Genomic DNA, 288358 nt, shown 5'->3' on the forward strand with positions numbered 1-288358 from the left:
TGCTCCAAAGATTCACAGACTTAAGAAGAGGAAAGCATCTGCACTAATGACCAAATTTTTTTCAGTTGTATCCGGGGCCAGACAAAGTAAGGTCCGAGCAGAATCCAGACCCTCGTCACCAAATGTTAACTCCCAGGGGTAGAGGTGATCCCGATGAGACTCAGATACCTGAGGCGCATGTGGACTGTACTGTGCTGTCAGGGCAGGAAGAGGAGGAGGGTGACTGCCAGGGCAAGGAGTGGGAGAACAGGAAGGATGACCATGAGGTTGTAGATCCCACTTGGTGTGAACCCAGAGATATGCAGCTGAGTAGCTCAGCAGAGGAGGTAAAGGAGAAGGAAGACGAGGAGGTTATGTTGCGGCTTCCCGCATAGACACGGAGTGATGTAACCATGAAAATCAATGCATCCTGAGCCACAACTCTGACTGTGGCCAGCAGCAGTTATGGGTCTGCAATTTGCAGGGCGCTTGGGGATGGAGAACTAAACCACTGAACACCAGGGGATGGAGAATTAAACCATTAGACACCAGCGGATGAAGAAATAAACCACTGCATACCAGGGGATGGAGAACTAAACCACTAGAAAACAGGGGATGGGGAACTAAACCATTAGACACCAGGGAATGGAGATCTAAACCACTACATACCAGGATATGGCGAATGAAACTGCTAAACACCAGGGGATGGAGAACTCAACCACTTCACACCAAGGGATAGAGAACTAAACCCCTAGACACCAGGGGATGTAGAACTTAACCGTTAGACATTATGGGATATAGACCTAAACCACTACACACCAGGGGATGGAGAAATAAACCCCTAAACACCAAGGAATAGAGAACTAAACTCTTACACACCAGGGGGTGGAGAACTAAACCTCTAGACTCCAGGCGAGTATTAAACCACTACACACCAGGGGAAGGAGTACTAAACCACTACTCATCAGAAGATGGAGAACTAAACTACTAAACAACAGGGGTTGGAGAACAAAACTACTAAAAACCTAGGGTTAGAGAACTAAACTACTACACACCAAGGGATGGTGAGCTAAACCACTAGACATCAGGGGATGGAGAACTAAACCACTACACACCAAGGAATGGTGAACTAAACTACTAGACACCAAGATGTCACTATACACCAAGTCTTGGATTTCCCAAGGCTTGCAGAACAAACTTCTGCATCTAAAACCTCCTCCACTGCTTCTGCCTCCTCCACCTCCTCAAGGGACTCCATCTGCAACCTCTACCTCTCCCTTAATGAGACAATGTTCCAACAGTGCAAATAGAATCCCTGCATCTCCATACTGCACAGGCATGGCTCACCGCAATCAGGTAGAGTTTAAATTAATATGCCTTGAAGATCGCAGTCAGACAGCTCAAATGTTTTGGACAGATATCAAGGCCGAGTTTGAGCAATTGCTGTCTCCACTGAATCTGGAGCCAGGGAAGGCCGCTTGTGATAACGTTGCGAACCTGGTGGTGGCCCTACATTGGGGCAACCTCACACACGTGCCTTGCATGGCTCACGTCCTCAACCTGGTGGTAAAGCAATTTCTCCACCACTATCGAGGCCTGGATGCACTGCTTCTGAAAGCATGGTCACTGTGTGCTCACTTCCGCCTTTCGCACCCCACGGGTCAACGACTTGCATCGCTACTGAGGTCTTTCGGCCTACTGGTTAACCGGTTGATGTGCGATATGCCGACACAGTGGAATTCAACTGTGCACATGTTGCAGTGACTGTGGCAGCACCGACGAGCCCTGGTGCAGTATGTAATTTTGCATAGCCTGGGCCAACATAGTACGAACATGATACAAATCACGCTTGCAGAGTGGGCACAGGTGAAGGACCTCTGCACCTTTCTGCACAGTTTAGAAATGGCTACTAAAATGGGTAGAGGTGACAATGCGGTCATCAACATCACTATTCCGGTCATCTACATGCTGGAGCACACTTTGAATAGTCTGCGGGAGGAGGTGGTGGTCCCAGAGGAAGAGGAGGAAGCAGAGGAGGATGGGAAAGAGATAACAATATCTCTAAGTTCCGGATTGTTGTCGCACAGGTGGGTGCCATGGGAGGATGGATTAAAGAGATTGATGGGGGCTCATGGTACCAGACAAACTGTTAGTGAAGATGCAGGAGCCGAGAAACAAAGGAAAGAGGATGAGGAGGAAAAGGTGATGGGCGTGCAACAGTCAGGAGATGAAGAGGATAATGATTCCCTCTCTGTTGTCCATGGTTGGCAGGAGGGGACAGAGGAAGTAAACTTGAGTGTTACCCTGCCACCAACACACCATTTTCTTGAGCAGTATTTCTATTCAAATTTCATATATTTCATGTTTGTATAGTTAGTGTTACAGAGTGCTTCTTTATTTGTTGGTTTCATATTGAGATGGCTACTCTTAGTAAGCACCTGTACACACCAGTTTTCTGTTTTGGATGTGACAGTGAGTCTTTTTCGTTTATATGCATATGCCTTCTGACTGAGCACTCTGCCTGTAAGTCACAGTCGGTTTTAATTACAGCAGGTTCTTACCTTCTCATATACATGCAGACTTTAGTCGCTAAGAGAAAATACACATTGGTAGGTTCCTGGTAAATAGAAACACCTTACCGTGGCTACCTGGTACTCATGAGTTGGCCAATTTATTCACTAAGATTTCTCAATTATTTCTATTTTCTTGAGCAGTATTTCAATTCAAATTTCATATATTTCATGTTTGCATACTTAGCATTACAGAGTGATACTTTATTTGTAAGTAATGTACAGAGATGGCTACTTTTAGTAAGCACCTGTACACACCAGTTTTCTTTTTTGGATGTGACAGTCAGTATTTTTCATTTACCAACACACCATGGAATTGGACCTCATGGAAGCACTCGACACATGAGCACCTTCTTGCTGCACTATTTGTAACATGATGCCCGTATTGTTAGGATTAGAAATAGTGCTGACTACTGGGTTGCTTCTCTGTTAGATCCACAGTACAAGAGTAAATATTGCCAGATGCTTCCACCCTTGGAAAGGGACGCTTGCATGCTGGAGTATCGAAACACGCTTGTAAACAATCTTAAGAGTTATTTTCCCCAAGACAGCAGTGAGACACACAGTGTGCATTGCAGTTCTAGACTTCCAACACCGGAACATCGAATCATCAATGCAAAAACATTAGCTGAAGCAGTATAAGTGGCAGAAGCAATTTCTGTGAGTCGTTTCACACATTTTTAGACCAGCCCGTGCACCAGCATAACAGAGTACAAGTCTGACACATAGTTAATGACTGGAGAGGATGGTGCAGGAGTATCTCCAGCTCAATATCAATGCCATCAGAGGGGTTTGGGCCCTTTTACATTTTGGTCTTCAAAAATGGAAGAGTGGCCAGAGGTCGCCTGTCACGCCTTGGAGGTTTTATCATGACCGGTAGCCAGCGTTCTCTCATAACGTGGTTTCAGCACTGCTGGTGGCGTCCTGTCAGATAAGCGCATGTGGCTGTCCCCTGAAAGTGTAGACCACCTAACTTTTATCAAGATGAACAAGTCATGGATCTCCAAGGACTTTTTCACCCCAGTTGCAGATTGGTGTAGTTTTTAGTGTGCTGCATTGATCTTGAGTTATTGCAGTCTGTGACACCTTTGTCATGACTTCTGTGCCTGCTGTTGCTACTGCTGCTCATGTTACTAACAATTTTTTGAAATGTGGAGACTCCAAGTTTGGTCTCTATCTGGTGGGTTGGCTATAGTGGAAGAGGTGTCAGAGCCCCATTATACTATTTCTACTCTGGGGAAATTTATGTATTTTTAGTGGTGTCTTCCCCTAATTTTTGGAAGTGCTTGAACTCCAAGTTGCGTCTTCTTCATGTGTGTTGCCTGTAGCTGTAGATCTCCCAGACAAGTAGCCCAGCACTTACTTTCAGTCGATAACCTATGTTAATGTTTAAGCTAGAAATGCTTGTCCAAGCACTGTCCCAGGTCCTGTCCCACAATTAGCACTAAATATTTAGATGCTAAAATGTCGACTGCAGGTTGGACCACACAATTAGCGCAAAATATTGATATGCAGAAATGTGGACTGGTGTCTGGACCTCACAATTAGCACAAAAGATTTAGGTGCTGAAATGTGGACTGCTGGCTGGACCACACAATTAGCACAAAGGATTTAGATGCTGAAAAGTGGACTGGTGTCTGGACCAAACAATTAGCACAAAACATTTAGATGCTGAAATGTGAACTGGTGTCTGGATCACACAATTAGCACAAAGGATTTAGATGCTGACATGTAGACTGGTGTCTGGACCACACAATTGGCACAAAGAATTTAGATGCTGAAATGTAGACTGCTGGCTGGACCACACAATTAGCACAAAGGATTTAGATGCTGAAATGTGGATTGGTGTCTGCATCACACAATTAGCACAAAGGATTTAGTTGTTGAAATGTGGTCTGGTGTATGGACCACACAATTAGCACAAATGATTTAGATGCTGAAATGTGGACTGGTGTCTAGACCACACAATTAGCACAAAAGGATTTAAATGCTGAAATGTGGACTGCTAGCTGGACCACTCAGTTAGCACAAAGGATTTAGATGTTGAAATGTGAACTGTTGGCTGGATCACACAATTAGCACAAAGGATTTAGATGATGAAATGTAGACTGGTGTCTGAACCATAGAATTAGCACAAATGATTTATATGCAGACATGTGGACTGGTGTGTGGACCACACAATTAGCATAAATGATTTAGATGCTGAAATATGAACTGCTGACTGAACCACACAATTAACACAATGGATTTAAATACTGAAATGAAGACTGGTGTCTGGAAAACACAATTAGCACAAAGGATTTAGATTCTGAAATGTGGACTGGTGTCTGAAACACACAATTATCATAAAGGATTTAGATGCTGAAATGTGGACTGTTGGTGGGACCACACAATTAGCACAAAGGATATGCTGGAAGGTTAATTTGACACACGATCCTATCTATCTGAACTAGCTGAAAATAAACCGCCTAGCTAACTTTCTGACTACTTGCAGAAACTTTACTACCACATGTCCACATTTAATATGGAAAGGGACATGTGATCTTCGGCAGCCATTGACACAAGTCCTTGTGTCTGGACATTGTGGATGCTTTCTGAGCCCCAATTGGCTGTTGGAATCTCCACACATTAAGTTAATTAAAAAAAAAGGCTATGTGCCCACGATGCAGAAATGCTCCGGATTTTTCCTGAGTGCTTCTGCATCTCACTGGCAGAAAAAACGCATGCGGATTTTACATGCATTTTTCCTGCCAGGGACAAGCGGAAGTGAAGAGTTTTTCACATGCATTTCCGCATGCGGGTTGTCAAGCGCTTTCCAAGTGATTTCAGCATCACTTGGAAAGTGCTTGACAACTTGGTCACACTATATAAATCCATGCAACCGGATTATATACGGTTATATAGTGTGACCGTAAAAGAATGGTAAAAAATAAATATTATTCTTACCTTCTGATGGCCCCCGGTGTCCTTATCCGATCCCTCCGGTGTCCCCGATATCTCGTGGTGGTCTAAAAGGACCTTCCATGACGCCATTTAGTCATGTGACGGGTCATGCGACCGCCGACGTCATTATTCTTTTTTTATGGTACTATGGTACCCGGGTCTGGAGGAGAATCTCCTCTTCTCTGAACCCAGGTGTCATCCGCACTTTGAACCAAATGATATCCGCATGATATCCGCATGTGCACATGTAGTGATGCGGATATCATGTGATTCAATGCAAGTCAATGGCGGCGAAAACGCCGCGATTCCGCAAAACAATTGGTAGTGCTGCGGATTTTTCCGCAATGATAATCTGCAGCGGAAATTTCCGCAGTATGTGCACAGCACATGCGGATTATCATTGGGGAACATGGCAGACCTTCTGCCAAGCGTTTTTTAAGTGTTTCTGCAGCGGAATTGCCTCTGCGGAAACGCTTAAAAAACGCACAGTGGGCACACAGCCTAACAGTCCGCCGCTCCTCTGACCTCTCCCCACTCCTTCCCATCATCAAACACATCCCCCCGCTCATTATACAGCACCACTATCCTAGCCAAAGTCCTAACAAAAGCATTAGTGGAAACTCAATCATTTACCGAAATTTGGCTGAATTTTGCAGATTTTAAGGAAAATGCTCGGGAATCTGAACTCAAATCCAAATGTGATATGTTTGTGCCGATTTGAGATTGGCAAACGTTCCAAACTAGTTTGTTCATCTCTGTCCCGTGCGGCCCTCACAAGGTAAGATAAAGGTCCCTTAATGATGTGTTTGTTTAGTGCAACCTGTAACCAAAGAAATGTACCACCAAATGCAACCATGAAATTCTTTGAATTGGGCAGAAGATATATTATTTAGGCATTATGCTTGCTATCAGAAGTATATACGTTTTATCAGTTTGTTTAGTAAAAATACATTTATTTTTGCGCTCTGGACTCTCTTATTTATTGCCAGTTCATCAGGTCCTGGCCTTCCAAGTCAAGCGGCAGCATGCGGTCTGTGGTGGCATATCTTAAAGGTATCAGAACACACCCAGCCAGGAGACTCCTTTTACTGTAGTGAACGGAGATGCAGAAAAAACCCTCGACCAGGGTGTCCGCTGACATTACACTGCCATATATGCTCCTATACAGAGTTGTATTCATCTAGAAACATTGAATCCAAGGGAGAATGTCTTTTAAGCTCATATGGCACCTCATGCATTCCAAAACATATGAAGGTATAGAAAAGTATCTATTATGATATTTGGTAAAAAAATAAAAACAGTTTTTATTTAAATCAAAGGTGTTTGGAGGTACAGTAGAGGCCTTTGTCTCTATGGTAGTCCCACTTTAGTTCCACGTTTGTATGTAAGGATAAGGGAGTAACTAGCCAATTTGCTGTTGACTAGGTTTTGTAGCTTTTTACCATAATCTCATTCTAGAAACTGTTACAAAGGTTTATTAGCAATTTAGACATTTTGGCATCAAAATATAACATAACTTCTGATATTTCATACAAGTGGTTCTTAACTGGATCTTATTCTTGAATATCTTGTCCATACATAACTATATACCATATGTATAGTAAAGTCGTTCCTTATTGGAGAAAACTTAGCCTGTTGCTCCAGTTCTTTGTTGAGTCTTCCATTCATTTTCTCATGTTCGTTAAATTATATCTTAAATTAAATTAACTTATTTTGTCCCCATGGGAAAAAAAATGGATGAGGAGAAAATAAGCTTCTTTTCTTCAACGTGGTTGCCTGGACTCTGAATCTGTCACATTAATAAACTGTAACCTGAGATCTTTTTGCATAAGATCTGCAGGGTCCTCCAGGCCTCCAATTGTTTTGCTAATCAAGATTATTGCTACCATTGAGATGTTGAAGTATAGCCAAACTGACAAAAAAAAATCAGCTTCCCATGAGATAGTTCTGTATATTTAGTCAGGGTGCCGACAGATATTAACATATAAATGAAGTCTGTCCCTTAATGGATACAGAAAATATGCAAACACACACACATACAAAACCTTATGCACCGTAAATCAAGCAAACTTCTTTTCTCTACTATTCCATGCAAATAAATGGAAAAGGAGCAAAGAAGAAAAAAAAGTAAAATTTGTACCAAACGATTTTATTTTAAATACTAGAGATAAAAAAAACCTCTCCCCCCCTGCTGATAGCAACGGGAGACTGATTATGCCTGGAGAAGTACAAATGGTAGAAAAAAAGAGGCACACCACCAAGTCAGCATGTCCTATGCTCTGACATTCTGTAACAGTCGGTTTTGGATGGATCTCAGGACACACAGACTAAAACAGTTATCTTTTGCCTGAAGGTTGGACATAGGAACGTTGTATAAATCTGACCATGAATGATGATATAAAAAAAAAAGTTCAAATTAATATTTTATCCTATTCTATTGTGCCGATGCCATGTTGTACCAGAATTTTATTTTCCAATTATATAATAAAAGTGAATTTCTGGTAAACTACATAATACAGGGTGATTCACTCACTACTTTATCAAGGAAAAATTGATCTATCTTCTAAAAGAGACTTCTAAAAGAGACTGTACATACCTTGGTTCATGAGAAACTAATATTCTAAAGCAGGTGTTGAAAATGTCCACCATTTGGATCCAAACACGCCTGCACGCGTCGTTCCATATTGTTCAATGTATTCTGCAGAATGTCTGGGGTCATAGCCTGAATTTCTCGCTATAAGTTCTCTCAGAGTGCCTTTAATGTTTGTGACTTGTTACCATACACCTGACCTTTCGACTTGCCCCAAAGGAAACAATCCGCCGGTGTTAAATCAGGCGATCTTGGTGGCCACTGTCTCTTGGAGATTACTTGGTCATCAAAGAAGGCTTCAATATACGGTTTGTATGGTGGATTTCGATATTCTTTTGAAACTCACTTTGGAACCTCTTTAAGGACTCAGTTTTCCAATACTCCAAACTGTATCTGTACATTGTTAACAAATGAAGGATTTCAGGAGTGAAATGCAAGCACCAAACATGAACTACCGACACGCAGAAAGGCGTGCAAGCCTATCGCATTGTGGAGAAGACAGACAGGGTGACAAGTCGGATGTTTCTCTTCCCTGTCACTGAGATTCATTGCAGTCTCACTTCTCATGAACCAAAGTATGTACGGTACAAATTTCAGTACGATCGATCGTCTTTTTTAGAAGTTACAGCATTTTTTCCTGTATTATATGTTGAAAATATATTATTTAGTGTACAGAACTGCTTATTTTTTTCTAGATAATTAGCTCAATTCCTTGGAAATATTCACAATAAATAAAATGTTGGAAGTTCAACACAATTTTTATACTTCGGTTGTTTTAAACTTCCTGTTCTCCTTGGATCTTCACTTAAGTGAAGGGGTATAGATGTATAATACAGACTGCGCTGTTATTGTGGAAGAGTAGTTCTGCACTCTTGGAGAAGTTCAAGTAGCATTTTTATTGACGCATTTCAGGTTCGGACCTTTAGTTTGTTTTGAAAAAGGATTCGGTCTGAACCTGAAACGCGTCAATAAAAAATTATTTGAACTTCTCCAAGAGTATGGAACTACTCTTCGCCAATAGCTGTCAGTACTATATGTCTATACCTCCTATACCTCTTCACTTATTGTTTTACATACAGAAGAAAAAGCTCTTCCTTCTGTCGGCGTGACTGCAGTACCTAATCACAAAACTGAATTTATTGGAGTTGTGTCAGCCATAACCCCATCAAGTGAGCACTTCCTCACCACCTATTCTTTTTTACATCACAGCGTTATCCTTTATTTCTTTCACATAAGGTGTGGGAAAGACACAAAGGGAAGAAGGAAAGGGAGCCCAGACTCTAGGGAAAGGGGGGAGTTGAAACCTCCTAGGCTGATCTAATATCACCTTGTCTCGACTAACGTCCCTATATTGGCTCTTCACCCTGTCTTTTCCTGATGTTAGGCCCTGGCTAGGGAAGGGAGGGGGATGAACGCTAGTAGATCCCCACTGACCACTAAAGACAACAAGGGGGAACAAACAAGCGAGATAGCTTAGCTTTTAGTCAACTTCAGAGAGATGAACAACCTTCCTCATAGCTCCAGAGAGGATGAAGTAATGCATTTGCTCTGAGCCTTCACAAAGGGTATTGTGAGTATCGCCAACACCTCCCTCTGGCAGACAGCAGGTATTTATACACCCAGGCCAGCGAGTTAATTAGCCAGAGGAAGGTAGCCACTGGGCCCTAGAGAAACAGTCTCTAAGAAGGTGTCTTAAATGCCAAACATAGAGATCTCCTGCAACCAACTGCAGGGCGACTGTCTGTCACTTCTGACACACCCGTCACAATTTCCCTTTAAGAATAATCAAATAAAAAAATATATAAAAATAAAGCATATTTGGTTTCCTTTTTTGGAAGAGTCTAATCTATCAAAATATAAAAAAGCAATTAACCTATACGGTGAGTGCCATTAAAAAAAATTGGGATGTCCAAAATAGTATTTTTGGGGGGTTGCCGACCCTTTCTAAAAAAAAAAATTGCAATTAATATTTTGTATGTAAACTAATATGATATCACTAAACATTTTAGCTTGTCACACACAAAAAGCCCTCATACTACTCCACCAATGGAAATATTAAAAAAAAAGTGGTCTCAAAAGAGAAACAACTACAGTTTGTAGCAGCTTGGAATTTCTTTTCCATTTTCCAAATAATTGCATGCTCAAATGAATGGTGTCATTCAAAATTCCAAGTGGTCTTGTAAAAAACATACACTCATATCACTATGTCATCAAAAAAATAAAAATTTGGCTGTTGGAAGACTAGGAGGAAAAAAGAAAGAACAATAACGATAATTGGGAGATATCCTACTAAAATCAGATGTGCCCTAGAGAATTATAGATTTATTACTTGGGGAAACTGAGGGGTTCTGTCTCAAAAAATCCCACAATTTCTATATCTTGATTAGCATATAAAAGATGCCAATATTAATAATGTATAAGGTAAATGTGCTAAGTCCATGTGTGATAATAATAATAAGTAGTTCACTTATGTTAAACCCGCTTAAGCTTTAATTTCAGTAAGAGACTTTAGAAATAACATGTGCTGTTTCCTACAAAAAGAGCATCCACAGTATTAAATTAATAGGAACATTACTGACCAGGTCAACTTCAAAGGGAGAAACATGCCCTTGCTGTGTTTGTAGCAGTATGTGTCCACTTAAATTAGAAAGATCTAATTAATTTCTACACTCCGCCACTTCCTGATACAGAGGTCCATGGGAGGCACATTATTTCAAAGATTAGCATGAATATAATCACTGCAATAGGATTGTGGAGATTGGCTTGGAACTTAGCTCTCACTCTAAAACACCAATTTACTTATTTATTCTTTTTTTTCCACATTTTACATATTATTAACACTTTTTTTCATTAAAGAGTAACTAACTAAACTTTCATTTTTTTATAATTTTGGAGAGTATGAAAAGTTATAAATGTTTTCAAATCATTTTATTAATGCAAAAAATTACATGCAATTAGCTTTCAAACCTGTGCTTTTTCACAATCTATCAGCTTGTCTTCAACTGCATGGATATCAGCACATACTCATTTGGGGTACAGATGATGGCAGTAATGTCTCCTCCTCTGAGTGTTGTGCTTATCAGATCAATGTCGGCAGCAGCTTACCCCTAGAGTTAGTGACATACAGGAGCTGAGCAGAGTCTTTCACTGCCATCATTTGTACTCCAACTGAATATGTTCTAACATCAATGCAACTAAAGACAAGAAAATAGACTGGGATTTGGATGCCATCTATATACAATTTTGTTTTTACAAGAATGAAGAAAAATCCACAAAAAAAGTGCTTTGGGGGGGGGGTTAATCTATTTTCTCAGATCCCTTTTGGAATTTGAATTTAAGTTTTTCTTCCTACAAAAATAATTTTCTCCAATATATTGCTTTCTTTATTTCTATTAGACTGACAAAAAAAGACAATTTATTAGATGTATAGAAGGGAATTGACTGGTGGTTGTGAATACATCACCACTACATTTACACAGGGGGCTTTGGGAGCTTGTTCTTGGAATCAATGGGCGTTCCAGTGGATGGATGATGAATGTAATTAGTAAGAAAACCACTCTAATGCTATGTGCCCACGATGCGGATTTAATGCGTTTCCGCGGCGGCATTTCCACAACTGAAACGCATTAAAATCACTTGTTAAGAGGTCTGCCATGTTTCCCAATGACAATCCACATGTGCTGTGCACATGCTGCGGAAATTTCCGCTGCGGATTATCATTGTGGAAAAATCTGCAGCACAACCAGTTTGGGTGCGTTTTCGCGGCAAAATCGCGCCCATTGACTTGCATTGAACTGCATAAAATCCGCTTGTATAGATTTATACATGCAAATTTTATGCGGTGCAATGCGCGGATGGTACCCGGGTCTGGAGAAGAGGAGACTCTCATCCGACCCAGGTATCATCGTACTCGCAAGTTAAAAAAGAATTATAAAGTAAAAAATAAAAAAAAATTATTCCTACTCACCTCTCCGGTGGCCCCCGGTTTTCCTCCCGGCAGCGGCGATCCTCTCTCCTCAGCGGTCCGCGGTGTACTGGCAGGACCTGCGGTTACGTTATTTAATCAGCTGATGGTCACGCTTGAAAAAACGCATGCATAAACGCATGTAAAATCGCTTAAGAAAATGCATGTAAAATCCGCATGCATTTTTTCTGCCAGGGAGAGGAAAAAATGCTCAGGAAATTTCTGCTTCAAATCTGCATTGTGGGCAGATACCCTTACCCTTTGATCTCTTTTGAGTCCAGCTGCTGAGATCCCCACCAATCCTAAGAATAGTGGTCCAAGGGTTCTCTTTGTGAATAGAGTGGTAGCGAGCATGTGCGACCACCCCTTATGGAGACTGTTAATGGAGCTTTGGGAACTCCATTATTTTCTGGATAGGTGATGTATGTTGTTTAGGAAATAATAGTAGAGATGAGCGAACCCAAACGTAAAAGTTCAGGGTTCGTAACTGTCCGGTGCTAAAAACCAAACACGGACTTCTCTTGGAAGTCTGTTGCAATGATCAGAGTTCTGGGGGAAGTAAGTTGCAAAGAGAAAGAAAAAAATTTCCAGATCAAAGTTTGAGTCCCCATTGTTTTCAGTGGTGTTCTGGTTCAAGTTTGGGTATAGTTCTGGTACCCGAACCGAACTTTGGAATAAAGTTCGAATCAGGTACCAGGCCCCTAACTTACACAGGTCCTCTCGTCCCTAATAGAGATGAGTGGTGTTCTACTCGGACTGTTCGCCAATCTCAAATTCGAGCTGTTTTGGGCGGTGTTTGAGCCGTTCGGCGAACACGAACAATTTGAAAAAAATTCAGCTGTTCGAGGTTTTGTTCGATAACTGTTCGTGCACCAAAATCAAAACTGAATTTTTTCTCAGTAATGCTGAAAATTAATGTTAATAAGTAGTTTGAGTGCACAGCGGGGCGGTGGGAGGAGCAGGGGATGGATCTCTGCATAAATAATGAAGATCTCCATTTTTTTTTCGCTTTCCCGCATTTACAGTGGGGAGGTGCAATCTGTCATCCTATCAGCAGCGCACACACGGAGCGAACTGCTTTTTTTTCACACAAGCAAGGGCATGTGTCATTGGCAGTGTATGTCACATGTCCTTGCCCTATAAGACCCAGCTATTTTCCACGTAGCCACCATTTTCTCACTGCTGCAGCTGCGTGTTAGACGGCACCGCTGTTGCTGTGTGCGCTATACTTTGAGTGTTAATTTCAAGCCAATTTTCGCACAAATCTACAGATAGCTTGGGAGTAGGGAATAGTTGTGATTGCAGTCCTTTTGAGGACTAGGTTACATCATTTCCTACGACTTTTATCAGGCAGGTCTGTGCTCTCAAATAGATAGGTTGGAAGTAGGGACTAATTGTAATTGCAGTCCTTTTGAGGGCTAGGTTACATCAGTTCCTTTCACTTTTTGCCAGGCAGGTCTGTGCCAGTGCTGTGCAAGTTTTTTTCATAGCATTTAGCTAAATCTAGCTAAGCAAATCCTTTTTGGCCTCTTGCAGTGTGTGTTAGTCAGTGGAGTAGCCTATCTGTGTTGCAAGCTACACCAACTGTGTATAGAATCCAAATTTTTTTACTGCACCTAGCCAAGTAAAACCTTTTGGGCATAGCATCATTCTATTAGTCCATCTATACTAACCTCCACCAGGTTGCAAATTAAAAATAATTTTTATCTGCATCTAGCTCTGAAAAAATATTTGGGCTTGTAGCAGTGTGTGGGGCTTGTTCTATTAGTCTATCTATACTAACCTCCACCAGGTTGCAAATTAAAAATATTTTTTACCTGCATCAAGCTCTAAAAAAATATTTGGGCTTGTAGCAGTGTGTGGAACTTGTTCTATTAGTCCATCTATACTAAACTCCACCAGGTTGCAAATTAAAAATAATTTTTATCTGCATCTAGCTCTGAAAAAATATTTGGGCTTGTAGCAGTGTGTGGGACTTATTCTATTTGTCCATCTATACTAACCTCCACCAGGTTGCAAATTAAAAATAATTTTTATCTGCATCTAGCTCTGAAAAATATTTGGGCTTGTAGCAGAGTGTGGGACTTGTTCTATTAGTCCATCTATACTAACCTCCACCAGGTTGCAAATTCAAAATAATTTTTATCTGCATCTAGCTCTGAAAAAATATTTGGGCTTCTAGCAGTGTGTGGAACTTGTTCTATTAGTCCATCTATATTAAACTCCACCAGGTTGCAAATGAAAAATAATTTTTATCTGCATCTAGCTGTGAAAAAATATTTGGGCTTGTAGCAGTGTGTGGGACTTGTCCTATTAGTCCATCTATACTAACCTCCACCAGGTTGAAAATTAAAAATAATTTTTATCTGCATGTAGCTCTGAAAAAATATTTGGGCTTGTAGCAGTGTGTGGGACTTGTTCTATTAGTCCATTTATACTAACATCCACCACCTGTGTATGTAATAAAATTGTTTTACTGCATTTAACCCAGCCAATACTTTTGGGCTAATACCACAGTTTGGCCACTCAGCTCTGCTCGGTTCCCATCCATTGTTTTTTGTGCAAACAACTCCAGAGTTGTGAATTAGTTAACCACCAAAATGAGTGGAAAAAGGCCTGCTGCTGGTGGAAAGAGGAATAGGCATGTTGGGAAGGGAAAAAAAGGTTGTGTCCGTGGGGTAGGTGTTAAAGCAACAGTAACATCTGCAGAAGAAAGACCATCTTCCAGCCAAACTAAAATGTCTACTTCTTTTAGCGGACAATGTGATAAGATCCCTTTCTTACGGCCACGCCAATCGCTACAAATTCCAGATGAGGCACAAAAACAGCAGGTGCTTCAACGGATATCAAGTGCTCCTTTAAGTGGGCTCTCCTCCACCTCAACTTCAACATCACAAATACTCCAGTCCTCAGAGGTGTCACCCCAATCGCACTTGCTTCCTGACAGCTCCCGAGCCTCCAGCTGCCCATCTGAGTATGGGGTAGAACAGATGGTTGAGTCTGCAGAGCTGTTTACTCATACTATAGCCTGGGAATCAGAGGTCGGCTCCAGAGCTTCTGTGAATCCAGACGAGGAAATGATCTGCACTGATGCCCAGAATCTTTATGAGTCGGATCCAGGACCGGACACAGAAGGTTCTGACCATAATGTAGACCCTTGTTCCCAACTGTAACTCCTGTTGGTGGAGACAATGAGGAAGACGATGATGAGACTCAAATACCTGATTGGAGCGACAACTTGAGTTTTTTGTCAGAGCAGGAAGAGGTTGGCTCTGAGGACGATGGGTGTGATAACACACAGGGTGATGTTGACGAGGTTGGAGATCCCACTTACTGTCAACCCACAGTCAGCCAGTCGATGAGGTCAGCAGAGGAGGTGGAGGAGGATGCTAGTGACGATGAGGTCAGGTTGCGCCTTCCTGGACAGAGACGTAGTACTGGAAGCACGTCAACAACTGCATCCTCAAACACAACTCTGCCTCTCACCACAAGTCGTGGTGGCTCTTCAGGTAGCATGGTTGCTAAGTCTTGCATAGCCTGGGCATTTTTTCAGATCGTTAAGGATGACCCAACTCGTGTTATCTGTAACATTTGTTAGCAAAAGCTAAGTAGAGGCCAAAAAATACATAGTTTGAGTACTTCATGCATGAACCGGCACATGGATATGAAGCATAAGTTGCAGTGGGAAGCTCACTGTGCTACAATGCGGCCTAGCCGGCCGGGCCAACCACCGTCTGCCACATCTTGTACATCCGCGGCCTCTTCATCCTCTGTGACTGGGGGGACAGCAGTCACACCTGTTTTGGGACGCAGACCAGACACCTCTTTACCCGTAACAGCCAGCGTGATTGGCAGGTCATCATTTTCTTTGGAGGTGGAAACACCAGCTGGTGTCAGCGCTGTCCGACATCGATAGCACCACATTTGGATCAAGGCAACCTAACATGTCCGCCTGCATCTTCCTCACAGACCGGCAGTTTGCCGGGGACACCCTTATCAACCCCGTCTAAGCACAACAGCCTGCCCTCGGTCACTCAGATGTGGACAAGTAAAAGACCATTTCCTCCTAGCCATGACAAAGCTAAGAGGTTGAATTTCACCATCTGCAAGCTCTTGGCAACAGAAATGCTGCCTTTCCGCCTGGTGGACACAGAGGATTTTCGAGACCTTATGTCCGTTGCAGTGCCCCAGTACCAGATGCCCAGTCTGCACTACTTCTCAAAGAAAGGTGTGCCTGCGCTACACCAGCATGTCGCACACAACATCACCCCTTCTTTGAGAAACGCTGTGTGTGACAGGGTGCATTTCACCACAGACACTTGGACGAGTAGGCATGGACAGGGGCGTTACATGTCACTGACTGGGCACTGGGTAACTATGGTGACAGCAGGACAAGGGGCTGCTGTCCAAGTCTTGCCGACCCGACGAGTTGTGCATCAATCCTCTTTATCTCGAAGTTCCTCCACTGCTTCTGCCTCCTCAACCTCCTCTCGGTCCTCCACCTGCACCCAAAGCCTGTCTGGTCATGCCACAAGCTTTCTAACTGTGCAGAAGGGATACTGCACACCTCCTTACTAAGCTAGCAGCAGGGCTCAACGTCATCAGGCGGTTTTTACTTTGAAATGTCTGGGAAATGTGAGTCACACAGCTGAGGAGTTGTGGTCAGCTTTGGAGAACCAGTTTCATGAATGGTTGTCTCCACTGGACCTGAGACCAGGGAAGACCATGTGCGACAATGCTGCAAACCTCGGTGCGGCCCTTCGCCGGGGCAATGTCACACACGTGCCTTGTATGGCTCATGTGTTGAACCTGGGTGTCCAGCAATTTTTAGCCCACTATCCCGGACTAGATGGCCTTCTGCAGAGGGCATGGTCGCTGTGTGCTCACTTCCGCCGTTCACATCCCGCAGCTCAGCGACTTACATCTCTACAGTAGTCGTTGGGCCTGCCACTTTACCGGCTAAAATGCGATGTGCCTACCCGGTGGAATTCAACTTTGCACATGTTGCAGCGACTGTGGCAGCACCGAAAATCCCTTGTGCAATATGATCTGACGTATAGCCTGGGCCAACGAGATCCAGAGGTGGGGCAAATCACGCTGGAGGAGTGGTCTCAGATCAGGGACCTATGCACCCTTCTGCACAGTTTTGAAATGGCGACGAAGATGTTTAGTGCTGACGATGCCATTATCAGCATGACTATTCCGGTGATTTACATGCTGGAGCACATGTTAAACAGAATTCGGAGTCAGGTGGTGGCACAAGAGGAGGTGGAGGAAGTAGAGGAGGAGGAGTTGTATGTGGAAGGGCTAACATCTGCAAGGTCCAGGCGGTCGGCAGCACCAAGGCGGCAGGCATGCGAGGGTGGAGGAGATGGTTTTACCAGGTCGCATGGTAGCAGCCAAACTAGTGAGGAAGGTGCAGGAGCCCAGGAAGAAGTGGAGGACGAACTGATGGAAGACTCATCAGTTGAGGGAGACCTTGATCACATTTCTGTTGTGTGAGGTTGGGGGGAGAGGGCAGAGGAAGGAAGCATGATTGTTACCTCGCCACCAACGCAACAGGGAATTGGTGCTCCTGGATGCGCAAGACACATGAGTGCCTTCTTGCTGCACTACCTGCAACATGACCCTTGAATTGTGAGAATTAGAAATAATCCTGACTACTGGGTTTCCACACAGTTAGATCCCCGGTACAAAAGTAAATTTGCAGAAATTATTCCTGCCATAGAAAGGAATACACGCATGCAGGAGTATCAGCAGAGACTGTTGCAGAATCTTACATGTGCTTTTCAACAAAACACCAGTGGTGCACGTAGTGAATCTCACAGTTACAACTTGCCAACCGTGGGACAGTTGAGTGTTCAGCACTCAAACCGTAACAGAAACACAGTATCTGCTGGTAACATCAATTTTGCGCAATCATTTCACTACTTTTTTAGCCCATCCTTTACAAGGCCACAGGAGACACGAAGTCTGACACATAGTCAACGCCTAGAGACGATGGTACAGGAGTATCTCCAAGTAAACATTGAAGCCATGACTGTGTCACTGGACCCTTGCTCTTTTTGGGCTTCCAATCTGGATAAATGGCCGGAGCTCACCACTTACGCCTTGGAAATCTAGTCATGCCTCGCAGCCAGCGTTCTGTCTGAATATGTGTTCAGCGCTGCTGGTGGTGTGCTGACAGATAAGTGCACGCGGCTCTCCACTGATAATGTAGACAGACACACGTTCATAAACATGAACAAATCATGGATCCGAAAGGAATTTTCTACCCCTGTGTCATCCTGGGGAGAGTAAAAGCTTGATAATTTGTTAAAATCACCTCACCAACCGTTTTAAGCTTTCAAATTACTAATCATGTTTATCTGTATCTTGGCTGGAAAATAATTTGGGCCTTGTAGCAGTGTGCAGTACTGATTCTATTAGGCCATCTATACTAAACTCCACCAGATTTAAAATTACTAATCATGTTTATCTTTATCTTGGCTGGAAAATTATTTGGGCCTTGCAGCAGTTTGCATTACTGATTCTATTAGACCATCTATACTAAACTCCACCAGATTTAAAATTAATAATCATGTTTATCTGCATCTTGGCTGGAAAATAATTTGGGCCTTGTAGCAGTTTGCAGTACTGATTCTATTAGGCCATCTATACTAAACTCCACCAGATTTAAAATTACTTATCATGTTTATCTGTATCTTGGCTGGAAAATAATTTGGGCCTTGTAGCCGTTTGCAGTACTGATTCTATTAGGCCATCTATACTAAGCTCCACCAGCTTTCAAATTAATAATAATTTTTAGCTGCATCTAGCCCGGAAAATAATTTTGGGGCTCCTAGATGCACAAGACACATGAGTGCCTTTTGCTGCACTACCTGCAACATGACCCTCCGATTGTCAGAATTTGAAATAATCCTGACTAGTGGGTTGCCACACTCCTAGATCCCCCACACTCTTCGATCAACCTTTTCATTTTAATAAAGAACAAAAAAATGGTCATTTTTGAAATTATAAGCATTAGCAGGTTATTAGAAACTGAAATCAAACAGTTTTCAACTCAAAACTTTATTCTAGGTGATGTTACATTTGCATATAGGACCCCTTGTTCGAAAGGAGCTTCTGAACTCTCTCGTCCATTGAATTTGTCAGGTTTTGGATGGTTTCTGCTTCAATTGTTTTGCATGAGGACAGAATACCCTCCCAGAGCTGTTGCTTAGATGTGAACTGCCTCCCGCCATCATAGACACTCCTTTTGATGATGCTCCAGAGGTTCTCAATGGGGTTGAGGTCAGGGGAGCATGGGGGTCACACCATAAGTTTGTCCCCTTTTATGCCCATATCAGCCAGAGATGCAGATGTGTTATGTGCAGCATGAGACCGTGCATTATCATGCATGAAAATGATCTTGCTGTGGAATACACGGTTCTTCTTCTTGAACCATGGCAGGAAGTGCTGTTTGAGAAACTCCACATACATTATGGAGTTCATCTTTACCCCTTCAGGGATCCTAAAGGGGCCGACAATCTGTCTTCCCATGATTCCAGCCGAAAACATTACTCCACCTTCTCCTTGTTGGCGCTGTTGCAGTGTTTGCATGTGGTGTCCATCAACCAGCCATCCTCCACTCCATCCATCTGGACTATCGAGCGTTGCACGGCACCCATCGGTGAACAAAATAGTTTTGAAGTCAGTCTTCATCTATTGTTTGGCCCTCTAGAGCCTTTTCTGCTTGTGTACAGTGGATAGAGGAGTTTGACAGGATGGCTTACGCACAGCTGCAAACCTCTGAAGGACCCTGCATCTTGTTGTTCGGGGGACGTTGGAGGCACCAGCAGCTTCAAAAACTTGTCTGCTGCTATGACAAGGCTTTTTTGCCGCTGCTCTTTTAACCTGACGTAATTGTCTGTAGGAAAGAGTCCTCAATTTTCCCTTATCAGCACGCACACGTGTGTACTGTGAATCAGCTGCATACTTCTTGATTGTGCGATGATCAGGATGAAGTGTCTTGGCAATGTTGATTGTAGTCATGCCTTGACCTAAACACTCCACAATTTGTTGCTTCTCAGCAGCCGACACATCCTTTTTCTTTCCCATTTTGGCAGAAAATGTAGGCTGCTTAATAATGTGGGACAGCCTTCTTAAGTAGTCTTGACTTTCATTGGACACACCTGTCAAACTAATTAGCACAGGTGTCTGCAATTGCTTACAGTGATATAAAGAGCCCTGACACACATCACCATCAATGACTTTAAATGACAAACAAAAAAATTCTTACCTTATCACTCCTAAACACTTTTTGCATAATAATTTGGAACACAGTGGTACATGTGCTTTTCCACAAAACACCAGTGGTTCAAGTAGTGAATCTTACAGTTCTAACTTGCCAACCGTGGTCTGTATGGAGTTGTTCAATAAAGGGCCCAAAATTAAGATAACATAGATGGGAGAGGTCTCTATGAATATGAATTCCTAAGTATTTTATACCCTGTGAGGGCCAGGCAAAGGGAAAGTTGGACTGGATGGAATCCTGTATGGATTTGGGGAGGGAGCCATCAAGGGCCTCAGACTTCGCTGCATTGATTTTAAAATTTGACCATGTAACAAAGTGATCTATTTCAGCCATAACAGCAGGAATGGATATATGTGATTGAGTGATATATACTAGGACATCATCAGCAAATGAAGAGCACTTGTACTCGGTGCCTCCCACCTCAATCCACCTAATATTGGGGTTATGGCGAATTGATGAGAGCAGGTGCTCCGTCACTAGGATGTATAAGAGAGGGGACAGAGGACATCCCTGCCTTGTCCCATTGGTGATTATGAAAGGTGATGAAAATGTTCCATTTATCTTCAGCCTAGGTGACTTATTGCGATATAGGGCCGTGATTTTGGCTATAAAAGGGTCCCCTAGACCCCTACCCTAAGGATTTTAAGAGAATAATATATGGTGTGCAAGGAGATTCTATGGAATGCTTTTTCAGCATCCAACGAGAGTATCTAATTTCAAATTTTTAACTGCATCTAGCCCAGGAAATACTTTGTGCCTAGTAGCAGTGTCTGCTAGTCAGCGGATTATCCCAGCTGTTAAGCAAAGCTACACCACCTGTAGTTTGGACACTTAATTTTTTCAAAGGAAATGCTTCGGGCCCCCGGGACACTCAGTGAAGAGCATCGGGAGGCACCCCAAGGCACAGGGACTGGGACTGGCGGTAGGACGCCTTGCGGTGGACCGCCAAGCTCGATCCTTATAAAAGCTTTTTAACTGCAGCAGCTTTAGTGGATGCTACTGGAGCTGGAATTCCTGCAGCTGCTGGCATCAGACTTGCCCTTCAATAGATCCGTGTAATAGGATTTAAAGTGTACTCATTCAAATTAGAGAGACAATTTAAATTAAAAAGCTTAGACCTTCCTCCACCGCAGGGGGGCTCGCTTGACCCACCAGCGGACAGGCACCAGTATTGGGAGAGGGAGGCTGGCCGTCAGGGTCCACCGCAGCTCTGGCACAAACCTGGCGACACGGAGGTCGCACGGGCAGGAACGGACTGGCCGTGTCGGCTTCGCACTTTTTTGGTTTTAGAAGGGCATGACATGCCTCTCTCTGTGTATCCCCCTCCTTTTACTCCTCCACCTCTTTTCTTTTCGCATGACTACAGTACAGACCAAAAGTTTGGACACACCTTCTCATTTAAAGATTTTTCTATATTTTCATGACTATGAAAATTGTACATTCACACTGAAGGCATCAAAACTATGAATTAACACGTGGAATTATATACTTAACAAAAAAGTGTGAAACAGCTGAAAATATGTCTTATATTCTAGGTTCTTCAAAGTAGCCACCTTTCGCTTTGATGACTGCTTTGCACACTCTTGGCATTCTCTTGATGAGCTTCAAGAGGTAGTCACCGGAAATGGTCTTCCAACAATCTTGAAGGAGTTCCCAGAGATGCTTAGCACTTGTTGGCCCTTTTGCCTTCACTCTGCGGTCCAGCTCACCCCAAACCATCCCGATTGGGTTCTGGTCTGGTGACTGTGGAGGCCAGGTCATCTGGCGTAGCACCCCATCACTCTCCTTCTTGGTCAAGTAGCCCTTACACAGCCTGGAGGTGTGTTTGGGGTCATTGTCCTGCTGAAAAATAAATGATGGTCCAACTAAACGCAAACCTGATGGAATAGCATGCCAATGCAAGATGCTGTGGTAGCCATGCTGGTTCAGTATGCCTTCAATTTTGAATAAATCCCCAACAGTGTCACCAGCAAAGCACCCCCACACCATCACACCTCCTGCTCCATGCTTCATGGTGGGAACCAGGCATGTAGAGTCCATTCGTTCACCTATTCTGCGTCGCACAAATACACGGTGGTTGGAACCAAAGATCTTAAATTTGGACTCATCAGACCAAAGCACAGATTTCCACTGGTCTAATGTCCATTACTTGTGTTCTTTAGCCCAAACAAGTCTCTTCTGCTTGTTGCCTGTCCTTAGCAGTGGTTTCCTAGCAGCTATTTTACCATGAAGGCCTGCTGCACAACATCTCCTCTTAACAGTTGTTGTAGAGATGTGTCTGCTGCTAGAACTCTGTGTGGCATTGACCTGGTCTCTCATCTGAGCTGCTGTTAACCTGAGATTTCTAAGGCTGGTGACTCAGATAAACTTATCCTCAGAAGCAGAGGTGACTCTTGGACTTCCTTTCCTGTGGCGGTCCTCATGTGAGCCAGTTTCTTTGTTTCGCTTGACGGTTTTTGCAACTGCACTTGGGGACACTTTCAAAGTTAGCCCAATTTTTCGGACTGACTGACCTTCATTTCTTAAAGTAATGATGGCCATTAATTTTTCTTTACTTAGCTGCTTTTTTCTTGCCATAATACAAATTCTAACTGTCTATTCAGTAGGACTATCAGCTGTGTAGCCACCTGACTTCTACACAACACAACTGATGGTCCCAACCCTATTAATAAGGCAAGAAATCCCACTTATTAAACCTGATAGGGCACACCTGTGAAGTGAAAACCATTTCTGGTGACTACCTCTTGAAGCTCATCAAGAGAATGCCAAGAGTGTGCAAAGCAGTCATCAAAGCGAAAGGTGGCTACTTTGAAGAACCTAGAATATAAGACATATTTTCAGTTGTTTCACACTTTTTTGTTAAGTATATAATTCCACATGTGTTAATTCATAGTTTTGATTCCTTCAGTGTGAATATACAATTTTCAAAGTCATGAAAATACAGAAAAATCTTTAAATGAGAAGGTGTGTCCAAACTTTTGGTCTGTACTGTATATGTACTTGTCACTTTTCCATGTGTTGTGTCTTCTGAGCAGTTTGTCAGCTTTTGGACACATTTGAAGTGTTTTCTATGTGTTCCTATGTGTTTTTGTTTGCCTGCCATTGGTTTTAACGGTGTTCGAAGGTGTTCGACGAACAGTTCGACGAACAGTTCGGTGAACATACGGGTGTTCGACGAACTGAACCGAACTCGAACACTATGGGGGTGGCTCAACACTAGTCACTAAATAATAGCTCCAAAATCTTGTCCCAACATATCAACACTTTTTAGATCGAAATTGACCCAGTGATCAGCTTCATAGGGCCATACATTTCTCCTGCCCGTCATCCAAAAAATATATGAATATGTGGTATCTGCCACAGAAAAAGCAATTGTTACTTATTTGCCACTCTGGTTAATAGTGGTGGGGGGACCTGAGCTGATTGACACCCTTTAAGACATCATTATGCCTAATATGTAGTAATAACAGATCTACACCCTATGAATTACAACTGTGGTTTGGTCTTAGGATCCGAGTCTTGTAACTGTGACTGGCAGCACTTAGCTATGGACACTACAGAACTTGCATTTTCTTAGTAATAGGGAGTATACCCCGAAAGCAAAGTGAAAAACAGCTCTTACCCTGTTCTCTTTGACTTTTTTTTCCTAACCCTTCATTTGTGATGACTTGGGTATCCGTTGACTCTTACCATCTTTCTTATATATTTAGATACCAAACTTAGAGGAAAACAATGGCTTGGGAGGAGTATATTCAATATGTATTTAAAAAAAGGGTAAAACCCTGAAAAGACCCCTCTCTAACAAAGATGCCAGTGTCCCATCCCCTGATGACACTGCAAATGCGGTGAAACATGTTTGGAATGACTTGTGATATGAGTACAAGTTGTCCTATTCTGCCATATAAATGATGGCACCCTGTGGTGTCACCAAGCAAATATATGAAAGTGGTTATCACTTTAATAATATTTAAGGCAGATTAGGGACAAGATTTTATACCCCTATACATTTTAATATGATTGATAAATAAAAGCTAAGTTTTATGGCTTGTTAGAGAGCGGGTTTTCTGGGTTTTACCCTTTTTGTAAATATGTCTTATATATTTCCCATTAGAAACTTCCAAGCGACAGGTGTGCCACAGAGGATGCAAATACGGCTCAGAGCAACAATGTTTGCATATAGATCTTCAGGGTAATGGAACCAAACTAGAATGGTTTCATAAAAAAATTGGATTTGTGCCTTACTTGCAATTTGGTAGATGTTATATAAAGACATAGGGATGGATGGATGAAAACTATCTACGTTGTAATAGGAAACCTGTATTTTTTGCCCGTAGAAACCATACATGGCACTACTACTACTACACTATTACCACTACTACTACTACTACACTATTATATCATATTGTATTGTTAAAAAAGCAAATGCTATGCTGTGATTGGTTACATGAGACCTCAAAGACAGTCTTTCTTTACTACAGATTGAATAAATCCAACTAAAAGAGACTTTAAGGGCAGGGTATGAAATGATTACTGTGCTGGAATAATAGCCAGTATTCTAAATCCTGGCTATAGTTAGTAACAGGTTGTATGCAAAATATTGCATTATTAAAGGGTTATTCCCAAGATAAAAAGTTACCACTGTCCACAGGATAAGTGATAACTTACTAATTGTTGGGAGTCTGATCCCAGCAATCATGAGAACACGGCTCTGTAACCAATGAACTGGGCTCTACAAAGCTCTAACTTCAGTGGAGCTGATGTGCGCATGCTCGACCTCAACTCCATTCAAGAAGCTGTCCGATACATTTTTTTTTAATTGCCCAATGTAGTCAGCATATGGGCATAAGTACACCGCGCAAAAAAATAAAGGGAACACTTAGGCTGAGTTCACACGATGCGTTTTTCATGCATTTCCGCGGTGTTTTTGCAGTTGCATAAACGCCGCGGAAACGCATGAAAAACGCGTGGTAGAAGGGCAGCAATGTTCCCCAATGGAAATCCGCATGTGCTGTGCCCATGATGCGGATTTTTCCGCAGCGTAAACGCTGCGGTCAAAAATCCGCAGCATGTCAATTAATTTTGCGGAAACGCTGCTCTTTTGCCGCCATTGACTTGCATTAGACCGCATGGAATCCGCATCACTGTATATGTTGATGCGCTTTTCATGCGGTCTAATGTGCGGATGGTACCCGGGTGTGGATGAGAGGACTCTCATCCAGACCCAGGTACCATTAAAAAAAAAAGAATAAAATAAAAAATATGTATATTCTCACCTTCTGACGGCCCGCGCTGCGTCCTGCCGGCTTCCCGCGCACTTCGCGGTTGAATGAAGGACCTTCGCTGACGTCAGAGTCATGTGACGGGTCACGTGACGCTGACGTCGGAAGGTCCTACAGTCTTCACTGCCGGCAGCCGGGACCGATGAAGCAGGACACCGGGGGCCATCAGATGGTAACGTATAGATTTATTTTTTATTTTTTGACATCACACACTATATAAATCCATGCCGGTTGCATGGATTTATATAGTGTGAAGTTGACAAGCACTTTCCAAGTGATGCTAAAATCGCTTGGGAAGCGCTTGTCAACCCGCATGCGGAAATGAAAGTGAAGACCGCTTCATTTCCGCATGTCCCTGGCAGGAAACCGCATGTACAATCCGCATGCGTTTTTTCCTGCCAGAGAGATGCAGAAACGCTCAGGAAAAAATCCTGAGCATTTCTGCATCGTGTGCACATACCCTTAAACAACAGAATATAACTCCAAGTAAATCAAACTTCTGTGAAATCAAACTGTCCACTTAGGAAGCAACACTGATTGACAATCAGTTTCACATGCTGTTGTGCAAATGGAATAGACAATAGATGGAAAATATTGGCAATTATCAAGACACCCTCAATGAAAGAGTGGTTTTGCAGGTGGGGACCAAAGACCATATCTCAGTACCAATGCTTTCTGGCTGATGTTTTGGTCACTTTTGAATGTTGGTTGTGCTTTCACACTCATGGTAGCATTAGACGGACTCTACAACCCACAGAAGCTGCTCAGGTAGTGCAGCTCATCCAGAATGGCACATCAATGTGAGCTGTGGCAAGAAGTTTTGCTGTGTCTGTCAGCGTAGTGTCCAGAGGCTGGAGGCGCTACCAGGAGACAGGCCAAGGCCAGTACACCAGGAGACATGAAGGGGGCCATAGGAGGGAAACAACCCAGCAGCAGGACTGCTACCTCCAACTTTGTGAAAGGTGGAACAGGAGGAGCACTGCCAGAGCCCTGCAAAATGACCTCTAGCAGGCCACAAATGTGCATGTGTCTGCACAAACGGTTAGAAACCGACTTCATGAGGGTGGTATGAGGGCCCGATGTCCACAGATGGGGGTTGTGCTCACAGCCCAACACCGTGCAGGACGCTTGGCATTTGCCACAGAACACCAGGATTGGCAAAGTCGCCACTGGTGCCCTGTGCTCTTCACAGATGAAAGCAGATTCACACTGAGCACATGTGAGAGATGTGACAGAGTCTGGAGACGCCGTGGAGAGTGATCTGCTGCCTGCAACATCCTTCAGCATGACCGGTTTGGCAGTGGGTCAGCAAAGGTGTGGTGTGGCATTTCTTTGGAGGGCCGCTCAGCCCTCCATGTGCTCGCCAGAGGTAGCCTGACTGCCATTAGGTACCGAGATGAGATCCTCAGACCCCTTGTGAGGCCATATGCTGGTGCGGTTGGCCCTGGGTTCCTCCTAATGCAAGACAATGCCAGACCTCATGTGGCTGGAGTGTGTCAGCAGTTCCTGCAAGATGAAGGCATTGAAGCTATGGACTGGCCCGCCCATTCCCCAGACCTGAATCCGATTGAGTACATCTGGGACATCATGTCTCGCTCCATCCACCAATGTCACGTTGCACCACAGACTGTCCAGGAGTTGGCGGATGCTTTAGTCCAGATCTGGGAGGAGATCCCACAGGAGACCATCCGCAACCTCATCAGAAGCATGCCCAGGCGTTGTAGGGAGGTCATATAGGCATGTGGAGGCCACACACAATACTGAGCCTCATTTTGACTTTTTATAAGGACATTACATCAAAGTTAGATCAGCCTGTAGTGTGTTTTTTCACTTTAATTTTGGGGGTGACTCCAAATGCAGGCCTCCATTGGTTAATAAATTTGATTTCCATTGATGATTTTTGTGTGATTTTGTTGTCAGCACATTCAACTTTATACAGAACAAAGTATTTAATGAGAATATTTCATTCATTCAGATCTAGGATGGGTTATTTGAGTGTTCCCTTTATTTTTTTGAAGAGTGTATATTTGCAAATACCTTGTGTTGCTGATAATGCCTGTGAGAGGTGCTATCGATGGCCGCTCACAGGCATCACGTGACCCGGTGCTGATGTCACGACAAGTGAGGCGTGACTCAGTGCTGTGGTCCCCGCGGGGGCTGCTGGGTTGTGGGCGGGGTTATTCCCCTGCGTCACACCCAGCATCCACCACATGCTTCCCCAAAGAATGTGGAGAGGGAGAGTGCGTGGTGGATGCCGGGTGTGACGCAGGGGAATAACCCCCCCCAGAACCCAGCAGCCACCGATGCAACGCGGAAGAGGGACCCCCGGCTGCAGCCTGGACTTGTCGTGATGTCAGCGCCGGCTGCAGCCGGGGGTCTCGTGATGCCTATGAGCAGCCAGTGATAGCGCCGCTCACAGGCATTATTTGCAGCACAAGGTATTTACAGAGCTACTTATGCCCACATGCTGAATACATTGGGCAACTTAAAAAAAGTACTGGACAACCCCTTTCATTGTCTATGGGACTGCAGGAGAAAGCCAAGAACAGCACTCAGATGTTTCCACCATCCCATAGACAATGAATGGAGCAGTGTGTGAGCATGTGGACCTTTGCTTAATTCAAAATGGGGCTCTGCAAAATCTGGCTCATGGGTTCCAGGGCCATGTTCTCAGGATTGTGGGGGGGTTACAATGGTTGAACTTCCAGAGATTGGAAAGTTGTCTTCTATACATAGGGGATAACTTACTATATTAGGAATAACCCTATAAGTGAACTTATGCTTGTAAAATTGTCTTGGTAACTATGTGTTTCTGATGTTAGGTGTCAGGCATTTGCTGGATCTGAAATGGGTTCAGAATCATCAGTGGATTCTGTGGTCTCCCATTCTGGGCCAGCCAGGGTAGATGCTGCTCAGCATCATTGTCAGTCACAATGCCTAGCTGGTGCACAAGATGTACAAGTTGTCTCTTGGGTCTTTGTTCCTAGCAATGTGAAGCATAGGTTGCGAAGGGAAACAGGGCTGCTACAGCCTAAGTCCAGGATGCACTGCATTGAGCATGCCCGTGACATGGCGGACCATGATTGGTGGTTTGGGAGTCAGCTGATCCGGTGACCTGGCACCGCCTGGTTGGCCGCGTGTGACGTCACCAATAATGCAACGGTGGGCAGGGCTTAATCTTTAAATAGTCCGCGCACAAACATGGCGGCGCGCTCTGATCATTGAGCTGAGATGTCGTGGACGCTTGGTTGTTTGGGCTCCACGTGTGCTCTTACTGATATAGCTTCGGACAGGTAGGCTTAGCGGGGGATAGGCAGCCTTAGATGGAGGGAGGCAGGTAGCTTCGTCTGACAGTCTGGCTCCGACAAGGGGGTCGCTACACACCCCGAGCAGACTGCGGACTCTGTATTCCCGGCACCGCCTGTTAGCCACGTGGAGAGATAATCCGCAGTCCGGTAGCACGCCGGCTGGGAGCATGTATACACCAGCGTGAATCACACGCATCCTAGCACCTGCTGCGTAGTCTCTGTGCAGTTAACAGGACTACAGATACATTATTTGTCGCACATCTCTCGTGCAATTAACGGAAATTGTGCTAATCCCTATTCCCGTTCCGGTGTGCTGTAACACTTAAGGGATTGATACATCAGTTGGTTGTTTTACCTTCTTAACTGGAAGCTGTTCGGCCGGAGTCTTCCAGGCTGCATTGCGGACCCCAGGTTCGGTTGCTTTCCATTATTAATAAAGTTGTTTGCAACCGTCCCCTTAACAGTATCAGAGTGCCAGGGTCTAGCCGAACATGGCCGACAACCAGCAACTGCAGCGCTATATACAGCAACTTGAGGCCAGACTTAGCAATCTGGAACAAACTGTCCCGGTCGCTGATATCACTGCAGTAGCTACCCAGGCAGCTTCACAGGCTGCTAATCTAGTGAATACGGCTGTGGCGAATGCTGCGGCAGCTGGTATTGCTCCACTACCCCGTTTTGCTCTCTCGGAAAAAATTTCTGGTGACAGCAGATCCTGCATAGGTTTTATAATCTGTGCTCCATTCAGTTAGAGATGATGGAGGCACTGTTCCCCTCCGAAAGGGCCAAAGTGGGTTTTGTCATCTCGTTACTCTCCCACAGGGCTTTGGAGTGGGCTACCCCTCTGTGGGAGCGGAATGACCTGGTAGTGGCTAATGCGGACCTCTTTCTTATTGCCCTAAAGAGTGTTTTCCTAGGTACTCAGGTCATGCATGATACCGCTCTTAAGCTTCTTGCGTTGGTCCAGGGTTCGGTCACTGCCAGCCACTATGCCATCCAGTTCAGAACCTTAGCGGCTGAACTGGATTGGTCTGAGCGATTGCTAATCCCGGTGTTCTGGAGGGGGCTTGCTGGGCATATTAAAGATGCTCTAGCCACCAGAGAGATCCCAACCTCTCTGGAAGAGTTAATCACTCTTGCTAACTGAATAGATTTGCGTCATGCAGAACGCAAGTTAGAGCTGGAGGTTTCCAGACCTCGGTTTCGGTTGGCACCTTCATTCTCTAGACCTATCTCCAAACCCGCGGCTCCCGACCCAGAGTCTGAGGCTATGGATATATCCCAGACTAAGTCTAAGTCTCCTCGATTCCGACCTGCACATCTCTTGGAGTACCCCATTAATAAGGGTTCCAAGCGGTCGGGAAACGAAGGTGTCTAACCACCGTTGGAGGGGGTGTGTTAGATTCAGGGGCTTCTTCCTCCAAATTATTGTATGAGATGACGTTGTTCTTCGGAACAACCATGGTTACTGACAGGGCGTGGGTGGATTCTGGCGCCGATGGCAATTTTTTGTCATCAACATTTGTCCAGAGGCACGCCATTCCTATGGAGTTACTGCCAAAACCAATGAACATTAGGGTGGTCAACGGTTCACTGCTGGACACACAAATCACCCACCAGTCGATCCCCCTCACCATGTAGTTTCCTCAGGGTCACCGGGAGGTTATCTTCTTGCTTATTATTCCCGGTGGATTAGATGAGGTGCTATTGAGTCTTCCATGGCTAAGTTGTCACACTCCACACATTGACTGGAATACGGGGAGAATTTCTTCCTGGGGTGAGAATTGTGTTTCTCAATGTATGGGTACAGCCACCCTGAGGTTAGTCTCAGAGCCTTCTACCGACTTGTCCGCTCTGCCTGTGCAATATCAGAGTTTTGCGGACGCCTTTTCCAAAAAGGCTGCATAGACTTTACCTCTCCACCGACCGTATGACTGTCCTATTGATTTGGTCCCCGGCACGGAGCCTCCTCGCGGTAGGGTTTACCCTCTGTCTGTCCCCGAAACCCAGGCCATGTCAGATTATATCAAAGAGAACCTGGCCCGGGGGTTTATCATAAAATCGGTCTCTCCTGCTGGAGAGGGGTTTTTCTTCGTCCAGAAAAAGAGGGTGATTTACGTCCCTGCATTGATTACAGAGGACTAAGTGCCATCACCATCAAAAATAAATACCCTCTGCCCCTTATTTCTGAACTATTTGACAGGTTGCGAGGGGCTAACATCTTAACTAAATTGGACCTGCGAGGGGCATATAATCTTGTGCGAATCCGTGAAGGTGACGAGTGGAAAACAGCCTCTAACACTCGTGATGGTCATTACGAGTATCTCATCATGCCTTTCGGGTTATGCAATGCCCCTGCTGTTTTTCAGGATTTTGTCAATGATATCTTTCAGGATTTGCTGCTATCATCCGTGGTAGTCTATCTTGATGATATCCTTATTTTTTCCCCGGACCTCTCCACACACAGAGAGGATGTTCGCAGAGTTTTTGAACGATTGCGTGGAAATTCTCTGTATTGTAAGCTGGAGAAATGTCAGTTCGAATGAGAGTCTCTACCGTTCCTGGGCTACATCATATCCAGTAAGGGATTGGCCATGGACCCACAGAAATTGGTGGCGGTACAGAACTGGCAGGAGCCCCATTCCCTTAAAGCGGTACAACGCTTCATGGGCTTTATCAACTACTACCGGCAGTTCATACCACATTTTTCCACACTGGTGGCTCCTTTGGCCGCTCTAACCAGGTATGGTGCCAATCCCAAGAATTGGTCTAAGGAGACATCAGAGGTGTTCCGGGAGATTAAATCCTATTTTTCTAGAGCTCCCATTCTCCGTCGCCCGGATGTGGACAAGCCATTCTTCCTGGAGGTCGACGCTTCCTCTGTCGGAGCAGGAGCGGTTTTCTCTCAAAAGAATAAACAGGGTCGGACAAGACCATTTTTTTTCTTCTCCAAGACCTTCTGTCCAGCAGAGAGGAATTATACGATTGGTGATAAAGAATTACTTGCTATTAAGATGAATTTTTCGGACTGGAGGTACCTCTTGGAGGGATCTAAACATCCTTTAGTGGTATATTCCGATCATAAAAATCTTTCGTACCTACAGATGGCGCAGCGTCTTAACCCAAGGCAGGCCAGGTGGTCTCTTTTCTTTTCCCGATTCAATTTTTCCATTCACTTTTTAAAAGGGGAAAAGAACCCTCGGGTGAACGCTTTGTCCCGGTCCATGGATACGGCTGTGAACGATGACGAGCCCAGGCTTATTGTTCCTCCGTGGTGTATGCGGACGGTGGCTCCAGTGTCCCTAAACCAGGTTCCCCCCAGGAGGATGTTCGTTCTTCCTAATTTACAAAATGAGGTGCTCTCCTGGACACATGCCTCTAAGATCGGAGGTCATTTTGGGGTCAAATGTACCACGGAGTTTCTCCAACAGTCATATTGGTGGCCTCGGTTACCCCAGGACATTAAGGAATATGTTCAAAAGTGTGTCTCCTGTGCAAGAAATAAGTCGTCCCGTCAGAGGCCAGCTGGTCTTCTTCATCCATTACCCATGGCGGATAGACCTTGGGAGCTGATTGGGATGGATTTCATTGTCGAGTTACCTAAGTCCCGGGGAAACACGACAATATGGGTGGTTTATGACCATTTTTCTAAGATGGTTCACCTGGTTCCTTTGCCTAGAGTATCTTCTTCCCGGGTTCTGGCATCACTGTTCATTCGTCACGTTTTCCGTCTCCACGGAATGGCTGGTAGCATTGTCTGTGACCGGGGCCCACAGTTTTCCTCCCGGTTCTGGAAATAATTGTGTAATTTGCTTAGCATTGAACTGAATCTTTCTACTGCCTATCACCCGGAGACCAATGGCCTGGTGGAACGCACTAACCAGACGCTTGTGACATACTTGCGCCATTTTGTTTCGGCCAACCATAACGATTGGGCGATATTGCTTCCTTGGGCAGAGTTTGCTCTAAGCAACGCAGTGGCGGATTCCACAGGTCAGACTCCGTTTCTTCTAAATAATGGCCAACATCCGTGAGTCCCGGTTCCTATGCCAGTTTCCTCTGTGGAACCTCGGGTCAGAGATTGGGCTCTGGAGGCGCGGGAGGTTTGGGACCATACCCAGGATGCTATATTGGCCTCCAAGAATGGGATGAGAGAGTCGGTGGACACTCATCGCCTTCCAGCCCTCGTATTCTCTCCGGGCAACAGGGTGTGGCTCGCGGCCCGCAATATCAGAGTACGCGGGGAATCTTCTAAGTTTGCCCCCCCGTTTTATTGGTCCTTTCAAAATTTGGGCCCAAATAAACCCCGTAGTGTATCGGTTACAGTTACCACGACACATGAGGATTCACGACACTTTTTATGTGTCGCTCCTTAAGCCGGTTCGCCTGACAAAATTCTCTGAACCCCAACCTGCTTCAGACACCAGGGGTGATGATCTCGAGATACAGGCGATCGTGGGGTCCAACATGGTTCGTGGGAAAAAATATTACCTAGTACACTGGAGGGGCCATGGATCTCAGGATCATTCCTGGCAACTGGTGGACCACATTCATGCTCCCCTGCTCATCGAGGAATATTAGTATCAAGTGGAGGGGGATGCTAGCTGGTGCACGAGATGTACAAGTTGTCTCTCGGGTCTTTGTTCCTAGCAATGTGAAGCATATGTTGCGGAGGGAAACAGGGCTGCTACAGCCTAAGTCCAGGATGCACTGCACTGAGCATGCCCGTGACATGGCGGACCGTGATTGGTGGTTTGGGAGTCAGCTGATCCGGTGACCTAGCACTGCCTGATTGGCCGCGGGTGATGTCACCAATAATGCGATAAATAGGCCGCCCACAAACATGGTGGCGCGCTCTGATCATTGAGCTGAGATGGTGTTATTGTGTGGATGCTTGGTTGTTTGGGCTCCACGTGTGCTCTTACGGATATAGCTTCGGACAGGCAGGCTTAGCGGGAGATAGGCAGCCTTAGATGGAGGGAGGCAGGGAGCTTCGTTTGACAGTCTGGCTTCGACAAGGGGGTCACTACACACCCCGAGCAGACTGCAGACTCCGTATTCCCGGCACCGCCTGTTACCTGTTAGCCACGTGGAGAGATACTCCGCAGTCCGGTAGCACGCTGGCTGGGAGCAAGTATACGCCGGCGTGAACCACACGCATCCTAGCGCCTGCTGCGTAGTCTCTGTGCAGTTAGCAGGGCTACCGCTACATTATTTGTCGCACATCTCTCGTGCAGTTAGCGGAGATAGTGCGAATCCCTATTCCCGTTCCGGTGTGCTGTAACACGAAAGGGATTGATATATCAGTTGGTTGTTTTACCTTCTTACCCGGAAGGTGTTCGGCCGCAGTCTTCCAGGCTGCATCGCGAACCCCGGGTTCGGTTGCTTTCCATTATTAATAAAGTTGTTTGCAACCGTCCCCTTAACATCTACTTTGTAAGATCCAGTGTTATATTGCAATTTAAGTAACATAAAACGACATGTTAAAGTTGATTTCCTTTAGTCTTCGAGGGTCCATAGAGGACTAGTGCATTTCCATTTCAATTTGCATTTCGAAAGCAATGAGGAGATGACAGTAGCACTTTCAAGAGAGTTTCTGGGATCTTGGACACATTCCCCATACACTGCTATTATTGTAGGTGGGGTTTTTAATACAAGAATTATTTAAAGTCAAGTTCTTCTTAATTAATGTTTTGATATAATTACTTGATTAATTATGTATTTTCGTTCCTCACAGACAGAAAGCTGTCAACCTGTCATACAGCTAAGCTACGTGAGCTGTGCTGTCTGTGACAAGTTACGGCATCAAGCGTGGGCCAGGTTAACAGGTTATTCTATAGTAGCATATTGAAAAAGCAAAAAAAAAGATATAGAGTAAATCATGTTTAAAGCAAAAAACAAACAAACAGGCAACTAGGAATAAAACATATGTCCTAATGTAAATTATATAAATATGCTGTAATTCAACAAGACTGGGTAATATAAATTAAATTAGTTTGCTTAGTAGCAAAGTATCAACAGATAAAAGGTATAAAAATATATGAAAATAATTAAAAAACTAAAATTAAGCCCTTACCTACACATTTCATATGACAATTCTACCAATAACTCTTCCCCACCTATACGAATGGTTGTCCAATCCAGTTTCTCTCTAATAAATGATTGCACATTAGATAATGGTAACCTTCAATCACCAAGGAGGAGGGCACATTCCCTGATATGGACAACAAGATGGCATGTCCTGCCCCATCCATGGTTCAGATTTCAGCTAGATAGCATGAGCACCTGAAAATGCTTGAGAAGACTCATGAAGAAGTAAGAGCTTCTCATCTAGGTACTATCATGCTTGTAGCTGTAAAGGTAAAATGGCATTAGCAACAGGCCAATGATAAGCCATTCTGGTACATTAAAAGGGAGTCTATCACCCCCCAAAATACAATTTAAACTGAGCTCATACTCATAAAGTGTACTTGGCCCCAATAAAAATCATAATTGGGCAAAAAAACTCTCCTTATTACCATATACTTATTAGGGTACTAGAGCAGATTCAGTGCATTGAACAAATTCAGTACACAGCTACGCCCCCTTAAATTTGGATACTCCCACCTCCATCTCCGATGACAGACAGCTAAGGTTTGCCCAGAGCAAAGGAGAAAGTTGGTGCCAGCATTGACTCACTGTCAACAATGACACCCATATGACCATATGTTAGGTAGGGTAAGTAAAACCATGAACACTTCAATAATAGTATAAATGTAATAAATTTTATTATATCCAAAAATAATAATAACACATATTAAAATCAAGGTGCATCAAATGTGAGGGACCAGCTAATGTAATGCCCTTAAAGAGCCCAGCTGATAAAATAACAAATTAACACCCAGTCAGAGTAAAAAATATTCAAATTATTCACAAATGAATGCACAGCAATGATTTCATATAAATATTATAGCTCCTGTGGCAATTGATCATGAAAATGTGCTAGTGCATAAATGAGTTGTAGATAACAGTCTCAGGTCTCTATAGTATGCTTAAAGCAAATAAAGTGACAGTGCATAGAGAGAAGGAGAACAGCTGAATATGGAGTAAAAGTATACTAATACCAGGGTTATGATGCAGCTGCTGGACTGAGCAGACACGTGTCCCTCTAGCCGACACGCATTTCATCAAAACTTCCTCAGGGGGCGTGTCTGCGTGTATGCCCCTTGAGGAAGTGTAGACGAAATGCGCGTCGGGGTAGAGGGACGCGTGTCTGCCCTTTCCAGCAGTTGCATCATAACCCTGATATTAGTATACTTTTTCTCCATATTCAGTTGTTCTCCTTCTCTCTATGCACTGACACTTTATTTGCTACAAGCATACTATAGAGACCTGAGACAGTTATCTATTACTCATTTACGCTCTAGCACCTTTTCATGATCAATTGCCACAGGAGCTATAATATTTATATGAAATCAATGCTGTGCATTCATTTTTGAACAATTTAAATATTTTTTACTCTGACTTGGTGTTAATTTGCTATTGTATCAGCTGGGCTCTTTCAGGGCATTACATTAGCTTGTCCCTCACATTTGAGGCACCTTGATTTTAATGTGTGCTATTATTATTTTTTGGATATAATAAAATTTATTACATTTATACTATTATTTAAGTGTTCATGTGTTCGATTACCCTACCTAACATATGGTCATATGGGTATCAATGTTGATACTGAAGTTTATGTGGCGCCCAATGGGCCGGTTGCCACAGTAGTGCTGCCTCCTTCACCGGAGGTGATATTACGCTTGGAAGCAGGAGGAGCTCCCCACGTCAGGTAAACCCCACATGCACACACAGGTTCTGATCCCTGACCTGAAGGGGGAGCTCTACACCGTATTTTGGGAAGCTGCCTTTTCTGGTTGGGGGGAGGAGTTAGTCAGTGAGTGTGAGAGGGAAGGGAGACGGGGAGAAAGCAGCAGAGAGGGAAGGAGAAAGTTCTGAGGAGCAGAGCACGTGAAGAGCTCAACCCAGGCAGCGGAGCAGAGGACGCCAGAGTCCTGGGTTGTACAGGGATTGCACATCCAGGCAACCAAATCTGGGGGACAGGAGACTGCAAGTTTTCTGGCCACAAGCAGAAGCCTGGCAGCACAGCAGCATAACTAGAGCCTGGAGCTGCACCCAAGACGGCAGTACCCATTATAGGTTCGCACCGCCTGCTAGTATGGAGCTTAGGGCAGGAGTGAAGAAAAGGGACCACAGGATAGCTCATAGGCAGTGGGGCCCACAATGGAGAAGCGCAGCAGGCAGGCCTCTAAACCCACCTGGCGAGGTGGACTCCGATTGCTTCCAAGCTGACCGGACCCTCCTGGACCTAGTGACCAGTGCCCGGGGATTAATAGCTTTTTCTGCAGTAAAGGTAACCGGACTGCATTCCTCGTGTCTGTCTTCTTCTGCCCCTCCCCGCAGCTGTGCTACCACCACAACTATCATCACTGCTGCCGCCCTGCTCTCTGCACCCTTTTTCCCTACAGCCATCCTTCATATCAGCTTTCTCAGTCCCTGGGGGTCCGCTTCGCCTGTGGGAAGTGTTTCATAACAGCTGCTATACCATCTATCCCCCCAGGGTCCACACAGCAGCGCTGGTCATCCCTTACCAGGCACCACAGGTGGCGTCACATAAAGACTATTAATCCCCTCTAAATACTCCCTTCATCTGCTCGGCTAGGGCCACGGAGCTGGGCCCCTGCCACCATGAACTTCCTGAATGACTGCCGGCCCGGCTACCGAGTACTCTAGACCCTTATGGATCCTGCAACTGGCGTCACGAACAGGATTTACGGACCCCGTTAACCGGGTCCTGTGTGCCACAAAGACTGTGTATAACTGTATAAACCGTTGCCATTACTGTAGCACATCCAGAGTTAATGATATGTGTGGTGTCCCATAGTGGGCGGAGGCTCTGAAATGGCACCAAAATAGGCCCCTCCCACTTGTATAGACTGTACCATTGTTGTCTGCCACTTAGGCTGAAAGGTGCCAGTCTTCCCCTTTGCATCAGACTGAGGGGGGAGATTGTCACCTCCCCCTGCAGAGGGCTGTGTGATCCCATCCATCCATGCATCCCAGCTGCTGCAGCTCTGTGAATACAATACAAGTGTGAGAAGCTGTACAGCAAGAGTGCGGCTGTACAGTGACCAGCAGAGCAGTCTTGGTGACCGGCTGTGCAAGGAGCGACGATATAAGCATCCGGAGCAGTGAGTCCTACCCCGGCAAGGGTGAACTAGGGGGGGGAGAAAGATGCCCAACTTCAGCGAAGCTCCAACAGCGGGTGCTGCCGCAGCCCCCATAATGCCACTGTCTGTGCCATGCATCCCAGGGGCGGCCTGGTTACCACAGTACTCAGGGGAGTCACATACCCTTAGCGATTTCAAAAAGAGACTGCGTAGCCTGTTTGACATTTACCCCTTGGCCGAAGGGCAGAAGGTCAGCATTCCAATCGGTCAGCTAACTGGTGCCGCGCAGAGAAAAGTCAAGTCCTGCCCGGACACTGATAAAGGGACAGTCAAGCACATCTTAACAAAGGTACAAGACACTTTTGATACCCGCACCACAACAGAAATAAAAATGCGGTTCTTTGGCTGCAAACAAAAGGTGCAGGACAGTGTGAGAAACTATGCCCTCAACCTACAGGAGGTGCTGCGAGCCATTAAGCAGATTGATCCTGACAGCGTGCAGGAAGAGGACAGGCTATTAACAGAGCAATTTATAGAAGGACTGCTGCCTACTATGCATAAGACCCAATGTCCTTACAAATTCCTGACATGAAATTTGCTCAATTTAAGGACAGGGCAATCCGTGTTCTACGAGAGACAACCCCTAGCGATACCGTGTCCACTAAATGCCCAGCAATACTCTACGACCAGGAGGCAGTGTCTTTGCCCCAGGAACCTGTTGAGGCTGATGCCCTGACACTGAGTAACGAACCCTTTTCAGACTTATGCCTACAGGTACAAGAACTAAATAGAAGTGTGGCTGCATTGGCAAAAACCGTGCAGTCTCTACAAGTGTCTTCCCCTACAGAGAAGATCCAGCTGGGCTCGAGTCCGGATGACCTGCCGTGGTGATGACAAAAGAGGATCCCATCCACCCGCACCAAAGGAAGAGGCACTGACTGCGACGACCCCTGGGGCAGAGGACCAACCCCCAGGAGTAAAGCAACTCTGGTCCACGCAACTGGAGGGACAAGTACATAGGGGGGCGGCCGAGCCTGCCCGTTGTGATTGATGGCATTCCATTGAACGTTCTCTTGGATACTGGTTCCCGAGTGACCACGATGCCTCATATCCTTTACGAATGCTATTGGGCTGACACTGACCTTACCCATCGACCTGATGATGACTTGACTATAGTAGCAAGTAACGGTCAGCCCTTGCCTCAGGTGGGGTATAAAGAGGTGACCATTAAGGTGGGGAGAGTGGAACTTGAATCACAGGGTTTGATAATTGTGAACATTGATAAACGTGAATGCCATCCCATGATCACCCTAGGTACAAACATTATTGAAAACTGTCTTGGTGAGATAATTGTGTTGTTACAGCAGGTAGCTGAAACCGCCAACTCTGGACAACAGAGAGCCCTGCACAAAGAGTTTAGAGCACTCATGCAAAGACAACAGGTAGAGTTGTCTGGTGGAGAAATTGGCAGCGTAAGGGTGAGTGACCCATACCCCATTGTGCTACCCCCCAAGAGTGAAATGATGATATGGTGTAGGGCAGCCATGGGCATCAGAGGCCAAGACTACCAGGCCTTGATAGAGCCCGTTTACTCTGGCAGCAGACCCACTATCCTGACAGCCCGAGAGGTGGTGGATGTCAGAAAGGGGAGGGTACCCATGCGAGTATTAAATTGTGGGGAAAAAGAGGCCAACTTACCCAGGTATGCTACAGTAGCCAAGCTCTTTACTGTTAGTAATAACGCAATCCAGGCAGTAGAACTCTTGGACCCGTCTGAAACGACAAAGGACAACGGCTCCTCAGGACGGTTGGAGGACTGGTGTCAGAAACTGTACATTGTTACTGATTCCACCCCTTCACTTCAGAATGATGGGGTCTACCAGGCAGTCCAGGAATATGTAGGGGTATTCAGTAAGAACCCCCTGGATTTTGGACAAGTAAAAGGGATCCAACACCATATCCCTACGGGAGACCACCCCCTATTAAAGAAAGATATCGTCCTGTCCCTCCGGCTCACTACCAATGTGCCAAGAACATGTTGCGAGAAATGAAAGAAGCAGGAGTAAAGAGGGATAGTTGTAGCCCCTGGATAGCCCCCTTGGTACTAGTCAAAAAGAAAGATGGTACCATGCGTATGTGCGTCGACTATAGGCAGATCAATCGCATCACCCATAAAGACGCCTATCCCTTGCCACGTATCGAGGAATCACTAGCTGCCCTGAAATCAGCTAAATGCTTCTCGCCCTAGATCTCACCAGTGGGTACTGCCAGGTTTCCATTGCAGTGGCAGAGAAGGAGAAGACCGCATTCACTAAACCAATGGGCTCATGCGAGTTCCAATGTATGCCATTTGGGCTGTGCAACGCCCCTGGAACATTCCAGAGGTTAATGGAGTGTTGCCTTGGGCATAAGAACTTCGAAACGGTACTGTTATACCTGGACAATGTCATTGTCTATTCCAGAACTTATGAAGACCATTTGAAGCACCTGGCTGAGGTATTCGAAGCCCTATCCAACTTTGGTCTCAAGGTGAAGCCATCCAAATGTCATCTCCTGAAACCCAAGGTACAATAGCTAGGCCATGTTGTGAGCGCAGAAGGCGTGTCACCAGACCCGGATAAATTCACCATCATCAAGGACTGGCAGAAGCCAACTACCATTCATGAGGTACGACAATTTCTTGGGTTGGTTGGCTATTACAGATGATTCAACAAGGGCTTCACCAAGATAGCTGCTCCCCTTCAGAACCTCTTGGTGGGCCACTCCAAAAAGGTGAAGACCAAGAGTGGGACAACAGGGTGGAAGAATCTAGCTCTCACGGGAGACGAAATCCTGGCTTACCCAGACTACGGTCAGCCATTTATCCTGCACATAGATGCCAGCAATGTTGGGTTGGGAGCCGTGTTGTCTCAAATGCAGAAAGGCAAAGAGAGGGTCATCACCTATGCCAGTAGGAAGCTTTGCCTTCGCCCTACCGAAAGGAACCCCACCAGCCACAGTTCCTTCAAGCTGGAGTTCCTGGCCATAGTCTGGGCAGTGACTGATAGGATCAAACACTACCTCGCCTCCTCCAGATTTAAAGTCTTCAAGGATAACAACCCGCTGACACACCTGGAGACTGCGAAACTTGGTGCCCTAGAACAACGATGGATGGCTCGGCTGTCTAACTACGAGTTTGTGATCAAATATCCGGCAGGAAACAAGAACGCCAATGCCGATGCTTTGTCCCACATGCCGAACTTACCAGACTTGGGAGAAGATTTGGAAGACCTCGAAGAAATTGAGATGCCGGCCTTCCACCGCCAGGGTGCTTCCCAATGCTCGCGTTAGGTGAAAAACAAGCGGTCGGCTGTTCAAGAAGTCTCTTTCAACCCATTGCCCCACCATGGATGGGCAGAAGTGCAGGACATTGACCCGACCCGCATGGGGAAAGAACTGTTGAGCCAAGCCAATTCGTCCCCAGGCCCGGATGCACCACCAGAAGCCTTGCAGCTGTGGAAGGAGAGAGCCAAGTTGTTCTTTTATGAAGGTAAATTGTGCAGAAGAACCATCAACTGCCGCATGCACGAGCTGGTATGGCAGATAATGGTTCCAAAGAAGGATGCGCCAATGGTCCTGGAAGCTTACCAAGACGGGGCAGGACACTTCGGGTGGAAGAAGTTGGAGGTGTTGATCCGTGAGCGTTTCCTCTAGATGGGCATGAGAAGTTCCATCGAGAGGTGGTGTCGAGAGTGTGGCCCATGCAATCTAAGACAAAGTAATCGTGGTAGCCAGAGAGCCCCTTTACAACCCATCATCACAAGACAACCACTTGAAATCGTGGCCCTGGACCATGTGAAACTGTCTCCGAGTCGGTCGGGATACACCTATGCCTTAACGATTGTGGACCACTACTCCCGTTTCCTAGTGGTTGTACCAGTCAAGGACAAGATGGCAAGGACAGCTGATGCAGCCTTTCAAGAGCACTTCTGTCGACCTCATGGCTATCCTGAGCAAGTCCTAATAGACCAAGGCCCAGCTTTTGAAGCGGAGATATTTCAAGAATTCTGCAACCTGTACGGCTGTAAGAAAATTCGGACAACACCATGTCACCCACAAATCAACGGTCTGTGCGAAAAGCTGAACCAGGTGGTGATTGACTTGTTGAAAACTGTACCTCCGGAAGAGCGCAACTGGTGGCCCGAGAAGTTACCTGACTTGGTGGACCTGTACAATCACATTCTGGTGAATTCGACCAACTGTACCCCAGCCTACCTGATGCGGGCAAGACCGGGTAAACTTCCCATCGATCTGGACATGGGTGTCCTAATACCAGCAGCAGTACAGACAGAAACAGACTGGGACACTGAAAGACAGCTACAGTACCATAAAGTCCAACAGTGCGTGGAAGAGAGTCTATTGCGAGCCAGACAGAAACAAGAGAAAGATTACAATCAGCAAGTCCCTGCCGTTCCCTTGTCACCAGGAGAACAGGTGCTGAAAGAAAGCGGAGAATTCATAAGCTGGATGACCAGTGGGAGGCTGAGCCGTATACCATCTTGCCCTCTCACTTTGATAACAGTAAGGTCTGCCTCATTACTAAAGATGGAGGGAGAACTTCTGCGACTGTATCCAGAGACCGGATCAACTGCGTGACAGAGGTAAAGGTCAAGACACTCTTCAACAGATAGAAGAGATTGAAGGGAAGGTCCGCACCGTATTAGGAGAATTTCCTCAGTCTTGGACTCAGGTGAACCAGGCAGTGGTGGTACCAGTCTTGACATTTCCACCAATGACTAAACGAGAAACAGCAGATACCTTGGGTCCTCGTGAAGACCAGTTGGCCCCAGGAACAGATGCCTCATCAGCAGCGGATCAGGAGAATCAGCCCCCTGCTAGCGGTGAATCTGTTGTGCCCATGGTGAGTCAAAGAGGTCGTAGAAGACTACCAAGCCTACCTGTGCTACATCAGATGAACCATAGTGTAGTACACATTGAGCCTGCCACACCTGCAGTAGACACCTCAGAGCAAGAAAGGTCAACAGAACCACCAATGTTACATAGATCGCAGCGTAGTACCTTAGGTCACACCCCAGTTCGTTACAAGCATGGTTCATAGAGTATTATAAGAGATAGAAGATGTACATATTAAGTTAAAATGTTGAAAAAGCTTGTGCCCACCCGGACTAAGTAATGTGAGACCCAGTAATGACTATGCGGAAACTACCTACAGAGACTACTGTATGAACTTCTAAGCTAAATTGAATAAGTGTACATACTAACCTGTTAATGAACAATTGGGCCATAGGACTAGGTGTGGCCAGGACAATAAAAAACAAAAGAACAAAAGGGTGGTTCGCAACCAACCCTGACCTCAGAAAACCGTCAGCGTGGCCGAAGAACTAGGTCAAACCATGGCCTTCGTGCCCTGTAGCCACACCCAGGGAAGAAGTTTGAGGTGGTTTGGGGCAGTTTCCACCAAGCTGCACTGCAAACCTGTGAGGTGACGCCATGGATAGGCGTTATCACAGGCACCTTGTTGAATGGTTTATATTTTGCATTTTTCTGATGTTTTTGTACTTTTTGCATTTTTGATAATAATTAGTGATGAGCAAGCATGCTCGCTACTGCTCGAGATGCTCAGCGCTCGCTGAGTATTTCCGGGGTTGCTCGGCAGGAGCTCGGGTCCCCTCCCTGCATGTTTGGTGCTCTTTAGAGTGCCAATCAACATGCAGGGATTGCCTGCCACTCATTGTAAAGCCGCAGCCATGTGGTTGTGGCATTACAGTGATTGGATGGCCGCACAGCGTCATCAGGTCTATATCAGACCTGGCGCGGCTGTGCTCGTCACAGTAACTTCGGAATCAGGCAGAGTAGGGTGAGCTGCTGCTGCGTCAGGGAGAGATTTTCTTGTGTATTAGGTAGTGTAGGGAGAAAAACCGTACATTACACATATCCATCTTAACAAACAGTCCTCTTGAGGACTAACTAATCCATTTGCAGAGATATCAGGCAGGCAGGGTATATAGGCAGGCAGTGTATATAGCAGACTGCAGTGCATATAGCACAAGAGGCTCCATTCCAATTCTGCCTTCTGCTGCTGTTAGATATTTCTATACAAAGGCTCAGGTCTCAGGGGCCAGGAATACTTTTTTTTTTATCTTAATCCTCATTATTTGCTTAAAAAGCAATCCAGAGAACACAGTTTTTCTGCGCCATTTGTTTGTTGGCACTGCAGAATACAGCCAGGTCCTTTCCATATTACAGCACTAGAAATCCAGCTATTTAAAACTGAGTAACTGAGTAACTCCGTCACAAGGATCACATATACGTTTTCAGAAAATACTGCCATTTTTGGCCTCCATTCCAATTTTTTTTCACTGTGTCAGCGACATTTTTTACACCGGTTTGCGGTTCAAACTAGTTACCTACAGGCCAGGTATTTAAAACTCTGCTTTTGCCGTCACATGGATTACATATACGTGGTCAGAAAATACTGCCATTTCTGGCCTCCATTATAAATTTCCTTCAGTGTGTCAGTGAAGCAATTCACACCAGTTTGCTGTTCCAACTACTTACCTACAGGCCAGGTATTTAAACTGTTTTCTCTGTCACACGGATCACATATACGTTGTCAGAAAATACTGCCATTTCTGGCCTCCATTAAAAATTTCCTTCAGTGTGTCAGTGAAGCAATTCACACCAGTTTGCTGTTCAAACTACTTACCTACAGGCCAGGTATTTAAAACTCAGTTTTTTCCGTCACACGGATCACATATAAGTTCACTCCAAACTCAGTCATTTGTACTGAGCGTGGAAGATACTGTCCTCCATTTAAAATGGGCAAGGCACTTGGCAAGGGACGGGGAACTGGACGTGTTGGTGATGGTGCATGCAGAGGCCGAGGACAAGGCCGTGGGCAAGCTGAAATTGTGCCACAACAAACACCAACATCTTCTCGCCCGACCTTCCTGTCCCAATTCCTAGGGGACCGCAGCACACCACTATTGAACCCAGAGCAGTGTCAAAAGGTTGTTGGTTGGATAGCGGATAATGCTTCCAGTCACTTAGCCACCACCACACGGTCAAATCTCAGTAGCCGTGAGTCTGAACCGCATATTCCTCACCCTGATCCTCCTTCCTCCCACCGTGCCGAGTGCCCGGAGACAACTGATCCCACACTTGGACACTCGGAAGAACTGTTCACTTTTCCATTTATAGATTAGGGCCTCTCGCCCGATCCACTTGAAGCGGGGCAAGAAGAGATCGAGTGTAGCGATGCCCAAATATTTGAGCAGCCACAGTCACACGAAGACGACGGTGGGAAAGTGTCACAAGAGGTGGACGATGATGAGACACAATTGCCAGAAAGTCAGGAGGAGGACCAGGGTGCGGAAGTGGAAGACGAGGTGGTGGATGATATAGTAACTGACCCAACCTGGCAGGAAGACATGCAGAGCAAGGAGAGCAGCACACAGGGGGAGGAGCACCCCAACAGGCAGAAAGAAGCAGTGTGGTGGCCGCAGACAGAAGGCAGGAAACCGTTCCCCGTAACACCAACATGAAGGAAGTTGCCAGTACAACTGTTAGGTCTTCCCGAGTCTGGTTGTTTTTTAAAGACTCTGCCGATGACCCCAAAAAGGCCATTTTCACCACCTGCCAGGCCAGCATCAGCAGGGGTGGCAAAACGACCAGCATGACCACCACCAGCATGATCAGGAACATGGTAGCAAAGCACCCGACTTTGTGGGCCGAACCCCAGGGTCCAGGAACAGTGTCTGCAGATGACACCATTGTTTCTTCCACTGTTGTGCATGCAAGCCAATCCCCTGTCCATGGTGCATGCGAAGATGCCTCCTGCCCTGCACCTGTCGCTGCTCACTCTCAAATAGCAGCATCAGGAAGCACGTCCATGTCCTTGTCCCAGCGCAGAGTTTAGTTGTCCATACCCCAGTCCTTGGAACACAAGCGCAAATATGCAGCCACAGGCCACACTACTAAATTCTCACACTTCATGACTGCTTGCGCTCGAAATGTTGCCTTTTAGGCTTGTGGAGACGGAAGCATTCCGCAACCTGATGGCGGCGACCATCCCTCGGTACTCGGTCCCCAGCAGCCACTATTTTTTCTGGTGTGCCATCCCCGCATTACACAAGCACGTGTCCCAAAACATTAGCCATGCCCTCAACAACGCAGTTACCGGGAAAGTCCACCTAACCACGGACACGTGGACAAGTGCTTGTGGGCAGGGACGATACATCTCGCTGACGGCACACGGGGTTAACATAGTGGAAGCCAGTACCCAATCGGACCTTGGGACGGAACACATCCTCCCGACGCCAAGGATTGTGAGCCCTAGGTCAATCAGGGTTGCCCCCGCGGTCTACAGCTCCTGCAACTCATCCTCCTCAGCCTCCTTCTCCTCTTCAGCCTCCATCTCCAAAATGACCGTATCAGTCACAAGCTGGAAGCACTGCTGCACTGCCTTGGCCAAGAGGCAACAGGCTGTGCTGAAGCTAATATGCTTAGGTGACAAACCATACAATGCTGAAGAGTTGTGGACAGCTCTGAAAGAGCAGGCAGATCTGTGGCTCACACCGCTGAACCTACAGCCAGGCATGGTCGTGTGTGACAATGGCCGGAACCTGGTGGCGGCTCTGAGACAAGGCGAGCTCACACACGTACCATGCCTGGCCCATGTGCTTAACCTCATGGTTCAGCGGTTTCTCAAATCCTACCCGGAGCTGCCGGATCTGCTTGTTAAAGTATGCCATCTGTGTGCCCATTTTATAAAGTCAGCTACAGCTTCCGCCGCCCTTGCCGTGTTTCAGCAGCGTTTGCAGCTTCCGGCTCACAGACTGGTGTGTGATGTCCCCACGAGTTGGAACTCTACACTGCAGATGTTGGGAAGGATTTGTGAGCAGAAGAGGGCAGTTGTTGAGTACCAGCATCAACAAGGCCGTCAGTATTCAGTTCAGACTGCACACATAAGACCTGAGGAGTGGACATGGATGTCAGACATATGTACCATCCTCCAAAACTTTGAGGACTCCCCCAAATGGTGAGCGGCGATGACACCATAAATAGCATCACCATCCCACTTGTCTGTCTTCTGAAACGCTCTCTGCTCACAATCAAAGAGGATGCATTGCAGGTGGAGCACGATGAGATGAAGCAAGGAACCATACAGGGTGATTACACACAGCCCAGCCTCATCTCATCCCAATGTGGATTGGGTGACAATGAGGAAGAGGAGGAGGAAGAAGGACAGGAGCTAGTTTCATGCACTATAGACGGTACTACTTACACAGCTGTCATACCATCTGTTCAGCGTGGATGGCCAAAGGACAGAGAGGAGGAGGAGGAGGAGAGCATGGTCAGTCATCCTCTTGGTGAGGACACGGAAGTCTTGCCTGTTAGTAGTCTGGCACACATGGCTGAGTTTATGTTATGCTGCCTTTCCCATGACCCTCGCATTCTCAATATTTTGGGTGACAGTCATTACTGGTTGGTGACACTTCTAGACCCACGCTACAAGGAGAACTTTATATCTCTTATTCCTGAGGTGGACAGGTCTACAAATATGGGGCTGTACCAGAAGGCCCCTGTTGCAGAACTATTAAAAAAATTCCCATCTGAAAACACTGGCGGCAGAGGGCAAACTTCGTTGGACAACCAAGGAGTACAGGCGAGAGAGACACAACTTCAATCCAGCAGAGTCTGGGGAACACTGTCAAAGTTTTGGGAGAGTTTTCTCAGACCCTCCCATCGCACAGGCCCTGAGGTGCGGGGTACTCTCACAAGGAGTGCAAAGTTTGGGAAGATGCTGAGGGAGTACCTTGCCAACCGTACTAACGTCCTCCGTGATTTCTCTGTGCCTTATAATTATTGGGAATCCAAGCTGGATACGTGGAATGAACTGGCTCTCTATGCCTTGGAGGTCCCTGCCTGCTCTGCCGCCAGCGTTTTATCAGAGCGGGTTTTTAGTGCCGCTGGTGGAATTATAACTGATAAGTGCATCCGCCTGTCAACTGAAAATGCTGACAGGCAGACACTTATAAAAATGAACAAGGGCTGGATTGGGCCAGACTACTCAACACCACCGAATGATAGCAGCGTAACATAAACTCCAATCCAGTGTCTTTTCTTGGGAGGTGTATTCCCATGCACCTTTTTACACCCAGACATAGGTATACGCTTCCTGATTTTGGCTATTTGCTCTTGTCCTCCTCCTTCTCCTCATCCTCCACCACCATATCACCAGGGTGATCGTGGTCCGTGATGCAACACTCACATAATTTTTTAAAGGGTGTTTATGATGCCCATAAAAAAAAAAATTATACAGTATGTTCATGTATACCCCCCAGGGGTAAATGTCTGTCAGCCCATACACTTAGTGCATGGGCATTACAAGTATAGGAGGCCCGCTCCTTTCTAATGGGAACATTTTTTTATGAGGCCCTCCTCCATGTCTCTTCCAAGGGGCATTGAAGTGCCTCCAAATTTTTGGCAGCCCTTGCATTCACTGCATAGGCCAACACTATGGGAGACTCTCTCCTTTCTAATGGGAATTTGTCGCTACTGTGGCCCTGCTCTATGTCTCTTTAAATTGTTAGTGGGGTTTTTCCTAAATTTGGTCAGCCGTTAGACTCACTGCATACCCTATAACTGTATAGCAGACTCTCTTCTTTCTAATGGGAATTTGTCGTTACTGTGGCCCTACTCTATGTGTCTTTAAATTGTTAGTGGGGTTTTTCCTAAATTTGGTCAGCCGTTAGACTCACTGCATACCTTATAACTGTATAGCAGACTCTCTCCTTTCTAATGGGAATTTGTCGTTACTGTGGCCCTGCTCTATGTCTCTTTAAATTGTTTGTGGGGTCTTTCCTAAATTTGGTCAGCCGTTGGACTCACTTCATACCCTATAACTGTATAGCAGACTCTCTCCTTTCTAATGTGAACATGTCGTACTCGTTACTGTGGCCCTGCTCTATGTGTCTTTCAGAGTCCCTCTGTCATCAATGAAACAGGATGTGTCTGATGATGTGTCACACACCACATTGCCAGATAAGGTTGTAAAATGTTAAAATGACATTTCCCGGTGAATGCATTTGCCTTAAAAAATAACGTAAAAAAAAACCAAAAAACAGTAGGAACTTTCTTTAGTATAAAAACAGAGTCACCAATGTAACCTCAATGTAATCACATTGTTCAGCTCCTGCACCTCCTCCTCCATCTCCGAAATGAACACATCAGTCACAAGCTGAAAGCACTGCAGCACTGCCTTTGCCAAGCGGCAACAAGCTGTGCTGAAGATAACATGCTTAATGCTTAATTGACAAACCGCCCAGTGCTGCAGAGTTGTTGAAAGCTGTAACTGCAGCTTGATCTGTGGCTCTCACCGCTGAAAAATACAGCCTGGCATGGTCGTGTGTGACAATGGGCGTTACCTGTTGATGGAGAAATGACAGCCGGAGTAGATACGGTTTCTCTCTATGCCAGTCCTTTCACCGAGCTAAAGAATATGGCTTTGGTGAAATACAACTCCCACTGAGAAGCTGATTCAGATTGAAAAACATTGTGCCCACCAGAGGATTTGTTTCTGAGGGCTAACCTTTCTCCCCTGCTCAAGAGCCCCATAGTAGCTGCAAAGTTAGCGCTATCATGAACTCTCCTGATGTAGAAGCCAGGGCACACCAGAAAATTCTCTGGTGGGACCATCCAACCCTGCCGAGAAGCAGTCCTGGCTAAGAAAAATGTGTGGGAAGATTCCCGGACACACTATGGCTGCTTTTTTACTGAGGTGGACACCGACACAAACATGAGGAGAACATACAAAGTCCTTGCAGATGTTGTTCTTGCTGGGATTTGAACCCAGGATCCCAGCGCTGCAAGGCTTCAGTGCTAACCACTGATCCAATGTGCTGCCGTTCACCCTCTGATATCTAACAGGCTGGAGAAACTTGCACCTACTGACACTCTATCTTCAGCTCCTTTGTGAGAAACTAATGTATTTGGGCAGCCACTCAGTCTACCTGAGAAGGAAATTGGGGATGGCTTTGCTACTGTTACTGGGGGCAGTGCTAATACCATGGCGTCGTACCATAGTTTACTGGAAATATTCCAAGCTGGTAGTAGGCAAGCAAATTCTCACAGAAAAGCACCAGCAGTAATGCTCAGGGACCCGCGCTAGTAGAAGGCGGAGACAACACCGGGAGAAATAGTGACGGCTGGGGACCAAGTGTGGACATGAGGCATGAGGTTGTGAAAAGCTTCCGCCTCCACGAGCCTAAAACGCCACATTTCAAGTGCAAGCAGCTGCCCAGAAATCTGGCAGTTTAGTATTGCAGCCTGTGGGTGGGTGGCTGGCTGCATACTTGCGCTTGCATTCCAAGTAACAGAAAATTAAGCAGATGGTGGCCTCTATCATCATAGCCTCAGCTCGGCACTATGAACTCTCCTGAAGGAGAAGCCAGGGCCCACCGAAGGAGTCTCCGGTTTTCTGGTGGGTCTGTCCAACCCTGCCGAGAAGCAGCCTTGGCTAAGAAAAGTGTGGGGGGAGGTTCCCGGACACTCTATGGCTGTTTCTTTAATGTGGATCGGACGTGCTTATGCATGTTATTTCTCAAACCGGATTGCAGATCAGGCCATTGCCCAACTCTGTAGTCATGAAATTAAATGCTCAAAGAAAGATGTTTGTGTGCCAAAACACCACCGAGAAGTGGGAGTTGATGTTGGACGGGCTGCCATTGCTTCTGCAAAAGCTGCTTTAGAGGACTTCCTGGGAGAAATGACACCCAGAGTAGATACGGTTTCCCTATATGCCAGTCCTTTCACCGAGCTAAAGAATATGGCTGTGGTGAAATTCAACTCTCAGCAAAAAAAGCTGTGGACTGGCTCCATACCATCCCTGGCCACATTCACCTGTCCACGTGTTTGTGGTTAGGCGGTCCTTCCCAGTAAGTGCACTGGGGAGGGAACGGGCAATATTGTGGGACCAGTGCTTGTGAAAGGCGGAGACGAGGCCCGGAGAAACAGGGGCAGCTGGGGACCGAGTATGGACACCCGGCCGCCGCCGTCATGAGGTTATGAAAAGCTTCCACCTCAATGAGCCTAAAAGGCCACATTTCAAGTGCAAGCAGCTGTAAAAATTTGGCAGTATAGTATTGCAGCCTGTGGGTTGGTGGGTGGCTGTCTGCATACTTGCGCTTGCATTCCATGGAATGGAGTAGGGACAACTAAACGCTGCACTGGGACAAGGACGTGGTTGGTGATTGTTGCAAGTCTGCAACGACAGGTGCATGGCGGGAAGCATCTTCGCATGCGCCAAGGATCACTTATGATGGGCACACTTTTAGGCAATGACCTGGGAGTCACAGATGCTTCCAGAGGTCTTCCCCATGCTGTTCCCATGTCTTTTCAGCACTGTATGCATGTGTCTGATGATGTGTCACACACCACATGGCCAGATAAGGTTGTAAAATGTTAAAATGACATTTCCTGGTGAATGCATTTGTCTTGGTTGAAAGCAATGCAAAAGTGCAAAAATGCATCAAAAACGCTACGTGTGAACATAGCCCAAGGTGTGAAAGTGTATTTTTGTTTTTTGGTTATTTATTTTGCCTTATATACAAGTCATTACCCTGGAAAGGATGTTCCTTAACATATTTCCCAGGAAAATCCATTTTGGTTTCGTTTTTGTATGTTTTATTGTGAGTACGTAAAAGTGTCGTAATACTCTGACAACGTTGTTGACTGCAGTGATCTGGGAGTCAGAGATGCTTCCAGGGTTCTTCCCAATGCTGTTTCCATGTCATTTGAGCACTGTTCCCATCGATTTGGGCAATTTTTAGGCCCTCTGCAGACCGCCGGGGGGAGCCGCCTGAAAATTGCTCGAGTTTCCCATAGACTTACATTGGGCTCGTTGCTCGAGTCGAGCACCCGAGTATTGCAATGTGCTTGACCCAAGCAACGAGTACCCGAACATTTTAGTGCTTGCTCATCACTAATAATAATGTATCTTATAAGAAATGCGCCTCCCCAAAAGGGAAGAAATTGTTCAGCGTTAACTTGTACCCTTATGTCTTTACAGTCCGGGAAGTAATGTGCTTCATTAGAGGAAAATCTGTTGCCCCATGGGCCGGTTGCCACAGTAGTGCTGCCTTCTTCACAGAAGGTGATATTACGCTTGGAAGCAGGAGGAGCTCCCCACGTCAGGTAAACCCCACATGCTCACTCAGGTTCTGATCCCTGACCTGAAGGGGGAGCTCTACACCCTATTTTGGGGAGCTGCCTTTCCTGGTTGAGGAAGGAGTTAGTCAGTGAGTGTGAGAGCGAAGGGAGAGGGGGAGAAAGCAGCAGAGAGACAAGTAGAAAGTTCTGAGGAGCAGAGCACGTGAAGAGTAGTGTTGAGCCACCCCCGTAGTGTTCGAGTTCGGTTCGGTTCGTCGAACACCCGTGTGTTCGCCGAACTGTTCGTCGAACTGTTCGTCGAACACCTTCGAACACCGTTAAAACCAATGGCAGGCAAACAAAAACACATAGAAACACATAGAAAACACCTTCAAAGGTGTCCAAAAGCTGACAAACTGCTCAGAAGACACAACTAACACATGGAAAAGTGACAAGTACATATAGTCATGCGAAAAGAAAAGAGGTGGAGGAGTAAAAGGAGGGGGAGACACAGATATAGGCATGTCATGCCCTTCTAAAATCCAAAAAGTGAGAAGCCGAGACGGCCAGTCCGCTCCTGCCCGTGCCACCTCCGTGTCGCCGGGTTTGTGCCAGAGCCGCGGTGAACCCTGACGGCCAGCCCCCCTCTCCCAATACTGGTGCCTGTCCGCTGGTGGGTCGAGAGAGCCCCCCTGTGGTGGAGGCAGCTCTAAGCTTTTTAATTTAAATTGTCCCTCTAATTTGAATGAATACACTTTAAATCCATTTACAAGGATCTATTGGAGGGCAAGTCTCATGCCAGCAGCCGCGTAATTCCAGCTCCAGTAGCGTCCACTAAAGCTGCTGCAGTTAAAAAGCTTTTATAAGGATCGAGCTCGGCTGTCCACCGCAAGGCATCCTAGTGCCAGTCCCAGCCCCTATGCCTTGGGGTGCCTCCTGATGCTCTTCACTAAGTATCCCGTGGTCCCGAAGCATTTCCTTTGAAAAAATTAAGTGTCCAAACTACAGGTGGTGTAGCTTGCTTAACAGCCGGGATAATCCGCTGACTAGCAGACACTGCTACTAGGCACAAAGTATTTCCTGGGCTAGATGCAGTTAAAAATTTGTAAGTAGATACTCTCGTTGGATGCTGAGAAAGCATTCCATAGAGTCTCCTGGCACGCCATATATGATTCTCTTAAAAAGCTTGGGGTAGGGGTCTAGGGGACCCTTTTATAGCCAAAATCACGGCCCTGTATCACAATACGTCACCTAGGCTGAAGATAAATGGAACTGTAGCACCGAGGGCTCGGTTGCTACAGACGTATTGCACCTCACCCAGAGGTGTGATATCTCACTCTCAGATAAGGATGGAGTGTGGATCAGGACCCGACACCTGCATGCATTACACCACATTGCCGTGGGGCAGGGCGACCAATATGCCCCTGAGATGGGCACGACAGTCCCTGTCCCTGGCTGGAGTGGGGGGAGGGAACACTGAGGAAGGGGAACCCTGCAGTGCAGGAGCAGGGAGGAAGCAGTTCCTGGGTGCATTGAGAAGGGAGTATAAAAGGTGGGCACCATCTTAGTTCAGTGCAGAGAAGTCTGAGCAGAAGTGGCAGGGAGCAGGGGCTCTGCATGAGCTCTGCTCCGGAGGCGGGCCTAGTAACAGAGGCCCAGGCCTGGAAGAGGGAGAAGGAAGGAAGAGGAGCGGAGAAGGCTCCAGGAACGAGGAATGAAGGGATCCCAGGGGTGCGGACGGGCGAGTCGCCACCGCACGCCCGAATCCACCTGCGTGGAGGGGTCAGGCCAAAGGGGGAGACCGGTCCCCGAACTAGTGGAGGCAGGAAACGACCCTCAGCTAGAAACCGGAGGCTCTGACATTTTATGTGGCGCAGCCCCTTGCTCCACCCGCTAGGAAGGCACCACATAGGGTCAGGGAAACTGGCGCCAAGTTTACCAAGAGGAGGCCCGAGGCAGCCGGACAGAAGTGTTGGTAAGAAAGGCCAGACAAAGGACACACAAAGGGGGTCCTGTGAAGCGCTCCAAAGTTATCTGGGAGTTGTCTGAGCCCCTCACCTGGTGAGCACAGTACGACGTGGGCAGCCGTTACCTGCAGACGTGGTCTGGATAATAAGAACTGTGAGTAAAGGCCCTGAACTGCATCACTGACTCCGTGTCGTTACTGCTGCTGCCCTGCACCATCACCCCCATCCTCCGCATACACTGCCCTGAGGCTATACTCCTCCCGTGGGGAGTTATGCTACGCTCTGCTGCACCCACAACACCAGCCTTAGCGGTCTGCCCTGTAGCGGCGGTTCACTCTGACCGCAATCCACGGGTGGCGTAGTCGGACATTTAAACATCAAAACCACATAAATAGTTCCGCCACTGGTTTGACCGCCCTGAGCCACGGTGTCACGGGTGTGTTGCCACGAAGATCGTCACGAGTACACAGCCTGACTTCTCGCAGCTGACTTGTTGGTGCTTTGTGTTTCTCGGCAGTGAGGGAGTTAATTCTCTCTCTCTCTCTGGGCTAGATGAGGTCCAGCCTCGCCCAGCTGCAATCAATACTTCTGTAGTGAGACTCCTTCATATACCTGCTGGTCTGTTTGGGAGGTGTCGGTGAAAGCATTTCATTCAGACTGACAGAGCGGATCGTGGTGTTTGGAGTTGCTGAGATAAGTGTATTTGGAAGTGTTTTTTCCCTTTCCTCGCTTTATCATTTATCTCCTTTCCCGTTGGTTTTCCCTCTGTTGTAGTTGAGAAGTTGTTTGTATGCAAGGTGGTTTTGGTTTTTCCCTTGTACTGTCTCGTTCGTCTAAATACTGTGTTTGGGCATATTATTTCCTGTTCCCTTTGGTTGTGATCGGGGTCCTTCTCAGGACTAGATTACTGAGGTGCAGGGATCTTCAGGAGGTAGGGGTTATGCTGGCGGCCTGGACCTCTGTACCTTTAACAGTACCTCCAGGTTGAGGGATTAGTCAGGGCCCCAGCTTAGGGTCAGCTTAGGCCCCCTACCTCCAGTATACAGAGACAGCGTGACATTTTCACCGACCACTTAGTTTTTCTCCAGCTACTATGGATCCAGTAGCCGGTCTAGCTCGGCAATTGCAGAGTTTGTCCATGGAGCTGGCGGACGTTAGGTCCAAGGTTTGGCATCCTCAGGAGCAAGCCGGACCAGAACCTAAAGTAGCTCTCCCTGATAGGTTCACTGGGGGGCGGGACAAGTTTTTTGTTTTCCGGGAGGCATGTAAATTGTACTTTCGGCTGCGGCCTCGGTCATCGGGGAGTGAAGAACAAAGGGTGGGAATTGTCATCTCGCTCCTACAAGGGGACCCACAATCTTGGGCGTTCTCTCTTCCCCCGGGTTCCCCGGCTCTCCAGTCAGTGGATAGGTTTTTCGCTGCCCTGGGACTCGTATATGATGACCCAGATCGGATCTCCCTTGCTGAGTCTAAGTTACGTAGGATCCAGCAGGGAGATCGTCCGGCGGAGGAATTCTGTTCGGAGTTCCGTAGGTGGGCCACGGACACCCAGTGGAATGACCCGGCTCTTAGGAGCCAGTTTTGTCATGGTTTATCTGACAAATTACAGGATGTGTTGGCACAGTATGACTCTCCCGTGTCTCTGGAAGCCGCTATGGCCCTCGCTATTCGCGTGGACAGACGGCTTCGGGAGAGGTGCGGGATAACTCTACCCCCTGTGATGACTCCACCTCCTACAAGGTCCCCTCATATGGTGGTTCCCCTGGTCAGTCCAGAGGAGCCTATGCAATTAGGAGGGACATCATTTCGGGGGAGGGGACCGGTGGTGCGCCATAAGGCAGGAAGGTGTTTCTTCTGCGGGAGAAAGGGACATTTTATTGGGGGGTGTCCATCCCGTCCCTTGCAAAGTGAAGAGTCGTCGGAAAACTGTTGATCCCAGGTTGTGTGGTGGACGGCAATCTGGGAGTAGGTATTTCGTCCCTAGGTTCGTCTCAGTTTCTCGTACCGGCGGAGGTGGTGGTGGGTACGAGAACTGAGAGGATATCTGTTCTTCTGGATAGTGGGGCCGGGGCTAATCTGGTTGATGCTCGGTTTGCCCGGGTTCAAGGTATGCGGTTGAGTGAGTTGGCTAAACCCATCCCCATATTCTCGATCGATGCCAGGCCTCTCGGGCAGGGAAGTTTTTTGCAAGTTGTGCATGACGTAAAACTTCAAGTGGGGGCAATACATAAAGAATTGTTGTCTTGCTACGTGTTGGAGGGTCTTCCCACTCCTATTGTGTTGGGCCTTCCTTGGTTAGCTAAGCATAACCCGGTTATTAATTGGCAAACCAGGGAGATAAGCCAATTGAGTAAATTCTGTAATAAAAACTGCATGAACACGGTCATTGGTGCGGTTACTCCTTGGGTCTTACCTCCATTTCTGGCGGACTTTGAGGATGTATTCTCGGAGAAAGGGTGTCAGGAACTACCTCCTCATCGCGTGTATGACTGTTCTGTAAAACTGCTCCCTGAGGCCAAGTTACCTAAAGCTAGGTTGTATAACCTTTCTGGTCCTGAGAGGCAGGCCATGAAGGATTATATCTCAGAAAGTCTGGCTAAGGGGCATATTAGACCTTCATCTTCACCGGTGGCTGCGGGGTTCTTCTTTGTTAAGAAGAAAGATGGAGGCCTACGCCCTTGCCTGGATTTCCGTGAACTTAATCGGATTACGGTCCGAGATCCGTATCCGCTCCCACTTATTCCCGATCTCTTTAATCAGATCGTGGGCGCCAAATGGTTCTCTAAGTTGGATCTCAGGGGGGCGTACAATCTGATTAGGATGAAGGAGGGGGATGAGTGGAAGACGGCGTTTAACACTCCGGAGGGGCATTATGAGAACCTTGTCATGCCATTCGGTCTGACTAATGCCCCGGCGGTGTTCCAACACTTTGTTAATGACATTTTTCGCCGCTTGGTGGGACAGTTTGTTGTCATATATCTGGATGATATCCTAATTTACTCGCCGGATCTGGTGTCTCATCAGGAGCACGTTAGGCAGGTGTTACAGATCTTGCGGGATAATAAACTGTATGCCAAGTGGGAAAAGTGTGTGTTCGCCGTACAGGAACTCCAGTTTTTAGGCTTCCTGGTTTCAGCGTCCGGTTTTCGTATGGACCCTGGGAAAGTGCGGGCAGTTCTTGAGTGGGATCGGCCAGAGAATCTTAAGGCACTACAACGTTTCCTGGGGTTTGCTAATTATTACCGGAAGTTCATTCGTAATTTCTCGTCCATGGTTAAGCCTCTCACTGACATGACTAAAAAGGGGACGGATTTTTCTAGGTGGTCTGACAAGGCTTGTCAAGCATTCTCCTCTTTGAAAAAATGTTTTGCCTCGGCGCCCATACTCATTCAACCTGATGCGTCTCAGCCATTCATTGTAGAGGTAGACGCTTCCGAGGTAGGGGTGGGAGCAGTATTGTCACAGGGTTCGTCCCCTGGTAAGTGGCATCCGTGCGCCTTTTTCTCTAAAAAATTGTCGTCCGCTGAGAGGAATTACGATGTCGGCAATAGGGAACTCTTGGCCATTAAGTTAGCTTTTGAGGAGTGGCGCCATTTTCTGGAGGGGGCAGTTCATCCGGTCACCGTCATCACCGATCACAAGAACCTGCTATATCTGGAGTCCGCGAAACGTCTGAATCCCAGACAAGCTAGGTGGTCATTGTTTTTTACCAGGTTTAATTTTGTCGTTACATATCGTCCTGGGTCAAAAAATGTAAAGGCGGATGCCTTATCTCGTAGTTTCCCGGGGGCCGGGAATACGGACGACCCGATTCCTATCCTTCAGGAGGGGGTGGTGGTTTCGGCAGTATGCTCTGAGCTGGAGGAGGAGGTATTGGAGGCTCAGGGGGACGCCCCTGTTGGACCTCCAGGGAGATTGTTTGTTCCAGATCAGTTGCGACAAAAGGTGATCGAAGCACACCATAACTCAGTTTTTGCAGGACACCCGGGGAGTAAAGCAACTGTGGATCTCCTCTCGCGTCGGTTTTGGTGGCCTAATTTACATAAGGAGGTGGTAACTTTTGTCGCGTCCTGTGGGGTTTGTGCGCGCTCTAAGACCTCACATACCCGTCCGTCTGGGGCCCTCTTACCTTTGAAGATCCCGGAGCGTCCTTGGACTCATCTGTCTATGGACTTTATTACGGACCTCCCTCCGTCTTCGGGTAAAACGGTCATACTCGTTGTAGTGGACAGGTTCAGCAAGATGGCACATTTTATCGCTCTTCCGGCTCTCTCTAATGCTAAAACTGTTGCGCAGGTGTTCATTGGGGAGATTGTGAGGCTTCACGGGGTACCCTCCGAGGTGGTGTCTGATCGGGGGTCTCAGTTTGTGTCTAAGTTCTGGAAGGCATTTTGTGCACGGCGGGGGATGCAGTTGTCATTCTCATCGGCTTTTCATCCTCAGACCAATGGTCAGACGGAACGTATGAACCAGAGCTTGGAGACATATCTCCGGTGTTTTGTGTCAGAGAACCAGGAGGACTGGGCTTCTTTCTTACCTCTGGCAGAGTTTGCTCTTAATAATAGGCGGAGCGAGTCCACTGGTAAGTCCCCGTTTTTTGGGGCATATGGTTTTCACCCCCAGTTTTGTACTTTCAGTGGGGGGGGCTCTTCGGGGGTTCCTGAGGAGGAACGATTTTCCTCATCACTCGCTTCAGTATGGAGAGGGGTGCTGAAGAATCTGAATACTATGGGGAACCGATACAAACGTATGGCTGATAGGAGGAGAGTGTCTGGTCCGGACCTAAGTGTGAACGATCGGGTATGGTTGTCTACCAGGAATATAAAACTTAAGGTTCCCTCCTGGAAACTGGGTCCCAGGTTCATCGGGCCGTACAGAATCAGTTCTATTATTAATCCGGTGGCATTCCGTCTTGACCTCCCCCCTACGTTTAAAATTCACAATGTGTTTCACAGATCATTGCTTAAGAGGTATGTGGCGCCGGTGGTACCGTCACTTTTACCTCCCCCTCCAGTGGTTGTCAATGGTAACTTGGAGTTCCAGGTATCGAGGGTCATTGATTCACGCTTTAATCGCCGGTCCCTTCAGTACCTGGTTCATTGGAAGGGGTATGGTCCTGAGGAGAGGATGTGGGTTCCTGCGTCGGATATTAACGCAGACCGATTAGTTCGGGCCTTCCACACGACTCACCCGGATAAACCTGGCCCTGAGGGTCCGGAGGCCCCTCGTAGAAGGGGGGGTACTGTCACGGGTGTGTTGCCACGAAGATCGTCACGAGTACACAGCCTGACTTCTCGCAGCTGACTTGTTGGTGCTTTGTGTTTCTCGGCAGTGAGGGAGTTAATTCTCTCTCTCTCTCTGGGCTAGATGAGGTCCAGCCTCGCCCAGCTGCAATCAATACTTCTGTAGTGAGACTCCTTCATATACCTGCTGGTCTGTTTGGGAGGTGTCGGTGAAAGCATTTCATTCAGACTGACAGAGCGGATCGTGGTGTTTGGAGTTGCTGAGATAAGTGTATTTGGAAGTGTTTTTTCCCTTTCCTCGCTTTATCATTTATCTCCTTTCCCGTTGGTTTTCCCTCTGTTGTAGTTGAGAAGTTGTTTGTATGCAAGGTGGTTTTGGTTTTTCCCTTGTACTGTCTCGTTCGTCTAAATACTGTGTTTGGGCATATTATTTCTTGTTCCCTTTGGTTGTGATCGGGGTCCTTCTCAGGACTAGATTACTGAGGTGCAGGGATCTTCAGGAGGTAGGGGTTACGCTGGCGGCCTGGACCTCTGTACCTTTAACAGTACCTCCAGGTTGAGGGATTAGTCAGGGCCCCAGCTTAGGGTCAGCTTAGGCCCCCTACCTCCAGTATACAGAGACAGCGTGACACACGGAACCGGATCGCCGCCACGAAGACTACAACCACCAGCATCCACCAAAAAGGGTCCGGCTCCGGGTGTCCCAAGGCCCAGGGGGTGCGTCAGAACATTTTCATCACCTTTCACAATCACCAATGGGACAAGGCAGGGATGTCCTCTGTCCCCTCTCTTATACATCCTAGTGACGGAGCACCTGCTCTCATCAATTCGCCATAACCCCAATATTAGGTGGATTGAGGTGGGAGGCACCGAGTACAAGTGCTCTCTATTTGCTGATGATGTCCTAGTATATATCACTCAATCACATATATCCATCCCTGCTGTTATGGCTGAAATAGATCACTTTGTTACATGGTAAAATTTTAAAATCAATGCAGCGAAGTCTGAGGCCCTCGATGTCTCCCTCCCTAAATCCATATAGGATTCCATCCAGTCCAACTTTCCCTTTGCCTGGCCCTCACAGGGTATCAAATACTTAGGAATTCCTATTCATAGAGACCTCTCCCATCTATGTTATCTTAATTTTCGGCCCTTTATTGAACAATTCCATACAGACCACGGTTGGCAAGTTAGAACTGTAAGATTCACTACGTGAACCACTGGTGTTTTGTGGAAAAGCACATGTACACCGCGTTCCAAATTATTATGCAAAAAGTGTTTAGGAGTGATAAGGGAAGAATTTGTTTGTTTGTCAGTTAAACTCATTGATGGTGATGTGTGTCAGGGCTCTTTATATCACTGTAAGCAATTGCAGACACCTGTGCTAATTAGTTTGGCAGGTGTGTCCAATGAAAGGCAAGACTACTTAAGAAGGCTCTCTCACATTATTAAGCAGCCTACATTTTCTGCCAAAATGGGAAAGAAAAAGGATGTGTCGGCTGCTGAGAAGCAACAAATTGTGGAGTGTTTAGGTCAAGGCATGACTACAATCAACATTGTGCGATGATCAGGATGAAGTGTCTTGGCAATCAAGAAGTATGTAGCTGATTCACAGTACACACGTGTGCGTGCTGATAAGGGCAAATTGAGGACTCTTTCCTACAGGCAATTACGTCAGGTTGAAAAAGCAGCGGCAAAAAAGCCTTGTCATAGCAGCAGACAAGTTTTGAAGCTGCTTGTGCCTCCAACGTCCCCCGAACAACAAGATGCAGGGTCCTTCAGAGGTTTGCAGCTGTGCATACGCCATCCTGTCGACCTCCTCTATCCACTTCACACAAGCAGAAACGGCTCCAGTGGGCCAAACATTACATGAAGACTGATTTCAAAACTGTTTTGTTCACGGATGAGTGCCGTGCAGCGCTCGATGGTCCAGATGAATGGAGTGGAGGATGGCTGGTTGATGGACACCCCACGCAAACACGGCTACAGCGCCAACAAGGAGGAGGTGGAGTAATGTTTTGGGCTGGAATCATGGGGAGAGAGATTGTCGGCCCCTTTAGGATCCCTGAAGGCGCTAAAGATGAACTCCATAATGTATGTGGATTTTCTCAAACAGCACTTCCTGCCATGGTTCAAGAAGAAGAACCGTGTATTTCACAGCAAGATCATTTTTCTGCATGATAATGCACCATCTCATGCTGCACATAAAACATCTGCATCTCTGGCTGATATGGGCATAAAAGGGGACAAACTTATGGTGTGACCCCCATGCTCCCCTGACCTCTACCCCATTCAGAACCTTTGGAGCATCATTAAAAGGAGTGTCTATGATGGCGGGAGGCAGTTCACATCTAAGCAACAGCTCTGGGAGGGTATTCTGTCCTCATGCAAAACAATTGAAGCAGAAACCATCCAAAACCTGACAAATTCAATGGACGAGAGAGTTCAGAAGCTCCTTTCGAACAAGGGGTCCTATGTGAAAATGTAACATCACCTAGAATAAAGTTTTGAGTTGAAAACTGTTTGATTTCAGTTTCTAACAACCTGCTAATGCTTATAATTTCAAAAATGACCATTTTTTTGGTCTTTATTAAAATGAAAAGGTTGATCGAAAAGTTTGGGGGATCTAAGAGTGTGGCAACCCAGTAGTCATGATTACTTCGAATTCTGACAATATGAGGGTCATGCTGCAGGTAGTGCAGCAAGAAGGCACTTATGTGTCTTGCGCATCTCGGAGCCCCAAAATTATTTTCCGGGCTAGATGCAGCTAAAAATTATTTTTAATTTTAAATCTGGTGAAGCTTATTATAGATGGTCTAATAGGATCAGTGCTGCACACTGCTACAAAGCCCAAATTATTTTCCAGTCAAGATACAGATAAACATGATTAGTAATTTGAAAGCTTAAAACGGTTGGTAGGGTGATTTTAACCAATCATCAAGCTTTTACTCTCCCCAGGATGACACAGGGGTAGAAAAGTCGTTTCGGATCCATGATTTGTTCATCTTTATGAACGTGAGTCTGTCTACATTATCAGTGGAGAGCCGCGTGCGCTTATCTGTCAGCACACCACCAGCAGCGCTGAACACACGTTCAGACAGAACGCTGGCTGCGGGGCATGACAAGATCTCCAAGGCGTAAGTGGCTAGCTCCGGCCATTTATCCAGATTGGAAGCCCAAAAAGAGCAAGGGTCCAGTGACACAGTCGTGGCTTCAATGTTTACTTGGAGATACTCCTGTACCATCGTCTCTAGGCGTTGACTATGTGTCAGACTTCTTGTCTCCTGTGGCCTTGCAAAGGATGGGCTAAAAAAGTGGTGAAATGATTCCGCAAAATTGATGTTACCAGTAGTGTTGAGCCACCCCCATAGTGTTCGGGTTCGGTTCGGTTCGTCGAACACCGGGATGTTCGAGGAACTGTTCGTCGAACTGTTGGTCGAACACCTTAGAACACCGTCGAACACCGTTAAAACCAATGGCAGGCAAACAAAAACACATAGAAACACATAGAAAACACCTGCAAAGGTGTCCAAAAGCTGACAAACTGCTCAGAAGACACTCTCTTTAAAAAAGCCGGCCGGCAAATTCAGCAGCGGCATACACCGGTACCCGACAATTTAGACAAGAAGGAATAGAGCATCACACATAGATTAGATAGATAGAAACATGTCAGTCACACATATAAGAAGCACAGTGACAGTGTTGGTTACTGCACTTGTCATTTAGTGTAAAGGATTTATTAAAAAAAATATTAGTGTTTTCATGCACCGTCTCTTTAAAAAAGCCGGCCGGCAATTCAGCATCTGTACCCGACAATTTAGAACAGAAAGAATAGAGCTTCACACATAGATTAGATAGATAGAAACATGTCAGTCACATATATAATAAGTACAGTGATAGTGTTGCTTACTGTACTTGTCATTTAGTGTAAAGGATTTATCTAAAAAAATAATAGTGTTTTCATGCACTGTCTCTTTAAAAAAGCCGGCCGGCAATTCAGCAGCGGTACCCGACAATTTAGAACAGAAAGATAGAGCATCACACATAGATTAGATAGATAGAAACATGTCAGTCACATATATATGAAGTACAGTGATAGTGTTGGTTACTGTACTTGTCATTTAGTATTAAAATAAAGGATTTATTATTAAAAAAATTGGCGTGGGGTTCCCCTTAATTTTAGGCTCTAGCGGAGGTTAAGCAGACGGCTGGGGCAGATGTTTGAAGCCTGGGAAGGGGGTAATACCCACGGAGCTTCCCAGGCTACTAATATCAGCCTCCAGCTGAATACATAGCCTTTACTAGCTATTAAAATGGGGGACCCCCCAAAAAAAATGACGTGGGGTCCCCCCTAATTTAATAGCTAGCAAAGGCTAGGCAGACAGCTGGGGGCTGATATTAATAGCCCAGGAAGGGAGCCATGAATATTGGCCCCCTCCCAGGCTAGAAACACCAGCCGTCAGCCGCCCCAGAAATGGCGCATTCATAGGATGCGCCAATTCTGGCACTTAGCCTCGCTCTTCCACGCTGCCCTGGTGCGGTGGCAGGGGGTAATAGGGTTGGGGTTGATGTCAGCTTATAATGCCAGCTGACATCAAGCCCAGGTTAGTAATGGAGAGGCGTCTATAAGACACCCCCATTACTAACCCCATAGTCAAAGTTAAAAAAAACACAAACACCCAGAATAAAGTCCTTTAATTGAAATAAAGACACAATCCTTTATTGTTCTAAATTAAACCATACTTACCATCACGCCCATTCCAGCTGAAGCCAACGATCTCCTGCAATAAAAGAAAAATAATAAAGCAACCTCATCCTTACCTTTCCATGGTTCCCACGACAGCTTCAGCTCTGCTACATCGAGATGACAGGCTGGACCGCAGCAGAACGCTGCCATCCAGCCTGTCATCCCGCAGACACTGAGAAGCGCAGGCTTGCTTGCGCTGCTCAGCGTCTCTCTGTGACGACATCCAGATGAGCCGAGTTCATGTCCAATGAACTCGGCTCACCTCATGCACGTCACTGACAGCGTGGGAAAATTCTCACGCTGAAGCGCTGATTGCAGGAGAATTTTCCCACGCTGTCAGTGACGTGCAGGAGGTGAGCTGAGTTCATTGGACATGAGCTCACCTCATGCACATCACTGACAGCGTGGGAGTATTCTCCTGCACTCAGCACTTCAGCGTGAGAATTTTCCCACGCTGTCAGTGACGTGCATGAGGTGAGCCGAGTTCATTGGACATGACCTCGGCTCATCTGGATGCCGTCACAGCCAGACACTGAGGAGCACAAGCATGCCTGCGCTTCTCAGTGTCTGCGGGATGACAGACTGGATGGCAGCGTTCTGCTGCGGTCCAGCCTGTCATCTCGATGTAGCAGAGCTGAAGCTGTCGTGGGAACCATGGAAAGGTAAGGATGAGGTTGGTTTATTATTTTTCTTTTATTGCAGGAGATCGTTGGCTTCAGCTGGAATGGGTGTGATGGTAAGTATGGTTTAATTTAGAACAATAAAGAATTGTGTCTTTATTTCAATTAAAGGACTTTATTCTGGGTGTTGTGTTTTTTTTAAATACTTTACTAGAAATTCATGGCGGTCATGTCTAATACTGGCGTGACCCCATGAATTTTGGGCTTGGGGCCAGCTGATAATACCAAGCTGGCCCTAACCCCTTTATTACCCAGTGAGCCACCGCACCAGGGCCCTGGATGAGTTGGGTACAGCGCCAGAAGATGGCGCTTCTATGAACGCGCCATTTTCCGGGGTGGCTGCGGACTGCAATTTGTAGCGGGGGGGGCCCAGAAAGCTTGGGCCTCCCTGCGCTGCAGATTCCAGCCCCCAGCTGCCTAGTTGTACCTGGCTGGACACAAAAATAGGGCGAAGCCCCACGTACTTTTTTTTTAATTATTTCATGAAATTCATGAAATAATTAAGAAAAAAAGGCCTTCCCTATATTGTTGTGTCCGGCCAGGTACAAATAGGCAGCTGGTGGTTGGGGGCAGCCCGTTCCTGCCTGCTGTACCTGGCTGGACACAAATATAGTGCGAAGCCCCACTTCAATTTTTTTTAATTATTTCATGAAATTCATGAAATAATTAAGAAAAAAAGGGCTTCCCTATATTGTTGTGTCCGGCCAGGTACAAATAGGCAGCTGGTGGATGGGGGCAGCCCGTTCCTGCCTGCTGTACCTGGCTGGACACAAATATAGTGCGAAGCCCCACTTCAATTTTTTTTAATTATTTCATGAAATTCATGAAATAATTAAGAAAAAAAGGGCTTCCCTATATTGTTGTGTCCGGCCAGGTACAAATAGGCAGCTGGTGGATGGGGGCAGCCCGTTCCTGCCTGCTGTACCTGGCTGGACACAAATATAGTGCGAAGCCCCACTTCAATTTTTTTAAATTATTTCAGGAAATTCATGAAATAATTTAAAAAAAATTGATGTGGGGCTTCGCACTATATTTGTGTCCAGCCAGGTACAGCAGGCAGGAACGGGCTGCCCCCATCCACCAGCTGCCTATTTGTACCTGGCCGGACACAACAATATAGGGAAGCCCTTTTTTCTTAATTATTTCATGAAATAATTTAAAAAAAATTGACGTGGGGCTTCGCACTATATTTGTGTCCAGTCAGGTACAGCAGGCAGGAACGGGCTGCCCCCAACCACCAGCTGCCTATTTGTACCTGGCCGGACACAACAATATAGGGAAGCCCTTTTTTTCTTAATTATTTCATGAAATAATTTAAAGAAAATTGACGTGGGGCTTCGCCCTGTTTTTGTGTCCAGCCAGGTACAACTAGGCAGCTGGGGGCTGGAATCCGCAGCGCAGGGAGGCCCAAGCTTTCTGGGCCACCCCCGCTGCAAATTGCAGTCCGCAGCCACCCCGGAAAATGGCGCGTTCATAGAAGCGCCATCTTCTGGCGCTGTACCCAACTCATCCAGGGCCCTGATGCGGTGGCTCACTGGGTAATAAAGGGGTTAGGGCCAGCTTGGCATTATCAGCTGGCCCTAAGCCCGAAATTCATGGGGTCACGCCAGTATTAGACATGACCACCATGAATTTCTAGTAAAGTATTTAAAAAAAACACAACACCCAGAAAAAAGTCCTTTAATTGAAATAAACACACAATTCTTTATTGTTCTAAATTAAACCATACTTACCATCACGCCCATTCCAGCTGAAGCCAACGATCTCCTGAAATAAAAGAAAAATAATAAAGCAACATCATCCTTACCTTTCCATGGTTCCCATGACAGCTTCAGCTCTGCTACATCGAGATGACAGGCTGGACCGCAGCAGAACGCTGCCATCCTGCCTGTCATCCCGCAGACACTGAGAAGCGCAGGCTTGCTTGCGCTCCACAGTGTCTCTCTGTGAGGGCATCCAGATGAGCCGAGTTAATGTCCAATGAACTCGGCTCACCTCATGCACGTCACTGACAGCGTGGGAAAATTCTCCTGCACTCACCGCTTCAGCGTGGGAGAATTCTCACACTGAAGCGCTGAGTGCAGGAGAATTCTCCCACGCTGTCAGTGACGTGCATGAGGTGAGCTGAGTTCATTGGACATGAGCTCACCTTATGCACGTCACTGACAGCGTGGGAAAATTCTCCTGCACTCAGCGCTTCAGCGGGAGAATTCTCACGCTGAAGCACTGAGTGCAGGAGAATTCTCCCACGCTGTCAGTGACGTGCAGGAGGTGAGCTGAGTTCATTGGACATGAACTCGGCTCATCTGGATGTCGTCACAGAGAGACGCTGAGCAGCGCAAGTAAGCCTGCGCTTCTCAGTGTCTGCGGGATGAGAGGCTGGATGGCAGCGTTCTGCTGCGGTCCAGCCTGTCATCTCGATGTAGCAGAGCTGAAGCTGTCGTGGGAACCATGGAAAGGTAAGGATGAGGTTGCTTTATTATTTTTCTTTTATTGCAGGAGATCGTTGGCTTCAGCTGGAATGGGCGTGACTGTAAGTATGGTTTAATTTAGAACAATAAAGGATTGTGTCTTTATTTCAATTAAAGGACTTTATTCTGGGTGTTTGTGTTTTTTTTAACTTTGACTATGGGGTTAGTAATGGGGGTGTCTTATAGACGCCTCTCCATTACTAACCTGGGCTTGATGTCAGCTGGCATTATAAGCTGACATCAACCCCAACCCTATTACCCCCTGCCACCGCACCAGGGCAGCGTGGAAGAGCGAGGCTAAGTGCCAGAATTGGCGCATCCTATGAATGCGCCATTTCTGGGGCGGCTGACGGCTGGTGTTTCTAGCCTGGGAGGGGGCCAATATTCATGGCTCCCTTCCTGGGCTATTAATATCAGCCCCCAGCTGTCTGCCTAGCCTTTGCTAGCTATTAAATTAGGGGGGACCCCACGTCATTTTTTTTGGGGGGTCCCCCATTTTAATAGCTAGTAAAGGCTAGGTATTCCGCTGGGGGCTGATATTAGTAGCCTGGGAAGCTCCGTGGGTATTACCCCCTTCCCAGGCTTCAAACATCTGCCCCAGCCGTCTGCTTAACCTCCGCTAGAGCCTAAAATTAAGGGGAACCCTACGCCATTTTTTTTAATAATAAATCCTTTATTTTAATACTAAATGACAAGTACAGTAACCAACACTATCACTGTACTTCATATATATGTGACTGACATGTTTCTATCTATCTAATCTATGTGTGAAGCTCTACTCTGTCTGTTATAAATTGTCGGGTACCGCTGCTGAATTGCCGGCCGGCTTTTTTAAAGAGACGGTGCATGAAAACACTATTATTTTTTTTGATAAATCCTTTACGCTAAATGACAAGTACAGTAAGCAGCACTTTCACTGTACTTCGTATATATGTGGCTGACATGTTTATATCTATCTAATCTATGTGTGATGCTCTATTCTTTCGGTTCTAAATTGTCGGGTACCGGTGTATGCCGCTGCTGAATTGCCGGCTTTTCATGTTTCACTGTTGACACTGTTCCCATCGATTTGGGCAATCACTGTAATGCCACAACCACCATGGCTGTGGCATTACAGTGACTGACAGACAATCCCTGCATGATTGGTGCTCTAAATAGCGCCAGACATGCAGGACACGCTTTTGGTGCACGAACAGTTATCGAACATAACCTCGAACAGCCGAATTTTTTGCAAATCGTTCGGGTTCGTCGAACAACTCGAACACCGCCCAAAACAGCTCGAATTTGAGATTGGCGAACAGTTCTAGTCGAACACCGCTCATCTCTAGTTACCAGCAGATACTGTGGTTCTGTTACGGTTTGAGTGCTGAACACTTGACGGTCCCACGGTTGGCAAGTTGGAACTGTGAGATTCACTACGTGCACCACTGGTATTTTGTGGAAAAGCACATGTAAGATTCTGCAACAGTCTCTGCTGATACTCCTGCATGCGTGCATCCCTTTCTATGGCAGGAATAATTTCTGCAAATTTACTTTTGTACCGGGGATCTAACAGTGTGGCAACCCAGTAGTCAGGATTATTTCTAATTCTCACAATTCGAGGGTCATGTTGCAGGTAGTGCAGCAAGAAGGCACTCATGTGTGTTGCGCATCCAGGAGCACCAAGTACCTGTTGTGTTGGTGGCGAGGTAACAATCATGCTTCCTTCCTCTGTCCTCTCCCCCCAACCTCGCACAACAGAAATGTGATCAAGGTCTCCCTCATCTGATGAGTCTTCCATCAGTTCGTCCTCCACTTCTTCCTGGGCTCCTGCACCTTCCTCACTAGTTTGGCTGCTACCATGCGCCCTGGTTAAACCATCTCCCCCACCCTCACATGCCTGCCGCCTTGGTGCTGCCGACCGTCTGGACCTTGCAGATGTTAGCCCTTCCGCATACAACTCCTCCTCCTCTACTTCCTCCACCTCCTCTTGTGCCACCACCTGACTCCGAATTCTGTTTAACATGTGCTCCAGCATGTAAATCACCGGAATAGTCATGCTGATAATGGCATCGTCAGCACTAAACATCTTCGTCGCCATTTCAAAACTGTGCAGAAGGGTGCATAGGTCCCTGATCTGAGACCACTCCTCCAGCGTGATTTGCCCCACCTCTGAATCTCGTTGGCCCAGGCTATACGTCAGAACGTATTGCACCAGGGCTTGTCGGTGCTGCCACAGTCGCTGCAACATGTGCAGAGTTGAATTCCACCGGGTAGGCACATCGCATTTTAGCCGGTGAAGTGGCAGGCCCAACGACTTCTGTAGAGATGTAAGTCGCTGAGCTGCGGGATGCGAACGGCGGAAGTGAGCACACAGCGACCGTGCCCTCTGCAGAAGGCCATCTAGTCTGGGATAGTGGGCTAAAAATTGCTGGACAACCAGGTTCAACACGTGAGCCATACAAGGCACGTGTGTGACATTGTCCCGGCGAAGGGCCGCACCCAGGTTTGCAGCATTGTCGCACACGGCCTTCCCTGGTTTCAGGTCCAGTGGAGACAACCATTCATGAAATTGGTTCTCCAGAGCTGACCACAACTCCTCAGCTGTGTGACTCACATTTCCCAGACATTTCAATGTAAAAACCGCCTGATGACGTTGAGCCCTACTGCCAGCATAGTAAGGAGGTGTGCAGGATCCCTTCTGCGCTGTTAGAAAGCTTGTGGCATGACCAGACAGGCTTTGGGTGCAGGTGGAAGACCGAGAGGAGGTTGAGGAGGCAGAAGCAGTGGAGGAAAAATGACATAAAGAGGATTGACGCACAACTCGTGGGGACGGCAAGACTTGGACAGCAGCCCCTTGTCCTGCTGTCACCATAGTTACCCAGTGCCCAGTCAGCGACATGTAACGCCCCTGTCCATGCCTACTCGTCCAAGTGTCTGTGGTGAAATGCACCCTGTCACACACAGAGTTTCTCAAAGAAGCGGTGATGTTGTGTGCGACATGCTGGTGGAGCGCAGGCACACCTTTCTTTGAGAAGTAGTGCCGACTGGGCATCTGGTACTGGGGCACTGCGACGGACATAAGGTCTCGAAAATCCTCTGTGTCCACCAGGCGGAAAGGCAGCATTTCTGTAGCCAAGAGCTTGCAGATGGTGAAATTCAACCTCTTAGCTTTCTCATGGCTAGGAGGAAATGGTCTTTTACTTGTCCACATCTGAGGGACCGAGGGCTGGCTATTGTGCTTAGACGGGGTTGATAAGGGTGTCCCCGGCAAACTGCCGGTCTGTGAGGAAGATGCAGGCGGACATGTTAGGTTGCCTTGATCCAAAGGTGGTGCTATCGATGTCGGACAGCGCTCAAGACCAGCTGGTGTTACCACCTCCAAAGAAAATGATGACCTGCCAATCACGCTGGCTGTTGCGGGTAAAGAGGTGGCAGGTCTGCGCCCCAAAACAGGTGTGACTGCTGTCCCCCCAGTCACAGAGGATGAAGAGGCCGCGGATGCACAAGATATGGCAGACGGTGGTTGGCCCGGCCGGCTAGACCGCATTGCAGCACACTGGGCTTCCCACTGCAACTTATGCTTCATGTCCATGTGCCGGTTCATGCATGAAGTACTCAAACTATGTATTTTTTGGCCTCTACTTAGCTTTTGCTGACAAATGTTACAGATAACACGAGTTGGGTCATCTTTATCGATCTGAAAAAATGCCCAGGCTATGCAAGGCTTAGCACCCATGCGACCTGAAGAGCCACCACGACTTGTGGTGAGAGGCAGAGTTGTGTTTGAGGATGCAGTTGTTGACGTGCTTCCAGTACTACGTCTCTGTCCAGGAAGGCGCAACCTGACCTCGTCGTCACTAGCATCTTCCTCCACCTCCTCTGCTGACCTCATCTCTTGGCTGACTGTGGGTTGACAGTAAGTGGGATCTCCAACCTCATCATCATCACCCTGTGCGTTATCACACCCGTCGTCCTCAGAGCCAACCTGTTCCTGCCCTGACAAAAAACTAAAGTTGTCGCTCCAATCAGGTATTTGAGTCTTATCATCGTCTTCCTCATTGTCTCCACCAACAGGAGTTACAGTTTGGGAATGAAGGTCTACATTATGGTCAGAACCTTCTGCGTCTGGTCCTGGATCCGACTCATAAAGATTCTGGGCATCAGTGCAGATCATTTCCTCGTCTGGATTCACAGAAGCGCTGGAGTCGACCTCTGATTCCCAGGCTATAGTATGAGTAAACAGCTCTGCAGACTCAACCATCTGTTCTACCTCATACTCAGACGGGCAGCTGGAGATTTGGGAGCTGTGAGGAAGCAAGTGCGATTTGGGTGACACCTTTGAGGACTGGAGTATTTGTGATGTTGAAGTTGATGTGGAGGAGAGCCCACTTAAAGGAGCACTTGATATCCGTTGAAGCACCTGCTGTTTTTGTGCCTCATCTGGAATTTGTAGCGATTGGCGTGGCCGTAAGAAAGGGATCTTATCACATTGTCCGCTAAAAGAAGTAGACATTTTAGTTTGGCTGGAAGATGGTCTTTCTTCTGCACCTACCCCACGGACACAACCTTTTTTCCCCTTCCTAACACGCCTATTCCCCTTTCCACCAGCAGCAGGCCTTTTTCCACTCATTTTGGTGGTTAACTAATTCACAACTCTGGAGTTGTTTGCAAAAAAAAACAATGGATGGTAACCGAGCAGAGCTGAGTGGCCAAACTGTGGTATTAGGCCAAAACTATTGGCTGGGCTAGATGCAGAAAAAAAATATTTTTAATTTGCAACCTGATGGAGGTCAGTATAGATGGACTAATAGAACAAGTCCCACACGCTGCTAGAAGCCCAAATATTTTTTCAGAGATAAATGAAGAAAAAAATTATTTTTAATTTGCAACCTGATGGAGGTCAGTATAGATGGACTAATAGACCAAGTCCCACACACTGCTAGAAGCCCAAATATTTTTTCAGAGCTAGATGCAGAAAAAAATTATTTTTAATTTGCAACCTGATGGAGGTCAGTATAGATGGACTAATAGACCAAGTCCCACACACCGCTAGAAGCCCAAATATTTTTTCAGAGCTAGATGCAGAAAATTTTTTTATTCAATTTGCAACCTGATGGAGGTCAGTATAGATGGACTAATAGACCAAGTCCCACACACTGCTAGAAGCCCAAATATTTTTTCAGAGCTAGATGCAGAAAAAAATTATTTTTAATTTGCAACCTGATGGAGGTCAGTATAGATGGACTAATAGACCAAGTCCCACACACTGCTAGAAGCCCAAATATTTTTTCAGAGCTAGATGCAGAAAAAAATTATTTTTAATTTGCAACCTGATGGAGGTCAGTATAGATGGACTAATAGACCAAGTCCCACAAACTGCTAGAAGCCCAAATATTTTTTCAGAGCTAGATGCAGAAAAAAATTATTTTTAATTTGCAACCTGATGGAGGTCAGTATAGATGGACTAATAGACCAAGTCCCACACACCGCTAGAAGCCCAAATATTTTTTCAGAGCTAGATGCAGAAAAAAATTATATTCAATTTGCAACCTGCTGGACGTCAGTATAGAAGGACTAATAGAACAAGTCCCACACACTGCTAGAAGCCCAAATATTTTTTCAGAGCTAAATGAAGAAAAAAATTATTTTTAATTTGCAACCTGATAAAGGTCAGTATAGATGGACTAATAGACCAAGTCCCACACACTGCTAGAAGCCCAAATATTTTTTCAGAGCTAGATGCAGAAAAAAATTATTTTTAATTTGCAACCTGATGGAGGTCAGTATAGATGGACTAATAGACCAAGTCCCACACACCGCTAGAAGCCCAAATATTTTTTCAGAGCTAGATGCAGAAATTTTTTTTATTCAATTTGCAACCTGATGGAGGTCAGTATAGATGGACTAATAGACCAAGTCCCACACACTGCTAGAAGCCCAAATATTTTTTCAGAGCTAGATGCAGAAAAAAATTATTTTTAATTTGCAACCTGATGGAGGTCAGTATAGATGGACTAATAGACCAAGTCCCACACACTGCTAGAAGCCCAAATATTTTTTCAGAGCTAGATGCAGAAAAAAATTATTTTTAATTTGCAACCTGATGGAGGTCAGTATAGATGGACTAATAGACCAAGTCCCACACACTGCTAGAAGCCCAAATATTTTTTCAGAGCTAGATGCAGAAAAAAATTATTTTTAATTTGCAACCTGATGGAGGTCAGTATAGATGGACTAATAGACCAAGTCCCACACACCGCTAGGAGCCCAAATATTTTTTCAGAGCTAGATGCAGAAAAAAATTATATTCAATTTGCAGCCTGCTGGACGTCAGTATAGAAGGACTAATAGAACAAGTCCCACACACTGCTAGAAGCCCAAATATTTTTTCAGAGCTAAATGAAGAAAAAAATTATTTTTAATTTGCAACCTGATGGAGGTCAGTATAGATGGACTAATAGACCAAGTCCCACACACTGCTAGAAGCCCAAATATTTTTTCAGAGCTAGATGCAGAAAAAAATTATTTTTAATTTGCAACCTGATGGAGGTCAGTATAGATGGACTAATAGACCAAGTCCCACACACCGCTAGAAGCCCGAATATTTTTTCAGAGCTAGATGCAGAAAATTTTTTTATTCAATTTGCAACCTGATGGAGGTCAGTATAGATGGACTAATAGACCAAGTCCCACACACTGCTAGAAGCCCAAATATTTTTTCAGAGCTAGATGCAGAAAAAAATTATTTTTAATTTGCAACCTGATGGAGGTCAGTATAGATGGACTAATAGACCAAGTCCCACACACTGCTAGAAGCCCAAATATTTTTTCAGAGCTAGATGCAGAAAAAAATTATTTTTAATTTGCAACCTGATGGAGGTCAGTATAGATGGACTAATAGAACAAGTCCCACACGCTGCTAGAAGCCCAAATATTTTTTCAGAGATAAATGAAGAAAAAAATTATTTTTAATTTGCAACCTGATGGAGGTCAGTATAGATGGACTAATAGACCAAGTCCCACACACTACTAGAAGCCCAAATATTTTTTCAGAGCTAGATGCAGAAAAAAATTACTTTTAATTTGCAACCTGATGGAGGTCAGTATAGATGGACTAATAGAATGATGCTATGCCCAAAAGATTTTACTTCACTAGGTGCAGTAAAAAAATTGGTATTCTATACACAGGTGGTATATCTTGCAACACAGATAGGCTACTCCACTGACTAACACACTCTGCAATAGGCCAAAAAGGATTAGCTTTGCTAGATTCAGCCAAATGCTGTGAAAAAAACTTGCACAGCACTGGCACAGACCTGCCTGGCAAAAACTGATAGGAACTGATGTAACCTAGTCCTGAAAAGGACTCCAATTACAATTAGTCTTTACTCCCACAATCTATCTATTTAAGAGCACAGACCTGCCTGATAAAAGTCGTAGGAAATGCTGTAACCTAGTCCTTAAAAGGACTGCAATCACAACTATTCCCTACTCCCAAGCTATCTGTATATTTGTGCGAAAATTGGCTTGAAATTAACAAGGTATAGCGCACACAGCAACAGCGGTGCCGTCTAACACGCAGCTGCAGCAGTGAGAAAATGGTGGCGACGGGGAAAATGGCTTGGTCTTATAGGGCAAGGACATGTGACATACACTGCCAATCACACATGCCCTTGCTTGTGTGAAAAAAAGCACTTCGCTCCGTGTGTGTGACGCGCCCCCTGGGACATATTCCTTTTTGAGGGGAATACCCGGCACCGGATCAGATGGGGGGGGGGTTGTAGTCTCCGAGCGGCTGTGACCCGGTCCCGTGCCCAGGGCGTCAAGCTCAGGGTTATGTGGCAGTCTTTACTGATGTTATTAAAGTTCGTTGTGTCGACTACGCCACCCGTTGTGATGCGGTCACTGTGGCCGCCGCTGCTGCAGGGTCCGCTGAGGCTGATGGTGGGTGCGCAGCTTGGTGGGATAACCCCCAACGGGAGGGGTATAGCCTCAGAGGGGACAGGCGCAGAGGATGGGGGTTGTGGTGGTGCGGTGCAGCCGGTAATGATGACAGACTCGGGTTGTGCAGTTAAGGGTCTTTACTTACTGCAGATGTTCCTGGTCACTCTAGCTCCAAGTGACCTCCCGAGCCGTGCTGCGTCCACCAGGTCCTGGATCCGGCCAACCCCCAAACAAGTCCGGAGCGTGGCCCTGAGCTCTCCCTCTGTCCTTCCTTCAGCCGTCCCCACCAGTGATTCACCTAAATCCAGCTCCCTCGGGCCTTCTGTTGGGCAACCTTTGGCCTCAGGTTCCCTGACCCTCCATGTGGTGTGCCTTCAGGGTGAATGTAGTGGGTGACCGTGACAGACTCTGCCCACGGTCTCCGGTCTCTGGCTGGGGAATGTCTTTACCCCCACCAGCTTGGGTTCCGGTACCCTTCTGCTGACTCCTCACCCGGTGTTCTTATTTGGGTTCTTGGGTCCCTTCTTTGTCCCCCTCTGGGTCTCCTTCTTTACTCCACTCTCTCTCCAGGGCTGTTGTTTCTTTCTGCAGGCTTGTCCTCTGCATCTGACTTACTCTCTGCGTCTGACCCTGATCCTAGTTGGTGCCCTCCTTATATATCCCTCTATGTGTGAGCTCAGGTGACCAGCACCCAATGAGCTCCTATCACTACCCAGACTGCTCCCCCTATCTGCCCCTACACTACATGGGATGTTCCTCCCCCCTCCCACTCCAGCCAGGAACAGGCTCGGTCGCACCTGCACATTTCTAAGTGGGAGTGCCGTCGGCCTGCTCCTCTGGAATGGGATGTATGTAGTGCATGCAGTCTATCTGAGCTCAGTTCCACACTCCATCCTTACCCGGGAGTGGAATATCACACCTCTGGGTTGAGGTGCAATACCCCTGTAGCAGCCGAATCCTCAGGGTGCTACATTCCCCCCTGGTAAATCACAGCACGTCCTCGGGCTGCAAAGACAAAAACACCAAACATACAAATTTTTATAAACATATAAAACATATAAAATATTATATATATATAAACTTTTTCATATAAACATCATCATAACATTCTCGTCGTCTCTTTCTTTCTTCCTCCTCTGGTCACCGTGCAACTCGTGACCAGGTAAAGTGCGACAGTCTTTTGAAAAGCAGTTTCTCATAAAACCAGTAGGGGGCGCCTTAGGAAGCGCAACTATGTACAGGGAAGTTTTGGCCGTTCTCAGTCCCCGGCCAGGTAAGGGAAAGGGATGGCTGCTCACAGTCCTCAGCCTGGTTTGGGTAAGGGACACACGGGTTAAACTGTTCACTGGTCCCAACGGGGACTAAACGTTAAAGCAGCCACGGTTTCTTGTGTACCCCGACGGGTAACTATATACAGTTTTTCTTTACTACTGTTCTTAATCGTAGTACCTCCTAGCCTTGAACCCGTCCGGGTCTTCTGGCTCTTCCTCCCTACACCGCAACTCCTCCTCTGTCAGGCGATGCACGTGGAGGGCGTAAGGTCCCTTGGCACACTTGTGCCGGGTGAACGTTACCTCGTCACCGACGTAGAGGTCACGGCCTTTGTGACCCTCTGGCAGGTGAGACTCGACATCCCGTCGGGTAACGAAGACGTCACCCATGGTGTTCTGGTCCTTTATGAAGCCCCACCCATGCTGCGCATTAATCTTCATTACCGTCCCGATGGTACGGGGACGATCTGCTGCACGGGGGTCCCTTCTGGTCCGGCTCTTTTGCTCCGCGCTGCGGGTCCGGGCCCATTGCTCTCTGGCCCGCCTCTCCTCCCGCTCTCTCTTGAACTCTGCCAGCTGTTGACGGCAACACTCGGTACGCTCTGCTGCAGCTGCCCGAGTCTCTCCGGTGAACCCCATCAAATCTTCTCCCGTGGGGTCCCACACGAACTGGGCTTCCTCGAGTGGAGGCGAGACCCGAGTCACGGGCTTTGGAGCCGGGATCAGGGGCTCACACAAGGGCCCTAGTCTTTGCTGCCGCTCTAGCTCAGGGTACCCTTCGGGCCAGATGAAGGGCCGCCCGTCCGGCCATGTGAGCTGGCCGAAGAGGTCCTCCCCCAGGTGTGGCACCCTTGGTATTACGGGCGCGGGCGCGGTGGTGATGGCGCCCGGGTTGCCCAGGCCTTGCGGCCAGGCCTGGGGCACCTGGAAGGTGAAGGGCACCGTTAGGACGGCGGCGCCCTGGGTTACCTGGCCTTGCGACCAGGCCGGAGGCTCCGCGGAGGTAGATGGCTCTGCTTTGGATGCGGCGCCCGGAAACGCTAGGCCCTGTGACCAGGCCGGAGGCTCTTCTTCCTGCGCCACGCTCCGGGTCACGACGCGTGACGTCACTGGGGTCGCGACGACGGCTTCCGGTCGGGGCCTAGTCGGTGGCGGTGTCATGGCGGTCTCGGGTACGGCAGGGGGACTTTCGGGCTCTGCGACGGGGAGCTGGGGCAGGTGGGTGGTCTTCCGGTATGGGGTATAGGCATCCCCCTTACCTGCTGCCATACGTCTCGCTCCCTCTTCTGCGCCGTCTCCGGCCTTGGGTCCTCCCGCGTCATCCGCAGAGGTAGTCGGTGTCTTCTTCCAAGGGAGCGGGTTCCGTGGGCGGATTCCAGCTTGCTGGGCCATCTCCCGGCCCCACTCCGCCAGGATCTCCCTCTGCACTCGGGCCATCCTTCCCGCGAGGCCCTCCAGGGCACTCCGCGCGCACTCCCGATCTCGGGGAAGCTGCGCCAGGATCTCCGCTAAGCCTAGCGGGGTTGTTGACTCTAGCAGGCTCCTGACCATCGGGTCGGTGCTGCTCTGCTCTTCTTCCGGCAGGCTCCTGGCCAGCGGGCCGGTGCTGCTCTGCTCTGCTCCTTCTTCCTTCTGCAGGCTCCTGGCCAGCGGGCCGGTGCTGCTCTGCTGCCGCTCCATTCCCGGGTCTACTCTTTCTCTCCTCGACTCCGGGTGCTCTCGCTCTGGACACCTCGCCTCCGGGTGCGCTCGTTCTAGACTGCTCCAAGCGACACCCATCTTTGCTCTTTTCTTTCGTCTCCTCCCACTTCGAGGGCGGTCCCGGGGCAACTCGGTGACTGTCAGCTCCAGGGGTAGTTCTTTCACGCTGACAGACACCTCCAGCATCACAGTCTCTGTTGGTGGGGGCGGTTTCCACTTTTGGCGCCATTTTCTGTCCCGGCCCACGATGGGAGGTGGCCTCTCGCCCTCCTTTGGCACGCCCATAATGGCGTCCGCTGCTCTTCCAAGGCGGGAAATCTGCGGTTTTGGCGGGAAGCGTCGCCCAGTGGCGGGAAACTCTGCAGATGGCGGGAACAAGCTGGAAATGGCGGACAATCGGCGGGAAACGACTGGTGATGGAGTCCGATGGCGTGGACCCTCCGGAACCGGCAGGAGTCTTCTTTCTGAGGTAAACTTGCACTTTTCTTCAGGCACGCAGTACCCGGGTGTTGCGGGCACGTAATCCTGCCGACTACGCCAAAGTTGACGCGCCCCCTGGGACATATTCCTTTTTGAGGGGAATACCCGGCACCGGATCAGATGGGGGGGGGGTTGTAGTCTCCGAGCGGCTGTGACCCGGTCCCGTGCCCAGGGCGTCAAGCTCAGGGTTATGTGGCAGTCTTTACTGATGTTATTAAAGTTCGTTGTGTCGACTACGCCACCCGTTGTGATGCGGTCACTGTGGCCGCCGCTGCTGCAGGGTCCGCTGAGGCTGATGGTGGGTGCGCAGCTTGGTGGGATAACCCCCAACGGGAGGGGTATAGCCTCAGAGGGGACAGGCGCAGAGGATGGGGGTTGTGGTGGTGCGGTGCAGCCGGTAATGATGACAGACTCGGGTTGTGCAGTTAAGGGTCTTTACTTACTGCAGATGTTCCTGGTCACTCTAGCTCCAAGTGACCTCCCGAGCCGTGCTGCGTCCACCAGGTCCTGGATCCGGCCAACCCCCAAACAAGTCCGGAGCGTGGCCCTGAGCTCTCCCTCTGTCCTTCCTTCAGCCGTCCCCACCAGTGATTCACCTAAATCCAGCTCCCTCGGGCCTTCTGTTGGGCAACCTTTGGCCTCAGGTTCCCTGACCCTCCATGTGGTGTGCCTTCAGGGTGAATGTAGTGGGTGACCGTGACAGACTCTGCCCACGGTCTCCGGTCTCTGGCTGGGGAATGTCTTTACCCCCACCAGCTTGGGTTCCGGTACCCTTCTGCTGACTCCTCACCCGGTGTTCTTATTTGGGTTCTTGGGTCCCTTCTTTGTCCCCCTCTGGGTCTCCTTCTTTACTCCACTCTCTCTCCAGGGCTGTTGTTTCTTTCTGCAGGCTTGTCCTCTGCATCTGACTTACTCTCTGCGTCTGACCCTGATCCTAGTTGGTGCCCTCCTTATATATCCCTCTATGTGTGAGCTCAGGTGACCAGCACCCAATGAGCTCCTATCACTACCCAGACTGCTCCCCCTATCTGCCCCTACACTACATGGGATGTTCCTCCCCCCTCCCACTCCAGCCAGGAACAGGCTCGGTCGCACCTGCACATTTCTAAGTGGGAGTGCCGTCGGCCTGCTCCTCTGGAATGGGATGTATGTAGTGCATGCAGTCTATCTGAGCTCAGTTCCACACTCCATCCTTACCCGGGAGTGGAATATCACACCTCTGGGTTGAGGTGCAATACCCCTGTAGCAGCCGAATCCTCAGGGTGCTACATGTGCGCTGCTGATAGGCTGACAGATTGCACCTACCCACTGCAAATGCGGGAAAGAGAAAAAAAAATGGAGATCTTCATTGTTCCTGCAGAGATCCATCCCCTGCCCCTCCCCCCGCCCTGCTGTACACTCAAACTGCGTATTAACATTAATTTTCATCATTACTGAGAAAAAATCCAGTTATGATTTTGGTGCACGAACAGTTATCGAACATAACCTCGAACAGCCGAATTTTTCTCAAATTGTTCGTGTTCGCCGACCGGCTCGAACACCGCCCAAAACAGCTCGAATTTGAGATTGGCGAACAGTTCGAGTAGAACAACGCTCATCTCTAGTGAAGAGCTCCACGCAGGCAGCGGAGTAGAGGATGCCAGAGTCCTGGGTTGTACAGCGATTGCACGTCCCGGCCACGGAATCTGGGGGACAGGAGACTGCAAGTTTTCTGGCCACAAGCAGAAGCTCGGCAGCACAGCAGCATAACTAGAGCCTGGAGCTGCACCCAAGATGGCAGTACCCATTATAGGTTCGCACCGCCTGCTAGTATGGAGCTTAGGGCAGGAGTGAAGAAAAGGGACCACAGGATAGCTCATAGGCAGCGGAGCCCGCAACGGAGAAGCACAGCAGGCAGGCCTCTAAACCCACCTGACGGGGTGGACTCCCATTGCTTCCAAGCTGACCGGACCCTCCTGGACCTAGTGACCAGTGCCCGGGGCTAAATAGCTTTTTCTGCAGTAAAGGTAACCGGACTGCATTCCTCGTGTCTGTCTTCTTCTGCCCCTCCCCGCAGCTGTGCTACCACCGCAACTATCATCACTGCTGCTGCCCTGCTCTCTGCACCCTTTTTCCCCTGCAGCCATCCTTCATATCAGCTTTCTCAGTTCCTGAGGGTTCATCCCTGAAGTGTTTCATCCCAGCTGCTATACCATCTATCCACCAGGGTCCACACAGCAGCGCTGGTCATCCTTGACCAGGCACCACAGGTGGCGTCACATAAAGACTATGAATCCCCTGTAAATACTCCCTTCATCTGCTCGGCCAGGGCCACGGAGCTGGGCCTCTGCCACCGTGACCTTCCTGAAAGACTGCTGGCCCAGCTGCTGTGTACCCTAGGCCCTTACGGACGCAGCATTTAGTTATGACACTATAATATATATATGGACCTATATTGATTGCTGTAACGTTCCTTGATTGCTGCATTTGTGCAACCAACTATATTCTCTGCTCTAGCGGCTCTACTACACTGTGTAGTGTGCGGTCACAGCATAGAGTTGAGAGCTAAATTTTGCATAAATCGGTAGTGCAGTCAAATATAAGAAACTTTTAATATATGTTAGCAGGGAAATTTGCTTCCTTATCCCCTTAACAGACACTTCTTCCTCTCCCCTGCCTCCAGAACTTGTCATTCACTCTAAAAAAAAAAAAAATAGATCAAATCCTTCATGCTTAGAGAGACAGATTGCCAGCTCACTGTGGTGTCATTGCGCACAGCCAATTATAATCTATGGAAAGAGCGGGAGGAGTGAGGAGCAAGGTGAGGAAACAGGCAGAGGGAGACACAGTAAGATCATGCTAAACTCTCTATAACAAGTTCTTTAACTCACCCCACAGTTGACTTCACAATAGAGAAGGCTCAGCTTTGCTGTAAAATGCTGTGTAATGCCCGCATGCTGCTGCTTCTCTCTGGTAAAAAAATATGAAGATCTGTGTATGGGAGACTTCATAGCAGCTTGTCTTTTATCACCAACTTACAGTTGAATGCAAATTAAGAAATAGACCGAAAGGGAAAACTTGTGACAATGCAGGATACATGTCATATAATTGCCAAAGATAGGTAAGTGAAAATTAAAGGGATCCTGACCACTGATACATTCTGCCTGATCTGGGGGAAGCACATATCAGAGAGAAAAATAGTTTAAAGGCCGCCGGGGACCAAGTCACACAAGAGTATTTCTCAGTATTTCTCTTCCCGCATCCCAGTAGTGTTGTGTCTCCCCATGAGTGTGTGTATAGTGAGAGACCTGTCAGACACTGTCAGCAGGCGGGGAAAGCCATTGGGGAGTGGCTTTTCCGACTAGTCTCCCGTGCGGCTTTTAGAGTAAGTCTTCATCTCAAATTCTGTAGCACTTCAGAGTCAAACATACCTGGCTGAAATGATACATTCTGCCTGTGGATCGGGCAGTATGTATCAACTCTCAGGTTCCCTTAATGGGTGCTGCTGATGTCCTCCTGAGTTATTTACAAGTGTAAATGTGCAGTGCTTTATTACAAAACATGTACAGTGTAATTAATATGTGTGCAACCCTAATTCAGCTGTATATCTCTCACTGCGATAAATCTAGCACCATTGTTGGTATGAAGCTACTTCTGTGCGGAAAAAAAAGCAATGTTCAGGTCCTGGTGCCTCTCATCAGTGACGTCCAGTGTTATTTTGTCTTTCAGCTATCACATAAGGGGTTGAACATACTCATTTGATGTCTATATCATAAAGAAGCCCGGCATGCCCAGTGACATTTCCTGTGCATTATAGACCTGGCAACAGAGGCGTCACAGCTCCCTGCAAAAAGTTTATTTAGTGACTGGGATTCTGCAAAAGAAAATGTAACACCTTGTGTTGTTCTTCGGTTCAAAAGGCGCTGTCACTCCAGCTAAAGAAGAAGGCTATAATTCATATGCAAAGCAGAGAGGGAAATTTCACCATTTCATAATAAAATGTTGAAGCGCTTTGATCGCAACTGTAAAGAGGTGTGAAACAGTGTTTCAGAAACAGACAGATATTTGTATAATAAGCCTTTATGTATTGCCAGTTGAGAATAATAACATATAAAAAGTCTCAACTTACCTCATCTAACTGGTACAGCCTAGGCATAAATAAAAGAGAACAATACAATTACTATTACGTACTGGCTGATCTGGAGCTGCATCACTGTGCATTCTGTATAATTGCTGGCAAGAAGATTAATGTTTTGCTACATATCAGAGGAAGGTCACAAGGGGACTTGCTGCGATGTCTAAACATCTAGTCTTTAAGCTCCCTTCTTTTTCCCCCTCACGGAAATGAACTTGCAACACTCCCTCTAATTATGGAGATTTCTTTCTGTGCATTGTGGAAAAGTCTCCATATTGTGTCTTCATGGCAGAAACTGGTTGCTGTGTTTATAGAGATATTAACCACTTCGCGCCAGAGCCTGTTTTTGCCTTCGTGACCGGGCCAATTTTTTCAATTCTGACCACTGTCACTTTATGAAGTAATTACTCTGGAACGCTTCAACGTATTCCCCTGATTCTGAGACTGTTTTTTCATGACATATTGTACTTCATGATAGTGGTAAAATTTCTTCCATATAACTTGCGTTTATTTGTGAAAAAATCGGAAATTTGGCGAAAATTTAGAAAATTTTGCAATTTTCAAACTTTGAATTTTCATGCCCTGAAATCAGAGCGATATGTCACACAAAATAGTTAATAAATAACATTTCCCTCATGTCTACTTTACATCAGCACAATTTTGGAACCAAAATTTTTTTTTGTTAGGGAGCTATAAGGGTTAAAAGTTGACCAGCGATTTCTCATTTTTCCAACAAAATTTACAAAAACATTTTTTTAGGGACCACATCATATTTGAAGTCACTTTGAGGGGTCTTTATGACAGAAAATACCCAAAAGTGACACCATTCTAAAAACTGCACCCCTCAAGGTGCTCAAAACCACATTCAAGAACTTTATTAACCCTTCAGGTGCTTCACAGGAATTTTTGGAATGTGGAAAAAAAAAATTAACATTTAACTTTTTTCACAAAAATGTTACTTTAGACCCAATTTTTTTTATTTTCACAGGGGTAACAGGAAAAAATGGACCCCAAATTTTTTTGTGCAATTTCTCTTGAGCGTGCTGATACCCCATATGTGAGGGAAAACCACTGTTTGGGCGCACTGCAGGGTTCGGAAGAGAAGGAGCGCCATTAGACTTTTTGAATGTAAAATTTGTCTGAATAATTAGCAGACGCCATGTTGCGTTTGGAGAGCTCCTGATGTGCCTAAACAGTGGAAACCACCCACAAGTGACACCATTTTGGAAACTAGACCCCTTAGGGAACTTATCTAGATGTGTGGTGAGCACCTTGAACCCCAAGGTGCTTCACAGAAGTTTATAATATTGAGCTGTAAAAATAAAAATTTCACATTTTTCCCACAAAACCATTTTTCATCCCTTAATTTTGCATTATCATAAGGGTAATAGGATAAATTGCACCATGAAATTTGTTGTGCAATTTCTCCTGAACACGCTGATACCCCATATGTGGAGGCAAATTACTGTTTGGGCGCATGGCAGGGTTTGAAAGGGAAGGAGCGCCATTTGACTTTTTGAATGTAAAATTTGTTTGAATAATTAGCAGACGCCATGTCGCATTTGGGGAGCCCCTAATGTGACTAAACAGTGGAAACCCCCCACAAGTGCCACCATTTTGGAAACTAGACCCCTTAGGGAACTTATCTAGATGTGTGGTGAGCACCTCGCACCCCCAGCTGCTTCACAGAAGTTTATAATATTGAGCCGTGAAAATAAAATTTTCACATTTTTCCCACAAAAAAACTTTTTCATTCTCTAATTTTGTATTATCATAAGGGTAACAGGATAAATTGCACCATGAAGTTTGTTGTGCAATTTCTCCTGAACACGCCGATACCCCATATGTGAGGGAAAACCACTGTTTGGGCGCACGGCAGGGTTTGAAAGGGAAGGAGCGCCATTTGACTTTTTGAATGTAAAATTTGTTTGAATAATTAGCGGACGCCATGTCACATTTGTGGAGCCCCTAATGTGTCTAAACAGCGGAAACCCCCCACAAGTGCCACCATTTTGGAAACTAGACCCCTTAGGGAACTTATCTAGATGTGTGGTGAGCACCTTGCACCCCCAGCTGCTTCACAGAAGTTTATAATATTGAGCCGTGAAAATAAAATTTTCACATTTTTCCCATAAAAAATGTTTTTCATCCCCTAATTTTGCATTATCATAAGGATAACCGGAGAAATTGCACCATGAAATTTGTTGTGCAATTTCTCCTGAGTACGCCGATACCCCATATGTGGGGGAAAACCACTGCTTTGGTGTACGGCAGGGTTTGGAAGAGAAAGGAGCGCTATGTTGGCTGGGATAGGTTGCAGACACCATGTCACATTTGAAGAGTCGCTGACATGCCAAAACAGCAGAAACCTCCACAAATGACCCCATTTTGTAAACTACACCTCTCAAGGAATTCATCTAGGGAAGTAGTGAGTATTTTTTAATTTTTAAATTTATACCATTGGGCAGTGAAAAAATCATAATTATATTTTTACCACAAAAAAATGTTTTACCCTCAGATTTTACATTTTCACACAGGGCAATGGGTAAAAATGGTGCCGAAATGTGTCACACAATTTCTTCTAAAAGTGTCAATACCCCATATGTGGCTGTATCGTACCGCTTAGCCATACGGTGAGATCTGGGGGGGACGGAGTGCTATTTGACAATTGGAGAACAAATTATTGTAGAATAGGCATTTGGATTTGGGAGCACAAAATTTTCTGAATTTCTTTTGGGGGGCAAGGGTCATTTTGCTTTTCCAGAGCCTTTCTGCTACCAGTAACTTGGAAGTCCCTTATATTTTTAACAGATGACGGACCTGAGTGGGGACTAGCTTTTTTTGAGGACTGAGTTGAAGCTTTTATTGGGAACATTTTACGTAACATTTATCCGGCGCTCTAGGCTGAGCACTTACATCGGGGTTTCCATCTAAATTTCCAAGTGATGTAATTCAGATGAAACCCCTGCAGGATCCATTCACTGTAATGAGGCAGCAGAGTTACTCTGGACACCATCTGGCCTCTGTGTAGCGGTGTCCTTTTTTTCAGAAGTGCACAAAACTGTGGCCAACCGCACTTTTATGCACACCTAAAACAAATGACACCGTGGGATCCCAGGCTAGACGGCGTCCACAGTGGCCTATATCTGTCTCATTACAGGGAATCTTCCGTCATGGGTTCCGGCTGAATCATGTATTTCAGAGATTTACGCGGAAACTCTGGTGTAAGTGCTCAGCGCAGACCACAGGATAAATGTGGGCAGAGCCTTACTGGGATCTTTGGGGACATAATAAACAAATCAGTAGCAGGTGAAGAATTGGTTTTATTTATTTTTTACGTCGTTCCTAGTGTGATATAACTGATTAGATTACATTATTCTTCGGGTCGGTGTGATTACAGAGATACCAGATTGATATCGGGTTTTTATGACTGACAGCTGTCACACACTAAAAGACGCTTTTTTTGCAAAATCTAGTTTTTGCATCACCATATTTTGAGAGCTATAATTTTTCCATATTTCGGCCGACAGAGTCATGTGACGGCTTGTTTTTTGCGGGACGAGTTGACATTTTTATTGGTACCATTTTCGGGGACGTGACATTTTTTGATCGCTTTCTATTCCGTTTTTTGGGAGGTAAAATTAACAAAAACAAACAATTCAGGAATTGTTTTTTGAGGTTTTTTTTTATGCCGTTCTGCGTGTGGTAAAAGTGATCAGGCAGCGTTATTCTTCGGGTCAGTACGTTTACAGCGATACTACACTTACTGTATTTTTTTTATGTTTTGGCGCTTTTACACAATAAAACTATTTTATAGAAAAAAATATTTTTTTTGCATTGCTTTATTCTGAGCGCTATAACTTTTTTATTTTTCGGCTGATGGAGCTGTATGGCGGCTTTTTTTTTGCGTAACAAGATGACGTTTTCAGCGGTACCAATTTTATTTCTATTTTGTTTTTTGATCGCATTTTTTCCACTTTTTGTTTGGCAATATGATGAAAAAGCATATTTTTTTGCTCCGTTTTTTATTTATTTTTATTACGGTGTGCACAGAAGGAGTTAATTAGTGTGACAGTTTTATAGCTCGGGTTGTTTCGGACGCGGCGATACCAAATATGTGTACTTTTTTTGGTTTTGTAAAAATATACGGATTTATTGGTTTAATATTTTATTTATTTATTTTTATTTATTTTGTGATTTTTTTATTAATAGTTTAAAAACTTTTTTTTTACTTTTTTTCACATTTTTTCTTAGTCCCTGTATGGGACATTAATTTTTATTTTTCTGATCTCTGATCTCATGTAATGTAATAGACATATATTACATTACATGAGATCTTCCCTGACTGTTTCAGTCAGAGTCTCCTGTCTGGCTACAGCTGCAGCTGAGCCAGACATGACACCATATATGGCAGAGCTGGAGGCGGTCATGTGACCTCCAGCTGCCATAGCAACCCCAGGTCCTGGAAGGACTCGGAGGTCTTCGGAGAGGTAAGTTGACGACCCCCTCTCCTCCTGCTGTCTCCTATATACCGCGATCACTATAGATCACAGCATATAGAAGACAGCTAAGGGTTAACATCACTGGGACCTGATCTAATCAGGTCCCGATGATGTTCCCTGTCAGAGCTAACGCTCTGCACCGGAATCGCAGCGCTTGCAGGACCCTGGGGGTCCTGAGCGCTGCGAGACCACCCACCGTTTTTAAACGTCGGCGCTGCACAGAGCCCGGCAAGCGCCGACGTTTATCTACAGTGGGCGGTCGGGAACCGGTTAAGAAAGGTTAATACTGATAAGGTTGATAAAATTAGTGTATATTCACCCCTTCCTGTTGGGGTAAGGATGTTTTCATGTTGGTCATTGCAATTGACGTGTTGTTCTTTTTTTTAGTTTTATATTTATGTACATAATTATAATATAACATCTTTACTTTTCACTACTATTATTGCAGATACCTCTGGTGTAGAAAAATAGGATCATTTACTTCAATTGGGCTGGTATGCAATATCAGATGTGGCCCATAGATAAATTAAAAACCTAAAGAGATGACATGGAATATACATTGGTGTGCATGTAACATGTAGGTGAATGTTCACACTGGCCATTAAACAGACATAATCTAAGGTAAAGACAAAGTGATCAAGCACCCTGCACTAAATAACTAAATAGCAATAGTGCATGAAAATAATATAGGGTACTTGTATAACATAGTTTTGATCAAAAAAACATAAAAGCCATCCAACCATGACATGGTGACCCTATTCGGGACGGTACTAACCTCTGGTGTAAGCCATAGATAAATTGTAGCATTGTTTCTAGAAGAAGGTTTCTCAAAGAATGAAGCAGGGGACAAAACAGCATAGTGAAATGTAATTTGATAGCGGTAGACGTAGTGAGGCAGTGGTTGTGATGTAGTAAGAGACAAACTAAGTTATTTTAGGTTTAAAATGGGTTTTCTGCTAAATACATTCATCACCTATCCACAGGATAATTGCTAAATGTATTATCGCTCAGGGATTTTCTGCTAGGACTTCCACAACCATATAAATTATTCATTTAGCAGCCGACCCCACTCCATTCACTTCTATTGGACTGATAGAATAGCTACAGTGGGGGGAATAAATATTTGATCCCTTGCTGTTTTTGTAAGTTTGCCCACTGACAAAGACATGAACAGTCTATAATTTTAAGGGTAGGTTAATTTTAACATTGAGAGATAGAATATTCAAAAAAAAAAATCAAGAAAATCACATTGTATAAATTAGATCATTTGTTTTGCATTTTGCAGTGAGAAATAAGTATTTGATCCCTCTGGCAAACAACACTAAATACATTGTGGCAAAACCCTTGTTGGCAAGCGCAGCAGTCAGACTTTTTTTGTAGTTGATGATGAGGGTTGCTCACATGTCAGGAGGAATTTTGGTCCACTCCTCTTTGCAGATCATCTCTAAATCATTAAGATTTTGAGGCTGTCGCTTGGCAACTCGGAGCTTCAACTCTCTCTATAAGTTTTCTATGGGATAAAGGTCTCGAGACTGGCTAGGCCACTCCGTGACCTTACTGTGCTTCTTTTTGAGCCACTCCTTCATTGCCTTGGCTGCATGTTTTGGGTCATTGTCTTGCTGGAAGACCCAGCCACAGCACATCTTCAATGCTCTTACGGAGGGAAGGAGGTTGTTGGCCAAAATCTTGCGATACATGGCCCCATTCATCTTCCCTTCAGTATGGTGCAGTTGTCATATCCCCTTTGCAGAAAAGCACCCCCAAAGTATAATGTTTTCCCTACCATGCTTCACAGTTGGCACGATGTTCTTAGGGTTGTACTCATCCTTCTTCTTCCTCCAAACACGGCGAGTTCAGTTAATGCCAAAGAGCTCAATTTTTGTCTCATCTGACCACAGCACCTTCTGCCAATAACTCACGGAATCATCCAGGTGTTCATTGGCAAACTTCAGACGGGCCTGCATATGTGCCTTCTTGAGCAGGGGGACCTTGCGGGCACTGCAGGATTTTAAATGCTTAAGACGTAATGTGTTACCAATGGTTTTCTTGATGACTGTGGTCCCAGCTGCCTGAAGATCATTAACAAGATCCCCCTGTGTAGTTTTAGGCTGATCTCTCACCTTCCTCATGATTAAGGATACCCCATGAGGTGAAATTTTGCATGGTGCCCCAGATCGATGTCGACTGATAGTCATTTTGTATTTCTTCCATTTTCTTACTATTGCATCAACAGTGGTCTCCTTCTCACCCAGCGTCTTACTTATGGTTTTGTAGCCCATTCCAGCTTTGTGCAGGTCTATGATCTTGTCCCTGACATCATTAGAAAGCTCTTTGGTCTTGCCCATGTTGTAGAGGTTAGAGTCTGACTGATTAATTGAGTATGTGGACAGGAGTCTTTTATACAGGTGACTATGTAAGACAGCTGTCTTTAATGCAGGTAAGAGTTGATTAGGAGCGTCTAACTGGTCTTTAGGAGCCAGAACTCACAATGGTTTGTAGGGGATCAAAGACTTATTTCTCACTGGAAAATGCAAAACAATTTATCTAATTTATACAATGTGATTTTCTTGATTTTTTTTCTTGATATTCTATCTCTCAATGTTAAACATAATCTACCCTTAAAATTATAGACTGTTCATGTCTTTGTCAGTGGGCAAACTTAGAAAAACAGAAAGGGATGAAATACTTATTTCCCCAACTGTATATCCATAAGTCCTATACAAATGGACCAAGTGTTGGTCAAGCATGCACCACCAATTCATTCATACCTGGAACTTGGAGAGCACTGTTCTTGAGATTGGTGAAAAGCGCAGTGGTCAGACACAATAACAACTAAACATTTTTAACCCATTCCTGAGGATAAATGATATACATATGTATCTTTGGAAAACTCCTTTAGGTTTAATTGGGCAATTGGGCTTTGGAGGAGAGCCATAGAAGAAGGATTTAAAGAGATTTACTACATTTTTTTGTTAAACTATATGGCTCAATAAAACGGGCCTGAATCTCTGATTATTTTTTTTTCACTGCAGTGCTGAGATATGAGATTCTTCCCTAGAGTTGTCTACTTTTTCCCCTCTATGACACTGCCCAATCATTAGATCGCAGCATCATAGAGGGGAAAAAAGCTAATGCCCACAGACAAGGTAAAAACAGGCATTTATCATAAGGAAAGGAGGAAGGGTGCTGTGTGAGAGAATCAGAAGCAATAAATATCATTGCTGGAGCAGCTAGACCAACTACTTGGATTGGAGCACACTGTCAATTTGACAAACACTTCTCCCACAATGATCTTATCTGGTCCAGATGCTCTGCTGATCTTCATTGCTTTAGTCGCTCCCACATTACATCTCTCCTCTTCTTCCGGTGAAGCAATAACAAAGACCCATGAATGAGCAAAACACAAGATAGGTTTAACAAAATGGTGGAATTTATGTTTTGTACTCTAGTCTGTCAGTGCGCTGGAATAACATGTACCAAAAATATTAAGACCTCTTAAAACACTTGTCACATGTTTGAACAGTCCATGTAGCTGAAAATTAAATCTATGCCAACCACCATCTGCAAAGTATGTCAGTTTCTAATGTATATTTTAGTAAATCTGTCATCCAATGGCAGGCCACGTCTCCTTCTGCTAAACTCTACCCACTTGTAAAAAAATGTCTGAGCTAGCTCAAAAGTAAAAACTTTTTTGTGAATACCACTTTTGCGACTTTCTGACTCCAGTTTTCTGCATACAGAATATGATAAATTCTCCCGATATGGTCCCTGTGTCAGTTTTTTGGCATCAGTGTCACATAAATTTTTTTTGCACGCAAAACAAATAAAAACTCAACTGATGGAGGTTTCCCAAGATTCTTCTAACATTTGTGAAAAATGGACAGCACTAGGATGCAACTAGAATGACATCAGAGAGCTATCTGTCTTGAATGAGTGCGCTTGATCAACTACTGACACGCAAGGTGAGGGAAGGCACAAGTGTACAATGATGGAAAAGGGGGAATGGAGCCCAACAACTAGGGAAAGGGGGATGTCAGGGAGATATTAAGAAGATATTAACAATTCTTCCAAAACCCCTCTTGCCTCTCACCCCTCCCTTTTCCACCATTTGTCACAAGAGGAGCCGACAGTCCAGCATCTGTCTCTCTGTAAATTATCACCTACAGCATAAGAGACTTGGATACAAATGCTAGCCCAGAAGGTGCTAGAACCTAATTAAATGCCAGGGTCTTTCTCCCCCAGCAGAGTCCGAGGATGATTAGACACTGGCTTGCATCAATTTACATGTAGCTGTTGAAATTTCATTCCCTGGATTTCAAAGGGAATTTAACCAAAGTCTCCAGACTTTTGGGCACCAATACGAAATATGGAATATTGGAAATTCCATAATTCTGATAATGATGGGACCCATATTTTTAGTAGCAAGGTAAGCCAAGGAAAAATATGCTTATTTTTTCATAGCCATAAACCCCTCCGGGGGGCTGTGGTGCAAATGTAACAAAATAGCAGATCACAACTACACCATGTGTGGTCTCTAAATGAAGTTAAAATCAAAATAGAAAATACAGTATCACTTTTGAGCTTCTGGGATCAACCAGCGATAAGTTATCCCAAAAACCAGGCATCTTAAATAAAATGTGCAGGCTGCAGATCAGCCCCGTGATGTCAGCATGGGGAGTGTGTGAGCAGATCTCCCCTTAGGCATAAAAGAGCCAACTGAAGATTGATCCATATTCTTTGTCAGGGGGTATAGATACTATAAGCAACGAATCGCGTTGGATAATGCTAAAAACGGGGAGCCTCTCCTCCACCTATGCTGATTCATCCCTGCAAACTGTATAGAGTAAGTTTCTTCTTTAATTCTTATTATTTTGTGTAACTGCATATGTATTGTAATTGTCCCCTTTTGCAAAATCTTTTATATTTTCATAACACTGCCTCCCTTTTGGATTAAACATAAAATTTAATATTTCTGTTTCTTTTGCTCTGTAATCGTTCCCTCCCCTAAAGCCATATACGCTACCAGAACACAGGTGTCCGCCCAGGCCTGTGTTACATTTCCAATCTGGATGGTGGTGGCAGAGAATAATAATAATTGGGCAATCGTGAAGCTTACAGTGGTCATACAGGGGGCGTAGACACATATTCCATGCATTGGAATCTGGAGGTGTGACGCCATACACTCACTGGTCGCTTGCCGATATCTAGGTAGTGAGTAGTCAGGATCGTGTGCTCGCGTATCCCTGACGAAATCCTGACAAAGTGACAGCAACGGCGAGTTATTGTGTGATCTCCATGGTGTCTCTGTGGAATACCTGACACGGGAGTGGAGACCCCTAGACAGATCTAATATCACCCTGCCTGCCCTATCGTCCCTGTATAGGTTCCACATCTATCGCCGAACAGGAACCTAATCCCTGAATGTCCCTAGAGCTGGGCCCTAGATAGGGAGGGGACGGGGTGAGCACTAGTCAGGCCCCACTGTAAAATAAAGACAACAAGGTAAACAAACAAAGGGGATACACTTAGCTTGAGCAGACACCAGATAGATAATGCCAACTGTCCTCTAAGGGCACCAAAGAAGAAACTAGACAACTGCTAGTGCTCCCAACCTGCACAGAGGTACATAGAATTATCACCGGCAACTTTCTGGAGAAACTGAGAGTCTTTAACTGCCAAGCAAGGGTGTGTCAATCAGCAGCAGAAGGTGGAGGTCACTGCTTGGTCTTAAAGGAAGAAGGATATAACTATAGAGAGGATCAAGAAGGCATCTGCAATGCCAAGTCACAGTGACCTTCTACAGCCAGATCCAGAGCAACTGTCTGTCACACCTGACACACCCGTGACAACTACTCAGATCAAATATAGACATAGCTCTATTTTTTTGCACACTATGAGCCTCAGAAGAAACATAGCATACATACGTTAAACATGGACATTCTGAAGGAACATTTATAAGCTCCATTTTTCAGATGAGCACTGGGGTCCTGGGTTCAAATCCCATCAAGGACAACATCTACATAGAGTTTGTATGTTCTTTCTTGTTTGCCTTAGTGTACTCTAGTGTCCTCCATAGATAAACTGAATGTAAGCCCCATTGGGTGCAGCAATGACAATATAAGTGTTGCAGAATATGTTGCTGCTGTGGATTAAGCATAATAAATTATCCTGTATGCCATTTTGGAAATGGGTTATCATCATGTAACAGATAAATCTTATTTCCTTCATACAGTGTAAAGCTTTCAATACACGAGAACCTAAAATGCATGTGGGCCTTCTGAGTGAATAGCCTCCCATACATATTAGACTAATGTCGATTAAATCCACCAATATTAACACTTTTGGCAGATAGTCTAGTGTGTATGGGGGTCCCAAACAATTAATTTTTAGGCTAGTTAAGAATTGACCATATCCAATTTCAGACTTCTAATCCATTTTTTCTCCCAGAGATAAGCCACCACCAGACATGCCTGGTAACAGATCTCTCATAAGTCCAAGAACAAGTCCTCCTGTGGGTAGGAGAGCCACATGATATCCCACTACTCTGACAACCACTTCTCAATCCCCATGTTTCCTACTTGTAAAATAATAACACTTAGGCTATGTGCCCACGTTGCGGAAATGAAGCAGAAAATTTCTGCTTCATTTCCGCATGTCCTCTCCCGGAAAAACGCATGCGGAATTCCGCACGCGTTTATTGCGCATTTATCATGCGTTTATCGCGCGTTTTCCACATGCGGAATTGCCTTGCGTTTTTAATGCATTGCACAAGGCAATTCTGCATGCGGAAACGCAAAATTAATGGATATGCTGCGGATATTTGAACGCAGCATAAACGCTGCGGAAAAATCCGCAGCATGGGCATAGAACTTGCGGATTCTCATTGGGGACAATGGGATGCGGATTACCAAGCGTTTTACAAGCGTTTCCGCTGCGGAAAATCCGCAGCAAAAACGCTTGTAATCTGCAACGTGGGCACGGAGCCTTATACTCAACTTCGGAGCTGGCACCGTTCCAGTGGTGTCGGCACTGGCTCTCCCTGGGATCACATGATGTTATGTCACGCAATCCCTGAGGCCAATAAGCGCTGTCTTCACTCTCCTTCGGACAAATTCCATACTTCCGTAGGAAGCGAGAGGGCAGCAGCTCTCACTTCCTCCAGATGTATGTGATTTGTTCAAAGGCAGGGAAAGTGAAGCCAGCGCTGATTGACCCCAGGAATTGTGTGACATAACAATGTCACACGGTCCCTGGGAATGTCAGTGCTGATACGACTGGAATGGCGCTAGCACTGGAGGTGAGTATACGTGATATTATTTGCAAAAATTAGAAAAAAAAAGGCACCACTCATAACTAACATGACTTGAAAGGATAACGGCACACACCTCGTAATTATATGGGGACTCCGGGTGCTTCACCAAAAACACTAGTGTTTGGACCCATTGAAGCATCATTGTGTGCGAAACGGCCGTCGCTGGTCTGTTGCACCTGTATTCTCATGCATCCATTTTTTTTATGATTTTGCAATAAAATATGTTTTTATGGGACAGAGACAGCCACTTCTCCTCTCTTCGAAGCGTTATTATTTTACAAAGGGGAAACATGAGGATTGAAAAGGGCTTGTCTGAGTAGTGGACAACCCCTTTAAAAAAAGATAAAAAAATGTTGAGTGGTGTATGAAAAAACTAGATGATATGTTGATCACTCACTGTTATGAAGACTGCTGCAACATTTCACTAAATTGGGTCGATTTACTTCAAAGTTTATTCCCAAAAATATAATTTTCAGGAGACGTCAGACATTATATTACTGGAATAATTTAGCATTATTGTACAGTTGCTGTTTTGTTCTCACCACATCAATGCTTAACCCTGTCCGTTTATTCTTAGACATCATTTCATGCATATAATGTAAAAATAGCCATAATAATTATGCTCATTTTGTGTTTCTTTAATTGTTGACTGTAATAGGTTTTCTTCCTTCCTTTTATTTGAAATCTCTACTTTGAGGCCCTAGAATTACTCAGCTCCTCGGTGCTAATCATCGACAAGGGCTTGCATTTAAAGATAGATTGTAAACTTCCTAATTAAAGCTTTGCATCACAGGAGCCCAAAAAAGGCCCTGTTAGGTTAGTAGCTGTCAGTGTGTGCGAGCTGAATATTCTGGGGACTCATTGACCTTAGCACACAAACCAGCAGAACATGTGTGAATCAGATTAACTCCTTGTAAGCAGAAAAATATCATGTCAAAGTAAATACAAGCTTTTATGTTATGAAGTATGAATGTACATGAAGTTACGGCCTTTCAACCTAATTTAAAGAGTTGAAATTTGCTTCAAAACTCAATAGTACACATGAAAATAAGTAACTTTGTAATATATCTTATCAGAGAAATCAGCTTCTTTCTCCACTTGGACCGATCTTTCACTCTCAAAATTCTCAAATCAAATCAAAGGTAAATTCTGTCTTCAGTGAATGCAGATTTTCTCATTACTGAGATAGGAAATGACAGTTGGTGCTCACAAATTTCTATGGAACTTGCAGTAGAGTGTTTGTTGAGGAGTTTGTAGAGGTAGCTGTAAGGTGAAGGAACATTAAGTCCAGGGCTTTAACTCCAACACTTTTTCTATCTTCTAGACCAAAGTTTTTGTTTTCTGGTGCTTCACCAGATTGGTCAAGATGGTGCTTAGGCCTCACCATAAGAGGTGCAAGGTTATGCCAAAATGAAAAATACTGCTCAATAGAATTTTCACAGATAAAATACATACTTATTATGGACTAAGGGCATTTTTTATGGATAAATTGTCCATAGAAAAAAAACATACATTTTTTATCTGTTTTTTTCTGATAAAATAGGTCTATTAACCCCTTTTTGATAATTGAATTGCATGTATATCACATGACAGTTCACAGAGTATAGAGTGTACTCAGGAATTGAGCCCACAGCATATCCATCAGATATTACATGTTACACAGAGAGCATCTACCTGTAACAGTAGTGACTGATGCTTGGTACCAGGGCCGGACTGACCATTGGGAAAATCTGACAATGCCAAATGGGCTGGTCCGACCATGGCGGAGCCATGCTCAGTCACTTACTCCAGCACGACGCATGATACTTCCGGCCTGCGGCCTACTGGTGGCAAGAGCCTTGTATGGGATATCGCTCAACACAATGATATTACAGAATTACGCAGCCCGTGTCCACTGCAAGACAGGATAGAAGAGGAGATGGAGGCTGCGGTAAGGTGGAGCCTAGATTAGGTAAGTATAATTTTTTTTTGTGGGTAGTGATAACCATCATATTGTGTGGCAGGCTGATGGGTGACTAATCATGCTGTGTGATTGGCTGGGGGGAACATCATGTTGCGGGGAAGCAATCATTCTATATGACAGGCTATGGGGGACCAATCATGCTGTGTGGTGGATAATGGGGGACATTATGCTGTAGGGAAGCAATCATACTATATGAGGGGCTATGAGAGACCAATTATGCTATGTGGCGGGCTGTGGGGGACAGGGGCATCATGCTGTGGTGAAGCAATCATAATACTGTATATGATTGGCTATGGGGGACCAGTCATACTATGTGCTGGGCTGTTGGGGACATTATGCTGTGGGAAAGCAATCATACTATATGAGGGGCTATGGAGAACCAACTTTGCTATATTGGCGGGCTGTGGGGGACAGGGTCATCATGCTGGGGGAAGCAATCATTATATATGCTTAGCTATGGGGGACGAGTCATACTATGTGCTGGGCTGTAGGGGACATCATGCTGTGGGAAAGCAAACATACTATATGAGGGGCTATGGAGAACCAACTATGCTATATTGGCGGCCTGTGGGGGACAGGGTCATCATGCTGTGGGGAAGCAATCATAATATATGATTAGCTATGGGGGACCAATCATGCTGTGTGGGGGACATCATGCTGTGGCGGACCAATCATGCTATATGTGGTGCTGTGGGTGACCATCATACTGTATTGAGGGATGTGGAGGACAATCAAACTGTATAGGGGGCTGTGGGGGACCTCATGCAGTGTGGTGGGCTGTGGGGGATCAATCATACTGTGTAGGATGGCAATGGTGGACATCATGCTGTGTGGTGGGCTGTGGAGCACCAATCATACTATATGGGGGCTGTGAGGAACCATCATACTTTATATAGGGCTGTCTGGGGAATGTAAAAAAAAATATTGTTTTTAAGCATGTCAAAACCTTATAGCTATGTAGATAAAATATATTAAGCATACATCTTTTATTTATAAACTAGAAAAATAGCTGTGATGCTACTTTAACTTTAGGAAGAAAAGAAACGATTCCTCTGCCAAATGGTCTTTGCGTAAATAGTTCTCCCCCGATCTTCTCTTTCAAGTGAAATATAAATTCTGAAAACCCTTCAAATTATGAAAGGTGAAGGAGGAGACGCGGGCAGTTAGCAAAATTAAGTTATATTCAACAAGGCTTTAATCCTCATGGTTATTACAAGAGAACATCTGCTTAAATCAACCGCCCAAAAAAAATACAATGTAAAAAAAAAAAAACCTGCCTTTGTCATGAATGGATGGTGACATTCTACCACAAAAAAGCTAATTAGTACTTTGAGATCCGTCCTAGGAAAAGAAATTCGATCTGTTTACTAAAAAAATAATTATGACACCTCATTCATAAATCATTGGCACTACCTGCTTTGGACTGATGGAATTATGATTTCCCAGTACAAATTGTCTGACCTGTTTTATGTTCCCCAGCACATAATTAAGGTGGTGTGTTAAAGGAAGTAATTTTGTTCAAAGCTTTGGCACCAGGAGTGTAATGTCTTTTCTCATATTACTTTTAGCTACTAAGCAACCTACAGATTTGTACCATGTTGAGGTCTCGTGCAAACAGCAGTTAGATCTCTGTTGTTTAATGCAGAATTCGCGGGATGTTGTTAGGCTCATGTTGAAGGTTGCAGCACCGAGGGGTAGAAGGACCCTCCGGCCCACCCTGTCTGTCCATCTCACAACTGCTCGTGTTAATCCCTAATCTTTTTGTGTATTTACAAAGTGCTCTTTACCCCTGTCACTTCTTTAAGCAAACTAGGCCTGTGGATTCTCTACTTGCCTTGTGAAATAACTTTGCTCATATTTCCTCTTAACCTGTGAAGTCACCCTCAGGATACTAGAGTTATGTTACGCTTGTAAAAGGAGATATATGACTTTACCATCCAAATTAGATTAAAGTAGTCAACCACACTGTCATTTTTATAATCGGCTTTTTATATTAGATCTAATTTATGTACAGGTAGCCGCCTTCCCTCTAGTAATCACTCAGGAATTAATTTTTGTTTTGGAGCAGTTTTAGCCTTATCGGGCATATACACCACCCAATTTTGTGTATATGTGTCACAAATATAGTCCTGATAATTTCGCAATTCGACAGAATTAGATTAATAACCCACCATAAATATTATAACAGAAGGGGCCAAATAGTCCCTCTAAATCCCTGGGTAGATCCGTGCCTTGCCAAAGAGGTTGTAATCCAAAAAACAGAGAGGCGCACCGTGAGAAGTACCTGGTGGTCTAGTGGGGAAATGTGTTGTGAGGTGGGGGATTATCCACTCACCTGATGGGGTTGTGCACCATTGCACAACACCGGCAACAGCACGATATCGAGGGGCTTCGGGCTGCTGCAGGACTGCTCCTTCCAGGTAAGGTCACATGGTACGGAGTCCCAGTCACCTGAGATCCGCGTCACCGGATAAACGTCATTTAAGGTCTTGAGAGCTCACTAACAGCTCCAAGCAGCTCCAGTCACAATCCCAAGGTTGGGAAAGGCAAATTTTGAAACAAACAATTTGTGGTCAGGAACGGAACGCTAGGTAGCAAGGAGACTCTCAGAGAGGAGATGTTATACCCCCACCTGAGGAAGACAGCAGGCCGCTGTCGAAATGCGTAGTGATTGTGTAATAAACAGGTCTGTATAACATCTTCTCTCTGAGAGTCTCCTTGCTACCTAGTGCTCCGTTCCTGACCACAAATTGTTTCTTTCAAAATTGACGTCAATGGCGCCCCAACTCACCGAGGACTATCTCTGTATGTCCCTTGATTGTCCTAGGCATAGATGATATATGTATGGGACCATACATAAAAATAAATCAGTTAAACATATAGGTTACAAACCTATAACACATCATAAGACTACAGTACAAGCAAATAACTCAGTATATAAGGCTACGTACCCATCTCATATGGGAACGAACAATCAATTGGTGGGTCAACCTACGCGGCAAGGCAGGGATGTACCCACGGAATTACAGGGACTATTATGCCCCTTCTTTTATAACATTTATGGTGGGTTCCTCACCCAGTTCTGTGGAATTGTAAATTCATCTGGAACAAATTTGTGACACAGACAAATTTATGTTATTTTACCTAGAGGGAGGGTGTTTTTAATTGTTATTATTAAAGGTTATATTTTGAAGTTAATTTCTGTAAGAAGATTTTAGAATATCCCCTATTGAAATCAATATTGTGAACCTATCTGAAATCTGCATGATGTAGAGGCAGAGACCCTGATTCCAGCCATGACTCACTGGGTTTTGATTCTGTAGATCTACCAGTTCTCTGTGTGCTGAGCTCTGTATAACCCCGCCCACACTGATTGTCAGCTTTCTGTGTACACTTGCATAGGCAGAAAGCTTACAATCAGTGGTGGGGGTGGGGTTACACAGAGCTCATGTATATGAAGGACTACCTAGCAGTATAGTCCTTTAGTGATAAAGTCCTGCTAATAAAACAGCAATTTTATCAAAACTGCATCAAGCAGACCAGTAAGTGACACATCAATGGAATCAGGGTCTCTGCCTCTATGCTGCTCTCAGAGTAAGTGGCAGATTCCCTTAATAGCCAGGTAACAAAAATAGACACATTTACTCTTTATGTGCCCACTGAATGATCTTTAATAAATTGTACAGTGCACATAGGCTGCCGTTGTTCTCTGTAGTGTGAGTCCTTTTACACAGTATGATGCGCTGATGAGAACAATGATCTTTTATGCAGCACTTTGGCTCATTCGTCCGATTATTTGCAGTCTGTTTAGACTGCAAAATGATGGTGAACATAATGTTCCTAGAAACGCTCCTTCATGAAAATCTTGCAGTGTAAATGGTTCATAATGGGGCAGATTTATTAATACTGCCCTAAATTTAGAAAGCTTAGAATTAGACTGCATTTGCCAAATTGATTGAAAATTTGGTACATCTTTAGGGCAGGTGTAGACGACCATAGATTCTCTCATCGATGATGAAAATGACACTCTGTTCGAACTCTGACTAAAGTGTCATCATAGTGTGATCCGATTCTGTCGGATGAGGAGAAGATGGAGAAAAAAATGTCTCCATCTTCTCCATTCTGTCAGTGCACTGAAATTGGACTGCACTCAATGTCATCCGAGTGCAGTCCGATGTTTTCCACGGACTCCTTGATTTGCATGGCCATTGTGATACGAATATTGGATCAAACTCGAGCGTGCAGCTATTTTTTTTTTCCTTGGACCGGCTCTGTCCGAGGAAAATATCGGACATGTGCACAGCCCCCTACACAAACATTGGTCCCAGTGCAATCCGATGTTTTGTCGGCTCACATTCAGACCAAAAATACGCTTGTCTGCACCAGACCTTACACAATTTTATCAAGTATTATGCCTGTTCTTAAGTGGGCTTATCATTTTTTGTGCCACAATTTTGGCACAGTGTGTCAAATCTTGAGACATTCCTTTTTGCAAGTAAGTATTTCCACATTTGGGGAAGGCAAAAAAAGTATCTAAACCACTCTAACTCTTATTCATTAGACAGATTGTGCCAGTATTTCCACATTTGGGGAAGGCATCAAAACCACTCTAACTCTAATTCATTAGACAGATTGTGCCAGTATTTCCACATTTGGGGAAGGTATCAAAACCACTATAACTCTAATTCATTAGACAGTTTGTGCCAGTATTTCCACATTTGGGGAAGGCATCAAAACCACTCTAACTCTAACTCATTAGACAGTTTGTGCCAGTATTTCCACATTTGGGGAAGGCATCAAAACCACTATAACTCTAACTCATAAGACAGTTTGTGCCAGTATTTCCACATTTGGGGAAGGCATCAAAACCACTCTAACTCTAACTCATAAGACAGTTTGTGCCAGTATTTCCACATTTGGGGAAGGCATCAAAACCACTCTAACTCTAACTCATTAGACAGTTTGTGCCAGTATTTCCTCATTTGGGGAAGGCATCAAAACCACTATAACTCTAATTCATTAGACAGTTTGTGCCAGTATTTCCACATTTGGGGAAGGCATCAAAACCACTATAACTCTAATTCATTAGACAGTTTGTGCCAGTATTTACACATTTGGGGAAGGCATCAAAACCACTCTAACTCTAATTCATTAGACAGTTTGTGCCAGTATTTCCACATTTGGGGAAGGCATCAAAACCACTCTAACTCTAACTCATTAGACAGTTTGTGCCAGTATTTCCACATTTGGGGAAGGCATCAAAACCACTATAACTCTAAGTCATCAGACAGTTTGTGCCAGTATTTCCACATTTGGGGAAGGCATCAAAACCACTCTAACTCTAACTCATAAGACAGTTTGTGCCAGTATTTCCACATTTGGGGAAGGCATCAAAACCACTCTAACTCTAACTCATTAGACAGTTTGTGCCAGTATTTCCTCATTTGGGGAAGGCATCAAAACCACTATAACTCTAATTCATTAGACAGTTTGTGCCAGTATTTCCACATTTGGGGAAGGCATCAAAACCACTCTAACTCTAATTCATTAGACAGTTTGTGCCAGTATTTACACATTTGGGGAAGGCATCAAAACCACTCTAACTCTAATTCATTAGACAGTTTGTGCCAGTATTTCCACATTTGGGGAAGGCATCAAAACCACTCTAACTCTAACTCATTAGACAGTTTGTGCCAGTATTTACACATTTGGGGAAGGCATAAAAACCACTCTAACTCTAATTCATTAGACAGTTTGTGCCAGTATTTCCACATTTGGGGAAGGCATCAAAACCACTATAACTCTAATTCATTAGACAGTTTGTGCCAGTATTTCCACATTTGGGGAAGGCATCAAAACCACTCTAACTCTAATTCATTAGTCAGATTGTGCCAGTATTTCCACATTTGGGGAAGGTATCAAAACTACTATAACTCTAATTCATTAGACAGTTTGTGCCAGTATTTCCACATTTGGGGAAGGCATCAAAACCACTCTAACTCTAACTCATTAGACAGTTTGTGCCAGGATTTCCACATTTGGGGAAGGCATCAAAACCACTATAACTCTAAGTCATTAGACAGTTTGTGCCAGTATTTCCACATTTGGGGAAGGCATCAAAACCACTCTAACTCTAACTCATAAGACAGTTTGTGCCAGTATTTCCACATTTGGGGAAGGCATCAAAACCACTCTAACTCTAACTCATTAGACAGTTTGTGCCAGTATTTCCTCATTTGGGGAAGGCATCAAAACCACTATAACTCTAATTCATTAGACAGTTTGTGCCAGTATTTCCACATTTCGGGAAGGCATCAAAACCACTATAACTCTAAGTCATTAGACAGTTTGTGCCAGTATTTCCACATTTGGGGAAGGCATCAAAACCACTCTAACTCTAACTCATAAGACAGTTGTTATGCACACGCCCGGACTGACTGGCGTGTGCGGGTGTTGTGGTTCCACTGGACCATGGACCGGAGAGTGCCTGGAGGGGCGTGACTAAGTATCTGGCCGATCCGACCAAGGTGGCACGACGGCATACGACGCCAGTGCACCAGGGAGAAACCGGGCAGAGGGACCAGGTGCTACTCCAGGTCAAACTCCGGACACGGGGGTTGACCCACACTGGGATTACTGGAACAGGCAGGTTAGGCTGGCACAGACTGGTGGATGTAAGCAAACACGGCAGGTATGCAGATGGGTGGATACAGGCGAGTATGCAGGCAGGGAGGTACTGGCCGAAAGGACGGGCTGGAGCACAGAAAGGTTAAGACCCAGTACAGACTGGGTCACAGAACCGCAGATGCGGTAGACAACCACAGCAGAGAGGGAATGCCTGAAGCGGTGGGCAAGAACAGAGCAGGACGGGGCTGCAGGAGCAGCGAGCACAAGCAGGGCAGGACAGGACTGCCGGAGCAGCGGGCAGAACAGGACTGCCGGAGCAGCAGGCAGAAGCAGGGCAGGACAGGACTGCCGGAGCAGCGGGCAGAAGCAGGGCAGGACAGGACTGCCGGAGCAGCGGGCAGAAGCAGGGCAGGACAGGACTGCCGGAGCAGCGGGCAGAAGCAGGGCAGGACAGGACTGCCGGAGCAGCGGGCAGAAGCAGGGCAGGACAGCCGGAGCAGCGGGCAGAAGCAGGGCAGGACAGGACTGCCGGAGCAGTGAGCAAAAGGGTCAGAGCGGAGCAAGGCTGCCGGAGCAGTGAGCAAAAGGGTCAGAGCGGAGCAAGGCTGCGGAGCAGTGAGCAAGGAGTCAGAGCAGGCTAGAACCGCCGGAGCGGTAAGCAAAGGAGTCAGAGCAGGCTAGAACCGCCGGAGCGGTGAGCAAAGGAGTCACAGCAGGCTAGAACCGCCGGAGCGGTAAGCAAAGGAGTCAGAGCAGGCTAGAACCGCCGGAGCGGTGAGCAAAGGAGTAAGAGCAGGCAAGGCTGAGTAGGGGGGACAGGGCTCTGTTCACACGGAACAGACAGGAAGGGAAAGGCAGAGCCAGACACCCACAGGGTACTTGCAGAGAAGTAGCGAGTGGACCACAAACTCACAAACGGGAGTACAGAGACAACAAGCAGGAGTTAGGTACGAGTTCAGACTCTGCAGAAAAAGGAAGGGAACGGACATAGAGGCAAAACAGGTAAAGGATAGGAGAGAGTTCAGACTGGAACTGAGTGTACGGAGGAGACCGACACTGCAGCGGAATACAGGAGCGGGTCTGGGAATACGGCCCCCAGAGAGGCAGGACGAACAGGCAAGGAGCGTGTTCAGACAGGACAGACAAGATACAGGAGCGGGTCTAGGTAATCGGCCCCTAGAAGGCAGGAGGAACAGGCTAGGAGCGTGTTCAGACAGGTCAGACAAGATACAGGAACGGGTCTAGGTAATCGGCCCCTAGAAGGCAGGAGGAACAGGCTAGGAGCGTGTTCAGACAGGCCTGGAAATACAGCCTCCAGGATAGGCAGACAAGAGAACACAGAACGGGACCTGGCACCTTCAGAGTGCAAGCACACACTGAATGAAACACTATGCTCAGGCAGGAATAGATGGGAGCAGCTGAGCTATATACCAGGTGACAGACAGCAATAGGCTGAGGACGCACAAGGGGTGTGACCCACAGCAGGTACAAAAAGCAGGAAGTGATCGGGCGCCACCCTTAAGCAGCAGAAACAGACACAAACAGACAGCATGGAGGGAAGCCAGAGAGACATTCTGGACTGGAGATCAAGTGCGCGCTCTTGCACAGTGGGAGATGGACCACCATGCAAGGACGCCGCCAGGTATGTTACAGTACCCCCCCCCTTACGCCCCCTCTTCTTCAGGCCTGCCAGAATCTTCCGCAGGGAATTCGAGGACCAGTCGTTCACTTCAAGGAGATCACTTCCACTGTCCACAGGAAAAACTGATCTCATCTGGTTAGCTAGGATGCTACCTCCTATCCAGCCATCCTCAGCAACAGACGAAACGGGTGGAGTACCAGGAACAGCACACAAGGAAGTCTCTCTCCACATATTTTCGGGTGGCACCCCAGAGGGTACAGGAGACAACTGGAAGTCCTTCACCGGGTTGGAGGGGGACAGAGACTTGGGGGTAATCTCTGCTTCGAGGTACATCTTGTCAAGCTCACAGGAAGAAATAGACGGGTTATCAGGTACATAATGAGGAAAAGTCACTGTCTCTTTGTTATCTGGTGGTAATTCAGGAAACAACTGGAGGTCCTCCGCCGGGTCAGAAGAGTGCAGAGGCTCAGAGAAAACATCTGCTTCAGAGTACACTAGGTCGGACTCACTGGAGGAAGCAGGCGAGGTATCGGGTACCGAGTATAGGAAAGTCTCTGTCCATTCACCACCAGGTGGCACCCCGAAGGGTTCTGGAGACAACTGGAGGTCCTCCACCTGGTCAGAGGGGTGTAGAGACTCAAGGGTAACCTCTGCTTCAGAGTACACAAGGTCGGACTCACTGGACGAAGCAAGCGAGGTATCAGATCCAGGATATAGGAAAGTCTCTGTCCATTCACCACCAGGTGGCACCCCGAAGGGTTCTGGAGACAACTGGAGGTCCTCCGCCTGGTCGGAGGGGTGTAGAGACTTGGGATTAACCTCTGCTTCGGAGTACACTAGGTTGGACTCACTGGACGAAGCGAGCGAGGTATCAGGTACAGAGTAAAGGAGAGTCTCTGTCCTTTCGCTACCAGGTAGCACCCCGAAGGGTTCTGGAGACAACTGGAGGTCCTGCGCCTGGTCGGAGGGGTGTAGAGACTCGGGAGTAACCTCTGCTTCGGAGTACACTAGGTTGGACTCACTGGACGAAGCGAGCGAGGTATCAGGTACAGAGTATAGGAGAGTCTCTGTCCTTTCGCTACCAGGTAGCACCCCGAAGGGTTCTGGAGACAACTGGAGGTCCTCCGCCTGGTCGGAGGGGTGTAGAGACTCGGGGGTAACTACCACTTTGGGGTACCGATTGTCAGGCTCACAGGACGAAGCGGACAAAGTATCGAGTACCGAGTGTAGAGAAGTCTCTCTCCATTTGTCATCGAGTGGTATCCCGGAGGATTCAGGAGGCAACAGGGGGTCCTCCGCCAGGTAGTAGAGGTGCACAGACTCAGAGGTAACCACAGCTTTGGAGCATCCTTGGACATGCACACCGGTTAAAGTGGGTGAAGCATCTGATGCCGGGTGCAGGAAGTTCTCCTGTGTGGAGTCTGGATGGGCAGAAGTCTCTTCGGGCAGGAGAACCGGAGCACTACCCACGCACATTACCCGTTGGGGCTTCTCCGGGATACAGGGAGATGAAGCTTCAGTAGGGACTTCAAGGTTGGGGTGAGGAGGTCTCAGGGAGGACAGACCCTGGCGTGACGGCTTGCCTCTACGTCTAGCACGTCTGGACTGCCTCTTGAGGTTGGGAGATGTATTCCGGAAAGCGTAGTCACCCTGTGAAGATTCTGGGTGGACAGTAGTCTCATTGGGCTGGAGGACTATTGCGCTACCCACACACATTTCCCATCGGGGCTGCTCCGGGATATTGGGAGGTGAAGCTTCAGCAGGAGCCTCCGGGTTAGGATCATCAAAGACCATTAGAAAGGCCACCAGGAAGGCCATTAGGTCCAGGAGGATCGGATCCTGTGTTTCATATAGGGGGTTGATCCATTCCAAGGCATCACCCGCCAGGTAAGACATAATGAATGCCACCTTAACCCGATCGGTGGGAAAACATAGAGGGTAGAACTTGAAGTGTAGCATGCATTGCTCCACAAATGCACGACTTTGTCTTGGATCCCCATAGTAACGTGGCGGATCCGCAGGAACGAGAGCAGATAGATCCATCTGGACGGGTGCGTAATTCGCCTGGAACTCAGCTGAGAAAAAAAAATAAATTTTATTTATTTATTTTTAATGCATGTATTCGCTGGAAAACTTCTCAGAGAGCGAAGGCCGTGGGGCTCAACGGGAACCATGGCCTGAGCATGCTGTTATGCACACGGCCGGACTGACTGGCGTGTGCGGGTGTTGTGGTTCCACTGGACCATGGACCGGAGAGTGCCTGGAGGGGCGTGACTAAGTATCTGGCCGATCCGACCAAGGTGGCACGACGGCATACGACGCCAGTGCACCAGGGAGAAACCGGGCAGAGGGACCAGGTGCTACTCCAGGTCAAACTCCGGACACGGGGGAAAAATAATTTGCACACGCCCGGGCTGAGCGGCGTGTGCGTGTGATTGTAGTGATTCCACTGGACCGTGTCGGAGAGTGAATGCCTGGAGGGGCTTAACTAGGTATTCACCCGATCCGACCAAGGTGGCACGACGGCATACGACGCCAGTGCACCAGGGAGAAACCGGGCAGAGGGACCAGGTGCTACTCCAGGTCAAACTCCGGACACGGGGGAAAAATAATTTGCACACGCCCGGGCTGAGCGGCGTGTGCGTGTGATTGTAGTGATTCCACTGGACCGTGTCGGAGAGTGAATGCCTGGAGGGGCTTAACTAGGTATTCACCCGATCCGACCAAGGTGGCACGACGGCATACGACGCCAGTGCACCAGGGAGAAACCGGGCAGAGGGACCAGGTGCTACTCCAGGTCAAACTCCGGACACGGGGGAAAAATAATTTGCACACGCCCGGGCTGAGCGGCGTGTGCGTGTGATTGTAGTGATTCCACTGGACCGTGTCGGAGAGTGAATGCCTGGAGGGGCTTAACTAGGTATTCACCCGATCCGACCAAGGTGGCACGACGGCATACGACGCCAGTGCACCAGGGAGAAACCGGGCAGAGGGACCAGGTGCTACTCCAGGTCAAACTCCGGACACGGGGGTTGACCCACACTGGGATTACTGGAACAGGCAGGTTAGGCTGGCACAGACTGGTGGATGTAAGCAAACACGGCAGGTATGCAGATGGGTGGATACAGGCGAGTATGCAGGCAGGGAGGTACTGGCCGAAAGGACGGGCTGGAGCACAGAAAGGTTAAGACCCAGTACAGACTGGGTCACAGAACCGCAGATGCGGTAGACAACCACAGCAGAGAGGGAATGCCCGAAGCGGTGGGCAAGAACAGAGCAGGACGGGGCTGCAGGAGCAGCGAGCACAAGCAGGGCAGGACAGGACTGCCGGAGCAGCGGGCAGAACAGGACTGCCGGAGCAGCAGGCAGAAGCAGGGCAGGACAGGACTGCCGGAGCAGCGGGCAGAAGCAGGGCAGGACAGGACTGCCGGAGCAGCGGGCAGAAGCAGGGCAGGACAGGACTGCCGGAGCAGCGGGCAGAAGCAGGGCAGGACAGGACTGCCGGAGCAGCGGGCAGAAGCAGGGCAGGACAGCCGGAGCAGCGGGCAGAAGCAGGGCAGGACAGGACTGCCGGAGCAGTGAGCAAAAGGGTCAGAGCGGAGCAAGGCTGCCGGAGCAGTGAGCAAAAGGGTCAGAGCGGAGCAAGGCTGCGGAGCAGTGAGCAAGGAGTCAGAGCAGGCTAGAACCGCCGGAGCGGTAAGCAAAGGAGTCAGAGCAGACTAGAACCGCCGGAGCGGTGAGCAAAGGAGTCAGAGCAGGCTAGAACCGCCGGAGCGGTGAGCAAAGGAGTCAGAGCAGGCTAGAACCGCCGGAGCGGTAAGCAAAGGAGTCAGAGCAGGCTAGAACCGCCGGAGCGGTGAGCAAAGGAGTAAGAGCAGGCAAGGCTGAGTAGGGGGGACAGGGCTCTGTTCACACGGAACAGACAGGAAGGGAAAGGCAGAGCCAGACACCCACAGGGTACTTGCAGAGAAGTAGCGAGTGGACCACAAACTCACAAACGGGAGTACAGAGACAACAAGCAGGAGTTAGGTACGAGTTCAGACTCTGCAGAAAAAGGAAGGGAACGGACATAGAGGCAAAACAGGTAAAGGATAGGAGAGAGTTCAGACTGGAACTGAGTGTACGGAGGAGACCGACACTGCAGCGGAATACAGGAGCGGGTCTGGGAATACGGCCCCCAGAGAGGCAGGACGAACAGGCAAGGAGCGTGTTCAGACAGGACAGACAAGATACAGGAGCTGGTCTAGGTAATCGGCCCCTAGAAGGCAGGAGGAACAGGCTAGGAGCGTGTTCAGACAGGTCAGACAAGATACAGGAACGGGTCTAGGTAATCGGCCCCTAGAAGGCAGGAGGAACAGGCTAGGAGCGTGTTCAGACAGGCCTGGAAATACAGCCTCCAGGATAGGCAGACAAGAGAACACAGAACGGGACCTGGCACCTTCAGAGTGCAAGCACACACTGAATGAAACACTATGCTCAGGCAGGAATAGATGGGAGCAGCTGAGCTATATACCAGGTGACAGACAGCAATAGGCTGAGGACGCACAAGGGGTGTGACCCACAGCAGGTACAAAAAGCAGGAAGTGATCGGGCTCCACCCTTAAGCAGCAGAAACAGACACAAACAGACAGCATGGAGGGAAGCCAGAGAGACATTCTGGACTGGAGATCAAGTGCGCGCTCTTGCACAGTGGGAGATGGACCACCATGCAAGGACGCCGCCAGGTATGTTACAACAGTTTGTGCCAGTATTTCCACATTTGGGGAAGGCATCAAAACCACTCTAACTCTAACTCATTAGACAGTTTGTGCCAGTATTTCCTCATTTTGGGAAGGCATCAAAACCACTCTAACTCTAATTCATTAGACAGTTTGTGCCAGTATTTCCACATTTGGGGAAGGCATCAAAACCACTATAACTCTAATTCATTAGACAGTTTGTGCCAGTATTTACACATTTGGGGAAGGCATCAAAACCACTCTAACTTTAATTCATTAGACAGTTTGTGCCAGTATTTCCACATTTGGGGAAGGCATCAAAACCACTCTAACTCTAACTCATTAGACAGTTTGTGCCAGTATTTACACATTTGGGGAAGGCATCAAAACCACTCTAACTCTAATTCATTAGACAGTTTGTGCCAGTATTTCCACATTTGGGGAAGGCTTCAAAACCACTCTAACTCTAATTCATTAGACAGATTGTGCCAGTATTTCCACATTTGGGGAAGGTATCAAAACCACTATAACTCTAATTCATTAGACAGTTTGTGCCAGTATTTCCACATTTGGGGAAGGCATCAAAACCACTCTAACTCTAACTCATTAGACAGTTTGTGCCAGTATTTCCTCATTTGGGGAAGGCATCAAAGCCACTATAACTCTAATTCATTAGACAGTTTGTGCCAGTATTTCCACATTTGGGGAAGGCATCAAAACCACTATAACTCTAATTCATTAGACAGTTTGTGCCAGTATTTACACATTTGGGGAAGGCATCAAAACCACTCTAACTCTAATTCATTAGACAGTTTGTGCCAGTATTTCCACATTTGGGGAAGGCATCAAAACCACTCTAACTCTAATTCATTAGACAGTTTGTGCCAGTAAACTGTCGTAAAACTGTTGGAAATGTCACAAAATGTTTGGTCCAAACAAAAGTGCACAAATATTTCTTCAATTTCCGTTTCAGTTCTGACAACTTTTTAGAAATGGGCCGAGCTTGGTGTGAGCAGCTGAAAAGTGTCATAAATTATAACAAAAATGTGCTACATAACATTTCTGAGTGTGGCACACAGTGACTAAAAGATGAGCCAAATTCACCTCTTAATGAATTTGGGACACTTTACTCTATCGAACTCTTCATCAATATTGGTGAATAAAACACAGGCTTGTTGAATCAGACGTTTTATGTCTAAATGTAGTAAATCTGACACAATGTTTGTTTTTTTTTTGCTGATTTTGGCACAGTGCAAGGCTGCACTAAAATTTAACGATTTATAGCGATCTCCCCCCAGTTTTGCACTTCTCCTACAAAGTGGGTGGAACTAGGTTGGGATGAGGTTGTGGCGACCTTCGCTTATAAAATTAATGATGACTGGCAGTGCTCCTTACACGTCAAATCTTAGTCCAGTCCCCGACTGGAGCAATATTTGTGGTGATGCCCACACAAAGGTGCACGTCACTTGTCAGACTCTCCTGATTCATTTAGAGGCGTGAATAAATCAGAAGTGTTCAACGCCTCCTCGTCAAGACTGATGTGAAAGTTGGCATGCTTGATGAATCTGAGCTTTTGTTCAGAAATAAGATCAGCATTTTATGACCTTGGACATATGGGTATTTCCAAGATCGCATTCCTGAACTCCATGCGGGCCCCAGCAATGAGCCCGCATGTTTTCAGGCACATCACAGCTGATCTGATCAGCTATCATGTGCCGCTAACAGCATCAGGTGAAATCGCGATCCACCCGCGGCTGTTAATATGTTAAATGCCGCTGTAAAATTCTGATAGCGGCATTTAACATGGCCGCGCCGGAAAGGCGTCACTAATCCCGTTCATCGACACCCGTGTCACATGACCGCGGGTCACAGATGGGTTAGCATGACAACCCGGGGTCTGCAGGAAACCCCTGCAGTTGTCATTGCCGCGATGCTATGAGTACCGCCCAGCGGTCGGTGCTCATAGCAAGTGAGCGCTTTTGCTACACATAGCAGGGTTGCAGCCCTATGTGTAACACAGGCGATCGGATGATCGCAGCTTTTAGTCTCCCATGGAGACTATTGAAGCATGTAAAAAGTAAAAAAATGTTTTTAAAAATTAAAATAAAAATAAAAAAAATATAAAAGTTGAAATCACCCCCCTTTCGACCCATTCAAAATAAAACAATAAAAGAATCAAATATACACATATTTGGTATCACTGTGTTCAGAATCGCCCGATCTATCAATATATAAAAATAATTAATCCGATCAGTAAATGGCATAACGAGAAAAAAAAAAAACACCAGAATTACGTTTTTTTGGTCGCCACAACATTTCAATAAAATGCAATAATGGGCGATCAGAAGATTGTATGTATCCCGAAATGGTATAGATAAAAACATCAGCTCGGCGCACAAAAAATAAGCCCTCACCCGGCCTCAGATCCCAGAAAATGGAGACGGTATCGGTCTTGGAAAATGGCGAAATTTTTTTTGCAAACTTAGGATTTTTTTTCCGCCAATTAAATAAAAAAGAACCTATACATGTTTGGTGTCTACGAACCTGGAGAATAATAATGGCAGGTCAGTTTTAGCATTTAGTGAACGTGGTAAAAAAAAATTGTGGGACTGCACTTTTTTTTTGCAATTTCACCGCACTTATATGGTAAAACCGATGGTGTCATTTAAAAATACAACTCGTCCCGCAAAAAACAAGCCCTCACATGGCCATATTGACCAAAAAAAAAAATTATGGCTCTGGGAAGAAGGGGAGCAAAAAATAAAAATGCAAAAAAGTAAAAACCCAAGGTCACAAAGGGGTTAAACACCCAAAGAATTTGACCACTTGGTCCAGCATCCTCATAGTGCATTTCTTTGAGAATCCAGGGCAATATGAGAGTCTTCTTTACCAATTCTCCTTTTTTAGACAAGTTTTGAAACATTTTGAAAGGACTGGTAAAGTATCCCAAAGGGAACCTGTGGAACCGAAAGTGGACAGTTTTATTCTTATTTTATTCCCACTGTTTCACAAAGTATTACGGTGTTGTTGTTGTTGTTTTTTTCAATATGGTTACAGAGATATGGGGCATTTTCTTTAGTGCTAATCTTTATTGTCTTTGCCAAGGGGTATGGATCACAGGATTTTCTGGGGTGGTGGGTCCTAAGATCATTGCACTCCATAATTATTCTGAGAGAAATTTTTAATTAGCTTGGTGAAGGTCAGACACTCCGCACCCTGAACAATCATTTGTTCTTAATGCCGGAGGCAGCTAGATATTAGGAGTTACAGAGTTCCATCAACTGTGTAGTGGTCACTCTCCAGTACTGCAGATCTGCCCATATTAAAATTCAGGAGTGGACTTGCAGTATCTGGCCTCGGCCACCATACAGCTGATGGAGCTGTTCTGTTTTCTTTGAAAATGGATAGTATCTGGCCACTGTCTGTATTGCGAACAGCTGATCGGTGAGAGTGCCATGTGTTGGACCACCAGTGATCTAATTGATGACATAATATTAAGCTAGTTCATCAGTATAAAAGTAGTGGAACAACCCTTTAAGATGTCAAATGATTAATTTCATTGGACCTTTATGGTACATAACATGGAAAATTGAAGAATTGGTGTAATTTCAGCATTTCCTTTCCAGTAAAGGTAATTTTACATGGGCAGATAAACTTCTCTGAGCAAGTACTGATCAGTGATATAACAAGTTGATCAGCATCTGTTTAATGTCTTTTATATGTTATGTATATATATATGTATATATATATATATATATATATATATATATATATATATATATATATACACCGTATTTTTCTGACTATAAGATGCACCGGACCATAAGACGCACCTAGGTTTTAGAGGAGAAAAATAAAAAAAAAGATTTAAGCAAAAAATGTGTTCATGATGCACTTTTAAAGGGGAGGGGGTCTTCTGCTGACACTGGTATAGGGGTAATATCCCCCAATTCTGACAATATGCCCTATCCTGGTATATATGCCCCCCCCCATCCTTTTATATGTGGTCCCTATCCCCATCCTGATATGCCTGGCATCCCTCCATCCTGTTATGCATGGAACCCCTCCATCCTGGTATGCATGGCACCCCTCATCCTTATCATGGTATCCATGGCACCCATTATCCCTGTCCTGGTATGCATGGCACCCCTCATCCCTATCCTGGTATGTATGGCACTCATAAACCCTATCCTGGTATGCATGGCACCCATAATCCCTATCCTGGTATGCATGACTCCCCTAATCCCTATCCTGGTATGCATGGCACCCCTATTCCATATCCTGGTATGCATGGCACAGCATTCCCCATCCTGGTATGCATGGCACAGCAATCCCCATCCTAGTATGCATGGCACAGCAATCCCCATCTTGGTATGCATGGCACCCCTCATCCTTATCCTGATATGCATGGCACCCCTCATCCCTATCCTGATATGCATGGCTCCCCTCATCCCTGTCCTGGTATGCATGGCACCCCTAATCCCCATCCTGGTATGCATGGCACCCCTAATCCCTATACTGGTATGCATGGCACCCCTAATCCCAATCCTGGTATACATGACACCCCTCATCCTTATCCTGGTATGCATGGCACCCCTCATCCTTATCCTGGTATGTATGGCCCCCTCATCTTTATCCTGTTGTGTATGCCACCCTCAGAGATATCCTGGTATGTATGGCCTCCTCATCTTTATCTTGTTATGTATGGCCCCTCATCTTTATCCTGTTATGTATGGCCCCCTTAGCATTACCCTGGTATGTATGGTCCCCTCATCCTTAGCTTGGTATGTATGGCCCCCTCATCCTTACCCTGATATGTATGGCCCCCTCATCCTTATCCTAGTATGCATGGTCCCCTTAATCCCCATCAGGCTGCACATAAAAAAAAATAAACACTCATACTCACCTTTCTTCTCTCTCCTCCAGCGCTGCGTCCTGTCTGCCCGCACTCATCTCTCCATGTGAGCCGCGCATAGCGTCACTGCCATGCGTGGCTCTCATGGAGCGATCAGCTGCCTTAAGTCACTGCTCCCCACGCCGGGACTGTGTGCGCGGGGAGCAGTAACTTCACTCTCCTTCATAGCCGGCACACAGCGTAGCCGCGCTGCGGCTCCTGCTGCTGACGGGCTATCGTGTGTGCCCGCTTACTAAAGGGTATGAATATTCACCCCTCCCCACACGCATGGGCATGGAGAGAGGTTGAATATTCATGCCCTTTAACAGTGGGCACAGGCGATTCCGGCAGCAGCAGGAGCCGCAGCGCGGCTACACTGCGTGCTGCTATTAAGGAGCATGAATATTCACTACTTTCATTAGCAGCGGGGACAGTGTAGGCTGCAGTGGGTGGCTGCGGCCTCCTGTGCCCCGCATGGCACCCCTCATCCCCAATCCTGGTATGCATGGCACCCCTCATTCCCAATCCTGGTATGCATGGCTCCCTCATCCCTATCCTGGTATGCATGGCTCCCTCATCCCCAATCCTGGTATGCATGGCTCCCTCATCCCAATCCTGGTATGCATGGCACCCCTCATCCCCAATCCTGGTATGCATTGCACCCCTCATCCCCAATCCTTGTATGCATGGCACCCCTCATCCCCAATCCTGGTATGCATGGCACCCCTCATTCCCTATCCTGGTATGCATGGCTCCCTCATCCCTATCCTGGCATGCATGGCTCCCTCATCCCCAATCCTGCTATGCATGGCACCCCACATCCCCAATCCTGGTATGCATGGCACCCCTCATCCCCAATCCTGGTATGCATGGTACCCCTCATCCCCAATCCTGGTATGCATGGCACCCCTCATCCCCACTCCTGGTATGCATGGCTCCCTCACCCCCATACTGGTATGCATGGCACTCCTCATCCCTATCCTGGTATGCAAAGGCCCCTGATACCCAATCCTGGTATACATGGTACCCCTCATCCTTATCCTGGTATGTATGGTACCCCTCATCCTGGTATGCAGGGAGCCCCTCATCCCTATTCTGGTATGTATGGTACCCTTCATCTTGGTATGCATGGCACCCCTCACCCGCCAATCCTGTTATGTGTGGTACCCCTAAACCCCCAATCCTGGTATGCATGGTCCCCTCACCCCGCAATCCTGGTATGCATGGTCCCTTCACCCCCAAATCCTGGTATGTGAGGTACCCTTCATCCTGGTATGCATGATCCTCTCACTCCACAATCCTGGTATGAATGGTCCCCTCACCCCCAATCCTGGTATGCATGGTCCCATCAACCCACAATCCTGGTATGTGTGGTACCCCTCATCCCCCCAATCCCGGTATGTGTGGCCCCCTCACACCCCAATCCTGGTATGTTTGGCCCCCTCACCCCCCAATCCTGGTATGTGTGGCCCCCTCATCCATTTCACGCTGCACACACATACAAAAAAATAAACAGTTATACTCACCTTTCTTCTCTGTGCTCCAGCGCTGCTGCGTCCTGTTCTGCTGGAGGTCGGGGGAGGAGTGCGGTGCCGGAGCAGGGCGCTGTCTGGCGCCATTATGTAGAAGACACACTGCAAATGTGTCTTCAGTAAAATGGTGCCGGATAGCGCTATGCGCATGCACCGATCCGACTCCTCACTCCAGCCCCGGTCTCCGGCGAAGAGAGGTGCCGTGGCAACGCTCCTCCCGGTCAGGTAAGTATGTAAGTATGGCGCCGGAGATCGCAGTATGCGTTCAGTGTCTACGCATGCCGTGATCTCCAGCGCCATGCACTCCTCTTACCTGTAACGGCTGGATGCAGTCTATTGTCTGGAGCCTGACTGCGCGTTGCGCATGCGCAGTCTATAAAGGCTTCAAACAGAGACACGCATCCCCGGTTATATTATAGATCTTCAACTTTTCTTGTCCAAAAAACTTAGGCATTTTGGTGATCACGCACTCCTTCTCCCCCACATCCGATATACCCACACACCCTCCTAACTATTGTTTGAAGAATGTCTTGTACATCTCTTACTAAATTTAGCCTGAAAAAGGCCCTATGTGGCCTAAATGTTATGTACTTTTTTCCTTTTGTATAACCAATAAAAGAGTTTCTTTGTAGAACACCTGGTGCCTTGGACTTTTTTTTAAACCCCTTAATAGTATCCTCAGTAGCAAACCTTACACTGGGTGATGATCACGATTGTTCTGATGATAATGGCTCTATGTAAAAGTGGCCGAAGTGTTGCATGTACTTTTTACCTTTTGTATACAGTAACCAATAAAGTGATTCCTTGGAGTAGAACCTCTGGTGCCTTGGACTTTTTTATTTTTAACCCCCTTAATAGTATGTTTGTTAGCAAACCATACACTGGGTGGTGATCACGATTGTTCAAATGATTATGGCTCTATATAAAAGTGGCCGAGTGTTGCATGTAATTTTTACCCTTTTCTATACGGTAACCATTAAAGTGATTCCTTGGAGTAGAACATCTGGTGCCTTGGACTTTTTTTAACTTTTAACCCCCTTAATTGTATCCTGAGTAGCAAACCTTACACTGGGTGGTGATCACGATTGTTCTGATGATTATGGCTGTGATACTAAGTGACCGAACTTCAGGAAGTAATGCAGTAAAGTACATGCGCACTCGCTGTATTCAGTGCACTTATAGGTTGAACTGCAATAAGCGGCACTACGTAGTTGCACTAAGTTGAAGAAAACTATTTTGGACTCAGTTGTGAACTTTTAGATATTTTCCTTGGTGTTAATTCAAACATAGTGAAGCCAGTATAAATGCCCTGTCAATGTAAAGGAACATATTGAAACAGACCTATGTTTTCCTTAGACTTCTATGTATCCTCCTACTTTCTACAGCTAAATTTTAGAATAATAATAAAAATCTCTAGTTAAACCTGGGTTCATTTCATACCTATAGAAACATATCAGTTATCCTATAAAGACTGTGTACATAATACCAATAAATTAAACAATAACAAAAAAAGTACAGTATTTTTTCGCAAATTATGTTACCCGCAGATTCTGCTCAGAAGGCAACAGATTGAATTAAAATGTGGCTAGTCAATGTACAGATCCACACATCTGCAGCAGAAATTAAAGCTTCAGCTTTCATTTTCTGTTGCACAATCCTTTAAAAAATATATTGTAAATCAGACACATGTTGACATAGCCTGAGCAGGCCCAGCCTTAGGGCAGATATAAAAAGTTTCAACAAACAGAAGTTAGTAGGTGCTCAATGTGATATCAGAGGTGGAAAAGAAAGAAGTGGTGGCTCCTTCCTGCTGCCTTGACTTGTGTCACTGGAGTCTTCCAGTATATGACCCACTATAGACACTGGATAATTACCAGTATTATCAGGATAATTACCAGCAAAAGTATCCCTTGAATGCCAATTAATGTACTCAACATTCCTGTCAACTGGCATGGTTGGTTTGTTTAGACATGTGTATCAGACTGCAAAATGTATTCCTATAGGTCACCAGCATAGACAACATAAATTACGCCCCGCATGACTTATAGCTACTGTTTTAGAGGCCATTAACCAAGACCGGGCCATTTACCCCCATTTCTATTCATGCACATTTTCTTGTTTTTTTTGGTACATATGGTCTAAAGAGCTGTAAAAAAAATTCATGTATGGATACTCTAATAATGTTTGCATCTTTTTTTTTTATATGTGAGGCATCATTTTTATTTTTATTTTCATACTCACTTTTTTAATTTTTTTTGCTGCTATCTGGTGATATTGGTGGGAAAATAAAGGAAATACATGGCTGTTTTTTAAAAAAAAAATGTTGAGATCACTAGGGACCACTGAAAAGCATTTTACAATTTGTTTCCCTTTTCAAAAGTATTATTTTTATATGCCTGGCACATTTTTTTTCGATGTGGGTAGGGCTAACAACCATGATTTGAATTGGCAGTGACTTTTTTTAAAAATGTATTTATTTTTTTACCTACTTTTTATTTATTTATTTTCATTTATTTCACATAAATGTCACACAGGATGTGGGAAAGACTAAGTGCAACACAGAGGAAAGAGAGAAAGGGAGGGATGGAGACCTCCTTCTCTGGTCTAGTGTCACCCTCTCTCAACTACAGTCCCTATATTGGCTCTTCACCAATCGCCGCACGAGTGCACCGCACTGACTTTCCCTGGCGCATGGCTAAGGCTAGGGAAGGGAGGAGATGAGCACTAGTCGATCTCCACTAAACTCTAGACATCAAGGGTAGACAAACAGGGAGGGGTAGCTTAGCTTTAGACAACTCCAGACAAATGCACACATGGCCTCAAGCTCCAGAGAGGATGAAGTACTGCTCTTGCTAAATCCTCACAAGTAGTAATGAATATCGCCGGCACTTTCCTCTCAGACACACCAGGTATTTGTACACTCAGGCCAGGGAGCTAATTTGCCAGAGGAAGGTAGCCGCTGGGTCCTAGAGACAGTTATCCTCTAAGAAGATGCTTGTAATGCCAAATGTTGAGATCTCCTGCAACCAACTGCAGGGCTACTTTCTGTCACCTCTGACACACCCGTGACAATAAAAGACCTCTGGGGACATTTCTACATTTAAATACTTTTTAATCTGATTTCCCATGTAACTGGTGCTGGTATAGTAGCCCTAGTAACATTGGTAATTCAGCTGAATAGCAGAACTATGTGGGTCACCTTGGATCCAGCAACTCCTGCGCCCTCCTGAGACCCAACAACCACATAATCTCTTGGTCTATACTCTATAGAGTCTAAATAGTGATTGGTACTATACCGAGTGACAGGTGCCAAACTAATTTTTAAAAAGGGCTATAAATCTTTCCAGGGCAATAATAGACCAGTAAACGTAACACCTATTGTGTAGAAAAAAATTTGACAGCTTTGAAAGACTTTATATATAGGAATGTGTGGTAGAAAATAACATAAACTGTAGTCAGCATTATTTTACTAAAGACAGAACTTGTCAAATTTACCTAAGTTTTTGTGAAGAGATGAATAGAATCCCGGACAGGGGGGAACCTTTGGATATAGTGATTTTGGACCTTGCAAATACAATTGACAATCTCCCTCAAAGATGTTTTCAGGTCTGTAGGAATAGAAAGTAAGGTTTGCAATTGGATTGATAACTGCGTCAAAGACTGCAAACCGAGAGTTGTGAAGGATGGCTTATACTCTGAATGGTCGTTACTATAAGTGGTGAATCCTAAGGTTCGATATTAATTAAGAAGAGGAGGTTGTGGTGGTGCTCTGGTGGTGGAAGAATGGTGGTAAGTGTGGTGATCAATACAGGAGATAGCACTGAGTTTATACTTGTTCGGGAAATGAATGGATTATAAAGAATTAAGAAGCTGGAAAGTGCTAGTGCACTGTCCAATGAAGAAAGATGAAGAATGCCAAGAACAGAAAAAAAACCTTTAGTGGAAGTCTGTATTCACAAACCGGTTTGTGGCTCTGGACAGTCACCTGTCAAAGGCTCTGGTCTGGAGATGAAAACTGGATTGTGATTAGGGGCTTCCAATAAAAGTATTTAAAATTTCTTGGCTTACTCACCTTTCCTCATCGGGCAGTGCATCGGCACTCCACTGCTTCAAGGTTTCAGTACTGTGTCTACTATGATTCAGCTTATTTTTTATGACTATAGAAGATGGAATTAATAATATTGTTTCTATTTTTGCAGATGACATCAAATTCTGTATTATAGCGAGCTCTATAAAAGATCTTCATAAGTTATAAGTTGAGTTTGACAAACTGAGTGTTTAGGCATCCACTTGGCAGATGAGGCTTTTCTTAATGTGGAGAAATGTAAAGTTATGCATCTGGACAATAATAATATTTGGGCATCAAATGTTCTAGGGGAGTAAAACTAGGGGAGTCTCTTGTAGAGAAATAGACTAAATAATAATATCCAATATCAATCAGCAGCTTATAAGGCCAGCAGGATATTGTCATGAATTAGAAGAAGACTTGCGGGACAGGGATGTAATACTGCTACTTTGCAAAGTGTTAATGCAGCCTCATCTACAATATGCAATTCAGATCTATACATTAGTCCATAGAAAAAAGATGCCCTGGAGTCATAAAAAATACAAAGAAAAACCACAAAACTGATAAGTGGTATGGAAAATCTTGGTTATGTGGAAAGATTAAAATAATTACATTTATATAACATAAATGGTCAAAAGTCTGGTCCAAAACTGATTTGTGTAAACCCCCCTAAAAAGATAAGGGGGGACTTGCTCCATTTAGAGATAAAAGATTCAATCTCCATAGAAGATTTTTTTACCATGTGAGCTTTTTATCGGTGAAATAGTCTACCTCAAGAGCTGATCACAGCAGAAATAGTCTACCTCAAGAGCTCGTCACAGTGGAAATCGTCTACCTCATGAGTTGGTCACAGTGGAAATAGCCTACCTCAAGAGCTAGTCACAGTGGAAATAGTCTACCTCATGAGCTGGTCCCAGTGGAAGTAGTCTACCTCACGAGCTGGTCACAGGGGAAATAGTCTACCTCATGAGCTGGTCACAGTGGAAATAGTCTACCTCACGAGCTGGTCACTGCGGAAATAGTCTACCTCACGAGCTGGTCACAGCGGAAATAGTTTACCTCAAGCTGGTCACAGTGGAAATAGTCTACCTCAAGCTGGTCACAGTGGAAATAGTCTACTTCAAGAGCTGTTGAAAGCAGGAGCAGTTGATGCTGACAATAGCCTAAAATAGATATCAGTACTCACCTTTACTCCATGCTCTGACGATAGGCTCATTCAGACATCTGTTTTTCGAGTACAAGTTCTATCCTTGTTTTTCACGGATAGAACTTTTATCTAGTATAGTCTTTGGGGATGTTCACATATCTAATCTTTTTACAGACCAAGTGGTCCACTCAAAATTGAGGAGACGTTCAATATTGTTTCGAGTTTTGCCTCAAAATCTATAATGCAAGTCTAAAGGCTATGGGTTTGTGAAAAAATTACTGGGATGCCATCTGAGTTGTGTCCAATTTTCATGGACTGTTAGATTGGAGAAGATACAGAAACCTTTTTTTGAAAGTGAAAAAAAACCTCAGATGAAACTCTGAACAAAATCACATTAGTTTTGTTTTTTCTTGTACCTTAAAAAATTGATGTCTGAATGAGCCCTAATAGGAGGGGGGTCAAGATTGAGGGATTGTCAGCCAAAATGCCTTCATATGACTCTTAAAAAGGGGTTACATTCAACAGGTAACCCCTGTACATGTACCCAGTTGTGGCCTAGTTGGGCCAAGAGGAACTTTCAGGGATTTTCTTGGTTTAGACCTCAGTATAGTTGGACACATAGGCGGATTATAATGAGGGCAATCTGGGCTACCGCCTGGGGCCTCGGGGCTCCAGATGGCCCAGGGCTCCAGGGAAACCATGGCCAGATTGCCCTCATTATAATATGTGCTGCGCCGCAGCACATACCGGCAGTCAGAGGCGGGGGGCACCCGGACCGCTCCCCCAGCAGCAGCGCATGGCCGCTAATTCTTTTGCACCTGTTAACTTCGCCGGGGGATGGTGAGTGTGTGTGTGTGAGAGTGTGAGAGTGTGTGAGAGAGAGTGTGTGAGTGTGTATGAGTGTGTGTGAGTGTGAGTGTGTGTGAGTGATTGAGTGACTGAGTGTGTGTGTGTGTGTGCAGGCAGATATCATTGTGTGATGTCTGTTTATATGTATTTTTGTGTTTCAAATGTGTTTATGCATGTATGTACAGTACAGACCAAAAGTTTGGACACACCTTCTCATTTAAAGATTTTTCTTTATTTTCATGATTTTGAAAATTGTACATTCACACTGAAGGCATCAAAACTATGAATTAACACATGTCGAATTATATACTTAACAAAAAAAGTGTGAAACAACTGAAAATATGTCTTATATGCTAGGTTCTTCAAAGTAGCCACCTTTTGCTTTGATGACTGCTTTGCACACTCTTGGCATTCTCTTGATGAGCTTCAGGAGGTAGTCACCGGAAATGGTCTTCCAAAAGTCTTGAAGGAGTTCCCAGAGATGCTTAGCACTTGTTGGCCCTTTTGCCTTCACTCTGCGGTCCATCTCACCCCAAACCATCTCGATTGGGTTCAGGTCTAGTGACTGTGGAGGCCAGGTCATCTGGCGTAGCACCCCATCACTCTCCTTCTTTGGTCAAATAGCCCTTACACAGCCTGGAGGTGTGTTTGGGGTCATTGTCCTGTTGAAAAATTAATGATGGTCCAACTAAACGCAAACTGGATGGAACAGCAAGCCTCTGCAAGATGCTGTGGTAGCCATGCTGGTACAGTATGCCTTCAATTTTGAATAAATCCCCAACAGTGTCACCAGTAAAGCACCCCCACACCATCACACCTCGTCCTCCATGCTTCACGGTGGGAACCAGGCATGTAGAGTCCATCCGTTTACCTTTTCTGCGTCGCACAAAGAGTCACAAATAGTCATGAAAATACCGAAAAATCTTTAAATGAGAAGGTGTGTCCAAACTTTTGCTCTGTACTGTATATGTCTGTATGTTTGTGTGTGTGCGTGACTGCGGGCGGCCTCCCGCTGTGTATAGATGGCTACGTGCGCCTCCTGCTGTGTATAGATGGCTACGTGCAGCCTCCTGCTGTGTATAGATGGCTACGTGCGGCCCTCTGCTGTGTTTAGATGGCTACGTGCGGCCTACTGCTGTGTATAGATGGCTACGTGCGGCTTCCTGCTGTGTATAGATGGCTACATGCTGCCTCCTGCTGTGTATAGATGGCAACGTGCGGCCTCCCGCGGTGTATAGATGGCTACGTGCGGCCTCCCGCTGTGTATAGATGGCTACGTGCAGCCTCCCGCTGTGTACAGATGGCTACGTGTGGCCTCCCGCTGTGTATAGATGGCTACGTGCGGCCTCCCGCTGTGTATAGATGGCACAGTGCGGCCTCCCGCTGTGCATAGATGGATACGTGCGGCCTCCCGCTGTGTATAGATGGCTACGTGTGGCCTCCTGCTCTGTATAGATGGCTACATGCGGCCTCCTGCTTTGTATAGATGGCCACGTGCAGCCTCCTGCTGTGTATAGATGGCTACGTGCGGCCTCCCGCTGTGTATAGATGGCTACGTGCGGCCTCCCGCTGAGCATACATGGCTACGTGCGACCTCCCGCTGTGAATAGATGGCTACCTGCGGCCTCTCGCTGTTTTTAGATGGCTACGTGCGGCCTCCCACTGTGTATAGATGGCTACATGCGGCCTTCCGCTTTGTATAGAAGACTATGTGTGGCCTCCTGCTGTGTATAGATGGCTACGTGCGGCCTCCCGCTGTGTATAGATGGCCACGTGCGGCCTCCCGCTGTGTATAGAAGACTACATTTGGCCTCCTGTTGTGTACAGATGGCTACATGCGGCCTCCCGCTGTGTATAGATGGCTACGTGCAGCCTCCCGCTGTGTATAGATGGTGCAGTGCGGCCTCCTGCTATGTATAGATGGCTACGTGCGGCCTCCCGCTGTGCATAGAAGACTATGTGTGGCCTCCTGCTGTGTATAGATGGCTACGCGCGGCCTCCCGCTGTGTATAGATGGCTACGTGCGGCCTCCTGCTGTGTATAGATGGTGTCGTGCGGCCTCCCGCTGTGTATAGATGTCTACGTGCAGCCTCCTGCTGTGTATAGATGGCTACGTGCGGCCTCCCGCTGTGCATAGAAGACTATGTGTGGCCTCCCGCTGTGTACAGATGGCTACGTGTGGCCTCCCGCTGTGTATAGATGGCTACGTGCGGCCTCCCGCTGTGTATAGATGGCACAGTGCGGCCTCCCGCTGTGCATAGATGGCTACGTGCGGCCTCCCGCTGTGTATAGATGGCTACGTGTGGCCTCCTGCTGTGTATAGATGGCTACATGCGGCCTCCTGCTTTGTATATATGGCCACGTGCAGCCTCCTGCTGTGTATAGATGGCTACGTGCGGCCTCCCGCTGTGTATAGATGGCTATGTGCGGCCTCCCGCTGAGCATACATGGCTACGTGCGACCTCCCGCTGTGAATAGATGGCTACCTGCGGCCTCTCGCTGTTTTTAGATGGCTACGTGCGGCCTCCCACTGTGTATAGATGGCTACATGCGGCCTTCCGCTTTGTATAGAAGACTATGTGTGGCCTCCTGCTGTGTATAGATGGCTACGTGCGGCCTCCCGCTGTGTATAGATGGCTACGTGCGGCCTCCCGCTGTGTATAGAAGACTACATGTGGCCTCCTGTTGTGTACAGATGGCTACATGCGACCTCCCGCTGTGTATAGATGGCTACGTGCAGCCTCCCGCTGTGTATAGATGGTGCAGTGCGGCCTCCTGCTATGTATAGATGGCTACGTGCGGCCTCCCGCTGTGCATAGAAGACTATATGTGGCCTCCTGCTGTGTATAGATGGCTACGCGCGGCCTCCCGCTGTGTATAGATGGCTACGTGCGGCCTCCTGCTGTGTATAGATGGCTACGTGCGGCCTCCCGCTATGCATAGAAGACTATGCGTGGCCTCCTGCTGTGTATAGATGGCTACGTGCGGCCTCCCGCTGTGTATAGATGGCTACGCGCGGCCTCCTGCTGTATATAGATGGTGCCGTGCGGCCTCCCGCTGTGTATAGATGGCTACGTGTGCTCAATATTAAGCCATACAATTAATGTAAGGCTATGTGCCCAAGATGCAGAAATGCTCTGGATTTTTTTTGAGCGTTTCTGCTCTCCCTGGCAAAAAAAACGATTGTACATACGTTTTTCCTGCCAGGGACAAGCGGAAGTGAGGCATTCTTCACATGCATTTCCGCATGCGGGTTGTCAAGCGCTTTCCAAGCGATTTTAGCATCACTTGGAAAGTGCTTGACAACTTGGTCACACTATATAAATCCATGCAACCGGCATGGATTTATATAGTGTGACCGTAAAAGAATGGTAAAAAATAAAAAATAAATATATACTTACCTTCTGATGGCCTGCCGACATCAGCGGTCGCGTGAGCGGTCACATGACTAAATGACGTCACCACAGGTCCTTTAGTCTACCGCGAGCTGCTGGCAAGCCAGGACGCATTGGATAAAGACACCGGGGGCCTTCAGAAGGTAAGTATAATATTTATTTTTTATTTTATTCTTTTTTTTACAGGTACTATGGTACCCGGGTCTGGAGGAGAGTCTCCTCCTCTCCAGACCCGGGTACCATCCGCACATTGAAACGCATGGATTCTGCATGTACAGATGCAGTGATGCGGATTCCATGAGTACCAATGCAAGTCAATGGTGGCGAAAACGCCGCTCTTCCGCAAAATAATTGGTAGTGCTGAGGATTTTTCCACAATGATAAACCGCAGTGGAAATTTCCGCAGCATGTGCACAGCACATGCAGATTATCATTGGGGAACATGGCAGACCTTCTACCAAGCGTCTTTAAGCATTTCTGCAGTGGAATTGCCGCTGCTGAAACGCTTAAAAAATGCATAGTGGACACACAGCCTAAAAAAAATTATTATAATTAATATATTAATATTGTGCCAAATTAATTTCACGTGAACTATCACATGATCTATCACAGGGGATCATGTGACATGTGATACATCAAGTGTGTGTGTGTGGGGGGGGGGCCCGTGCCTTCTAAACTGCCCGGGGCCCTTGCTACTCTTAATCCACCCCTGGTTGGACCACATCATTATCTGCTGTTCAGTTAGGAATCACATTTACTTTGGAGCATAAATAAAACATTTTAGTAACTGAAGTGCGGAATATAAAAGGTGAAAGTCTTTGAAAAAATATTTAACAGACTGACTTAAAGGGGAAGTTCACAATATTATCACTGGCACATAGGATCCTTTAAATGTCAATAGTGCAGTGTTTGCTTTTGGAAAATCCCAGCTAAAAGTCTGGCGATAGTCTGTTAAAATAGGTTTATAAAGACTGATGATTTAACACTAATAGAAAAAGGAGAGAGATCCTGGGGAAAAATAGGATTTCCCAAAGGTTGTGTGAAAAAAATGTGTCTGCTAAGCACTAAATAAGTACAAGTGTCTTTAAAACTCTCTTTGCAGCTGGTAAACTGCCATTGAACTAAATGGTGCCAAACAGATTTCTGGCCAGGTTTCAATATGACTTCTTACACACACTGGGGGAGTAAATGTTCCGTAGAAAAGAGGAAATCTTCAGTATAAGAACAATCCTCTAATATGAAGAGAAGCCAAAAAAAAATCAATTATACTGCAAAGACGGTAGATGATGGATGGATGATAATAGCAATGTGTCTTATACCCATATGAGACTAAAGTGCTTCAAGGAAATCAGTTTTTGTCACTTAATCTGAGAGCAGAATAATATAGAGACCAAGACACTGATTCCACTGATGTGTCACTTACTGGGCTACTTGCTGTAGTTAAGATAAAATCAGTGTTTTAGCAGCAGGAGATTTTCACTAAAGGACTAGTAAACCTGATGCCAGGTAGTCCTCCATATTCATGACCCCTCTTCCACCACTGATTGGCACCTTTCTGCTTATGCACAATGTACACAGAAAGCTGCCAATCAGTGGTGGGGTGGGGTTATACAGAGCTCATCATTCAGAGAACTGCTAGATCTGCAGCAGAGAAAATAGAATTAGACTTGCCGGTAATTCGGTTTCTAATAACACACCACGACAGCACACAGGAGGATGTAACCCCACCCTAATAGGGACAGGAAATACAAAGAGGTTTAAATAGCCCCTCCCACATCCTCCCTCCAGTGTTATTACAAAGGACCACAAGAGTATAGATGCTTCAAATTAATTTTTATTTCTACTGATCAAGCTGTCGTAGAAACAATAAGCGAGGGGGAGGGAATTACCCGTGCTGTCGTGGTGGGTTATTAGAAACCGAATTACCGGTAAGTCTAATTTTCTCTAATAACCCCCCACGACAGCACACAGGAGGTATACCAAAGATATACTAGGGAGGGACAATAGCCTGAAGGATCTTCCTTCCGAAGGCTAAATCTCCAACAGACATTAGGTCTAGTCTGTAGTGTTTGGAGAAAGTATGAATTGAGGACCATGTGGCAACTCTGCAAATCTGTTTGATGGATGCGCTGGCTTTTTCAGCCCAGGAGACAGATATCGCCCTTATAGAATGGGCTTTGAGCTTTGCTGGAGGAGGTAGATCCTGGATCTGGTAAGCCTCCGTAATTGCCCTCTTAATCCAATTGGCTATTGTGGATTTTGCTGCATTCTTTCCTCTGTTTGGACCTTGTGTATGGACAAATAGGTTCTTGTCTTTCCTTCCTTCTTCTGTTTCCTGAAGATAGTGCAGTACTATTCTCCGAATGTCCATAGTGTGGAATTCCATCTCTTTTTTGCCTTTTGGTTTGTCACAAAAAGATGGAAGAATTATCTCCTAAGATCTGTGGAAATTTGAGACCACCTTAGGTAGAAATGAAGGGTCAAGTTGAAAAATTAGACGATCTTCCAGGATTCTCAGGTAGGGTTCGTTGATCGAAAGGGCCTGTAGTTCACACACTCTTCTGGCTGTAGTTATTGCCACCAGGAAAGTCGTTTTCTAGGTCAGCCTGTCCAGTCTTATGGTTGATAAGGGTGGAAGAGTTAACCCTTTCAGAACAATGTTAAGGTCCCAGGGGGGAACCAGGTCTGTTACGTCTGTTACTCTAGGGTGGATGCGGGTGGCTGCAGTCATAAATCTTCTCACCCACTGATGTTCCTCTAGTCTTTGATCGAAGTAAGAACTTAACGCCGCTACCTGGACCTTAAGAGTACTAGGTCTGAGACCTATGTCCAGGCCTTCTTGTAAAAAGTCTGGAATCTGAGCCACATCTGCCCTATGAGGTTCCTGGCGAGTGGGTGCACACAACCTTAAGAAGGTTTTCCAGATCTTATGGTAAATGGTGTTCATTACGGGTTTCCTGCTCTTCTGGAGAGTTTTGATGACTTTCTCTGAGAGGCCTCTTGTCTTTAATATCAGGAATTCAGAAGCCAGGCAGTTAGGTATAGTCTCTCGGGATCCGAATGGTGAATCGGTCCCTGGAGAAGGAGATCCTTGATGGGAGGAAGGATTAGAGGGCTCTTCACACTCAGACTGGTTAATGTTCCGAATCAACTCCTTTTTGGCCAGCGAGGGGCCACTAGGATTACTCTGGTCCCTTCGGTCCTTATCCTCTGTAAGTTTTTGAAAGGATAGGTAGTGGGGGAAAGGCATACGCTAGTTTGAACTCCCATTTGTAAGCGAATGCGTCCACGCCCAGGCAAGGACGGTTTGGATCCAGGGAGAAATATTGATGTACTTTCGCGTTATGGTGTCCGGCGAAGAGATCTACCTCTGGATAGCCCTATCTCTCGACTAACATCTGGAAGACGTCTGGGTTTAGGTTCCACGCTCCTGGATGAATCTTTGTTCTGCTTAAGAAGTCGGCCTGGATATTGACTGAACCTTTGATATGAAGAGTCGACAAGGATAGAAGACGTTCTTCGGCCCAGGAGAATATTCTTGCTGAGATTGCTTTTAAGCTTTCGTATCTTGTGCCCCCTTGATGACGAAGGTGGGCTACCATGGTGATATTGTCTGAAAATATCTGAATGTGAGATTTCTGGACCAGAGGCTCTGCTGCTCTGAGGACTTCCTCTATGGCCTTTAGTTCTCTGAAATTCGATGAGCGTTGCCTCACCTCTTTGGTCCATATACCCTGGAATAACTCTTGGGAGACCATGGCTCCCCATCCCTTTTCGCTGGCATCCACCTTTATGGTTACCAGCGGATTCTGGATCCATGGTACTGCTCTGTTCAGATTTTTTCCGTTCAGCCACCAGAATAGAGAAGTCCTTACTCGTGGTGGTATAGGGATTCTCCTGTTCAGAGACCGTGGAGATCCATCCCAATTCGTAAGGATGTGGGTCTGTAATGTTCGGGTGTGCGCTTGAGCCCGGGCCACCATCTGAATACAGGAAGTCATAGACCTGAGGACCGACATGGTGTTTCTTAATGATACTGATCTTCTGCTCCTCAGGACATTGATTTTTGCTTTTATCATGACCTGTTTTTGTTTGGGCAGGAATGACATCTGGCTGTGGGAATCCAATAGTGCTCCTAGAAATGTTTGTTTCATGGAGGGAACCATCTCTGATTTTTCCTGGTTCACTAACCAGCCCAGAGACGATAGGATCTGAGTGGTCAACTGTAGATGTTCTCAGAGTACTGGTACTGAGGGCCCGATTAATAACAGGTCGTTGAGATATGGTACTATTGAAATGTTCTGACCCCTGATTTAAGCCATGACTTCTGCCATGACTTTTGTAAATATTCGCGGGGCTGATGAAATTCCAAATGGGAGAACATTGAATTGATAGTGGACTATTTGATCCTCTTGAGCCACTGCGAATCTTAGGAGCTTCCTGTGAAGTGGATGTATGGGGATGTGGTAATATGAATCCTGGAGGTCGATTGTGATTATGACATGGTCCTGTCCTATCAGAGGGACCGTCGACCTTATGGATTCCATCTTGAATCGTTGGTAGTGGATATACTGATTCAGTGGCCTTAGATTGATTATACCTCGGTGTGAGCCATTTGTTTTTTTTTTATTAGGAAGAGCCTGGAATAATGTCCTGTGCCTATCTCTCTTGTAGGAACCAGGGATATCACCCCTGAGGACAATAGTTCTGTAAGACCGGATATCAGGGTGGCCTGACGACTCTGAGAGGAGAACGGTGTTAACCTTATCCTCTCTGGAGGATAGGAGGAGAAATTTATTCTTACTCCGAACTCGACAACCCTCAGGACCCATGGGTCTGAGCAGATTTCTTTCCACTGAGGGAGAAAATTCGAGATGCGGCCCCCGACTGTCCTGACGTCATGGTCTGTTCTGACGTTGGTTTTGGGAGAAAAAAAGATTTTTGCCTCCTCTACCTTTTGGGCAGCTCCATCGTCCTGTTTTGCCTTTACCCCTATATTCTGGGGTCTGCTCTTGGGAGGGACGAAAAGGCCTCTTCCTCACATTCGTACGTTCCGGGAGGGCCTTCTTCTTGTCTGAGGCCTTCTCTAGAAGATCATCTAGGGCTGGCCCGAACATGTATTTCCCCTTAAAGGGAATGGCACACAACTTCATTTTTGATGCCACATCGCCGTTCCAGGATTTAAACCATAGGGCCCTTCTTACAGAGTTTGATAGCCCAGATGCTCTTGCCGCCACTCTCACAGATTCTGCAGAGGCATCTGCTAAAACCCCCACAGCCTTCTGTAGAAGTGGTAGGGATGCCAAGATGTCTTCTCTGGGGGTGCCTGAAACTAGGTGTTTCTCCAGTTGATCTAGCCAACGAGCCATTGATTGAGCTACGCCCGTACAGACTGCGTTGGTGCTTAATAGTGTTGCCGAGGTCTCCCAGGATCTCCTGAGTAGTCCCTCCATTTTGCGTTCCAAGGGGTCTTTTAATTGAGAGGAATCTTCAAAGGGCAGCATGGTTTTCTTTGCTACTCGTGCAATTTGGATATCCACTCTTGGGACTTCAGACCAGCATTCTGCCGTCTCATTGTCCACAGGGAATCTATCCCTTAACTCTGTAGGGGTATTTAATCTCTTTTCTGGAGATTCCCACTCCTCTAAGACTAAGTCCCTAATACTCTGGTGTATAGGGAACACCAATTTTTTCCTGGAACGTAGCCCCCCAAACATCTGATCCTGTACTGTTTGGGGCACTTTTTCTTCCTCGACCTCCATAGTGTTATGCACACGCCCGGGCTAAGCGGCGTGTGCGTGTGATTGGTAGTGATTCCACTGGACCGTGCCGGAGAGTGAATGCCTGGAGGGGCGTGACTAAGTATTCACCCGATCCGACCAGGGTCGCACGACGGCATACGACGCCAGTGCACCAAGGAGGAACCGAGCAGAGGGACCAGGTGCTACTCCAGGACAGACCCCGGACACGGCTGTTGACCCACACAGGGGAATACAGGAACAGGCTGGTAGGCTGGCACACAGACTGGTGGGTATAGGCAGGCACGACTGGTATGCAGGCAGGCGGGTATGCAGGCAGGGGGGTAAAGGCAAGCACAGCTAGAGTGCAGACAGGGAGGCACTAGCAGGTAGGAACACAGGCGGGATAGGACCCAGTACACACCGGGACTCAGGAACAATACAGGCAGAGGGTTACAGGCAAGCACAGCTAGAGTGCAGACAAGGCTGAGCAGGGAGGACAGGGCTTTGTTCACACGGAACAGACAGGAAGGGAAAGACAGAGCCAGATACTCACACAGTACTTGCAGAGACAACAAGCAGGAGTTAGGTACGAGTTCAGACTCTGCAGAAAAAGGAAGGGAACGGACATAGAGGCAAAACAGGTAAAGGACAGGAGAGAGTTCAGACTGGAACTGAGTGTACGGAGGAGACCGACACTGCAGAGGGATACAGGAGCGGGTCTAGGAAATCGGCCACTAAAAGGCGGAACGAACAGGCAAGGAGCATGTTCAGACAGGACAGACAAGAGAACACAGAAAGGACTCAGTTCAGACACGGGAGCTGATACCGCAAAGCAGGAGACATACAGGACTCAGTTCAGACACGGGAGCTGATACCGCAAAGCAGGAGACATACAGGACACAGTTCAGACACGGGAGCTGATACCGCAAAGCAGGAGACATACAGGACTCAGTTCAGACACGGGAACTGATACAAAAAGCAGGAGACAAGAGACGGGACCTGGCACCTTCAGAGTGCAAGCACACACTGAAGGAAACACTATGCTCAGGCAGGGATAGAAGGGAGCTGCTGAGCTATATACCAAGTGACAGACAGCAATAGGCTGAGGACGCACAAGGGGTGTGACCCACAGCAGGTACAAAAGGCAGGAAGTGATCGGGCGCCGCCCTTAAGCAGCAGAAACAGACACAAACAGACAGCATGGAGGGAAGCCAGAGAGACATTCTGGACAGGAGATCAAGTGCGCCCTCTTGCACAGTGGGAGATGGACCACCATGCAAGGACGCCGCCAGGTATGTTACAGTATCTCCCCCCTTACGCCCCCTCTTCTTCAGGCCTGCCAGAATCTTCCGCAGGGAATTCGAGGACCAGTCGTTCACTGGGTTGGAGGGGGACAGAGACTTGAGGGTAATCTCTGCTTCGAGGTACATCTTGTCAAGCTCACAGGAAAAAATAGACGGGTTATCAGGTACATAATGAGGAAAAGTCACTGTCTCTTTGTTATCTGGTGGTATCCCGGAGGATTCAGGAAACAACTGGAGGTCCTCCGCCGGGTCAGAAGAGTGCAGAGGCTCAGAGAAAACAACTGCTTCAGAGTACACTAGGTCGGACTCACTGGAGGAAGCAGGCGAGGTATCGGGTACCGAGTATAGGAAAGTCTCTGTCCATTCACCACCAGGTGGCACCCCGAAGGGTTCTGAACACAACTGGAGGTCCTCCGCCTGGTCGGAGGGGTGTAGAGACTCGGGAGTAACCTCTGCTTCGGAGTACACTAGGTCGGACTCACTGGACGAAGCGAGCGAGGTATCAGGTACAGGATATAGGAAAGTCTCTGTCCATTCACCACCAGGTGGCACCCCGAAGGATTCTGAACACAACTGGAGGTCCTCCGCCTGGTCGGAGGGGTGTAGAGACTCAGGAGTAACCTCTGCTTCGGAGTACACTAGGTTGGACTCACTGGACGAAGCGAGCGAGGTATCAGGTACAGAGTATAGGAAAGTCTCTGTCCATTCACCACCAGGTGGCACCCTGAAGGATTCTGAACACAACTGGAGGTCCTCCGCCTGGTCGGAGGGGTGTAGAGACTCAGGAGTAACCTCTGCTTCGGAGTACACTAGGTTGGACTCACTGGACGAAGCGAGCGAGGTATCAGGTACAGAGTATAGGAGAGTCTCTGTCCTTTCGCTACCAGGTAGCACCCCGAAGGGTTCAGGAGACAACTGGAGATCCTCCGCCTGGTCGGAGGGGTGTAGAGACTCGGAGGTAACTACCACTTTGGGGTACCCATTGTCAGGCTCACAGGACGAAGCGGACAAAGTATTGTGTACGGGGTGTAGAGAAGTCTCTCTCCATTTGTCATCGAGTGGTATCCCGGAGGGTTCAGGAGGCAACAGGGGATCCTCCGCCAGGTAGTAGAGGTGCACAGACTATGAGGTAACCACAGCTTTGGAGCATCCTTGGACATGCACACCGGTTAAAGAGAGAGAAGCATCTGATGCCGGGTGCAGGAAGTTCTCCTGTGTGGAGTCTGGATGGGCAGAAGTCTCTTCAGCCAGGAGAACTGGTGCACTACCCACGCACATTACCCATTGGGGTTTCTCCGGGATACAGGGAGATGAAGCTTCAGTAGGGACTTCAAGGTTGGGGTCAGGAGGTCTCAGGGAGGACAGACCCTGGCGTGACGGCTTGCCTCTAAGTCTAGCACGTCTGGACTGCCTCTTGAGGTTGAGAGAAGTATTCCGGAAAGCGTAGTCACCCTGTGAGGATTCTGGGTGGGCAGTAGTCTCATTGGGCTGGAGGACTATTGCGCTACCCACACACATTACCCGTCGGGGCTGCTCCGGGATATTGGGAAGTGAAGCTTCAGCAGGGGCTTCAGAGTTAGGGTCCTCGAAGACCATACGAAAGGCCACCAGGAAGGCCTGCAGGTCAAGGATGACAGGATCCCATGCTTCCCATAGGGGGGTGACCCATTTCAAGGCATCACCCGCTAGGTAGTCAATCATAAAGGCCACTTTAGCCCAATCGGAAGGAAAATAGAGAGGGTAGGCCTTAAAGTGTAGCATGCATTGCTCCACAAATGCACGACACTGTCTTGGATCCCCATAGTAACGTGGCGGATCCACAGGAACGAGGGCTGATAGATCCATCTGGACGGGTGCGTAATTCGCCTGGAACTCAGCTAAAGGGGGAAAAAAATTTATTTATTTATTTTAATGCATGTATTCGCTGGAAAAACTTCTCAAAGAGCGAAGGCCGTGGGGCTCAACGGGAACCATGGCCTGAGCATGCTGTTATGCACACGCCCGGGCTAAGCGGCGTGTGCGTGTGATTGGTAGTGATTCCACTGGACCGTGCCGGAGAGTGAATGCCTGGAGGGGCGTGACTAAGTATTCACCCGATCCGACCAGGGTCGCACGACGGCATACGACGCCAGTGCACCAAGGAGGAACCGAGCAGAGGGACCAGGTGCTACTCCAGGACAGACCCCGGACACGGCTGTTGACCCACACAGGGGAATACAGGAACAGGCTGGTAGGCTGGCACACAGACTGGTGGGTATAGGCAGGCACGACTGGTATGCAGGCAGGCGGGTATGCAGGCAGGGGGGTAAAGGCAAGCACAGCTAGAGTGCAGACAGGGAGGCACTAGCAGGTAGGAACACAGGCGGGATAGGACCCAGTACACACCGGGACTCAGGAACAATACAGGCAGAGGGTTACAGGCAAGCACAGCTAGAGTGCAGACAAGGCTGAGCAGGGAGGACAGGGCTCTGTTCACACGGAACAGACAGGAAGGGAAAGACAGAGCCAGATACTCACACAGTACTTGCAGAGACAACAAGCAGGAGTTAGGTACGAGTTCAGACTCTGCAGAAAAAGGAAGGGAACGGACATAGAGGCAAAACAGGTAAAGGACAGGAGAGAGTTCAGACTGGAACTGAGTGTACAGAGGAGACCGACACTGCAGAGGGATACAGGAGCGGGTCTAGGAAATCGGCCACTAAAAGGCGGAACGAACAGGCAAGGAGCGTGTTCAGACAGGACAGACAAGAGAACACAGAAAGGACTCAGTTCAGACACGGGAGCTGATACCGCAAAGCAGGAGACATACAGGACTCAGTTCAGACACGGGAGCTGATACCGCAAAGCAGGAGACATACAGGACACAGTTCAGACACGGGAGCTGATACCGCAAAGCAGGAGACATACAGGACTCAGTTCAGACACGGGAACTGATACAAAAAGCAGGAGACAAGAGACGGGACCTGGCACCTTCAGAGTGCAAGCACACACTGAAGGAAACACTATGCTCAGGCAGGGATAGAAGGGAGCTGCTGAGCTATATACCAAGTGACAGACAGCAATAGGCTGAGGACGCACAAGGGGTGTGACCCACAGCAGGTACAAAAGGCAGGAAGTGATCGGGCGCCGCCCTTAAGCAGCAGAAACAGACACAAACAGACAGCATGGAGGGAAGCCAGAGAGACATTCTGGACAGGAGATCAAGTGCGCCCTCTTGCACAGTGGGAGATGGACCACCATGCAAGGACGCCGCCAGGTATGTTACACATAGTTCTCCTTACTGCCATGAGGAGTTCCAACAAACTATCTGATGGAAAATAATATCTCTCTCATTGGGAGTTATCAGGGGTTGGACTTAGTTCACCTTCCTCTGGAAGATCTTCCGAGATATATATCTCCTCTTGAGAGTCTTCCTCCCCTCCCTCTGGTGGGCTAATCTTCCTCTTTTTGGCTGCTGAGGGAGTAGATGTAGAACCCTGACTAGGTGAGGGCGTAGGGAGAGTGACCGAGGCTAAGAAGGATTTGCTCTCCTGGCATACAATCCCCTTTATCTCCTCCATTAAGGAAGGTTGTTCCTGCCTGATAATCTTCTCTGTACAGTCCTTGCATAGGGGCTTTCTATGGGAGGACGATAGTTTTTTTGTACAGATGGGACATCTGCGTGATGGTTTAACTTTTTCTCCAGATGCAGGTTCCTTGTCCCCCTACAAGAGAGGGGAGAAGGGGAGGGGAGCTATAATCACTATTTCCTGCATCTGGGAGATGGACTACCAGTGCCATACTTACTGGCACCGGACCGGCGCTGGTCTCTACAGATGCAGAGCGAGAAGCTTCAACAGACATGGTTTTGTCCTACCTGTAGATGTCTTCCTGTCCAGGGCTCCTTTTATGGGCGACCGGACCAGTGCCTCCCTCTGTTTAGAGGGCTCCTCCCCCGGTGTCCAGGTGAAGATTTCTGATCACCGGCGGCATTCCGCTCTTCATCCCCCATAGTTTTTTGATGTGGTTCACAGTGGAATGCATCTGCCGGAAGTGACGTCATCATCCACTGCCCGGCATCCGACGTCACTTCCAGCGCTGCGGCGTGCGCTCCACATCCGGGAGCCGGCATCGCCTGCGCATCCAGAGGGGGAGAGGAGGAGGAAATGGACCGGAGAGCTCAGAGAGGCCTCCAGTCAGAAGATCCTGCAGACCTTTTCCGAGAGCGCGGACTGCAGGAGGGGGTCCCGAATCCGGAGGAGATGGGAGCAGCGCCCTGAGGAGGAGAAGTAAAGACCGCTTGATCCTCCGCTGCCCTGCTAATAGCTTTCCCCCAGTGCCTGTCGCCGGCCCAGCACACCAGGGATGACCTCTTCATCCCTGATAGGGACAGGAAATAACACGGGAGGGAGGTTGTGGGAGGGGCTATTTAAACCTCTTCGTATTTCCTGTCCCTATTAGGGTGGGTTTACATCCTCCGGTGTGTGCTGTCGTGGGGGGTTATTAGTGAAAACAGTGATTTGATCAAAATCACAGCAAGCAGACGAGTAAGTGATACATCACTGGGAGCAGGGTCTCTGCCCTGAAGTAGCAAAAAAAAAAATATGAGAAATGTATCTTTTTTATTATTATTTGTTTTTAATATCATTTATCACTTTTTATTATGTGTGTTATTTACCAGAGTGACTTCTATTTTCTAAGGGTGCATTCATACATCCATATTTTTGGGTCCTTGCTACAACAGCAATTTCTGACCTGACTGTTAGTTGCCTGTCCTGAAATAAGAACCTCATAGGCGTACACAAGGCTCTTATTTCAGGTCAGGAGACCCATGGTCAGGATGGGTATTGCAGTTGTACATGGACAGAAAAATTATGGTTGTGTGTGCTTCAAAACTCCAAAAGTTATTGAAAGAATACAATGTATATTCTTTCATTTAGTAGAAATGTAAAAAATTCCATGGTCTGGTAACATACGAATGAGCATACCATGTATCTTCTATAAGAACAGCTGCAGGAGCAGGGAACGTAGGCAGGTGAGCCCTTCTCTGCCATTGCTTTTCTGTATAGCTTTGGTCTCCAGACAGTTTAAAAAATATTTTCAAAAATTGTTAAAATGGCAAATCCATCCTGTTATGTCAGTGGGTGTAATTACACTGTTAGTTGTTGAAATAGGAAAAAATAGATTAGAGACTTTCCAACCCTGCACTGGAGGCTGATTTGCACTATAGTAAAGTCACAGGCTGTCCTGAAAGTTTTATGACAGCAGGTATCATCTACAGTACATTGATAGACTGGGGCAGAAACAAACTAAAAATACAAAGTAGTTCTGTAAGTTCCTAATAAAGGTATGTGCACCCAGAGATGTCTTTTAAGAGTTCTTGGAGAAGAAACTAAAAGGAAACTCTACAAGCCCTCCACAAAAACTTAAAACCCCTCAAGTTTAAACTCAGCAATAAAACTAAGACTCAGACCCTAATTCATTAAAGTTTTGTACCATATTTCTGGAGTGAAATACTTAAAGTTACTCAAAAATGTTGTGACTTTTGGCATTTTCACACTAGTTTTGGACAGTTATGCCATTGTGCATGGAACATGGGTGAGAAAGGATGTGTCACGCCAGGTGTGTGAAAGACTTAGTGCAACACAGAGGGAAGAGGGAAAGGAAGCCCAGACACTAGGGAGAGGGGGAAGTGGAGACCTCCTAGTCTGGTCTAGAGTCACCCTGTCTCAACTACCGTCCCTATGTTGCCTCTTCAGCAATCGCTGCACTCGTGCCTCACCCTGTCTTTCCCTGGCGTATGGCTAAGGCTACAGATGGAAGGAGATGAGCACTAGTCGATCTCCACTAAACTCTATAGACAACAAGGGTAGACAAACAAGGGGAGAATGCTTAGCTTTAGACAACTCCAGACAAATGCGAACTCGGCCACAAGCTCCAGAGAGGACAAAGTACTCCTCTTGGTAAGCCTTCACAAGTAGAAATGAATATAGCTGGCACTTCCCTCTCAGACACACCAGGTATATATACACCCAGGCCAGAGAGCTAATTACCAGAGGGAGGTAGCCGCAAGGTCCTAGAAACAGCCTCTCATCTAAGAAGATGTCTGTAATGTCAAACGTAAAGATCTCCTGCAACCCACTGAAGGGTGACTGTCGGTCACCTCTGATACACCCGTGACAGGATGTGGCAAAGCCCATCTGATAAATTCATCATACGTTATTTTATAACTTATACCAGAAATATTAAGCCAGTCTCTAACTGGAGTTGTATGGAGCACGGAGGCACATGCCACTGATAAGAGACAACAGATTTTTTAAATGACATGTGCCTCTTAATGAATTAGACACGTCTTACTCCATCTAGCATGTCCATCATTAAGACTAGAAAAGGTAAATCCAGCTTTTGGGAACATCCATTTAAAAAATCAAAATTTAATTTATTAGAAAATTATTTTAAAAAAGTTGCAACTAAATTACAATTGTAAAAGCAGATGCGTTTCAGACCCAACCATCTTTAGTCATTGTAAATATTGCACTCAACGAAAGAAAAAAGTTTGCACCATTCCTTGAAAAGATACACTATACAACTGCTACATTGTTTTTCTTTTAATGGCATTAGAATTGTGGCAATGTTTGAAGAAGCATCTCGAAGAAATCCAGCTGCTCGAATTGCAGTGGTACTTTGATATTTTAACTAAGTGCCCAGGGCATCCAGTCAATATATCACAGTAATAATGTCATTTCTCCTCTGTTGCTAATTAGTCATGAAAATTAACCAAAATCTCAATTTGCAGACACTGTGTTTCGTGGTACTGCCCCTCATCAGTGTAAAGTGTGAGATCTGGTTTGGCTGGGTAAGAGGCGTCAGACCAAGATCCAGGGGTTAACATTTCTCTTTGCGAAGAGTGACATGTCAAGCCTGACATGCCAAGGTGAGGAGACTTGTAAGCCGCAATGCTCCTTTGGGAAATATGCAAATTGTGTCATCAGAAAGGTCACATGTGTTAGACAGTAAATGACCGGTCTTAGAGGATTTTTTAGTAGGCTTTGGAGCTGAAACTGAGCGTTATTCAAGTGAAACCTCTCCAAATTCTCCTCCAACTCTGAAAAGCTCTCAAAAACGTGGAGTTTCTACTATGAAAACTCAGTATTAAGACTCCGTGAGCACATACAGCCTTTCAATTTTACTACCTCTCAAGGCAATTTACTCCACTCTTCCCATTCAGTTCTTATGCATGCTTGGCCGAACAAAATGTCTATTGGAAGTTTTTTATGAATGTTTGTCACTAAAACAAGAATATATTTATTGAAGTGTTTGCCCAGCTTTATTTTGCAAAAAGTTTATTCTAAAAGTGATTGTTTTGAGATCCAGCACACTGACTGACATGCACATATGAGTGGGCTATCACTCAATGCTGGGGGCATGATTACAGCCGCCACTCACCATGTACTGAACAGTGACTGTAGGTACATGGGCTCCTATATGACTGAAAGTCCACCGGCTCCTCTATGACTGAAAGCCTGAGGCGGCCGGTAGGAATAAAGTTCATTTCCTCCTGGCAGCTGGGCTTCCAGTGCAGTGATTGAACGCTATTAACCTGCAGATTAATCACATGTCTGCAGGTTAATAGTGTTTTTTATAATAGCAAGTTCCCTTTAAGATGCCAGAAACTGTAAGTCTTGCAGCATAATTGTCTGTGCTAAACATGCATGTGTTTGAGAAGGGGCTCTCCTTAACCCCTTCATGACATTGAGATTTTCAGTTTTTGCATTTTTGTTATTTCCTTTCCTTCTTCCAAGAGGCATAACTTTTTGATTTTTCCATCTCCATAGCCATATGAGGGCTGTTTTTTTGCTGGACGAGTTGTACTTCTTAATTGCACCTTTCATTTTATCATGTGATGCACTGGAAGCAGGGCAAACATTCCAAGTGCGGTGAAATTGCAAAAAAAGTGCAATTCCACAATTGTTTTTGTGATTTTTTTATTTACCATATTCCCTACATGGTAAAATTGACCTGGCAATTTGATTTTCCAGCTCAGTACGAGTTTGCAGGTACAAAACATGTATAGTTTTTTTTTCATTTCAGTGGTGAAAAAAAAATCTGACATTTTTAAGAAAAAAAGATTTCACTTGTGTCGCCTTTATCCGAGACCAGTAACGTTTTAATTTTTTTTGGGTCTGGGGCTTGATTTTTGTTCCCCCGCTGACATTTTTACTGATACCATTTTGGTGTAGATACAATGTTTTGATCGATCGTCTGTTCGTCTGAGCACCAGCACTGCTATGTATAGCAGAAATCATGATCTCCTATGAATGCTGGCATTGAGCCGACATTCACAGGAGTTTCGTAATGAGTGGCGCGGGGGTCATCAGCAGACTACCAGCTGTCATTACAACCCTGAAATCACGTGGCAGGGGAGCCGATGGGCGGGAATAATGACTTTCTTCATGCCGGGGCGTGTTAAATTTTGCTGTCATGATTTAAATGGTTAACGACCATGTGTGGAGCACTGACTAAATCAGTCATCATGTGCGGGGAAAGATGTCGGCTTGGCGTTGCAAGCCTACATCAAAAGCAGGGACACGACCTTTGAAGCAAATATGCATCAAAAGTAGTGAAACTTGTATTTCTGTCTTCTGCACTCTCAATTACCCTGGATGTATGTGATGCATGTGAAAGCAGGGAGAGGGAAGTCAGTGCTTATTGGTGGCTAGGATCACGTGATATAATGACATCATCCCCGGAGAGCCAGTGCTGATACCGCCGGAACGACGCTGGCACTGTAGGTAAGTATACATAGGGATTCAGAAGGGGTTGTCGGATTAGTGGACTACGCCTTTTATAATTGAATCCTCGGGGGAGAAGTGAGAATATATTAAGCTCAAAATCTGACTTTTGACCTGCTGACAGGTCCTCTTTAAGAAATTATGTAAAAACCACATTCATAAAGTACAAGTAAGTTCAGTGCATAAAAGCATCCTAAAAAATAAAACCAGGAGGACCTGGATGAGGCTAAGATATAGATCCCATTACATTGGACTGTATTTGATACAGTATATGACATTTTCTGAACATGGAAAAAAATAGATTTCTTCCATTTCTCACCAGCTCACAAAGTTTGCTTTGGCGCGTGATCACACTCTGCAGTCTGATCACATAAGGATGCTGCAGGCTCGTGTAATTGCATACTGTTTGTCACATGCCCTTTTATTTCCTAAAGGATGGCTGTTTCTTGTGGTGTGGTCTGGGACTTTGTGGAGAGGAATATTAGTTACCCCCTCTAGATGTCATGCCCCCCCCCCACACTGCTTGCTTTTGCAGCTGTTCGATATAAATTCCACGCATACAACTAAATCCTCCTTGTTTGTTTTTATAAACAATAAATAGCCCTCCGTCCCCTCCCCGCCGCCTTATGCAGCCATTTGCCAGAGAGACACTAGCCAGATTAGTGTGAATTGTGCAGATGGCAACTATCACTTCACCAGTCTCATAAACACTAAAACTTCGCCCCCTCCCTCATCCCAAGATCTCAATAGATTATCAGTGTGTACAAATCGCTAGCAGATGATATTAAGTTGCTTTCATAACACACAGGGTCCCCTTGCAGTGTGACATTTTTTTTCATTAGTGGACCCACCAAATCCTCTTAAATTTATAGATCGCTGCTCTCTAACCTAATTGTCAGGAGCACAGCAGGCCGCAGGCTTAGCCCGGGCTCACCAATTACATCTCCTCGCCCTGATTATACAAGACACAGGAAACAAAAGTGTTACCAGAATGACCAGGCCTTTTTGCCTTCTTTTTGAACTATTGTCATGGAAGGATTTTGTACAGAAATGTCAAATTTTTGGTTCAGGGAGCACACAGGCGTCTGGGGTACATGCACAACGAACATGAATGGATCTGTACGCTCTGTCCGGCCATCATAAATTCTTGGGAAGTGAAAAAGTTAATATTCCTATTATATACAGTAATGCAGCTGCAGTCAGAACTGATGTAAAGTGCTTTTCAAGGACTTATTATTTTTAACCATGGGCCTAAGAACTAACAGGCAGGTACGGTAGTTACTTCCTACCTGCCTGTTGTGCCCAGCACCAAGCCGGTGATTCAACAGCTTCCTGATGAGGTGTGACTGCCGACATCATGCTGATTGACAGTTGGCTCCTCGCTGTCTAACTGCAGGGAGCCAGCTGTCAAACAGCATGACATTTAGAGTTACGCACCTTCAGAGTGGAAGAGGAAGAGCTGCTTTGTTGACATGGAGCAGCTGAATCACTGGCAGGGGCAGTCAGTGACTGATCTGTGCCAGCTCCAGGTAGTACAGGCAGGTAGGTAGTAACTAACAACATGTTAGTTTTTAGGCCAATAATAAATAAAGAATAGTCCAGGAAAAAGCCTTTAAAGTTGGTGGAGAACTCGGTTAAAATATTTGATGGGGTTCCTTCTCCTGTAACAGTGCTGTAATATATAGATAAGTTACACATATTAGTTGATTGTTGGCAGATCCTGCAAATGCCGATAGGGCCTGATCACAATCTCATTTGTATAACAGCAGTCACTTGTTGCACAAGGTCTGCTATTGAGAGATGCAATGTTTAGTTTGTTGAATTTTCCCATGTTCAATCCTTTTAAAAAAAAAACAAAAAAAAACTATCATCAGAAAGTTACATCGATTTGTGGATCCTGTGTTATTAGCTCTGTATATAGGTGTTGCTTGTCATTGTAATCCTGTCTCTGATGATAATGAGCCAGCTGAAAACTCTTCCTGAAAGAGTCTAAAAAAAGTGACCAGTGAGAAAATTACTCTTTTAGGATAGATAGAGAGATAGATAGATAGATAGAAAAAAATTGTCATTTTTTTGTCAGGGCAGGGGAACAGACGGGAGATCTTGCAGATATTTCCCCACCGTTGCCCATTGTTCAAGAAACAGCACTCCACCATGACGCCGAAAATATATCTCCAATAAATATTGGATCGATGCAAACCCCAATATTCATCACTGACCACTGCCTCCAGAATGTCACAGATAATTCCGTTGAATAGAGGAAGCTCTTGCCTGGGGAAGTGTACTTCACCACCTCTTAGTATTCAATTCATAGACTTGGTGGCTGGCTCTCAGCAGATCCCCTGTTGTAATTACTTGTTCACTGCAAGAGGTCCTACTTCAATGGGGATTGGAGTGTCAGCTTTTTCTCTTTTCCCCAGTTATAATTAATCCCATATGTTCAATATGAGGGTGATGTCCCCTCTCCGGAGATGTTTTTATGGACTTTACTGTTTTTTTCTATGACATTTTAAAAACTACTTTGTGTTTTGATATAGCTTACATTGGTGTCAGTGATAGCAGCCCAAACATCTGACATCTGGGCCCATATTTTCTTGCAAGCATTAGTGGACTTGCCGGTCTTCTAGTGTGACAAGCTCCTGCTCAGAGCTGCACACTAATCTCTGGTTTGATTTATATATTCTTCTTCTCTACTTGTTAGAGGGTAAGCGGGGTAACGACCGCCTGTCAAGGGAGAATATTTTTGGGCATGCAGAACTTCTCCTCTAACTAGTAGAATAGGGGGAAATCACAAATGATAGATGATATAAAGAGTATATGAAAATGTTAAAATAACTATTTTACTGTTCTGTCAATCACAGCCAATCATACAGGGCCAAGAGAGAGTGGTAGCCAATGAATGGAGACATTGTTGCTTTCATGTAACCAATGTGGCCAGTCATTGGCTGCTGCAGTCACATGGCAATGGACATGATGCCATCATGATTCATTGACAAGAAAATTAAAATGGTAAACACTTGTGATCCGATATTTGGGAAGAGTGCTAGATTGAATAGGTTTATATAAAAATATATACTTTGATCAATTAACAAATATATTAGATGAACCTTCGATCCCAACCTTAATAAAATTGGTCCAACATCGGAGAATGGAAATTCTTCTAGCCAGCTCTAAATCATTCTCAGATATGTATTTATTAATCATTGACTTTCGCTCCACACCTGAATATAGAGCGGTGAGTTAATCTTATGATATATAGGATCTTTCTGTAATAAAGACTAGCCCAAATCTCTTCTCCTTGGCCCCTTTAATGCACCTGACCAACTGTAGCATCTAACTCTTTATGGTCACGTGCTGATTTTGGAGCTGGCTTACTTTTACTTAGATAATCTACTTTTATTTTTTCCAAAGACCGCTTTTAAATATGTACCATCAGGGAAAAACACATAGAGCTTTTTTATATAAGGGAATCTGTCAGTAGGATCAACCCTCCTAAGCCATCTATATGGACATGTAGGTTATAAGAAGTTGAATAAAATGATACCTTGATATCAAAGATCTGATGTCTTATTCCAGAAAAATCTGTGTTTTCCTTATATGTAAATAAGCTGTCAAGATCTATGAGCCGGACATAGATCTCCTTGAGAATCTGCCTCCAGAGCTTATTATAAATGAAAGAGGGTGTTACCAGTATGAGACATATAGATGAGGAGTAAAGGAGAGAGGAGTGTACTGGATACGGATGCTGACAAAGAATAAATCAGGTGGTAAGTATAAAAACTTCCAATTTATTGCAACACATGTTGGAGTAGAACTTACTCCTTCAAACAGGGGGAAGGAGTAGGCTCTACTCCAAAATGCGTTGCTATAAATTGAACTCCGCTCTCATTTACTTGTAAAGTCCTCTCTCTATTTGGTGTGAGTACTGCAGCCACAATTGAATTATACATTCACTTTTCATGTAGTTGTGCAGCACACGAACTGATCAGGTGAGCGACCAACCCTCTAACTCCCCCTCACCTGTTGCCCACTGTGTTACACAGGGAGCGCCTCTTCTTTTTTATCCTTCCATGTATATTAAAAGATCAGACTGTCACCCATTACATGTCTCACACTGGTAACACCCCCTTTAATTTAAAATAAAATAGCAGGATGGGAAGTATTTCCGCGCTCTCCAGAATACACCACAAATATTGGTAATAGAATTGTAGGTTTATTGTCAACTGGTTTCAGAGTCCACTGACTCCGTCTTCAGAACAACCATACACCACAAATGTTGGTAATAGAATTGTAGGTTTATTGTCAACGGGTTTCAGAGTCCACTGACTGGTTGTCCTGAGGAAGGAGTCAGTGGACTCTGAAACCCGTTGACAATAAACCTACAATTCTATTACCAATATTTGTGATGTATTCTGGAGAGCGCAGAAATGCTTCCTATCCTGCTATTTAAATCTACTGTTTTTTGGAAGCTGCTACATCTGGTATTCAGGTTGTTGTGTCTCACACAACCACAGAAGGTGAGAGATTCTGCTTATAAATACCAACCCTTTTAAACATGGATAAGACCCTATTGCGCTCTTGCATTTTTTTCATCTAAAATAAGCTCTGGAGGCAGATTCTCAGGGAGATCTATGTCCGACCCATAGATCTTGGAGGAGATAAACAACCGCGCTCTCACTAAATCTTGAATTTCAGATTACAAAGTAATTTTTAATTCATACAGTAGGGAAAAAATATGTGACGTGAGACGTGAAGGCAAATACGACAACACACGATGTTTCGACCTTCCCGGGTCTTTTTTTGCTGTGCTCAGGTATGGAAAAGGATAAAGTAAGTGCACGTTGTGCGTATTGGTATGTGATACCTGGCTTGACAATACAATCATGCCAATGTTGTGTACCCTTCCCACCCCTTCTCTCCTTTTATTTTTTCTGGTCCTGCCCTTTTTACCCTTCATTTCATTTTTTTTTATGTTACATTTTGAAAAAAGTAAATAAAAGCAATTATAGAATAGTTATAAATAAGCCCGTACAATTAATATTGTTTTTATTGTCATAAATAAATAAGTACAATGAAGATATAAAAAAATCAGACACTTAAAAGTTTTATTAAATCAATGTGTGATATTGCAATAAATCTAGTTCAATAAATACCCCATCTCAAAAAAAAAGGAAATAATGCCCAGTATAAAGTGTTTTATGACATGAGTTACAGATTGTGTGCGGCGTTTCCTGGCTGTATGTCTTATTTATTAAGTCTTCACAATCCGTTAAGTAGCCCAGGCTAATAATAATGTGTCAGTAATATGAATGACGACAATATTTGCTTTGCAGCACAGTACAATAACACATTCTTGACCCTCTTGTGTTTGCTCTATGCAGAAATGACTAAACAGATGGCAGCCAATTAATGTATTACAAGCGAGATTAAAGCCTTTTCTAATTCATTATTTCTATTAGTTTGTTGCCCTTATAAATCCACACTACATATTTTTGGACCTCTTACGACAAGTAATTTCATGAGGTGGACGGATAAATTCTCATAGCTAAGCCGATCGAGCTTGTTATTAAGATGGCCTTGTGCAAATTGATTATGCTCAAAATCCCTTTTAATCAGGATTATGTAAAAAGCCCAATTATAAAAGACTATTTCAGCATCGGAGAGCGATTAATCCACCTTTCTGATTAAGCGCATTTTTCCTTACCTGATTTCTACGACACTGTATGTGTTCACCTGACAGCACCCAAGTAATGAAATTACTGTAGACTGGAAAGTAGGAGGTCTATTAGAAGAGTTGTTAATATAATTTCTGGAAGATCTAGATGTAGATAACATAAACTTTTGGTAGATTATGCACATGTGATTTCTACCCTTGCCATTTTCAGAGAGGATCAGTTAAGGACCTCAAGGTACTTTTCCATGGGCAGATTTCTGGTGCTCATTCGAAGAACCTTTTACAAAGGCCAATGGTTAATAGATACACAGTAGTTTTCTCTTTTTTTAAAAGCATGGTATATCTCATAGGGACTGCAATGTGCTGTCGATTGGTTGGGTTCAAGGTCCTGAGACCTCCACCGATTGGTCAAAATATCTAACTGAAGTGCACAGCTTCTGCAAAAGCTGCACTAACAGGGCGATGTGTGGGCTCAACGGTAAGTCTATGGGTCCATACAGTTGCTCTCACAGAGTGGTAGATGGACCCATAGGCTTACTATTCAGCCCATACATCGCACTGTGTGGACAATGTAGATGCCAATGTAGATGGCACAAACCACTGAGTCCAGTGATCATCTGAAGGATGGAAAACCCCTTTAGTCCAATCACTTGGTACTCATATAGTTTGCATCCCTATTTCTTAATTCTGCCGAACCCCGTACGCATTAGACTAACTTTAGCCAAACCCAACGATATCGACGGCTAGTGGGCATGGGCTCTCTGCACAGATGACTATCTCTGGAGATAAGGATAATCCATGTCCGATTTTGGACTGCCAATCCTTTTGTTGCTTCTGAGATAAGCCGCCACCATTTGAGTCTGGTAATGACTCTCACATAGAGAACACAGAAGTGCTCAGCCAAGTGAGCACTCCTTGTACAGGAGAGTTGGGTGAGATTATTGCCGGCTGAATGGTTGACTAAAGTGGATGAGAGACCTTACACTCTTGATCTTTACACAGGTCAATCACCAAGAATGAGTGTTTTTTGGAGCTGATAATCGACCTGTGTAATGGACCTAAGGGCAGGTGTAAACGACCGTAGATGCTCTCATCCGAGATAATTGGACCGATTATGAAAATGACACTCTGATCAAACTGTGATCAGAGTTTGATCATGGTGTGATCATAGTGTGATCCGATTCTCTCGAGTAAGGATAAGATGGAAAGAAATCTCCATCTTCTCCATTTCATAAGGCTGCAGAAATCGGAGATGTCATCCAATCATCTGAGTGCAGTCCAATGTTTTCCATGGACTCAATAACTTGCATGGCCTAGTGCGATCGAAATATAGGATTAAACTTGGGCATGCTGCGATTTTTTTCCTCGAACAGACACTACCCGAAGAAAAAATGGGGCATGTGCACAGCCTCATAGAATAACATGGGGACAAGTGCTATCTGTCAAAATGATGGATAGCACCCATCCAATTATTACGGTCATGTGCACAAACCCTCAATATGCATATGGGCCTCCCTACTGTACCTCCACAACAGAAGTCGGGTCAAACAGTGATTTTGAATTGTGGATATCAACATGTCCTATAGTTCCTGTGGGAAAGATGGCACCACCAGAGGTGTCTGACAGCAGCCTATTTGCCTTCTCTTCCTAAAAATAAACATGCACAATTATTAATCCATAGTTGTATAGCGAGAATTCATTTCTATTCATTTCCCAGGGGTATAACTATAAGAAAGGTAGGCTTCTGTTCTAAAGACGGCAATTAAAGAGCATGGAGAGGTCTCCTGTTTTTGCATCCAGCAAACAAATCTGTTGTTAGGATTAACACCCCCCTAAGCCGTCTATATGGGCATGTAAGTAATAGAAAGCTGAATAAAATGATACCCTGATATCTCTGACCCGATGTCTTATGCCAGAGAAATACAAATTTTTCTTATATCTTAATGAGCTGTTAAGATCTATGGGCTGGACATAGATTTCCCCAAAAATCTGCCTCCTGAGATTATTATTAAAACAAGCAGCATTACCAGTGTGAGACATGTAGATCCGGAGAGAAGACTGTCAGTCATTACATGTCTCACACTGGTAACGCCTTGTTTCATTTAAAGTAAGCTCTGGAGGCAGATACTCAGGGAGATCCATAGATCTTAACAGCTAATTTGCATATTAAAAAATGTGGAATTTTCTGGAATAAAACATCGGATCACAGATATCAAAGAGTAATTTTATTTAACTTCCTATAATCTTTATGCCCATATAAATGGCTTAGGAAGTTTGATCTTAATGACAGATTCCCTTTAAACCAGATACACTACAGGAAAGTTATATACAGTGGTATTGTTTTTTAAACATCCTTTTTTTTATTTAAAGGGGTTTTCACACCAGCAAAAATTGATTTTAATCAATAGATCTTGGAATAGTAATAAGTTCCACAATTGGATGTGTTTAAATAAAATGTTCCTGTGCTGAGATAATCTTATAAATGTGCCCCTGTGTAATGGTCTGATCATACCACATCTCCTGGGCAGGGGAGGAAGCTAAAGAGTATACAGATATTACCGCACAGGATCACAGCTGATTCTTTTTGTGAAGTAAAACTTTTCCCTGCCTATTTTTAAACAATATTTTACCTCAAAGAAAGAATAATTTGCAATCCTATGCTTTAATGTCTGTATACTTTTCCCCACCTTACCCCTGTCCAGGAGCTGTGGTATGATCAGACCATGTTCCTGCACAGGTCAGACACAGCCATTACACAGTACACAGCAGGGGCACATTTATAAGATTATCTCAGCACAGGAACATTTTATTTAAACACATCTAATTGTGGAAGTTATTATTATTCCAAGATCTATTGATTCAAATGAACTTTTGTTCATGGGAAAACTCCTTTAAGTTTTATTTAAAAGTTTAGCAACAACAATTCATTTTTTAAAAAAATGTATTATTATTTATTTTATTATATATGCCTACTTATATAGTGCCATCAAATTCCCCAGTGCTTTACAAATATTGTAATTTACAAAATTTATATTATTTCGAGACCTATTCATCTTTGATGTGACTTTGAGGGGCTTACATACCAGTTTAAAAAAAGTGTTCCAAACTGCTTTCAAGTAGTTTGTAAACCCTTCAAGTACTACATAGGAATTAAGCCAGGAATTAATGAAATAATAAGTTGAATTTTTTCTGCTAAAATATTGCTAACATCCTAACAAGCCACCATAGCTAACAGATCCCAAAGCCATTACTTAGCCTCGGATCACAATGGCAATCTTTGAGACCACCTAATTGTAATCTCAGGGTGCTTATGGTGTTAATATGAAATCCCTCCCTCTGTTAACCATCTAGATGCTGCTATTGACAGCAGCATCTAAGTGGTTGAAACACAGACTCCATTCTGATAATTACCTGGTCATCGCTGACTTTTAATTTTTGGCCTCATTTCGACAAACAGGAAATATCAGCAGCTCACATGGCTGCAAAGATGATCCTACATCAGCCAAGACTTGACTGAGTGGGATATTCCTGACATCTCTTGTGTTAAGATGGGCCCAGAAAATTGTAACCAACTGGAACTGGAAAAGTTCCAAACAGGAACTTCAGGTAATCAATGAGGTAAATGATGCATTTTTTTTTGCTCAGATCTTAGGAAAAAAACTCTCTGGACAATCTGTTTAAATTTTTAAGGAGTGCTCCAGGATTAAAAAAACAATGTGTTTGCTTTTTACCAGGAATAACATTACACCTCTCCATAGGCTATACCTAGAACTGCAGCTCTTCCCAATCAAATATACCGCAACTCCAGACACAACCTGTCGACTTGTGAGGCACTAATTCTCCGAAGGGAAAAAAAAAACTTTTTTTCAAATCCTAGACGCTCTTAACGATCCTATCTAATATATGCTCCTCCAGTATTCTATAGTAATTTTTCTAAGCCTCTCAGCAAAAAAAGCAACAGGAAACTGAACAGCAATAACTTAGTCCGGCCGTGGCTTTCAGTCTCCCATAATGGTCAGTTAAGGTATTTAGTACAATATACATTGTCAGGTCTTCCAGACAGGAACCCGCTTTGATTGACAGGTTTTGCCTTATTGTGTTATAATGTCTAGAATTGCGTCTTTTGTACATATTGTGTGCTCCGTACACAGGGAAACAAAACCTGGGTCTTCAGCCTGAATTGCTTAATTGATTTTCTAATGTTAGCTGGCAATGGTTAATAATTGTAGTCATGTGTGCGGTGACATCTGTGTGGGGAAGCTGTTATTTGAGACTATGCTCATTTATATCTGTCTTATAATGCAAGGCTGAACTTCGAAATTGGTGCGGACCAAGAGGGTCCCATCCGGCTGACAAATCACCTTACAGACATAAGCCAGCCGACCTGAAACTTGTCACGAGGAAATAGAAATCCCATCTTTTGTTAGAGGTATAACATATGGCAGTTGAGTTTGAGCCTCAGATTCTTGTAGTGTCATCATCATATGATATTGCGGTTTTATGGGAAATGATGTTCATCGGGGTGTAATTGAATAACATTGAGCGTATTATTGAGCTGTGCTCTATGCTGTTTGCCATATGGCTTCATTGTGAATGGGGAATCATTGCTGCCTGTTTCAAAGCAAAACAACCTAATTAGAGATATCGTCATACAAATGAACATGGATGACTCTGTGTGCATCTACGAGAAGGCTGGGGGTGTCCAGTGTAATTGTGAAGCTGTCACAGACAACATATAGTAAGGTTTATTTGTTATTTATTTATTTTCACTTATTTTGTATGTTCTCCACGTGTTTGCGTGGGTTTCCTCAGGGTTCTCCGGTTTCCTCCTACACTCCAAAGACATACTGATAGGGAATGTAGATTGTGAGTCCCAATGGGGACAGTGCCGATATTGTCTGTGAAGCGCTGTGGAATTAATGGCGCTATATAAGTGAGTAAGATAAATGAATAAATATAGCGCCATTAATTCCACAGCACTTTACATTCATTATCGGTCGGTACTGTCCCCATTAGGGCCTACAATCTAGATTCCCTATCAGTATGTCTTTGGAGTGTGGGAGGAAACTGTAGAACCCGGAGGAAACCCACGCAAACATGGGAAGAACATGCAAAACTCATTGCAGATGTTGTCCTTGGTGTGATAGGACCCCAGCGCTGCAAAACAACAGTGCTAACCACTGAGCCACCGTGCTCAGTGGTTAGCACTGAAACAATGTATCCGCTTCTAAGTGTAAAACTACAGAAATAAGCCAGAGAATAAGTTGGTATGTGTCTACTTCATAAGAGATCGTTCACACTGTGGCCATTTCATAGACAAAGCCCACGAAAAATCAAGCTGAGCATATACTGGTACTTACACTGTGTTCCAAATTATTATGCTAATAATATTTTCTCAGATTTTCCTAAATTACCTATATGAATTGCAGTCATTGTAATTTTCCAGTCAAATAACTATTAGAGTACAATTGAAAGGTTTTTGTACAAACTGCCTATGATAACAGTATATTTAAAAAAAAAATAAAACAGCAGCCAGAGATGCAGATGTGTTATGTGCAGCATGAGACGGGGCATTATCATGCATGAAATGATCTCGATGGTCCAGATGGATGGAGTGGAGGATGGCTGGTTGATGGACACCCCATGCAAACACGGCTACAGGAGGTGGAGTAATGTTTTGGGCTGGAACCATAGGGAGAGAGATTGTCAGTCCTTTTAGGATCCCTGAAGGGGTAAAGATGAACTCCATAATGTATGTTGAGTTTCTCAAACAGCACTTCCTGCCATGGTTCAAGAATAAGAACCGTGCATTCCGCAGCAAGATCATTTTCATGCATGATAATGCCCCGTCTCATGCTGCACATAACACATCTGCATCTCTGGCTGATATGGACATAAAAGGGGACAAACTTATGTTGTGGCCCCCATGCTCCCCTGACCTCAACCCCATTGAGAACATCTGGAGCATCATCAAAAGGAGTGTCTATGATGGCAGGAGGCAGTTCACATCTAAGCAACAGCTCTGGGAGGGTATTCTGTCCTCATGCAAAACAATTGAAGCAGAAACCATCCAAAACCTGACAAATTCAATGAATGAGAGAGTTCAGAAGCTCCTTTCGAACAAAGGGTCCTATGTGCAAATGTTACATCACCTAGAATAAAGTTTTGAGTTGAAAACTGTTTGATTTCAGTTTGCAATAACCTGCTAATGCTTATAATTTCAAAAATGACCATTTTTCTGTTCTTTATTAAAATGAAAAGGTTGAAAACTCTGCTGTGCATAATAATTTGGAACATGCATTTTGAGTGCAGTTTGAGTGTTTTATTTTTTAAAAAATATACTGTTATCATAGGCAGTTTGTACAAAAACCTTTCAATTGTACTCTAATAGTTATTTGACTGGAAAATTACAATGACTGCAATTCATATAGGTAATTTGGGAAAATCTGAGAAAATATTATTTGCATAATAATTTGGAACACAGTGTAGTTAACACTATTTTCATCAAAAAGCATAAGAGCCATCCCACCACGACAAGGTGTACCCATCGGGACAATCCTAGTCTGTCTCTAGTATTAAAACCTCAATTTATGTCTACCAACCTCAGTGTAGATAAGGGCAGAGCAGGATAGAGGCCCCAACTAACTTACTATAGGGCATATGCTCATTTATTATTCTTTATTATTATAGAGCCATTTATTCCATGGCTCTTTACATGTGAAAATGGGTATACATAATAAAAAACAAGGACAAAAGAAGTCTCCGACTGGTACCAGAGGAGAGAGGACCCTGCCCGCGAGGGCTCACAGTCTACAAGGGATGGGTGAGAATACAGTAGGTCAGGGTAGAACTGGTTGTGAAGTGGTATGGTGGATTGAGGGCTACTGTAGGTTTTAGGCTTGTCGGATGAGGTGGGTCTTCAGGTTCCTTTTGAAGGTTTCAATTCGTTTTTTCTTGGGTTTCGCCTCTAAATGTAGTATAATTATGTAAGGGCAAAACTGCAATAGAGGGACTCGTCACACATGTAATGTTAAACTATAGCTACTTCCAATGTATCTTCAAACTTTTTTGGATAGTGCAAAAACCATTATGCAAATAAGATTAAAGTTGGCATGACCCACAGATTTGGAAATGACCACAAGCCACCTAATGTGTAAGTAGAGATAGTGCAGACCAAACCAAAGGACACAGTCCATTGGCCACGTCGGTAATCTGTGGTCACAGGACGGAAGTCCTATTAATTGTCTCTTACGTGAAGTAATCCATTTATCTTCTTTTGATTAGCGTGTCACTGTCCCCACTGGTAAACAATGGTGCAGCGGTCTCAGGGAGCGCCAAAGGAATACTGGACAATTTAATAGATGGCAACCGACTTTTATTCTTCCTCCAATACCACTGCCACAACGCGTTTCAACGGTCTAAGCCGTCTTCATCAGGTGGGGTCCCCACTGGGGCTCACAATCTATTTTCTCTACCATTACATCATTGGAAACCAAAACAAACACAGGGAGAAAATACAAAACTCCTTACAGGTGTTGTCCTTGGTGGGATTTGAACCCAAAGTCCCAGCAATGAGACACACCCAGAAGAAGTCCAGATTTTTTGGCTCACAAGAGACAGAAGGCTGTCTGGACTTGAAATAATTGGTGAAGACGCTCTACTGTGAAAAGTCATAGATAGGGCTGAGCGGACCTGTGGAAGTTCGGTTTTTGGTACCCGACTGAACTTTAATCCAAAGTTTGGTTCTGGTACCAGAACTGTACCCAACCTTGAACCTGAACCCGAACCCCATTGAAATCAATAGGACCCAAACTTTGGAGGTGGAAAATCTCTCTCTCTCCTCCAGAACTGTAAAATGGACTTCCAGGACAAGTCAGTGTTCGAAGTTCAGCACCGAACATGTGTCCAGTACGAACCCTGAATTTTACAATTCAGATTCGCTCGTCTCTACTCATACAAAAATATTCACTTGGAAAACTTGTCAAATTTTCTGGGAATTGCTGAAATGTATGTGCTGCATTTCTGTGAACATGGTGTAAGGTATTCACTTCCTAGACTTACTGACACCATGCAGATATTCGAAACGGTGAGGGAGTGAAACAAAAAATAATTTGGAAAATTGCCTATTTTTTTGCATGTATAATAAGTATCAGAAAACCTCTGTTCAAATATCTGACAAAATTAAGTAATTTCCTATTAAAATTACCATCCTACTGCTGTTAATAAATTATCCAGAATTTAACCCTTAGCACTTTATGCAGGTCCTTTTTGGGCCACTGAAAGGGTTAATATGATTGTCCCACCCTTCAGCATCCCTGTGGCATTCTTTGGCATTGTTCTGAGCTGTGCAGTGACACAGCCTTGTGACTCTCTCCACTCGCCCCCTTAATGTATTATAGGCTGATAATTATTGTGTATTCCCTCCAGCTAGTAATTAAAGGACAGAGGAGAAGAAAAAAAAAAGAAGTTGAACTTTTGCATTTTGCTGGAGAATTGATCCATCTGCAGCAGCGGGAAACAATGACTTCATGAAGTGATACACAACAAGACGAAATGTATTTTGGTTCTTCTTGACACATTTTGCCCATGTTGGACTGTAAGTGGATTTATATATTTGATAGGAACAATGTACCCATTAGATTTAAAGGGTTCTGCCAGCTTGTTGTGAGAGAAATCACATTTACACATCATGATGTATAGAACACGAACCTCTCAACCTAAGCATTTAATATCATTCATTTCCCTAGCAAAACCACATCCTGCTGTTTAGGCAAACTTGTAACCATTTTGGCCTAGGTTATTTAATGGGCCAAACACTTGTAATAGTTGCTGTACGACCCCTACATATATATGCATTCTCAGTTTGCTTGTGCTTTCAATGGGGAGAGAGAAGTAAGACACTGACAGTAAATTTTGGTGATGATGACTTATCTCACCTGAAAACAAAAATATAGGGCTTTCAAATTGAACTAGTACACATATGTCCCAGGATCTGCTTCCTTCACCTTGATCTGCTGCCCTCTGTTGTGCTCCATGATGGATTTTCCAAATTGCCTGGTGTGGCTTAGTGACTACCTAATAATATTTAAGGCCCATTAGGATACACACTTTTGTCTAAGTGTTAAGACTCTACTTTCCAGTGTATGGTGTGCTCCATCTCTGATCCTGCATACCTACGGCTCAGCAGGTTAACCCTTGTTTCGCTCCACTCCACCTATACCTCTGGTCCTGAGTCTCCTGTGTGTGTTGAGTCCTTGCTTCCCATGTGCTTTTCCCGCCTGCTGTGTTGACACGTTTTGGTCATGTGTCCACCTGGACCTGGGGCTTGGAGGATCCACCTCACCAGGTGAGTCTAAACATGAACATGCCAATCCTTCGTTCCCCTGCCATGACTTTTTTGCCATCCATACATTAGCTGGTTGATCAGTCCTACTAAGATTAAATGGTTCCGTCTACTTTACTCTAATATGTATGGGCACCTTTATGTGTATAATGTCTACCACTAATATTAAAGCGGTTGTACCAAGTTTGGATGTTATCCATAGAATAGGTGATAACTTCCCGATTGCTAGGGATTTGACCGATTTGACCTCCAACAATTCCTAGTGCTCTCTGCTCACGGACAGAACATGGACCAATTATATGCTTATATGAACATGCCTTATACAGATGCACATAGAAGATTATAGGTAATAATAACTTATTTTATTGATATAGTACCAACATATTCTACAGAAATTTACAAATCATAGGCTACATATACAAAGAATATCAGTAAAAACATGTGCGATTCATCTCACCCTAAATGAGACTCCGACCTGCTGATCCTCAGCATGGAAATGACCACTCCTCCCCAGTGTGGTGAAACGACAATCTGGAGTATGAAGCTTCCCAGTCATATTGCGGACTGAAAAATATTCATGAGCTTTATTCCAACATGAATTATAAAAAGCCATTAAAGGTGCATCCAAGTATATTCATATTTTCCTACGCGTTTCAGACTAAACTTTAGACTTTGTCTATGATTAAGGACTAAGGTTTCGTCTGAAACGCGTAAGAAAATACAAACATGCTTGGATGTACCTGGAATGTCTTTTTTAATTCATGTTGGAATAAATCTGGAAAGCTTCATACTTCACGTACAATATCAGACACCACAAAGTAAGGCCTCATTCACACGTCACTTTTTCTTATAAGAGTACTATCCATGTTTTTCACAAATAGCACTCATATCAATAGTAGTCTTGGGGCTGTTCACACATCAGTGATTATTTGAGGACTGAGTGGTCTATGCAAAATTGCGAAAACATGTTCGATTTTCATAGGAAAAGCTAAGAAATTTGTTTTCCCCATCTGAGATGTGATGAAATTCGGACCAAACGCTGATGAAAATCTAATGAAGCCCTGATCAAAAGCACTGATGAAATGTGGTCAGTTTTTCTTGTACGTGAAAATAACTGACATTTGAATGAGGCCATTAATTCATACAAGGGTCCTAATCACAAGCGTAAGGTCTCATTCAGACGTCCAATTTTCAAGTACGAGTGTTAGCTGTATTTTTCATGGATAGGACTCGTAGCTGCGATGGTTGATGGAGCTATTTACGTGTCCCTGGAAAATCGCGGAGACACGTCTGATTTTGATCTGAGGGTCGGCTCAAAATCTGCAATGCAAGTCAATGGGTCCATGAAAAAATCGGATGACATCCAATTTTCACAGCCTGTTAAGGTGGAGAAACGTTTGTTTTCTATTCATGTCTCCACATATAATAAAATTGGATGACAATCTGACCACACTCTGATCCATCTCTGATCAAATCTGTCCGTTTTTCTTGTACATGGAAGAATCGGACGTGTGGATGAGTCCCAAAAAGGGTAACACAAAAGGACTAAAGCGCTTGTATTGTGTTGGTGTAATATTACAAGATCCATACAACTTGGATCTGTCGTATGACCATGTGCATGAGGCATGAAGTGTCGTATCAGCTTCTCATTCATTTCCTTCTACTTCTACTCCCATTATAAATGAAGCCTAGCTCATGGTGAGAGTCACAGTAGTATCGGAGTAAATGAATTTCCACAAAGTTTCGTGTCCATTTGAGAACTGCAGCATTTGGCAGCTTCCTGCTATTAGGACAATATTCCAGTTTAACTAATTTCAAGAGATTGAAACGCATTGAGCTGTTCAAAGCCTTTTAATAAATTACACCAGGAAGTCAGACATTTGAATGGGAAAACACAGGATCTTATCAGTGCCCCTGACTTTATTGTTTTGCCAGGATGTCTTTCTTTGTCATAAAACAATAACTAGCGTTGAGTGGTGTTCACCCTACAGACACAAACTAATTGTATCTTTTTAATCTGGGTCAAACTGCTCCGGTTTTATTACAGGACCAACCAAAAAGAACAACAAAAAAAAAAAGACAAAGAAAAAAGTGGAGAAAACATTTGCTAATAATTTAGCTGCAGGATTTCAGAGAGATAAACACTAATGACTGAACACAATTACTCCTGTGAAATCCGAGACCTATTTATCTTTTTAACCCTATTTCAGACGGGAAGTGGGGAATAATTATTTATTTTCCCAGAGCAAACAAGTCGGGCTCATGGTTAGTATGCACCTCTGAAATAATATGAGAACGCACATCCTCCGTCCTATTTACTATGCATAGGTTTACTTGGACATTGTCAACAATGCATACCATGGGGGAAATAATGCCAGGAATGTGCTAATTTTGGAAAGAAAGAGGAGATAGTAAATTTAGGTATAAGGTGGGAAATTCTTGTTAAGCTGGTTTCTCATCAAGGTTTTAGTCCGTGACATTTCCCAAATATATATATATATAATATATATCCTGTATACATATATATATATATATATATATATATATATATATATATACACATATATATATATATATATATATATATATATATATATATACAGTACAGACCAAAAGTTTGGACACATCTTCTCATTTAAAGATTTTTCTGTATTTTCATGACTATGAAAATTGTACATTCACACAGAAGGCATCAAAACTATGAATTAACACATGTGGAATTATATACTTAACAAAACAGTGTGAAACAACTGAAAATATGTCTTATATTCTAGGTTCTTCAAAGTAGCCACCTTTTGCTTTGATGACTACTTTGCACACTCTTGGCATTCTCTTGATGAGCTTCAAGAGGTAGTCACCGGAAATGGTCTTCACTTCACAGGTGTGCCCTGTCAGGTTTAATAAGTGGGATTTCTTGCCTTATAAATGGGGTTGGGACCATCAGTTGTGTTGTGCAGAAGTCTGGTGGATACACAGCTGATAGTCCTACTGAATAGACTGTTAGAATTTGTATTATGGCAAGAAAAAAGCAGCTAAGTAAAGAAAAACAAGTGGCCATCATTACTTTAAGAAATGAAGGTCAGTCAGTCCAAAAAATTGGGAAAACTTTGAAAGTGTCCCCAAGTGCAGTTGCAAAAACCATCAAGCGCTACAAAGAAACTGGCTCACATGAGGACTGCCCCAGGAAAGGAAGACCAAGAGTCACCTCTGCTTCTGAGGATCAGTTTATCCGAGTCACCAGCCTCAGAAATCGCAGGTTAACAGCAGCTCAGATTAGAGACCAGGTCAATGCCACACAGAGTTCTAGCAGCAGACACATCTCTACAACAACTGTTAAGAGGAGACTTTGTGCAGTAGGCCTTCATGGTAAAATAGCTTATAGGAAACCACTTCTAAGGACAGGCAACAAGCAGAAGAGACTTGTTTGGGTTGAAGAACACAAGGAATGGACATTAGACCAGTGGAAATCGGTGCTTTGGTCTGATGAGTCCAAATTTGATCTCTTTGGTTCCAACCACCGTGTCTTTGTGTGACACAGAAAAGGTGAACGGGTGGACACTACATGCCTGGTTCCCACCTTGAAGCATGGAGGAGGAGGTGTGATGGTGTGGGTGTCCTTTGCTTGTGACACTGTTGGGGATTTATTCAAAATTGAAGGCATACTGAACCAGCATGGCTACCACAGCATCTTGCAGCGGCATGCTATTCCATCCGGTTTGCGTTTAGTTGGACCATCATTTATTTTTCAACAGGACAATGACCGTAAACACACCTCCAGACTGTGTAAGGGCTATTTGACCAAGAAGGAGAGTGATGGGGTGCTACGCCAAATGACCTGGCCTCCACAGTCACCAGACCTGAACCCAATCGAGATGGTTTGGGATGAACTGGACCGCAGAGTGAAAGCAAAAGGGCCAACAAGGGCTAAGCATCTCTGGGAACTCCTTCAAGGTTGTTGGAAGACCATTTCCGGTAACTACCTCTTGAAGCTCATCAAGAGAATGCCAAGAGTGTGCAAAGCAGTCATCAAAGCAAAAGGTGGCTACTTTGAAGAACCTAGAATATAAGACATTTTCAGTTGTTTCACACTTTTTTGTTAAGTATATATTCCCACATGTGTTAATTCATAGTTTTGATGCCTTCAGTGTGAATGTACAATTTTCATAGTCATGGAAATACTGAAAAATCTCTAAATGAGAAGGTGTGTCCAAACGTTTGGTCTGTACTGTATATATATATATATATATATATATATATATATATATATATATATATACAGTTATATGAAAAAGTTTGGGCACCCCTATTAATCTTAAGCTAATGTTTTATAAAAATTGGTGTTTTTGCAACAGCTATTTCAGTTTGATATATGTAATAACTGTTGGACACAGTAATGTTTCTGCCTTGAAATGAGGTTTATTGATTCTCCGAATCATCAAGACCAGCGATTTTCTATCCAGTCTTGATGAGGGGATGTGGTGGAGTCAGACGCGCCTTGTTCATGAAGAGGTGCATTCATCTGATGAATGGCGTTCACCTCCATGCAACACACCAGAAATCACCCTCCAGTCAGTGACTGGAGTGGGATTTCTGATATAGGGAACACCACAGCTTGTCATGAATTAGACGAGCTGTGAGGTCATGACCCTTCCATGCTCTGTCCCACCCCAGTTTTGTCCCAAACTAGGGTAAAAACGTCAAAAGTCGCAAAGTTTTTGCACAACTCTGAGTTGCACCAAACGTTTGTAAAAGTTTTGATGAATTAGGGTGGATCCACTCTGAAACCCATCTGAAAATGCGGTTAGAAAACACTCCAAAGAATGAACATATGCAATTTTCTGTAAAAAACGACTTGCTGTTCATGTGTTCAGTCATTTGGGCATCGTTTAACCCCATCAGGTTACACAAAAAATTGTGTATGAAATTACACAAATGGTGTAAATGCACATGAAGTGTTTTGAAGGTTCTTCTTTTTGTGGGTACAGTTTTAAAAATGCCTTACAAAATGTCTTTAAAAGCACTTGATAGACTCTTCTTATTCATCTCTATTGTAAAAACGCTTTGTTGTTCATATGTTCAGTCTTTTGAGCATATTTTATTTTTTTGCTCAACAGGCTCTGAAAAATGCTAGGTGGGGAAAAAAAGTGCATGTCACTACTTTCATGTTGGAATTAGAGATGAGCGTTGTTCTACTCGAACTGTTCGCCAATCTCAAATTCGAGCTGTTTTGGGCGGTGTTCGAGCCGTTCGGCGAACACGAACGATTTGAGAAAAATTCGGCTGTTCGAGGTTATGTTCGATGACTGTTCGTGCACCAAAATCATAACTGGATTTTTTCTCAGTAATGATGAAAATTAATGTTAATACGCAGTTTGAGTGTACTGCGGGGTGGGGGGGGGGGCAGGGGATGGATCTCTGCAGGAATAATGAAGATCTCCATTTTTTTTTCTCTTTCCCGCATTTACAGTGGGGAGGTGCAATCTGTCAGCCTATCAGCAGCGCACACATGGAGCGAAGTGCTTTTTTCACACAAGCAAGGGCATGTGTCATTGGCAGTGTATGTCACATGTCCTTGCCCTATAAGACCCAGCCATTTTCCCCGTCGCCACCATTTTCTCACTGCTGCAGCTGCGTGTTAGACGGCACCGCTGTTGCTGTGTGTGCTATACCTTGTTAATTTCAAGCCAATTTTCGCACAAATCTACAGATAGCTTGGGAGTAGGGAATAGTTGTGATTGCAGTCCTTTTAAGGACTAGGTTACAGCATTTCCTACGAAGGCAGGTCTGTGCTCTTAAATAGATAGATTGTGGGATTAAAGACTAATTGTAATTGCAGTCCTTTTCAGGACTAGGTTACATCAGTTCCTATCAGTTTTTGCCAGGCAGGTCTGTGCCAGTGCTGTGCAAGTTTTTTTCACAGCATTTGGCTGAATCTAACAAAGCTAATCCTTTTTGGCCTATTGCAGAGTGTCTTAGTCAGTGGAGTAGCCTATCTGTGTTGCAAGATATACCACCTGTGTATAGAATACCAATTTTTTTACTGCACCTAGTGAAGTAAAATCTTTTGGGCATAGCATCATTCTATTAGTCCATCTATACTGACCTCCATCAGGTTGCAAATTGAATATAATTTTTTTCTGCATCTAGCTCCGAAAAAATATTTGGGCTTCTAGCAGTGTGTGGGACTTGTTCTATTAGTCCATCTATACTGACCTCCATCAGGTTGCAAACTGAATATAATTTTTTTCTGCATCTAGCTCTGAAAAAATATTTGGCCTTCTAGCAGTGTGTGGGACTTTCTCTATTAGTCCATCTATACTGACCTCCATCAGGTTGCAAACTGAATATATTTTTTTTCTGCATCTACCTCTGAAAAAATATTGGGCTTCTAGCTGTGTGTGGGACTTGTTCTATTAATCCATCTATACAGACCTCCATCAGGTTGCAAACTGAATATAATTTTTTTCTGCATCTACCTCTGAAAAAATATTTGGGCTTCTAGCTGTGTGTGGGACTTGTTCTATTAGTCCATCTATACTGACCTCCATCAGGTTGCAAATTAAAAATAATTTTTATCTGCATCTACCTCTGAAAAAATATTTGGGCTTCTAGCTGTGTGTGGGACTTGTTCTATTAGTCCATCTATACTGACCTCCATCAGGTTGCAAACTGAATATAATTTTTTTCTGCATCTAGCTCTGAAAAAATATTTTCCTTCTAGCAGCGTGTGGGACTTTCTCTATTAGTCCATCTATACTGACCTCCATCAGGTTGCAAATTAAAAATAATTTTTATCTGCATCCAGCTCTGAAAAAATATTTGGCCTTCTAGCAGTGTGTGGGACTTTCTCTATTAGTCCATCTATACTGACCTCCATCAGGTTGCAAATTAAAAATAATTTTTTGTCTGCATCTAACTCTGAAAAAATATTTGGCCTTCTAGCAGTGTGTGGGACTTTCTCTATTAGTCCATCTATACTGACCTCCATCAGGTTGCAAACTGAATATATTTTTTTTCTGCATCTACCTCTGAAAAAATATTGGGCTTCTAGCTGTGTGTGGGACTTGTTCTATTAATCCATCTATACAGACCTCCATCAGGTTGCAAACTGAATATAATTTTTTTCTGCATCTACCTCTGAAAAAATATTTGGGCTTCTAGCTGTGTGTGGGACTTGTTCTATTAGTCCATCTATACTGACCTCCATCAGGTTGCAAACTGAATATAATTTTTTTCTGCATCTACCTCTGAAAAAATATTTGGGATTCTAGCAGTGTGTGGGACTTTCTCTATTAGTCCATCTATACTGACCTCCATCAGGTTGCAAACTGAATATAATTTTTTTCTGCATCTAGCTCTGAAAAAATATTTGGGCTTCTAGCTGTGTGTGGGACTTTCTCTATTAGTCCATCTATACTGACCTCCATCAGGTTGCAAATTAAAAATAATTTTTTGTCTGCATCTAGCTCTGAAAAAATATTTGGCCTTCTAGCAGTGTGTGGGACTTTCTTTATTAGTCCATCTATACTGACCTCCATCAGGTTGCAAACTGAATATATTTTTTTTCTGCATCTACCTCTGAAAAAATATTGGGCTTCTAGCTGTGTGTGGGACTTGTTCTATTAATCCATCTATACAGACCTCCATCAGGTTGCAAACTGAATATAATTTTTTTCTGCATCTACCTCTGAAAAAATATTTGGGCTTCTAGCTGTGTGTGGGACTTGTTCTATTAGTCCATCTATACTGACCTCCATCAGGTTGCAAATTAAAAATAATTTTTATCTGTATCCAGCTCTGAAAAAATATTTGGCCTTCTAGCAGTGTGTGGGACTTTCTCTATTAGTCCATCTATACTGACCTCCATCAGGTTGCAAATTAAAAATAATTTTTTGTCTGCATCTAGCTCTGAAATTATATTTGGCCTTCTAGCAGTGTGTGGGACTTTCTCTATTAGTCCATCTATACTGACCTCCATCAGGATGCAAACTGAATGTATTTTTTTTCTGCATCTACCTCTGAAAAAATATTGGGCTTCTAGCTGTGTGTGGGACTTGTTCTATTAATCCATCTATACAGTCCTCCATCAGGTTGCAAACTGAATATAATTTTTTTCTGCATCTACCTCTGAAAAAATATTTGGGCTTCTAGCTGTGTGTGGGACTTGTTCTATTAGTCCATCTATACTGACCTCCATCAGGTTGCAAACTGAAAATAATTTTTTGTCTGCATCTAGCTCTGAAAAAATATTTGGCCTTCTAGCAGTGTGTGGGACTTTCTCTATTAGTCCATCTATACTGACCTCCATCAGGTTGCAAATTAAAAATAATTTTTATCTGCATCTAGCTCTGAAAAAATATTTGGGCTTCTAGCTGTGTGTGGGACTTGCTCTATTAGTCCATCTATACTGACCTCCATCAGGTTGCAAACTGAATATAATTTTTTTCTGCATCTACCTCTGAAAAAATATTTGGCCTTCTAGCAGTGTGTGGGACTTTCTCTATTAGTCCATCTATACTGACCTCCATCAGGTTGCAAATTAAAAATAATTTTTATCTGCATCCAGCTCTGAAAAAATATTTGGCCTTCTAGCAGTGTGTGGGACTTTCTCTATTAGTCCATCTATACTGACCTCCATCAGGTTGCAAATTAAAAATAATTTTTTGTCTGCATCTAACTCTGAAAAAATATTTGGCCTTCTAGCAGTGTGTGGGACTTTCTCTATTAGTCCATCTATACTGACCTCCATCAGGTTGCAAACTGAATATATTTTTTTCTGCATCTACCTCTGAAAAAATATTGGGCTTCTAGCTGTGTGTGGGACTTGTTCTATTAATCCATCTATACAGAGCTCCATCAGGTTGCAAATTGAATATAATTTTTTTCTGCATCTACCTCTGTAAAAATATTTGGGCTTCTAGCTGTGTGTGGGACTTGTTCTATTAGTCCATCTATACTGACCTCCATCAGGTTGCAAACTGAAAATAATTTTCTGTCTGCATCTAGCTCTGAAAAAATATTTGGCCTTCTAGCAGTGTGTGGGACTTTCTCTATTAGTCCATCTATACTGACCTCCATCAGGTTGCAAATTAAAAATAATTTTTATCTGCATCTACCTCTGAAAAAATATTTGGGCTTCTAGCTGTGTGTGGGACTTGTTCTATTAGTCCATCTATACTGACCTCCATCAGGTTGCAAACTGAATATATTTTTTTTCTGCATCTACCTCTGAAAAAATATTTGGGCTTCTAGCAGTGTGTGGGACTTTCTCTATTAGTCCATCTATACTGACCTCCATCAGGTTGCAAATTGAATATAATTTTTTTCTGCATCTAACCCAGCCAATAGTTTTGGCCTAATACCACAGTTTGGCCACTCAGCTCTGCTCGGTTCCCATCCATTGTTTTTTGTGCAAACAACTCCAGAGTTGTGAATTAGTTAACCACCAAAATGAGTGGAAAAAGGCCTGCTGCTGGTGGAAAGGGGAATAGGCGTGTTGGGAAGGGGAAAAAAGGTTGTGTCCGTGGGGTAGGTGTTAAAGCAACAGTAACATCTGCAGAAGAAAGACCATCTTCCAGCCAAACTAAAATGTCTACTTCTTTTAGCGGACAATGTGATAAGATCCCTTTCTTACGGCCACGCCAATCGCTACAAATTCCAGATGAGGCACAAAAACAGCAGGTGCTTCAACGGATATCAAGTGCTCCTTTAAGTGGGCTCTCCTCCACATCAACTTCAACATCACAAATACTCCAGTCCTCAAAGGTGTCACCCCAATCGCACTTGCTTCCTCACAGCTCCCAAATCTCCAGCTGCCCGTCTGAGTATGAGGTAGAACAGATGGTTGAGTCTGCAGAGCTGTTTACTCATACTATAGCCTGGGAATCAGAGGTCGACTCCAGCGCTTCTGTGAATCCAGACGAGGAAATGATCTGCACTGATGCCCAGAATCTTTATGAATCGGATCCAGGACCAGCCGCGGAAGGTTCTGACCATAATGTAGACCCTCATTCCCAATCTGTAACTCCTGTTGGTGGAGACAATGAGGAAGACGATGATGAGCTCAAATACCTGATTGGAGCGACAACTTTAGTTTTTTGTCAGGGCAGGAACAGGTTGGCTCTGAGGACGACGGGTGTGATAACGCACAGGGTGATGATGATGAGGTTGGAGATCCCAATTACTGTCAACCCACAGTCAGCCAAGAGATGAGGTCAGCAGAGGAGGTGGAGGAAGATGCTAGTGACGACGAGGTCAGGTTGCGCCTTCCTGGACAGAGACTTAGTACTGGAAGCACGTCAACAACTGCATCCTCAAACACAACTCTGCCTCTCACCACAAGTCGTGTTGGCTCTTCAGGTCGCATGGGTGCTAAGCCTTGCATAGCCTGGGCATTTTTTCAGATCGATAAAGATGACCCAACTCGTGTGATCTGTAACATTTGTCAGCAAAAGCTAAGTAGAGGCCAAAAAATACATAGTTTGAGTACTTCATGCATGAACCGGCATATGGACATGAAGCATAAGTTGCAGTGGGAAGCTCAGTGTGCTACAATGTGGCCTAGCCGGCCGGGCCAACCGCCGTCTGCCATATCTTGTGCATCCGCGGCCTCTTCATCCTCTGTGACTGGGGGGACAGCAGTCACACCTGTTTTGGGGCGCAGACCTGCCAACTCTTTACCCGCAACAGCCAGCGTGATTGGCAGGTCATCATTTTCTTTGGAGGTGGTAACACCAGCTGGTGTTGAGCGCTGTCCGACATCGATAGCACCACCTTTGGATCAAGGCAACCTAACATGTCCGCCTGCTTCTTCCTCACAGACCGGCAGTTTGCCGGGGACATCCTTATCAACCCCGTCTAAGCACAATAGCCAGCCCTCGGTCCCTCAGATGTGAACAAGTAAAAGACCATTTCCTCCTAGCCATGAGAAAGCTAAGAGGTTGAATTTCACCATCTGCAAGCTCTTGGCTACAGAAATGCTGCCTTTCCGCCTGGTGGACACAGAGGATTTTCAAGACCTTATGTCCGTCGCAGTGCCCCAGTACCAGATGCCCAGTCGGCACTACTTCTCAAAGAAAGGTGTGCCTGCGCTCCACCAGCATGTCGCACACAACATCACCGCTTCTTTGAGAAACTCTGTGTGTGACAGGGTGCATTTCACCACAGACACTTGGACGAGTAGGCATGGACAGGGGCGTTACATGTCGCTGACTGGGCACTGGGTAACTATGGTGACAGCAGGACAAGGGGCTGCTGTCCAAGTCTTGCCGTCCCCATGAGTTGTGCGTCAATCCTCTTTATGTCAAAGTTCCTCCACTGCTTCTGCCTCCTCAACCTCCTCTCGGTCTTCCACCTGCACCCAAAGCCTGTCTGGTCATGCCACAAGCTTTCTAACTGCGCAGAAGGGATCCTGCACACCTCCTTACTATGCTGGCAGTAGGGCTCAACGTCATCAGGCGTTTTTACTTTGAAATGTCTGGGAAATGTGAGTCACACAGCTGAGGAGTTGTGGTCAGCTGTGGAGAACCAATTTCATGTATGGTTGTCTCCACTGGACCTGAAACCAGGGAAGGCCGTGTGCGACAATGCTGCAAACCTGGGTGCGGCCCTTCGCCGGGGCAATGTCGCACACGTGCCTTGTATGGCTCACGTGTTGAACCTGGTTGTCTAGCAATTTTTAGCCCACTATCCCAGACTAGATGGCCTTCTGCAGAGGGCACGGTCGCTGTGTGCTCACTTCCGCCGTTCGCATCCCGCAGCTCAGCGACTTACATCTCTACAGAAGTCGTTGGGCCTGCCACTTCACCGGCTAAAATGCGATGTGCCTACCCGGTGGAATTCAACTCTGCACATGTTGCAGCGACTGTGGCAGCACCGACAAGCCCTGGTGCAATATGTTCTGACGTATAGCCTGGGCCAACGAGATCCAGAGGTGGGGCAAATCACGCTGGAGGAGTGGTCTCAGATCAGGGACCTATGCACCCTTCTGCACAGTTTTGAAATGGCGACGAAGATGTTTAGTGCTGACGATGCCATTATCAGCATGACTATTCCGGTGATTTACATGCTGGAGCACATGTTAAACAGAATTCGGAGTCAGGTGGTGGCACAAGAGGAGGTGGAGGAAGTAGAGGAGGAGGAGTTGTATGCGGAAGGGCTAACATCTGCAAGGTCCAGACGGTCGGCAGCACCAAGGCGGCAGGCATGTGAGGGTGGGGGAGATGGTTTTACCAGGGCGCATGGTAGCAGCCAAACTAGTGAGGAAGGGGCAGGAGCCCAGGAAGAAGTGGAGGACAAACTGATGGAAGACTCATCAGATGAGGGAGACCTTGATCACATTTCTGTTGTGCGAGGTTGGGGGAAGAGGACAGAGGAAGGAAGCATGATTGTTACCTCGCCACCAACACAACAGGGACTTGGTGCTCCTGGATGCGCAACACACATGAGTGCCTTCTTGCTGCACTACCTGCAACATGACCCTCGAATTGTGAGAATTAGAAATTATCCTGACTACTGGGTTGCCACACTGTTAGATCCCCGGTACAAAAGTAAATTTGCAGAAATTATTCCTGCCATAGAAAGGGATGCACGCATGCAGGAGTATCAGCAGAGACTGTTGCAGAATCTTACATGTGCTTTTCCACAAAACACCAGTGGTGCACGTAGTGAATCTCACAGTTCCAACTTGCCAACCGTGGGACCGTCAAGTGTTCAGCACTCAAACCGTAACAGAACCACAGTATCTGCTGGTAACATCAATTTTGCGGAATCATTTCACCACTTTTTTAGCCCATCCTCTGCAAGGCCACAGGAGACAAGAAGTCTGACACATAGTTAACGCCTAGAGACGATGGTACAGGAGTATCTCCAAGTAAACATTGAAGCCATGACTGTGTCACTGGACCCTTGCTCTTTTTGGGCTTCCAATCTGGATAAATGGCCGGAGCTAGCCACTTACGCCTTGGAGATCTTGTCATGCCCCGCAGCCAGTGTTCTGTCTGAACGTGTGTTCAGTGCTGCTGTTGGTGTGCTGACAGATAAGCGCACGCGGCTCTCCACTGATAATGTAGACAGACTCACGTTCATAAAGATGAACAAATCATGGATCCGAAACGACTTTTCTACCCCTGTGTCATCCTGGGGAGAGTAAAAGCTTGATGATTGGTTAAAATCACCCTACCAACCGTTTTAAGCTTTCAAATTACTAATCATGTTTATCTGTATCTTGACTGGAAAATAATTTGGGCTTTGTAGCAGTGTGCAGCACTGATCCTATTAGCCCATCTATACTAAGCTCCACCAGATTTAAAATTAATAATAATTTGTAGCTGCATCTAGCCCGGAAAATAATTTTGGGGCTCCGAGATGCGCAAGACACATAAGTGCCTTCTTGCTGCACTACCTGCAACATGACCCTCATATTGTCAGAATTCGAAGTAATCATGACTACTGGGTTGCCACACTATTAGATCCCCCAAACTTTTCGATCAACCTTTTCATTTTAATAAAGACCAAAAAAATGGTCATTTTTGAAATTATAAGCATTAGCAGGTTATTAGAAACTGAAATCAAACAGTTTTCAACTCAAAACTTTATTCTAGGTGATGTTACATTTTCACATAGGACCCCTTGTTCGAAAGGAGCTTCTGAACTCTCTCGTCCATTGAATTTGTCAGGTTTTGGATGGTTTCTGCTTCAATTGTTTTGCATGAGGACAGAATACCCTCCCAGAGCTGTTGCTTAGATGTGAACTGCCTCCCGCCATCATAGACACTCCTTTTGATGATGCTCCAGAGGTTCTGAATGGGGTAGAGGTCAGGCGAGCATGGGGGTCACACCATAAGTTTGTCCCCTTTTATGCCCATATCAGCCAGAGATGCAGATGTTTTATGTGCAGCATGAGATGGTGCATTATCATGCAAAAAAAATGATCTTGCTGTGAAATACATGGTTCTTCTTCTTGAACCATGGCAGGAAGTGCTGTTTGAGAAAATCCACATACATTATGGAGTTCATCTTTAGCGCCTTCAGGGATCCTAAAGTGGCCGACAATCTCTCTCCCCATGATTCCAGCCCAAAACATTACTCCACCTCCTCCTTGTTGGCGCTGTAGCCGTGTTTGCGTGGGGTGTCCATCAACCAGCCATCCTCCACTCCATCCATCTGGACCATCGAGCGCTGCACGGCACTCATCTGTGAACAAAACAGTTTTGAAATCAGTCTTCATGTAATGTTTGGCCGACTGGAGCCGTTTCTGCTTGTGTGAAGTGGATAGAGGAGGTCGACAGGATGGCATATGCACAGCTGCAAACCTCTGAAGGACCCTGCATCTTGTTGTTCGGGGGACGTTGGAGGCACCAGCAGCTTCAAAAACTTGTCTGCTGCTATGACAAGGATTTTTTGCCGCTGCTCTTTTAACCTGACGTAATTGCCTGTAGTAAAGAGTCCTCAATTTGCCCTTATCAGCACACACACATGTGTACTGTGAATCAGCTACATACTTCTTTATTGCCAAGACACTTCATCCTGATCATCACACAATGTTGATTGTAGTCATGCCTTGACCTAAACACTCCACAATTTGTTGCTTCTCAGCAGCCGACACATCCTTTTTCTTTCCCATTTTGGCAGAAAATGTAGGCTGCTTAATAATGTGAGACAGCCTTCTTAAGTAGTCTTGCCTTTCATTGGACACACCTGCCAAACTAATTAGCACAGGTGTCTGCAATTGCTTACAGTGATATAAAGAGCCCTGACACACATCACCATCAATGAGTTTAACTGACAAACAAACAAATTCTTCCCTTATCACTCCTAAACACTTTTTGCATAATAATTTGGAACACAGTGTACATGTGCTTTTCCACAAAACACCAGTGGTTCACGTAGTGAATCTTACAGTTCGAACTTGCCAACCGTGGTCTGTATGGAGTTGTTCAATAAAGGGCCCAAAATTAAGATAACATAGATGGGAGAGGTCTCTATGAATAGGAATTCCTAAGTATTTGATACCCTGTGAGGGCCAGGCAAAGGGAAAGTTGGACTGGATGGAATCCTATATGGATTTGGGGATGGAGACATCGAGGGCCTCAGACTTCGCTGCATTGATTTTAAAATTTGACCATGTAACAAAGTGATCTATTTCAGCCATAACAGCATGGATGGATATATGTGATTGAGTGATATATACTAGTACATCATCAGCAAATAGAGAGCACTTGTACTCGGTGCCTCCCACCTCAATCCACCTAATATTGGGGTTATGGCGAATTGATGAGAGCAGGTGCTCCGTCACTAGGATGTATAAGAGAGGGGACAGAGGACATCCCTGCCTTGCCCCATTGGTGATTGTGAAAGGTGATGAAAATGTTCTGATGCACCCCCTGGGCCTTGGGACACCCGGAGCCGGACCCTTTTTGGTGGATGCTGGTGGTTGTAGTCTTCGTGGCGGCGACCCGGTTCCGTGGCTCAGGGTGGTCAAACCAGTGGCGGAACTATTTATGTGGTTTTGATGTTTAAATGTCCGACTACGCCACCCGTGGATTGCGGTCAGAGTGAACCGCCGCTGCAGGGCAGACCGCTGAGGCTGGTGTTGTGGGTGCAGCAGAGCGTAGCATAACTCCCCACGGGAGGAGTATAGCCTCAGGGCAGTGTATGCGGAGGATGGGGTTGATGGTGCAGGGCAGCAGCAGTAACGACACGGAGTCAGTGATGCAGTCCAGGGCCTTTACTCACAGTTCTTATTATCCAGACCACGTCTGCAGGTAACGACTGCCCACGTCGTACTGTGCTCACCAGGTGAGGGGCTCAGACAACTCCCAGATAACTTTGGAGCGCTTCACAGGACCCCCTTTGTGTGTCCTTTGTCTGGCCTTTCTTACCAACCCTTCTGTCCGGCTGCCTCGGGCCTCCTCTTTGTAAACTTGGCGCCAGTTTCCCTGACCCTATGTGCTGCCCTCCTAACGGGTGTAGCTAGGGGCTGCGCCACATAAAATGTCACAGCCTCCGGTTTCTAGCTGAGGGTCGTTTCCTGCCTCCACTAGTTTCGGGGACCGGTCTCCCCCTTTGGCCTGACCCCTCCATGCAGGTGGATTCGGGCGTGCGGTGGCGACTCGCCCGTCCGCACCCCTGGGATCCCTTCATTCCTCGTTCCTGGAGCCTTCTCCGCTCCTCTTCCTTCCTTCTCCCTCTTCCAGGCCTGGGCCTCTGTTACTAGGCCCGCCTCCGGAGCAGAGCTCATGCAGAGCCCCTGCTCCCTGCCACTTCTGCTCAGACTTCTCTGCACTGAACTAAGATGGTGCCCACCTTTTATACTCCCTTCTCAATGCACCCAGGAACTGCTTCCTCCCTGCTCCTGCACTACAGGGTTCCCCTTCCTCAGTGTTCCCTCCCCCCACTCCAGCCAGGGACAGGGACTGTCGTGCCCATCTCAGGGGCATATTGGTCGCCCTGCCCCACGGCAATGTGGTGTAATGCATGCAGGTGTCGGGTCCTGGTCCACACTCCATCCTTACCTGAGAGTGAGATATCACACCTCTGGGTGAGGTGCAATACCTCTGTAGCAACCAAGCCCACAGGGTGCTACAGTTCCATATATCTTCAGCCTAGGTGACGTATTGCGATACAGGGCCGTGATTTTGGCTATAAAAGGGTCCCCTAGACCCCTACCTCAAGCTTTTTAAGAGAATCATATATGGCGTGCCAGGAGACTCTATGGAATGCTTTCTCAGCATCCAACGAGAGTATCTAATTACAATTTTTTAACTGCATCTAGCCCAGGAAATACTTTGTGCCTAGTAGCAGTGTCTGCTAGTCATCAGATTATCCCGGCTGTTAAGCAAGCTATACCACCTGTAGTTTGGGCACTTAATTTTTTCAAAGGAAATGCTTCGGGACCACGGGATACTCAGTGAAGAGCATCAGGAGGCACCCCAAGGCATAGGGGCTGGGACTGGCAGTAGGATGCCTTGCGGTGGACAGCCGAGCTCGATCCTTATAAAAGCTTTTTAACTGCAGCAGCTTTAGTGGACGCTACTGGAGCTGGAATTACGCGGCTGCTGGCATGAGACTTGCCATCCAATAGATAATTGTAAATGGATTTAAAGTGTATTAATTCAAATTAGAGAGACAATTTAAATTAAAAAGCTTAGAGCTGCCTCCACCACAGGGGGGCTCGCTCGACCCACCAGCGGACAGGCACCAGTATTGGGAGAGGGTGGCTGGCCGTCAGGGTTCACCGCGGCTCTGGCACAAACCCGGCGACACGGAGGTGGCACGGGCAGGAGCGGACTGAACGTGTCGGCTTCTCACTTTTTGGATTTTAGAAGGGCATGACATGCCTATATCTGTGTCTCCCCCTCCTTTTACTCCTCCACCTCTTTTCTTTTCTCATGACTATATGTACTTGTCACTTTTCCATGTGTTAGTTGTGTCTTCTGAGCAGTTTGTCAGCTTTTGGACACCTTTGAAGGTGTTTTCTATGTGTTTCTATGTGTTTTTGTTTGCCTGCCATTGGTTTTAACGGTGTTCGAAGGTGTTCGACGAACAGTTCGACGAACAGTTCGGCGAACACACGGGTGTTCGACGAACCGAACCGAACTCGAACACTACGGGGGTGGCTCAACACTAGTTGGAATCCACTCCAAACTAGGAATTGTCCTATTAAAAGGCTGCAAAAATATACTTGGGAGATGAAAACTCATCCAAAACTACGCAAAGATGGAGCAATTCCTGACGAGATTTCCACTAGAAAACTAATTTTTAAATGCCGCAAGAAAACTTTTTGTTCTTATACCCTTAGATCTCATGTTTATGTCAAAGTCAAAAATGCATAAAGATAACATCATTAAGCTAATGAACCCCCATGTTGTATGGAGAAGTTCTATGCCGAACATACCCTACTGTATATGCCCCCATTTCTGGTCCTCTTGTATGCCAGTTTGCATTGAAGGCCAAGTTCACACATTCAATACTTGGTCAGTATGCTATATCAGTATTTGTAAGCCAAAACCAGGAGTGGGCGATAAATACAGAAGTGGTGACGTGTTTCTATTATGCTTTTCCTCTGATTGTTCTACTGTTTTTTTTGCTTACAAATAATGATGTAAGTATTGACCAAATACTGAACATGTGAAGGCTAGGGTCACATCAGCGTATTTTGTCTCATCCAAGAAAATCAAGACTATTATGCTAATCACACTCTGATCAGGGTATGGTCATGGCTACTTAACTTGCTTCACAGTAGGGATGGTGTTCTTGGGGTTGTACTCATCCCTCTTCTTCCTCCAGACACGGCAAATGGAGTTGATACCAAAAAGCTCTATTCTGGTCTCATCAGACCACATGACCTTCTCTCATGCCTCCACTGGATCATCCAGATGGTTGTTCGTGAACTTCAAACAGGCCTGGACATGTGTTGGTATGAGAAGGGGGACCTTGTGTGCCCTGAAGGATTTTAATCCATGACGGCATAGTGTGTTACTAACGGTAATGTTTGAGACTGTGGTCCCAGCTCTCTTTAGGTCATTGACCAGGTACTCCCATGTAGTTCTGGGCTGATTTCTGACCTTTCTCAGAATCATCCTTACCCCACGAGGAGAGATCCTGCATGGAACCCCAGACCAAGGAAAATTGACAATCACCTTATGTTTCTTCCATTTTCTAATAATTGTGCCAACAGTTGTTGCCTTCTCACCAAGCTGCTTGCCTGTTGTCCTGTAGCCCATCCCAGCCTTATGCAGGTCTACAATTTTGTCCCTGGTGTCCTTAGCCAGCTCTTTGGTCTTGGCCATGATGGAGAGTTTGGATTTTGATTGATTGTGTGGAAAGGTGTCTTTTATACAGGTAATGAGTTCAAACAGGTGCAATTAATAATACTCACTTATATAGCGCCATTAATTGCATAGCACTTTACAGAAATCAGCATATCTGTCCCCATTGGGGCTATTACAGCTATTGAGTGCAGCGTAGGAGAGTTTCTTAAAGGAATACTTACAGGTCTGCGAGACCCAGAATTCTTGCTGGTTGGTAGGTGATCAAATACTTATTTCATGCAATGAAATGCTATTTAAATATGTAAAAATCATACAATGAGATTTTTTTTTTTTTTTTTTTAGATTCTGTCTCACAGGTGAAGTGTACCTACAATAAAAATTACAGACCTCTCCATTCTTTGCAGGTGGGAAAACTTACAAAATCGGCAGTGGATCAAATACTTTTTTTCCCCACTCTGTATGTATTTTTTCATGACTTGATGTATTGGCATTATTCACACCATGTGATAGTTTTCAAAACTATGTCTCTATACATCGATATATCTTCATGTTTACCTCATGCTATCTGGCCTGTGTATGTAGTTTATATCTATTGGCCATATACTTACCTTATGCTATTTGCCTTATGTATAAATTTTTACATGGCCGTGGCCAATAGTGCAAATGGTCTCTTTAATGCAAATGGTCTCTCCCATGCAGGAATTAATCTTATGCAGGCACTAATATTGCAAAAGGCTTTCTTTATGCAGGTGTTAATATTGTAAATGATGTCTCGTATGTAGGTATTAACATTATGTAGGTATTAATTAGTGATGAGCGAGCACTAAAATGCGCGGGTACTTGTTGCTCCAGTCAAGCAAATTGGAATACTTGGGTTCTCGACCCGAGCAACGAGCCCAATGTAAGTCTATGGGAAACTCAAGCATTTTTCCGGCGGCACCCACGGCAGTCTGTAGAGGGCCTAAAAATTGATGAAATGACATGGGAACAGCATGGGGAAGACCCCTGGAAGCATCTCTGACTCCCAGATCACTGGTGTCAACAACGTTGTCAGAGTATTACCCCACTTTTAAGGACTCACAATAAAACATACAAAAGCAAAACCAAGGGCAGTATGGTAGCTCAGTGGTTAGCACTGTTGCTTTGCAGCACTGGGGTCCAGGGTTCAAATCCCATCAAGGACAACATTTGCAAGGAGTTTGTATGTTCTCCCCGTGATTGCGTGGGTTTCCTCCGAGTACTCCAGTTTTCTCCCACACTCCAAAAGACATACTGATAGGGAATTTAGATTGTGATCCCTGATGGGGACAGCGGTGATAATGTATATAAAGTGCTGCGGAATATGTTAGCACTATATAAAAATAAAGATTATTATTACTAAAAAGGATTTTCCTGGGAAAAATGTTAAAGAACATCCTTTCCAGGGCAATGACTTGTATATAAGGCAAAATAAATAACCAAAAATAAAAATGCTCCTCCACACCTTGGGCTATGTTCACATGTAGTGTTTTTGATACGTTTTTGCACTTTTGCATTACTTCAATGGTGAAAAATACATTCACCGCTAAATGTCATTTTAACACTTTACTACCTTATCTGGCCATGTGGTGTGTGAGACATGATCAGACACATTCATCCAGTGCTGAAAAGACATGGGAACATCATGGGGAAGACCCCTGTAAACATCTCTGACTCCCAGGTCACTGCCTAAAACTGTGGTCATCAGACGTGATCCTATATTATTGCGGTAATAATACAGACATTTTTGGCAATGTGACAAATATTAAACTCCATTTAAAATGGGCAACGTGTGTGGCAAGGGGCGGGAAAGTGCACGTAATGGTGATGGTGCACGCAGAGGCCGAGGCCGTGGGCAAGATGAAACTGTGCCTGCTGAGGAAGCACAACAAACACCCACTTCATGTTGAACTACCTTCCTGTCCCAATTTCTAAGGGGCAGCGGAATAGATAATGCGTCCAGTAAGTTTGCCACCACCACCTCCATGTCTTCCACATGGTCCAGTCTCAGTAGCCGTGAGTCTGGACCACATTATTATTATTACTTTAGCTCCATTTATTCCATAGCGCTTTACATGTTAAAAAGGGGTATACATAGCAAAAACAATTACAATAATCTTGAACAAAAATGTGACAGCAACTGGTACAGGAGAGGAGAGGACCTTGTCCGTGAGGGCTCACAGTCTACAAGGAATGGATGAGTATAGAGTAGGTGACTATAGAGCTGGTCATGCAGCGGTATGGTGGAGCAAGGGTTACTGCAGGTAATATTCTTGTCGGAAGAGGTGGGTCTTCTGGTGCCTTTTGAAGGTTTCAAGAGGAGGTGAGAGTCAGAAATGTCGAGGTAGAGAGTTCCAGAGAAGGGGGATGCACAGGAGAAATCTTGTGTAACATACCTGGCGGCGTCCTTGCATGGTGGTCCATCTCCCACTGTGCAAGAGCGCGCACTTGATCTCCAGTCCAGAATGTCTCTCTGGCTTCCCTCCATGCTGTCTGTTTGTGTCTGTTTCTGCTGCTTAAGGGCGGCGCCCGATCACTTCCTGCTTTTTGTACCTGCTGTGGGTCACACCCCTTGTGCGTCCTCAGCCTATTGCTGTCTGTCACCTGGTATATAGCTCAGCTGCTCCCATCTATCCCTGCCTGAGCATAGTGTTTCATTCAGTGTGTGCTTGCACTCTGAAGGTGCCAGGCCCCGTTCTGTGTTCTCTTGTCTGCCTATCCTGGAGGCTGTATTTCCAGGCCTGTCTGAACACGCTCCTAGCCTGTTCCTCCCGCCTTCTAGGGGCCGATTACCTAGACCCGCTCCTGTATCTTGTCTGTCCTGTCTGAACACGCTCCTAGCCTGTTCCTCCCACCTTCTAGGGGCCGATTACCTAGACCCGCTCCTGTATCTTGTCTGTCCTGTCTGAACACGCTCCTTGCCTGTTCGTCCTGCCTCTCTGGGGGCAGTATTCCCAGACCCGCTCCTGTATCCCGCTGCAGTGTCGGTCTCCTCCGTACACTCAGTTCCAGTCTGAACTCTCTCCTATCCTTTACCTGTTTTGCCTCTATGTCCGTTCCCTTCCTTTTTCTGCAGAGTCTGAACTCGTACCTAACTCCTGCCTGTTGTCTCTGTACTCCCGTTTGTGAGTTTGTGGTCCACTCGCTACTTCACTGCAAGTACCCTGTGGGTGTCTGGCTCTGCCTTTCCCTTCCTGTCTGTTCCGTGTGAACAGAGCCCTGTCCCCCCTACTCAGCCTTGCCTGCTCTGACTCCTTTGCCACTGCTCCGGCGGTTCTAGCCTGCTCTGACTCCTTTGCTTGCTGCTCTGGCAGCCTTGCTCCGCTCTGACCCTTTTGCTCGCTGCTCCGGCAGTCTCGCTCCACTCTTGCTCACCGCTCCAGGCGGCCTCGTCCTGCTTTACTCTTGCTCACTGCTCCATCAGTCTCGCTCAGCTCTGATCCTTTGTTCACCGCTCCTGGCGGCCTTGTCCTGCTCTACTCTTGCTCACCGCTCCAGGCGGCCTTGTCCTGCCCTGTTCTCGCTCACCTCTCTGGGCGGCCTCACTCTGCTGTGTTTGTCCGCCACATCTGTGGCTCTGTTCCTGAGTCCCAGTGTGTACTGGGTCCTATCCCGCCAGTGTCCCTACCTGCTAGTGCCTCCCTGTCTGCACTCTAGCTGTGCTTGCCTGTACCCCTCTGCCTGTATTGTTCCTGAGTCCCAGTGTGTACTGGGTCCTATCCCGCCTGTGTTCCTACCTGCTAGTGCCTCCCTGTCTGCACTCTAGCTGTGCTTGCCTGTACCCCCTGCCTGCTTACCCGCCTGCCTGCATACCAGTCGTGCCTGCCTATACCCACCAGTCTGTGTGCCAGCCTACCAGTCTGTTCCTGTATTCCCCTGTGTGGGTCAACAGCCGTGTCCGGGGTCTGTCCTGGAGTAGCACCTGGTCCCTTTGCTCGGTTCCTCCTTGGTGCACTGGCGTCGTATGCCGTCGTGTGACCCTGGTCGGATCGGGTGAATACCTAGTTAAGCCCCTCCAGGCATTCACTCTCCAGCACGGTCCAGTGGAATCACTACAATCACACGCACACGCCGCTCAGCCCGGGCGTGTGCATAACATCTTGTATGCGATTGTGGGAAGAGGAGATTAGAGAAGGAGATCTTGTGAGGATCGGAGGTTGAGTCCAGGTAAGTACCGGGAGACTAGGTCACAGATGTATGGAGGAGGCAGGTTATGGATGACTTTGCATGCCATGGTTAGGGTTGTGAACTGGAGTCTCTGGCCAATGGGGAGCCAGTGAAGGGATTGACAGAGAGGAGAAGCCAGGGAATAGCGAGGGGACAAGTGGATTAGTCGGGAAATAGAGTTTAGGATAGATTGGAGGAATACGAAAGTGTTAGAAGGGAGGCCATAGAGCAGGAGGAGGTCAAGACGGGAGACGATGAGGGAGTGCACTAGTGTTTTTGTAGATTTGTGCTTGAGGAATGTGTGGATCCAGGAGATATTTTTTTACTTGGAGTCGGCATGTTCCTCACCCTGTTCCTCCTTCCTCCCATTCCGAGTGCCCTGAGACAACTGATCCCACACTTGGACACTCCGAAGGGCTGTTTTGTTCATCTTTCCATTTATAGATTCTGGCTCTCACCTGATCCACTCGGAAGTGGAAAACGCTTGGATATGTGGTTTGAAGGAGAGATTAGAGTCCAGGGTTACCCCAAGAGCTGTTCACTCTTCCATTGATAGATTTTGGCCTCTCGTCCAGCCAGCATCAAGCAGGGCAACAGAATATTGCATGTAGCGATTTGAGCAGCCATGGCCACCTGAAGATGATAGTGGGAAAGTGCAATTACTGTCGCAAGAGGTGGATGATGATGATGAGACACAATGGACGGAAAGTCAGGAGGAGGCCCAGGGTGTGGAAGTGGAGAACGAAGTGGTGGACGATAAAGTCACTGACCCAACCTTGCAAGGGGACATGCAGAGCAAGTACAGCAGCATACAGGGGGAGGGAGGTGTAGCCCCACAACACGCAGGAACATGCAGTGTGGAGGCCACAGACACAAGGCGGGTAACTGGTCCCCGGAACATCAACACGACGGAAGTTGCCAGTACAACTGTTAAGTCTTCCCGAGACTGGTTCTTTTTTAAAGACTGTTTAGATAAACCCAAAAAGGCCATTTGCAACATCTGCCAGGCCAGCATTAGCAAGAGCACGAAAACTAGCAGCCTGACCACCACCAGCATGCTAAGTCACATGACAGCAAAGCACCCAACTAGCTGGGCCGAACACCATGGTCCAGAAACAGTGTCTGCAGGTGACACCACTGCCTCTTCCACTGTTATGCATGCACACCAATCCTCTGTCCATGGCGCATGCAAAGATGCCTCCCGCCTTGTACCAGTCGTTGTAGACTTTCAACCATTACCATCCACGTCCTTGTCCCAGAGCATCGTTCAGTTGTCCCTACCTCAGTGCTTGGAATGCAAGCGCAAATATGCACCCAGCCACCTACTCACCAGCCACAATACTAAACTACAGCATTTCTGGACTGCTTGCAGTCGAAATGTTGCCTTTTAGGATCATGGAGGCGGACGCTTTCCACAACCACATGGCGGCGGCCGGGGCTTGGTACTCGGTCCTCAGCCACCACTATTTCTCCTAGTGTCATCCCCGCCTTACACAAGCACAGGTCCCAGAACATTACCCGTACCCTCATCAGCACAGTTAGTGGGAAGGACCGCCTAACCACAAACACATAGACAAGTGAATGTTGCCAGGGATGGTACACCTCACTGACACATTTCACAGTGTTAATATTGTTGAATCTGGGACCCAGAGGGACCCTGAGACTAGGAATATGTTCTCTCGACGCAGAGGATTGCGGGTCTTAGGTCAATCAGGGATGCCCCCACATTCTACAGCTCCTGCACCACCTCCTCGTCCTCCTCTTCAGCCTCCATCTCCATCACTTGATTCATTTTTTTCAGGAGATATTCCAGATTATAGAAACACAAACACAAAGGAAAATAGGGGTAGGGAGAGTCAGTTAATCTTCCTTGGAGAGTCATCGCACGGAACCACCCTGGTATGGGTCGAGCATATGCACAGCAGGAAAAATAGATCTGTCCAGCGATGATATTGTTAATATCTAACATGACTAAGACCCAACAAGTCGAAACGCATCGATCCGGATCACCATGAAGGGTGCATAGTAGTTGCACTTGATTGTATCCACTGGATTATCTTTTACATTTTATTCAATAAAGAGAAATGGATTTTTATTAACAATATCATCGCTGGACAGATCTTCTTATATTCCAGATTATGTACTTAAACTTCATGTGTGGAAATAACAATTAGCAGGACTGTATGCTTAGGTTCAACAAAACAAAGCTGTCTGACTTTAAATGGAGTGGAATATTTGGCACGCTCCACAAAATTTCTGTATTATTACAGCAGTCATATGGGATCACGTCTGATCATTGAAAAAAAGTTTCTCTGCTTTCACAATACAGTAATGCGAATAAAATAAGAAAAATCTGGCTGTATTCTGCGAACAAGCAAATGGAGCAGTAAATGGTGTACTCTGGATTGCTTTTTAAGCAAATAATCAGGATTAAGATAAAGAAAAAATTAGCCCTGGCCCCTGATATCTGGGGCTATGTCAATGGATATCTGTAACAGCAGGAGCAGACAGAGCATGCAATGGACCCTCTTGTGCTGTATACACTGCCACAAACCCCGCCTGCCTGCCTAAATCCTGCTATCAGGATTAATATATGCAGCTAGATTAGTCCTCAGAAGGACTGTTATTTCAGATGGATATATATATATATATATTCCTGGAGTACCACTACGTATATCTAACTATTACACCGCCAATTCTGTCCCTCACACAGCAGCACCTCTCCCTACTCAACCTATTTCCGGGTAGACTGTGACGAGCATAGCGGCACCAGGTCTTATATATAACCGATGACGCTATGTGGCTAGCCAATCACTGTAGTGTCACAACCAACATGGTTACGGCATTACAGTGCGTGGCAAGCAATCCTTGCATGTTCATTGACTCTCTAAAGAGCACCAAACATGTAGGGTGGGGACCCGAGCTCCAGCCCGAGAAACCCGGAAATACTCGTCGAGCATGTCGAGCAGGGTGATGCTCAGACGAGTACCGAGTAGTTGCGAGCGCGCTTGCTCATCACTTGTATTAATACCTCATGTAGCCTTGACTATGATTGTCCTGACTGTATCTTTTAATGAGTTACCTCTAGCACTATGTTTTATCGCCTCTTTTTTCATCTTCCTGATACTGGCAAATTTTTTACTCTTACTTCTCATTATATTCTTTTTGTGCATGATAATGTCTATAAACTTCTGTAGAATTAAAGGCACTATATAAGTGAGAAAAATAAAATAAATAAAATATCCTGATTATGACATACTATCAGCACTTGCGCGGTCCTTTAAAACTGGCAAAGTCATTGCCCAAACTCAATACCTTTTCCTTTGGCGCATGTGTCAATCACCATGTCCAAACACCATCCACCTGGTGTAGCACGCCAGAAGTGTCCCACCACTAGTAAAATATTATCTTGTTATGATATATATTATATATATATATATATATATATATATATATATATATATATATATATATATATATATATATATGATTGTCTCTTTTATTTTACACATCTCCCCTGAGGAAGCTGCCGTACATCAGTGAAACACGTGGGGTTTGCTTCCAACTGCCTTCTCACCAATATACTGGTACTTGGTTCTCATACTATGGACTTGCTTTATGTATTTTGTCATATCGATTCATATGTTACATTGCTTACATAGATAGACATTTTTAATTTGATATTGTGGTTGTTTTTCCTTCAGATAGATATATGCTTTATATGGTTGTTCATTTTCTTTTTGATTATTTCCAGCCCATGTCATCTTAGATACTGGTATTATAGCATAATTATTATTATTGAGGACCATCTTTGGGATCCATCTGTGGAGGTTTGCCCATGCTCTCTCTGCATGCAGACATTGAGTCATTTTTTGGTTTTTAACTGTTTCTAAGATGGCACTTTATATTTAATAAAATGTGATATATTTGCATATAGATGTGCTTATCATTATTGTGAAGCCCTTTCCCCCTTTTTTTCACAGTGCATATACTTTGCTTGCTGATTTAGCACCCTTTTGGATTTTTCAGCTATGCATCTTTTATTCTTATATTTGTTAACACTTGTGTCTTAATTTTCCATTTTAAGGAATCTATTAAATCTATTGGTCTGTCGGATTTATGGGGACCATTTTGGACAGTGAATAAAGCCTCATGGAAATAACATGGAATTAAATATTTAAATTGTTTACAAATAGAAATATGTCAAATAAAGCAGTGATCATGGGGGCGGAATTTTTTTTTGCCACTACTCTCAGCCTCCTTCTAAGCTTTTATTATTCTTAATAGCAGGTGGAATCATATCAATCAATGCAGAAACATTGCCGAAAGCTCTACATAAATAAACAGGATGGGATTAAGCACTTGGGTCAACTGGTCGAAAGATGACCACACACTCAACCTGATGGTTCCTGTAAATTCTTGGAAGAAAGCAAATCGTTTTCCTTCTATATTGCAAATTTAAATGACATAAATGTACAATTGCAGCTGTTTTCAATGTCTTGGAAGGCCGAGAACATCCTTCTGCAAAGACTGATGCGGCAATTAGGCATGTAAACGACTGACACTACTATCGACAGTCTGGGAACCTACATTCTGCACAGACATAATTTCCTTGGGTTTCTCACTTATATGTGATATTATATAGTAAAGCAGAAGGCTTCACACAAAAGCCCCCTCTTTTTTTCTCACCTTATCTTTATTGACTGTAACATGGGGTTGGAGGTTGAGCAAACACATCTCTGACAAAAGGAAAAACACATGATGGCACTTACTATTTCAAGTTGTATACATCTAAATGTTAGATGAGGAAATTATTTATATTAACAAGTATCTGTCAACTCTTCCCATCAACTGCTGATTATTGTATATATGTCATGATTGAATTCTGATTCTGTGGTCCCATGAGTGAACATTGGTTGACACATCCCAAAAGAAATAAATTATTAGCAGATGTCTTAAAAAGTTGGGGACATTTTTGTAGAGGGCAGAACATATTTCTTTGACAATCAAATTCAATGAAAGAAATAATGAAAATGAATAGAAACCAATTGTATCTTCTTTTGGATAGAAAAAAATTACCCCAAAATGTCTAAAAAAAATAAATTTTTGTATTATGTGAACAGAAAGGGACAAAAATTGCAGTGATTGTAGCCTGGACATGATCTGATTCGCATATCTTTGGTCGTTGACCATGGTCTATACACATAAAAGTAAAAAAACTGCAGATTCTGGTCTGACCAGATGACCATCTAATTTGTATAGGGACTCCTGACTTCTCCAAGCCCAGGTCAGACACCTGACAGCGCCGTGCCAAGCTGAGCTTGTATGTGTATGGTGGAGGGGGGTAGGAAAGATAGCTATCTACCAGACACTCAATTTTAGCAGGACTGGATGACCATCTCATGTGTGTGATTGCTTTTTGACTCTACCCAAAACAATAGCAGATACTTCCAGTGGTATCTGGCAACTGCTTTATAAGAAGTGCACTGGGTGGTAAATAGTGACCCTTTAAAAAAAATAAGACAAGTTGGCCCTAGTTGCGGAAATTCTCTTCTAAGTCCATGTGCCCACGATGCAGAAATGCTCCGGATTTTTCCTGAGAGTTTCTGCATCTCCCTGGCAGAAAAAACGCATGCGGATTGTACATGGGTTTTTTCTGCCAGGTAGAAGCGTTTGTCAAGCATTTTGAACATGCGATTTCGCATGCTTTTGTCAAGCCCTTTTACAAGCGATTTTAGCATCACTTGGAAAAGTGCTTGAAAGTTGGTCACACAATAGAAATCCATGCAACCGGCATGGATTTATATTGTGTGACCAATATAATGTTAAAAAAAAGTATTAGAGCATAAAAAATAACCTTATACTCACCTTTCCGGCGGCCTCGGTCTGCTCCCGTCATCGCTGCTAGCTCCGTGGCGGGTACCGGTAATGTAAAAGAACCTTCCATGACATCAGCTGTCACGTGATGGTCACGTGACCATCACCTGACTAAATGACGTCACCGAAGGTCCTTGCAGATCACCGCTGGGAGCCGAGGAAAGTGCATCGTCACCGGGAGGACACCGGGGGCACCGAAGAGGCGAGTCATGCGGATCTTATGCAGTCCAATGCAAGTCAATGGCACCGATTTTGTAGAAGAATCGCACTAGAATTGGTCTTGCTGCGGTTTTTACCGCAATGCGAATCCGCAGCTGAAATTTCCACATGATGTGCACAGCACATGAGGATTTGCATTGCAGTACATGGCAGACCTATTACAAGCAATTTTAATGTGTTTTCGCACTAAATCCGCATTGTGTGCACATAGCCTAAAGGTGGCATAGGAGCAGGAGATAACATAGTCTTTAAAAAAATATATATATATATGGCTATGTGCCCACGATGCAGAAATGACCTGGATTTTTCCTGAGCGTTTCTGCATCTCCTTGGCAGAAAAAACGCATGCGGATAGTACATGCGGATTGTACATGCGGATTGTACATGCGTTTTTCCTGCCAGGGACATGCGGATGTGAAGCGTTCTTCACATGCATTTCCGCATGCGGGTTGTCAAGTGCTTTCCAAGCGATTTTAGCATCACTTGGAAAGTGCTTGACAACTTGGTCACACTATATAAATCCATGCAACCGGCATGGATTTATATAGTGTGACCGTAAAGAATGGTAAAAAATAAAAAAATAAATATATACTTACCTTCTGATGGCCCCCGGTGTCTTTATCCGATGCATCTCAGCTTGCCAGCAGCTAGCGGTAGATTTAAGGACCTGCCGACGTCAGCACAGGTCACATGATTAAATGAGGTCAGCACAGGTCCTTGAGTCCACTGTGAGTTGCCAGCAAGCACAGACAAGGACACCAGGGGCCATCAGAAGGTAAGTATAATATTTATGTTTATTTTATTCTTTTATTTACAGGTTCTATGGTACCCGGGTCTGGAGGAGAATCTCCTCCTCTCCAGACCCGGGTACCATCCGCACATTGAAACGCTTGGATTCCGCATGTACAGATCCAGTGATACAGGAATCCATGCGTTACAATGCAAGTCAATGGCAGCGAAAACGCCGTGTTTACGCAAAATTAATGGTAGTGCTGTGGATTTTTCCGCAATGATAACATGGCAGACCTTCTACCAAGCGTTTTTTAAGCGTTTCTGCAGCATTTTTGCCGCTGCAGAAACGCTAAAAAAAACACATAGTGGGCACACAGCCTTTATATATATTTGCTTGTAGCTTTAAAATGTTTACGATGTACCAAAAAGTATCTCAATTTCATATCTTAAAGCTCAGTCAGCCGTGTTTTGATAAGACCCTTTTTTTATAGACAGCTTACTTCTTTGTCCGAGTAAGCCATAATTTACATTGCAGTCAGTCTCATTGCAGCTCGCTCTCTACTTGGCCTTCTCTTTCGCACTACCATTACTCTCAGAATTGCTCCAAAGCTTTGGCTCCTGACAGGTGTAGATCCGACCTGCATGGACTTTGTCCAGTCTTAGGCTACAAGACTGCAGTTACGCTATGTGACTGCCGACTTGTGAATCGTCACATCACGCACACAGTGTGCTGTGAGGATTCTCCGGTGTAGGCACTGGCAGCAGCCGCCATATGACCACAAGTATGTGATTTGCATACAGTATGCAGCATCACTCAATGCAAGTGTATTGAGAGAGGCTGGACCCATCAAGTCGGAATGTGTCCGGGAGTATGCAAATCCCATACTTGCGGTTACATGTCCGACCGCTCCTGGAACCAGCACTGAAGAATCCTCACAGCATGCAGTGCGTACGTTGTGAGTATTCACAAGTCTGCAGTCACAGACTTCTGACTTCTAGCCTAAGGCCGGACAACCCCTTTAAGTTTAGCACTTTTGCAGCAGACTCAAGCATACTTTTGACGATCCACTACACTCCTTCTCAGAAGTCATGGTTCCACTCACTGTCCTCGTGGCTTCATCAACATCTCAATGAGACATGATTAGTGATGAGCGGACCTGTGAATGTTCGAGTTTGTCGGGTTCGACCTCGGTTCGGGTACCTGAACTCTACCCGAACTTGACCCCGAACCCCATAGAAGTCAATGGGGATCCAAACTTTGGTGCTATAAGGCTATGTGCCCACGATGCAGAAATGAAGCAGAAAATTTCTGCAGCATTTCTGCATCTCCCTGGCAGAAAAAACGCATGCAGATTGTGCATGTGTTTTCCCGCAGAATACATGCGGATCCACATGCGGATTCACATGCGTTTCCGCATGCAGATTAACAAGTGATTTCCAGGCGATAGCATCACTTGGAAAGTGCTTGACAACTAGGTCACACTGTATGAATCCATGCAAACGGCATGGATTTATACAGTGTGAACCGTAAAAATTAAAACAAATAAAGCTTTACTCACCCCCGAGGCCCCTGCGTGGCTGCAGCGCTCGTTCCTGTGTGGTTCCCGGCTGCCGGCATATCACGAGACAGAGCGGTGAAGGGCCTGCGGTCACATGACTGTGACGTCACCGCAGGTCCTTCAGCGATGCCGGCATTCAGAGAGAAGCCTTCGGAAAGGTGAGTATAAACTTTATTTGTTATTTTATTCTTTTTTTACAGGTACAATGGTACCCAGGTCTGGATGAGAGTCTCCTCTCCTCCAGAACTGGCTACCATCCGCACATAGAGACGCATAGAAGCCGCTTGTACAAATGTACAGTCGCGGTTTCTATGCGTCTCAATGCAAGTCAATGGCGGGAGTTCCGCTGCGCTTCCGCAAAATGAAATGACATGCTGCAGATTTTTGTACGCAGCATAAACGCTGCGGAAAATTCCGCAGCATGTGCACAGAACATGCGGAATCCCCTTGGGGACCATGGGGTGCGGATTACATAGCGTTTCACAAGCGTTTCGGGTGCGGAAATTCCGCAGCATAAACGCTTGAAAAACGCTACGTGGGCACCCAGCCTAAAAGAGTTGTAAAATGGTCATAGTAAGAGCTAGGGGCTGCGAAAGGAAGCAGAGTACCCCCCAGAGTGTCTCTTTCTCTATTTACAGTTCGGGTTCGCTCATCTCTAGACATGATGGCTCCAATAGTTTTCTGGCTCTAACTCGAAGGTGCCACCTGTGTTGCTGCATGGATGATTCATCTTACATAACTGTGCATGATTTATTGCGGTTGTTTTTCTTATATATGTTATGCTCACACTCTTCTCACACTGTGATGCTCGGCAAACTGTTTTCCTTCTGGCTGATTATCACTGTGCTCAAGATTTCCTGCCACTTGCCTGATTATTATTTTTTCACTATGTGGAGGAGCGTTGCTCCAACATGTGTTTTTTCCATTATACTTATGAATTACAAGCATCTCTACAAGATCTTGAATCTACACATGGTCCAATATTTTCTTGCATGTACGTTAAGTTTTATACCCCTCTGACATAGTCAACCAAACCGGTCGAAATTGAAGGGTCTGAACTCCGACTGATATTATTTAATGAGGCAGTGCAGATGACCAACATTTTTTTCAATGACCGAAACTGCATGTGAAAAAAATTGCAACATTTTCTTCTGTAAATCAGATCAGACTCAGCCGTTGAAGTCTATGTGCAAAAACCATCAGATGCCATGTGGAGCCACAGTATAGCATCCGAGTTTTACAGATACATTGCAATTCTGTAACATAGGAAACTGTAAATGATTGATAACTGCTGCTGCAAAAAATGCATTATATACGGATTACAAGTGAGAAAAAAATCATCCCACTGTTCTGGATGAAACGCTGAATGATATTTTATACACTCTTGTGAATTTACCCTTAAAATAAATGACTGTGGTGGGATTTATACCCAACCAGTAGGACATAAGGAAAAAACCCTCGCAGTACACGTCATCAATGGTTCCAAGAAGATATGGTTGGGCTGCAGTGGCCGGTAGTCCCACCATTTCCTGGTATTTCATTTAATCCCTTTCCGACGAGGTCAGTAATAGTACGTAGCTGTGCCCTGGGACTTATGGACCAGCTACGCACTATTACTCAAGCGACGATCGCGCCCGCACACAAGCTGTGTGGGGCGATCGCCGCTGGGTGTCAGCTGATTGTCACAGCTGACACCCGGTGGTATGTGCAGGGAGCGGTCCCGCACCGCTCCCAGCATATTAACCCCTGCAATGCTGTGATCGAAGTCAATCGCAGCATTTCGGGGGCAAGGGGAGGTGATCGCAATACTCACCTCTCCTGCCGGCCTCCCGCGATGTCTGCCGCGGCTTTCCGGATGTTGCCATCACGACCCGATGTCGTCATGACAACATCCGGGTCACCAGGAGGCAGGACATTACTTTGGTCATGCGCAGTGCATGACCAAAGTAATGTCTCCCCTGTGTGCAGCGCTGACAGGCTGCATGACATAGGGAGCTGCTGCTCTCTATGCCATGCAGCCGATCAGGCTGCAAAAAGTAAAAGTCCCATAGTGGGACATAGTGTAGGAGTAAAAAAAAGTAGAAAAGTAAAAAAAAAAATTAAAAAAATTGTAAAAATATAAAAAAAAATTGAAAAAAAGAATCCCCCAAAAATAAAAATAGGTTGCACGCATAATATTTATTGATTATGAAAAAAAAAAAATAAACTAATAAAAGTACACATATTTGGTATTGCCGCGTCCGAAACGACCTGACCTATAAAACTATCCCACTAGTTAACCCCTTTGGTGAACACGGTAAAAAGAAAAAGCAAAAAACAATGCTTTATCATCATACTGCCAAACAAAAAATGGAACATCACGCGATCAAAAACACAAATGTAAACAAAAATGGTACCGCTGAAAACGTCATCTTGTCCTGCAAAAACCAAGCTGCCATACAGCTCCATCAGCTGAAAAATAAAAAAGTTATAGCTCTCATAATAAAGCGATGCAAAAAATATTTTTTTCTTTAAAATAGCTTTTATTGTGTAAAAGCGCCAAAACATAAAAAAAATATATAAATGTGGTACTGCTGTAAACGTACTGACCCGAAGAGTAAAGCTATCTTATCAATTTTACCACACGCGGAGTGGCACAAAAAAAAAACATAAAAATAATTCCGGAATTGCTGTTTTTTGTTTTTTCTGGCTCCCAAAAATTGGAATAAAAAGAGATCAAAAAATGTCACATGCCCGAAAAAGGTACCAATAAAAACGTCAACTTGTCCCGCTAAAAAAAAGCTGTCACATGACTCTGCCGGCCAAAATATGGAAAAATTATAGCTCTCAAAAAATGGCAATGCAATAACTAGTCTTTGCAAAAAAAAGCGTCTTTTAGTGTGTGACAGCTGTCAATCATAAAAGCCTAAAATGAATCTGGCATCGCTGTTATCGCACCAACCCGAGGAATAAAGTCGTCTAATCACTTATGCCACACGAGGAACGGTGTAAAAAAATAAACTTTAGGGTTAGGGTTGTATTAGGGTTGGGGTTAGGGTTGTGTTAAGGTTAAGGTTGGGCTAGGGTTAGAGTTGGGCTAGGGTTAGGGCTAGGGTTAGGGTTAGGGCTAGGGTTAGGGTTAGGGTTGGGGTTAGGGTTGGGGTTAGGGTTAGGGTTGGGGTTAGGGTTGGGGTTAGTGTTGGGCTAGGATTAAGGTTGGGCTAGGGTTAGGGTTGGCCTAGAGTGGAGCTAGGGTTAGTGTTGGGCTAGGGTTAGGGTTGGTGCTAGGGTTGGGGTTGTATTAGGGTTGGGATTTTTTCAAAAGCAAAGAAAATAAAAAATGATGATGATATGGCGACCAGTGTTGAGCGCAAGTGCTCGCTACCTGAGTTTGCATCGGGTGCTCGTGTATGCACTGAGTATCGTGCTTCGCGGCCAAAAAAATGTTGCTGGGATTGCCTGCCATGCACGAGCAATCCTCGCATGTTTATTTTTGGGTGTCTAACAACAGTGAAACATGTGGGGCAGGGACTCAAGCATGTCACTCGAGCACCCATGATACATGGTGCATACCCGAGTACCCGATGCAAACTCAAGTAGAGAGCACTTACGTTCAAGACTAAATGACAACTTATTCAATATGATGACCTAATGTTATCAAATTCTGTCGTAGCTCTGGGTTCAAAATGTACACTATACCCCTTGATAAAATCCTTGAGGGGTCTAGTTTCCAAAATGGAGTCAATTGTGGGGGGTTTCCACTATTTAGGCACATCAGGGTCTCCTGAAATGCGACATGGCGTCCGTTCTTGATTCCAGTCATTTTTGCGCTCAAAAAGTCACACAGTGCTCCTTCCCTTCTGAACCCTGACGGGCACCCAAACGGTGTATTTTCCCCACATATGGGGTATTGGCGTACTCAGGAGACATTGCTCAACAGTTTTTAGGTTCCATTTTCTCCTCTTACCCTTGTGAAAATAAAAATATTGGGGCTAAAAGATTATTTTTGTGGAAACAGTTAGATTTTTTTATTCTCACGGCTTCATGCTCTAAACTTCTGTGAAGCACCTGGGGGTTCATGGTGATCACCACACATCTAGATAAGTTCCATGAGGGGTCTAGTTTCCAAAATGGTGCAACTTGTGGGGGGTTTCCACTGTTTAGGCACATCAGGGGCATATCCACTAATTATTCAAGCAAATTTTACATTCAAAAAGTCAAATGGCGCTCCTTCCCTTCCGAACCCTGCCGTGTGCCCAAGCAGTGGTTTTCCCCCACATGTGGGGTATCGGCTTACTCAGGAAAGATTTCACAACAAGTTGCATGGTACAATTTCTCCTGTTACCCTTATGAAAATGCAAAACTGGGGGCTGAAAAACATTTTTGTGGGAAAAAATATGAAAATTTTATTTTCACGGCTCCATGTTCTAAACTTCTGTGAAGCACCCTGGGGTTCAAGGTGCTCGCCACACATATAGATAAGTTCCCTGAGGAGTCTAGTTTCCAAATGGTATCACTTATGGGGGGTTTCCACTGTTTAGGCACATCAGGGGCTCTCTAAACGTAACATGGCGTCTTCTAATTATTCAAGCAAATTTTACATTCAAAAAGTTAAATGGCGCTCCTTCCCTTCCTAACCCTGCCGTGCGCCCATGCAGTGGTTTTCCCCCACATATGGGGTATTGGCTTACTCAGGAGAGATTGTACAACAAGTTGCATGGTGCAATTTCTCCTGTTACCCTTATGAAAATGCAAAACTGGGGGCTGAAAAACATATTTGTGGGAAAAAATATGAAAATTTTATTTTCACGGCTCCATGTTCTAAACTTCTGTGAAGCACCCTGGGGTTCAAGGTGCTCACCACACATATAGATAAGTTCCCTGAGGAGTCTAGTTTCCAAATGGTATCACTTATGGGGGGTTTCCACTGTTTAGGCACATCAGGGGCTCTCTAAACGTAACATGGCGTCTTCTAATTATTCAAGCAAATTTTACATTCAAAAAGTTAAATGGCGCTCCTTCCCTTCCTAACCCTGCCGTGCGCCCATGCAGTGGTTTTCCCCCACATATGGGGTATCGGCTTACTCAGGAGAGATTGTACAACAAGTTGCATGGTGCAATTTCTCCTGTTACCCTTATGAAAATGCAAAACTGGCAGCTGAAAAACATTTTTGTGGGAAAAATGTGAACATTTTATTTTCACGGTTTCATGTTCTAAACTTCTGTGAAGCACCTGGGGGTTCAAGGTGCTCACCACACATATAGATAAGTTCCCTGAGGAGTCTAGTTTCCAAAATGGTATCACTTATGGGGGGTTTCCACTGTTTAGGCACATCAGGGGCTCTCTAAACGTAACATGGCGTCTTCTAATTATTCAAGCAAATTTTACATTCAAAATGGCGCCCCTTCCCTTCTGAGCCCTGCCGTGCGCCCAAACAGTGTTTTTTCCCATGTATGGGGTATCTGCGTGCTCAGAAGAATTTGAACAACATATTTTGGGGTCCATTTTTTCCTGTTACCCCTGCGAAAATAAAAAAATTGGGATCTAAATTAACATTTTTGTGAAAAAATGTAAATGTTCATTTTTTTCTTCCCCATTCCAAAACTTCCTGTGAAGCACGTGAAGGGTTAATAAACTTCTTGAATGTTGTTTTGAGCACCTTGAAGGGTGCAGTTTTTAGAATGGTGTCACTTTTGGGTATTTTCTGTCATAAAGGCCCCTCAAAGTCACTTTAAATGTGATGTGGTCACTAAAAAAATGGTTTTGCAAATTTTGTTGTAAAAATGAGAAATCGCTGGTCAACTTTTAACCCTTATAGCTCCCTAATAAAAAAAAAAAATTGTTTCCAAAATTGTGCTGATGTAAAGTAGACATGTGGAAAATGCTATTTATTAACTATTTTGTGTGACATATCTTTCTGATTTAAGGGCATAAAAATTAAAATTTAGAAACTTGCAAAATTTTCAACATTTTTGTCAAATTTACGATTTTTTTACAAATAAACGCAAGTGATATTGAAGAAATTTTACCACTATCATGAAGTACAATATGTCAAGAAAAAACATTCTCAGAATCAGTGGGATCTGTTGAAGCGTTCCAGAGGTATTACCTCATAAAGTGACAGTGGTCAGATTTGTAAAAATTGGCCCGGTTATTAACGTGTAAACCACCCTCGGGGGTAAAGGGGTTAAAGCCATGCCTTTATAAGCGACTGGAAGTAGAAGAGATTTCTGCAACATGGGGTTTTCATAGATTGGATACACAGCCTAAAAGAAATTTTGGTCATCAAAGTGATGGATAAAGAAAGATACATAATTGGCAATTACAATTCCATGGTCAAATGCAAAAATAGGATAGTAATATCACAACTGGGGTTGTAGCATTTTCTTTTCTTAAACGCATTGTTTTTTAGGCTTAAAATCATTTTTGTAATTAAAAATTTTGCACCATTTGTCTTCTGGAGCCATTGTATTACACTGTCTGTTTTTGGCTGCAGAACTGGTGACACCAAATTGCTAAATTATTTGTAGCCCCTAATACATGGATTTAAGCAAAAAATATCTCCAGAGATGGACAACCTAAGCAGAAAGTGACATATTCCTATATAAATATTGAGGATTAAACTCAGTACTGTACTTGTACTATATGTTATTTTTTTATATTAATGACCTCCTCAGTCCGTACTATTAGCATGAGCTTGAGAAAGTCAACTAAACAGGTGGCAGCGTGGGAACGGTTTATAGAAGTCCAGTCTAACTTAGAGCTAAACAAGTCAGATTGTATTAATCAGTTCCAGATGACAGTCTATTGATGTCCTACAGGCATTCTGTGACATAAGGAAACCTGCTTAGCCCTGCAGGTTGTTGATCATTACAAACAAACATCTCTGTGCATCTAAGAAAACATCGCAAAATATCGGTAGTCACATTATTATTAAGTCCAAGTATAGTTATGTACAATGTTTGTTAACAGATGATTATTTTTCAAAAATACAACAATATGTTGCCAGGATTTTGACCCTCTGCATCCCGCGTGAGAATAGAAATATTTCTAGTATATGATTGTGTAATTGTAGATGACATAAAAAATGCTAAATATTTCTCTATTCCTTATAGGCTTAAAAAGTTTATCCGGCATCAACCGGTGCTGCTCACTTCCACCTTCGAAATGACAATGCCGATGACTTCATGACCCCACACATCTGCCGAGACGTGTGTATAATCTCCAGATATCTTGATTTGTCTAAAGGAAATAGTAAAACAAGTGTCCCAGCCCCTGGTAAAAATCACTTTGCTTTATTAGGAAAAATGTAAAAAATTTCTCAAAGGGTACATGACGAAAGCAGAAAATGGAAAGCTACGCGTTTCGATTGCTATCCAGCATTCTTTGTCAAAGCATTCATTTGTCTTATTCCAATAAGCAGGACACAGGCACATTACTGCCAATTGTACGTGCGACTCAGCAGGTGGGGAGGGTCATGATATGTGTCACGATGCCTGCGCTCAGTGTGTCTTCAGTTCAGTTCAGTCGTCCAATCTGGTGCAAGGACTTGCTGAGCTGACAGTATTTTAAAGGACAGCTCGGCTGTCCAATCTGAGTCTGGGAGGTGCTGAACTTCTTACAGGTGTTCCCTGTTCCAGATGATTACCCAGATACTTAGCTGAGCTGTTGTTCCAAGATTTCTGCCAGACTTCGCATCTGCTTAGTGTGTTGTCTTGTATTCCTACGCTCTGTTTATTGATCTATTGCTGCCTGACCTTGGAACTTGTTCTGACCATCCGTTTGCCTAGCCCTTTGCTCTGATCCACTATCTTCCTGGTACTCTGACCTCGGACCGTGACCTGACTTAGTTTTTGTCTTTTCCCTTTAGTTAACTACGTGCTCTCTTGGTATTGGACCCTAAAACATTTGACTACCCTACCTCACAGCTTGGCTTGTATTCCTGTGCTCTGTTTATTGATCTATTGCTGCCTGTTCTTGGACCTCGTTCTGACCATCCGTTTGCCTAGCCCTTTGCTCTGATCCGCTATCTTCCTGGTATTCTGACCTTGGACCGTGACCTGACTTAGCTGTTTTCTTTTCCCTTTAGTTAACTACGTGCTCTCTTGGTATCGGACCCTAGAACATTTGACTACCCTGCCTCACGGCTTGTCCATGAGTAGTGACCAGTAACACAATATAGAAATGAATAGCATCGGACACCTTATGTCAACCCCTTTAAAAGGCAAACCCAGAATTTTATAGCAAAACATGGAATTGCTCTCCAAGTTCTTGAGAAATTTCTGCAGTGAGAGAGTTTAGGATGAGAATTCGTACACAGCTTCCATGCAGACCTATGTGTTTCTAAGATTATAGATTATAATCCCAGTATAGTTTGATCCTGCAGTCATATTTTCTCCTATGTCCCACAACCAAATCTATGTCATCAATAACTAGGGGATATACTAATTTTAGTATTACTACATGATCAGACTACACAGTGTTTCCTTGTATTCTGTAGCCATGAAGACATGTTGGTCTACATCTAAGCTATTGACACATATTGGTTAGATATGGATATTTTTATTAAGTCAATTTTCAAAGGTTTTTCATTTTTTCTTTTAGATGCATAGAAATAATAGAATGCAATTGATATCCATGATTGGCAGGAAACATGTTCTAATGTCTTGGACTATTCATTTACACAAAGGTGCACATTACGACTCATACAGTTATCAATGTGCCATAAAGTTGCCCCATTTCCTAGACTAAATGCATCCATTCAAAACATTGCTTATTTTTTACCTACGGTGTTACATTCACTATAATAAATGTAGTTCCCTATATGGAGTCATTTTGTACATTTTCTTGGGGAAAGGGCAACTTATGGGAGCATCAGGTCTTCATACAAGTAGTCTTCATATAGGAAGTCTTGCAGACATTTATCATAAATTACTATCAAGCACATACTAGTCTATTGGTCTTCTAATCCGATTCTTTAAGATTTAGGATAGTTGTGGACCTAAGTCACCAATCTTTTGGGAACATATAACAATCATTTTATATTAATCAAGTTTATTTCATTAAACTCAAAATGTTCAACCTTCAACCAAGGTATATTTTGGGGGGAATGAAAAATTGCCTTACTTTATCTCTGTCTCTTACCATACAGAGGGGTATCGGCAAGACGCAGATTAAATCATCTGTTATTGACTACTTATGCGATAGACTATGGAGGCTCCTGTGGTTTAACAGATGCTCAATCAATTATGAAGCCATTGAACATACAGTGTACACTTGCATTAAATAAGACGTAAACTCCTATCTTGTTTGGTCTTTTCCTATAAATGATAACGATGGTGCTATTGTAGTTTTTCCAGGCATGTTACATAATTGTAGTAGACATATGAATTTCAGGCGTAATAAGTCAAAAGAATATTCTAGAACCTTGAACTTCCAAAGTACTCAATAGCATTTTGAAAGGTTGTAAAATCGATAGGATACATACTGTGTATAGAAATGAAGTCATATCTGCAAGACATGTTTGGAATGGATCATATTGTTCATATATTTATTCTAACCTAGGACCCCTAAAGGCAACAGTGTGGATCATTGAACTACCATAGCGCCTATAAAAGGAATGCTAAAAAAAATTCAGCACTTCCTTCTTAAAGGGAATCTGTTGTAAGATTAACCCTCCTAAAACATCTACATGGGCATGTAGGTCATAGAAAGTTTAAAAAAATGATACCTTATTATCTACGATTCGATGTTTTATTCCAGAGAAATCCACATTTTACTTAATATGTAAATGAGCTGTTAAGATCTATGGGCTGGACATAGATCTTCCCATGAATCTGCTTCCCGAGATTATTGTAAATGAAAGGAGGTGTTACCAGTGTGAGACATGTAGATCAGGAGATCAGACTGTCAGTTATTACATTCCTCACAATGGTAACACCCCATTTAATATAAAACAAGCTCTGGAGGAAGATTCTCGGTGAGATCTATATCAGGCCCATAGATCTTAACAGTTCATTTACATATTAAGAAAAATGTGGATTTCTCTGTAATAAAACATCGGATCACAGATATCAAGGTATCATTTTATTCAGCTGCCTATGACCTGCGTGCCCATATGGACGGCTTAGAAGGGTTGATCCCACTGATAGATTCCCTTTAAATCTACCTGCAGCAGAAGCCTCTCCCCTTCTGCTCTGTCTGCAGTAATACAAAAGGTCTTTAAGCACCACCCTTTTACTAAAGTGCATGGATTTTTGCCTGCCATCAATCAAAGATGGAATTGATCAGTAGGAAATTTAGGGTCCTGTTTCAGAAATGTGAATTAAGGATCGTTATTAATCCTTTAATTCTTTATTATATGGATGTCAATATTGCCCACATACTAGTGTAAGAAGGTGCCAAAGGTACGCCATATTTTCTAATGTAAATGCTATGGCATGGCATTCACTCCGTCCATGATTATCATCACTTACTGTTTTTCAATGCCACAACCTTCATCCAGATCGTGATGCCATCATTCGAAAAAAAAAAGAAAGTTTGCATGGTCCCTTTTTAAGATGTGATGTGCCTGCTGCCTCTGCTTTTTCTCTTCTTGCCATTTTCCAGAGCTGTTCCGCTTACATAAATAATGTTAGCTTTGCTACCAGCGGTCACATATTTATTTTTTTATGTCAGATCAGTCTGATTTAGAAGTGTGTGTAAACTGTTTACCCCGTAAAGATAAAATGAAAATAGTCAGAAGCTTCTGAGAACAAATGTGTTGTGTAATTTTGCATGACATGTTCTCAAATTAGTCTCTACATGGATTTCTGGTGCCTGTTGTGGGCAGTGATCAATTAAGAAGTGGAGTATACTGCACAGGTATTCTGAAAGTTATGTTTTATACATTTTTATAGACAAGTGATGGAAAGGCAAAAATGTTAATGGTATGTTAGTAAATATGCCCATTGTGGGTCCCAGAGGCAAAGGAGTGCAAGTCCTTCATGAAATTCACGTCATATGAACCAGACTCATACCAAGTAGAGAAATTCTCCTTGCTAAGTGATTTGCTAAAAGGTCTTGCATGAAAAGTAAAGCTTTAAAGGGAATCTGTTACCAGGAATTTTCTATGTAATTTGAGAGCAGCATGATGTATTGGCAGAGACCCTGATTCCAGTGATGTCACTTACTGGGCTGCATGCTTTCATTTTGATACAATCCATTTTCTCTGCTGGAGTTCTATCAGTGCTCAGAATGGTGAACCCTGTATAACCCCACCCACACCACTCAATGGCTGCTTTCTATCAGTGGTGGGGGTGGAGTTAGACAGAGCAGTTGACTAGGAGGCACGAGACACCTAGTCCTGTAATGATAATCTCCTGCTGATAAAACACTGATTTTATTGAAACAGCAAAACACAGCCTAGTAAGTGACACATCACTGAAATCAGGCCCTCAGCCCCCTCATCAGGCTGCTTTCAGACTACATAGACAGATTCCCTTTATGGTCTCATTCAGCTGACAGCAATTCCTTCTGACCCTGATATGCACTTGTCATTTCTGAGTGAAGAGAGGGGAATAAGCACTGTCACCTACATTGGTTGTCATTAATCTAATTTTTATGGTCTCTTTACAAAGAGACTCTTATGCTGGTATTACCTCTGCCAATGTAATTAACGTACATAATGTCAACATTTATTTAGCTCTAACACTCACACTTGAGCACTGGAATGCTTTAGCTTTACCTGAGACACAATTTGGATGGCCAACAATTAGTAAAGATTATTATATTTTGCACACAGGTAATGATATTAATGATATTTTATCTGATGAGCTCCAACACATCTGTCAAAGTCTGGGCAAACCAAAGGCACCAGTAATAATCTATTGGGTCACTCCAGCATATCTAACATTACTCTGCAGTATTTTTATCATATCAGGACTAAACTATTGATTGGTCCTCTTTAAAGTAAAGTTATCATATGACCTATGACCTATTAAATCTGATTTTTGTGTTACGTGTTTTTTAAAATAAATTGGCAATGTTTTATATTTCTTTTCAAATCACAATCTTTATTAAAAAAAAAATAATTTTGCAACATTCACATTGGCCACTGGGGCTTTTTTACACACTAACTTGTTTAAGGAAACAACCCATGCACATAGTCACAGTAGCCAGACTCTGAGCTTATCATCATATTTAATTGTCTAAAGAGCATGTGCAAAGGTCATTGTGAAAGGAAGATTTCTCATTTGCTGCAAATAAATACAACATTTTTAGCTTTGAATTTCGGAGACATGTTGTCAGTAGTTTATAGACTAAAATAACAATGTACATTTTACTCAAAAATATACCTATAAAGAGAAAAATCTGAGAAAATGAAAATTTTCCAGTGGTCTCTTCATTTTTGCCAGAGCTGTATATATATATATATTTCTCTAAATAATAGATTTTCATATTTTCTCATTTTCCCAAACTTCCACAGTACTGAACGCAACGTTCTCTCGTTCATTATTAATATCTCACTCTTTTGAAATGTTAAAACATGAAACAAATCAGGGACAAGTTTTCTTTCTTTCTTTCTTTTTTTTCTCGCATGAATGTAAACAAAAGATAACCTTGCAAACATGTACTTTATAATCTACAACACCACTCATTTGGTAACTTATAAATAAGCAGGAATGTGATGATAAAGAAAAAAAAAAGCGACTCTTCATCTAAAGTTCCACCGGCATCTTCCACAGCTGTGCGAATATTAAAAGAGAAGGAGGGATGGCATATTTCAAAGCCAAACCGTTGGAAGTTACGGAGGGAAAGTGGGATGATATGCAGAAGACGCCAAGTGTTTGAACTTCATAACTATAAACTGTAGCAACATAGTGGACAGAATTTTTCTTTTTTTGCTGCATGTTGTTCTGGAGCCTGAATGTGCTTAATAGCAGATGTTTGGTCTCCACAAGCAGATAATTGTCCTGCGTTTAAGGTTGGCCTGACCTGTATGAATAGTATTATGTACAGTGCACTACTAATAACAAATTGTCTGATCTTTCTTCCCTCTTTGAATGCCCAGCCACGCTTCCTTTTAAGAAGATCATTACTCTATTGCAACCACAGACCCATACATTCTCCTTGGTTAACGGCAGAACATCCATTTTGCCATAATTTATAGAAGGCGAGTTCAAAGTTTTCATAATATTTGGATAATATCATTGCCGGAGTGTCTGCTTAACGGTGATGGATTGGATGGTGGTGGGCAGATTTTAATTCTGAGCATGAGGCTGGGAATGTCAACCTTTATGGAAACCGTCGTAGGCTGATTTGTAGGTGATTTATAGACAAGAGCATGAAAGATCATAAACAGCGGCAGCCTCCGACCAGGGTGAGCTTTCCCGGTTTATCATCATGGTTATGCAGATAATTGAATCATAGACAATTCCAAAATGGTTTGAGCATATAATGCATTGATAGATCTCCATAAAATACCCACGTATGGCGGCATTTGCCTGAATATTTATGTTCATACTCTACACTCAAGTGGATCTCCAAGGTTCTGGCTCCCTTCGCTGATCTTATAATTTGTACATGTTAACTGCGCCTCTGGGTATCTTTATTTGACTAGTCAAGCTGCTTGTTTGCTGAGATTTTTCTGCCAGCTTTTCAGGATATGATACATTAAAGCTGTGAATAATAGCACGATAAGATCATTTATTGCCTTCTTTTTCCTACCCATAAAAGGGAAATAATACTATTGCGTAATCCCTGAAAAATATCCTGTATTGTACCATCTTTTTCTTATTTCATGACGGAAACTGTGTAATGTTCTCAGTCCTAAAAATCTCCAAATAAAAAGGATTATTGGATTCCATCATGTACAAAGTGGTTATGTACTCACTGTATTATTATCAGAGTTTTTCCTGGTTGTACAACTCTATACTGGTATTATGTGAGCACTCTATGGGGGTATTTATAGTGTTTGCCGCTGCTACCTTAAGGGATATTCTCTTCTCAGACACTTCTGGCAAATCCATAAAATCTTTACGACAGGTCTTGGTTTAACTCCGTTGTGAATGGAGGATACTCGAATGCTACAAAATTATTAGAGAATTAAATGGAGGGAAAGGAGAGAGCACCACATGTGAGGCCACCACTTTTATAAAGCTGCTGGACGCATCTCCATTTTCAAGAGAGATGCTGAGAGACTGGACAGAAGTGTTATTCGGAAACCACATATTACTGTGAGTCACCAACTTGTATGATACAATTATTATTATTTATTTTTAGAGCACCATTGATTCCATGGTGCTGTATATGAGAAGAGTTTACACACAAAATATATTATGCAAGTTGCTTCTTCAGAGAAAAAGAGGACTTGTACTCTATAGCGCCACCTATTGGCAGCAGCAATCCTACAAGTCACAATCAACCCTTTAACGAGTCGTGCAATATGACTTAGGATAAAAGCCAAATCAGAATCTCAATTTGCAGACACGATGTTTCGGGCTGTTGACCCTCGTCAGTGTAAAGTATGAGAACTGATTTGGCTAGGTGAGAGGCTCTGGACTGAGGTCTAAGGGGTAACGTTTCTCCTTATGGAGAGTGACACACCAGCTCTGGCACGTCAAGGTAAGGAGGCTTATTCGCCATGCAATGCTCCTCTGAGAAATTTAATATGCAAATTGCCTCTTCAGAGAAAATGAGGTTTTGTACTCTATAGCACCACCTATACAAATGTATACAAAATATACATTTAATAATGAACAAATGAATAGTGATGAGCGAGCGTGCTCATATAACTCTTTCACCAAGCAAGCATGCTCAGGTGCTTACCGAGTAGCTTCGGTGTGCTCGTATATTATGTTCAAGTCCCTGCGTCTGCATGATTTACAGCTATAAGACAACCTGAACACATGTGAGGATTCCCTAACAAACAAGCAATCTCTGCATGTGATGAGGTTTTCTTACTGCTGTAAATCACGCAGATGCAGGGACTCAAACATAATATGTGAGCAGGCCGAAGATACTCGGTAAGCACCCGAGCATGCTCGGTGAAAGGGTTAAACCAGCATGCACGCTCATCACTACAAACTAACAATGACAAACTTTACAGACAGGAGAGGGTCCTGTCCACGCAGGCTTAAGGCCCCGTCACACTTAGCGACACTGCAACGATCCCGACAACGATACGACCTGTCAGGGATCGTTGCTGCGTCGCTATGTGGTCGCTGGTGAGCTGTCAAACAGGCAGGCTCACCAACGATCAGGGGAGCAGCGACATCGTGGAAAGAATCTTTCCACGATGTCCTGCTCCTGGTTACGAGCCTGCTGAAGCAGGAGCAGGCTGGTTCCTATGGTAAACATCGGGTTACTAGGGGCACACGCGCACCTAGTAACCCGTTGTTTATCATGGTTACCACTCTGCTACAGTGAGCGGGAGATTACCGCTCACTTTAGCAGGCTCGTAACCATGATAAACAACGGGTTACTAGGTGCGCGTGTGCCCCTAGTAACCCGATGTTTACCATAGGAACCAGCCTGATCGCTGCTCCCGCTGGTCATACACAGCGATGTGTGCTGACCAGCGGGAGAGCAACGACCAAAAAATGGTCCAGGACACTTTGCAGCGATCAGCGACCTCACAGCAGGGGCCTGATTGTTGCAAAGTGTCATACATAGCGACATCGCTGGTGAGGTCGCTGTTGCGTCACCAAAACCGTGACACAGCAGCGATCTCGCTAGCGATCTCGCTATGTGAGACGGGGGCTTAAGTCTACAGAGTAATGGGAAAGGAAACAGTAGGTAGGGGGTTGCGTCAGTTCCAGTTGTGGTGAGATTGCAAAAGGGTCATTGCAGGCTGTTGGTTCTCTCGAAGAGATGGGTTTTTAACTTCAGTCTGAAAGTTCCCAATGTGGTGGACAATCGGACGTGTTGGGGGACAAAAAGATCCAGAGGATGGGGGATTCTCGGTGGAAGCCTTGGAGGTGATTGGGTGAGGAATGAATAAGTGTGGAGGAGAGGAGAAGGTCTTGGGAGGACCGGAGATTACGTAAGGGAATATATCAGGAAATTAGTTCTGAGATATTTGGAGGGGACATATTATGGACAGCCTTGTAGGTCAATGGTTAGTAGTTTGAAATGAATTTGGTTGGAAATTGGAAGCCAATTTAGGGATTTGAGAAGTAGAGGAGTAGGGAGGAGAGCAGTGGATGCTATATGGTATTTGTTGTTTTATGTTATATGACATTAAATAATAATAATAATGATAAATATGGGTTTTCAGCTTGTTTCAGGACTTCAGGTACTAGAAGATTCGCCAGTTTCTTGATGTCAATCAAATAAAACGATTGTTATCTGGCATCTAGTGAGAGCAGAAGATCATTTTAGGGTAAAGAAAGATTACATTGTGGTGAGACAATTGTAGGATCAGTAACACAGGCGCTACCTAAAGGTCCCAAGCGCTAGTGCTATTTCTTTTAACAAAGACATCAGTTACCATGACTTTCAGAAACCACGGCTGGGGTGAAACTTTTATCTCTGCAACCCTTGTTGCTACCACCGTGATCAGCAATAACTAAAAAGTCACTGAGGGTAAGACAAAATCATGGTCACCAACCATCTGGGTCAGAAATCACAGTAACAATGTTAAAAATGTTAAGGGGAATCTGTAACAAGGTTTGTGCTATAATATAGGGGCAGATATTCTGATTTCAGTGATGTGTCACTTATTTGGCTGATTACTGCAGTTTTGATAAAATCACTGTTTTCTCTGCTTCAAAGCTAGCAGTTCTCTGAATTCTAATCTTTGTATAACCCTGCCCACACCTCTGATTGGCAGCTTCTGTGTACACTGTGCATAGGCAGAAAGCAGCCAATCAGTAGTTGGAGCAGGGTTAAACCTAGCTCATGAGTATGGAGTACTAACTGGAAGCAGGTTTACTATTCCTTTAGTGATAATTCCCTGCTGATAAAACAGTGATTTTATAAAACAACAGCAAGAAGCCCAGTAAGTGACACATCACTAGAATCAGGGTCTCTGTCTCTACCTTATACTGTTCTCAGATTAGGTGGCAAAAACCTTGTGACAGATTTTTTTTAAAACAAAATTAGAGTGCCGTTACACTGTTCGATTATCAGGAACAAGTGTTCTTAGGAACGTTCTGTTCCCAATAATCGACCAGTATAAGCAGGCTGGGAAGTGTGGTAATCCCATCTATACAGGCTATTAAATTACCACTGATTATCTTCTAGGTAGCCGCTAGCCAATCAATGGTCTATGAAGGCTGCCATTGGCCATTGTAAACATATCCTAATCCTTCCTTGAGAAAAGAAAAGATTATCATACTGTACTTCTTTGAAAAATGCTGTAGAATATAAGCCCTAGACCTGTCTAAATATATGTCTGCCATTGAGAATTCCTGTAAAAAAATTATTTGCAATGTAAGATTTTTTAGGATTTCCTTGTATTTAAAATAATTAAAAAAAAGGAATTCCAGTGTATAAAATTATACTATTTTATCATTCCCAATGGCAAGACGAAACATGATGTGAACAGAATAATTTACTATTTTGAGAAGAGATTACAAATTATTCCTAGCTTTGGCATTATATTCTTTGTATATATGATTCTTCCCTTTTCTTATTAAAGTGAATCTCTGAGCCAGTAATCTGAGAGCAGCATGATGTAGGGACACAGACCCTGATTCCAGCGATGTATCACTTACTGGGCTGCTTGGTGTAGTTTTGGTTGAATCCCTCGGCTGTAGATGTAGCAGTGGTCAGAATGCTGCGCTGTGTATAACCCCTCCGACACCACTGATTGGCAGCTTGCTGGCAATGAACCGTGTACACAGGAATCTGCCAATCAGTGGTGTGGGCGGGGTTACATAAATTAGCAAGACTGTCCTGCATGTGAGACCTAGTCAAACAGTGATAATCTCCTGCTGATAAAACACTGATTGCATTGAAACTACAGCACACAGCCTAATAAGGGAAAACTCGCTGGAATCAGGCTCTCTTGCTCTATATTATGCTGCTCTCATATGAGAACCTGCTGACGGATTTCCTTTATGATATGAGGACAAGGAGATCTCATATAACCAAATATGGACCAACTGAGCTTCCATTTTGGACCTAGTCTGAGTACATGAGCTTTATGTTGTGGGAGATCCTCGACCACATGGTCTTCAAAACCAATTCAAGGTCTGTGGTACATATGTGAGGGGGTGGTAGAGGATTCCCACTCCCGTCTAAAGCTGTTTTAGTAGACCTGTGTAGTATAGTTATCATAAAGAATACATTTTACGATAACCATACTACACAGGGAGTGGGAATCCTCTACCACCCCCTCACACATATTCATCAGCCATCAAGTATGATCACCACCAATTTCTTAGTTCCAACTCTAGTTCATTACTTCTATGTAGTAATTTAATGATGCCATATTCAAATAAAATGTATAATCCCATTTGGTTTAGTCATCAAAAATTTGATAAAGGACCAGGTAAATATTTACATTTTTTATAGATTCACCTTCACCCAATAATCAATGTAATATGGAAGAAGTTGTCATGTGACAATATTGAACATTTGGACAATGATAACCACATTAACCAAACATCCATAAAGAAGTTGTCTTGATAAAATATTTTGCATCGTACTTATTTTTTCTAGCGTACAAACAATTTTGCATCATTGCGCACTGCCGCTGTACTATTGTTTAACCTCTTACTGTATAGTAATTTTCACAGTGTGTTCTATCATCGTACAGTATTTTAGTTATAAGCATTACCCTTATAATTATAGCTGTTATAATTAGACAATAACAGTGACATGAATGTAATTTCTCTGCATGATATCAAGTTTCCAGCGTCTGGTGTAGTCTTCTAGGGTCTGTCTACTGTATAAGTGCCATAACACTCAATACATCCTGTTCACTATACTCTTCCCAACCATACAGATATGTATTGATAACAGATGTGGCGAGATGTGCAGCCCATAGGGAACCTTTAAGTGATAACATTCCTTGTTGATGAGGTCATTAAAATGTATGATCACTTTCTGTTTGTAATAATAAACATATACATATACTGTATATATCTATACTACACTTCTCAGCATTGAAATTGCAACACCAAAAATGAAAAGTCATGGAATTATGGAAATCACAGGATAATGATATGTAAATGATGAAAACAGAACCAAATTTTCAAAATTTCTTGATTTATTTAGTATTGAGTATGATCTCCAGGTGGAGGAATCATCACACTTACACGTCTTGGCTGCCATCAGTGAGGTTATAAATAGAGATGAGCGTTGTTCTACTCGAACTGTTCGCCAATCTCAAATTCGAGCTGTTTTGGGCGGTGTTCGAGCTGTTCGGCGAACATGAACAATTTGAGAAAAATTCGGCTGTTCGAGGTTATGTTCGATAACTGTTCGTGCACCAAAATCATAACTGGATTTTTTCTCAGTAATGATGAAAATTAATGTTAATACGCAGTTTGAGTGTACAGCGGGGTGGGGGGAGGGGCAGGGGATGGATCTCTGCAGGAACAATGAAGATCTCCATTTTTTTTTCTCTTTCCCGCATTTGCAGTGGGGAGGTGCAATCTGTCAGCCTATCAGCAGCGCACACACGGAGCAAAGTGCTTTTTTTCACACAAGCAAGGGCATGTGTCATTGGCAGTGTATGTCACATGTCCTTGCCCTATAAGACCAAGCCATTTTCCCCGTCGCCACCATTTTCTCACTGCTGCAGCTGCGTGTTAGACGGCACCGCTGTTGCTGTGTGCGCTATACCTTGTTAATTTCAAGCCAATTTTCGCACAAATCTACAGATAGCTTGGGAGTAGGGAATAGTTGTGATTGCAGTCCTTTTAAGGACTAGGTTACAGCATTTCCTTCGACTTTTATCAGGCAGGTCTGTGCTCTTAAATAGATAGGTTGTGGGAGTAAAGACTAATTGTAATTGGAGTCCTTTTCAGGACTAGGTTACATGAGTTCCTATCAGTTTTTGCCAGGCAGGTCTGTGCCAGTGCTGTGCAAGTTTTTTTCACAGCATTTGGCTGAATCTAGCAAAGCTAATCCTTTTTGGCCTATTGCAGAGTGTGTTAGTCAGTGGAGTAGCCTATCTGTGTTGCAAGATATAACACCTGTGTATAGAATACCAATTTTTTTACTGCACCTAGTGAAGTAAAATCTTTTGGGCATAGCATCATTCTATTAGTCCATCTATACTGACCTCCATCAGGTTGCAAACTGAATATAATTTTTTTCTGCATCTAGCTCTGAAAAAATATTTGGGCTTCTAGCAGTGTGTGGGAGTTGGTCTATTAGTCCATCTATACTGACCTCCATCAGGTTGCAAATTAAAAATAATTTTTTTCTTCATTTAGCTCTGAAAAAATATTTGGGCTTCTAGCAGTGTGTGGGACTTGTTCTATTAGTCCATCTATACTGACCTCCAGCAGGTTGCAAATTGAATATAATTTTTTTCTGCATCTAGCTCTGAAAAAATAGTTGGGCTTCTAGCGGTGTGTGGGACTTGGTCTATTAGTCCATCTATACTGACCTCCATCAGGTTGCAAATTAAAAATAATTTTTTTCTGCATCTAGCTCTGAAAAAATATTTGGGCTTCTAGCAGTGTGTGGGACTTGGTCCATTAGTCCATCTATACTGACCTCCATCAGGTTGCAAATTAAAAATAATTTTTTTCTGCATCTAGCTCTGAAAAAATATTTGGGCTTCTAGCGGTGTGTGGGACTTGGTCTATTAGTCCATCTATACTGACCTCCATCAGGTTGCAAATTAAAAATAATTTTTTTCTGCGTCTAGCTCTGAAAAAATATTTGGGCTTCTAGCAGTGTGTGGGACTTGGTCTATTAGTCCATCTATACTGACCTCCATCAGGTTGCAAATTAAAAATAATTTTTTTCTGCATCTAGCTCTGAAAAAATATTTGGGCTTCTAGCGGTGTGTGGGACTTGGTCTATTAGAACATCTATACTGACCTCCATCAGGTTGCAAATTAAAAATAATTTTTTTCTGCATCTAGCTCTGAAAAAATATTTGGGCTTCTAGCAGTGTGTGGGACTTGGTCTATTAGTCCATCTATACTGACCTCCATCAGGTTGCAAATTAAAAATAATTTTTTTCTGCATCTAGCTCTGAAAAAATATTTGGGCTTCTAGCGGTGTGTGGGACTTGGTCTATTAGTCCATCTATACTGACCTCCATCAGGTTGCAAATTAAAAATAATTTTTTTCTGCATCTAGCTCTGAAAAAATATTTGGGCTTCTAGCAGTGTGTGGGACTTGGTCTATTAGTCCATCTATACTGACCTCCATCAGGTTGCAAATTAAAAATAATTTTTTTCTGCATCTAGCTCTGAAAAAATATTTGGGCTTCTAGCGGTGTGTGGGACTTGGTCTAATAGTCCATCTATACTGACCTCCATCAGGTTGCAAATTAAAAATAATTTTTTTCTGCATCTAGCTCTGAAAAAATATTTGGGCTTCTAGCAGTGTGTGGGACTTGGTCTATTAGTCCATCTATACTGACCTCCATCAGGTTGCAAATTAAAAATAATTTTTTTCTTCATTTAGCTCTGAAAAAATATTTGGGCTTCTAGCAGTGTGTGGGACTTGTTCTATTAGTCCTTCTATACTGACCTCCAGCAGGTTGCAAATTGAATAAAAAATTTTTCTGCATCTAGCTCTGAAAAAATAGTTGGGCTTCTAGCGGTGTGTGGGACTTGGTCTATTAGTCCATCTATACTGACCTCCATCAGGTTGCAAATTAAAAATAATTTTTTTCTGCATCTAGCTCTGAAAAAATATTTGGGCTTCTAGCAGTGTGTGGGACTTGGTCTATTAGTCCATCTATACTGACCTCCATCAGGTTGCAAATTAAAAATAATTTTTATCTGCATCTACAGTACCTCTGAAAAAATATTTGGGCTTCTAGCAGTGTGTGGGACTATTTGTATTAGTCCATCTATACTGACCTCCATCAGGTTGCAAATTCAAAATAATTTTTTTCTGCATCTAACCCAGCCAATAGTTTTGGCCTAATACCACAGTTTGGCCACTCAGCTCTGCTCGGTTACCATCCATTGTTTTTTTGTGCAAACAACTCCAGAGTTGTGAATTAGTTAACCACCAAAATGAGTGGAAAAAGGCCTGCTGCTGGTGGAAAGGGGAATAGGCGTGTTGGTAAGGGGAAAAAAGGTTGTGTCCGTGGGGTAGGTGTTAAAGCAACAGTAACATCTGCAGAAGAAAGACGATCTTCCAGCCAAACTAAAATGTCTACTTCTTTTAGCGGACAATGTGATAAGATCCCTTTCTTACGGCCACGCCAATCGCTACAAATTCCAGATGAGGCACAAAAACAGCAGGTGCTTCAACGGATATCAAGTGCTCCTTTAAGTGGGCTCTCCTCCACATCAACTTCAACATCACAAATACTCCAGTCCTCAAAGGTGTCACCCAAATCGCACTTGCTTCCTCACAGCTCCCAAATCTCCAGCTGCCCGTCTGATTATGAGGTAGAACAGATGGTTGAGTCTGCAGAGCTGTTTACTCATACTATAGCCTGGGAATCAGAGGTCGACTCCAGCGCTTCTGTGAATCCAGACGAGGAAATGATCTGCACTGATGCCCAGAATCTTTATGAGTCGGATCCAGGACCAGACGCAGAAGGTTCTGACCATAATGTAGACCCTCATTCCCAAACTGTAACTCCTGTTGGTGGAGACAATGAGGAAGACGATGATAAGACTCAAATACCTGATTGGAGCGACAACTTTAGTTTTTTGTCAGGGCAGGAACAGGTTGGCTCTGAGGACGACGGGTGTGATAACGCACAGGGTGATGATGATGAGGTCGGAGATCCCACTTACTGTCAACCCACAGTCAGCTAAGAGATGAGGTCAGCAGAGGAGGTGGAGGAAGATGCTAGTGACGACGAGGTCAGGTTGCGCCTTCCTGGACAGAGACGTAGTACTGGAAGCACGTCAACAACTGCATCCTCAAACACAACTCTGCCTCTCACCACAAGTCGTGGTGGCTCTTCAGGTCGCATGGGTGCTAAGCCTTGCATAGCCTGGGCATTTTTTCAGATCGATAAAGATGACCCAACTCGTGTTATCTGTAACATTTGTCAGCAAAAGCTAAGTAGAGGCCAAAAAATACATAGTTTGAGTACTTCATGCATGAACCGGCACATGGACATGAAGCATAAGTTGCAGTGGGAAGCTCAGTGTGCTACAATGCGGCCTAGCCGGTCGGGCCAATCACCGTCTGCCATATCTTGTGCATCCGCGGCCTCTTCATCCTCTGTGACTGGGGGGACAGCAGTCACACCTGTTTTGGGACGCAGACCTGCCACCTCTTTACCCGCAACAGCCAGCGTGATTGGCAGGTCATCATTTTCTTTGGAGGTGGTAACACCAGCTGGTGTTGAGCGCTGTCCGACATCGATAGCACCACCTTTGGATCAAGGCAACCTAACATGTCCGCCTGCATCTTCCTCACAGACCGGCAGTTTGCCGGGGACACCCTTATCAACCCCGTCTAAGCACAATAGCCAGCCCTCGGTCCCTCAGATGTGGACAAGTAAAAGACCATTTCCTCCTAGCCATGAGAAAGCTAAGAGGTTGAATTTCACCATCTGCAAGCTCTTGGCTACAGAAATGCTGCCTTTCCGCCTGGTGGACACAGAGGATTTTCGAGACCTTATGTCCGTCGCAGTGCCCCAGTACCAGATGCCCAGTCGGCACTACTTCTCAAAGAAAGGTGTGCCTGCGCTCCACCAGCATGTCGCACACAACATCACCGCTTCTTTGAGAAACTCTGTGTGTGACAGGGTGCATTTCACCACAGACACTTGGACGAGTAGGCATGGACAGGGGCGTTACATGTCGCTGACTGGGCACTGGGTAACTATGGTGACAGCAGGACAAGGGGCTGCTGTCCAAGTCTTGCCGTCCCCACGAGTTGTGCGTCAATCCTCTTTATGTCAAAGTTCCTCCACTGCTTCTGCCTCCTCAACCTCCTCTCGGTCTTCCACCTGCACCCAAAGCCTGTCTGGTCATGCCACAAGCTTTCTAACTGCGCAGAAGGGATCCTGCACACCTCCTTACTATGCTGGCAGTAGGGCTCAACGTCATCAGGCGGTTTTTACATTGAAATGTCTGGGAAATGTGAGTCACACAGCTGAGGAGTTGTGGTCAGCTCTGGAGAACCAATTTCATGAATGGTTGTCTCCACTGGACCTGAAACCAGGGAAGGCCGTGTGCAACAATGCTGCAAACCTGGGTGCGGCCCTTCGCCGGGGCAATGTCACACACGTGCCTTGTATGGCTCACGTGTTGAACCTGGTTGTCCAGCAATTTTTAGCCCACTATCCCAGACTAGATGGCCTTCTGCAGAGGGCACGGTCGCTGTGTGCTCACTTCCGCCGTTCGCATCCCGCAGCTCAGCGACTTACATCTCTACAGAAGTCGTTGGGCCTGCCACTTCACCGGCTAAAATGCGATGTGCCTACCCGGTGGAATTCAACTCTGCACATGTTGCAGCGACTGTGGTAGCACCGACAAGCCCTGGTGCAATACGTTCTGACGTATAGCCTGGGCCAACGAGATTCAGAGGTGGGGCAAATCACGCTGGAGGAGTGGTCTCAGATCAGGGACCTATGCACCCTTCTGCACAGTTTTGAAATGGCGACGAAGATGTTTAGTGCTGACGATGCCATTATCAGCATGACTATTCCGGTGATTTACATGCTGGAGCACATGTTAAACAGAATTCGGAGTCAGGTGGTGGCACAAGAGGAGGTGGAGGAAGTAGAGGAGGAGGAGTTGTATGCGGAAGGGCTAACATCTGCAAGGTCCAGACGGTCGGCAGCACCAAGGCGGCAGGCATGTGAGGGTGGGGGAGATGGTTTTACCAGGGCGCATGGTAGCAGCCAAACTAGTGAGGAAGGTGCAGGAGCCCTGGAAGAAGTGGAGGACGAACTGATGGAAGACTCATCAGATGAGGGAGACCTTGATCACATTTCTGTTGTGCGAGGTTGGGGGGAGAGGACAGAGGAAGGAAGCATGATTGTTACCTCGCCACCAACACAACAGGGACTTGGTGCTCCTGGATGCGCAACACACATGAGTGCCTTCTTGCTGCACTACCTGCAACATGACCCTCGAATTGTGAGAATTAGAAATAATCCTGACTACTGGGTTGCCACACTGTTAGATCCCCGGTACAAAAGTAAATTTGCAGAAATTATTCCTGCCATAGAAAGGGATGCACGCATGCAGGAGTATCAGCAGAGACTGTTGCAGAATCTTACATGTGCTTTTCCACAAAATACCAGTGGTGCACGTAGTGAATCTCACAGTTCCAACTTGCCAACCGTGGGACCGTCAAGTGTTCAGCACTCAAACCGTAACAGAACCACAGTATCTGCTGGTAACATCAATTTTGCGGAATCATTTCACCACTTTTTTAGCCCATCCTTTGCAAGGCCACAGGAGACAAGAAGTCTGACACATAGTCAACGCCTAGAGACAATGGTACAGGAGTATCTCCAAGTAAACATTGAAGCCACGACTGTGTCACTGGACCCTTGCTCTTTTTGGGCTTCCAATCTGGATAAATGGCCGGAGCTAGCCACTTACGCCTTGGAGATCTTGTCATGCCCCGCAGCCAGCGTTCTGTCTGAACGTGTGTTCAGCGCTGCTGGTGGTGTGCTGACAGATAAGCGCACGCGGCTCTCCACTGATAATGTAGACAGACTCACGTTCATAAAGATGAACAAATCATGGATCCGAAACGACTTTTCTACCCCTGTGTCATCCTGGGGAGAGTAAAAGCTTGATGATTGGTTAAAATCACCCTACCAACCGTTTTAAGCTTTCAAATTACTAATCATGTTTATCTGTATCTTGACTGGAAAATAATTTGGGCTTTGTAGCAGTGTGCAGCACTGATCCTATTAGCCCATCTATACTAAAGCTTCACCAGATTTAAAATTAAAAATAATTTTTAGCTGCATCTAGCCCGGAAAATAATTTTGGGGCTCCGAGATGTGCAAGGCACATAAGTGCCTTCTTGCTGCACTACCTGCAGCATGACCCTCATATTGTCAGAATTCGAAGTAATCATGACTACTGGGTTGCCACACTCTTAGATCCCCCAAACTTTTCGATCAACCTTTTCATTTTAATAAAGACCAAAAAAATGGTCATTTTTGAAATTATAAGCATTAGCAGGTTGTTAGAAACTGAAATCAAACAGTTTTCAACTCAAAACTTTATTCTAGGTGATGTTACATTTTCACATAGGACCCCTTGTTCGAAAGGAGCTTCTGAACTCTCTCGTCCATTGAATTTGTCAGGTTTTGGATGGTTTCTGCTTCAATTGTTTTGCATGAGGACAGAATACCCTCCCAGAGCTGTTGCTTAGATGTGAACTGCCTCCCGCCATCATAGACACTCCTTTTAATGATGCTCCAAAGGTTCTGAATGGGGTAGAGGTCAGGGGAGCATGGGGTCACACCATAAGTTTGTCCCCTTTTATGCCCATATCAGCCAGAGATGCAGATGTTTTATGTGCAGCATGAGATGGTGCATTATCATGCAGAAAAATGATCTTGCTGTGAAATACACGGTTCTTCTTCTTGAACCATGGCAGGAAGTGCTGTTTGAGAAAATCCACATACATTATGGAGTTCATCTTTAGCGCCTTCAGGGATCCTAAAGGGGCCGACAATCTCTCTCCCCATGATTCCAGCCCAAAACATTACTCCACCTCCTCCTTGTTGGCGCTGTAGCCGTGTTTGCGTGGGGTGTCCATCAACCAGCCATCCTCCACTCCATCCATCTGGACCATCGAGCGCTGCACGGCACTCATACGTGAACAAAACAGTTTTGAAATCAGTCTTCATGTAATGTTTGGCCCACTGGAGCCGTTTCTGCTTGTGTGAAGTGGATAGAGGAGGTCGACAGGATGGCGCATGCACAGCTGCAAACCTCTGAAGGACCCTGCATCTTGTTGTTCGGGGGACGTTGGAGGCACAAGCAGCTTCAAAAACTTGTCTGCTGCTATGACAAGGCTTTTTTGCCGCTGCTCTTTCAACCTGACGTAATTGCCTGTAGGAAAGAGTCCTCAATTTGCCCTTATCAGCACACACACGTGTGTACTGTGAATCAGCTACATACTTCTTGATTGCCAAGACACTTCATCCTGATCATCGCACAATATTGATTGTAGTCATGCCTTGACCTAAACACTCCACAATTTGTTGCTTCTCAGCAGCCGACACATCCTTTTTCTTTCCCATTTTGGCAGAAAATGTAGGCTGCTTAATAATGTGAGAGAGCCTTCTTAAGTAGTCTTGCCTTTCATTGGACACACCTGCCAAACTAATTAGCACAGGTGTCTGCAATTGCTTACAGTGATATAAAGAGCCCTGACACACATCACCATCAATGAGTTTAACTGACAAACAAACAAATTCTTCCCTTATCACTCCTAAACACTTTTTGTATAATAATTTGGAACGCAGTGTACATGTGCTTTTCCACAAAACACCAGTGGTTCACGTAGTGAATCTTACAGTTCTAACTTGCCAACCGTGGTCTGTATGGAGTTGTTCAATAAAGGGCCCAAAATTAAGATAACATAGATGGGAGAGGTCTCTAGGAATAGGAATTCCTAAGTATTTGATACCCTGTGAGGGCCAGGCAAAGGGAAAGTTGGACTGGATGGAATCCTATATGGATTTGGGGAGGGAGACATCGAGGGCCTCAGACTTCGCTGCATTGATTTTAAAATTTTACCATGTAACAAAGTGATCTATTTCAGCCATAACAGCATGGATGGATATATGTGATTGAGTGATATATACTAGGACATCATCAGCAAATAGAGAGCACTTGTACTCGGTGCCTCCCACCTCAATCCACCTAATATTGGGGTTATGGCGAATTGATGAGAGCAGGTGCTCCGTCACTAGGATGTATAAGAGAGGGGACAGAGGACATCACTGCCTTGTCCCATTGGTGATTGTGAAAGGTGATGAAAATGTTCTGACGCACCCCCTGGGCCTTGGGACACCCGGAGCCGGACCCTTTTTGGTGGATGCTGGTGGTTGTAGTCTTCGTGGCGGCGACCCAGTTCCGTGGCTCAGGGCGGTCAAACCAGTGGCGGAACTATTTATGTGGTTTCCATGTTTAAATGTCCGACTACGCCACCCGTGGATTGCGGTCAGAGTGAACCGCCGCTACAGGGCAGACCACTGAGGCTGGTGTTGTGGGTGCAGCAGAGCGTAGCATAACTCCCCACAGGAGGAGTATAGCCTCAGGGCAGTGTATGCGGAGGATGGGGGTGATGGTGCAGGGCAGCAGCAGTAACGACACGGAGTCAGTGATGCAGTTCAGGGCCTTTACTCACAGTTCTTATTATCCAGACCACGTCTGCAAGTAACGGCTGCCCACGTCGTACTGTGCTCACCAGGTGAGGGGCTCAGACAACTCCCAGATAACTTTGGAGCACTTCACAGGACCCCCTTTGTGTGTCCTTTGTCTGGCCTTTCTTACCAACACTTCTGTCCGGCTGCCTCGGGCCTCCTCTTGGTAAACTTGGCGCCAGTTTCCCTGACCCTATGTGGTGCCTTCCTAGCGGGTGTAGCGAGGGGCTGCGCCACATAAAATGTCAGAGCCTCCGGTTTCTAGCTGAGGGTCGTTTCCTGCCTCCACTAGTTCGGGGACCGGTCTCCCCCTTTGGCCTGACCCCTCCACGCAGGTGGATTCGGGCGTGCGGTGGCGACTCGCCCGTCCGCACCCCTGGGATCCCTTCATTCCTCGTTCCTGGAGCCTTCTCCGCTCCTCTTCCTTCCTTCTCCCTCTTCTAAGCCTGGGCCTCTGTTACTAGGCCCGCCTCCGGAGCAGAGCTCATGCAGAGCCCCTGCTCCCTGCCACTTCTGCTCAGACTTCTCTGCACTGAACTAAGATGGTGCCCACCTTTTATACTCCCTTCTCAATGCACCCAGGAACTGCTTCCTCCCTGCTCCTGCACTACAGGGTTCCCCTTCCTCAGTGTTCCCTCCCCCCACTCCAGCCAGGGACAGGGACTGTCGTGCCCATCTCAGGGGCATATTGGTCGCCCTTCCCCACGGCAATGTGGTGTAATGCATGCAGGTGTCGGGTCCTGATCCACACTCCATCCTTACCTGAGAGTGAGATATCACACCTCTGGGTGAGGTGCAATATGTCTGTAGCAACCGAGCCCTCAGGGTGCTACAGTTCCATTTATCTTCAGCCTAGGTGACGTATTGCGATACAGGGCCGTGATTTTGGCTATAAAAGGGTCCCCTAGACCCCTACCCCAAGCTTTTAAAGAGAATCATATATGGCGTGCCAGGAGACTCTATGGAATGCTTTCTCAGCATCCAACGAGAGTATCTAATTACAAATTTTTAACTGCATCTAGCCCAGGAAATACTTTGTGCCTAGTAGCAGTGTCTGCTAGTGAGCGGATTATCCCGGCTGTTAAGCAAGCTGCACCACCTGTAGTTTAGACACTTAATTTTTTCAAAGGAAATGCTTCGGGACCATGGGATACTTAGTGAAGAGCATCAGGAGGCACCCCAAGGCATAGGGGCTGGGACTGGCAGTAGGATGCCTTGCGGTGGACAGCCGAGCTCGATCCTTATAAAAGCTTTTTAACTGCAGCAGCTTTAGTGGACGCTACTGGAGCTGGAATTACCGCGGCTGCTGGCATGAGACTTGCCCTCCAATAGATCCCTGTAAATGGATTTAAAGTGTATTCATTCAAATTAGAGAGACAATTTAAATTAAAAAGCTTAGAGCTGCCTCCACCACAAGGGGGCTCGCTCGACCCACCAGCGGACAGGCACCAGTATTGGGAGAGGGGGGCTGGCCGTCAGGGTTCACCGCGGCTCTGGCACAAACCCGGCGACACGGAGGTGGCACGGGCAGGAGCGGACTGGCCGTGTCGGCTTCTCACTTTTTGGATTTTAGAAGGGCATGACATGCCTATATCTGTGTCTCCCCCTCCTTTTACTCCTCCACCTCTTTTATTTTCGCATGACTATATGTACTTGTCACTTTTCCATGTGTTAGTTATGTCTTCTGAGCAGTTTGTCAGCTTTTGGACACCTTTGAAGGTGTTTTCTATGTGTTTCTATGTGTTTTTGTTTGCCTGCCATTGGTTTTAACGGTGTTCGAAGGTGTTCGACGAACAGTTCGACGAACAGTTCGGCGAACACACGGGTGTTCGACGAACCGAACCGAACTCGAACACTACGGGGGTGGCTCAACACTAGTTATAAATGGTTGTCTGAGGAATGTTCTGCTGAATGCACTTGGGAAAATCATCAAGATCCGCTGTTGGCAGCTCCCTTTGCATATTCGGACCAATGACATCCTATATGTTCTAGATGGTTGAAAAGTCCAGAGACGCTGAAGACAATGATAGCATGTTTAGGCCATGCAGGCTACTCACAGTAGCATGAGCAACATGAATCCTGGCATTGTCTTGTTGAAAAATGTCTCATTGAACACTTTGGAGAAATGGTCATAGCATTGGTTTCACAATTGTTCCATTCTGCACTGCAAGGGAAATTTGAAATCACATACAAAGCCTAAAGCATCAAACAATGTCTACAAACAATTATAAGGTGTTTTGACAGCATTGGGCTTTGAACCACACGTCCATCTACAGATATTCTATTCACCTCATGTCACTGATCTTTAAGCCTGTTGTGGTGCAGAACAAGACAGCAATGGAGGCTGGAATGGAGGTCTATCCTCTCCAACAATGAGTCCTGCTTTTGTTTTAGACTCAATATTAGCTGGAGATTGCTCTAGAGCCTACTTCTCAACAAGATGAAGAGGCCTTCATGAGGGAACGTCACACCAGTCACCCTCCCGCGATAATGGTGTTGGGTGGCTTAATATATGATAGTCGGACCCCTCTAGTCTTCATTCCATGTACACTAATAGCTTGTTGTTGCACTAAAGAGGTTGTCCACTACTTTTACATTGATGACCTATCCTTAGGATAGGTCATCCTCATCAATGACTGATCGATCAAGGTCCGACACCTAGCACTGCCACCGATCACCTATCATCAGTGTCGGTGGCCAGCTCCCAGAAGTGCTCACTTGCTGAGCTTCTCCGTCTTATGGTAATGGCTGTGGCTTGGTACCGCACATTCACTTCCTATTCAAATCAATAGGAGGTGGATGCTTAGTAGCATGCGGCAGCCACTACAAGAAGACGGAGTGATTACTTCCGACACTGATAACAGCTGATCGGCGGTGGTGCTGGGTGTCGGACCCCGGCCAATCAGACATTGATGACCTATTCCATAGATAGGTCATCAATGTAAATGTAGTGGACAACCTCTTTAATTTTTTTAAGGTTCAGCCATTTTTACAAAGTGTCCCAAGAGTTATTCTTTCAACAAGACTACACCAGGCGGCAAGTTGCTCATGCTCATGCTACTGTGAGCAGCCTACAAGGTTTAAATGTAACACCATGTTCTGCAGTATCACCAGACTTGTCTCCCATCGAGCAAAGCTGGGATGTTGTTGGTCATCAATTGGGAAGGGTGCTGCCAGCAGCCGATCTTAATGATCCCAAGTGTATTTAGTGTGGCAGAACATTACTCAGACAGCCATTAATACCCTCATTACTAGCAGCCAAGATGTGTAAGTGCGGGGATATCTTCGCACGGTGCTCATACTCAATAGCGAAGGAATTAAGATGTTTTGATGATTTTGTTTCCATTTTTTCAATATTTGCATATCATTAACATTATCCATACGGATACACAACTTCTCCTTCTTGGTTCTGAAATTTCAATGCTGAGGAATGGTTGTATGTATAATGTATATGTGTGTATGTATGTATGTACAGTATGCATGTACAGTACAGACCAAACGTTTGGACACACCTTCTCATTTAAAGATTTTTCTGTATTTTCATGACTTTGAAAAATGTACATTCACACTGAAGGTATCAAAACTATGAATTAACACATGTGGAATTATATACTTAACAAAAAAGTGTGAAACAACTGAAAATATGTCTTATATTCTAGGTTCTTCAAAGTAGCCACCTTTTGCTTTGATGACTGCTTTGCACACTCTTGGCATTCTCTTGATGGCGCGTTTGTGTGACATTGTGCACTCGTCCCACACGATTAGTTTGCACTGTTGCAACAGGAGGCCACGGGCGCTGCTCTTGCTGATATTACACGATGGGGTTTCTTCGTTCACCAGATTAAGAGGTAATTTAAAGACTGAATGTGCCGTCCGTCCACCGCTTAGCAATGTTGCAGCAATTCCAGAGGAAGCCACAGCTATTGCAACGTTATGACCGCTACGAATTTTTGCTAAAAGTAAAATAAGCAAGAAAGTTTTTCCTGTACCACCTGGGGCATCAAGGAAAAAAAGTCCGCCTTCACCATTCTCAACTCGTCCTACTATTTTGTGATAAATCTCTCTTTGATCAGGTAGCAAACGTGGCTCAGTTTCGCAAACGTGAGCGTCTATCTGGTTGGTATCATAGCTTAGCTCTTTTATCAACTCGTTCGACTGCTCTCCTCTACGCCGCGGTGAGGGTAGACCAAAATCGGACAATTTCTTTCCAGAAATTATTAATATTTTGTCCTCGATAAGCCCCAACGCCTCATTGAAACAGAGATCATCGTTAACGTGATCCATTCTTTCAAATCTGTGCATGATATCCTCTGATAACGCAGTTTTATACTTGTGCCAGAGTTGTAGAGGATTGGATAAACCGCAAGTGCATATCAATATGGCAAACAGCTCTCTTATTTGCGCCGGGGAGCGACATAGCACGGCCTCTTCTAAGGTGGTATCCCAGTGGTTATCATCTTCCAACAACCCCATCTTCTCACACACCTGCCGAAAAGTTGCAAGTTCTTGACCTTCAAATGTTTTTAAATCCGAGAAGTTGGTTGGACCCCTTATTACATTCAGCAGCATACGCAAGCAATAACATTCAAAATTGCTAACGTGCACCGTGTAAATGCGACCTAGAGCGTCTCCCGCCTTCACACCTGGCCAGCCATCGACAGGTGTTCCTTGTAAACGACGTTTCCATTGCTTCCGTGCCACATTCCAAGTATAGTAGCGAGGCACGTCAATGTAAAGTAATGTTTTTGCAAACTTATCACTTTGGCACAACAGGAAAAATGCAGTTAGTGTAGTTTTAGGTGGTGCTTCTAATCTCTCTCTAAAATTATTTTCCGTAAAGTAAACCCTCTCGCCATTGGGTAAATGAATCGCGAGATGAGTGATGGTTGGGTGTCTCTCGTGCAGAGGCAGACCTAAGATCCGCCACGCTGCTTCGTTACTACTAACATATCTGCCGGTTCTAAAGGTCTGCACCTCATCTCTTGGGTCAATGTTAACATTCCCTTGCTGGCGGATGTTAAAAATAGCTTGGTCGCTACCCTTATTAATATATTTACAAATATATTTTATCGCCTGTACCGTATTACAGAACTCTACATTTAAATGAGAATTAAAAATTTTTGATAAGAGTGGAGAATATGGGACCACCCAGCTATTGTCCACCAATATTTCCTGTGTTCCTCTACGGGTTTTTATAATCGTCGTGCGTCCACCATTCTCTGGTGCTCTGCGCCTGTACAAAGGATAACCTTTGTCATTGGTTTGAGTGTCTTTTAAAAGCTTCCTCGGATATTTTTTGGTACATTTTCCTTCCTTCATGCATGACGATGAAGAATTGAATGTACCACATGGCCCGTGAATCATATTCTTTGTCACTGTATCATAGAGCTTTTGATCGGTTTCTGGGTTTGGTATCTCAGCACATATGATTTCGTCAATTTGGTTCGGATGCAATTTTTCCTTTAACCACAGCAGTAAGTGCACATGAGGCAAACCTCGCTTTTGCCACTCGATCGAGTACATGAAGCATTGCAATCACCAAATATGTTACCTTTTGTAAGTAGAGCTACCAACTTCTGTACTTTTATTCTAAATACTCGAGCTGTTAAGTCATGTTTGTCCGTTAAATTTTGACCAGCCATAAGCTCTTTGGTGATTTCTGGCCAAGCGGGGTTGCAAGTCATTGTAATAAATAAATCAGGCCTCCCATAATTACGTACGTATGTGAACGCATCTTGTGTGTATTCGTGTAGGTATCTCGGGCTATTTACAAATGATGACTAGAGATGAGCGTTGTTCGACTCGAACTGTTCGCCAATCTCAAATTCGAGCTGTTTTGGGCGGTGTTCGAGCCGTTCGGCGAACACGAACGATTTGAGAAAAATTCGGCTGTTCGAGGTTATGTTCGATAACTGTTCGTGCACCAAAATCATAACTGGATTTTTTCTCAGTAATGATGAAAATTAATGTTAATACGCAGTTTGAGTGTACAGCGGGGTGGGGGGAGGGGCAGGGGATGGATCTCTGCAGGAATAATGAAGATCTCCATTTTTTTTTCTCTTTCCCGCATTTACAGTGGGGAGGTGCAATCTGTCAGCCTATCAGCAGCGCACACACGGAGCGAAGTGCTTTTTTTCACACAAGCAAGGGCATGTGTCATTGGCAGTGTATGTCACATGTCCTTGCCCTATAAGACCAAGCCATTTTCCCCGTCGCCACCATTTTCTCACTGCTGCAGCTGCGTGTTAAACGGCACTGCTGTTGCTGTGTGCGCTATACCTTGTTAATTTCAAGCCAATTTTCGCACAAATCTACAGATAGCTTGGGAGTAGGGAATAGTTGTGATTGCAGTCCTTTTAAGGACTAGGTTACAGCATTTCCTACGACTTTTATCAGGCAGGTCTGTGCTCTTAAATAGATAGATTGTGGGAGTAAAGACTAATTGTAATTGCAGTCCTTTTCAGGACTAGGTTACATCAGTTCCTATCAGTTTTTGCCAGGCAGGTCTGTGCCAGTGCTGTGCAAGTTTTTTTCACAGCATTTGGCTGAATCTAGCAAAGCTAATCCTTTTTGGCCTATTGCAGCGTGTGTTAGTCAGTGGAGTAGCCTATCTGTGTTGCAAGATATACCACCTGTGTATAGAATACCAATTTTTTTACTGCACCTAGTGAAGTAAAATCTTTTGGGCATAGCATCATTCTATTAGTCCATCTATACTGACCTCCATCAGGTTGCAAATTGAATATAATTTTTTTCTGCATCTAGCTCTGAAAAAATATTTGGGCTTCTAGCAGTGTGTGGGACTTGTTCTATTAGTCCATCTATACTGACCTCCATCAGGTTGCAAACTGAATATAATTTTTTTCTGCATCTAGCTCTGAAAAAATATTTGGCCTTCTAGCAGTGTGTGGGACTTGTTCTATTAGTCCATCTATACTGACCTCCATCACGCTGCAAATTCAAAATAATTTTTTGTCTGCATCTAGCTCTGAAAAAATATTTGGGCTTCTAGCAGTGTGTTGGACTTGTTCTATTAGTCCATCTATACTGACCTCCATCAGGTTGTAAACTGAATATATTTTTTTTCTGCATCTACCTCTGAAAAAATATTGGGCTTCTAGCAGTGTGTGGGACTTTCTCTATTAGTCCATCTATACTGACCTCCATCACGCTGCAAATTCAAAATAATTTTTTGTCTGCATCTATCTCTGAAAAAATATTTGGCCTTCTAGCAGTGTGTGGGACTTTCTCTATTAGTCCATCTATACTGACCTCCAATAGGTTGCAAACTAAAAATAATTTTTATCTGCATCTACCTCTGAAAAAATATTTGGGCTTCTAGCTGTGTGTGGGACTTGTTCTATTAGTCCATCTATACTGACCTCCATCAGGTTGCAAACTGAATATAATTTTTTTCTGCATCTAGCTCTGAAAAAATATTTGGCCTTCTAGTAGTGTGTGGGACTTTCTCTATTAGTCCATCTATACTGACCTCCATCAGGTTGCAAATTAAAAATAATTGTTATTGCATCTAGCTCTGAAAAAATATTTGGCCTTCTAGCAGTGTGTGAGACTTTCTCTATTGGTCCATCTATACTGACCTCCATCAGGTTGCAAATTAAAAATAATTTTTTGTCTGCATCTAGCTCTGAAAAAATATTTGGCCTTCTAGCAGTGTGTTGGACTTTCTCTATTAGTCCATCTATACTGACCTCCATCAGGTTGCAAACTGAATATATTTTTTTTCTGCATCTACCTTTGAAAAAATATTGGGCTTCTATCTGTGTGTGGGACTTGTTCTACTAATCCATCTATATAGACCTCCATGAGGTTGCAAACTGAATATAATTTTTTTCTGCATCTACCTCTGAAAAAATATTTGGGCTTCTAGCTGTGTGTGGGATTTGTTCTATTAGTTCATCTATACTGACCTCCATCAGGTTGCAAACTGAATATAATTTTTTTCTGCATCTAGCTCTGAAAAAATATTTGGCCTTCTAGCAGTGTGTGGGACTTTCTCTATTAGTCCATCTATACTGACCTCCATCAGGTTGCAAATTAAAAATAATTTTTTGTCTGCATCTAGCTCTGAAAAAATATTTGGCCTTCTAGCAGTGTGTTGGACTTTCTCTATTAGTCCATCTATACTGACCTCCATCAGGTTGCAAACTGAATATATTTTTTTTCTGCATCTACCTTTGAAAAAATATTGGGCTTCTAGCTGTGTGTGGGACTTGCTCTACTAATCCATCTATATAGACCTCCATGAGGTTGCAAACTGAATATAATTTTTTTCTGCATCTAGCTCTGAAAAAATATTTGGGCTTTTAGCTGTGTGTGGGACTTGTTCTATTAATCCATCTATACAGACCTGCATCAGGTTGCAAACTGAATAAATTTTTTTCTGCATCTACCTCTGAAAAAATATTTGGGCTTCTAGCTGTGTGTGGGACTTGTTCTATTAGTCCATCTATACTGACCTCCATCAGGTTGTTAACTGAATATAATTTTTTTCTGCATCTAGCTCTGAAAAAATATTTGGCCTTCTAGCAGTGTGTGGGACTTTCTCTATTAGTCCATCTATACTGACCTCCATCAGGTTGCAAATTAAAAATATTTTTTTGTCTGCATCTAGCTCTGAAAAAATCTTTGGCCTTCTAGCAGTGTGTGGGACTTTCTCTATTAGTCCATCTATACTGACCTCCATCAGGTTGCAAATTCAAAATAATTTTTTGTCTGCATCTAGCTCTGAAAAAATATTTGGCCTTCTAGCAGTGTGTGGGACTTTCTCTATTAGTCCATATATACTGACCTCCATCAGGTTGCAATCTGAATATATTTTTTTTCTGCATCTACCTCTGAAAAAATATTTGGGCTTCTAGCTGTGTGTAGGACTTGTTCTATTAGTCCATCTATACTGACCTCCATCAGGTTGCAAACTGAATAAAAAAAATTTCTGCATCTACCTCTGAAAAAATATTTGGGCTTCTAGCTGTGTGTGGGACTTGTTCTATTAGTCCATCTATACTGACCTCCATGAGGTTGCAAATTGAATATAATTTTTTTCTGCATCTAACCCAGCCAATAGTTTTGGCCTAATACCACAGTTTGGCCACTCAGCTCTGCTCGGTTCCCATCCATTGTTTTTTTGTGCAAACAACTCCAGAGTTGTGAATTAATTAACCACCAAAATGAGTGGAAAAAGGCCTGCTGCTGGTGGAAAGGGGAATAGGCGTGTTGGGAAGGGGAAAAAAGGTTGTGTCCGTGGGGTAGGTGTTAAAGCAACAGTAACATCTGCAGAAGAAAGACCATCTTCCAGCCAAACTAAAATGTCTACTTCTTTTAGCCGACAATGTGATAAGATCCCTTTCTTACGGCCACGCCAATCACTACAAATTCCAGATGAGGCACAAAAACAGCAGGTGCTTCAACGGATATCAAGTGCTCCTTTAAGTGGGCTCTCCTCCACATCAACTTCAACATCACAAATACTCCAGTCCTCAAAGGTGTCACCCCAATCGCACTTGCTTCCTCACAGCTCCCAAATCTCCAGCTGCCCGTCTGAGTATGAGGTAGAACAGATGGTTGAGTCTGCAGAGCTGTTTACTCATACTATAGCCTGGGAATCAGAGGTCGACTCCAGCGCTTCAGTGAATCCAGACGAGGAAATGATCTGCACTGATGCCCAGAATCTTTATGAGTCGGATCCAGGACCAGACGCAGAAGGTTCTGACCATAATGTAGACCCTCATTCCCAAACTGTAACTCCTGTTGGTGGAGACAATGAGGAAGACGATGATGAGACTCAAATACCTGATTGGAGCGACAACTTTAGTTTTTTGTCAGGGCAAGAACAGGTTGGCTCTGAGGACGACGGGTGTGATAGCTCACAGAGTGATGATGATGAGGTTGGAGATCCCACTTACTGTCAACCCACAGTCAGCCAAGAGATGAGGTCAGCAGAGGAGGTGGAGGAAGATGCTAGTGACGACGAGGTCAGGTTGCGCCTTCCTGGACAGAGACGTAGTACTGGAAGCACGTCAACAACTGCATCCTCAAGCACAACTCTGCCTCTCACCACAAGTCATGGTGGCTCTTCAGGTCGCATGGGTGCTAAGCATTGCGTAGCCTGGGCATTTTTTCAGATCGATAAAGATGACCCAACTCGTGTTCTCTGTAACATTTGTCAGCAAAAGCTAAGTAGAGGCCAAAAAATACATAGTTTGAGTACTTCATGCATGAACCGGCACATGGACATGAAGCATAAGTTGCAGTGGGAAGCTCAGTGTGCTACAATGCGGCCTAGCCGGCCGGGCCAACCACCGTCTGCCCCATCTTGTGCATCCGCGGCCTCTTCATCCTCTGTGACTGGGGGGACAGCAGTCACACCTGTTTTGGGGCGCAGACCTGCCACCTCTTTACCCGCAACAGCCAGCGTGATTGGCAGGTCATCATTTTCTTTGGAGGTGGTAACACCAGCTGGTGTTGAGCGCTGTCCGACATCGATAGCACCACCTTTGGATCAAGGCAACCTAACATGTCCGCCTGCATCTTCCTCACAGACCGGCAGTTTGCCGAGGACACCCTTATCAACCCCGTCTAAGCAAAATAGCCAGCCCTCGGTCCCTCAGATGTGGACAAGTAAAAGACCATTTCCTCCTAGCCATGAGAAAGCTAAGAGGTTGAATTTCACCATCTGCAAGCTCTTGGCTACAAAAATGCTGTCTTTCCGCCTGGTGGACACAGAGGATTTTCGAGACCTTATGTCCGTCGCAGTGCCCCAGTACCAGATGCCCAGTCGGCACTACTTCTCAAAGAAAGGTGTGCCTGCGCTCCACCAGCATGTCGCACACAACATCACTGCTTCTTTGAGAAACTCTGTGTGTGACAGGGTGCATTTCACCACAGACACTTGGACGAGTAGGCATGGACAGGGGCGTTACATGTCGCTGACTGGGCACTGGGTAACTATGGTGACAGCCGGACAAGGGGCTGCTGTCCAAGTCTTGCCGTCCCCACGAGTTGTGCGTCAATCCTCTTTATGTCAAAGTTCCTCCACTGCTTCTGCCTCCTCAACCTCCTCTCGGTCTTCCACCTGCACCCAAAGCCTGTCTGGTCATGCCACAAGCTTTATAACTGCGCAGAAGGGATCCTGCACACCTCCTTACTATGCTGGCAGTAGGGCTCAATGTCATCAGACGGTTTTTACTTTGAAATGTCTGGGAAATGTGAGTCACACAGCTGAGGAGTTGTGGTCAGCTCTGGAGAACCAATTTCATGAATGGTTGTCTCCACTGGACCTGAAACCAGGGAAGGTCGTGTGCGACAATGCTGCAAACCTGGGTGCGGCCCTTCGCCGGGGCAATGTCGCACACGTGCCTTGTATGGCTCACGTGTTGAACCTAGTTGTCCAGCAATTTTTAGCCCACTATCCCAGACTAGATGGCCTTCTGCAGAGGGCACGGTCGCTGTGTGCTCACTTCCGCCGTTCGCATCCCGCAGCTCAGCGACTTACATCTCTACAGAAGTCGTTGGGCCTGCCACTTCACCGGCTAAAATGCGATGTGCCTACCCGGTGGAATTCAACTCTTCACATGTTGCAGCGACTGTGGCAGCACCGACAAGCCCTGGTGCAATACGTTCTGACGTATAGCCTGGGCCAACGAGATCCAGAGGTGGGGCAAATCACGCTGGAGGAGTGGTCTCAGATCAGGGACCTATGCACCCTTCTGCACAGTTTTGAAATGGCGACGAAGATGTTTAGTGCTGACGATGCCATTATCAGCATGACTATTCCGGTGATTTACATGCTGGAGCACAGGTTAAACAGAATTCGGAGTCAGGTTGTTATGTTCTGCGACCAGAGCTAAGGAAAGAGAGGAGATCTGTCCCTACGATAGAACTCAGCTTGATCCCTACGATGTAACAGGGAACCTGATCCTGCGATCAGACCTGCTAAAGTCCTCAGCTAGTCTGTACGGAGACCTATAGAAGTGGGGAAGGAATCCCTACAAGTACTAGGGATGGAAGCAAAATGGACACCTCCTAACAGAAATAGTAGCAGACAGACGAACAAACAAAATATATAGAACACAGAGGTCCGAAGACCAAGCAAACTAACAGAGTTAGATACTGAGCACCGGCTAGCTAAAGAGTAGTAATACAATGAAGTCCAGCAAAGCCAGAAGGGCGGAGCAGGACTAAATAGGCCAACAAGGTCATGTGACCAGCAATAGAAAAAACCTAAGAGCAAGGTTCTAACAGTACCCCCCCTTCTAAGAGGATCCTCCGGATCCCCTAGGACCAGGCTTATCAGGAAATCTCCTGTGAAACGCTCTGATAAGTCTGGACGCGGAAACATCATCCGACCTCACCCATGAGTTATCCTCGGGTCCGAAACCTTTACAGGCCACGAGATACTGCAAACCACCTCTATACCGTCTAGAATCAAGGATGCTAGAAATTTCATATTCCCCGTCCTCCACCACCGGAGGAACAGAGGCAGAGGCGTCACAATCCGACACAACAGCTTTTTTCAACAGAGAGACATGAAACACCGGATTAATTCTCCAGGAGGTAGGAACCTCCAACCTAACAGCAGATTGGTTAACAACCTGAAGCACCTTAAAGGGCCCTACAAACTTGGGACCCAATTTCTTAGAAGGAATCCTCAACCGCAGATTCCTAGAGGACAACCAAACCATGTCACCAACAGCGAACAAAACCTCCTGTCGTTTCCTATTAAAGTAGTCTTTAGATTTTCTGTTAGCCTCCTGAAGATTACCACGCACATCCGTCCAAACTCTCTCCAAATTGCCGGAAAAATTCTCCTCCTCAGGCACGGCAGATACCAACTTGGAGAACGACCCAAACGACGGATGTCTCCCAGAACAACAAAAAAAAGGCGAACAACCAGCAGAAGAAGATGTATGATTGTTCAGAGCAAATTCAGCAAGTGGCAGAAACTCAGACCACCCCTCTTTATTGTCTGCCAAAAAATAACGCAAGAACTGCTCAACATCCTGGTTTTTCCTTTCTGTCTGGCCATTAGATTCAGGATGATATCCGGATGAGAACGACAAATGAACTCCCAACCTGTCACAAAAGGCGCGCCAAAAACGAGCCACGAACTGAGGTCCCCTATCAGAAACAATGTCAGTAGGAACGCCATGAAGTCTGACAATTTCCTTGACAAAGGCCTTAGCGAGAGTCTTAGCGCAGGGCAGTTTGACGAAGGGAACCAAGTGACACATCTTGCTGAAACGGTCCACGACCACCCAGATGACAGTAAAACCCTCAGAGGGGGGAAGGTCAGTTATAAAGTCCATAGCCAAATGTGTCCAAGGAGCACTGGGAACCTCCAGAGGGCAAAGCAACCCCGCAGCAGGAGTATGTGAGGACTTAGATCTAGCACATATAGTACATTGACGCACCCACTTAATGACTTCCTTCTGCCATCCAGGCCACCAAAAACTGCGACCCACCAGTCTCTTGGTCTCAGAGATTCCGGGATGACCTGCCAACCGAGATTCGTGACACTCAACAAACAAATCTCTCCTAAAGGTCCCAGGCACAAACAACCTCCCATGGGGAGTGTTAGATGGGGCATTCTCCTGTGCTTTAAGAATCTCATCTTCCAAAACGGAGTCCAAAGCAGCTATCACAACACCTTCTTGTAAAATGTTCTCCTCTTTCTCAGCACCGACTATGGGAGAAAAACTGCGAGACAAGGCATCCGCCTTAACATTCTTAGTACCTGGGATGTAAGTAACGGAAAAATTAAACCGCGAGAAAAACAGTGCCCACCTAGCCTGACGGGCATTCAGGCGCTTGGCAGCATCAAGATATATCAGATTTTTATGATCCGTAAAAACCTGAACGGGAAATTCAGCACCTTCCAAGAGGTGGCGCCAGTGTTCAAATGCGAGTTTAATAGCCAATAATTCCCGATTACCAATATCGTAATTCAGTTCAGTCTCCGAAAATTTTTTTGAAAAAAAGGCACAGGGATGTACTCCATCCCCGTTATCCTGAGACAATACTGCGCCAACCCCCACAGAGGAAGCATCAACCTCAGCCAAAAACGGCTTAGTCACATCAGGCTGCATAAGGATGGGAGCAGAGGTGAACCTCTCCTTGAGATACACAAAAGCTTCAATGGCCTCAGAAGTCCACTGAACCACATCAGCACCTTTCCTGGTGAGATCGGTCAGAGGTTTGACAATAATAGAAAAATTTTTAATGAATTTTCTATAATAATTGGCGAAACCCAAAAATCTCTGTATCGACTTCAAACCAATAGGCCTAGGCCATTCCTGCACAGCTTGAACTTTCACCGGGTCCATCTCAAAACCTTCGCTGGAGATAATGTAGCCCAAAAAACTAATTCTCTGTACAGCGAACTCACATTTCTCCAGCTTAGCAAAAAGTGAATTGTCCATTAATAACTGTAATACCTCACGTATGCTCCGCCAATGAGACTCCAGATCCGGCGAATAAATCAGAATGTCATCCAAATACACAACCACATTTTTGCCGATCAAAGGTCTAAGGATGTCATTAATAAGATTCTGAAAAAATGCAGGAGCATTAGTAAGACCAAAAGGCATAACCAAATTCTCAAAATGACCCACAGGAGTGTTAAAAGCAGTCTTCCATTCGTCACCCTCCTTCATGCGCAATAGATTGTATGCCTCCCGAAGGTCAATTTTAGAGAACCACTTGGCCCCCACTAACTGGTTAAACAGATCAGGAATCAATGGCAGTGGGTAAGGATTGCGTACAGTAATTTTGTTAATCTCACAAAAATCCAGACAAGGACGTAAACCGCCGTCCTTTTTTTTTACAAAAAAAAATCCAACCGCCACAGGAGACTTAGAAGGCCTAATGTGACCAGCGGCCAAACTTGTCTGTATGTATTCCTCCAAAGCCTTTCTCTCAGGAATAGTAAGATTAAATAAACGACTCTTAGGAAGAGTCGCTCCAGGGACAAATTCAATAGTACAATCATAGTCTCTATGGGGAGGCAAAACCTGCGATTCCTTCTCAGAAAAAACTCTCCAAAAATCCTGAATAGGAACAGGCAATTCCCCCCTATCCACAGCAGCAATACGCCCGTTACAACACTTGTCATAACATTTATGGCTCCAGGATTTAATTTCATTGGTAGACCAATCCAGTACAGGATTGTGCAATTTTAACCAGGGCAATCCCAACACCACCAGAGAAGGCAAGTTATTCAAAACTACCAAATCCAAATTCTCATGGTGAACACCATTAATAGTGAGGGGAAATTCACAGACCTTGAGAGTAACATTCTTCAAAGGGGAGCCATCCACAGAAACCACAGCAATGGGGGATGACAAAGGTTCGGGTTTTAAATTGAGTTTTTTCAAGAATCCCCCATCAATTACATTAAGAGTAGACCCACAATCGACAAACACCCGAAATTCCATTAATTTTTCCTGAGCAATAGTGGAGGCAGCTAAAAATACACCCTTGGAATTTAAACAGGCAATACGGGCATGACTGACGATTTTTTTTTCTTTCTTCATACGAAGCACACAGCTTTTAATGAAATGACCAGAATTTCCGCAATAGAAACACAAACCTTCAGAAAATCTGCGGTCTTTTTCTTGAGAGCAAGGTACCATTGCTCCAATCTCCATCGGCTCTCCACTGTTAGTACACACATTCTCATGACCAGAAACTGACATAGCAGAGGATTTGCTCTCATTAACCCTTGCACGCAGTCTCCTATCCACCTGTATAGCTAATTGCATAGCCTGTTGCAAATCTTCAGGTGTGGGATAAGCAATTAGCAGATCTTTAACCCTTTCACTAAGCCCAGCAAGAAACAGACTCTTCAGAGCAGAATCGTTCCACCCTATTTGAGTAGACCACCGACGGAAATGAGTACAATATTTTTCCACATTACCTGATCCCTGTCTCAAACGTCTCAACTCAGTCTCAGCAGATGAGACACGATCAGGATCATCATATAATAGCCCCAAAGCAGAAAAAAAACTATCCACTGATCTAAAGCATGTATCACTAGGTTGCAAAGAAAAGGCCCACTCCTGAGGCTCTTTGCGCAAAAGTGACATTATGAACCCTATGCGCTGGGATTCATCCCCAGAGGACCTGGGTCTCAAACGAAAATACAATAAGCAAGCATTTTTAAATGAAAAAAAATCTTGTTGTTCACCAAAAAATAAATCAGGCAAACGTACCTTAGGCTCTAAGAAATGTGCTCCAGAACAGTTACTCACGTGCTGATGGAGCTCGCCCACCTCCAGAGAGAGTCCCTGCAGGCGTTTAACCAAATCCAGAACCGACACCATGATGGAACAGAAAAATCTTTCCTTAGAGAATTTGCGGGCTGGACTTACTGTTATGTTCTGCTACCAGAGCTAAGGAAAGAGAGGAGATCTGTCCCTACGATAGAACTCAGCTTGATCCCTACGATGTAACAGGGAACCTGATCCTGCGATCAGACCTTCTAAAGTCCTCAGCTAGTCTGTACGGAGACCTATAGAAGTGGGGAAGGAATCCCTACAAGTACTAGGGACTGGAAGCAAAATGGACACCTCCTAACAGAAATAGTAGCAGACAGACGAACAAACAAAATATATAGAACACAGAGGTCCGAAGACCAAGCAAACTAACAGAGTTAGATACTGAGCACCGGCTAGCTAAAGAGTAGTAATACAATGAAGTCCAGCAAAGCCAGAAGGGCGGAGCAGGACTAAATAGGCCAACAAGGTCATGTGACCAGCAATAGAAAAAACCTAAGAGCAAGGTTCTAACACAGGTGGTGGCACAAGAGGAGGTGGAGGAAGTAGAGGAGGAGGAGTTGTATGCGGAAGGGCTAACATCTGCAAGGTCCAGACTGTCGGCAGCACCAAGGCGGCAGGCATGTGAGGGTGGGGGAGATGGTTTTACCAGGGCGCATGGTAGCAGCCAAACTAGTGAGGAAGGTGCAGGAGCCCAGGAAGAAGTGGAGGACGAACTGATGGAAGACTCATCAGATGAGGGAGACCTTGATCACATTTCAGTTGTGCGAGGTTGGGGGGAGAGGACAGAGGAAGGAAGCATGATTGTTACCTCGCCACCAACACAACAGGGACTTGGTGTTCCTGGATGCGCAACACACATGAGTGCCTTCTTGCTGCACTACCTGCAACATGACCCTCGAATTGTGAGAATTAGAAATAATCCTGACTACTGGGTTGCCACACTGTTAGATCCCCGGTACAAAAGTAAATTTGCAGAAATTATTCCTGCCATAGAAAGGGATGCACGCATGCAGGAGTATCAGCAGAGACTGTTGCAGAATCTTACATGTGCTTTTCCACAAAACACCAGTGGTGCACGTAGTGAATCTCACAGTTCCAACTTGCCAACCGTGGGACCGTCAAGTGTTCAGCACTCAAACCGTAACAGAACCACAGTATCTGCTGGTAACATCAATTTTGCGGAATCTTTTCACCACTTTTTTAGCCCATCCTTTGCATGGCCACAGGAGACAAGAAGTCTGACACATAGTCAACGCCTAGAGACGATGGTACAGGAGTATCTCCAAGTAAACATTGAAGCTATGACTGTGTCACTGGACCCTTGCTCTTTTTGGGCTTCCAATATGGATAAATGGCCGGAGCTAGCCACTTACGCCTTGGAGATCTTGTCATGCCCTGCAGCCAGCGTTCTGTCTGAACGTGTGTTCAGCGCTGCTGGTGGTGTGCTGACAGATAAGCGCACGCGGCTCTCCACTGATAATGTAGACAGACTCACGTTCATAAAGATGAACAAATCATGGATCCGAAACAACTTTTCTACCCCTGTTAGGCCATCTATACTAAGCTCCACCAGATTTAAAATTAATAATAATTTTTAGCTGCATCTAGCCCGGAAAATAATTTTGGGGCTCCGAGATGCGCAAGACACATAAGTGCCTTCTTGCTGCACTACCTGCAACATGACCCTCATATTGTCAGAATTCGAAGTAATCATGACTACTGGGTTGCCACAATCTTAGATCCCCCAAACTTTTCGATCAACCTTTTCATTTTAATAAAGACCAAAAAAATGGTCATTTTTGAAATTATAAGCATTAGCAGGTTATTAGAAACTGAAATCAAACAGTTTTCAACTCAAAACTTTATTCTAGGTGATGTTACATTTTCACATAGGACCCCTTGTTCGAAAGGAGCTTCTGAACTCTCTCGTCCATTGAATTTGTCAGGTTTTGGATGGTTTCTGCTTTAATTGTTTTGCATGAGGACAGAATACCCTCCCAGAGCTGTTGCTTAGATGTGAGCTGCCTCCCGCCAACATAGACACTCCTTTTGATGATGCTCCAGAGGTTCTGAATGGGGTAGAGGTCAGGGGAGCATGGGGGTCACACCATAAGTTTGTCCCTTTTTATGCCCATATCAGCCAGAGATGCAGATGTTTTATGTGCAGCATGAGATGGTGCATTATCATGCAAAAAAATGATCTTGCTGTGAAATACACAGTTCTTCTTCTTGAACCATGGCAGGAAGTGCTGTTTGAGAAAATCCACATACATTATGGAGTTCATCTTTAGCGCCTTCAGGGATCCTAAAGGGGCCGACAATCTCTCTCCCCATGATTCCAGCCCAAAACATTACTCCACCTCGTCCTTGTTGGCGCTGTAGCCGTGTTTGCGTGGGGTGTCCATCAACCAGCCATCCTCCACTCCATCCATCTGGACCATCGAGCGCTGCACGGCACTCATCCGTGAACAAAACAGTTTTGAAATCAGTCTTCATGTAATGTTTGGCCCACTGGAGCCGTTTCTGCTTGTGTGAAGTGGATAGAGGAGGTCGACAGGATGGCGTATGCACAGCTGCAAACCTCTGAAGGACCCTGCTTCTTGTTGTTCGGGGGACGTTGGAGGCACCAGCAGCTTCAAAAACTTGTCTGCTGCTATGACAAGGCTTTTTTGCCGCTGCTCTTTTAACCTGACGTAATTGCCTGTAGGAAAGAGTCCTCAATTTGCCCTTATCAGCACGCACACGTGTGTACTGTGAATCAGCTACATACTTCTTGATTGCCAAGACACTTCATCCTGATCATCGCACAATGTTGATTGTAGTCATGCCTTGACCTAAACACTCCACAATTTGTTGCTTCTCAGCAGCTGACACATCCTTTTTCTTTCCCATTTTGGCAGAAAATGTAGGCTGCTTAATAATGTGAGACAGCCTTCTTAAGTAGTCTTGCCTTTCATTGGACACACCTGCCAAACTAATTAGCACAGGTGTCTGCAATTGCTTACAGTGATATAAAGAGCCCTGACACACATCACCATCAATGAGTTTAACTGACAAACAAACAAATTCTTCCCTTATCACTCCTAAACACTTTTTGCATAATAATTTGGAACACAGTGTACATGTGCTTTTCCACAAAACACCAGTGGTTCACGTAGTGAATCTTACAGTTCTAACTTGGCAACCGTGGTCTGTATGGAGTTGTTCAATAAAGGGCCCAAAATTAAGATAACATAGATGGGAGAGGTCTCTATGAATAGGAATTCCTAAGTATTTGATACCCTGTGAGGGCCAGGCAAAGGGAAAGTTGGACTGGATGGAATCCTATATGGATTTGGGGAGGGAGACATCGAGGGCCTCAGACTTCGATGCATTGATTTTAAAATTTGACCATGTAACAAAGTGATCTATTTCAGCCATAACAGCATGGATAGATATATGTGATTGAGTGATATATACTAGGACATCATCAGCAAATAGAGAGCACTTGTACTCGGTGCCTCCCACCTCAATCCACCTAATATTGGGGTTATGGCGAATTGATGAGAGCAGGTGCTCCGTCTCTAGTATGTATAAGAGAGGGGACAGAGGACATCCCTGCCTTGTCCCATTGGTGATTGTGAAAGGTGATGAAAATGTTCTGATGCACCCCCTGGGCCTTGGGACACCCGGAGCCGGACCCTTTTTGGTGGATGCTGGTGGTTGTAGTCTTCGTGGCGGCGACCCGGTTCCGTGGCTCAGGGTGGTCAAAACAGTGGCTGAACTATTTATGTGGTTTTGATGTTTAAATGTCCGACTACGCCACCCGTAGATTGCGGTCAGAGTGAACCGCCGCTGCAGGGCAGACCGCTGAGGCTGGTGTTGTGGGTGCAGCAGAGCGTAGCATAACTCCCCACGGGAGGAGTATAGCCTCAGGGCAGTGTATGCGGAGGATGGGGGTGATGGTGCAGGGCAGCATCAGTAATGACACGGAGTCAGTGATGCAGTCCAGGGCCTTTACTCACAGTTCTTATTATCCAGACCACGTCTGCAGGTAACGGCTGCCCACGTCGTACTGTGCTCACCAGGTGAGGGGCTCAGACAACTCCCAGATAACTTTGGAGCGCTTCACAGGACCCCCTTTGTGTGTCCTTTGTCTGGCCTTTCTTACCAACCCTTCTGTCCGGCTGCCTCGGGCCTCCTCTTGGTAAACTTGGCGCCAGTTTCCCTGACCCTATGTGGTGCCTTCCTAGCGGGTGTAGCGAGGGGCTGCGCCACATAAAATGTCACAGCCTCCGGTTTCTAGCTGAGGGTCGTTTCCTGCCTCCACTAGTTTCAGGGACTGGTCTCCCCCTTTGGCCTGACCCCTCCACGCAGGTGGATTCGGGCGTGCAGTGGCGACTCGCCCTTCCGCACCCCTGGGATCCCTTCATTCCTCGTTCCTGGAGCCTTCTCCGCTCCTCTTCCTTCCTTCTCCCTCTTCCAGGCCTGTGCCTCTGTTACTAGGCCCGCCTCCGGAGCAGAGCTCATGCAGAGCCCCTGCTCCCTGCCACTTCTGCTCAGACTTCTCTGCACTGAACTAAGATGGTGCCCACCTTTTATACTCCCTTCTCAATGCACCCAGGAACTGCTTCCTCCCTGCTCCTGCACTAGAGGGTTCCCCTTCCTCAGTGTTCCCTCCCCCCACTCCAGCCAGGGACAGGGACTGTCGTGCCCATCTCAGAGGCATATTGGTCGCCCTGCCCCACGGCAATGTGGTGTAATGCATGCAGGTGTCGGGTCCTGATCCACACTCCATCCTTACCTGAGAGTGAGATATCACACCTCTGGGTGAGGTGCAATACCTCTGTAGCAACCGAGCCCTCAGGGTGCTACAGTTCCATTTATCTTCAGCCTAGGTGACGTATTGTGATACAGGGCCGTGATTTTGGCTATAAAAGGGTCCCCTAGACCCCTACCCCAAGCTTTTTAAGAGAATCATATATGGCGTGCCAGGAGACTCTATGGAATGCTTTCTCAGCATCCAACGAGAGTATCTAATTACAAATTTTTAACTGCATCTAGCCCAGGAAATACTTTGTGCCTAGTAGCAGTGTCTGCTAGTCAGCGGATTATCCCGGCTGTTAAGCAAGCTACACCACCTGTAGTTTGGACACTTAATTTTTTCAAAGCAAATGCTTCGGGACCACGGGATACTCAGTGAAGAGCATCAGGAGGCACCCCAAGGCATAGGGGCTGGGACTGGCAGTAGGATGCCTTGCGGTGGACAGCCGAGCTCGATCCTTATAAAAGCTTTTTAACTGCAGCAGCTTTAGTGGACGCTACTGGAGCTGGAATTACGCGGCTGCTGGCATGAGACTTGCCCTCCAATAGATCCTTGTAAATGGATTTAAAGTGTATTCATTCAAATTAGAGAGACAATTTAAATTAAAAAGCTTAGAGCTGCCTCCACCACAGGGGGGCTCGCTCGACCCACCAGCGGACAGGCACCAGTATTGGGAGAGGGGGGCTGGCCGTCAGGGTTCACCGCGGCTCTGGCACAAACCCGGCGACACGGAGATGGCACGGACAGGAGCGGACTGAACGTGTCGACTTCTCACTTTTTGGATTTTAGAAGGGCATGACATTCCTATATCTGTGTCTCCCCCTCCTTTTACTCCTCCACCTCTTTTCTTTTCGCATGACTATATGTACTTGTCACTTTTCCATGTGTTAGTTGTGTCTTCTGAGCAGTTTGTCAGCTTTTGGACTCCTTTGAAGGTGTTTTCTATGTGTTTCTATGTGTTTTTGTTTGCCTGCCATTGGTTTTAACGGTGTTCGAAGGTGTTCGACGAACAGTTCGACGAACAGTTCGGCGAACACACGGGTGTGCGACGAACCGAACCGAACTCGAACACTACGGGGGTGGCTCCACACTAATGATGACGGGAGAATCACCATCTGACCTAAGCTATTTGGATCCAAATCCGCATCATTTCTTATTGCATCTTGCAAGTGAATATAATTTTCTGCGCGCAGTTTTTTTTGATTTAAAGAAATCAACCTTAAGCGCTCACTTTCCATCTTTACATACATGTCGACCAGAAACTGATGAAGTAGGAGCCTACACTTAAGCATCAAATTAAAATCGCTGCGACGGACCATCATGTGAAAGGCATAAAAATCTTTGCAGGACACCTTACTTGTTTGGTAATTAGATTTTTCTGAGGAATATCAATGCTGTACCCCTCTTGTCCTTTCCAAAAAATTATTGGGTACTCGAGAGCGTCATAGAATCTATGTGTATCGGGAACCCTAGTGAGCATGCCATCACGCGGCTGCACAACGATGTCCCGAGACATAGTTTGTTCGCTACTAACTATTACAGCAGCTATTTCATTTGTAGTAGGGGCATTGAATCGTCTCTCATGTTGACCATGTGGTACACGGTCTGGGTGAATCACTACTTTGAAATGATCGTCATTGATCATTCTGTCTCTAGCCGTTTTAAATTCATGCACCAAAATGTTGTGGTCGTGAAGTACTCGTTGTAATTTTTTAACTATGCTTCTATCTACGCTTTGCACGCACTCAGTACGCCTGTTGATTTGTTCTTCTTCGTCACCTATGAAATAAACTTGTAAAAATTGTGGTTGCGAAATGGACGTAGGAATTAAAGAACCGATACGGTGGTATACTTGTCCTTGAATTGTAAATGTCGGGCAAAACCCTGGCATTGAGACAATTTGATCTGCTCCAAAAGACGTCATATGAAAGCACATGTTGTATTTTCTTATATTATTTAGAAAAAGGCGAGATTCATCATTTTCATTAGAGAAAAGCTCTTTTAAAGGTTGAACTGGCTCGTCTATATAAGGAAGAGCTACTTTCCCGCCCAAACAACACATACCTGCTGCTTCCTCTTTTCACTTAAGAGCTCCGCAATATTTGCAATCTATGGTCATTGCTTCTATTTTTATAAGCTTGCAGCTTTATTAAACAATATCCATGTATTTCTTGTAAATGTTTGACGTTGCTGTGCTGCCCTTTCAGCAACAGTGCGTCTGCGAGATTCGGCCTTTTCATAAGTTTCAGTGGCTATTTGGGACGCCATGTAAGCCGCTTGCTGCTGACGTCGAGCTTGGGACTGTTCTGGAGTTTCAGCAGCCCGTTGAGACGCCAGATACTCCGCATGCTGTTCACGTCGGGCTTGGGACTGTTCTGGAGTTTCAGCAGCCCGTTGAGAGGCCAGATATTCCGCATACTGTTCACGTCAGGCTTGGGACTGTTCTTGAGTTTCAGCAGCCCGTTGAGATGCCAAAAACTCCGCATTCCGTTCACGTCGGGCTTGGGATTGTTCTGGAGTCTCTGCAGCTCTATGTGCCGCACAACGCACCGCCTGCTCAAGCCTTCGTTGCTCGGCTTGTTGAGACGTCTCATCACGTCTAATTATTTTCATAGCTCGGGCTTTATTAGAGCTTTGGGAAATGTTAGACTTACGCTTTCGCGGCATTTTTATAAGTACTAATTACAAAATAGGTACTTAGTAAAGTTCAAACAAAATACTAAAACAATCTAATTAGTTATATTACGATCGCTGTACAGACGATATCAGTTGTATATGACTGGTCTATGAGGAGCAGCTGTGGCGCGGCTACCCATAGCAACCATTCCCAGTGCTCTGTGGGAGCTGAGAGCAGCCTGCTGGTGCTGTGGGTGACATGCTGCGCTGCACACACACAGGGCTGTGCTGCACACAGGAGGGGAGGACGCCATTTGTGTAGCGCTGCTGCCGGTGCTGTCAGGCTGCAGTGTGTGCATCCTCCATGGAGCCGCGCTCAGGTTACTGCCCCTCCCCGTGTGTGAGTCACTTCCCCTCCGCCCAGGTGAGGCGCTCGGAACTTTCCCGGCTGCAGCAGCTGGCGCAGGTGAGCGCATGTTTTCTTATACGGTGTTATGTGGAGGGACAATGGCGGCGGGGACCCCCTGTGTGAGGACAATGACGGCCCGGTGCCCCCGGGCAACCTGCAGGAGGAAGCCTCACACTCCCCCCGGGCTGTGGGCGCGGGCAGGCCGTGCTGGGACGTGTAGTTCCCTAGTAACCTGTTCCTGACATATGGGCTGTTTTCTGTTTTTTTTTTTTTTTTTTTAAGTCTGAGAAAATGTCATAAATTATCCTTCTCCCTTCAGCTGTTTCCAGAGTGTAATGTATCAGGGTGAGCGCATGACTGACAGCTGCCAAAGTTTCTAGGAAATGTCAGTCCCTGGGGTTCGTGTGTGAACCCCCTGTGCCACACTTGTACCTGGCCACGGTATATGATCACCCCTGTATTCTGACTGTGGACAGGCGGCAACTGTGACCTCACTATACAATGATCCACTATGGGCAAATTATTGTATTATCAATCTCTTCTGACTGCTGTAAATCAGCCATTTAAATATTACCTGTGTATGTGTGTATATAAGAGAGCTCTCAGAGGCCAGATTTTTTGCTGACTTAATTGACATGTATCGTTATATTATGACCAAAATTACATAAAATCATTACAAATTGTAGCCTATATGTTATTCCGATGTATAATCTATATTACTGTAAAGTTTCATGCAAATCCGTCCAGTAGTTTTTTCGTGAAAGAGTAACAAACATACATACTCACAAACTTTCGCATTTATAATATTAGTAGGATTTGCGGTTTTTTTTGTCTTATGTTATGTATTTTTTTTATGCTTAAGTTATGTATTAAAACCCTGTTTGTCTCTTTTCATAAGTGCAGTTTCCTGGAATGATGGCCACTTTACAATAAATAATATTAATATGTGCAGGAACTTTCACTGCTCACTCTTGTTTTCATCATACATTACAAACCTCAAAGACTGTTATCAGCCAAAAAAAAGTGTCATCGTGTACTCGTCTGATACCATTCTTTGAAGTCCAGAGATGAAAGATAATAAGATCTACATCACTCTTTTGTGAAAATCTTGCTGAAAGGAAGTTACATATCAGCACTACCCAGGGCATGTTTTACAATACAAAGTAGGTACTAGTATGATTCATTACAATGTAATGACAAGTTTATGTTGTAATTTATGTTTTCTGTAGCATATGGTGCAGTCAACCTAATGGTCAAAAAAGTGGCTAGTGATAAAATGATATGGTACAAATCAGCATGGTAGCCGAATCTCTAGCTTGTTAAGATAGTTGAAATCATTGTTTATTTTCAAAGGGGCACTAAGCGGGAGTTGCTGGATTTGTGAAATAGTGAAGTAGAATGGGAAAGAATCAGCATTTAGAGCAAAAAAAATCATATCCAAAGGGAACAAAAAAGAAGCATGCATATCAACATTATATTCATATGTTACAATACTGAGTTCTAGATAAAATTAGTTGCAAACAAAAGAAGTGGTCGGCCGACGATCCCTACTTCACGCACACTTCTCTATCTACATGGGCCGATATTCATTTATTTATTTTACTCACTTATATAGCACCATTAATTCCACAGTGCTTTACAGACAATATTGGCACTGTCCCAATTGGGGCTCACAATCTACATTCCCTATCAGTAGGTCTTTGGAGGAAACCAGAGAACCCAGAGGAAACCCATGCAAACATAGGGAGAACATTCAAACTCCTTGCAGATGTTGTCCTTGGTGGGATTTGAACCCAGGAACCCAGTGCTGCAAGGCTTCAGTGCTAACCACTAAGCCACCGTGCTGCCCTATCGTCCTGTTTCATACAGTGGGGAAAAGTTGATACACTGATGATTTCTCAAGTTTTCCCATCTACAAAGAATGAAGAGGTTTGTAATTTTTATTGTAGGTACAATTCAACTGTAAGATACAGAATCTAAAAATAAAAAACAGAAAATCACATTGTATGATTTTTATATAATTAATTTGCATTTTATTGCGTGAAATAAGTATTTGATCACTATCAACCAGCAATAATTATTGCTCTCACAGACCTATTAGTCCTTGCTTAAGAAGCCCTCCTACTCTACACTCATTACCTGTATTAATTGCACCTGTTTGTACTCATTATCTGTATAAAAGACACCTGTCCACACACTCAATGACACTCCAACCTCTCCACCATGGCCAATACCACAGAGCTGTCTAAGGACACCAAGGACAAAATTGTAGACCTGCATAAGGCTGTGATGGGCTACAGGACAATAGGCAAGCAGCTTGGTGAGAAGGCAACAACTGTTGGCACAATTATTAGAAAATTGAAAAAACATAAGATGACTGTCAATCTTCCATGGTCTCTGAGATCTCGCCTCGTGGGGTAAGGATGATTCTGAGAAAGTACAGGAATCAGCCCACAACTACATGGAAGGACCTGGCCAATGACCTGAAGAGAGCTGGGACCACAGTCTCAAACATTACCGTTAGTAACACACTACGCCGTCATGGATTAAAATCCTGCAGTACTTGAAAGGTCCCGCCGCTCACGCCAGCACATGCCAGGCCCGTTTGATGATCCAGAGGAGGTATGGGAGAAGGTCATGTGATCAGATGAGACAAAAATAGAACTTTTTCGTATCAACTACGCTCGCCATGTTTGGAGGAAGAAGTAGGAGTACAACAACATGAACACCATCCCAACTGTGAAGCATGGTGGGGGAAACATCATACTTTGGAGGTGCTTTTCTGCAAAGGAGACAGGATGACTGCACAGTATTGAAGGGAGGATGGATGGGGTCATGTATTGTGAGATTTTGGGTAACAACCTCCTTCCCTCAGTAAAAACATTTAAGATTGGGTCGTGGCTTGGTCTTCCAGCATGTCAATGACCCAAACATAAAGCAAGGGCAACTAAGGAGTGGCACCATAAGAAGCATTTCAAGGTCCTGGAGTGGCCTAGCCAGTTTCCAGACCTGGACCCAATAGAAAATCTTTGGAAGGAGCTGAAACTCAATGTTACCCTGCGACAGCCCCGAAACCTGAAAGATCTGGAGAAGATCTGTATGGAGGAGTGGGCCAAAATCCCTGCTGCAGTGTGTGCAAACCTGGTCAAGAACTACAGGAAACGTATGACCTCTGTAATAGCAAACAAAGATTTCTGTACTAAATATTAAGTTATGTTTTTCTATTGCATCAAATACTTATTTCATGCAATAAAATGCAAATTAAGTATGTAAAAATCATACAATATTATTTTCTGGATTTTTTTTAAGAATCTGCCTCTCACAGGTGAAGTGTACCTACGATAAAAATTACAGATCTCTCCATTCTTTGTAGGAGGGAAAACTTGCAAAATCTGCAGTGTATCAAATACTTATTTTCAACACTGTATACTTATTTTCCCCACTGTGTACTGGACGTCAAATGCTAAAAAGGACAAAACCATTGCATTAATACAATCATTCTGTTCTCATACAATTGTTCTGTCTTCATACAGCATCAAGTTTTTTATTTTGAACTGCCTATTCCTTCCCATTATCCTGATTACCCCTGGATGTCCTAACTGGTTTGACCTTTGCACTGCCTGACACTTCTTCTGCCTATTTCCTCTAATTGACCCTTTAGGCTCTAATTGGGCTTCCCCTGGTTATACATTTGGATTTGATTTCATCCTTGTCCACGTCTCTCTGGTACCGAGCTCGTTAGGTTATTCTTCAAATCGCCCATTCAGTCAGTTACTCCTCAGCTGCATACAATACGCCTTTATGGTGGTTGAAGGGTAAAAAATAGGGAGTTCCTGGCCCCTGCTGAACAAAGTGCTTACACCAACTCTAATTTGTTTCAATTAGAATATATACAGGTGCTTCTCACAAAATTAGAATATCATCGAAAAGTTAATTTATTTCAGTTCTTCAATACAAAATGTGAAACTCATATATTATATAGAGTCATTACAAACAGAGTGATCTATTTCAAGTGTTTTTTTCTGTTAATGTTGATGATTATGGCTTACAGCCAATGAAAACACAAAAGTCATTATCTCAGTAAATTAGAATAATTAACAAAAAACACCTGCAAAGGCTTCCTACGCATTTAAAAAGGTCCCCTAGTCTGTTTCAGTAGGCTCCACAATCATGGGGAGGACTGCTGACTTGACAGATGACCAGAAGGCAGTCACTGACACACTCCACAAGGAGGGTAAGTCTCAATAGGTCATTGCTAAAGAAGCTGGTTGTTCACAGAGTGCTGTATCCAAGCATATTAATGGAAAGTTGAATGGAAGGAAAAAGTGTGGTAGAAAATGGTGCACAAGCAACCGGGATAACCGCAGCCTTGAAAGGATTGTTAAGAAAAGGCCATTCAAAAATTTGGGGGAGATTCACAAGGAGTGGACTGCTGCTGGAGTCATTGCTTCAAGAGCCACCACACACAGACGAATCCAGGACATGGGCTACAATTGTCGCATGACTTGACTTGTGTCAAGCCACTCATGACCGATAGACAACACCAGAAGCGTCTTACCTGGGCCAAGGAGAAAAAGACCTGGACTGTTGCTCAGTGGTCCAAGGTGTTGTTTTCAGATGAAAGTAAATTTTGCATTTCATTTGGAAATCAAGGTCCCAGAGTTTATAGGAAGAGAGGAGAGGCCACAATCCAAGCTGCTTGAGGTCTAGTGTGAAGTTTCCACAATCAGTGATGGTTTGGGGAGCCATGTCATCTGCTGGTGTAGGTCCATTGTGTTTTATCAAGACCACAGTTAGCGCAGCCGTCTGCCAGAAAATTTTAGAGCACTTCATGCTTCCCTCTGCCGACAAGCTATTTGGAGATGGAAATTTCATTCTCCAGCAGGACTTGGCACCTGTCCACATTGCCAAAAGTACCAATACCTGGTTTAAAAACAACAGTATCACTGTGCTTGATTGGCCAGCAAACTCACCTGACCTTAACCTCATAGAGAATCTATGGGATATTGTCAAGAGGAAGATGACAGACACCAGACCCAACAATGCAGAAGAGCTGAAGGCTGCTATCAAAGCAACCTGGGCTTCCATAACCCCTCAGCAGTGCCACAGGCTGACCGCCTCCATGCCACGCCGCATTGATGAAGTAATTGATGCAAAAGGAGCCCTGACCAAGTGCATTTACTGAACATACATTTCAGTAGGCCAACATTTTGGATTTTAAAATAATTTTTCAAGCTGTTGTTATGAAGTATTCTAATTTACTGAGATAATGACTTTTGTGTTTTCATTGGCTGTAAGCCATAATCAACATGAACAGAAATAAACACTTGAAATAGATCACTCTGTTTGTAATGACTCTATATAATGAGTTTCACTTTTTGTATTGAAATAAATGAACTTTTTGATGATATTCTAATTTTGTGAGAATCCCCTGTATATTGTAACATTACTTGCATTGAATGTAATATGCATGAGAAGTACCCAAATCATTCACTCTTTCTACTGAAACAAGTTTTTATTAGTGATAAGCGAACGTGCTCGCCACTGCACGGTACTCGCCTGAGCATCTCACTGCTCGAGTTGCTCGGCGCTTGACGAGTATTTCCGGGTTGCTCGGGCAGATGCTAGGGGTCTCCTCCCTGCATGTTTGGCACAATTTAGAGAGCAAATGAACATGCAGGGATTGCCTGTCACTCACTGTAATGCCGTAGCCACGTTGGTTGTGGGCATTACAGTGATTGGCTGGCCGCACAGCGTCATCAGGTGTATATAAGACCGGGCGCAACCATGCTCGTCACAGTCTACCCCGGAATCAGGCAGAGCAGGGAGAGCTGCTGCTGCGTCAGGGAGAGATTTCATTGTTTAGAGTTAGTGTAGGTATTCCCCAACATATATCTATATCGATCTGAACTAACAGTCCTTCTGAGGACTAATCCAGCTGCATATAATCAGTGCTAGGCAGGCAGTATATGTGGCAGACTTCAATGCATACAGTGCAAGAGGGTCCATTGAACGTTCTGTCTGCTGCTGTTACAGATATTTGTAGAAATAGGCCCAGATATCAGGGGCCAGGGAATTTTTTTTTTTTTATCTTAATCCTCATTATTTGCTAAAAAAGCAATCCAGAAAACACAATTTTTCTGCTCCATTTGCTTGTTGGCACTGCAGAATACAGGCAGGTCCTTTCCATATTATGGGGCTAAAACTCCTGAAATTTGTAGTGTGGCGCCCCTGGGGGTTCAGTCGCCAAAGAGGTACTGCATCTCACCCAGAGGTGTGGTATCTCACTCTCAGGTAAGGAAGGAGTACACCTAACACCTGGATCCACCACTACACTACTCCAGACCAGCAGGAGGGGCAAGATGCATCACTTTCCTGCTGAGCCCAGTCCCTGGCTGGAGTGGGGGGAACCAAAGTAGGGGGAACCATGTAGTGGGTGTGGGTGGAGGTTGTAAATCAGGGGAGCACTTGCTAGGAATAGTATAAAGAGGGAAGCCATATTGGGTGTGAGAGTTCAGTCAGAGGAGGACAGTGAGAGGAGCAGGAGCTCTGTAGGAGCTCTGCTCAGGAGGAGGGCCTAGCCAGAGAGTCCCAAGACTGAAGAGAGAGAGAGAGAGAGAGGAGCAGGAAAGGCTCCAGGAACATGGAAGGGACCCCAGGGGTACGGGTAGTGCTGAAGTCCACCCGTACGCCCGAATCTACCAGGAGGAGGAGGGGTCAGGTCGCACAGAGGGGACCGGTCCATAAACTAGCAGAGTTCTTTAAGCCTCAATTAGGAAACCGGAGGCTGCAGTATTTCAGGTACTGCAGCCACAACCAACATCTGTCTCACCAAGAAGGTGGCCATAGAGGACCCAGGGGACAGAGAAGACATCGCCCGGCAAGGCCCGCGGTCACTGGACTGGGACACTAGGTGTGAGGTGCAGGGAGACGGCCAGAGGGAAAACACAGAAGGGGGTCCCGTTGCGTACTCCGGAGAGACCAGGGAGTTTGGTGAACCCCTCCCTGAGTAAGCACAGAATGCCGTGGGAAGTTACTCTAGTACAGGTAACTGGAAGTCTAAGAAACCGTGAGGTAACCGTGAGGACTACACCTTACTGTCTCTGTGATCATTATCTGCGCCATATTCTGCACTACACCATAACAGCAACATCTACACTGCCCTGGAGCTAAGCTCTACCTGTGGAGAGCTAAACCAACTCTGCTGCATTCACACCAGCTCCAGAGGACCTGCTCCGCAGCGGCGGCTCCCTTTAACCTCATAGCACAGGTGGCATCACGAACTGTATATAAAAACTATAAATCCCCTGTAAATAATATTCCCCCTTTTGATTGACCGCCCTGGGTCACGGACCGGGTCACCGCCACTGAGACATCTCCCCTAGCAACGACCGGCCCTTCACCGAGTACCCCACGGCCCAGGGGGTGCGTCAGTAGTGAACGTGGAAAATATTGGACTTGATTTAAATTTTGGCGCAGTGTGTCAGTGTAGTTAATGACAAGAGGTTGCTGTGGAAAATAGTAACCTACAGAGACCAGCTATTTAAAACTGTGGTTTTCCGCCCCACGTATCACATATAAGTGTGCTCCAAATTCAGCCATTTCTGGCCTCCATTTAAATTTTGTTGCAGTGTGTCAGTGAAGTTATTGACACAAGGCTGCTGTGAAAAATAGTAACTAGTAATGAGCGAGCACTAAAATGCTCGGGTGCTCGTTGCTCGGGTCAAGCACATTGGAATACTCGGGTGCTTGACCCGAGCAACGAGCCCAATGTAAGTCTATGAGAAACTCAAGCATTTTTCAGGTGGCACCCCCTGGCGGTCTGCAGAGGGCCTAAAAATTGCCCAAATCGATGGGAACAGTGCTCAAATGACATGGGAACAGCATAAGGAAGACCCCTGGAAGCATTTCTGACTCCCAAGTCCCTGCTGTCAACAACGTTGAACCCCTTATGCAGTATGATATTCCAACAAAACCCCTCTACACAGTATAATGTCCTCACAAAGTCCGTCACACAGTATGATGTACCCCCACACGGTATGTCAACAAAGAACTCCCCACGCAGTGTAATATCTAGAGATGAGCGGTGTTCGACCCGAACTGTTCGCCAATCTCAAATTCGAGCTGTTTTGGGCGGTGTTTGAGCCGTTCGGCGAACATGAACAATTTGGAAAAAATTCGGCTGTTCGAGGTTATGTTCGATAACTGTTCGTGCACCAAAATCATAACTGGATTTTTTCTCAGTAAAGCTGAAAATTAATGTTAATACGCAGTTTGAGTGTACAGCGGGGCGGGAGAAGGGGCAGGGGATGGATCTCTACATAAATAATGAAGATCTCCATTTTTTTTTCTCTTTCCCGCATTTACAGTGGGGAGGTGCAATCTGTCAGCCTATCAGCAGCGCACACACGGAGCGAACTGCTTTTTTCACACAAGCAAGGGCATGTGTCATTGGCAGTGTATGTGACATGTCCTTGCCCTATAAGACCAAGCCATTTTCCACGTAGCCACCATTTTCTCACTGCTGCAGCTGTGTGTTAGACTGCACCGCTGTGGCTGTGTGCGCTATACTTTGAGTGTTAATTTCAAGCCAATTTTCGCACAAATTTACAGATAGCTTGGGAGTAGGGAATAGTTGTGATTGCAGTCCATTTGAGGACTAGGTTACATCATTTCCTATGACTTTTATCAGGCAGGTCTGTGCTCTTAAATAGATAGGTTGGGAGTAAAGACTAATTGTAATTGCAGTGCTTTTGAGGGCTAGGTTACATCAGTTCCTATCACTTTTATCAGGCAGGTCTGTGCTCCTAAATAGATAGGTTGGGAGTTAAGACTAATTGTAATTGCAGTCCTTTTGAAGGCTAGGTTACATCAGTTCATATCACTTTTATCAGGCAGGTCTGTGTTCTTAAATAGATAGGTTGGGAGTAGGGACTAATTGTAATTGCAGTCCTTTTTGAGGGCTAAGTTACATCAGTTCCTATCAGTTTTTGCCAGGCAGGACTGTGCCAGTGCTGTGCAAGTTTTTTTCACAGCATTTGGCTAAATCTAGCTAAACAAATCCTTTTTGGCCTCCTGCAGTGTGTGTTAGTCAGTGGAGTAGCCTATCTGTGTTGCAAGCTACACCACCTGTGTATAGAATACCAATTTTTTTACTGCACATAGCCAAGCAAAAACCTTTTGGGCATAGCATCATTCTATTAGTCCATCTATACTAACCTCCACCAGGTTGCAAATTCAAAATAATTTTTATCTGCATCTAGCTCTGAAAAAATATTTGGGCTTGGGCTTGTAGCTGTGTGTGGGACTTGTTCTATTAGTCCATCTATAGTAACCACCACCAGGTTGCAAATTCAAAATAATTTTTATCTGCATCTAGCTCTGAAAAAATATTTGTGCTTGGGCTTGTAGCAGTGTGTGGGACTTGTTCTATTAGTCCATCTATACTAACCTCCTCCAGGTTGCAAATTCAAAATAATTTTTATCTGCATCTAGCTCTGAAAAAATATTTGGGCTTGGGCTTGTAGCAGTGTGTGGGACTTGTTCTATTAGTCTATCTATACTAACCTCTACCAGGTTGCAAATTCAAAATAATTTTTATCTGCATCTAGCTCTGAAAAAATATTTAGGCTTGGGCTTGTAGCAGTATGTGGGACTTGTTCTATTAGTCCATCTATACTAACCTCCACCAGGTTGCAAATAAAAAATAATTTTTATCTGCATCTAGCTCTGAAAAAATATTTGTGCTTGGGCTTGTAGCAGTGTGTGGGACTTGTTCTATTAGTTCATCTATACTAACCTCCACCAGGTAGCAAATTCAAAATAATTTTTATCTGCCTCTAGCTCTGAAAAAATATTTGGGCATGGGCTTGTAGCAGTATGTGGGACTTGTTCTATTAGTCCATCTATACTAACCTCCACCAGGTTGCAAATAAAAAATAATTTTTATCTGCATCTAGCTCTGAAAAAATATTTGTGCTTGGGCTTGTAGCAGTGTGTGGGACTTGTTCTATTAGTCCATCTATACTAACCTCCACCAGGTAGCAAATTCAAATTAATTTTTATCTGCATCTAGCTTTGAAAAAATATTTGGGCTTAGGCTTGTAGTAGTGTGTGGGACTTGTTCTATTAGTCCATCTATACTAACCTCCATCAGGTTGCAAATTCAAAATAATTTTTATCTGCATCTAGCTCTGAAAAAATATTTGGGCTTGGGCTTGTAGCAGTGTGTGGGACTTGTTCTATTAGTCCATCTATACTAACCTCCACCACCTGTGTATGTAATAAAATTGTTTTACTGCATCTAACCCAGCCAATACTTTTGGGCTAATACCACAGTTTGGCCACTCAGCTTTGCTCAGTTCCCATCCATTGTTTTTAGTGCAAACAACTCCAGAGTTGTCAATTAGTTAACCACCAAAATGAGTGGAAAAAAGCCTGCTGCTGGTGGAAAGAGGAATAGGCGTGTTGTGAAGGGAAAAAAAGGTTGTGTCCGTGGGGTAGGTGTTAAAGCAACAGTAACATCTGCAGAAGAAAGACCATCTTCCAGCCAAACTAATATGTCTACTTCTTTTAGCGGACAATGTGATAAGATCCCTTTCTTAGGGCCACGCCAATCGCTACAAATTCCAGATGAGGCACAAAAACAGCAAGTGCTTCAACGGATATCAGGTGCTCCTTTAAGTGGACTCTCCTCCACCTCAACTTCAACATCACAAATACTCCAGTCCTCAGAGGTGTCACCCCAATCACACTTGCTTCCTCACAGCTCCCAAGTCTCCAGTTGCCCGTATGAGTATGGGGTAGAACAGATGGTTGAGTCTGCAGAGCTGTTTACTCATACTATAGCCTGGGAATCAGAGGTCGGCTCCAGAGCTTCTGTGAATCCAGACGAGGAATTGATCTGCACTGATGCCCAGAATCTTTATGAGTCGGATCCAGGACCAGACGCAGAGGGCTCTGACCATAATGTAGACCCTCGTTCCCAAACAGTAACTCCTGTTGGTGGAGACAATGAGGAAGACGATGATGAGACTCAAATACCTGATTGGAGCAACAACTTTAGTTTTTGTCAGGGCAGGAAGAGGTTGACTCTGAGGACGACGGGTGTGATAACACACAGGGTGATGAAGACGAGGTTGGAGATCCCACATACTCTCAACCCACAGTCAGCCAGTCGATGAGGTCAGCAGAGGAGGTGGAGGTGGACGCTAGTGACGACGAGGTCAGGTTGCGCCTTCCTGGACAGAGACGTAGTACTGGAAGCACGTCAACAACTGCATCCTCAAACACAACTCTGCCTCTGACCACAAGTCGTGGTGGCTCTTCAGGTCGCATGGGTGCTAAGCCTTGCATAGCCTGGGCATTTTTTCAGATCGATAAAGATGACCCAACTCGTGTTATCTGTAACATTTGTCAACAAAAGCTAAGTAGAGGCCAAAAAATACATAGTTTGAGTACTTCATGCATGAACCGGCACTTGGATATGAAGCATAAGTTGCAGTGGGAAGCTCACTGTGCTACAATGAGGCCTAGCTGGCCGGGCCAACCACCGTCTGCCACATCTTGTGCATCCGCGGCCTCTTCATCCTCTGTGACTGGGGGGACAGCAGTCACATCTGTTTTGGGACGCAGACCTGCCACCTCTTTACTAGTGTTGAGCCACCCCCGTAGTTTTCGAGTTCGGTTCGGTTCGTCGAACACCCGTGTGTTCGCCGAACTGTTCGTCGAACACCTTCGAACACCGTTAAAACCAATGGCAGGCAAACAAAAACACATAGAAACACATAGAAAACACCTTCAAAGGTGTCCAAAAGCTGACAAACTGCTCAGAATACATAACTAACACATGGAAAAGTGACAAGTACATATAGTCATGCAAAAATAAAAGAGGTGGAGGAATAAAAGGAGGGGGAGACACAGATATAGGCATGTCATGCCCTTCTAAAATCCAAAAAGTGAGAAGCCGACACGGCCAGTCCGCTCCTGCCCGTGCCACCTCCGTGTCGCCGGGTTTGTGCCAGAACCGCGGTGAACCCTGATGGCCAGCCCCCCTCTCCCAATACTGGTGCCTGTCCGCTGGTGGGTCGAGCGAGCCCCCCTGTGGTGGAGGCAGCTCTAAGCTTTTTAATTTAAATTGTCTCTCTAATTTGAATGAATACACTTTAAATCCATTTACAAGGATCTATTGGAGGGCAAGTCTCATGCCAGCAGCCGCGGTAATTCCAGCTCCAGTAGCATCCACTAAAGCTGCTGCAGTTAAAAAGCTTTTATAAGGATCGAGCTCGGCTGTCCACCGCAAGGCATCCTACTGCCAGTCCCAGCCCCTATGCCTTGGGGTGCCTCCTGATTCTCTTCACTAAGTATCCCATGGACCCGAAGCATTTCCTTTGAAAAAATTAAGTGTCTAAACTACAGGTGGTGTAGCTTGCTTAACAGCCAGGATAATCCGCTGACTAGCAGACACTGCTACTAGGCACAAAGTATTTCCTGGGCTAGATGCAGTTAAAAATTTGTAATTAGATACTCTCGTTGGATGCTGAGAAAGCATTCCATAGAGTCTCCTGGCACGCCATATATGATTCTCTTAAAAAGCTTGGGGTAGGGGTCTAGGGGACCCTTTTATAGCCAAAATCACGGCCCTGTATCGCAATACGTCACCTAGGCTGAAGATAAATGGAACTGTAGCACCCTGACTGCTCGGTTGCTACAGACGTATTGCACCTCACCCAGAGGTGTGATATCTCACTCTCAGGTAAGGATGGAGTGTGGATCAGGACCCGACACCTGCATGCATTACACCACATTGCCGTGGGGCAGGGCGACCAATATGCCCCTGAGATGGGCACGACAGTCCCTGTCCCTGACTGGAGTGGGGGGAGGGAACACTGAGGAAGGGGAACCCTGTAGTGCAGGAGCAGGGAGGAAGCAGTTCCTGGGTGCATTGAGAAAGGAGTATAAAAGGTGGGCACCATCTTAGTTCAGTGCAGAGAAGTCTGAGCAGAAGTGGCAGGGAGCAGGGGCTCTGCATGAGCTCTGCTCCGGAGGCGGGCCTAGTAACAGAGGCCCAGGCCTGGAAGAGGGAGAAGGAAGGAAGAGGAGTGGAGAAGGCTCCAGGAACGAGGAATGAAGGGATCCCAGGGGTGCGGACGGGCGAGTCGCCACCGCACGCCCGAATCCACCTGCGTGGAGGGGTCACGCCAAAGGGGGAGACCGGTCCCCGAACTAGTGGAGGCAGGAAACGACCCTCAGCTAGAAACCAGAGGCTCTGACATTTTATGTGGCGCAGCCCCTCGCTACACCCGCTAGGAAGGCACCACATAGGGTCAGGGAAACTGGCGCCAAGTATACCAAGAGGAGGCCCGAGGCAGCCGGACAGAAGTGTTGGTAAGAAAGGCCAGACAAAGGACACACAAAGGGGGTCCTGTGAAGTGCTCCAAAGTTATCTGGGAGTTGTCTGAGCCCCTCACCTGGTGAGCACAGTACGACGTGGGCAGCCGTTACCTGCAGACGTGGTCTGGATAATAAGAACTGTGAGTAAAGGCCCTGGACTGCATCACTGACTCCATGTCGTTACTGCTGCTGCCCTGCACCATCACCCCCATCCTCCGCATACACTGCCCTGAGGCTATACTCCTCCCGTGGGGAGTTATGCTACGCTCTGGTGCACCCACAACACCAGCCTCAGCGGTCTGCCCTGTAGCGGCGGTTCACTCTGACCGCAATCCACGGGTGGCGTAGTCGGACATTTAAACATCAAAACCACATAAATAGTTCCGCCACTGGTTTGACCGCCCTGAGCCACGGAACCGGGTCGCCGCCACGAAGACTACAACCACCAGCATCCACCAAAAAGGGTCCGGCTCCGGGTGTCCCAAGGCCCAGGGGGTGCGTCAGAACATTTTCATCACCTTTCACAATCACCAATGGGACAAGGCAGGGATGTCCTCTGTCCCCTCTCTTATACATCCTAGTGACGGAGCACCTGCTCTCATCAATTCGCCATAACCCCAATATTAGGTGGATTGAGGTGGGAGGCACCGAGTACAAGTGCTCTCTATTTGCTGATGATGTCCTAGTATATATCACTCAATCACATATATCCATCCCTGCTGTTATGGCTGAAATAGATCACTTTGTTACATGGTAAAATTTTAAAATCAATGCAGCGAAGTCTGAGGCCCTCGATGTCTCCCTCCCCAAATCCATATAGGATTCCATCCAGTCCAACTTTCCCTTTGCCTGGCCCTCACAGGGTATCAAATACTTAGGAATTCCTATTCATAGAGACCTCTCCCATCTATGTTATCTTAATTTTGGGCCCTTTATTGAACAATTCCATACAGACCACGGTTGGCAAGTTAGAACTGTAAGATTCACTACGTGAACCACTGGTGTTTTGTGGAAAAGCACATGTACACTGCGTTCCAAATTATTATGCAAAAAGTGTTTAGGAGTGATAAGGGAAGAATTTGTTTGTTTGTCAGTTAAACTCATTGATGGTGATGTGTGTCAGGGCTCTTTATATCACTGTAAGCAATTGCAGACACCTGTGCTAATTAGTTTGGCAGGTGTGTCCAATGAAAGGCAAGACTACTTAAGAAGGCTCTCTCACATTATTAAGCAGCCTACATTTTCTGCCAAAATGGGAAAGAAAAAGGATGTGTCGGCTGCTGAGAAGCAACAAATTGTGGAGTGTTTAGGTCAAGGCATGACTACAATCAACATTGTGCGATGATCAGGATGAAGTGTCTTGGCAATCAAGAAGTATGTAGCTGATTCACAGTACACACGTGTGCGTGCTGATAAGGGCAAATTGAGGACTCTTTCCTAAAGGCAATTACGTCAGTTTGAAAGAGCAGCGGCAAAAAAGCCTTGTCATAGCAGCAGACAAGTTTTTGAAGCTGCTTGTGCCTCCAACGTCCCCCGAACAACAAGATGCAGGGTCCTTCAGAGGTTTGCAGCTGTGCATACGCCATCCTGTCGACCTCCTCTATCCACTTCACACAAGCAGAAACGGCTCCAGTGGGCCAAACATTACATGAAGACTGATTTCAAAACTGTTTTGTTCACGGATGAGTGCCGTGCAGCGCTCGATGGTCCAGATGGATGGAGTGGAGGATGGCTGGTTGATGGACACCCCACGCAAACACGGCTACAGCGCCAACAAGGAGGAGGTGGAGTAATGTTTTGGGCTGGAATCATGGGGAGAGAGATTGTCGGCCCCTTTAGGATCCCTGAAGGCGCTAAAGATGAACTCCATAATGTATGTGGATTTTCTCAAACAGCACTTCCTGCCATGGTTCAAGAAGAAGAACCGTGTATTTCACAGCAAGATCATTTTTCTGCATGATAATGCACCATCTCATGCTGCACATAAAACATCTGCATCTCTGGCTGATATGGGCATAAAAGGGGACAAACTTATGGTGTGACCCCCATGCTCCCCTGACCTCTACCCCATTCAGAACCTTTGGAGCATCATTAAAAGGAGTGTCTATGATGGCGGGAGGCAGTTCACATCTAAGCAACAGCTCTGGGAGGGTATTCTGTCCTCATGCAAAACAATTGAAGCAGAAACCATCCAAAACCTGACAAATTCAATGGACGAGAGAGTTCAGAAGCTCCTTTCGAACAAGGGGTCCTATGTGAAAATGTAACATCACCTAGAATAAAGTTTTGAGTTGAAAACTGTTTGATTTCAGTTTCTAACAACCTGCTAATGCTTATAATTTCAAAAATGACCATTTTTTTGGTCTTTATTAAAATGAAAAGGTTGATCGAAAAGTTTGGGGGATCTAAGAGTGTGGCAACCCAGTAGTCATGATTACTTCGAATTCTGACAATATGAGGGTCATGCTGCAGGTAGTGCAGCAAGAAGGCACTTATGTGTCTTGCGCATCTCGGAGCCCCAAAATTATTTTCCGGGCTAGATGCAGCTAAAAATTATTTTTAATTTTAAATCTGGTGGAGCTTATTATAGATGACCTAATAGGATCAGTGCTGCACACTGCTACAAAGCCCAAATTATTTTCCAGTCAAGATACAGATAAACATGATTAGTAATTTGAAAGCTTAAAACGGTTGGTAGGGTGATTTTAACCAATCATCAAGCTTTTACTCTCCCCAGGATGACACAGGGGTAGAAACGTCATTTCGGATCCATGATTTGTTCATCTTTATGAACGTGAGTCTGTCTACATTATCAGTATAGAGCCGCGTGCGCTTATCTGTCAGCACACCACCAGCAGCGCTGAACACACGTTCAGACAGAACGCTGGCTGCGGGGCATGACAAGATCTCCAAGGCGTAAGTGGCTAGCTCCGGCCATTTATCCAGATTGGAAGCCCAAAAAGAGCAAGGGTCCAGTGACACAGTCATGGCTTCAATGTTTACTTGGAGATACTCCTGTACCATCGTCTCTAGGCGTTGACTATGTGTCAGACTTCTTGTCTCCTGTGGCCTTGCAAAGGATGGGCTAAAAAAGTGGTGAAATGATTCCGCAAAATTGATGTTACCAGCAGATACTGTGGTTCTGTTACGGTTTGAGTGCTGAACACTTGACGGTCCCACGGTTGGCAAGTTGGAACTGTGAGATTCACTACGTGCACCACTGGTATTTTGTGGAAAAGCACATGTAAGATTCTGCAACAGTCTCTGCTGATACTCCTGCATGCGTGCATCCCTTTCTATGGCAGGAATAATTTTGGCAAATTTACTTTTGTACCGGGGATCTAACAGTGTGGCAACCCAGTAGTCAGGATTATTTCTAATTCTCACAATTCGAGGGTCATGTTGCAGGTAGTGCAGCAAGAAGGCACTCATGTGTGTTGCGCATCCAGGAGCACCAAGTCCCTGTTGTGTTGGTGGCGAGGCAACAATCATGCTTCCTTCCTCTGTCCTCTCCCCCCAACCTCGCACAACAGAAATGTGATCAAGGTCTCCCTCATCTGATGAGTCTTCCATCAGTTCGTCCTCCACTTCTTCCTGGGCTCCTGCACCTTCCTCACTAGTTTGGCTGCTACCATGCGCCCTGGTGAAACCATCTCCCCCACCCTCACATGCCTGCCGCCTTGGTGCTGCCGACCGTCTGGACCTTGCAGATGTTAGCCCTTCCGCATACAACTCCTCCTCCTCTACTTCCTCCACCTCCTCTTGTGCCACCACTTGACTCCGAATTATGTTTAACATGTGCTCCAGCATGTAAATCACCGGAATAGTCATGCTGATAATGGAATCATCAGCACTAAACATCTTCATCGCCATTTCAAAACTGTGCAGAAGGCTGCATAGGTCCCTGATCTGAGACCACTCCTCCAGCGTGATTTGCCCCACCTCTGGATCTCGTTGGCCCAGGCTATAGGTCAGAACGTATTGCACCAGGGCTTGTCGGTGCTGCCACAGTCGCTGCAACATGTGCAGAGTTGAATTCCACCTGGTAGGCACATCGCATTTTAGCCGGTGAAGTGGCAGGCCCAACGACTTCTGTAGAGATGTAAGTCGCTGAGCTGCGGGATGCGAACGGCGGAAGTGAGCACACAGCGACCGTGCCCTCTGCAGAAGGCCATCTAGTCTGGGATAGTGGGCCAAAAATTGCTGGACAACCAGGTTCAACACGTGAGACATACAAGGCACGTGTGTGACATTGCCCCGGCGAAGGGCCGCACCCAGGTTTGCAGCATTGTCGCACACGGCCTTCCCTGGTTTCAGGTCCAGTGGAGACAGTCATTCATGAAATTGGTTCTCCAGTTCTGACCACAACTCCTCAGCTGTGTGACTCACATTTCCCAGACATTTCAAAGTAAAAACCGCCTGATGACGTTGAGCCCTACTGCCAGCATAGTAAGGAGGTTTGCAGGATCCCTTCTGCGCAGTTAGAAAGCTTGTGGCATGACCAGACAGGCTTTGGGTGCAGGTGGAAGACCGAGAGGAGGTTGAGGAGGCAGAAGCAGTGGAGGAACTTTGACATAAAGAGGATTGACGCACAACTCGTGGGGACGGCAAGACTTGGACAGCAGCCCCTTGTCCTGCTGTCACCATAGTTACCCAGTGCCCAGTCAGCGACATGTAACGCCCCTGTCCATGCCTACTCGTCCAAGTGTCTGTGGTGAAATGCACCCTGTCACACACAGAGTTTCTCAAAGAAGCGGTGATGTTGTGTGCGACATGCTGGTGGAGCGCAGGCACACCTTTATTTGAGAAGTAGTGCCGACTGGGCATCTGGTACTGGGGCACTGCGACGGACATAAGGTCTCGAAAATCCTCTGTGTCCACCAGGCGGAAAGGCAGCATTTCTGTAGCCAAGAGCTTGCAGATGGTGAAATTCAACCTCTTAGCTTTCTCATGGCTAGGAGGAAATGGTCTTTTACTTGTCCACATCTGAGGGACCGAGGGCTGGCTATTGTGCTTAGACGGGGTTGATAAGGGTGTCCCCGGCAAACTGCCGGTCTGTGAGGAAGATGCAGGCGGACATGTTAGGTTGCCTTGATCCAAGGTGGTGCTATCGATGTCGGACAGCGCTCAACACCAGCTGGTGTTACCACCTCCAAAGAAAATGATGACCTGCCAATCACGCTGGCTGTTGCGGGTAAAGAGGTGGCAGGTCTGCGCCCCAAAACAGGTGTGACTGCTGTCCCCCCAGTCACAGAGGATGAAGAGGCCGCGGATGCACAAGATATGGCAGACGGTGGTTGGCCCGGCCGGCTAGGCCGCATTGTAGCACACTGAGCTTCCCACTGCAACTTATGCTTCATGTCCATGTGCCGGTTCATGCATGAAGTACTCAAACTATGTATTTTTTGGCCTCTACTTAGCTTTTGCTGACAAATGTTACAGATAACACGAGTTGGGTCATCTTTATCGATCTGAAAAAATGCCCAGGCTATGCAAGGCTTAGCACCCATGCGACCTGAAGAGCCACCACGACTTGTGGTGAGAGGCAGAGTTGTGTTTGAGGATGCAGTTGTTGACGTGCTTCCAGTACTACGTCTCTGTCCAGGAAGGCGCAACCTGACCTCGTCGTCACTAGCATCTTCCTCCACCTCCTCTGCTGACCTCATCTCTTGGCTGACTGTGGGTTGACAGTAAGTGGGATCTCCAACCTCATCATCATCACCCTGTGTGTTATCACACCCGTCGTCCTCAGAGCCAACCTGTTCCTGCCCTGACAAAAAACTAAAGTTGTCGCTCCAATCAGGTATTTGAGTCTTATCATCGTCTTCCTCATTGTCTCCACCAACAGGAGTTACAGTTTGGGAATGAGGGTCTACATTATGGTCAGAACCTTCTGCGTCTGGTCCTGGATCCGACTAGTAAAGATTCTGGGCATCAGTGCAGATCATTTCCTCGTCTGGATTCACAGAAGCGCTGGAGTCGATCTCTGATTCCCAGGCTATAGTATGAGTAAACAGCTCTGCAGACTCAACCATCTGTTCTACCTCATACTCAGACGGGCAGCTGGAGATTTGGGAGCTGTGAGGAAGCAAGTGCGATTTGGGTGACACCTTTGAGGACTGGAGTATTTGTGATGTTGAAGTTGATGTGGAGGAGAGCCCACTTAAAGGAGCACTTGATATCCGTTGAAGCACCTGCTGTTTTTGTGCCTCATCTGGAATTTGTAGCGATTGGCGTGGCCGTAAGAAAGGGATCTTATCACATTGTCCGCTAAAAGAAGTAGACATTTTAGTTTGGCTGGAAGATGGTCTTTCTTCTGCTGATGTTACTGTTGCTTTAACACCTACCCCACGGACACAACCTTTTTTCCCCTTCCCAACACGCCTATTCCCCTTTCCACCAGCAGCAGGCCTTTTTCCACTCATTTTGGTGGTTAACTAATTCACAACTCTGGAGTTGTTTGCACAAAAAAACAATGGATGGTAACCGAGCAGAGCTGAGTGGCCAAACTGTGGTATTAGGCCAAAACTATTGGCTGGGTTAGATGCAGAAAAAAATTATATTCAATTTGCAACCTGATGGAGGTCAGTATAGATGGACTAATACAACAAGTCCCACACACAGCTAGAAGCCCAATATTTTTTCAGAGGTAGATGCAGAAAAAAATATATTCAGTTTGCAACCTGATGGAGGTCTGTATAGATGGATTAATAGAACAAGTCCCACACACAGCTAGAAGCCCAATATTTTTTCAGAGGTAGATGCAGAAAAAAATATATTCAGTTTGCAACCTGATGGAGGTCTGTATAGATGGATTAATAGAACAAGTCCCACACACAGCTAGAAGCCCAATATTTTTTCAGAGGTAGATGCAGAAAAAAATTATATTCAGTTTGCAACCTGATGGAGGTCTGTATAGATGGATTAATAGAACAAGTCCCACACACAGCTAGAAGCCCAATATTTTTTCAGAGGTAGATGCAGAAAAAATTATATTCAATTTGCAACCTGATGGAGGTCTGTATAGATGGATTAATAGAACAAGTCCCACACACAGCTAGAAGCCCAATATTTTTTCAGAGGTAGATGCAGAAAAAAATATATTCAGTTTGCAACCTGATGGAGGTCTGTATAGATGGATTAATAGAACAAGTCCCACACACAGCTAGAAGCCCAATATTTTTTCAGAGGTAGATGCAGAAAAAAATATATTCAGTTTGCAACCTGATGGAGGTCTGTATAGATGGATTAATAGAACAAGTCCCACACACAGCTAGAAGCCCAATATTTTTTCAGAGGTAGATGCAGAAAAAAATTATATTCAGTTTGCAACCTGATGGAGGTCTGTATAGATGGATTAATAGAACAAGTCCCACACACAGCTAGAAGCCCAATATTTTTTCAGAGGTAGATGCAGAAAAAATTATATTCAATTTGCAACCTGATGGAGGTCTGTATAGATGGATTAATAGAACAAGTCCCACACACAGCTAGAAGCCCAATATTTTTTCAGAGGTAGATGCAGAAAAAAATATATTCAGTTTGCAACCTGATGAAGGTCTGTATAGATGGATTAATAGAACAAGTCCCACACATAGCTAGAAGCCCAATATTTTTTCAGAGGTAGATGCAGAAAAAAATATATTCAGTTTGCAACCTGATGGAGGTCAGTATAGATGGACTAACAGAGAAAGTCCCACACACTACTAGAAGGCCAAATATTTTTTCAGAGCTAGATGCAGAAAAAATTATATTCAGTTTGCAACCTGATGGAGGTCTGTATAGATGGATTAATAGAACAAGACCCACACACAGCTAGAAGCCCAATATTTTTTCAGAGGTAGATGCAGAAAACAATATATTCAGTTTGCAACCTGATGGAGGTCTGTATAGATGGACTAATACAACAAGTCCCACACACAGCTAGAAGCCCAATATTTTTTCAGAGGTAGATGCAGAAAAAAATATATTCAGTTTGCAACCTGATGGAGGTCAGTATAGGTGGACTAATAGAACAAGTCCCACACACTGCTAGAAGGCCAAATATTTTTTCAGAGCTAGATGCAGAAAAAAATTAGATTCAGTTTGCAACCTGATGGCGGTCAGTATAGATGGACTAATAGAATGATGCTATGCCCAAAAGATTTTACTTCACTAGGTGCTGTAAAAAAATTGGTATTCTATACACAGGTGGTATATCTTGCAACACAGATAGGCTACTCCACTGACTAACACACTCTGCAATAGGCCAAAAAGGATTAGCTTTGCTAGATTCAGCCAAATGCTGTGAAAAAAACTTGCACAGCACTGGCACAGACCTGCCTGGCAAAAACTGATAGGAACTGATGTAACCTAGTCCTGAAAAGGACTCCAATTACAATTAGTCTTTACTCCCACAACCTATCTATTTAAGAGCACAGACCTGCCTGATAAAAGTCGTAGGAAATGCTGTAACCTAGTCCTTAAAAGGACTGCAATCACAACTATTCCCTACTCCCAAGCTATCTGTATATTTGTGCGAAAATTGGCTTGAAATTAACAAGGTATAGCGCACACAGCAACAGCGGTGCCGTCTAACACGCAGCTGCAGCAGTGAGAAAATGGTGGCGACGGGGAAAATGGCTTGGTCTTATAGGGCAAGGACATGTGACATACACTGCCAATGACACATGCCCTTGCTTGTGTGAAAAAAAGCACTTCGCTCCGTGTGTGCGCTGCTGATAGGCTGACAGATTGCACCTCCCCACTGTAAATGCGGGAAAGAGAAAAAAAAATGGAGATCTTCATTGTTCCTGCAGAGATCCATCCCCTGCCCCACCCCCCACCCCGCTGTACACTCAAACTGCGTATTAACATTAATTTTCATCATTACTGAGAAAAAATCCAGTTATGATTTTGGTGCACGAACAGTTATCGAACATAACCTCGAACAGCCGAATTTTTCTCAAATTGTTCGTGTTCGCCGAACGGCTCGAACACCGCCCAAAACAGCTCGAATTTGAGATTGGCGAACAGTTCGAGTAGAACAACGCTCATCTCTACTCTTTACCCGCAACAGCCAGCGTGATTGGCAGGTCATCATTTTCTTTGGAGGTGGAAACACCAGCTGGTGTTCAGCGCTGTACGACATCGATAGCACCACCTTTGGATCAAGGCAACCTAACATGTCCGCCTGCTTCTTCCTCACAGACCGGCAGTTTGCCGGGGACACCCTTCTCAACCCCGTCTAAGCACAACAGCCAGCCCTCGGTCCCTCAGATGTGGACAAGTAAAAGATCATTTCCTCCTAGCCATGAGAAAGCTAAGAGGTTGAATTTCACAATCTGCAAGCTCTTGGCTACAGAAATGCTGCCTTTCCGCCTGGTGGACGCAGAGGATTTTCGAGACCTTATGTCCGTCGCAGTGCCCCAGTACCAGATGCCCAGTCGGCACTACTTCTCAAAGAAAGGTGTGCCTGCGCTCCACCATCATGTCGCACACAACATCACTGCTTCTTTGAGAAACTCTGTGTGTGACAGGGTGCATTTCACCACAGACACTTGGACGAGTAGGCATGGACAGGGGCGTTACATGTCGCTGACTGGGCACTGTGTAACTATGGTGACAGCAGGACAAGGGGCTGCTGTCCAAGTATTGCCGTCCCCACGAGTTGTGCGTCAATCCTCTTTATCTCGAAGTTCCTCCACTGCTTCTGCCTCCTCAACCTCCTCTCGGTCCTCCACCTGCACTCAAAGCCTGTCTGGTCATGCCACAAGCTTTCTAACTGCACAGAAGGGATCCTGCACACCTCCTTACTATGCTGGCAGCAGGGCTCAACGTCATCAGGCGGTTTTCACTTTGAAATGTCTGCGAAATGTGAGTCACACAGCTGAGGAGTTGTGGTCAGCTCTGGAGAACCAGTTTCATGAATGGTTGTCTCCACTGGACCTGAAATCAGGGAAGGCTGTGTGCGCAATGCTGCAAACCTGGGTGCGGCCCTTCGCCGGGGAAATGTCACACACGTGCCTTGTATGTCTCACGTGTTGAACCTGGTTGTCCAGCAATTTTTTGCAAACTATCCCGGACTAGATGCCCTTCTGCAGAGGGCACGGTCGCTGTGTGCTCACTTCCGCCGTTCGCATTCCGCAGCTCAGCGACTTACATCTCTACAGAAGTCGTTGGGCCTGCCACTTCACCGGCTAAAATGCGATGTGCCTATCCAGTGGAATTCAACTCTGCACATGTTGCAGCGACTGTGGCAGCACCGACAAGCCCTGGTGCAATACGTTCTGACATATAGCCTTGGCCAACGAGATCCAGAGGTGGGGCAAATCACGCTGGAGGAGTGGTCTCAGATCAGGGACATATGCACCCTTCTGCACAGTTTTGAAATGGCGACGAAGATGTTTAGTGCTGACGATTAGTGTTGAGCCAACCCCGTAGTGTTCAAGTTCGGTTCGGTTCGTCGAACACCCGTGTGTTCGCTGAACTGTTCGTCGAACTGTTCGTAGAACACCTTCGAACACCGTTAAAACCAATGGCAGGCAAACAAAAACACATAGAAACACATAGAAAACACCTTCAAAGGTGTCCAAAAGCTGACAAACTGCTCAGAAGACATAACTAACACATGGAAAAGTGACAAGTACATATAGTCTTGCAAAAAGAAAAGAGGTGGAGGAGTAAAAGGAGGGGGAGACACAGATATAGGCATGTCATGCCCTTCTAAAATACAAAAAGTGAGAAGCCGACACGGCCAGTCCGTTCCTGCCCGTGCCACCTACGTGTCGCCGGGTTTGTGCCAGAGCCGCGGAGGACCCTGATGGCCAGCCCCCCTCTCCCAATACTGGTGCCTGTCCGCTGGTGGGTCGAGCGAGCCCCCCTGTGGTGGAGGCAGCTCTAAGCTTTTTAATTTAAATTGTCTCTCTAATTTGAATGAATACACTTTAAATCCTTTTACAAGGATCTATTGGAGGGCAAGTCTCATGCCAGCAGCCGCGTAATTCCAGCTCCAGTAGCATCCACTAAAGCTGCTGCAGTTATAAAGCTTTTATAAGGATCGAGCTCGGCTGTCCACCGCAAGGCGTCCTACCGCCAGTCCCAGTCCCTATGCCTTGGGGTGCCTCCTGATGCTCTTCACTGAGTATCCCGTGGTCCCGAAGCATTTCCTTTGAAAAACTTAAGTGTCCAAACTACAGGTGGTGTAGCTTGCTTAACAGCTGGGATAATCCGCTGACTAGCAGACACTGCTACTAGGCAAAAAGTATTTCCTGGCCTAGATGCAGTTAAAAATTAGTAATTAGATACTCTCGTTGGATGCTGAGAAAGCATTCCATAGAGTCTCCTGGCACGCCATATATTATTCTCTTAAAAAACTTGGGTTAGGGGTCTAGGGGACCCTTTTATAGCCAAAATCACGGACCTGTATCGCAATACGTCACCTAGGCTTAAGATAAATGGAACTGTAGCACCCTGAGGGCTCGGTTGCTACAGAGGTATTGCACCTCACCCAGAGGTGTGATATCTCACTCTCAGGTAAGGATGGAGTGTGGATCAGGACCCGTCACCTGCATGCATTACACCACATTGCCGTGGGGCAGGGCGACCAATATGCCCCTGAGATGGGCACGACAATCCTTTTCCCTGGCTGGAGTGGGGGGAGGGAACACTGAGGAAGGGGAACCCTGTAGTGCAGGAGCAGGGAGGAAGCAGTTCCTGGGTGCATTGAGAAGGGAGTATAAAAGGTGGGCACCATCTTAGTTCAGTGCAGAGAAGTCTAAGCAGAAGTGACAGGGAGCAGGGGCTCTGCATCAGCTCTGCTCCGGAGGCCTGGAAGAGGGAGAAGGAAGGATGAGAAGCGGAGAAGGCTCCAGGAACGAGGAACAAAGGGATCCCAGGGGTGGGGACGGGCGAGTCGCCACCGCACGCCCGAATCCACCTGCGTGGAGAGGTCAGGCCAAAGGGGGAGACCGGTCACCGAAACTAGTGGAGGCGGGAAACAACCCTCAGCTAGAAACTGGAGGCTGTGACATTTTATATGGAGCAGCCCCTCGCTACATCCACTAGGAAGGCACCACATAGGGTCAAGGAAACTGGCGCCAAGTTTACCAAGAGGAGGCCCGAGGCAGCCGGACAGAAGGGTTGGTAAGATAGGCCAGAAAAAGAACACACAAAGGGGGTCCTGTGAAGCGCTCCAAAGATATCTGGGAGTTGTCTGAGCCCCTCACCTGGTGAGCACAGTACGACGTGGGCAGCCGTTACCTTCAGAAGTGGTCTGGATAATAAGAACTGTGAGTAAAGGCCCTGGACTGCATCACTGACTCCGTGTCGTTACTGCTGCTGCCCTGCACCATCACCCCCATCCTCCGCATACACTGCCCTGAGGCTATACTCCTCCCGTGGGGAGTTTTGCTATGCTCTGCTGCACCCACAACACCAGCCTCAGCGGTCTGCCCAACAGCGGCGGTTCACTCTGACCGCAATCCACGGGTGGCGTAGTCGGACATTTAAACATCAACACCACATAAATAGTTCCGCCACTGGTTTGACCGCCCTGAGCCACGGAACCGGGTCGCCGCCATGGAGACTACAACCACCAACATCCACCAAAAAGGGTCCGGCTCCGGATGTCCCAAGGCCCAGGGGGAAAGAACATTTTCATCACCTTTCAAAATCACCAATGGGACAAGGCAGGGATGTCCTTTGTCCCCTCTCTTATACATCCTAGTGACGGAGCACCTGCTCTCATCAATTCGCCATAACCCCAATATTAGGTGGATTGAGGTGGGAGGCACCGAGTACAAGTGCTCTGCATTTGCTGATGATGTCCTAGTATATATCACTCAATCACATATATCCATGCCTGCTGTTATGGCTGAAATAGATCACTTTGTTACTTGGTCAAATTTTAAAATCAATGCAGCGAAGTCTGAGGCCCTCGATGTCTCCCTCCCAAATCCATACAGGATTCCATCCAGTCCAACTTTCCCTTTGCCTGGCCCTCACAGGGTATCAAATACTTAGGAAATCCTATTCATAGAGACCTCTCCCGTCTATGTTATCTTAATTTTGGGCCCTTTATTGAACAACTCCATACAGACCACGGTTGGCAAGTTAGAACTGTAAGATTCACTACGTGAACCACTGGTGTTTTGTGGAAAAGCACATGTATACTGTGTTCCAAATTATTATGCAAAAAGTGTTTAGGAGTGATAAGGGAAGAATTTGTTTGTTTGTCAGTTAAACTCATTGATGGTGATGTGTGTCAGGGCTCTTTATATGACTGTAAGCAATTGCAGACACCTGTGCTAATTAGTTTGGCAGGTGTGTCCAATGAAAGGCAAGACTACTTAAGAAGGCTGTCCCACATTATTAAGCAGCCTACATTTTCTGCCAAAATGGGAAAGAAAAAGATGTGTCGGCTGCTGAGAAGCAACAAATTGTGGAGTGTTTAGGTCAAGGCATGACTACAATCAACATTGTGCGATGATCAGGATGAAGTGTCTTGGCAATCAAGAAGTATGTAGCTGATTCACAGTACACACGTGTGCGTGCTGATAAGGGCAAATTGAGGACTCTTTCCTACAGGCAATTACGTCAGGTTAAAAGAGCAGCGGCAAAAAAGCCTTGTCATAGCAGCAGACAAGTTTTTGAAGCTGCTGGTGCCTTAAACGTCCCCCGAACAACAAGATGCAGGGTCCTTCAGAGGTTTGCAGCTGTGCGTATGCCATCATGTCAACCTCCTCTATCCACTGCACACAAGCAGAAACGGCTCCAGTGGGCCAAACAATACATGAAGACTGACTTCAAAACTGTTTTGTTCATGGATGAGTGCTGTGCAACGCTCGATGGTCCAGATGGATGGAGTGGAGGATGGCTGGTTCATGGATACCCCACGCAAACACGGCTACAGCGCCAACAAGGAGGAGGTGGAGTAATGTTTTGGGTTGTAATCATGGGGTGAGAGATTGTCGGCCCCTTTAGGATCCCTGAAGGGGTAAAGATTAACTCCATAATGTATGTGGAGTTTCTCAAACAGCACTTCCTGCCATGGTTGAAGAAGAAGAACCGTGTATTCCACAGCAACATCATTTTCATGCATGAAAATGCACCGTCTCATGCTGCACATAACACATCTGCATCTCTGGCTGATATGGGCATAAAAGGGGACAAACTTATTTTGTGACCCCCATGCTCACCCTGACCTCTACCCCATTCAGAACCTCTGGAGCATCATCAAAAGGAGTGTCTGTGATGGCGGGAGGCAGTTCACATCTAAGCAACAGCTCTGGGAGGGTATTCTGTCCTCATGCAAAACAATTGAAGCAGAAACCATACAAAACCTGACAAATTCAATGGACGAGATAGTTCAGAAGCTCCTTTCGAACAAGGGGTCCTATGTGCCAGTTTTGAGTTGAAAACTGTTTGATTTCAGTTTCTAATAGCCTGCTAATGCTTATAATTTCAAAAATGACCATTTTTTTGGTCTTTATTAAAATGAAAAGGTTGATCGAAGAGTGTGGGGGATCTAATAGTGTGGCAACCCAGTAGTCAGGATTTCTTCGAATTCTGACAATCTGAGGGTCATGTTGCAGGTAGTGCAGCAAGAAGTCACTTATGTGTCTTGCGCATCTTGGAACGCCAAAATTATTTTCCGGGCTAGATGCGGCTAAAAATTATTATTAATTTTAAATCTGGTGGAGCTTAGTATAGATGGCCTAATAGAATCAGTACTGCACACTGCTACAAAGCCCAAATTATTTTCCAGCCAAGATACAGATAAACATGATTAGTAATTTTAAATCTGGTGGAGCTTAGTATAGATTGCCTAATAGAATCAGTACTGCACACTGCTACAAAGCCCAAATTATTTTCCAGTCAAGATACAGATAAACATGATTAGTAATTTGAAAGCTTAAAATGGTTGGTGAGGTGATTTTAACCAATCATCAAGCTTTTACTCTCCCCAGGATGACACAGGGATAGAAAAGTCGTTTCGGATCCATGATTTGTTCATCTTTATGAACGTGAGTCTGTCTACATTATCAGTGGAGAGCCGCGTGCTCTTATCTGTCAGCAAACCACCAGCAGCGCTGAACACACGTTCAGACAGAACGCTGGCTGCGGGGCATGACAAGATCTCCAAGGCGTAAGTGGCGAGCTCTGGCCATTTATCCAGATTGGAAGCCCAAAAAGAGCAAGGGTCCAGTGACACAGTCATGGCTTCAATGTTTACTTGGAGATTCTCCTGTACCATCGTCTCTAGGCGTTGACTATGTGTCAGACTTCTTGTCTCCTGTGGCCTTGCAAAGGATGGGCTAAAAAAGTGGTGAAATGATTCCGCAAAATTGATGTTACTAGCAGATACTGTGTTTCTGTTACGGTTTGAGTGCTGAACACTCGACGGTCCCACGGTTGGCAAGTTGGAACTGTAAGATTCACTACGTGCACCACTGGTGTTTTGTGGAAAAGCACATGTAAGATTCTGCAACAGTCTCTGCTGATACTCCTGCATGCGTGCATCCCTTTCTATGGCAGGAATAATTTCTGCAAATTTACTTTTGTACCGGGGATCTAACAGTGTGGCAACCCAGTAGTCAGGATTATTTCTAATTCTCACAATTCGAGGGTCATGTTGCAGGTAGTGCAGCAAGAAGGCACTCATGTGTCTTGCGCATCCAGGAGCACCAAGTCCCTGTTGTGTTTGTGGCGAGGTAACAATCATGCTTCCTTCCTCTGTCCTCTCTCCCCAACCTCACACAACAGAAGTGTGATCAAGGTCTCCCTCATCTGATGAGTCTTCCATCAGTTCGTCCTCCACTTCTTCCTGGGCTCCTGCACCTTCCTCACTAGTTTGACTGCTACCATGTGCCCTGGTAAAACCATTTCCCCCACCCTCACATGCCTGCCGCCTTGGTGCTGCCGACCGTCTGGACCTTGCAGATGTTAGCCCTTCCGCATACAACTCCTCCTCCTCTACTTCCTCCACCTCCTCTTGTGCCACCCCCTGACTCCGAATTCTGTTTAACATGTGCTCCAGCATGTAAATCACCGGAATAGTCATGCTGACAATGGCATCGTCAGCACTAAACATCTTCGTCGCCATTTCAATACTGTGCAGAAGGGTGCATAGGTCCCTGATCTGAGACCACTCCTCCAGTGTGATTTGCCCCACCTCTGGAGCTCGTTGGCCCAGGCTATACATCAGAACATATTGCACCAGGGCTTGTCGGTGCTGCCACAGTCGCTGCAACATGTGCAGAGTTGAATTCCACCGGGTAGGCACATCGCATTTTAGCCGGTGAAGTGGCAGGCCCAACGACTTCTGTAGAGATGTAAGTCGCTGAGCTGCGGGATGCGAACGGCGGAAGTGAGCACACAGCGACCGTGCCCTCTGCAGAAGGCCATCTAGTCCGGGATAGTGGGCTAAAAATTGTTGGACAACCAGGTTCAACACGTGAGCCATACAAGGCACGTGTGTGACATTGCCCCGGCGAAGGGCCGCACCCAGGTTTGCAGCATTGTCGCACACGGCCTTCCCTGGTTTCAGGTCCAGTGGAGACAACCATTCATGAAATTGGTTCACCAGAGCTGACCACAACTCCTCAGCTGTGTGACTTACATTTCCCAGACATTTCAAAGTAAAAACCACCTGATGACGTTGAGCCCTTCTGCCAGCATAGTAAGGAGGTGTGCAGGATCCCTTCTGCGCAGTTAGAAAGCTTGTGGCATGACCAGACAGGCTTTGGGTGCAGGTGGAGGACCGAGAGGAGGTTGAGGAGGCAGAAGCAGTGGAGGAATTTTGAGATAAAGAGGATTGACGCACAACTCGTGGGGATGGCAAGATTTGGACAGCAGCCCCTTGTCCTGCTGTCACCATAGTTACCCAGTGCCCAGTCAGCGACATGTAACGCCCCTGTCCATGCCTACTCGTCCAAGTGTCTGTGGTGAAATGCACCCTGTCACACACAGAGTTTCTCAAAGAAGCGGTGATGTTGTGTGCGACATACTGGTGGAGCGCAGGCACACCTTTCTTTGAGAAGTAGTGCCGACTGGGCATCTGGTTCTAGGGCACTGCGACGGACATAAGGTCTCGAAAATCCTCTGTGTCCACCAGGCGGAAAGGCAGCATTTCTGTAGCCAAGAGCTTGCAGATGGTGAAATTCAACCTCTTAGCTTTCTCATGGCTACGAGGAAATGGTCTTTTACTTGTCCACATCTGAGGGACCGAGGGCTGGCTGTTATGCTTAGACGGGGTTGATAAGGGTGTCCCTGGCAAACTGCCGGTCTGTGAGGAAGATGCAGGCGGACATGTTATGTTACCTTGATCCAAAGGTGGTGCTATCGATGTGGGACAGCGCTCAACCCCAGCTGGTTTTACCACCTCCAAAGAAAATGATGACCTGCCAATCACGCTGGCTGTTGCGGGTAAAGAGGTGGCAGGTCTGCGTCCCAAAACAGGTGTGACTGCTGTCCCCCCAGTCACAGAGGATGAAGAGGCCGCAGATGCACAAGATGGGGCAGACGGTGGTTGGCCCGGCTGGCTAGGCCGCATTGTAGCACAGTGAGCTTCCCACTGCAACTTATGCTTCATATCCATGTGCCGGTTCATGCATGAAGTACTCAAACTATGTATTTTTTGGCCTCTACTTAGCTTTTGTTGACAAATGTTACAGATAACACGAGTTGGGTCATCTTTATCGATCTGAAAAAATGCCCAGGCTATGCAAGGCTTAGCACCCATGCGACCTGAAGAGCCACCGCGACTTGTGGTCAGAGGCAGAGTTGTGGTTGAGGATGCAGTTGTTGACCTGCTTCCAGTACTACGTCTCTGTCCAGGAAGACGAAACCTGACCTCGTCGTCACCAGCATCCTCCTCCACCTCCTCTGCTGACCTCATCGACTGGCTGACTGTGGGTTGACAGTAAGTGGGATCTCCAACCTCATCATCATCACCCTGTGTGTTATCACACCCGTCGTCCTCAGAGCCAACCTGTTCCTGCCCTGACAAAAAACTAAAGTTGTCGCTCCAATCAGGTATTGGAGTCTCATCATCGTCTTCCTCATTGTCTCAACCAACAGGAGTTACAGTTTGGGAATGAGGGTCTACATTATGGTCAGAACCCTCTGCGTCTGGTCCTGGATCCGACTCATAAAGATTCTGGGCATCAGTGCAGATCATTTCCTCGTCTGGATTCACAGAAGCGCTGGAGCCGACCTCTGATTCCCAGGCTATAGTATGAGTAAACAGCTCTGCAGACTCAACCATCTGTTTTACCTCATACTCAGATGGGCAGCTGGAGATTTGGGAGCTGTGAGGAAGCAAGTGCGATTGGGGTGACACCTCTGAGGACTGGAGTATTTGTGATGTTGAAGTTGATGTGGAGGAGAGCCCACTTAAAGGAGCACTTGATATCCGATGAAGCACCTGCTGTTTTTGTGCCTTATCTGGAATTTGTAGCGATTGGCGTGGCCGTAAGAAAGGGATCTTATCACATTGTCCGCTAAAAGAAGTAGACATATTAGTTTGGCTGGAAGATGGTCTTTCTTCTGCAGATGTTACTGTTGCTTTAACACCTACCCCACGGACACAACCTTTTTTACCCTTCCCAACACGCCTATTCCCCTTTCCACCAGCAGCAGGCCTTTTTCCACTCATTTTAGTGGTTAACTAATTCACAACTCTGGAGTTGTTTGCACAAAAAAACAATGGATGGGAACTGAGCAGAGCTGAGTGGCCAAACTGTGGTATTAGGCCAAAACTATTGTCTGGGTTAGATGCAGAAAAAAATTATATTCAATTTGCAACCTGATGGAGGTCAGTATAGATGGACTAATAGAACAAGTCCCACACACTGCTAGAAGCCCAAATATTTTTTCAGAGCTAGATGCAGAAAAAAATTATATTCAATTTGCAACCTGATGGAGGTCAGTAAAGATGGACTAATAGAACAAGTCCAACACACTGCTAGAAGCCCAAATATTTTTTCAGAGCTAGATGCAGAAAAAAATTATATTCAATTTGCAACCTGATGGAGGTCAGTATAGATGGACTAATAGACCAAGTCCCACACACTGCTAGAAGCCCAAATATTTTTCAGAGCTAGATGCAGATAAAAATTATTTTTAATTTGCAACCTGATGGAGGTCAGTATAGATGGACTAATAGACCAAGTCCCACACACTGCTAGAAGCCCAAATATTTTTTCAGAGCTAGATGCAGATAAAAAATTATTTTTAATTTGCAACCTGATGGAGGTCAGTATAGATGGACTAATAGAACAAGTCCCACACACTGCTAGAAGCCCAAATATTTTTTCAGAGCTAGATGCAGAAAAAAAATATATTCAATTTGCAACCTCATGGAGGTCAGTATAGATGGACTAATAGACCAAGTCCCACACACTGCTAGAAACCCAAATTTTTTTTCAGAGCTAGATGCAGAAAAATATTATATTCAATTTGCAACCTGATGGAGATCAGTATAGATGGACTAATAGAACAAGTCCCACACACTGCTAGAAGCCCAAATATTTTTTCAGAGCTAGATGCAGATAAAAATTATTTTTAATTTGCAACCAGATGGAGGTCAGTATAGATGGACTAATAGAACAAGTCCCACACACTGCTAGAAGCCCAAATATTATTTCAGAGCTAGATGCAGAAAAAAAATATATTCAATTTGCAACCAGATGGAGGTCAGTATAGATGGACTAATAGATCAAGTCCCACACACTGCTAGAAGCCCAAATATTTTTTCAGAGCTAGATGCAGAAAAAAATTATATTCAATTTGCAACCTGATGGAGGTCAGTATAGATGGACTAATAGACCAAGTCCCACACACTGCTAGAAGCCCAAATATTTTTTCAGAGCTAGATGCTGATAAATAATATTTTTAATTTGCAACCTAATGGAGGTCAGTATAGATGGACTAATAGACCAAGTCCCACACACTGCTAGAAGCCCAAATATTTTTTCAGAGCTAGATGCAGATAAAAATTATTTTTAATTTGCAACCTGATGGAGATCAGTATAGATGGACTAATAGAACAAGTCCCACACACTGCTAGAAGCCCAAATATTTTTTCAGAGCTACATGCAGATAAAAAATATTTTTAATTTGCAACCTGATGGAGGTCAGTATAGATCGACTAATAGAACAAGTCCCACACACTGCTAGAAGCCCAAATATTTTTTCAGAGCTAGATGCAGAAAAAAAATATATTCAATTTGCAACCTTATGGAGGTCAGTATAGATGGACTAATAGAATGATACTATGCCCAAAAGGTTTTACTTCTCTAGGTGCAGTAAAAAAATTGGTATTCTATACACAGGTGGTGTAGCTTGCAACATAGATAGGCTACTCCACTGACTAACACACTCTTCAATAGGCCAAAAAGGATTAGCTTTGCTAGATTTAGCCAAATGCTGTGAAAAAAACTTGCACAGCACTGGCACAGACCTGCCTGGCAAAAACTGATAGGAACTGATGTAACTTAGTCCTGAAAAGGACTGCAATTACAATTAGTCTTTACTCCCAACCTATCTATTTAAGAGCACAGACCTGCCTGATAAAAGTCGTAGGAAATGCTGTAACCTAGTCCTTAAAAGGACTGCAATCACAACTATTCCCTACTCCCAAGCTATCTGTAGATTTGTGCGAAAATTGGCTTTAAATTAACAAGGTATAGCGCACACAGCAACAGCGGTGCCGTCTAACACGCAGCTGCAGCAGTGAGAAAATGGTGGCGACGGGGAAAATGGCTGGGTCTTATAGGGCAAGGACATGTGACATACACTGCCAATGACACATGTCCTTGCTTGTGTGAAAAAAAGCAGTTCGCTCCGTGTGTGCTCTGCTGATAGGCTGACAGATTGTACCTCCCCACTGTAAATGCGGGAAAGAGAAAAAAAATGGAGATCTTCATTATTCCTGCAGAGATCCATCCCGTGCCCCTCCCCCCGCCCCGCTGAACACTCAAACTGCGTATTAACATTAATTTTCAGCATTACTGAGAAAAAATCCAGTTATGATTTTGGTGCACAAACAGTTATCGAACATAACCTCGAACAGCCGAATTTTTTTCAAATCGTTCGTGTTCGCAGAACGGCTCGAACACCGCCCAAAACAGCTCGAATTTGAGATTGGCGAACAGTTCGAGTCGAACAACGCTCATCTCTACTGACGATGCCATTATCAGCATGACTATTCCGGTGATTTACATGCTGGAGCACATGTTTAACAGAATTCGGAGTCAGGTGGTGGCACAAGAGGAGGTGGAGGAAGTAGAGGAGGAGGAGTTGTATGCGGAAGGGCTAACATCTGCAAGGTCCAGACGGTCGGCAGCACCAAGGCGGCAGGCATGTGAGGGTGGCGGAGATGGTTTTACCAGGGTGCATGGTAGCAGCCAAACTAGTGAGGAAGGTGCAGGAGCCCAGGAAGAAGTGGAGGACGAACTGATGGAAGACTCATCAGAGCAGGGAGACCTTGATCACATTTCTGTTGTGCGAGGTTGGGGGGAGAGGATAGAGGAAGGAAGCATGATTGTTACCTCGCCACCAACACAACAGGGACTTGGTGCTCCTGGATGCGCAAGACACATAAGTGCCTTCTTGCTGCACTACCTGCAACATGACCCTCGAATTGTGAGAATTAGAAATAATCCTGACTACTGGGTTGCCACACTGTTAGATCCCCGGTACAAAAGTAAATTTGCAGAAATTATTCCTGCCACAGAAAGAGATGCACGCATGCAGGAGTATCAGCAGAGACTGTTGCAGAATCTTACTTGTGCTTTTCCCCAAAACATTAGTGGTGCACGTAGTGAATCTCACAGTTCCAACTTGCCAACCGTGGGACCGTCGAGTGTTCAGCACTTAAAACATAACAGAAACACAGTATCTGCTGGTAACATCAATTTTGCGGAATCATTTCACCACTTTTTTAGCCCATCCTTTGCAAGGCCACAGGAGACAAGAAGTCTGACACAGAGTCAACGCCTAGAGATGATGGTTCAGGAGTATCTCCAAGTAAACATTGAAGCCATGACTGTGTCACTGGACCCTTGCTCTTTTTGGGCTTCCAATCTGGATAAATGGCCGGAGCTCGCCACTTATGCCTTGGAGATCTTGTCATGCCCCCCAGCCAGCATTCTGTCTGAACGTGTGTTCAGCGCTGCTGGTGGTGTGCTGACAGATAAGGGCACGCGGCTTTCCACTGATAATGTAGACAGACTCACGTTCATAAAGATGAACAAATCATGGATCCAAAATGACTTTTCTACCCCTGTGTCATCCTGGGGAGAGTAAAAGCTTGATGATTTGTTACAATCCCCTCACCAACCGTTTTAAGCTTTCAAATTACTAATCATCTTTATGTGTATCTTGGCTGGAAAATAATTTGGGCCTTGTAGCAGTGTGCAGTACTGATTCTATTAGGCAATCTATACTAAACTCCTCCAGATTTAAAATTACTTATCATGTTTATCTGTATCTTGGCTGGAAAATAATTTGGGCCTTGTAGCAGTTTGCAGTAATGATTCTATTAGGCCATCTATACTAAGCTCCACCAGCTTTCAAATTAATAATAATTTTTAGCTGCATCTAGCCCGGAAAATAAATTTGGGGCTCTTAGATGCTCAAGACACATGAGTGCCTTCTTGCTGCACTACCTGCAACATGACCCTCAGATTGTCAGAATTCGAAATAATCCGGACTACTGGGTTGCCACACTCTTAGATCCCCCACACTCTTCGATCAACCTTTTCATTTTAATAAAGAACAAAAAACTGGTCATTTTTGAAATTATAAGCATTAGCAGGTTATTATAAACTGAAATCAAACAGTTTTAAACTCAAAACTTTATTCTAGGTGATGGAACATTTGCACATAGGACCCCTTGTTCGAAAGGAGCTTCTGAACTCTCTCGTTCATTGAATTTGTCAGGTTTTGTAAGGTTTCTGCTTCAATTGTTTTGCATGAGGACAGAATACCCTCCCAGAGCTGTTGCTTAGATGTGAACTGCCTCCCGCCATCATAGACACTCCTTTTGATGATGCTCCAGAGGTTCTCAATGGGGTTGAGGTCAGGGGAGCATGGGGGTCACACCATAAGTTTGTCCCCTTTTATGCCGATATCAGCCAGAGATTCAGATGTGTTTTGTGCAGCATGAGACGGTGCATTATCATGTATGAAAATTATCTTGCTGCGGATTACACGGTTCTTCTTCTTGAACCATGGCAGGAAGTGCTGTTTGAGAAACTCCACATACAGTACAGACCAAAAGTTTGGACACACCTTCACATTTAAAGATTTTTCTGTATTTTCATGACTATGAAAATTGTACATTCACACTGAAGGCATCAAAACTATGAATTAACACATGTGGAATTATATACTTAACAAAAAAGTGTGAAACAACTGAAAATATGTCTTATATTCTAGATTCTTCAAAGAAGCCACCTTTTGCTTTGATGACTGCTTTGCACACTCTTGGCATTCTCTTGATGACCTTCAAGAGGTAGTCACCGGAAATGGTCTTCCAACAATCTTGAAGGAGTTCCCAGAGATGCTTAGCACTTGTTGGCCCTTTTGCCTTCACTCTGCGGTCCAGCTCACCCCAAACCATCTCGATTGGGTTCAGGTCTGGTGACTGTGGAGGCCAGGTCATCTGGCGTAGCACCCCATCACTCTCCTCCTTGGTCAAATAGCCCTTACACAGCCTGGAGGTGTGTTTGGGGTCATTGTCCTGTTGAAAAATAAATGATGGTCCAACTAAACGCAAACCGGATGGAATAGCATGCCGCTGCAAGTTGCTGTGGTAGCCATGCTGGTTCAGTATGCCTTCAATTTTGAATAAATCCCCAACAGTATCACCAGCAAAGGACCCCCACACCATCACACCTCCTCCTCCATGCTTCACGGTGGGAACCAGGCATGTAGAGTCCATCCATTCACCTTCGCACAAAGACACGGTGGTTGAAACCAAAGATCTCAAATTTGGACTAATCAGACCAAAGCACAGATTTCCACTGGTCTTATGTCCATTCCTTGTGTTCTTTAGCCCAAACAAGTCTCTTCTGCTTGTTGCCTGTCCTTAGCAGTGGTTTCCTAGCAGCTATTTTACCATGAAGGCCTGCTGCACAAAGTCTCCTCTTAACAGTTGTTGTAGAGATGTGTCTGCTGATAGAACTCTGTGTGGCATTGACCTGGTCTCTAATCTGAGCTGCTGTTAACCTGCGATTTCTGAGGCTGGTGACTCGGATAAACTTATCCTCAGAAGCAGAAGGTAACTCTTGGTCTTCCTTTCCTGGGGCGGTCCTCATGTGAGCCAGTTTCATTGTAGTGCTTGATGGTTTTTACAGCTGCACTTGGGGACACTTTCAAAGTTTGCCCCATTTTTTGGACTGACTGACCTTCATTTCTTAAAGTAATGATGGCCTCTAGTTTTTCTTTACTTAGCTGCGTTTTTCTTGCCATAATACAAATTCTAACAGTCTATTCAGTAGGACTATCAGCTGTGTATCCACCTGACTTCTGCACAACACAACTGATGGTCCCAACCCCATTTATAAGGCAAGAAATCCCACTTATTAAACCTGACAGGGCACATCTGTGAAGTGAAAACCATTTCCGGTGACTACCTCTTGAAGCTCATCAAGAGAATGCCAAGAGTGTGCAAAGCAGTCATCAAAGCACAACGTGGCTACTTTGAAGAACCTAGAATATCAGACATATTTTCAGTTGTTTCACGCTTTTTTGTTAAGTATATAATTCCACATATGTTAATTCATAGTTTTGATGTCTTCAGTGTGAATGTACAATTTTCAAAGTCATGAAAATACAGAAAAATCTTTAAATGAGAAGGTGTGTCCAAACTTTTGGTCTGTACTGTACATTATGGAGTTCATCTTTACCCCTTCAGGGATCCTAAAGGGGCTGACAATCTCTCTCCCCATGATTCCAGCCCAAAACATTACTCCACCTCCTCCTTGTTGGTGCCGTAGCCGTGTTTGCATGGGGTGTCCATCAACCAGCCATCCTCCACTCCATCCATCTGGACCATCGAGCGTTGCACGGCACTCATCGGTGAACAAAACAGTTTGAAGTCAGTCTTCATGTATTGTTTGGCCCACTGGAGCCGTTTCTGCTTGTGTACAGTGGATAGAGGAGGTCGACAGGATGGCTTACGCACAGCTGCAAACCTCTGAAGGACCCTACATCTTGTTATTCGGGGGACGTTGGAGGCACCAGCAGCTTCAAAAACTTGTCTGCTGCTATGACAAGGCTTTTTTGCCGCTGCTCTTTTAACCTCGCGTAATTGCCTGTAGGAAAGAGTCCTCAATTTTCCCTTATCAACACGCACACATGTGTACTGTGAATCAGCTACATACTTCTTGATTGTGCGATGATTAGGATGAAGTGTCTTGGCAATGTTGATTGTAGTCATGCATTGACCTAAACACTCCACAATTTGTTGCTTCTCAGCAGCCGACACATTCTTTTTCTTTCCCATTTTGGCAGAAAATGTAGGCTGCTTAATAATGTGGGACAGCCTTCTTAAGTAGTCTTGCCTTTCATTGGACACACCTGCCAAACTAATTAGCACAGGTGTCTGCAATTGCTTACAGTGATATAAAGAGCCCTGACACACATCACCATCAATGAGTTTAACTGACAAACAAAAAAATTCTTACACTCCTGAACACTTTTTGCATAATAATTTGGAACACAGTGTACATGTGCTTTTCCACAAAACACCAGTGGTTCACGTAGTGAATCTTACAGTTCTAACTTGCCAACCGTGGTCTGTATGGAGTTGTTCAATAAAGGGCCCAAAATTAAGATAACATAGACGGGAGAGGTCTCTATGAATACGAATTCCTAAGTATTTGATACCCTGTGAGGGCCAGGCAAAGGAAAAGTAGGACTGGATGGAATCCAGTATGGATTTGGGGAGGGAGACATCGAGGGCCTCAGACTTCGCTGCATTGATTTTAAAATTTGACCATGTAACAAAGTGATCTATTTCAGCCATAACAGCAGGGATGGATATATTTGATTGAGTGATATATACTAGGACATCATCAGCAAATGCAGAGCACTTGTACTCGGTGCCTCCCACCTCAATCCACCTAATATTGGGGTTATGGCGAATTGATGAGAGCAGGTGCTCCGTCAGTAGGATGTATAAGAGAGGGGACAGAGGACATCCTTGCCTTGTCCCACTGGTGATTATGAAAGGTGATGAAAATGTTCCATTTATCTTCAGCCTAGGTGACGTATTGCAATACAGGGCCGTGATTTTGCCTATAAAAGGGTCCCCTAGACCCCTACCCCAAGCTTTTTAAGAGAATAATATATGGCGTGCCAGGAGACTCTATGGAATGCTTTCACAGCATCCAACGAGAGTATCTAATTACAAATTTTTAACTGCATCTAGCCCAGGAAATACTTTGTGCCTAGTAGCAGTGTCTGCTAGTCAGCGGATTATCCCAGCTGTTAAGCAAGCTACACCACCTGTAGTTTGGACACTTAATTTTTTCAAAGGAAATGCTTCAGGCCCCCGGGACACTCAGTGAAGAGCATCGGGGAGGCACCCCAAGGCACAGGGGCTGGGACTGGCGGTAGGACGCCTTGCGGTGGACAGCCGAGCTCGATCCTTATAAAAGCTTTTTAACTGCAGCAGCTTTAGTGGACGCTACTGGAGCTGGAATTACCGCGGCTGCTGGCATGAGACTTGCCCTCCAATAGATCCTTGTAAAAGGATTTAAAGTGTACTCATTCAAATTAGAGAGACAATTTAAATTAAAAAGATTAGACCTGCCTCCACTGCAGGGGGGTTTGCTCGACCCACCAGCGGACAGGCACCAGTATTGGGAGAGGGGGGCTGGCCGTCAGGGACCACCGCGGCTCTGGCACAAACCCGGCGACACGGAGGTCGTACGGGCAGGAATGGACTGGCTGTGTCGGCTTTGCACTTTTTTAGTTTTAGAAGGGCATGACATGCCTATATCTGTGTCTCCCCCTCCTTTTACTCCTCCATCTCTTTTCTTTTCGCATGACTATATGTACTTGTCACTTTTCCATGTGTTAGTTGTGTCTTCGGAGCAGTTTGTCAGCTTTTGGACACCTTTGAAGTGTTTTCTATGTGCTTTCTATGTGTTTCTATGTGTTTTTGTTTGCCTGCCATTGGTTTTAACGGTGTTCGAAGGTGTTCGACGAACAGTTCAACGAACAGTTCGGCGAACATACGGGTGTTCGACGAACCGAACTCGAACACTACGGGGGTGGCTCAACACTAGTGATATCCCCACACAGCATTCTTACACAGTATAATATCTCCACACAGCCCCCATACACAGTATAATGTCCCCACAAAGCCTCCACAAAGTTCGATGTCCCCGAACAGCCCTCCATGCACTATGATGTCCCCACACAGTCCTCTTGCACATTATTATATCCATACACGGCCCCCTTGCACAGTATTATGTCACCGCACAGCCCTCTTGCATAGTATTATGTCAACACACAGACCCCTTGTATAGTATTATGTCATCACATCGCCCCCTTGTACAGTATTATGTCACCGCACTGCCCCCTTGTACAGTATTACGTCATCACACAGCCCCTTGTACAGTATTATGTCACCGCACTGCCCCCTTGTACAGTATTATGTCAGCGCACAGCCCCCTTGTACAGCATTATGTCACCGCACAGCCCCCTTGCACAGTATTATGTCACCGCACAGCCCCCTTGTACAGTATTATGTCATCACACAGCCCCCTTGCACAGTATTATGTCACCGCACAGCCCCCTTGCACAGTATTATGTCACCGCACAGCCCCCTTGTACAGTATTATGTCATCGCACTGCCCCCTTGTACAGTATTATGTCATCACACAGCCCCCTTGTACAGTATTATGTCACCGCACTGCCCCCTTGTACAGTATTATGTCATCACACAGCCCCCTTGCACAGTATTATGTCACCGCACAGCCCCCTTGCACAGTATTATGTCACCGCACAGCCCCCTTGTACAGTATTATGTCATCACATAGCCCCCTTGTACAGTATTATGTCACCGCACTGCCCCCTTGTACAGTATTATGTCATCACACAGCCCCCTTGTACAGTATTATGTCACCGCACTGCCCCCTTGTACAGTATTATGTCATCGCACAGCCACCTTGTACAGTATTATGTCATCACACAGCCCCCTTGTACAGTATTATGTCATCACACAGCCCCCTTGTACAGTATTATGTCATCACACAGCCCCCTTACAGAGCATTCTGAGTATTATGTACTACAGTTTCCCCAAAATGTACTGTCAATTAAGAAAATAATATTTTTTTCACTGATACCTACATTCGGCGGATGCAGATACCGGTGAAAGTGAAAAGCCAGATAAGGGGTGGTCACATGGTGTGGGACACCACTGTATTCAGCCCTTTAGCTGTCCCTGTCTGCAGGTCGTACCAAAATAGCCCAAGGGCTACATGTAGCCTGCTGGCCGCACTGTGCCTAGGTCTGTTCTAAACACATACTAAAAGGGAATTTAGATTTGGAGCCCCATCACTGGGGACAGTGATACTAATAATAATAATTTTTATTTTTATAGCGCCAACATATTCCGCATCACTTTACAATTTTAGGGTGGACTTATAGAGGCAATACAGACGTTACAGATAAGCATAATGCATATAAAAAGGAGTGAGGGTCCTGCTCTCAAGCTTACAGTCTGTGATGATGTCTGTGCAGCACAGTGGAAGTTAATGGTTCTATATAAATGAATAAAATAAATATTAAATAAATACTTTCTCAGTAGGTCACAAAAAGGAAACAAAAGAATGCTACACAAAAAGGACTTAGCATCAATATCAAATCACCAGAGCAATTTTTCTTTTTAAACATAAGAATTTAAAATGTATCCTGTTTACCATGATCTGATTAAAGAAATGTAATAAAATTTCAATGTATCATGCAAGTTGGATGGAAGTTACCCTACATTCCCTGACATATTAATACTTACCCCGGCTCAGATCTTTTTACTTGTCCCTGGTGAAAGATTACTAAGCATTTGTTGTTTGGAGATTAATAGGAAGTCCCATAGTACAAGTGGCATTATTTTTTACTTCTCCCTATTCACTTTAAGGGTACTTTCACACTGCGCTTAGGGACACACTGGATGGCCCCGTCAGGGCATACGCCTGAACCTTCCCCAAAAAATGGGATTCGGACGTATGTACCGACGGGGCCATTGACTGTAATGGTGCAGGCAGAGCGAACGTGCGCTCTGTAGATCATCATTTTCGGGAATGTCCACCTACTGGAGGTGGACACCCAGACACAATCTACTATCTCTGGGTGTCCACCTCCAGTAGGCATACAAGCCCGAAAATTATGCATGTCAAAGCGCACATTCACTTTGCCAGCACCATAACAGTCAATAGCCCCATCGGTGCATACATCCGAATCTTGTTTTGCAGGGGGTTTGAACATATGCCCCAATGGGAATACCAAGCCTGTCTCGAAATGCAGTGTGAAGCACCCTTAGACCAGAGTGCATTAAAAATTCTATCACAAACGAAGAAAGCCCCCTTATATGACAGATAGCCATCTTTAAGATATTTGGGATGTGTGGAAACTTTTATAGAGATTTAGGCTGATGGGGAAAACAATCTTGGATGAGATAAAAATTGCTGCAGAGACTTATGGAGGAAGTAAGAATAGCAATACTAGTAATCCAAAGATATCTTTTCACCACTCAAATCAAACTTAAGTAATATGAATATGAATAATAATCTTATTACTTCTATGGAAAAAATACATCTTATTTGGATTGAGTTTGGGGTCAATTAAAAGAATTTTGGACATTAAAGGGGACATCTTTTAATAGCCAAATCAAACAGGTGCAGAATACTTGCCCCTCGTGTACCTGAGCTGGCAGATATCTGTAAATGTGATGTCACCGGCGTTACTCACTTCTAACAAAGAATTGTTAATGGAGGCAGGATTACCCTTGGAATCTGTCATAAAATTAGAAGTGGATATTTTGCTCTCATTCCTGCTGCTCCCCTGAGTTTTTTTATATGAGCATTTTAATTTAGTGCTTATTTTTATGGGGGCGTGACTCACAGGGTAATTATGCAGAGCAGCCTAAAGACATGCCCCAGAGGAGCCTTTGAGCCACGCCTCCGAGGAAAAGATTATAAAAATTAGTACTAAATAAAAGGGTCCATATCAATGGAACCGTGTGGAATACTCAGGGGAGCTGTAGGAATAAATAAAAAGTAAAAACTGGCCACTTTTGACCTGGAGACAGGTCATCTTCAAAGTGTTTCAGTAACTTACTCCATTTGAGCAATCAATCTTGGCAAGGGGCTTTAACCCCACTTCTGTTATAAGACACTATAAGGACTACTGATTGACTGTTCCCAATCTGCACAAAACCTAGATAACTATTCTGTGCTAATTTACAGTATGCTGTGTTTTATGAAGTGTTTTCTTCAATTTGACTGCATAGGGCTTGGCAAAAGACATGGTGGCAGTTTTGCAAAAAAAAAATAAAGCAAAAAAGTAATAGAGCACGGATCCCCTTTAAAATGGTAATCAATAGTCTTATCAAGTATAATATGTAGCCCAAATCACTTTTTTTCATAATCATCATTATCACAACCATCATAAAAAGGGCTAATAACGCTGTGGCAGCGGTGACATCTGCTCCAATGCAGCTGCTTTCCTTGCCTGAGGACATACAACTAATTTATCTTATTTATCTATTTTTAACTAGAGTTGGTGACTCTGCTTTAGCAGGATCTGCGTCCATAGAAAATAATGAAATTGCCTCTCTGGGATCTGCTTGATTGGGCTTTGATTTCCCAGTAAAGTATATCATTTGTATAGCTTATTAAATGGGGATTTAAAAGCAGTTTTCTGGTGCTGCGTTGCAATGTGACAATGAGAGGTTTAGAGGTTGATGTAGGACTTACAATGAAGAGTATATGACGCGCCCCCTGGGCCTGTGTTGTGCAGGGGAACCCGGAACCGGGCCTGTTGTAGAATGCTGGGGGTTGTAGTCTCCGTGTGGCGGTGACCTGGTCCGTGCCCAGGGTGGTCAAACCAGTGGCAGTCTTAATGTATAGCAAATGTCCGACTACGCCACCCGTGGATTGCGGTCAGTGGGGACCGCCGCTGCGCTGCCGACCGCTGAGGCTGATGTTGTCTGCGCAGCCGAGTATGGGATAACTCCCCACGGGAGAAGTATTGCCTCAGGGCAGCTAATGTGAGAGATGATGGGAGTGATGGTGTGAGGGTCCCAGTGCTAATGGTGCTGGTGCGGCAAGGAATCACAGAGACGTGAGGTGCAGTTCAGGGTCTTTACTGATGGTACAAGGCAGACCCTCCCGGGAGTACTGGCTAGTATAAGGGGCCTGGTCAGTCTGCGAGCAAGCAGGAGTTCCCCTGGCCAGGTGGAGTTGTAGGCCTCCCCATTTATCTGCACTCTTCCTGGCTACCTTGCTGTCAGCGGTTACAAGTAGCCCACGTCCCTGAGTATACCGTGTGGTGCTCACCCATATGGCTGGTGACTTGGGGCCTTCTGTTAGCCTCCGCTCCTGGATGGCGGCGCTGGTCCCTTCTTTGTGACTGAGCCTCCGGGCTTCTATGGCCAGAGGACCTGGAATCCCCTGCCGGTTGGTTTCTGCTGCTGGGTATATATCAGTCCCCACAGCCTCGGACTCCTGTGTCCGGTTTTAGTAACTTCAGCCAGGGCGAGCTATATCTCTGCTCACAGCCCCTGGCCTTCAGCTGCTGCTCCTACAGAGCTCCTGTTCTCACTTTCCCTCTCCAGGCTCTGACTGCTCTGCTTGTTCTGCAGGCTCTGTCTCACCTAATCCCGCCCCAGACCCAGTTTATAAGGGCAGATTCCTCCCCTCCCAGGTCTGGGTAGGCAGTGTTGCATGCTTAGGGCTCCTGACCAGAGAAACCTCCCACTTGCTCTCAGACATAATATCTCTATTACTGTGGCAACCAGACCCCTGGGGTGTCACATTCCCCCCTAGTAAATTTTAGTACTCCGGGACTAAACACATTTTTAAAACATAAAAACAGGGTATAACAATAACACAATAACATATTTACAAGAAGCTTTAGTTCCTTAAAGGTCACGGCGTGTCCGCAACCGGGTGTCCATATCACCCAAGGTGAAGTTTTAAGCGAAGTAGGGGACCTGTCCAAAGCAAACCCCTTGCGTTGGCCTTGGGCGTGGCTGCAAGGCTGGAGCTAACTACTTTGGGCCGCAAGTAGGCCACGCCAGACAGGTTTTCTCTTCCGCGGCCGTCTTCGCAAGAGGCACAAATGGTGCAACTATCTACAAGATTGTTCCGGTTATCCAGTGTCCATAACCTGTTAGTCCAAATAAATCTGCAGGGTAACTGAGAAACATAATTAATAACAGGCAACAAACATAAACCATAAACATTTTCAAGAAACAGGTAAATTCACAGTGCATTAGTTTAGATTCTCCAGCGAGCGGGCATTTGACCTCTAGTGGCTCTAGTGAACCTACGGAGCTCACTAACTGGTCCTGCACTACAGGGTGTAGGAGGTGTTATGGGTAAGCTGGGCAGCTGTCTGCGCACTCTTTGGCTCACTAGGGGCACGGCAGGCTCACTACTAGCAGAGGGTTGATCCTCCTGTACTGCTGGTGTGGACTCTTCTGCCTCTTGGGCCGGCTGCTCTTCCAGCTCTACCGGTTCCTCTGCAGGCACTTGCGGGGGCTGGCTGGAGAAAGGTGAGGACGGGTACCACGACAGCGCCGTTTACTTGTGTCCAAGACCGGGGGAAGTCTCCGAGTACGGTACTGATCATTTCTTCCCTTTCCTCTGCGGGTTGAGGGTTTCCTTGATCTTCTTCAGGGCTTTGCAGCTGCTCGGGACACTTCTTCAGGTGGTCTCTGGAGACAATGGCTGTGGTTTCTCCTCCATCCTTACTGATTACGCAGATTTTTGGGTTCTCATGGCTTGATGGTAGTACGGTATACGAGTCCTTCTCCCACTGGTCGTCAAACTTGTGGAGCCGCCTCTTCCTCTTCAAGACCTGCTCTCCAGTTACCAGGGGAACAGCGGGAGCATACTGGTTATAAGCCTTCTCTTGCCTTTCTCTAGCTTGAGACAGACTTCGCTTGACGCTCTCCTATACTTTCCGATACTGCTGCTGCCGTTCTGTATCCCAGTCTGCCTCTGGCTAGGTGTTCTCAGGCGTCAGGACTCCCATATCCAGGTCAATAGGCAGCTTACCAGGTCTTGCTCTCATTAGGTAAGCCGGGGTACAGTTGGTGGAACCTACAGGGATGTGGTTATACAGGTCCACCAGATCGGGCAGTTTCTCAGGTCACAGACTGCGTTCTTCCAGGGGCAACGTTTTTAGCAGATCTATCACCACCTGGTTCATCTTCTCGCAGAGTCCATTGGTTTGAGGGTGATAGGGCGTTGTTCTTATCTTCTTGCAGCCATACAGGTTGCAGAACTCCTGGAAGACCTCCGCTTCGAAGGCTGGTCCTTGGTCTGTCAACACTTGGTCCGGGTACCCGTGTGGACGGCAGAAGTGCTGCTGGAAGGCTCTAGCTGCTGTTTGAGCCGTTAAGTCCTTGACCGGGACCACCACCAGGAACCAGGAGTAATGATCTACGATTGTGAGGGCGTAGACATACCCAGATCTGCTTGGAGCCAGTTTCACATGGTCCAGGGCTACCAGTTCCAGTGGCTGTCTGGTGATGATGGGCTGCAGGGGAGTCTTCTGGCTCGCTCGGTCTTTTCTTCTCAGGTGGCACGGGCCACAGTCTCTGCACCACCTCTCGATGGCTCCTCTCATGCCTACCCAGTAGAACCGTTCACGCAACAAGAACTCCAGCTTCTTCCATCCGAAATGCCCTGCTCCGTTGTGGTATGCCTCCAGAACCATAGCTGCGTCTCGTCTTGGGACCACTACCTGCCAGGTCAACTCATGTGTTCGAGAGTTAACCATTCTCCGGCACAGCTTCTCCCTGTAGAGGAACAGCTTACTTTTCTCCTTCCACATTTGCTTGGTCTCCTCCGGAGCATCTGGGTCAAGACGGGCATCGGCCTGGGTCAGCATTTCCTTAACCAAATGGACTGCGGGATCACTGTCTTGCGTCTCCGCCCAGTTGTAGTGGGGCAAGTGATTGAACGTCACGGAACGCCTGTCTTTCACATGGTGGGAATACAGGGTAATCCCATGACGGTGGAACGCAGGGAGCTCAACTTCTTCCAGATCTTGTGAGAGACAGAAACTCAGATGCAAACAACACAGTGAAGATAAATCTAATCCCAATGGACCCATGTTATTGCATATAGGACTAATAAAGAGAACGGGCCATCATCTTGTAACAGTAAAGAAAAGGGGGGATTGTTCCTCTGTGAAGCAGAGAAACAAAAAGATGGCCACACAAGTTCAAAATTGTAAAGAAGTAAGAAAATTCCTTTATTAACACATGTAGTAAACACAAATTACAAAGATAAATGCGGATGACAGAGTAGACACAGAGTGCTGGATCCACATGAATAAAACAATGTTAAAAACTGTGACCCAGCGCCCGAAAGGTCAGCCTATATAGCAAGTGGAAATATAAGGGGGACAGCGACAGGGTCACATGTATTAATAAATATATACCACCCAACATGAATACCTTTTCCA

The sequence above is a fragment of the Phyllobates terribilis genome, unplaced genomic scaffold (assembly GCF_046119375.1).
Source record: "Phyllobates terribilis strain yellow unplaced genomic scaffold, ASM4611937v1 Scaffold_13__5_contigs__length_258822181, whole genome shotgun sequence".
Lineage (NCBI taxonomy): Eukaryota > Metazoa > Chordata > Amphibia > Anura > Dendrobatidae > Phyllobates > Phyllobates terribilis.